The following is a 266,328-nucleotide window of genomic DNA, read 5'->3' on the forward strand; positions in this document are numbered from 1 at the left end:
CTCTCACCCCCACCATCACTCCCAATTTCAACCTTTAGAGGTTACACACACACATACCACACATGCAACACACACCAACCACACAGAACACACACACCATACCACACCACACATGCAACACACACCACACACACTACCACACCACATGCAACAGGCATGCGCCACACACCACAACACACACACATGCAACACAACATATACACATCATGCAACACACATATCACCTGCCCACCCGCAGCGACTGGCAGGGACAATGGATGAGAAGTCAGATGGTAGGAGCCCCCATCCTCAGGCCTCTTGGTCAGGCCCTGGGGTATTGGGGGTGGGACTGGGAGTAGGCCCCGCCTTGGCTCTGCCACCTTTCCAGGCCCTCCCTGGTGTGACCTGCCTCAGTTTATACCTCTGTGGGGTGGGTTGTGTGTGGATGAAGGGCTCTTGGAGGAATTGGAATGGCAGGTCTTCCAGCCAGGCTGGCCCCACCCCTGGGGAGATGGGGTCCATCACCAACACGGAAGCAGGCCAGCGGGTCCCAAGGTCCTAGGGCAGGGCACCAGGCAGTGGGCAGGTATGTCAGCCTAAGGTGACAACTAGTGGGACTGATCCAGCAGCACCAAGTTCTACCACGTGGTGGCAGCAGATACTCAGGTACCTTCTCAGCCACTGGTTGTGATAACAAGTTGCTGCCCTTACTCCCCGCACAGCAGGGTTGGGAAGAAGGATCCTGGAGTCTGCACAGGGTCTCCTGGACTGACCCCCATGCCAGACACTTAGGAGAGTGGGCAGTTCCACAAGCTGGTCCTCTCAGGGACAAGGTACTAGGATCTCTAGGGTCCCAGCCCTCCTCCCTCAGCTCAGGGGTTCCACTTCCATCCTGCCTGTTTCCACACCCTCACCTCTGCTCACAGGTCTCTCCAGCTTCCTGCAAGCCCTGGATGTGTACCACTTCCTCCAGGCAGCCCTCTGGCCTGCTCTGATATGGATGCCCAGTCCTCTGACTAGCACAAAGTCTCTTTTAGTCCCAGCTGGCTAGGCCACAGATGTACATAACACACACTTGCTGAGTATCCACCACATGCCAGGGGTTGCTTCTTGATGCCCAAATGCCAAGAGGCAAGAGTCATAGCTGCCACCAGGAAGCCCCTTGCCGCTGAAAAGCAGACCCCCAGGAAGAAACAGGTAGACTCCACATGTTGGTGCTAGGGAGGGGGTACAGGGGTGCTGCATTTGGCAGAGTGGCCTGGGCCTTCAGACACCTACCAGGTCTGCTCCCAGGGAGGGAAGCCCAGGTGCCAGGGCTCCTGTCCCCTCAGGCTCAGCCCACACCTGGCACATTACAGACATTGTCAGACTCCCTCCCAGTGGGTCTGGCTCCTCAGGCACAGTCCAGAGGGACTCTAGTTCCACCAGCCCCCTCAGCAGGAGACCAGCCAGCTGTCCTCATGTCTGAGCCTACACTTAAGCTCCCATGGGGTCTTCAGCACACCCAGTGGCCCCACCACCACCCCATTTGCTGTGCCAACCCAAACCTCTGACTTCCTCAAGGAGGTTTGGCCCCGGAAGCAGCAGGCTCTGCTGAGTTGGCTGGACCTGTGCCTGGGCTCAGACTGGAGTTAGGGGGCCTACTGCCTGCCACCTTGCTGGGCCTTCCTACCCTAATGGGCCTCATTTTGCCCCGCTGCCCAGGGTGAGGGGCCCAGGTCCTGGGAAGGCAGTGTGGAAGAGCAGGGGCCTCATGACCGTGACAAACCAAATGCTCAAGAGACACCACCACCATCACCCCGCCTCCCGAGAATAGAGCTGTGTGACCCCTGCCCTGGCAGGTGCCAACATTTGTCAGGAAGCGCACCCCCCTCCCCAATCCCCTTCCACACCACATATTCTCCAGCAGCTGCCGCCGGAGGGGGGGCAGCTTTCAGGAGGAACAAGGGGGGGGCACCGGCCAGGCTCCAGGGCCCATCCAGCAGCACCAGCCCACCTTACTGCAGCTGTCCCCTCGCCATCCACACAGGGGAGAGCAGAGGGGCCGGAGCAAGTCTAAAAGTCGAACTTGATTGAAAGTCTTATTGGTTTTCTTGGAGTCATCTGCTGCAGTGACGGGTTAGGGAATAATTTCTCATGGGGAGACACACGTGGGCTCCATGGAAATGGGGGGTTTGTTGTTTTTTATTTACCGAGTTTGTATCTGCCAGAGAATGGTTCCGTATTCGCAGGGGGTACCTACGTTCTCCTTTCCATGGGCATGGCACCTCGGCTTAGGCAGAGGGAGGAGTATGGCCAAGCCCCCTGCACCTCCTCACCCCTAACCTCTCCTGAACTTCATCCCTCCCTAAGATGAGGCAGACCAGAGCCCCCACCCCCACCCCAGAGTGTGAGGATGCCTGCTGGGCAGTGGGCCAGGGGCCATTCTCTGCCAGCACCCTACCTTGCTGCGGGCAGGGAAGCAGGAGCCCTGTGATCTCGAGTGTAACCTTGCCTCCGGCCAGCGTTGGCCAGGCTCCGGTGGGCCTCTCCTACCCGGTGGGAGCTTGGGAACCACCAGGCCCAGCATATTCAGTAGCCACCCCCAGCCCGAGCCAGCTTGTAGTATCCAAAAGCCCCTCACCCCACCAAACTCCTGCCTTGATTTCTCTGGAACGGTTCCTGACCTGCAGTCACTCCACGATTGAGGCTGGACCACACACAGCTGGCCGGTGGAGGGCCCCTGGCCCTTGATGGGCACCCGGCAGCCCTCAGGGCACATGGAAGTCTTCCAAGTCCCAAATCATCCTGCTCCTGAAGCACACTCGCTGACAGAACCACCCCTGCTGGCTCGGCTGGGTCGGGAAAGCGGCCCTGCATGGTGATGGCATTTATGGGTGCTCCGAGAGGGTGGAGCAGTTGCCCTGGCAACATCATAGGACCTGTCAGAGGCTGAGCAGGCGGGGGGCCCACACACCCAGTCGTGTCACGTGCCGCGGAGGGCCCCTTGGCCACAGCCTGGTTGGGGGTACACCCTGGCAGAGAGAAGCCCCGCACAGCCCCTGCCCTGTGAGCCACAGCCCAGCTGAGGGGTCCGGGGGGGGATTGGGGCCCCATTTCTGAGCCTGGAGCTGGCTCCCACGTCTTCCTGCCAGGGTTCCAGACACCTACTCTCTCCTTCAGATACCCTTCACACGGTAACTCTGCCCACAGCCAGCGGCTCCACCTCTTTGCCCAAATCACCCAGCCCCAGTGCCCCCCCATCAGGTCCCCGGTGGGTGTTCCCCCATCAGCCCCTCTGCCTACCGACTAAAGAGTGCTGGTGGGCCCCAGGCACCGGAGAGGGTTCTGGCACAGGATGCCCGGAGTGGGGATGTGCTTCCCCCGTGTTAGGCCCGCCTCCTTTGGGAACTGTAAGTCAAGCAGAAACTTGCTTTTGCCCCCCCACCCCGCCGCCCCCGGGAGCCTTTCACAGGCAGCCCTGAGCCCAGTCCTCACCCCCCAGGAAACACTGCGCAAGGTTTGGAGGGAATAGAGTACCCCCACCTCTCTCCCTGTCCTATCCAGTCAATCTCCCTGCAAGTTGGCTAAGCCGCGGTCGCATCCAAGAACCTCTAGCCTCTGAAGAAAGAGTGGTCCCCACCGAGCCGAGCATCAGGCCACATTCGCCGTTTCGAAGACGGCCCAGAACATGGTAGCAGCCCCCAGCTACCTCTGGTAGCCCCCACCCAGGGGCAGATGCCTTGGCACTGGGGTCCTCTCGGGACAGCTCGGCGGGGCACAGGCACCCTGGACACCCTTCCAGCTCAGGGCTGGTGGCTGCCTCCGGCTCCACCCCGGTGTGCAGAGGAGGACAAGTCTCTAGTCTTCTCAAAAGTTGCATCCGGATGGGGGGTGAGCTGGGAGGAGCCAGATGGGCTGGTGTGGACCCGGCCTCTCTCCCTGTGGGTCGCTGGCACCTGCTTCTTTCCCCTGCATCCGTCCGACCCTGTGGCAATTTTGGGTGGCTGGGCTCCTTTGCAGCTGGGTGGACAGAGGACCAGAGGCCCAGCACCGCTTGTCCACTTGCCTTGGGGCTCGTGATGCTCAGTGGCCAGGCAGGAGCACTGCCAGACCTTCTGGTTCCACTTGGAGCCCGCTGAGGCTTTGCCAACTCAACACCAACTAGTGGCTGCACTCAGGGCATGGACCAGGGCAGGAAGGGACGTGTGGGCGTGCCGAGTCCCAGGAAGAGCTCGCCAGGACTCAGGGACAGAGTCTGAGCGCCACCAGAAGGAGCCTTGTAGGCAAGGACTGTCCCACCCGCCTGCTGCGCCCGTGCCCAGAAGCCCCCTCCTCATTTCCTGCCGATGGCCTCAGCAGGCCAGCCCCACATGAACCAGCCACCCCGGATGGAGGGCCCGGCCAGCCGGCGGGTCAGGACTACAGCTGGCTCAAGAGCCAGTGTCCCTCAGCCTGGGTGCCTGGCGCCACGAGTCCTGCCAGCATCCTCCACCAGTGTCTGGCCCTGGCACAGCGCCGAGCCCTGGCATGCCCTGAATGGAATGGCAGGCTAAAGGCTGCCCTCGACTCGGGCTACCTCCTTTGAGGAATCTACCCGCCGCTGGGATGTGCCCTAGACAGCCAGTCCACCAAAGAGTGGCTCTTTTCTCCCCTCAAAGAGGGAGTCTGACGGTGGGGGTGGGAGGACATCACGGGGGTGCTGCCAAACCAGGTGGCCACCCACAGCTGGGCCCTGTATCCATGGACTGCCCTGGAGGAGGAGGTGGCCCCAGACACCTGTGGAGATGGCAGGTGAGAGAACCCCTCCTGTTACCATCCCAGGGTCTCCTGAGACCATCATGCCCAGGAGAGGGTGGGCACACTGAACCTGGCAGGCAGCCCCAGCTACCCCATTCCCCTCTCCCCGCTCAGAAGGCGCTGATGACAGACTAGGGCTAAGCTGGCCGGTGACACCAGAATCCAGGAGGGAGGCTCAGCAGCTTGCCCCTCCCTGGCCGTCAGCAGTGCAGTGTCCACTCGGCCCCAGCTTTGGTCATTGCCTTCTGTTTGCTGGCCCGTTTTCCCTTTTATATCCTCAGCCCAGCCTCCTCTGTTCTATCCTCCTCCTCTGGCTCCAGCCTCCTGGGACCCCCCCACCCCAAGGACCCCGGTCATCTATTGGCCTGTCTGCGCACCCTCCCACCTCTGCCGCCCAGCACAGGAGGAGGCGAGGACCTGTGAACTCCAGTCTGGGACAGGCCATCCAGCAGTGACCTCCTGGCCCTACCTAGGCAGCTGGTCATCTCAGCAGGTCCCGTGAGCCATGAGCAGGGCCCACGCTGGCCACCCACCTTGGGAATCGCACTCAGAGCCCAGCCGGCCCAGTCCGGCCTCCTCCAGTGGAAATAGAAATGCCCGGATGTTGTTTAAGTGTGTAGCTGCTCCGGGGAAAACAGCAAAAAGTGAAGGCAGTCCTGGAGGGGCAGGAAAGGAGGAAGGGATGGGAGCGGGAACAGGGAGGAAGCTGGAAGGGGGGCCCTTACAAGAAGGGGTAGAAATTGTTGAATGGAAAACCAAGTGGGTAGCAATTGCTGAATGGAAAACCAATGTCCTCTGTACCTTTGCTCCCAAATCACAACAAAATGTTAAAAAAAAAAAAAACACCCAAAAACCAGTAAAAAGATACAACCGCAGTGAGCGTCGATAAGATACTTTGCTTTCCCCCAACACACCTAAAATGCTAGGTTTCCACATGTGGACCGCCAGCTTCTGCACGTTTATACCCAGAAGTCTTTGAAGCCTGTGGGGCGGTAGAGGCACAGCAGCTGGGCAGTGGTGAGAGGCCCAGTGTGGCCTGGGCCAAAGCTGGAGACAGACAGGACAGGAGGTTGAGGGTCCGCTGCAAAGGGTTCCCGGGATCTGAGCAGCACACTGCCACGGTGTGAGTGGGGCCAGGAAGGGTGACAGGAGACACACACCCCCAACCCCTGGGGTTTGTCCTTTCTCTCCAGTCTGGCCCTAGAGCCCCTGCAGTACCCGGAGCTTCCTGAGGCAGGAGCAGGGCCCCTCCTTCTACTGAGCCTGTGTCTCAGGGGGAACAGGGGTCCCCATGTCTGTATCCAAGACTCGAGTGGGGCCCCTTCCTATCCAGTTTGTCCTCTGAGTGGAGCAGGCATCTCCCTCCCCCTCGGCTAAGGTGGGGGGCTTGGGCCACCCAGGTCTCAGGGTTCCCTATTCAGACCCCCTACGCTGACCCCTTCTGAATTTGAGTAGCACTTCATTTTTTTCTGGAGGAATAATTCACACAGAGAGGCTGAGGGAGCACCCAGCCTGGCAGAGACCCTAGGCACAGGCCTGGTCAGGATGCGGGGTGGGGGGTGTCCTAAGTCCCTGGGTGCCACAAAGCCGCTATCGGACAACCAGCTTTTAAGACAGAATACCCCACCTGGCCCAGGATCCTGGCCAAGCCCCCAAAGGCCTCACTGGGTGTCTTGAGAATTCAACAGCGGAGTGCCACGTTGGGTGGGGACGGTAGCTTCCGGAGGACATTCAGGACGAACTGTCCAACCTCAGCCAAGGTTGGCCAAGCACAGACCCAGCACTGGGAGGGGGTCCACACTGGGCCTCTCCACCGGGTGTGTGACTCAGTGGGGAGGATGTCCAGATGCCCCCTCGCCATGGGAGGTGCCCTACTCTGCCATCCCCAGGGTGGCTGTCCCCCCTGCCCGTTCAGTCCACTGAGCCCCACCCACGTTCCTCCTTCCCACCCAAAGGAACTTCAGGGAAACCCACAAAATGAGGCCCCTGGAAACCAAACCCGTTGCCGCTGGCTGATCCTATCAAGGTAGCCACCTCTGGGGTTTCAGAGACGGTCAGCCAGACCATTTTCTCTTCCCCCATGGGGCAGCTGGGGAATGTGAACGCCTGGCCTAGTGGCTAGCAGGTCAGGGCTCAGTCCCCTGAGCCAGTAGGACTCCTGAGGGTGAGGAGGGCAGGGCAAGCCTGTTCCCAAGAACACAACCTTAGGGAAAAGAAGGACAACAACAAGCAGCCAGACAGTATCCAAGTGAAAAACGCCAATCCACGCGGTATAGGTGTAGGGGGCTGCTGGCAGGACAGGGGGGAGCGGGGAAGGGGAGGCAAAATGTGGAATTAACTAGCATGTCCTGATGACTTTGGGACCCTCAGGACCCTTCTTAAGTCTGGCCCTCGATCACCTGACGTTGGCTGAGGGTGAGAGTTCTGAGCCCTGGTAGGGGGTGGGGTGCGGTGGGGGACCCCTCAGAGGTCCAGGTGTCAGGAGGGAAGCAGCCAATCCCTCTGCTCTCCTCCTCCTCCAGCCAGCTCAGCACAAGCACCGCTTCACTCAGCCCACCTGGCTGCAGGAGCACAGACAGCCTCATGTTGGGGGCCACCGAGGCAGCCAGGGTCACCCACTGGCGAGGACGATGGCCTCCTGAGAAGGGTGCCCTGCCCAGCAGGATGAGAAGCGGCCAAACCTGTGGGCACCAGCCTTCACCAGTGGGTGGGTGCCTGGGAGAGGGTGTGTGTTGCGATGGTCTGTGTTTGGGAAGAGACCCCCTCCTGGCTCCAGCTTGTACGGGAGCCGGGGCCCCATGTAAGGCGCCTGTTCTCTGGGTTTTTCTGCCTCCACCAGGGCAGGTCCTTAAGCTCCCTCCGGTCCCCGCCCCATACTGCCCACGACCCCTTGTGTCCCTTAGTGTCAAGTTCTTTGGCCCAGAACGAGGTCTCACGGCTCCTCTGGTCCCCACTGGGGAAATGGAGGCTCGGGGCTCAGTCCATGCCCAATGGGGACACGACAGTCCTGGCGTAGGCCTTGGTTCTTGGAGGGTCCAGGGTTGGGGTATACAACAGGCCCGAGGCGCTGAGGCCAGGCCCCAGCCTTGCCTCCATGAAGGCCACCTCCATATCCTTCCTCCCTTCCTCTCTCTCTCCCCCGCCCTTCCCTCTCTACCCTCCTGGCGAGCGGACTGCAATCCAAACTTGTTGTTCCTCTCCCTGCCCCTGCGTTGTCAGCGAGCCTTCCAAGTTAAATATTACTCATGGGGAGGGGAGCCACTGGGCAGCACAGCCGGCTGACCCAGCCCCTGGAAGGACGGCAGTGGACTTGGACGGCCCTCCCTGCTCGGGCCCAGGGCAGCTGGTGGACTTGGGACTGGTAGGGGGGAGCCTCCTGGGCACCCATGCCCCTAGCCTCCTGCCGCCCTTTAACATACCAGCGTGCCTGTTTATTTGACCCCACAAAGCGACAGGGCAGGCAGGGTCACAGGCAGCGGGTCCCGGGCAGGGACAGGGAGGAGTGCAAGGGGCCTGGGCCAGGACAGCAGAGGGCCCTCCCCTTGGCTGGCCACCTCATCTTGGTGCCAGGCTGGGGGCGGGACTGGGAACAAAATGTTCAGAAAAATAGCCTCGTCCGTTTCCAATCGATTCCTCTTCCCTAGCCCTATATTCCCCTCTGAGGGAGGCGTGCTCCACTCCGAGGGAGGCCGTGTCCGCAACGGGCTGTGACTTGGGAGACATCGGGTCTCAGAGCAGCAGCCACCCTAGCCCAGGCCTCTGGAGGGAGCAAAGGCCTGCCCCAGGGCCCCATCCCCACCCCAGCACATACCTCTGCACTGGGGACTGCTGAGACTCAAGCAGGCACTGCCCCAGGGCCTTTGCACCGACTGTTCCCCAACTCCACCACCCCAGAACACTCATTGTGTGTGAACTGCATCTCTCATTCAGTTCACTGGTAGCTTGAGCTACCAGTGGGATGCCCAAATCCTGAAGGGGGTCTCTGGCTGGCTGGGCCTGGAGGCCCAGGTCTGGGGGGGCACTTCCCTCCGTCCCCTGTCGTACCCAGTCCCACCCAGTCCTCCCTGCTGTCACAGCGTGAGGATAGGAAGGCTGCTGAGCTGCAGGGCCCGTGTGCAGACGCGTCTGTGTGGGGTGCGCTGATGGCCCCCCTCCTGTCTCCTCATGCCCAGGCCTGTAGGCGTGCCTGCTGGTGTTGGATGGGGTATGGGCGAGTTGGGACTGCATCCCTGAGGCCCAGCAGGAGGCAGGAATGTGGGCCTAGGTCCCCTCCTCCAGTCCCGGTTTCTGGTTGTGGAAGAGATGGCATTAGTTGGGGGGGGGGGGTCTATTGCATGTCCACTAAAGCATTTCCTGTCCCATCTGAATGCTGGCACTGCAGAGTTCCCTCCTGCCCACCGCCCACCCCGGCACCTAGCCCCTGACAAAGCCCCCACCCTATTCCCTGCTCCAGTCCTAGGTACTGCTCCCCTGACTGTCAGGCCTCCTCCCAGTGCCTGCCTTTGGGCCTGAGGCCAGGTGGGCTGAGCATGGGTTTGTTTACTCACTAGCTCTGCAAGGGGACCCCAGCACCTCCAGGGGGGTGGTAGGTCTCAAAATCAATTGCAGGCCTGTGGCTTGCCTCCTGTTGGGTTCTCTGGCAAGGGAGACCACCTTTGGGGTCCTTCGAGGGGTGCAGGGATCTCTAAGAAAGCCCTTTCCATCCGACAGGGCATCCCTAAGACTCCTTGTGTTTTCTGCATACTCCTCAAAGCCAGGGTCCTGGGTAGGGTGCTTCCCCAGGCTGGGGGAATGCAAGGGACAGGCAGGTGAGGGGGACGGCTGTACAGACCCTGAGTGCCCCATCTACAGTGTGGGCAGGCCAGGTGACTCAGGGCCAGCCCAGGCCACTGTGACTTCAGATAGGGACAAAGGTGGGTGACAAGAGTTATGGGTCTCCCAGACCTCAGCTCCGCTCCGGAACCAGGACCCAGTATGTGGGCGTGCGCCCTGCAGGGGCAGCCATGCCCCTCCCCCAGTTAGAAAATCCGGAGCCCACCAATGGATCTCTACCAACTGGACTGCAGTCAGTCGGTCCCCTAGCAGCCTCTGCTGCCCCGGGGCCTGCCATGGCCGCTGTCTTCTGGAGCGAGTGTCTGCAGTGGGGTTTTCTCATGCCAGACAGACTACGGCCTGGTTCCACCTGACCCTTCTGCCCAGCTGCTAGGGTAAATTGCTCTATGGCCCCTCTCAAGCCTGACAGAGTGGGGCACTGAGTGCTGACGCCCTGGACCAGTGCCCACACCCCTGCCCCTGGCTTTGAGGGCCAGGAAAGACAGACAACGTCAGCTGAAAGCCAGCCTGGTGGTCGGTCATTGGGGCTGCTGGGGGCTAGTGCGGGGGGGCGGGGGTGTTGGGGAGTCTGCAGCCTCTGGTCTGGGCAGCAGCAGCAGCAGGGCCTCCAGAGGCCTGGGCGGCAGGAAAGGGGAAGGTGACGTCATTGCCGCCTGGAATCTGCTGTTTGGAGGCGTCGCCATGGAGACCGGAAGGCTCAGGGTGGGTAAAAATAGCAAAGCGAAGAGGGTGTAAGTTCCAAGAACTGAGTCTGAAAAGAAAGGCGCACGTGTCCCTGCTTCTCAGAGGCAGGGCCCAGGCTGGGGCTGCGCAGGCCGAGAGGGCTGGGGGCTGGGGGTCCCCACAGGGCTCCAGGCCAGCCTCTAGCGCCCTGGATTACCTGCGCCCTGGGAGCTTTGTTCTAGAGAGTGTCGAGCTTGTGACTGTCGCCCAGCAGGAGACGCTGGAAGTTGCCCAAGCGAGCGCTTTCTCCCCCTCCCACCCTCTCTGTCTCTCCTCCCCTCTCCCTTTCTGTTTCTCCTCCCCTCTCCCGCGCTCTCTCTCTGTCTCTCCTCCTCTCTCCCTCTGTCTCTCCTCTCTTCCTGTCTCTCCTCTCCTCTCCCTCTGTCTCTCCCTTCTCCCTCTCTGTATCTCCCCTCTCTCCCTCTGTCTCTCCTCTCTTCCTGCCTCTCCTCCCCTCTCCCTCTGTCTCTCCCCTCTGGCTCTCTGTCTCTCCTCTCTCCCTCTCTGTATCTCCCCTCTCCCCCTCTGTCTCTCCTCCCGTCTCCCTCCCTGTCTCTCCCTGCCTCCCTCCCTCTCTGTTTCTCCCCTCTCCCCTTCTCCTTGGCTCTTGATTTTAGACCCTGTCCCCCCACCCCGCACACCCCCCCCCCCCCGCAGAGGGTGTTGAGCGCATTGAAGGTAGCCCAGACTCAAGTCCACCGGCAGAGAGAGGCGGTCCAGGCCTTGGCCTGAAAGGACGCTGGCTGCCCAGGCCAGGCCCCTTCCAGCCGGAAGCCCAAACACCCAGTTCTTTCCTCCCTGGCTTTTGAGCAGGGAGGCCTCATGAGAAAGAGTGACTTGAACGCCCCTAGCCCTGCGGCCCTCCTCCTCCTGGGGAGGGGAAGGGGGGAGCCTGTTAGCTGATGACAAAGAGTTTCCTTCCAGCTGGGAGGAGGTCCTGGTCCCTGGACCCACCCGCCAGAGCAGCCTGGACTGGGAAATGCCTGCCCTGGACTGGGAAATGCCTGCCCGAGGTCTGGTTTGTGGGGTTTTGCAGCTTCCATGGCCCCTGTCTGCAGCAACCCAGGGCCCATAGCTGCTCCGCCCTGCCTGTTCCCCAAGGGGTCTCTCTTCTGGCCAAAGCAGAACCTGGTGGCGGGTTCCTGCCAAGATCAAGGCATTTCCAGAGCAACCCCAGCTGACTCTCCAGAGCCTTTCCAACCCAGCATAGGGGCGAGATTGGAGCAGGGCCCTCCGTGGGTATGTCCACCCTGAGCGTCACCACTTCAAGCATGCCCCCTGGTGGAGCCCTGTCTTCTTCCCCAGGGCTCCCCAGGGTGCCCTGACCCTGGACATCTGGGGAGAGCCACTGTCACCTGTCTGTCACTGATGACATACTTGTTTTCATGGCGGCTGAGGTCCTGGGACCTGTTGGAGCCAGCAGCCTCTTCCCCAGCCAAGGGTGGGTGGTGGGGGCCCTGTGGGTGCAGGGGTCTGCCCAGCAGCACAGAGTGTGCTGGGGTGGGAGGCCCTGCCCAGGAGAGGGGAACTGCGGCCCATGTGCTGGAAGCTGAGTCCCCCAAGAGCTAGCTCACAGGCCTTGTGTAAGGAGTGAGCTCACACGCAGGCCTGCCAGCCATGCGGCGTGAGCACAAGGGGCCTGCAAGGAGCCAGCACGGACCGGTGGGGAGCAGGACCAGCCCCAGCAGCTGGAGGGCAAACAAGCACAGGCCTGGACCCCATCATCTTTCTGGGGCTGCCGGGAGGGGAACCAGGGAGTCAGGCCTGGGGTGCAGGTGGGCGGGCACACTGCTGGCCCCTCACTGAGTCTGCCTGCTTCTTCAGCACCCCCCCTTCCCAAGTGCCTGCAAGATAGTGAGGCCAGGGCTCTGCCTCCATTACCCCAAGAACCCCCCAGGAGTAGCTCTGGGGCCCGGAGCGGGTAGGTGAGTGGAGCCCCCCTGGTCCCTCCATGGCTGTGACTCACTCAGTGGGGTGAGGGCACTGTGGAGTGGGGCCATAACCCATTCAGTCCCTAGTCCCCTTTCAGCCTCTTGGTCCCCACACACCCTGTCTCCTCCAAGTTGTGAGCAGCTTGTCCAGTGGCCTCGCCGAAGGCTGGAAACAAGACAGTTCCCCTCAAGGGGAACTAGGTGCCAGAGGGCAGGGGCTGCAGGAGACCCCAGGGGCCACTGGCAGGTCCCGGGCCTGGAGGACAGGGGAGGGCCTCCGGGCTGTGCCCTCCAAGGATGGGAATCATCCCCTCACAGCCTGCGCAATGGCTGCCAGATGCCTGACCGGCAGGCCTGTCCTCAGAATGTGCAGGGAGGGCCTGGGCCTTGACGAGGCGGAAGAGGCAGCCCCCACCCCCCTCAGCTAGGACAGGCACAAGGCTGGGGTGAGGATTGGGGGTCGGGTGGGGCAGGGGTGGGGGTGGGGGTTAGACTCTCTTCCAAAGGCCCAGGAGGCCCAAGTCAAGAGGTAAGTGGAGAGAGGTGGAGGCCCCACATTGGCCGGGGATGGTGGTGGCGAGGATGGGCTGGGAGCCTCTGGCATATGGTGGAGAAGGCAGGGCAGGGAGGCAGCTAATACTGGTAGGAGGGCAGGTTAGGGGCAGAGAGGGACACACTCAGGGCTGGGAGGCCCATGGCCCAGAACCACATGCCCTCCATGCAGCTGACGGCTGGCGTTGCCTCACCTGGCCAGTCAGAGCCCATGAGTCTGGAGACCCCTTGCTGACCCTCCACAGCTGTTGGGGCCAGTATAGTGGCTCTTCAAGTCCTGAGCCCACACCCTGCATGGGGGCTCAGCCTTTCCCGGCTGCCACCCCTGTGCCAGCTGACAGTCTGAGCACGTCTAGGATGGCGGTGTCAGCATCCCAAGCCCTGGCGGCGGGGGGGGGGGTGGTGGTTAAGAATGAATGTCATGAGAGGAGGCCTGCACAGCCCGGGCCCCTCTCCATGTGGCCCTTCCTTCAATAAATACACTAGGCTACATTTCTGTGCCAACGGTGCCACCTCGAGGTCCCGGAGAAGGTGCCGAACAAAGCCAGTGGGTCACACCTCCATGGTGGCCATGGTCCAGCTGGGCACAGGGACAGCGCAGGACCCTGGAAGTCCCCAGTTACACGTTCACGGGCCTTCTGGCAAGGTTTCGGGGGCTGGAAGAGGGTGGGCCTGGGCAGTGGGTGTGGGGCCTGGCCTGGCCAAGTGCTTGAGGTCCTGCAGTGCCCTGTGATCAGCAGGGCGTGTCTGGAACCACAGGTGGGCCGTGGCCAGCACATCATACATTCCAGAGCAGCACAGGATGCTCCAGGGAGCAGGCTTGGGTGAGCAGTGGGCAGCAGGGCAGGGACACCCACACACGGGTCCTCTCCAGGCCGGCCTCCTCAGAGTGCCCAGTGGTGTGCACAGGCGAAGATGAGCCTTCCGAGCCAGACCATGAGGCTGGTCAGGATAACCCAGCAAGGGCCGGGACACAAGAAGCCCTCCTGCTGTGGTAGCCTTTGATGGCTCCAGATCTCTGGCAGGGTCCGTGGAAACCAGCCTTGCTCATCCCCCTCAGTCTGGGCCCAGAGGTGGGATGGGTTGACCAACTCTCCCGACTCTGCCCAACACCTGCCACACCCCATTATGCCCAGTCTGGCGCTGCCAGTGGGCAGATGAGCACTTCTTAGCCGTATGAGAGGCAGGCCCATCAGGGTGCTGCCAGCCATGGGAGAGGAGCCAAGAGGGGCATGGCGTCAGGGAGAGGTGACCAATCACCCTCTGAGGCCCCTTACAGCCTGTGCTAACCCCACTCCCAAGGCACCAAGAGCAACGAGTGGGCCGCGCAGGCTAATTCTTCTGCAGCACATAACACCAGCACCATCTCAGCCGAATGCACCAGGCAGGTCTTGGACCCATGGGCCACCTGGTGCAGGTTCTGACCCCTGGGCCCCACAGGAGCGTTCATAGGGGAGGTCTTTCCTGGCCCAGAAAGAAACGACAGGGAAGGTTGACAGACACGAAGCCCCTCATCAGCACCCAGAAGATGAAAATGACCTTCAGCTCCTCAGTCTGCTACGACCACTTTCTTCTTCTCCGATGAGGAACTCCATGAGGCTCAGCACCATTTAGCAGCATCCAGAAACCGTGATTGACAGGACTGGCCGCCATCAGCCCACTGCACATTTTGGTGGCTTCCACCTCGATTATTCCATTGATTGGTTTAAAGCACGTGTTTCTTCGCTTTCTTTTTTTGTGTTTTGGTGGCCACAGGAGCTCGTTGTCCTTTGTCACTTCTTCTTAGTTTAGCGTTCTCACCTAGCAATATGGATATATTGACCCCCTCGAATGAAAGAATTAAAAGCTCCCTCAAAGTTAGGACAATGGCATGCATCTATGGGCACACTGGCCTCCCCTGCCACCACCATGGCCCAGTGTTCTGGTTTGGGCCACTTTCAGTTCTTAGTTAGCTCCATCTTTCTAAGTAATGTGCTCTTCTTGCTTTCCTGAGGTTGGACATGGTGGGGGTGCTACACCTGGTGCCACCACGTGCCCCCAATCTTCCCTCACGATTTACTTCCTAAGTCTGTGCTTCAGTCATCAATCGCTGGCACTTTCCTGACCATGGAACTAGTGTTCGTGGCTGAGCCAAGCAATGAGGCCGCTTAGATTTCCTCTTTGTTTTTCCGGGAGTTGATGCTTGCCTAGCTTTATTTTCCATTTGAGCTCTTTCTCTGCATCTAGACTGGATTCTTCCTGCATCTTCTCAATGCACTTTCTTTGCAGCCAGTCAACTTCATCCTGTATTCCATGACTTCCATGCCTTCCAGAGTCTACTGACCTCTGGCCTGATCTAGGCTGGCAGCTCTCTGGCCTCCATCCCAGGTTGGTGGGCAGAATCTTCTACTTCCTATTCATGGGCCGGTTGGTCCTTCTCAGCGCCTGATGTCACGATGGAAGCTGAGTCCCAGCCTCCCATGTCAGAAGCAGACTGTGATTTCCACAGCATCCCGCGCTGGCCTCCTACCTCCGCAGATGCGATGTCAGCCCCTAAGCTGTCCGTCATCTGCTGCCCCTGCACTCCAGCCTCACCCCTGCGGTGTGCGTTCCAGCTACGTCTCAGCCCTGCAGAGCACACGCCTGTGTCTTTGGGAGAATAAGTGTGAGTGTGCAGGTGAGTGTGTGTGTGTGTGTGTGCATGTAACTGTGTGTGCGTGCAAGTCTATGCATGTGTGTGCGTGTGTTGGTGTGTTTAAGTGTATGTCCTCCAACTCAAAAAGTTCACTGCCCTCTCATGCTGACTGATGCCAACTCACAGTGGCTCCATAGGACGGGGTAGAACTGCCCCGGTGACTTTCCGAGACTGTAACTGTTCACGGGAGTAGAAAGCCCCATCTTTCTTCAGTGGAGCAGCTGGTGGTTTTGAACTGCTAACCTTTGGGATCCCAATCCCCAACATAACCACTATACCACTGGGAGCCCCCTATGTCCCAAACTTAAGAAAAAGTAAGTTGGCAGAGTAGCTAAAACATAACCTTCATCATCGGAATCATTTTTAATGTATGATCCAATGGCATTCATTAGCTTCCCAATGTTGTGTCACCATCTCTTTCTAAACTGTTTTCATCCACCCAAACAGAAACTGAGCCAGGACCCTCCCTCTCCCCAACTTTACCCCTCCCTCCCCCCTCCCCCTTCCCCTCCTTCTCCAAGCCCTCTAACCTACTCTGGCTTATACACACCTCCCCCAGTCCAGCGATTTCATATAAACAAGATCTCACGTAATATTTGCCCTGTTGTGCTTGGTTTCTTTCGCTCGGTGTAAAGTTTCCACCATGCCTTGAGCATTGTCACCGATCTGCACACTGAGCAAATAATCCGAGAAGTTGGACTAGATGAAGAAGAACTGGGCGTCAGGATTGGAGGAGGACTCGTTCACGAGCTGCAGTAGGCAGGTAAACTTTGTTTGCTGAAAGCCGGGACGACTTGCAGCCCTGACTGACGAAGAGCAAAGCCTACAGCCTTCAGTGTGCATCACATGCCAACCAAAGGAGGTCACTGTCTCGCAGCCGAACCACCGCGCAACCTCATGATAAACAGAGAAAAGGTGAACACTGTCCAGGATTTCATCATACTTCAATCCACAGTCAACACCCATGGAAGCTGCAGTCAAGAAATCAAGCGATGTATTTCACTGGGCAAGTCTGCGCCCAAGACCTCTGTACATTGCTCAACCGCAAAGACGCCTCTCTGAGGACTAAGATGTGCCTGACCCAAACGTCGCACACACATGCCAAGGCTCGACAATGGATAGGGGAGAATGAAGATGAATTGGATTCATTTGAATATTGTGTCTGCCATGGAGATTCTGAGCACACAGTCAGAGAAAGTGTTTTATAGGAAGAAGAATGCGGCATCAGGATGGGAGGGAGGTTTATCAACAACCTGAGATAGGCAGGAGGCACAGCCTCACGTGCTGAAAGCGAGGACTTGAAGCACCTGCTGATGAAGATCAAGGCGTGGAGCCTTCAGTACGGATTATAGCGCAATGTGAAGAAGACCCTAATCTCACATGTGGACCAGCAGGTAACAGCATGATAAATGGAGGAAAAAGTTGAAGTTGTTAAGGATTTTGTCTTCCTTGGATCCACAACCACTGCTCATGGAAGCAGCGGTCAAGAGAACAAACAATGCCCAGGACCTCTTCAGAGTGTTAAGAAGCAAGGATGTTCCTGTGAGGACCAAGGCGTGCCTGACCCAAGCCCTGGTACTCTCCCTCGGCTCTTATGCATGTGAGAGCTGGACGCGGAATAGGGAGGACCGAAGAAGAACTGAGGTGTCTGAATTGCAGTGCTGGAGAAGAATACTGCACGGACCCTGGACTGCTAAAAGGAAAAACGAGTCTGTCTGTCTTGGAAAAAGTACGACCAGAGGGCTCTTAAAAAAAAATTTATTGGGGGCCCATACAGCTCTTATCATAATCCATACATCCATTGTGCCAAGCACATTTGTACATTTGTTGCCATCATCACTTTCAAAGCATTTTCTTTCTACTTGAGCCCTTGGTATCGGTTCCTCATTTTCCCCTTCTCTCCCCCACCCACCTTTCCTCCCGAGCCTTTGATAATTTATAAATTTTTTTTTCATGTCTTACACTGACTGGTGATGTCTCCCTTATCCCACTTTTCTGTTGTCTGTTCCCCAGGGAGGGGGTTAGATGTAGATCCTTGTGATTGGTTCCTCCTTTCTCCCCCCACCTTCTCCTTCCCCTCCTGGCATCACTACTCTCATTATTGGTCCTGAGGGGTTTATCTGTCCTGGATTCCCCATGTTTCCAGCTCTTATCTGTACCCATGTACATGCTCTGGTCTAGTCAGATTTGTAAGGTTGAATTGGGGTCATGATAATGGGGGGAGGGCTTAGGGAGCATTAAAGAACTAGAGGAAAGTTGTGTGTTTCATCGGTGCTATACTGCACCCTGATGGGCTCTTCTCTTCCTAGTGACCCTTCAATAAGGGGGTGTCCAGTTGTCTACAGATGGACTTTTGGTCTCTACTCCGCATCCCCCTCCTCATTCACATTGATATGATTTTTTTGTTCTGGGTCTTTGATGCCTGATACTTGATCCCACCAACACCTCAGGATCACACAGGCTGGTGTGGGCTTGTTGTTTCTCAGCTAGATGGTCACTTGATTATCTTCAAGCCTTTAAGACCTCAGATGCTATAACTTTTAATAGCCGGGCACCATCAGCTTTCTTCACCACATTTGCTTATGCCCCCAGTTTGTCTTCAGTGATCGTGTCGGGAAGCTTAGCATCCCAGAATGCCAGATTATTAGAATAACATGTTCTTGTGTTGAGGGAGTACTTGAGTCAAGACCTTGATACTTAGCATAAATCCATGTACATAGATCTATTTTCCTTTCATTATCTATAAATGTGTTTACATATGTACATGCCTGTATTTAGACCTCTATAAATGTCCTTTGCCTCCCGGTTCTTTCCTCTATTTCCTCTTACTTTCCAGAGGGCCCCTTAAAGGTAAGGACGGTGAGACCTTACTTCATCTCACGTATTTTGGGCACATTGTCAGGAGAGGCTCCCTGGAGAAGGAAGTCCTGCTTGGTAACGCGGAGGGGCCACGCGCGAGAGGAAGACCCTCTGCGAGATGGGTGGACACTGGCTGTGTCACAAGGAGCTCAAGGAGAGGCACGCTTGTGAGGATGACGGCACCAAACAACAACCACACGAGCTGCCAGAAGGAACAAGCCTATCTTGGAAGGAGTGCAGCCAGACTGTGCCTTAGAAACGAGGATGGTGACTCCCCCCGCCTCTGGACACGGCGTCAGGAAGAGCCAGTCGTGCTTGGTCACGTAGAGGGTTAGTGGAAAAAAGAGGAAGACGCTCACCAACACGGACCCACACCACAATGGGCTCAAACTGGGAATGATGGCGTAGATCATGCAGGACCGCACAGTGTTTCATCCCGCCGTCCACGGGGTCACTGCGCCCACACGGGCTGGGCAGCACCTCGTGACCGCACTCTCTTGTCCGGCGGGGACTTTGCTTTTGGAAGCAGAGCTGCCTGCATCAGTCTTTGGCGTCTTGGGCGAATTGGTAACAGATCCTCTCCGTGTCCTGCCCGTGTGCCTTCTGGCCTTAGCTAGAGCCCACCTGCCAGCCAGCTCCACCTCGGCAGGGCAAAATGGAAACGCCACGCGTCCTCGCCATTGCCCTTCTCCACATCGCCTTCTGTCCTTTGGAAAAACAAAATGAGCTTTCACATTTTCAGAAACACATACGTCCATACGGGAACACGCCCCCGCGCTCCCCCCACCCCCGGTCCACCTCCAGAGCAGTTTGCTGGCATGAAGCTCTACCTGACCTCACCAACAGGGAGGGCCACTTCTGAACACCCTGCCACCGCTGCCAACATCAGGAAAGGACGGAACCAGCTGACGCCTGCCGAGTGCTCAGACCCCTCTCACATCTCCCCGCGTGGGAAGAGGGTCTCCCTCACCACAGGAGGGCCAGTCCAGCATCACACTGAGGGGTCAGGCCTGCTGGTGGTGGAGGTTGTCCAGTGCCATGGTGTCAGCTCTGACCCACAGTGGCCCTGTGCACACCAGAAGGAGTCATGGCCCGGTTATGGGCCATCCTGAACAGCTGTCCCCACGCATGAGCCCACTGATGCGGCCACGGAGTCCGTCCAGCTCCTAAGTTTGTGAGACCAAGTCTTGTCTATTTAGTTTTCCTTCATCTGGAACATTCTTCCCCTTCCCTTGGCTTCCATGACCTTAGCACTTTGCAAGATTCCTGGCCGATTATTTTCTAGGATGGACAATTCCATCTTGTCCGATGGTGCGGGATCTGTCTTTTTCCGACGATAGACGCTGTCCCCTCGCGTCACTTGATTGAGGTGACATCTGACAGGCTCCTTCCCGGGGGACTTGCTTTCTCCCATCGTGGTGAGTGAGGACCGTGTGGGGCGACAGCCTGCTTCACGGCAAACTTTCAGTTCACCTAGGAGGAGCGTGAAAATGCTTGTGTGTGTTCCTTATTTTTTCATTCCATTCTTACAAGGACTCTTTAAAGCCCCCCTAGTTAATATTGGATAGTGGAGTCCGCACTTCCGGTTTCGTACCACACCTAGCACAGACGCACCTCTGGTTTGGCCAGTGTGCGCCCTTCGAGCTGATTCCTGTATCATTCTGACACGTGGCCCTGCCATCTTTGCAGCTCCTCCTCCCTCCCCTCCCTCCGAGCCCCAGGTGCTCTGCCCCAGCAGTGGAATCAGCCACCCCTCGAAGGATCCTGGCGCCTTTAGTAGAGCATGGGATTTAGAAGCCATGATCTGAGATCTGGGAGTGTGCGTTGCTGTTGGGGTGGCATGCTCAGTGCACACAGCTAGCGGTTACACATGTGTTGAGACAGACACACATTTACATGCGTGAAAGTCATGAGTGCCCACAGATGTCATTCATTCCAACTCAGCTCTTCAGGCTTCTCTTTCCACATTTCCCATTTTCCTTGGAAGTTTTCCAACTGTAGAAACTTGGCTCTTGTCACCCTTGATGATTTCATGTATGTGTTTGGTCCATCCTTCCTATGTCATCCGTCTCCCATTGCTGCTGTTCCGTATGGATGCCTTCCTCCCTGCTAGGGGCCTTGACCGATGCTGAGGCATGGTATTCTGCACTGACTTCCAGAATTCCCTAGAAGGATTCAGCTCCTGGTGCCCTTGGAATAACTAGCTTGGTAACATATCCATTTTGTGTTGCCTTTCCTCCCCACCTCCCTGAATTCCTTGGGGCCCCCTACTGGTGTTTCCCGGGTTCACCTCCCAAGCAAACGTGGTTGTGGGCTGTCATCAGTGGTACGGACTCCTCACAGAACAAATTGTGAGCCATCCTCACAGTGGCTACTATGTTTGGGCCACTGTTGCGGAGCCGCTCCGAGTCAGTTTCTCTCGTGTGGGGTCTTCTTCCTTGTCGTTGACCTTCTACTTCACCAAGCATGATTGGTACCTCCTGATAACAGGTCCTCAGTAAGTCGGATGAAGTTTCAACATCCTGGCTTCTGAAGAGCATTCTGGCTGGAATTGTTTTAAAAACAGATGTATTCTTTCCACTGGCAGACCAGGGCGTAGTCAATATTATCCGTCAACACCATAGTTCAAACATGTCAAGACTTCCTTTTTACATAGCCCAGATTTTGCAGATTCAGATGAGGTCATTGAGAAGCCCATGGTTTGGGTCAGGTGCACCTGACCCATCAGAGTGGTAGCTTGATCTTGTAACACGTTAAAGAGGTCTTTTGCAGCAGAGCGGCCCCAGTGCAGCCCTTCATTTGATTAATTGAGGACTATTTCCATGACTTTGACTGTGGATACAAGGAAGTGAAGTAGGCTATTGAGGAGCGAAGGGAGGGAGGAAGGGAGGAGGGGCAGAAAGAGAACCATATACATGGAGGGTCTTACAAGATAGGGGTGTTGTCTCGTTTCTTGAGATGGGCCGTGTTAAGTTACACAGTGTGTTTCTTTAAAAACCAAAAGAAAGAAAAGAGATTCCCCCCTCACCCCTGATTCCTCATCCTTCAAGCCTCCTAAATAGTGGTCTGAGTGGCAAAAGAAAGAAGTCCTTGACCACGCCCCTCTTTTCTCCATTGGTCATGCTGTTGCACAGGGGTCGCATTGTGAAGATTTGTATTGACTTTGTCTTGAGCTCTAGTCTGCATTAAAGGCCGTAGTCTGTGATCGGTATCACTAAGGGTTTCAAATCCTCTTCACTTGCAGCAACAAAAAAAAAAAAAAAAAAAGAAGTTGCAGCAAGGCACTGGCAGGAATTCTAGCCGGCTTCCAAAGGATGTGGAATGAGCGTTGTCAGCATGGAAGCCCTGATAGCACCGTGGGGCACGGGTTGGACTGCTAACCGCAAGGTCAGTGGTTCAAACTCACCAAGCCGCCCTGCGGGGAGATGCTTATCTGTGCTTTCTGGACTTACCTAAAGGGGTGGATCAAAGCTAATCACAGCTAAGGTCCCAGACAATGGGGACTCCAGAACACTTCCCTGCGTGCCCATGGAAACTGTACATAGACCAACAGGCAGTCATTCCGACTGGGGATACCCACCTGGTTTCAAAACGGACAAGGTGCGTGTCAGGGTGGAAGCGAGTGGGAGAAGAACGTGGCATCAGGATGGGAGGGAGGTGCGTCCGCAGTCTGCTGTTTGCAGAGGCTGCAACCTTGTTTGCTGGAAATGAAGGGAACTTGGAGCACTTACTGATAACCATCAAAGCGTTCAGCCAAAGAAACTCCCATGTTTCGTCTCGGGCTGCTTTCGGTAGCACCCAGACTAAGACACAAATGTCCTCTCCATTTCTCTCAAGTTGGTTTGGAATATATACAATTTTTCGTTCATCTTTAAAAGTCTTAGACCGCCGCACAGCATTGTCTTGACCCAGGTGTTGTGTATCTGGCAGCTGTACGGTTTTTCCTTCCGTTTGCCAAGGACTGGGGAGTAGTGAGGTAGGAATAGGAGGAGCATCCACTGGGCGCAGGGTGGAGGAGGGGTCCTCTGTGTTGGAAGTTCTCAGTGGGATCTGCTCCTCCCAATCCATTTCTCCAGCCGGGGCTCTTGGGATCCCTCAAGGTAAGGGGAGACCCTCCCGTTGACTACGCCCAGGCAAGCCCCCATCATCTCCACAGACAGACTCTCCCTCTGCCTTTCTCCCTTCTGCACTCTGAAGCCAGAGGGGTTTCCTGCCCCCAACATCTGAAGCTTCCTGTGACCATGGGATCCAATCCTTAGCCCCTGGACCCTGTTATGGGTTGAATTGTGCCCCCCTGACCCCCCAGTGTCTGGAAGCTGATGGCACTGCTGAGTGAGTGCTGGACTGCTGGTCCCAAGCTCTGTGGGGGAGACGGGGCTCTCTGCTCCCGTAAAGAGTCACAACCCTGGGGACCCTATTTAGATCACCCTGAGTCAGAATTGACTCGATGGCACTTTAACTGTTGAAGTCCTTTCCCCAGGAGGACTAGAGGCATTCAGAGGTCTTTGGTCTTTGATGCAAATGAGGTCGTGGCCCAGGATCCAGCCCCTCATGGGGCCATTGGGTGTATTCCAACTCTTGGTGACCAAAGCTCCTAGGGTTTCCGAGGCGGTCAATCTTCTCAGGAGCCCATGACCTCATCTTTCTCCCGAAGAGCGGCTGGTGAGTTTGAACCACTGACCTTGCAGTTTGCGGTCCGACGCGTGCCCCACGGTGCTATCAGGGCTACCATTCGGTGGGATCTACATCGGATTCCTTCTGAGTTGTACAAGGAGCAGACTGGCCATAGAGAGACACACGGGGTGCAGACGGACACCCAGGACCGCCAAGGACTGCCAGCAGACACCAGGAGCTATAAGACAGTCACTTCAGTAGGAACTGAGCTTTTAGACTTTTGACCTCCGGGACTCTGAGAACATAAATGCCCATTCTTTAAAGCGGCCCGCGGGTGCTAGGCTATCTCTGTTGTGGCACCCCTAGGGACAGAGGCAAGGCGCTTTTCTCCTTGCCTGAGTAGGATTCTAGCCAGGCAGACCTTTCTGTTCTGTCTTGCGCCAAGCTCCTCCCTGACTTGGCGCCTCTGAGCCTGCTGTTCCCCCTGTCTGGGTGCTGTGTCCCCTGACCTCCACCCGGCTGGCTCCTTAGTGTCGCGCTCCGGAGGCAAGACTTGCTCTTCAGGGGGCATGACAGGCTCCAGCCTCCGCCTGTGCCAGGTGCCTGAGCAGGTGAATGAATGCTCACTAGGGCCCTGAGGCTGGCCAGCTCGAGGGTGTCTCTGGGAGCACCCAGCCCAGGGTCTGTGTTGGAAGCAGCGCCCCTGAGCGTGGTGTGATGGGGATCTACAGCAGGGGGTAGGGGGTGGAGAACATCGTGCCCTCCACAGGGTACAGCCTGGCCTGGCCGAGATGCTCCACAGGCAGAGCATGCCTGGGGCTGATGGCTCACAGCTGGGGCTGCGGGGCAACTTAGTGGGCTCTGGGCGGCCTGGGTGACCTGTTGCCATCTCCCACAGCCCCCAGGCTAGAGGCCTACCATCCCCGGAAGCCCAGGGACCTGGCCCGTGGCAGGGGGATGGTGGGCAGGAGTGAACAATTGGCTGGATTAGTGCCCGGGAGGTTGGAGACAGGCAGACTAGCTGGCCCAGAAAAAGACAGGGCCAGGCTGGAACCATCTAGTCAAGGCTGCCATTACCCGGGGTGGGGTTGAGGGCTCCAGAAACCCCAGGCTCTTGAGTGCAGCAGGCCTCTGAGGTCCAGGGAAGGAGAAGGCAGCTTCCTTCATCCTGACCTGTGCACCCACGACCCATCCATCACCAACGCCTCCACCTCTCACTTGTATGCCCACTGACCCCCACTGCCCCTTCCATAGCCAGACCTCACATGAACCCCACGACACCCCATCACCTGGATATCACTTTCACCCCTCACCTACACCCCACCACGCCCTGCTCCCCAGCCCTTACTAGGCCTTCATCCTTCCCTTCACCAATGCGTGCCCAGGTAGCTTAACGAGCAGGTCCATAGTTTGGGGCAAAGGAGTAACCCCTCCCCTACTAAAGGGAAGAGGGCAGAGCAGCCTTGGGCCTCAGGCTGTGGGTGTGCGCTGGGCCCATCCTAGGGTCCCCCTTCACGGGAGGAATATTAGCTATGGAAGTGCTTCCCACCTGGGCCCTCCAGCCACCTCCTTTGATCACCCTATCTAGACAGAAGGACATGCAAGACTCTGAAAAGTGAACAGATGTGGCCAACAAAGCAGCTCCAGGAATGTCCTTTGTCTTCATCTCCGAATCCCCCTGGTAAGGGAGTCCTCCTTCTCGCGGATTCTTCTTGTGTGTGGGCATGAGACGAAGCCCTGTGGCACAGGGCTGCTGTGGGCTGGGCAGGCAGTGGGAGCAGGGGGAAGAGTGGAGGGCCAGTGGAAAGGAAAGCTAATGCACAGGACACAGCTGAGGGCAAGGAAGCGGTCAGGTTTCCAAACCTGGAGCTCCACCCCTGAACCTCAAGTCACTGTCAGGGCAACTGCGTATGTCTGCAGTAACCCAGGTGTGGGCCACCTGCCTGCTCCCAAGTCCCGGTCACAGATGCAGATACCCGTTGGGGCCTCCATGGGAACTGAGAACAGCTGGCCACAAATGGAAGGTCAATGGGTGCTACCCTCTTACCTCTGTCTAGCGCTGTGGGTATCTCTTCAGGAGATACCCAGAAGCCCGGCTAGCTCAGACATCTTCAGCCTGTTCGAGGGACTGTCCTGGCCTGAGGGTACGCATGACCAGAAATGACACCCCCTGACTTCTGGGGCTCACCACTCAGGCCTCCGCTGCACAATGCCTCTTCTCTGGCGACTCCAGCAGCCTGGCTGGCTTTGGGCTCCTTGGGCTTGTCTCCCATGACACAGCCCATGTGGGGAGGAATGGACATGCTCTCACTCTGGCCTGGTGGCTCCATAAGCTGCCACCTGGTCCCAGAGGAACCACTGAGAGTCTGGCGCTGGTGGATCAGGGTGGGGTAGTAGCTGGTGGGTCCAATCATGTTAACCCTTGGCCCATTGAGCAGAGAAAGTCCTGGGCTGGCATAGCTGGCAAACACTGGGGGTGGGGGTGGGCCAGTGGCGGTGGCCAGCGCTGCTTGCCAATCATCATAGTGTAGGTGTACCACATCTGCACTGTGTGTGCGGCTCCCAGGGCGTTGTGATCCTAACGTGTGTGGGCATGTCGAGTTGCCTGTGTGGCATCTCCATCCTCTGTGGGGACCCTGGTCGTGCTGTATGGACTCTTCATCAGGGGTGGGAACCCAGAGGGAGGTGCCAGGCCTCCCTGTCTTGTGAGGGCGACACACCCTGGGGCACGTGGGGTGGCATCCTTGTTTTGCGAGAGGTCTCTGGGTGTAGAGCACCCAGGGAAACACAGGCTGTGATGCTGTGTTCTGTGTTGTGTGAGGTGAGTCCCAGCTCAGGCATGTCATGTGCCTGTCACCTCAGGGGCTCCCAGATGGTGTGGTGCCCGTGTTGTGTGCGCAGACTACTGGGTCGTATGACAGAGTCCCCATCATGCGTAGGGGACCAAGGGTACATGTGTGGCATCTCCTGTCATTGAAAGGAGTCTTTGTCATGTGTGTTGTGTGGAGTGACCAAGGTGAGTGACAACCTGTCATGTGAGAAGATGTAAGTTGTGTTGTGCAGGTTGCCTGTGGTGTACGGGTCGGGAACACCCAAACTTGCTGCCATCGGTCCATGGACTCTCACGTGACCCCCTCGTGGGTTTCTGAGACAGTAGCTGTAACCACTGCACCAGCGGGGCTCCCAGCTTGGGACACAGGACATGTTCCCAGGGGGCTCAGACCCTGTGGCCTGGCATCCTCTTCGTGACTTGCAACCCCCAGGTCTTTTAGTGTGGCATTCCTGTGACAAGGGGGACTCCAGGTCATGCTGTGTGGTGTCCCTCAGGGGCTCTGGGATGTGTGGGGATTGCGGGCTGCATCGTGTGGAGGCCCGAGGACATGGACTGTGGAGTCCCTGTGCTGTGTGGGTCCCTGTGCCGTGACCTGTGCTGAACTCTGAACTGTGTTGGGTGGCATCGCTGTCAGGTGAGGGGACCTCAAGCTATGTTGGGTGACATCCTTGTTTTGTGTGGGAAACCCAAGCACGGTACATGGAATCCCAGAGATGGGCAGGGACACACTGCTGTGTCTTCTCTGTCTTGTGTGAGGGCACTCCCTGATCATGTTGTGGGTGGCATCCCAGTCACACGAGGGAACCCCAGGTTGGACTGTAAGGTACTCCTGCCAGAACCTTGGGTCGGTGGCAAGCAAACTCCTGCATCCCATGCAGCGAGTCCCTGTGGTGTGTGGGCACCCCAGGGTGTGCGGAGACCACTGGGTCACACTGAGTGGCAGATCTTTCACGTGAGAGGACTCTCAATCATGTCCTGTGGCACCCCATTTTATGTGCAGACCTTGGGTGGGGTGCATGGAAACCCATGCTGTGTGAGGATAGCAGGGTGTGTTTATGTCTGGCAGCCTTGTGTGGCGTCCCATGCAAAGTGCGTGGGGTCCCCACCGTGTGTTAAGACGCTGGGTGAGGTGCATGTGTCGGGGCTGTGGATGAGGTGACTGGCACCCACTGCTTGTGAGGGCCTTAGGTGCCTGCAGCGGAGGACACGCGAGTTGGAAAGGCTTGGCGAATTTGCCGTTGTGCCAGGAGGCGCGTGTGGCAGCCCCGGGGGCGGAGGGGGTACAGGAGCCTGCCCACACGCGCAGGAAGCGAACCCGACCGGGAGAAGGTCCCGGCGCTGCGTCCCCGCCGGCCGCCAAGCACCCTGCGGACCGGAGGACCAAACCAGGCGGAACAGAGTCGGGTGGAGTCCGAGCGAAGCCGAGGCGGGCCGGGCGGGACCGAAGGAGCCGAGTGGGCCGAGCAGGGCCGGAAATAACCGAGCGGGACCGAGAAGAGCCGAAAGTGGCCGAGCAGGGCCGAGGAGAGACGAGCGGGGACGGGCGGGGCCTGGTCCCGGGCGGCAGGCGGGGCGTGGGGAGCGCATGTTCCTGGAAGAGCGAGCCTGGGGAATTGATCACATTCTTGGCGGCGAGTCGGAGGCCGCGGCCGACGCACAGCAACAAACAGCGCGGGGCGGGGCCGGGGCGGGGCCTGCGTGGGGTGGGCCTGCGCGGGGCGGGGCCTGCGCGGCGGCATTAGCTCAGCGCCGGGCGCGCAGTCCCTGCCTGAGCGCGGAGCTGGGAGGATGTTCGCTGTGCGCCCACAGACCCGCGCCGCCTCCGCCTCCGCCTCCGTCTCCGCCTCCGCCTCCGTCGCCTCCGCCGCCACCTCGGCCGCCGCCGCGCTCTGAGGGCCCGGCCGAGAGGCGCCTCCGCCGCCCGGAAGCAGCGCGCGGCGGGAGGGCGGGCGGGCCGCGGGCCTCGGGCGGGCGGGCGGCGGCGGGGTGGGGGCGGGCCGAGCCGGGCCGCGGCGGCCGGCGGCAGGCGCGACGCGGCCGGTCAGCGCCGCCGGGACGAGCCGGGCGGGCGCCGCGCGGGGGGAGGAGCGGGGCGGCGGCGCGCCGCGCGAGGACGGGCCGGCGGGCCCCGCGCCCCCGCTCCTCCCGGGCCCCTCGGCCTCTGCCGCCGCGGCGATTCGCGCCTCGCGGCGGCGGCACCTGCCCGCGCGCCCCCCGCGAGCCCCGGGCCCGCGAGCGTTGGCGTTGGCGTTGGCGGCGCGCGCCGGGGCATGCCCCGCGCCTAGAGCCCGGGGGGCGCGCGGGGGACGCGCTGGGGGCCCGGGCGGCGGCGGGCGCGGCGCGGGGCGCGTGGATGTGGCTCCGGGCCCGGGCGGCGGCGGGCTGCAGCGGCGGGACCCCTTCGCCCCGCCCGCCTTCCCCTTCGCGCCCCCGGGCGAGGCCGAGGCCACCGCAGCCGTGATCGGCCGGGAGCCGGCGGCGGGGGGCGGCCGGGGCCGGGGCCGCGGACGCCGCCGGGGGTCACGGGGCGGCGGCGGCCGAGGGGGCTCAGGCGCACGGGAGCGGGAGCGGTCCGGCGAGCCGGAGCGCACCATGGAGGCGGCGGCGGGCAGCCGTGGGGGCTTCCAGCCGCACCCCGGGCTGCAGAAGACGCTGGAGCAGTTCCACTTGAGCTCCATGAGCTCGCTGGGCGGCCCGGCCGCCTTCTCGGCACGCTGGGCGCAGGAGGTGTACAGGAAGGAAAGCGCCAAGGAGGCGGGCGCGGCCGCGGTGCAGGCGGCGGTGCAGGCGGCCGCCGAGCCGCCGCCCGTGCTGCACCTGCCAGCCATCCAGCCGCCGCCGCCCGTGCTGCCCGGGCCTTTCTTTATGCCGTCGGACCGATCCACCGAGCGCTGCGAGACCGTGCTGGAGGGCGAGACCATCTCGTGCTTCGTCGTGGGCGGCGAGAAGCGCCTGTGCCTGCCACAGATCCTCAACTCGGTGCTGCGGGACTTCTCGCTGCAGCAGATCAACTCGGTGTGCGACGAGCTGCACATCTACTGCTCGCGCTGCACGGCCGACCAGCTGGAGATCCTCAAAGTCATGGGCATCCTGCCCTTCTCGGCGCCCTCGTGCGGGCTCATCACCAAGACCGATGCCGAGCGCCTGTGCAACGCGCTGCTCTACGGCGGCGCCTTCCCGCCGCCCTGCAAGAAGGAGCTGCCCGGCAGCGGCTCCTTGGCGCTGGGCCTGGAGCTCAGCGAGCGCAGCTTCAGGGTGTACCACGAGTGTTTCGGCAAGTGCAAGGGGCTGCTGGTGCCCGAGCTCTACAGCAGCCCCAGTGCCGCCTGCATCCAGTGCCTCGACTGCCGCCTCATGTACCCGCCGCACAAGTTCGTGGTGCACTCGCACAAGGCGCTGGAGAACCGGACTTGCCACTGGGGCTTCGACTCGGCCAACTGGCGGGCCTACATCCTGCTGAGCCAGGACTACACGGGCAAGGAGGAGCAGGCGCGCCTGGGACGCTGCCTGGACGACGTCAAGGAGAAGTTCGACTACGGCAACAAGTACAAGAGGCGAGTGCCCCGGGTGAGTGCGGGGCCTTTGTCTGCTGTCGGCGGGGCGGCGCGCGCGCGCGCACGCGGGCTGGAGCTTGGGGCTTGCCCACCCCGCCCTGAGGCGCGAGCTTGGTTTGGTTTTAATTAGTCGAAGGGGAGTGTCAGCCTCCCCTCGACAGGAGCGGGCAGGCCCGGGAGTGAGGCCTCTGCCTGCCGTGGGGCCACGAGGCAGCAGGGGTGGGTGGGCAGGAGGCCCATGCGCTGGCCCCGGATGGAGAACAGCGAGACCCTGGAGGGAGGCTGCCTCTGGCCAAAGGAGACCTGGATAGCTCTGAGAAGTGGTGGGGTGGGGGTGGGGTGGGTGGAGAGTTAGGATGGGGCCACACTACGGGGTGGGGAGCGCTGTGGCCTCCACAGTCGGTGTCGTAATTGGGAGTACCTTTGGTCACCAGTGTCCCTTGTGTAGAACCTTGGGAACCGGACTCAAAGCCAGGTGGCCAGAGAGGTGGCAGGCAGCCGAGACTTGGTGACTCCAGGCCTGTGTCCTGGTCGCCTAGGCCTGCCAGCACACACCCTGAGCCCCTGTGGGCCCAGGGCCGAGGTCTCTGGCTTGGGGCCTAGTCGGTGGCCCCAGCAGCAGCCTGGGGCACTTGGCCAGTCTCACTGTCCAGTGTCACACAAACGCGTCCTTGTTTTGGACTCAGTGGCCCTGGGTCCGTGGGATCCGGTGGCCATTTGGAAGCCCAAGCCCGGTGGGCCGTGCCCCCTCCCCAGCCCCCCACCCCACCCCCGGGTCTGTGGGCCTTCTCACCCCTCGCCCTGGTGGCGCCTACAGCTTTGCTCCTCCACTCCGGGCTTGTTAAATTGCACGCACAGAATGCGGGTCTGGCTCAGCTATTCTTGGGAGGCCTCATTAATTCAGCCATTGCATCAAACTTTTTTTTCCCTGAATCTGTGAATAGATGCTCCAGCCCGCTTGGCTCTGGGCGCCCCTCCAGTGGCATGTCGGAGCTGAGGGAAGGGGGGAGCGGCCGTGGGGGCAAGGCTGTTGCCTCTGCGGGAGGGCTGTAGTGCCTCAGCGTGTATGCCTGGGTGTGTTTGTGTCTTCCTTTAGTGGAATTTCTGCTGTTGGCTGGGACAGTATAGCAGGGCCAGGTGCCCCTGGCCCTGTCTGAGGTCTAGGAGCTGGGTGGGGGTCTAGATGGCAGCTGGGGAAGGGACGGCTACCCGTGAAGCTCCCTCGGTTTGGGTCAGGGTGAGGGTTGCTCTGGTGATGGGGCCGGGAGGGGGGGTGCGGCTTTCCTGTGGCTAGCCAGTGTGGCCTTTGAGGTGTGTGCTGGTCTGCCGCAGTCGGGTGGGGGGGCGGGGTGCGGCGGCTGGAACTGCCGGGTAATTCTTAGCTCTCTCCCAGTGGGAGTGGAGCGGAGGATCCTGTCTGGCAGGGTGTGTCTGTGTTGGCGTATTTTTTTCTTTTTTGTTAGACTCCAGGCTCTGGGTGTTTGTGGTCTTTCTGTTTCCTGGGCTTTGCTGTGGGCCCAGCCGCATGGCGAGCAGGCCCTCTGTCACAGCTGCAGTCCAGGCGTTCTGGGTACCTGTGTCCTCAGGCTCAGGGCAGGCCTGGCCCTGCAGCCACAGTCCCAGTTCTGCTCTCAGAGGGCTGGGTGGCTCTCCCCCTCGGTCCCTTCTCAGCAACCACTTCAGGGTGGGCTGGGCCCCTGTGGTGCTTTGCTGCTCTCCCCTCAGGCCTGCCCTGGAACGGAGGTTCCTGAAGACAAACAGAAATACCCCAGTGGTAACGCAGATGTGAATGTTGTCAGGGCTTGGGGCCTCCAGTCAAGGGGCAGGGGTGGCTGGGCTCTGCCATGCTTCTATCTGGACCATGACTTTGTCCAGCCTCCACACACTTTCAGGCTCAGCCTCCTTTTCGGCTGGTCTCTGGGCCCCTCAGCCCTGCCACCTGGGGTTTGTGGGTGCTGTCTTGTCTCCTTGACTAACTTTTTTACCTGCTCCCAGACCTTGGACTTGGAGCTGAGGAGTGTATGGTCACCCTTAGCCTCCCAGCATGGTCTCCTTCCTGGCTTCTGGCACTCCTGGCCACTTAGGAAGGGCCTGGGCTGCTGGAGCCAGGAGAGGAGGGGCCCTAGCTGCCTCCGAGGAGCCCATGTGCTCTGGAGGGTACATGGGGACCCCTACCCTGGGTCTGCTCAGGAACCAGGCTCGGCCCCCTGCTACACCTCCCACTCGCCTCTTTGGAGTCTGCGGAGCCTGTTTGGATTTTCTCACTTCCTCTGTCACTTATTTTAATATTTTTGATCTCCCAAGGAGGAAGGCCAGAGGGAACAAAGAATGCATTGTAGCTGTTCCTTCCCGGGGTACCTCTCCGGCAGCGCCTCGGGGTTCTGGGAGATTCCTAGTGGGCTGGTGGTGCTTCCGGGTGCTGTGGGCTGGCCTGGCCGGGAGGTGGGCCCGGGCCCTGCCCTCCCTGGCTCTTCTCTGCTCAGGCCCTGAGCTGCCCGCCTGTCTCAGTCTCTAGCCTGCTCTGAGGGAGGTGGGGGGGATCTTCCTAGACTCCCCAAGCAGCCAACCGCATCTGCTCATCCGGCTTTGCCGCCGGTCCAGCCCGTGGCAGAGTTGTGGTTCCTGCGGTTAGCCCAGCATGGAGCTGTGCACGGGGCGGGGTGCCAGGCGGCGCTCCGGAAACCCTGGTGGTGGAAGGTGTCCAGGTCCCCGTCTGTCAACAGTGCTGCAGAGAGGTGGCTGAGTTAGTTAACTTCTTTGGTGGGGCCCCGTGATGTCACGGGGAGCCTGGGGAGCGGAGAAAGCACCCCCACCACCCCTCATCCCTCTGCCAGCCTGTGAGGAGGACAAATGTGCTGTTTGCTAGGGCCCTGGCAAGGCCTGGGGACACGACCATGCCCCTGGTCAGACTAGGGGACACTATCATGCCCCTAGTGTCTCATCATGACTGTACCCCAAAGATCAAGCTCATTGCTTTATCTCCTGCGCCTCTTTTTCCTGCCCTATGACTGCGGCAAGTGGCTCCCCTAGGTGGGGTGTGGGCATTGTCATTTTGCTGCTGGGAGCATGAGGCAGAGAGCTGCGGGTCCCCATGCCCTGCCCACCCTGTCCCTTCCCTGCTGTCCCTTCGGGTCTGTTGCAGAGCTAAATTGGACTACACTTTGAGTGGCATAGATTGCTGTCAGTCAGGAAGGCGACAGCTTTACCCAGCAGCGGAGTTCCTGCTGCCGCCTTGGCCTGCCTCTTGGGATTGGGCTCCTTGTCCCACTGGGCTGCTCAGTGGGATAGCCAGCTGCTTCTTCTTCGGCCAGGGACAAGGCAGCAGGGGCCTCTGAGCTGGTCTTTCATGGGGCCTGCTCGTTTGTTCTCTGAGACATTTTCTCGGCAGTCTGAATTCCCAGGAAGGAATTGTGACTGTTTCAGTTTATTGCACTTAGGCAGTTCAGCTACCTGGGGTCCTTGAGGCTGCCTCACAGTGGAGAGGTGAACTTTACGTCAATTTGTCGTGGCTTGAGTAGGTCAGAAGGCGTCTGGTGGCCCTTTGTCCCTTGGTCAGTGCAAGCAGTTTACGACAGGGTCAGTCAGAATCCCCAGGGTTGAGACGCTGTCCCCGGTGACTGCTTTGGGCCAGTGATGAGAGCGGAGGCTGAAGCCGTGCAGGCATGGAGGCCAAGCAGCCGCCCCGGACTCTCCAGCCCCTCTCTGAGGACTTAGGCTGGCGCACTTTGAAGCGGTAGTTCCCACTAAAGGACGGGTGAGGCTGGCCGGGGTTGGCTTTCACACACTGCTCACAGAACAGTCTTTGGCGCCCCGTGCAGGGCATTGCCAGCTGTTTGGTAACTAGAGGCTCGCATGTTGCATTGCTCTCTTGGCTGGTCCTGGCCACAAGAGCAGTGTATGCTTCCCACGCGTCCTCCTGTATGTGTCTGGAGGTGGTGGTGGGGCTTGGGTGGTGGACCCTGCTCCCCAGCTCTGGAGACGAGAGGATCAGGTGCTCTGAGTTGTGGCTTCTGCATCCCCGTCCGCAGTCGAAGGGGGTCTGGGCTGGCAGGGACTCTTCCACCTGGGAAGGTGGCACTTTAGGTGTGCCCAGAGATGACCAGCAGGTCCAGAGCCGTGCTAAGGTTGATTGCAGGCCTTCTCCCTGGCCTGGCCGCTCACAGTGGGCGACCCCCCTGGTTTTGGGGGACCCCTGGTTTGTCCCTGCCATGAATGGCCTCTCCCTGGCGCAGCTGATCTGCACGGCTACCCATAAGTGGGTTCTTTGAGCCTCTGGGACCCCTCTTGGAGAGAGCTAGGCCAGGCCCTCCACCCTCCTGGTGTAGCCCCTCTGCCCTCTGCTCTCCGGGGAGCCGCTCCCGGCCAGTCTGGAGTGCTGAAGAATCAAGCCATTGACTGGAGGTTGCTTGGTTTCCCCACCTCCCCCGCCAGTCTGTGTCATGTCTGTCTGCAGTGTTGAGCAAGGGCAGACAGGCTATTGGCGTGAGGAAGTGTGGGCCCATCAAGCCCGGTCTGGAGCGGGGGCAGCCAACAGAGAGCAAGAGAGAGAGAGAGACAGAGAGACAGAGACAGACATGTGTGCAGTGCCCGCTGTGAGCAGCAGGCCTGCAGGAGGGAGGGGGTGGAGGAAGTGGATCCAGGGGCCCTGCATCCCACTGTCTGGCAGGAGGTGGCCCAGGCGCAGCCTTGCCTCGGCCTCTCTGTGGCCCGGAGACTGTTACACAAGCAGTAATAATGTGTCTCTTTCTAAGGATTGCGAAAGTTCTGGGAGGATTTCTCCACTGGAAGAATTATGCAAGTTTCAACTGAAATGTCTTCTAAAAGTTTCTTTGTTTTGAGTGAAAACACAGAGACTGATTCCCCTCCCTCCCCCCCACCACCCCGAGGTTGTGAGAGCCCTAAGAGAAGGGAAGGAAGCCCTGAGGTTGCTCCCCCTCCCCACACAGGCGACCAGGAGGATCTGTTTGGATGAAATGGGTCAAATACGATCAGGGGGTGGAAGTCGGCTTGGCAGCAGCACTGTTCCGGGTGTGTCACAGAGAGACGCCCCGAGGAGACGAGGTCATTTCCGGGAGGTGTGACGGTGGAGCAGGGTCCATGACGGGGGGCGTGGGGGGGGGGTCCTGCCCTGCCCAGCTAGATGGGATGTGTCACCCCACCTGGGGGAAGGAGGGTCTCCCTGTGCGCCAGGCACAGCCCTTACCACGTTGCTGGTCATAAGGTTTGAATCAAGTGCTTAAGAAGCACCTAGCGTGTGGGTACGTGGCAGGGGTGGATTTCTGGGAGGGGAGATGGTTCTGGAACACCAGCCTGCTGCAGCAGTACGGCAGCCCAAGCGGTGGGTGGTCTCTCCAGTGTGGGGCTTCTTCAGCAGGCAGGGCTGACCTGGCAGAGGTGGGCAAGGGTGCTTGGTTCCAGATCCTGACTCCGGGCCCACTTCTAAGAAGGGCTGGGGCTCGGGTGGGATTTAAATGTGGCTTGGTGGGGAACTCTAGTGAACTGTGGAGGCACGCCTGGGTTTAACCCTCAGAGGACATGGGGACACCCTGACTCCTGTGCCAGGTGGGAACCGGAGGGTGCGAGGCGCGCGCAGCCTTGGAGCTGGGAGCAGCTCCAGCCTGGAAACGGCCCCAGGCCTGTCTTGTATTTGACTGTTTTGATTTCTCTGATCTGTGTCTTTGACTCATGCTGATTGAAGGAATTCTGTGGTTCCCTGACTCCAGTACAGGCCATCATTCACTGGCAGGGCCTGCTGGCCGCCACTGTCCTGGCCAGGTCCCTCTGAGAGCCCCCAGGAGCCTAGCAGTGGGGCCTGTGCCAGCCTCACAGGGATCCCCGGGGTCCTGGACCCTGAGTCCATAGTCTCGAGGGACCCAGTGGACACGGGCAGTCTGTCTTTGTCCAGGCTTCACTCCTGACACTCTCTTTGCTGTTGTTGGCCTTTCACGCTGATGGAGCTTTGTCGTGGTGAACACACACACCAGGAAACTTCTACCCATATAGCCTGCAGACATGGGTGACCTTTTTTCTCTCGGGCCGCCACGTTCCCACCCTTTCCAAATTCCTCCCACGACTGTGGACAATACCCCTGAAGTGAAAACTCGCCTCCCAACAAAACAAAAATGGGACAAACAGAAACCATTGCCAGTGAGTGGGTTTCGTTGACTCCAGGCCCATGCAGGACAGAGTGGCACTGCCTTGTACGGTTGTTGTGGCGGCGAGTCTCTGCAGCAGAGACCGCCTCAGTGTTCTCCACAGAGCAGCTGCTGGCTTCAAACCCCTGACCTTTCCGTTAGCAGCCGCGCTCCTAACCCACTGCTCCTCCTGGGCTCCTCCTCTGGTGGTGTTGGGTCCTGTGTGCTGCTTTGACGTGAGAGAAGTCACCTGACCCTTGTGCAGCCAGAGCATCACGCCCGGCACACTGTTCTGGGACTGTCTTTCTTTCTCTTCCCGGCCCTAGAGTGTTCCATTGTGTGTGGGTGCCGCCATTCTCGAGGGGACCAGGCTTTCACAAGTCCCGCTTTGCTGGGGCTGCTCAGGCCTTAATGCTGCTTACTTCAGAAGACCCGCGTGGCAAGTGTCCCCCGGGGCCTTGTGTCCCAGGGCTCAGGCCAGGGGCCTGGTGGTGATCACTGCCCCCATCAGAGGGTGCAAGACTGTCCTGAGGGTGGTGGAGCCTGGTGGAGATGACTGGATCTGGGCTGGGCTGTGGCCAGGGCACTAGCTGGCCCTTCCTACTGTGGTGCTGTGTGTGTGTGCTCCGTGTTGAAGCCCTGCAGTGCAGTGGCATGTGAGCCACGTGGTGACAGCTCACTGTCCTCCTCCCCGCCCCCTCGGCTGGGTTTAAACCCTCGTGGTAGTAAACTGACTGGCCAGGATTTGAAAGGTGGCAGGAACCTAGGGCACTGGAAATGTGATGGGACAAACCCCCCCCACACACACACACCACCGTCAAGGCTGGTGGTGGCACCCTCTCCCACTTTGCTGTGATGCCAACTCATGGCAGCTACCTGCTTGTTGTCATACTCTTCCAGTCCCCGGAGAGCTCGTGACGTCTGAAGACTATCGGTGGCCAAGCCCTGGTGGCGCTGTCAGGCCAGTGTTGGGCTGCTAACTACAAGGGTGGCTGTTTAGCCCCCAGCTGCTGTGCAGGAGGAGGCTGGCTGCTTCCGTGAAGACGTGCAGAGCCTCAGGCGGGATTGTGTAGGGCAGGGTTGCCGCGAGTCAGAATTGATTCAATGTCAGTGGGTGGATGCTTCCTAAGGCCGGGCCCAGAGAGCCCCCTCCCCATCCCCTTCTTCTCCCAGGATGAAGGCAGGGGGCCAACTGGGTGAGGACGCTCTGGAATGAGTGGGTGCAAGCAGCCTACCACCTGCCTACAGGACTCTTTGGTGCCTTCTTGGCATGGTGCCGAAGGGTCAGGTGGCTTTAGGGAGGAGGTGGTAGGAGCTGTGCAGAGATGAGAGCCCCCAGGGTCCATGTGTGGCAATATGGGGCTCCTCTGGGCCTGGTGCTGTGCCGGAGCTGCTGGCTGGACCCTGCTCCTGTGACTTTGGGAGGCTGACATTTGAGTACCCCAGTGCTGTGGGCGCAGGGCCAGCAGTGTGACTGCAGACAGGCTGCGGCTTGAGCACCCTGCTGCCCTGCAGCTGCTGCTGCCCAGCTCGTGTCCTTGGCTTTTCTGGCACCCCATGTGCCCCGTCTCCGGATGTGCTGGCCTGGGGCCCCTGCAGTCCCTGTGTTAGGGCCAGTGCTCTTCCAGCCTGGCCTCTGGCCCATCCCAACCCCAGTGATGATGCCCTAGGGCCTTTTGTCCCTCCTCAGAATCGGGAGGTCTGCAAGTGGCCCTCATGCTTGGTGGTTTGCCCTGAGGGGTGAGGTGCAGGTTCATAGCCAAGATGGGTGATGGTGCCATGTTGATCCAGCAGGTCCCCTCATGCTCTGGTGGGAGATACTCTCTGGTACTCAGTGCTCGTGGTTGGCCTCATGGCTCGGTGTCTTCCTCCTTGGCAGATGAGAGGGGAGAAGCTGTGGGTGCTTCTGGGTGGCAGGGTCCATACCAGTCATGTGCCAGGCACTGAACAAGTAGTTGTACAAAAGTGCTACCAGGACCTATCAGGCTCTGGCCTGGGAGTGTTGATGCAGGAGAACGAGGAGTAGAGGGTTGTTGTCAAGGGGTGGGGGGGTGCCCCTGCCTGGAGTAGGGTGAGGGAAGGCCGCCTTTCTAGAGAGAGGCCATGTATGGGAGCTGCCTGGGATCTCTTCATCAAGAGGAACCCCCCCACCCCAATCCCTATGAGTGGGCAAAAAAAAAAAAAAATCTCAAAGCCTCAGGGGGTTATGCTCATGGCCCGTGGGAGGGAGGGGGCTGCCCTGACAGACCTTCTCTCCGGCTTTCTGACCGGGCCTGGCACCCCTGAGGTACCTGCACCTACCACATTTCCTGGCTGCACAACGGTGTTCCCCAAACCATTAAAAAAAATGATACTCCCAAGTTGAATGATATGCAAATGTAGTCAATTAAGCGAGGGGATTTTAATTAGCAGTTTAAGTTCATGTGTGAAGTGCCTTGCCTTAATTACTTGACAGTTTTGTTGTAAATTTGCTAAGTTTTTTTTTGCAGAACTATCAAAACTGTGATTTTTTTTTTAACATCCTTGTCTGCAGTGAGTGTCGCCCGCTAGCCTGACCCTCGTGAGTCTTGTCTCCACTCCACAGGCTCTTTACACTGTGAAAATTTGGGGTCCCTCTCAAGCAGCCGAGCCTGCTGCCGCAGCTACACACAGCAGTCTCAGAGCAAGGCCGGGCCGGCACTCACAGGGCTCTGCCCACCACACGCCTCTCTCCCAGATGGTCCCAGTGACCACAGTGGGATGGAGGTCCAGCAAGTCCTGGTTGGGCTCATCCGCTAAGGACCATTGGTCACGGTGTCTGGCCCGAGGGTTTTGCATCCACTGGTGGAGACCAAGGGCCCAGGACACAGGGCAGCTCAAATATGTACTAAATCAGTGTCTACAGTTGAACAAGTATACCTAGAAGCACCTGGGGATCAGATTCTGATTCATTGTATCTGGGGTGTGTGTGCCCATTCTCAGCAGGGTGGGCATTGAACTAGGATGAAGACCTCATCTCTTGTGAGCAAGTGCACACTGACTTAATGTTTCTTCTGGGACGCGTTGGGGCACGGTCAGCTCACTTTGTGGCTTACACGTGACTCATTCCCCCCATTGACTTCTTTGTGAACAGGTGACCAATTCCTTTAGGGAGAGTCGGGGCTACTCCTCAGCCCAAGGAAGTAAATCTTGGTTAAATCGACCATGTACTGCATGTACTCGAGTGTAAGCCGACCCGAAGATCAGCCCAGGCACCTAATTTTACCACAAGAACCGCTTTAAAAGTGTGCCGAAGAGCTTGGCTTATCCACGAGTATATATGGTACATTCTATCCTTTTGCTAGCCATTGGTTCAGGAATGGGCACGTCCCACAACTCTGGCCCAGACAGACTGCTGTGGGCCTCTGAGGATCGTTCTCTCCCCTAAGTCGGCATCTGAGAACAGAGACGGTCTCCTCCCTGCTTTTCGTCCCTTGGTTGCCTTTTGAAGGGGTGCTTCCCGAACCCACCGTACCATGTGGCCACCGTGAGGAGACCTAGCGCAGGTGGGGAGACTGCCAGGCTGAGATTCAGAGCATGCCCTTCAGGGCACTACGTTCAAAAAACAAAATCAGTGCCAGGGAGCCGATTCCAGGACTGAGCTGACAGTGAAGGGAAGGCATTGATCAAGACACTGGGCACTGAGTTCGGCAGTGGATGGGGGATGTGGCATCAGGAGACTGATGTGGTGAGGGGCCTGTGTGCTAGCCAGTGGCTGGAGGACTGGGTGCCTGTGCCCCTGTGGGGACTTTTGCTGACCATGGACTCACTCACAGACAGTGCCCTATCCGATGGATCATGTCCTCATCCTGTATTCCTGACTGACCATGGGAAAGCCTCACCACCTACTTCCTCAGAACCAGTAGGCATGTGTGCTACAGGCCTGTGCCATGGGTTCCAGACACTGCCTGCTAGTGCCCTTTCTGACCACCAGGGCTGGTGGTGAGAGGGTTGCACTTCACATTGGGCCCCTGTGATTACTTAAGCTGTTTCATAGGAGAGAACTGGACCGACTTCTCAAGGTGCCAGGGGCCGTACTATTCCTGAATCCCTGACTACCTGGGTTTCCGGGATTTGGTGGGCTCAGTGAAATGATAGCACCCCCATTCCATTTCATCCCTTCAGGGATGAAAGTTTGAGTAACCCCACCCAAGAACCCCGACTGAGGTGAAGGAAGGGCTTGCTGAGGGAGAAGGGATTAGGAAACGGGGGGTGGAAGGAAGTGGTTCTAAATGTCCGTGATGGCCATGTGACCAGTCATAGTAAAGAGGACTGTGAAATCATGATTCTAGTGTTATGACACGTGTCTAGGCGGGATACCAAACCCCACAATCATTCTGGGCAGAGCAGAGCGGAGCTCTCGAACTCTCTGGGTGAGGGTGAGGTAATTTGCTCTGAGTTTATGCACCCAGTGGTGTTGCCTGGGAACGTCCTCTGGTCACAGTGGATTTTTTTTCCGTGAAAGCAGTTTTGCTGGGACTTTTTTTTTTGGTGATGGCCGGTTTAAGAGGACAGCGTGCTGCTGGGAAATTTTGTTTCCTGCTTAGGAAAAACGCCATAGAAACTGTTGTGATATTGAACACAGCTTGCAAGGGCAGCGCTATGGGAAAAACTCAAGTGTACGTGTGGTTTTCTCATTTAAAAAAAGGTGAAATGTCAATTGCTGACAAACCTCTTTCTAGATATCCGTCAACTTCCCTAAGGAACAAAAATGTCTACTTGTAGTGTATTTGGAGTTGCTTCAGCCAGGCCAGACTGTTAATCAAGCTTTCTCTTTAGAGGTTCTGAAAAGATAGTGTAATAGTGTGCTACAAAAAAGCAGATGTTGTGGGGGTGTCTGGTTTGCAACCAGGACCATGCACTCGATCATGTAGCCATCTCAGTGCGCCTTTTCGGGCAGAAGACAGCTTGCCTCTCTTGTCCGCTCACCTTACTCACCTGATCTCACTTTGTGCTACTTCTTTTTGTTTCCCCAAATGAAGAGGGGCATGAAAGGACAATTTGATGATGTGAAATCCGTGACGAAAAAAGTGAGGTGTTGCAGTCAGCCATCCAAACAGATGAGTTTGAAAAATGTTTCCAAGAATGGAATCGCAGATTTGACCAATGTATCAAGTGTCATTGAGAGTACTTTGAAGGTGATAAGGTTGTTTTGTAAAAAAGTTTAAAAAACATAATCAGCTGACCAGCCGAGGCACCTAATTTTACCACAGAAACTTCGTTAAAAATGTGCTGGGGAAAAAAACGTGCTGAAAAACGGCGTGTACATGAATATATATGGTACATAGCTTTTGAAGCCCCTTGTGAATATGAATTATTTTCTTTCTTCTCTCTTATAAAATACAAGTTGTAAATGGGACTAGCGTGTTTCCGGTCGTATACCTGTATCATGTTAGGTGCAAGTGTTACTTTGTAATTGTCTTTGTAGAGCTTACAGATGGTTTGGGGACAGGAGCAGGAAATGGTGGCAAGGGGGTGGACTGTGATGGCTAAGGTTGTGTGTCAGCTTGCCTGGGCATGATTCTCAGTGGTTTGGCAGTTGTGTAATGATGTCGTTTGGCAGTTATGTGAGGATGTAGTCATCCTCTGTGATTTGATCCTTGGAGGCATGGCCTGAATTCAAGGCATATTAGGCATTTTCTGGCAAAGCTTGCTAGCTTGCTCTGAATCCTTCACCTGGCTTGTCTCCATTGGACTTTTGGTTCTTGAGATGCATCAGCCTTTGAGCCAGCAGCCTGCTGTCTTAACCTGCTGATTCAACAGTCCCTAGAGCTCTGTGAGTCAGGAGAAGCCTCCAGCCTAACTCCTGACCCACAGGCTTGAGACTTTCTTAGCCTGTATAACCACGTAGACCATTTCCTCTCTGTCATTAATGTGTGTGTGTGTGTATGTGTGTCTGTGTGTGTGTGTGTGTGTATGTATTTCACTAGTTTTACTTGTCAAGAACCCAGCCTACAATGAGACCTCACCCCAGCCCTGCCTGCTCAGGCTGTTTCTTTATGCGCCCCCCTCCCCACTGTGGCCACATCCTGTTGCTGGAGACTACCCTGGGATGGGGTCCCAATTTTTGTGTGTCAGGTGAAAAGACGAGAAGATGCCACAGTTATTTCACTGAGAATGTTGGGAGTGTCAGGGTCGGGCCACATGCCATCCACACCTTTCACCCACCATTGGGGGTTCCCTGCCCCTTGATGGATGGCTCCCTCCTTCGGCTTTTGAGTCCCCTGTTTTCACTCAGGGTTTGTGGAGATCGTCAGGGGGCACAGCAGAAGGCCTCACTATTTCCAGAGCTTGAGATGCCCAGGTGCTAAGCCAAGGCTGGTGCAGGGTGCAAGAGAGCCATCTTGGCTGGTACCTGGATGTATGATCCTGGGGGAAGGGGTCTGCAAACCCTCACAGCCTCCAGGCCGGCTGGCCTGCCTGGGGGAGTGTGTGGGAGCTGGCAGTGAGGACAGGGAAGACAGATGGCCAGTTTTGCTGTCCAGTTATGCAGGTATTGCAGATTTTTATGGGAATCTTGAGTACCTGGCCTCCCTGCTGCCTTTCGACCACCTTTGTTGGCTTTTCCTTCCAGCACGATCAACCGTGTGCTTGACGAACAAGCCCTGTCCTTAGGGCACAGGGAGACGCCCCAGGAATGGGCAGCTGCACTGACCTCATCCCTGTGCTGTATGCCCACTGACCTGGTCTTATTACAACGTGCGCCTGTGCCTGCCACTCTGACCACGTCCTCACCACCCTGGTCTTGTTCCCGCCTTCCGGCCATGTCCCTGCCTCCCAGCCTTGTCCCTACTGTGGCCTAGGAAGCCTGTCCTTTCAGTGGTGTTAGATTTCTGGAAGATAAAGAGCCTTCTGCAAAGCATTAAGTCCGATAACATTGCCTCACGGGTTAATCAGTGGTTAGTTCCACCAAATGCCTCACTGGTGTGAACATCTCCAACTAACTCAAGTGTCTTAACATTTCAAAAAGGGCAAAACCATTTTAACACAGTATGTTTCGGGCTCTTAGTGGTCAGATTCAAGGAGTCATTTGTCAGGAGCTTCTGTTTTTCCGCAGCCCCCCTTTGCTCCTGCTGGAGTCCCCAGGTGGTGCTCTGTGGTGATCCTTGCAGTCTTGACGCTGCTGCCACCCCCTGACATTACGCCAGCCTGCTTCTCTGTCCCCATCAGAGTGATGTGGTGCTCCCCATCTGTCAAGGTTTCCTAAGGGTGCCCTCCCTCCGAGCACACACTACTGCCTGTCTTGTCTGTCTCTTTCTAGGTCTGTCACTCATTCACTCACAGCTTCACACTGAATTGGACCAGTTCAGTCTTGGCTGAGAAGGGAAATCGGAACAGATCTGAATCTTAGGACTTTGGGTTTGGTGGAACAACAATAATGGAACAGGAAAAATTGTGAAGCTAGAAGTGAGATTGGGAAGAGGCGTAGCAAGCCCTCTCAGGAGCCAGATGCGGGAGATGGGGTCATTGGCAGGACTGTGGGGAGGGACACTTTCCAAGCAGCTCAGGAGGCTGCCCACTTTGAGGCGGCCGTATTTGGTTCCCACTCTGCTGTTCACGAGATTTGGTTGCCGTGGCAGACTTCTTTGTTTTCTGAGGAGGGAGGTTTTAGCAGAGTCTTGCCTTATAAATGTTTCCCATCAGTCTGCTTCAACCACGTTTTATAAATGTGGGTTTGAATTGGGGAAGAACTGGTTTGAAGCTCTAGCCTCTCTGTCTGTCTCTTCCTGTCTCGATCTCATTGATTGCCCCACGAGTGGGTTCTGCCCAGACCCCTGAGTCATTAGAAGTGGCACTGGGATAGTAATGATGACTCCTAGCTTCTTTATTTGGGATTCTGGCATCAGATGCCCAGGCAGGTGCAAGTGCATATGGGGTAGGGTCCCATCACCCTCTCCTTGGGCACCAGGACTATGAGTTTCAGCTTAAAAAGTGCTTTTATATGGAAATTGCCGGGCTTAATGCTTGAAGAGACCCACGAGCCTACCCTCTAATTCCCCTTCCTCTTGAGGACCTGTGCTGTTTGAAAACGAAATCCCCCAGAACCCCAAACCCACTGCTGTGGTGCCTGGGCCCAGAGAAGTGCTCCACAGGGTTCCTGGGCTCCGCAGCAACCGGTCCGCCTGACTTCCGCGCCGCCTGCGCTCCTGGTCTGTGTGTGAGTGAGTGTAGCCTCACAGTGAGTTAGTTGTCGGGTGTGTGTATGGCGGTGCGTGGCCATGGACCCAGGCTGTGCTGGTGCGAGTGGTTGGCTTCCCTCCTCTGCCAGAGTTTGCCCAGGTGTGGCATTGCATCGCCTCGAGGTGGTTATGTGTGCCAGCCCAGCCTCACATGTGTCCGTTGCCTTTTTGTGGGTACTTGATTGTGTGTTTGGTATTATGTGGCTTTGGGGCGTCTTGGTACAGGCGCATCGCTGGAACCCTCTGTGGGCATGCTTGTCTTACTTGGGCTGTGTGTGTGTGTGTGTGTGTGCGTGTGTGTGTGTGTGTGTGTGTGTGTCCTGCTGCCTCAGGCAGGACTGTGCTGGGTGATACCTTTGCTAAGAGAGGCACTGGGGTGGTGGGAAGGGCAGAGATGCTGGCTCTTCCGGTGTGCCAGGGGTAGGGCCATTTTCCTGCTGGGACCCATCAGATCCTACGGCGTCACGAGGACCGCCTGGCACCCCACAAGATGAATGTGGCCGTGGAGTGCCACCCTTGTATGTGTGCATGAGATCAAAACACACAGCACAGGAGACAGTGTGGGCATTTCCCTTGGGTCCTGGGTCACATGGGGGGGTTGGGGTGGGGGGGCAGCACCCAGTCTTAACCTGCCTTTCCTGCTGAAGGTGGTAGGCCCATAGTGCTTTCTTCTGTCACTGAGTTTGCTATAGAAATGTCATTGAAAAAAAAGTTCACTAGTCCAGCAGGGTATAAAAGGAGACAGACGGCCCGTCTAATAGAACCTCCCTTGTTTTGGGCACACAGGGGGGAGTTATGCCCACAGCTTCTCACTGTCTCCTTGGGCACTCATGCCCCAGGGCTACTACGGGTGATTTGGGATGGCCACATGGCATTTCTGACTGCCCTGAGTTACTGCTGGCCCTGACTCTGCTGAACCCCTGGGGCCGAGGATGCCCAGGGTGCCTCACTCCCAGCACCGGCTGTGGCTGTCATGCTGGGAAGAAAGTGCTTTGCTCAATTTCCTGGCCTGTCTCTCCCCATGGCAGTTGATGCTTTTCTTCCGGCTTCTTTCTGACAAGCCTCTGACGCTCGATCAGGATCGGCAGTCCCCAGCAGCCGTCACCATAACCAAGTGACCCTCTGCCGGACTAGAACTGACCCCACAGGTCCCTTCAGAAGTTGCTCTGATCGGACCTTCTGGAAATCGCCCCCCACCCCCGCCTCACGAGGCTAAGATGACAAGGATGACTGAGAGAGTACGTTTGCAGCTACCCACTGATCACAGAGACGGGTGAGCACACTTTCTGTGGACTCGCATGTGCTAACGGAAACCCTCATAGCAGTACTTGTTGACTTGGTCGCATGGGAGCTCAGCTGGATATACCTGCCACCACGTGGAGAGACATCCGGGTGCGCGGACACCTGCAGGGACAGACAGACAGAGGACTTCAAAAAGTTCAAGAAAAAAATGCCACGGGACCAAAAGTTTCCCACAAATGTTTTGAAGTCCCCTGTGCACATGAAGAAATGCACACAGACATGCGTGTATGTGTCCCCAGGCACATGTGCTTATCTACACAGGGGCGCATATACTCAATAGCATAGGTGGTCATTTTTTGGGTAATCATTTAATTGGAGGCTCGTACAACTCTTATCACAATCCATACATATATCCATTGTGTCAAGCACATTTGTACATTTGTTGCCATCATCATTCTCCGAACATTTTCTTTCTACTTGAGCCCTTGGCATCAGCTCTTCATCTTTTCCCCTCCCTCCCCGCCCCCTCCCTCATGAACCCTTGATAATTTATAAATTATCATTTTGTCATGTCTTACACTGTCTGACGTCTCCCTTCACCCACTTTTCTGTTGTCCAATCCCCAGGGGAGGGGGTTATATGTAATCCTTGTGATCGGTACCCCCTTTCCACCCCACCTTCCTTCCACCCTCCCGGTATCGCCATTCTCAGCCCTGGTCCTGAGGGGTCCATCCGTCCTGGATTCCCTGTGTAAACGGGTTGGTGCCTAAATCCTTTCGCAGTAAGTTATTTCCTGCTTTGGGTTCTCTTCTCCATCGCTGTGCTGTCGGTAAGGAGCCGCCCTGGTGGCGTAGCGGTAACCACAGGGCAGCAGTTCGCCGTCGTCAGCCGCTCCGGGGCTTTCTACCCCCATGAAGAGTCTAAACTCACCGAGGCAGTTCTACCCTGCCCCACAGGGTGGGTCCCAGTGGGTCTGCATCGTCTCCATGGCAATGAATTGCTTTTTGGGGGTGGGTGGGGTGGGTGGGGAGGAGGTTTCAGCTACTGAAAGATCCTCTGGTGGTAGCACTGGTGCCAGGAGACCCGTACCTGCAGGCTCATGGAGCTGTGCAGGTCCCTGCCAGGCGAATACCCTCTCTGTAATTGGCATGGGGCCTTCTGAGATGGCCGAGGGGCTGAAAATGTCGGTGGGCAACATATGTCCCGTGGGTCTTGAAAGGGTTAAACCAGCAAAAATCCTTGGGATCATTTATTGGCCATACCAAGATTCCCAAAAGGTAGAGGCTCTCCTCTCTCTAACTTTATTGTGAATTAACTGGGTGAAGGTCGATAGAGCAGGTCAGTGCTCTTGTCCACAGTTCACAAGCATCTTGCTTCTCGGCTGCAGCCACTGCAATTCCAGGTGTGTCCTGTCTCCATTCTCCACCTTTCTAACTCACCTGAGCTTTGTCCTCCGGTCAGTGCTGCTGCCCCTTTGCTCGCTACTGGTTGATGAGTCTCAGGTGTGTGTACCTCACTGGTGGTGTCGGCCCCCCCACTCCCCCTCCAATAGACCTGCCTATTGTTTGGCTGAGAATTGAGCCTTGGAGGGTAAGTTCATTCCCAGACCTGAAGCGAGGTTAAGGACCTTGGGGGTCCCATCAGTCTTTATCTAAACAGGAAGCCCGGTCATCTCTAGGGCCTTGAGTTGTGTCCCACACCTTGCTTCACTTCCGACAGAACCTTGTACAGCCCCTCGCGGAGCGGAGCCTTGCTGGTGGTGGCCGGGCACCATCTCGTCCTTCTGGTCTCAGGAGAACTGGTCTCCCAGTCTGTGGAGGTTCATGTTCCCATGGTCCATGCACTCACTGACCTGACTGTTGCCAGGAGTCTTTGCCCTTCTCTCCTCTGTGCAGGTGTAGACTATTAAGTGCACTTCTTTGACTGCTCGTGAGCTTTAAGACCCCAGTCGCTACTCGACCAAGTTTGATGTGGAACATTGGCTCTGGAGACACAGTTGGCCTTGGTGTTCCTCAAGACCACGGTCCTGGGACCTTTACCTCTTAAGCTTTATACACTACCTACCACGTTCCTTCTGTGAATGGTGGACCAGTTCCCACCAGCCCAGACGGCCAGGAAGCTGTTGCTCCATCCTCATGACTTGACAGTGTGGCCACATCTTCCTTGCTTTGTCCTGTAGCGTTAAACAATTCCATCACCTCCTAGTGGTTTCTGGTCACTTTCTTCGCACCTCTCGTTTTTAATGACGCGTGGTTGGTGGCCCCGTCACTAGGATGAACATGGCTGCCCTCTGTTTTCATGGGCTCCCCCCTAAGCTCTCTTCCTGGCCTCCTGCTGGTCACAGCTGCTCCTGCCTGCTCCCCTTGGTGACTGCTGCCAGGTCTCCACGCCGCCAGCGTGGCCAAAACAGGCAGAAGGCATGAGGCCTCATGTAGCCACGAGAGGGTCTTGAAGTAGAAGGGAGCAAAAGGACGTGGGCAGCTTGCAGTCCCATTACTGAGGGCGGGGGGTGCAGTCCCCAGTGGGCAGAGGGTGGGAAGTGTGGGGCCATGGGTTCAACCTTCCCTCCTGTGCAGGCTTGTACATGTGGGCACTCAGGTGTATGTGAGTGCGTGTCTGGGGTCTAGGCATATCGCCTGAGATGGAGGCTCCAGAGGGTGGCCACACTCAACTTCTGGTACACAGAATGCTCACGCTTCTTGAATGCACCCACCTGTGGTCTGCCCGTTTCTGAAGAAAGTTCTTTTTCTTACCACACAGGCCTGAATTTCGTCCTTTCTCGTCTCCACTTGACATGGGTGGCATGAGCCCGGTTGGCAGAACCTCTGGCTCAGGGCGGAGGAAACCCCAATGGCTGTGCTGACCTCCCCCAGAAAGGGAGGGTGGTAGGGGCACTGAGGAGGGCCTGCACTTGCTGTCAGTCTGTCTGTCCCAGGCCGGCCTCCATGCTGTCTCTGCCAACGTGGTCTCAGACACAGCTCACACGCCAGTGTCTACTCCCAGGGGAGTTTGGGGTCCCTGGTCGGCCCTCTGGGTTCTGGAGAGAGGGTGTTGGTCTTATAGGATGGACGATGTCTCCAGTAACTGGCCTTGAGACTTGAGCGGGTACATTTTAGGGAGCCTTGATGGGGGTGGGGTGGGGAGGGGCACCTCGTCCTTCCTAGAAACCCCAACAGGCCTGACTGGACTGCCTAATGTCATCATCACTCAGGGCATTCCTGGGGCCTGGGCGTGCCTTGGGACTGCAGTGACCAAGCGGATCCCGCCTACTCGCCCCGCCCCACACACCCTGGGTGTTTCAAGCCCTTCATAGTTTTTGAGCCGCCCCGTCCACCCCTCCAGGAAGAGGCCTGGACCCCAGGGGTGATCGCCTTTGTCTGGCTTTGTCTTGAGCTGTTGAATATTAATGCAGGGTCTGGGGGCAGGGCGGCCCACTGGGTGGCTCTTGAAAAGAGGGTCCTCTCTTTGTCTTGCAAATACCCTATCGCTCTGCCTGCCTTGTGAGAGTGACGCCTGGGGGAGAAGGGGGAGCAGATTCGAAAGGCTAACATTGGGGGTGACTGGCAGGCTCTGGGGTTGGCCTTTGACCCGCTGGGCTGGCTTTTTGTTTGGTGTTTGTGTGTGTGTGTGTGTGTGTGTGTGTGTGTGTTTAAAGGGGGGTGAGGAAGGGTGTAGCTGGAAAATCTCACAGGAGCAACTCCTAGACCCTCTTGCTCCGCCCCCCCCCCCCATGGGCATCTCTTCTGAGCAGGTAGCAGTTTGTCAAGAAGTCTCCCGGAGCACAGTGAGAGACAGTGACTCGTGGTTAGACATGCCCCCATAAGAACCAGGCTCCCGCCCTGAGCCCTCACCTCTGGGTCCTGGAGCTCCAGGCGATGACAGTGACCTTCCCCAGTCCAGGAGCTGAGTCCTGCACGGCGGGGTGGCTTCATGATAGCCAATCTGCCCCTCATCTCTGTCAAAGCCAGGCCTGCCCTCCTAAGGGGCCAGGCCAGCCCTACGTGGGTGTCTGGGCAGCCGGCCAGGTCCTGGGAGCTGGGTCCACGTGGCCTCACCTGACCTGTGAGGAGCTGTCCTGGGAGCTCTGTGGGTGTGACAAGGTGCTCTGTGTCCACACAGGTGCCTGGTGCATGGGAGGTGTGTGGGAACGGGCTGTGGAGGGAGCAGTTCTGTGCCCACAGGTGAGCGACCAAGCACGCCAGAAGGGGGCCCCTTGAGGACTCTGGGATGCAGTGAAGCTTTGGGGAACACAGCCTTAGAGTCTCCAGGAGCCCTGAGGGCCTAGTGGCTGCGCAGTTGGCCTGCAAACACCAAGGCCAGCAGTTCAAGAGCACCAGTGCTCCGAGGGAGAAAGACTGCCCTGGTAAACAATTAGTCTGAGAGACTCATGGGCCAGCGCTGCCCTGCTGTAGTGCTGCTCTGAGTTGGCATCGAATTGATGGCAGTGAGTGAGTTCTTACAAAGCCCTGGTGCTTCCCCACCCTCAGCTGCCGTCTGAAAGGAAGGCACTGCCTGCCCACACTGTGCACTCCTTGGTCCATGTCATACAGAATCGCTGCTTGGGGTTCGGAGCAGTTGAAGATGGCATGTTCCCGTCTGTGGGGCATCGGGTGGTACAAGGTTGATGCTTCAGTTGGGGTGAGCTTGACTGTGTTTCAGAAAAGCCACCAAACACAGCTGTATTGCTAAGGCGTCATTACCCCGCGTGACCCACGGAGCTCAGATGTGGGATTGACCGGCAGGCTGCCCAGGCTGAGGACATGTGTCCCCCTGCTGCGCTAAGGCTCCTCTGGCCCCGGACAGCACTAGCCTCCCAGCAGCTGATGGAGGAGCCCGAGACGGACTTGCCTGCCGTTCTGACGCCTTCCGTTTTGCCTGGCACTGGTTGGTGGCAGCCACACACATCACAGAAGGACATGCTGCGTGACCTTGCCTGGTCCTCACTATTGCCAGCATGCCAGGGTCTCTGGTGGCAGCAGTCGGCGCCAGTCCGAGGGTCTCCCTCACCTGCTCTGGTCCTCTGCTCCCGCGCACACGAGTCTGCTCCACTGCGGGGGGACCTCGAGGAATAATGTGGTCTCTGAGAATGCCCCTTGCCCCTCTCCGGAAGTACATCACCAGGTCTTTATTCCTTGTCGCCCTCCGAGTGGAAGTCCTGCTGAAATCTGCCTGCCAGGGGTGACCACCCTGTTAGCATTTGAAGCACGGGTGACAGGGCCTCCAGCATCCCAGCAATATGCAAGCCACCACAGATGACGCCCTGACAGATGGGTGGGGGGTCCTTCTGTTTTAGAACTTTCTATTTCAAAAATGCTTCAGAGCCCTAGAGAAGCTGCATGAATAATGCATGAGCCCCTGTTCTCTGAGATTTTACCCTTTTTAGCATTCTGCCTCGTGGCTTTCTCTATAATGTTAATAATTTTGCGCCCCCTTCTCCCGCCCCCCCACCCTTGCTGGTTTGCTTAAGAGATACTTTAGTCAGCAGGCACCCGAAACATCCTTGAGGGTGGAGTCCCTAAAACAAGGGGTATCCTGGTATGGACATGGCCCAGAGAGCAGATCCAGGCTGTCCCAGCACGGTCACCTGTTGCTGAGCAAGCCTCCCTTGACCTGGGACACAGCTGGTTCCCCAGCTGGGCTGCTGAGGCACCTGATAGCACAGGTCTGGCCTAGGTTTGCCTTTGTGTCTGGCATTGGGTGTGAGGGGGTATGACGCTGCCTGGTGGGTCTCGGGGGGGTGGGGGGGCTGCTGGGCAGACAAGGCTGAGCCTGTTGTTGGGGCGCTGTGTTCCCCTCCTTGGTTTGCCCACTTTGAACCTCAGCCGCACACCTGCCCCACTTCTGAGGACATGTCCTTGGGTCACGGGTGGGGGTGGGGCTGCCCTCCCTCTGTCATTAGTGAGGAACTCGTGGGAGGACTTCAGACAGGTGCGTATCTTGCGGGAACTTCCCCTGTGGGCTCGGCATCTGAGGATGGTTCTTCCTGGCCCGGTTCCCGCCACTGTTGAGCCGCTGCCCTTCCCTGTGCTGGGATGGACAGTCTGTTGAGTCTTGTCTGGAATGTCCCCATGCTGGACGCCCTGCGCTGGGAGGCCCCTGTGGCCACAGTGAGAGCAGGGCCTTGGGAGGCCAGGCCGGCCGTGACGTCTTCTGGAGGGAGCCTGTGTCTCCGGTTTGGTTTGGGGGAGGATGGGCACCTTCTCTTTTCTCTCCAATTTGGAAACAAGCCCCATCACGCCTCACATTTCTGAAAGTCCCGTGCGGACAGCAAGAGCTGAGGCCTTTTTAGCGGCTCCCAGGCAGGTTGGGAGAGGCGTGTGGGTGGTGTGGGTACAGCTGAGACAGGGACTTGGCCCGGCCTGTCTGCGCGCTCTCTGGGTCACATGAGGATGACCAGGTGCCCTGAGCGCTTGGTGCCACCGAGCTCTGCCTCCTGGGGAACAGCTGGGGCCCTGGGGCCCATCCGGCATATGGAGGGATTCTGAACCCTGCGAGAGCTGTGGAATGGAATAGAAACTCACTCACTGTAAGTGACACAGGGGAGATCGGTGACATGGTGATCAGTGTCTGAGGGAGGACAGAGCCGTGTGACATGGCCTTGTGGTCCTGGCTCCAGGGCCTTTCTAGCGTCTTCCTCAGGCTTCCAGAAAGCCAGGCTGGTCCCCATAGGGGCTGGCTCTCACCCTTCCTGAAGTCTGAACTGATAGTTTCAATCTAGTGGAAGGCTAGGAATACCTGCGTTCCCAGGAAAGAGGGTGGGCTTGGTTCGGTAGGAAAAAGTGTTTCGTGACCTAGTGAGTTAAGATCACCTTGGCCACTGCCTTGGGAGATGATGACCCACCACCTTCATCTGCTCCACACTCAGGACACACCTGGGCTGGGGCTGCGCCCACTCCGACACCTCGGCTAACAGCAGCAGGCAGTGGGAACACAGGCCCCTCCCCTTGGGCCAGGGTCCCCTTTTTCCTGAAGGCAGGGTCTTCCTGTCATGTGGTTGGTTTGGTGGCTCTGTCTGCTGTCTCCTGGGCTAGGGCTGGGGAGGGGTGTGTGAGCCATCCTGGGGAGAAGGCCTGTGGGTGCAGGGCTGTTCTCAGGAGGGTGAGCATCCAGGAGACGGGCCCCCTGTACACATCCTGTTGTCATTCCCCCCCAACCCCCCCACCTCCAGGGACCAACCAGCCCCGTCGTGGCCACGTGCTGCACAGGATTCACGGCTGGAAATGGTGTGAAGCCTGCAAAAGGGAGCTTTTGAGAAAGGTGGGAGCTGCAGGCTGGCACTTCCCTGTGGGCACTGGGTGCCGTTCCTCTGCCCACCTCCACGCCTTGGTCTCTGCTTACCAGTCTTGTGCGGTAGATGGAACAGATGGCAGCGCCACGGTTCACACAGGGAAGTGATGGGCTGGGCCAAGAGCCAGGGGCCAGATTTGAATTTGAACCAGCCGATGCCCCCCTGTCCCCATTCGTAGTGTTTTCTGCCCCCGCCACAGGGTGCTGAGTGGGCGCCCTGGCCTCTCCCCAATGAATGCTGACGTTGGCACCTCCCTTGCTGTTCTCACCCCCAGTTGTTCATTCAGCTCTTTGCTGCTTCAGACATTGCTGGGCGTGAGACTTAAGACTCAACCCGAAACCCACAGACTGTCAGAAGGCGGTAGGGGAAGAAAGGGGGGGGGGGCAGGTAGGGCAGGCCTTGGTGTGAGGGCTTAGTGCTGGTGGTCACTGCCAGCCTTGGACGAAATCTGTTTCCATAGAATGTGCATCTGAGAAGGAGGCTGTGGTCTTCCAGACGTGTCTCCTGAGGGGATGCTCGGACATAGCAGGGCTGGCATCGCCACACGCCAGTGTCCTACAGTGCCAGGCTGTCAAGATGCTCAGAACTGCTCTGTGGGTGCCCTTGGCAGCCCTTGAAGGCTGCTCCCCTGCCTTTCTCACAGGGCCCCAGACCTGTGGGTGTGGGAGGCCTGGCAGGAGGGGGACAGTGCTACTCTGCTCCTCACGTGGAAGATGGGGTGGTGGGGGTTCTTGAGGGGCTGAGGGCAAGACACTTGGTGTGTTCTGTGCTGGTGGGGACCGCCGAGAGCCGCCACACGGGGCTGTTAGGATAGTGGTTATGAGCCGTGGCTGCCCAGGCTGGGTCATCATGGTACGGAGTGCATTCAGGGGCTTGGTAGTCCTGCTTCCCTGAGCCTGCTTAATAGGGCAGGGGTTGTGCGTGGGGTTATAAGCAGTCTGGAAGGTCTGGTGTACAGATGGGCCCCCACGGGGTTTTTCCCTTGGGCTCCAACATGTTCTGGCTGGGTCACTCTGGCCCTCTGCCATTTTTAAGGGTCTTTCAGATCACCAGAGCATCCAGCCTGATGATGACATGGCCACCTAGTAGTACTGGCTTCTGGCGGCTTCGTTTTTACCGCATGTTCCGTGGACATGGTCTGCAGTCAAAACGCACTGACAGGCTAATGACAAAACAAACCAGTGCTTTCATGCTCTCGTCGTGCCCTCTCCCACACCCTACGCTTGGCCATGGGGCAGTTAATTTCTGTCCTCTACTGGGTACTCGTCTGTTGACCTCCCAGGCCCGCTGCTGCCGCCGCTGCGCAGTCCTGCTGTCGTGTTGGGTTTTGACGCAGTCAGTCTATCTTGGGGCTGGTCTCTGTGGCCTTGAGCCCGTGTGCACCCCGAGCCCGTGTTGTGCGCTCTGCTTCAGCTTCCTCTCCAAAGCCTGCGTCTTTGGGAAGTCTGTCGTGACCTGGCCTTTTGTTAGCCCACTTGGTTTTCTTGAACTCTCCTCCGGTCCCTTCATTCATCCCTACTCCAGCGGCTCTCCCTGCCTCTAGACACCAGTTTCCATGCGGCCCAGCACCCAGACCTTTGCCGCTGGCTCCCTTGTCTCTGGACTTGCTCGGCCTCCTGTTCTGGAGGCAGAGGTGTGCCATCACTTGGGTCTCCCTTCATCCCTGTCTAGACACCTCTGTGCCTTGTTTGTGATGGCGGGGCTCCCGGGGCCCCCTCTCCCCCATCATCATCTCCCTTCCCTCATGGGGTCACAGTGACGGAGAAAGGGTGCTCTGGACACCAGGTGGATGGCTGCAAGCTGAACGCTCCTCCCCGGGTGCGTGTCCGTTAAAAATGACCTCCCTGTCAGCCTCTGGTGTTGTTGTGGGTTCGTTGCCACCTGACTCTGATGATGATGGTGCCTGAGACCTTCTGACTCAGGCCGAGCACACAACCTACTTCTCACCCAGGAAAGTGGGAGGGACCGTCTCTCATAACCCGCCATTCTAACGTCTCGGTGGGTGAGTGATAGGCTCTTAGGGGCCACGAGATCACCCCTGCCCTTCAGCTGTGAGAACGAGACCACTTTCTTAGACACGCAGCTCACTGCCCCCGCCCCGAGAGCTCTTTCTGGTTGGGTGTGGGTCCCCATCTGTTACCCCACCCCTCCCTCACCTTCTCTGTTTTAGTATTACATGTCCTCAGTTATACCATCAAACACTTCTTAATGAAGTGCCTGTCGCACCCTTGATTCAGTTTTTAATATCCAAGACTGACTCAACTCTCGCTCTCTGCTACGTTCGTGAAAAGCTTCCCCTGTTCTTGGTTCGTGGTTTAGGCACACACTCATCTTGTCTCAGGGAATGTCATCGAAGTGTCCTTTGAATTCCGTTCTGCGGCCCGTTTTGGACTTTAGTTTTGGTGGGGCAGGGTCCCCCATGTTGGTGAATCTGAGCTGGGTGGTCATGCCAAACTGTTGGCATGCAGTGGGGCGTGGTAATGGGGAGGGTATCCTTTGTCGGCCCTTTTTGAGGGGCTGTGACCCCAGGGTCCGCTCCGCCCTTGTACAGGGTGGCACGAGGTCACTGGGCGTCCGTCCCCTAACCCTTGCTGATGAGGGAAGTCTTCAGGGGAGCCCCTGTGTACACTGCCGAGGAGGTCCCCCCCCGGGGGGGGGTTGGGTGTGGTTTCCCCTGCGCCTTCCTCTGCAGCTGCCCAGCCTCTTTCCAGCTGCATCCCGCCCTCTGCCCACTCAAGGTTGAGCCCAGTCCTGCGCAGCAGGGCCGTGTGCTGCTTCTCCCCGGTGCTGGGACTGCTCTGAAGGAAGAATGGGGGTGAGCGCAGTTCTGCCCTGCCGTGAAGACGCTCGCTCGTGTTCCCTCCTCCTGACGTGCTTCCACTCGCGCTGTTTCCCCTGCTGTCAGTGTTGGCACCCGCAGACGCGAGGAAGGGGCTCGTGAAAGGACTGCCTCCGAGGGGAAGAACGGGACTGGACCAGAAAGGAATCCTTCCCCGGATCGATTGTGTTTATGCCATGCTAGCGCGTAGTGCACGCGCCCCGTGGTCCTTGAAGGCGTGCTCCCGCGTTCGGGGCTGGGCTGTGCGCAGTCCAGCTGCTGGTGCTAAGAGGAATGACTCTGAACACCCTGTCCCTCAAACGAGAATGGCACCCCGACGTCCGCGTAGGACACGTGAATAAGAACGCAAGCCGTGGCACTCAGAATCGTGTCCAGCAGGTTGAAACTCAGACTGTCAAGTTGAGAAGAGCAAGCCAGAGCCATCTAGCAAGAGATGTTTATCAGGAGAAGGCGCCATTTCCCGTCTCTCGGATTTAAGATGATTGAGGTGTGCGTCTATCTCCTTCCCCACGAATATCCTCGGTCCTTGACCTGACTTGGCAAAACCGTGCAGTGGTCCTGATGCCTTTCACAGGGTCTACGGTCTTGGCTTTGGTCTGTGGCGTGTTGACCTCAGGCTTGCTCATTCTTGGCCTTGGGTGAGCCCGTCACTCAGCGGGTCTCCCAGGGCAGCACTGCTGAAACCTGAATTTTGGAATTTGGGGGCAGTTTTCTTAAAAGACAGTTTCAGGTCTCAGCTCCAGAGCTTGGTAACTGCTGATTTTGAGGTGGGACTTGAGAACTTGCCTTTCTAACCAGTTGCTGGGATGTGTTGCTGCTGCTGCTGCATCTGTTACTGCGACTTTTACTTTTACCCGGAGAACCCCTGACCTAGCAAAACTGTCCCGCAGGGCTGACCCATTTCCCTGCCTGCTTTTGTAAGTACATCTGAGGCCTAGCGTGTACTATTGTCTTTGGTGGTCCTCAAGCTGCCTCGGACCCAAGTTGTTGGGCGTGAGGCCACCTGGGCTCAAAGCTGAGGATAGCTATCCTTCAACCCTTTATGGCAGCATGTGCAGGTCCTTCTTCCGGAGAAGGAAGCGAGTGTGATGCTATGATGCATCATTGCTTTGGGGGACAGAAAAGTAGAAGAAATGGTGGTCCGAGGCCACGAATTGATGTTCGTCACTGACTGTTGTGTTAGTCTGGGTGGACTTGAAAAGCAAAATTCATAGACCCTCATGTGTACAAGAAAGAGCTTGATATTACAAGAACAATTGGATATTGAGAAAACATCCCAGCCCAGTCCAGATCAAGTCCATAAGTCCGATATTAGCCCATGTGTCCGATACCAATTTATAAATTCCTCTTCAGACTCACGCAGCCATGCAAAGACACTGAATGCAGGAAGATCACAGGCCAGTGGGTGGAAAGTCTTCTGGATCCAGTGGCAGAGGAAATATCCCAGCACTGGCAGGGGTCTCCACGTGGATCCTTCAGCTCCAGGGCTCTAGTGGAGCAGCACCATGTGTCTTGTCAGCCTCAATGTCTCCCAGGGAGTGAGCGTGTGTCCCGTCTCCAGCAAGCTATTTATCTCCTTAGTGCCTCCCAATGAGGTCATCAAGCTGCAACCCCATTGACAAGCTAAACTCCACCCCTTCACTCGCAAGTCTCAAATTGACAACAAATGATGTAACTATCATACCTGTGGAGATGGTTCACTCAGCTCTAAAACCAGGGAGCCATCCACTTGGAAAGGGTGAGTTTGGATCATTTCTGTATCCCTGTGATGCAGCCAGCTTTCCTGAGGCACAATGAGTCGGAATAAAGTGCACACATTTAAAATGTGCAATCTGATGTGTTTGACACTTACATTCCCGTGCGCCCGTGTGAGGCCAGCATCCAGTCAAGAGAACAAACCACATCACCCACCCACGAAGAGTGCGCCGGGCTCCCCTGCCACCCCTCGCTCCCGCCTCCCACCCTCATCACTTTTGTGGGTCCTTTCAGGCGCTGCTGTGAACAGAATCATGCAGCAGGCGCTGCCAGGTCTGGCTCTTCCCTGTCCATCATCACATTGGGATTTCTCTCCACTGAGGTCGGCAGCCCCCAAAGTTCCTTCTTAGGCACTGCAGGGCAAGGTCCATTCAAAGGACCTCGCCACCGTCATCAGCAGGCATCGGATGGTTTCCAGTGATTGGCTGTTGGAAATCAAGTTGCTTCATTCCCGCACACGGGTTTGTAGGGCCATGCCAGTCTCGTGGCCTTGGGTGGATACCTAGCTATGGGATGATTGGGTCACGTGTTGTTATCGGACTCCTAATGACCGTGGGGGACAGAGTTTGAGCTCCCTGACAGGCACGGGCCACATGGCCAGGCCCGTGCTCCTTCGGAGCCACTGACGAGGGCATGAACAGCCCATCATTCAGTTAGCATCTAAGTACGTACCCATGGTGCCACCGACACCCTCTTAGTGTGCTTTCTCGCTGTTGATGCTGGACGGTTGATGACAGTGGAGTCACACGCTGTGCGCGGCGTTTTGCGTCTAGCCTCTTTCACTTAGTGGCCGGCTGTGTTCAAGGTTCACCTGTGTTGTAGCATGGCTTGTGCTTTGTCATCGTCATAGGTGGTAATCTATTGTATGGGTTGAACATGGGCCTTTACGGTTGTCTCCGTCACCTGGCGGTGGTGAATAGAGTTCTGTGGACACCTGTGTATGCCAGGTCAGTTTGCCTGCAGTCAGCCCTCTCTGTCCGAGAGTTCCGAGTCTGCATCCTGAACCGACCGTGGACAGAGACGTTAAGGAAACAACCACATAAAGCAACTAAGTGGTCAGCGCTGTCCTCCAGAGGGTTCATTGCCCGTGGGAAACGCGCTCTCTCCGTACCCTTCGTGTTGTTTTCGGTGTGACAGCTAATCGTGAGATGACTTTAAGGTTACGGGAGGGTGTGCACAAGTATTACAAATACCGTGCCATTTAAAAAGGGACGTGAGCGTCCACAGATGGTGATGCCCCAGGGGGCGTCCTGGAACCCATCCCTATGGATACTGAGGGGCAGCTGGACTTGTTCTCAGTGCTTTGGGGTATATGCCAAGGATGGAGGGGCTGGGACATGGAGTAGTCCTACGTTTAGTTTTTTGAGGATTGACTGTTTTTTCCACAACAACTTAAACTATTTTACAGCCCCATCCGCAGCATATTCAAGAATTCAGTTTCTCTGCATCCTTGCCAACACTTACTGTTGTGTGCTGGGCCCTGACCCCCCAACCCCCAGGTTAGGATTATCCCAGTGGGGGGTGTGAAGTCACACATTGTTGTGGTTTGGGGTTTCCATCTCCCTACTGATGGATGACATTTGAGCATCCTTCCACGTGCTTGTGGGTCATTTGCATATCATCTTTGGAGAATTCTCTGTTCTTGGTTTCAGGTTGGCTGGTTGTCTGTAAGTCGTTGCCGGGAACCGTAGAGTCAGCTCCATCTCATAGTGACCCTGGGCACCACAGACCAGAGCACCGCCCAGTCCTGCGCCATGCTCACAGCGGTCCTCCTGCTCGAGCCCATCGGTGCAGCTGCTGTGTCCATCCGCCGTGCCTTCCTTTTTTCACTGCCCCACGACTTCACTGCACGTCCACACTCTGTGAGATGGCGTCTCACCACGCTTGCTTCTAAGGAGTGTTCTGGCTGTACTCCTTTCCAGACAGACGTGTTTGTTCTCTGGGCCGTCCACGGTCCTGCCCGAGTGCTTCATCAGCACCATTCAGCCTGGTCTTCCTCAGTCAGTGCCCGGCTTTCATGCGTGAGAGGCGATTGGAAATACCATAGCCTTTAAGACCCCAGACACTAAAATCCTTTGATAGCTGGGCACCATCCGCTTTCTTCACCACTTTTGTTTATGCACCCATTTTGCCTTCAGTGATCGTGAATATCACAGAGTGCCACGTTAGTAGGACAAACTCTTCTTGCGTCAAGTCTGGGGTCTTAAAGGCTTAAAGATAAACAAGCGGCCATCTAGCTGAGAAGCAGCAATGCCCACATGGAAGAAGCACAGCAGCTTGTGTGATCAGGAGGTGTCAGTGGGATCAGGTATCAGGCATCCAAGACCCAAAACAAACAAAATCATATCAGTGGGAATAAAGGGGGAAGCGCAGAGTGGAGACCCAAAGCCCATCAGTAGGGACACCCCTTGTCAGAAGGGCCATAAGGAAGAGACGAGCCAGTCAAGGTGCAGTGGAGCACTGATGAAACACACAACCTTCCTCTAGTTTTTAATGCTTCCTACCCACCCACCGCACCCCACTGTCATGACCCCAATTCTACCTTACAAATCTGACTAGACCAGAGCATGTCCACTGGTACAGGTAAGAGCTCGAAACACAGGGAAGCCAGAACAGATAAACCCTTAGGACCAATAGGGGCAGCAGCGATACTGGGAGGGTAAGGTACGGAGGGCGGAGTAAAGGGGAACCAATCACAATAATCAGTGTATGCTTCCCCCCTCCCCAGGGGGACGGACAGAAGAAAAGTGGGTGAAAGGAGAACAGTGGTTAGTGTAAGACATGAAAAAAAAAAAAGAATGATTTATAAATTATTCAGGGGACATGGGAGAGGGAGGGAAAAAAATGAGCTGATACCAAGGACTCAAGTAGAAAGAAAACATTTTGGAAAAGATGACAACATATGTACCAGATGTGTTTGACACAATGGATCTATGTGTGGGTTGTCATGAGAGCTGCCAGAGCCCCCAGTACAATGAAAAAGGAAATAGGGCTTGGGTCAGGCGCACCTCCATTCCCCAAGTGACACCTCTGCCCTTCGGCACTTTACAGATGAGCGGCTGGAAACGGGACCGGGCTCGGTGGTCGCCCGTGTGTTCGGCTGGTTGAAGGGGCCGTCCGGCTCGTGGGTGCATGCTCATTCTTTGGGGTCTCGCTGTGTTTCCGCTCGAACAGTTTGCATTTCTGTTCATTCAAGCCCAGTCTTCTGGTCACTTTTCTCTTTAAGGGTTTGGTTTTGGACTTTGGCATCCGTGTCCAGTGAGCTTTTTGGACATGTAGAAATGCTGCATTCTTAATGCCCCTGCTCCCTCCCGTCTTTGGGTTTGAAACATTGTCTTATTCTGAATTTGTTTCTCTCACTCCATATAAATAAAAGGCAGGTAGACTTTTACGTATTTCCCAATTTCTTCTTCCATATTTCAAAACAACTTCCAGTATTTAGTACTGTTCCGTATCTGAGGAAAGTCAGAAAAATAGAATATTTTGGAGAGAAACAAAGAGACTTTTCTTGTCTAATTAAATAATCTGATCTTATTGATTCCTCAAAAAAAAAAACCAAAAACAAACCGCGTCAGTTCTGGCCAGCTGTGGTTAATTGATTATCTTGTTATTATGGTCCATCTTTGTGTACTGGACAGTCCTCCTGAATTTTACCTGTTTGGGGGTGTTCTGGTCGAACTAGGAATCCCGAGCCTCTTCTGGGATACACATTAGCTCCTTGAAGAGACACTTTGGTCCATGTGAACATAGATGTGATGGTTAGTTAGGCCGGGCGACACCTTGCCTATGCCGAGGTGCAATGTGACTTCCCAGGCTGACTGGCAGAAGGAGCGCCGTCCCATGCCCTGTGTGAATCCCAGACCTGCTCACTGTGACCTGTGAGGGAGCCTGTCCCCTCAGCCCTGTGTGGGGAGCCCCCACACACCTGGTGTCCTCTCTTCCCAGCTCTCCACACTCCCCTCTGCCCTTCAGCAGGGTCTCGCTGGGCTTGCAGCATCTCAGGGAGCCTACACAGGGCCCCACACAACACCTCAAACCCCAAGTCATAGAGACATGGCTAGGGTTTCCAAGATGGTCTTCTCTGTGTGAGCAGAGCACACTGCCGCATCTGCCTGCCTCGGGGCAGCTGGTGAGTTTTACAGCCCTCCCCAGCTCACGTGGACAGCTCCCCTTGTGCAGGATGCCCTTCGTATCTGGCAAATTGTGGCCAGGTTGTTACAGTGGTTGGGACAGTAGCCTGCTGCCCGTGGCTCCTGGGTGGAATGTTCACATCTACATGGGTGTTGACCTCGCCCAGAGTCCATTTAATTTCACCGTTTTGGCCTCGCTCCAGAGATCCGGCCCAAGGAGATGTCCCTGCCCTAAGGCAGAACCCGTTGGATTTTGCTTGCTTATGATGTGGGAACAAAAGCTCCTTCCCTGTCGGCTCCCCAGCGTGTACAGGTACCGTGGTTAACCGCTCAGCTGCTAAACGGAGAGGTCGGTGGCTTGGATCCGCCAGCCTGCTCCTCATAAGAAAGACAGTGTGTGTCGGCTGCCGTTCGCAGCCCAGAGAGGCCGATGGGCCCGCTGTCTGCCCTGCCCTCAGGTTGCCCCGAGTCAGGATCAGCGCCTGGCAGAGGGGGTGGTTTTGGTGGACTCCCTCACACCCTGTGGCCACCGCCAGACAGCAGTCACGAGGAACTTGTCGGTGGAAGGCCGGGAGAGGGGTCTCGAGTGGGAAGGGTTTGGGTGAGCAAACCCCGCTCTGTGGGAGGCCGTCAGAAACCTGCCAGTGTGCTGACTGGCATGTCCATTGTGCGGGGCCTGTGCTTTCCTTCTGCAGGGAGGTTGGCTGCATTAAATGCGTTTTGTCTGCGGCTTCATTACTGCCTTTTCAGTTTCAGTGGGGATTGAGGAAGAACAAAGTGGTGTGATTTTGACTATTCAGACTGCAGCCGCATGGAGCCCCGCACTGCTGGTGTTCCTGACGAGAGGCTGGTGTCCACGCTGCGCTTCCAACATCTGCACACAGGCGTGTGTGCGTGCGCGCCGCCCAGGAGCAGGCGGGGAGGGGGTTGCGAAGTGCCATTCAAAATTCACCGGAGCGCACTCAAAATTCGCCGGGGCAGAGATAGAATAGGAAATTTTGATTTGTTTGCAGAGATTTCTGGGTGGTCTGATGTCCCCAAGACGGGCACGTTCCAGCATCCGGGATCGTCTGGGATGCGAGAACAGACTTGTATGATTTCTCATGGTGGGGTGCTGGCGGACGGACCCCGTTAGTTACACTTCACCATCCATCACAGTCAGCTGGAGGCTGACGGCTTTGGGGTTTCAGCAGGTTGGCGGTCTGTGCTGTTCTGAGAACCCTGTGGGCGGCATTCTGGGGAGCACTCAAGCCAAGACTGTTTTTGTTCTCGCCTAAAGTGGCACAGGAGAGGTTTGTTCTGAGCAGGGGGCAGCGGCTTGTAGCCTTGTACAGCTTCTGACACACCCAGCGCCAATTCCGGAGTCCTGGGCCTACGGCTTCAGGCAGTGCAGCTGCCGTGGGGCACAGCACCCACTGGACCACCTGGGGCAGTTGTGGGGGTTGCAGCAGGGCTTGCCTGGCCATCCCGAAACAGCTATGGAGGGCCGTGCTCCCCCTGGGCAGCCAGAGGGGCTGAGGTTGCACATCTGTCTCGGCGCTCCGAGGGGTCAGGGCCTTTCTGCTTCCAGAGCAGTGTGACCCATCTGACTTACGCTCCACGCCGCCCTTGGATTCCGTGGCTGGCTGCTACGTAGATTCTCCAAGTACAGGAAGCACACCACACAGACCCTGCCACACTTAGTAGAAGGCTCACATTATTGGGTCAGGCCCAAAGCTGCAATCAGAGGCTATTTCTAACGGAAGGCTGGGGAGATATTGTTTGTTTGTTTGATTGTTTTTTAATTTTATTTTAGCCACCCTAAACTCACATCCATTGAGTCAATTCTGACTCATAATGACCTCAGGGTACAACTGCCCTGTGGGTTTCTGAGACTACCTCTTTACAGAAGTAGAAAGCCTTGTCTTTCTCCTGAAGAGCAGCCGGTGGTTTTGAACCGCTGGCCTTTGGGAGTGGTTCCCAATGAGTGACCACTCCACCACCAGGACTCTTTAGCTACCCGAGGGGTTCTAAACAGGAGCTCTGGTAAGCACCGAAGCTAGTGGACGGGTCTGAAGTGATCGTGAGTTGTGGTTTCCATCGGGTAGAGTGTCAGGTCGCTGAGGACAGGTCAGTAGTCTGAACCCACCAGCCACTCCTTCGAAGACAGAAAGAGGAAGCCGTCTGCTTGTGTAAATTCCCACAGCCTTGGACTCCTATGGAAGATTCCACTCTGCCCTGCCACAGGGCCACTGTGAGTTGGGATCCACCCAGGGGCCGGGGGTATTTAGTGACTAAGGATGTCTGGAGCATACGTTTACCTGCTTGTTGGTTACGTGTGTATTATCTTGGGAGAAATTCCTGTCCGAGTTCTTCGCCCGCTTTTTGAATTGGGTTGTTTATCTTTTTGTGGTCCGGTTGTAGGCCTTCATTCTTAAAACCTAGTCAGATGTATGGTTCCTAAATACTTTTTCTAAACCGTGGGATTTTGCATCGTTTTTCCTGATAGCCGGTCCCCTTTGATGCATAAACATCTTAATTTGAGCAGTTACCTGTTGGCTTCTCCCCCTTTTGTTCTTGCCATGTTCAGTGAAATCTTGACGCCGCTAGTTCTTCTAAGAGCGCTGTGATATTCATTCTCAGCGTCCATTTCACTTGTGGATTTTGACCTGACTTTGGTCTAAGGTGTGAGGTCGGGGTCTCCGTCATTCCTCCGCATGTGGTCACCAGGAGCCCTGGCGGTGTCACGAGTTAGAAGTTGGCTGCTCACCCCAAGGTCAGCAGTTTGGACCTACCTTCCTTGGGGGAAAGATGAGGCTTTCGCCTCTTGTACAGATGGGGCGTCTTGGAAACCCACAGGGTCGGACATGAGTTGGCATTGGCTTGCTGGCAGCGAGAGGGTAAGCGCGTGTTGATTTAGTCTCTCACCACAATTGGTTCAAGAGATCTTTCCAACCATGGCGTGAACTTGCCATCCTTATCAAACGTCAACTTTCTGTCCATGTGTTTATTCTGTAACCTCAAATTCACCCTGGGGACGACGCCTTAGAAGAAAGGCCTGGAGTGGGGGGTTAGATTGGTGAGTGGTGTGAAGAGTTGACGGTCTGAAATAGAGCAACCACCCGCTCGTTAACTTAGAATTTGTTATAAAATACTTATCAAGAGGAAAAGAAGATCCCCCGAAAGCCCAGCCACGGTGAATCCCGTGGAGCTCAGTGCTACAGGTGGGCTCGCCACGAGCTGGACCTGCCCGGCAGGAGTGGGTTTGGGTTTGGGTCTCGTGTCTAGCCTCACCCGGGCACCGCATTGCTGTCAGGACGGCACCTTTGCGGTGTGCTTGTTTTTAGGAAGTGAGACTGCTGCGACTTAGCGCTTGTTTCTTAAATCTGCTCTTGCTATTTGGGGCCCCTTACAGCTTTCTACGAATTTGAGGATTACCCTGTCATGTATGCAAAAAAGGTTGTTGCGAGTTCGATAACGCTTGTGTTGCCTCTATAGGTCAGTCACTGGGGAGTGGTGCCATCCTGACAGTTTGGGGGTGGGGTGATGCTCCAAAACGTTTGTTTGTAGAGCAACGGGATGAATTGGTATTTCCAGTCACCTCCTGTACATGTGAAGCTAGAATACCGATTAAGGAAGATCAAAGAAGCGCTGCATTTGAGTTCTGGTGAATATGGAAAGTACCACGTGCTGCCAGAAGGACAGGGAAAACCGGTCTTGGGAAAAGTATAGTCAGAGCTTTTCTTAGAACCAAGGACGGGGAGGCTTTGTGTGATGCACAGGTAGTGAGGAGACTTGCACATGGGGCATGTTGTCTGGGGAGATCAGTCCCTGGACAAAGACATGCGACAGAAGGTGGAGGGTCAGTGACGGAGGGATACCCTCCAGCAAGTGGATGACCACAGTGGCCGCAGCAGGACTAGGCAGTGAGTGTGCCATGCAGGTTTCTTGCCATTGGGTTGCCTTGAGTCCGAGGCGACACAATGGGGCCAGGAACAACTCATAAGATCATGAAATGGAGTCAAGTTACTGAGTGACGAGTCTTCACTTTTATATAATTTATTTTAAGTTTATGTAGTTTTTAGTTATGGTCATATTTGGGGGCAGTGGAGTTCAGTGGTAGAATACTCCACTTTCCATGTGAGCAAGCCACGAGCCTGTCAGTGCTGCGCACATGTCAGGAGGGAAAAGGCCTGGTGATCTCCTTTTTAAAATCAGCCGACGAAAACTCTGTGGGTAGCAGTAGGTGTGTGCTGTGCACGGTGTTAGTGTTTGAGTGGATCCTCTAAGATTATCGAGCCAGGTTTGCCATTCAAAAAGAGGAAAGAAACGCAACAAAAAAGTAATGGAATTGTTTCATCCACTATTTGAAGCCTTTTTTGTATTACATCTTCCAATCCGTGAATACAGAATGTGCTTCTGTTTATTTAGATTTCAATTTCTTTTGGCCAAGTTTGTCATTTGTAGAGTACAAGTCTTAATTTCCTGGTTAAATTTATTCCTAGGTTTTTTTCTTTTTCTAAATTCCCTTTTAGATGTTATTGTAAATGGAGTGCCCCCCCCCCCCCCGCTTCTCCAGATGGTTTATCGTTGGTACATAGAAAAACAACTGATTTCTTTGTGTGACTCTCCGACCCTGAGACTTTGCTGAATTCATTTGTTAGCCCTAGCCATTTCTTGGTGGATGCTTTGGGAATTTCTGATGATAGGATCATGTCTTGAGACTAGAGACAGCAGTACCTCTTTAAATTTGGACCACCATCCTCTTCTCCCCCCCACTCCCCCCACCTTTTCCCTGTCTATTGGCTTGGCCTGGGTCTCCCAGGACACCGTGGAAGACCAGTGAGGGACGTGGCTACCCTCGTCTTGTTCCTGATCTTGGGCAAAGGCTTTCAGTATTTTACACCATTGACTATGATCTTGGCTGGGGGTTCTTCATCAAGGCCCCCCGTGATCAAAGTGTTGAGGAATTTCACTTCGATCCCTAGCTTGCTGAGCGTGCTCATGAAAGGGTGGCGGGCTTTTTGAGACGATTGTGTAGTTCTTTCCCTTCACTCGGTGAATGTGATTCGTGACACCCGCTGTCTTAGGTTGAGCTGCCCTCATGCCCAGGCCACGACCCTCTTGGTTGTGGGGTGGACTCCTCACAGAGTACTGTTGGAGTCGCTGTCCAGTTCTTGGTGGGGGGATTTCGCTTTATGTTCATATAAGTTGCGTGTCCTTTTCTCTAGTTTTGCTTGTCCCTTGGGGTGTCATCACCAGACTCTGGTACCAGGGCAGCCCTGGCCATCGAGCGCGCGAGAGAGGCATGTCCCCATTGCTGTGTCTCAGGAGAGGTGGCACGGGACTGGTGTCAGTTCCTCTTTGGCCGTTTGCGAGAATTCTCCGGAGACGTCCTCTGGGCCTGGACTTTGCTGCCTTGGGGGGCTTTGGAGTGCATGTTCCAATTCTTCCCCAGTGGCAGCTCAATTGAGATTTTCTATTTCTTTTGCAGTCAGTTTTAAGCCATCGATGTGTTTCTAGCATTTTGTCCATTTCATCTAGGTCATCCAGTTTGTTGTTGGTCGGCCTGAAGTGCATTTTGATTGAGAAAAAAATTTTTTTGTACCAAGATTTGTTCTCTGGGGGAGTGGGGTGGACTCTGTCTCATTTGCCATCGTGGCAAGATAGGTGTGGTTTCCTGTCTTGCTCTGGCTTTAAAGGGTGGCAGAGCCGAGGTGACATTCTCTGTGCACAGATGTGGAGGAGGAGGCTTGAATAGAGGAGGTCATGGCTGCCATTTGGGCCGAGGATTTACGGCCGCCCCTCTGCCTGCGCTGGTGGGGAAGGCGGGAGGAGGAAGAGGATGATGATGTAGGGGGCTACACTGCAGCAGAGGCTCCTGTTACCCCTCGCATAGGGACTCCAGGGAGCCCCGCTTGGTCACAAGGACATGGGAGAGTGCTGGTGGGGCTAGCAGCATTTTACTGGGGGGCCCACCTCCCCAGTCTGTCAATGGTACTTGCTTGTGGCGTGGAGGTTAGACATTCCTGCTGTGGTGTGTCCACGAACGTCTGGTGTGGTGGTGATGGGGCCTATGTGCAGCCACAGGTGTCTCTTTGCTGTGCTGCTTCAGTGAGGCCCCTGGAATCGTGAGAGAAACCAGGGGCACTGCGCAGGGGGGCGGGGGGAGGGGGACAGTGGGCACCGAGAAGGGGCCTGAGTCAGATGAGCACTGAGGTGGCTCTGAGCTTGGTGACTTAACGTGCATCCTGTGTGGGGAGCGTCTCACTGCTGCCCCGCGATGTGGCAGTGTGGCCGTTGTGGGGGATGCAGGTCGGGGAGGACCCGTCACTGTGGTTCCCTGCTGGTCCTGGCTGATTATCCAGGAGGGCCCAGAGCCTGGCTCTGGCCTGGCCACGCAGCAGCTGGCAACTGCACGGTGACCACGGGCTTCAGGTGAGGTGGGCGCCGATTGGATGTACGCCAGCATACATAATCTGTGCCCCCAGGTGGCCTTGCTGGCCCACCTGCAGACCGAGGGACTATATACCTTTCCGTTTTTACAGAGTGGTGACTGGGCACTCGCTTACTGTCCCAGAGCATGTGGAGCCAGACGTGGGGGGGTGAGGGGGTGTTCCTGGGCTCTTCAGTGAAAGTGACCACTAGGACCCCCAGGCTGCTCTCCCCTGCCTCTGCCTCTGAGCTCCCACAGCCACTGCAGGCAGCCTGAGTCCTCTGGCCACCTTGCCCACACACCCTGCACAGAGGCCACCTTGTTGCTGGCTGTTGGCTTTCCTGGCATCCTTCTGCCGAGTGCTGGGGGCCATGTGGCCCCGCAGAGGTGCCGGCTCTGGGGGGACAGGGGTACACGCTGAGGGCTGTCCCTGCCCAATTGGGCAGGACCTCTTGCACACAGCCCTGCTCAGGGGCCTGGGTGTCGACCCTGTGACCCCTTGGGTCTGTGCTGGGCCTGGTGGTGGGGTGGGGGTGTGGCCACCGGCCTGGGCTTTGTCCCCATTTACGAGAGGTCGAGGCGGGCGGCCCCAGTGGGTGATGGTCGGCCCCGGTCACTGGTTGCCATCTGGCGATTGTAAAACGGGCAATACACATTTTTGAGGGGGAAGGGCAGAAGCAGGCGCAGAGGGTGTGGAGGCCACCCTTCCCCCACGTCTGTGCCGAAGGTGAAAAGTTCAGACGCCTCTTGTTTTTTGTTTTTTTTTTTTAATCAGAGGGCGGGCAGGAGGCGGTTGCAGGGCAAACCTTACCCATGGCGTTGGCTGGGGCCACACCAGTCCCTGCACCCGGCAGGGGAGAGAGGGGTGCCTGAGACACCCCTCCCCCTTGCTCCAGGTCGTGTGGATTCTGGGAGAACTTGTGATGGGGGGACTCCTGATGTGCCCCTACCCGGTCATGGAGTCACCCTCAGACCTTACTGGGCACAAGGAGAGGGGACTGAGCCCTCCCTGCTCTCAGTGTTGTTGGCAGCCCGGGCATCGAAGTCCTGAGGGCCACTGGGCGTCAGTGGATGGGGATGCGCCCCCCCCACGGGTCCCTCCAGTTCTGACTCCTGGGTGGGTAGGGGGCAGCCACTGAGGGGCTCGGGAGGAGGCTGCTCTCACTCTGCCAGGCCCCTCAGCCGCCTCTTCTGCCTGGGCCTGCAAAGACATGGGGTCAGGAGGTCAGGCCCAGCGCTTTATTGCTGTCTCCTGTGTTCCCACGCCCCCACACCCCTGCACTCGAGAGGGTCAGTCCGGCCTCTGGTAGACTAGCCTCTCCTGAAGCAGCACACGGAGGGGCCGAGCCACAGGAGGGCCACCAGGGGTCAAGGCTTTCACCCCTAAAGAAAGGTTCTAAGACCAAAGGGCAATCCAGCCTCAAGCCTGCCCCCACCCCACACAACAGTGACGGGGGTGGGGGTGGAGCGCCGTGCCCCACATCCCGAAGATCCAGGGCTGCCCCGGGAGTCAGGCTTGTGACTGACTAGGGACAGTCTGGTCCATGGGTGTCCTGGGCCGCACTGGAAGCTGACTTGCAGAGGTCTTGGGGTACATGGTGGGGTTGGGGTCTTCCTCCAGCCATGCCTTGTCGACGAGCCACACAGGCCTAAGACCTGGGGACCCCGTGACGGTCTTTTCCTTAACAGTAAGGTGGAGAAATGAAGTATGTCAGGTAGCCTGTTGGTAATGTGCTTCGTGCAAACAACCCTCCCGTCAGATACACTTTGCACCATCTGATGACCGCCCTGGACGCAGCGCTGTGCTGGGTCCAAGCCAGAGGCCTCCTGCTGCCCTTTTCCCATCATGCCCCAGGAGTGTCCCCTTCCAACTGCTCCCACCTCTTCCCACTTTCTGCACACGGCACAACCTGGCTGTGGGGCCTGAGCAGCAGGTGAGCTTATTTCTGCTCCTATGACCGCTGATTGGTGGCCAGCTCACCAGCCCGACTACTGGGGAGCCTGTGGACAGAGTCCAGCAGCTTCTGGGGATGTTCCTGGTATCAAGTGGGTGACTGCACTGCACTCACTCCCCCATGACCTCCACGACCCCTGCAACTGGGCTTCCTGGGCACCTGGATGTGGGCGGTGTGCCTCTTCCCAGGGAGGGTCATGGGGCCTCCGCCCCAGGCCTTAAATCAGGACCGTTGTCCGGCAGGAGTGAAAACAGTCAGGGGCCCACGAGCACCTGAAAACACAGGCCCCTCCCCTGCAGGGACATCTGCCAGGCCTCGCTTGGCTACATGGCGAGCTTCAGGGCCCACACGTCCCAGGCGGTCCTGAAGCCATTTGGTGGCTTTCTGTGGTCACCAGTTGAGGCCCAGTGGCCGAATGTGTCCAGGATTCTGGGCAGAAGCACCACTCATCACACTCATTCTCAAGGTCTCCTGCGGGCCTGCCCTGCCCCCCCACCTGCCCTCCTCCATGGTTGTTCCTGGGGGCACTGTGTACGAGCAGGGTGGGCTGTGTTCCTTTGACAGAAACACCAGCAGCCACACGCTCATCTGCAGAACCACCACCCCCTCCTCATCCCAGCCCCTGTAGCCCATAGCTCCCGTCGGGGGCAGTCCCTAGATGTATGGGTGTCTGTGTGTGCTGTGTCTGGGACATCAGGGTGGGTTGTTCTGTGTGGTGGTCTGTCACCCCATTAGGTCCTGACCTAGGGACCACTAAACAGACCAGCCAAGAGGCACAAAACCAGGCGCAGGTGTGGGCAGCGAGCGATCACATTAGACTGGCGCCATTGGTGGGTTATGGCTGATAGTGGCCCATGTCAGGACGCTTCACACCACGAAGAACAGCAAGCGGAGCCTGATTTCAGAAGATGGGCCAGCCTCCAAGTGCCCAGGGGGCTTGAGTGAGACTTTCTTCTGAAAACGTGACTGAAGCTGCAAGAGACCCACTGTCCTCTGGGACCTCGACACAGGGGCCCACCTGGTGTGGTCTGTGGGCAGGGGCTGAGGGAGCACCATTCCCAAGCTGGGGACACGGGTGGGTTGGGGAGAGGCTGTGGAACCTGCCAGGAGCTGGACCAGGAGGCCTGGCAGAGAGACACCTTTGGGGGTTAAGGGCGCCACCCCCTTCAACTCATTCCCAGCTCCGCTGAAAGGTGGCTCAGCACCCACACCCTTGGTTTCCCCCCCCCCCTTCTGCTTCATGAGGGCCACTGAAGGGAGAAGCCCCTCAAGTTTAGTCTTGCAAAGTGTGAGCGAGGAGGAGGGGTCAGAGTTCTGGAGTGGGGAGCCTGGAGGGAAACAGCACCGGCTCCCTGGGGGATGACAGCAGAGTCCCCTGCTGCTGCTGGGAGGGAGGCAGAGACACGCTCTCAGCCCTTCCTCCACCTCTGGCTGGCAGGGCGCCCAGACACAGGACCCTCTGCCCCCCCACAGCTCCCCTAGGGGAGGCACGGGTGACCTGCTGCTTTCCTCTGGCCTCCCCTCTTCCTGCAACCCCATCTCCCCAGTCGCTTGTCCTTCTGCTCCGTGTGTTTGTTTTGAATAGATAATCCTTCACATGGCCGGAACTTCGCGTGTGCTCGGGGTTCCTTCCGGCTCTTCCTGGGGAGTTTCTGCAGCTGCACCAGGCGACGCGGCACCCTTTGCGAGGCACAGGCCTCCCCGTTCACTTGCTCTGCGCGGTAGCCATGTGTGGACTCGGCCCCAGTGCAGCTCCTGCCTGGGGACAGTAGCCCCAGGCTGGCGTCCTGCCCTGGGCCGGCCTGGGGCTCCTGGTCAGAGGGCACACACACTGCTGGGCCCGCCCACTGGGCCTGGAGGCGGGGAACAGGCACTCATGGTGGGGCCCCTCGATAAAACGGGCTGGAGAAGTGCTGACACGCAGCCAAGAAGCTGCACGGTGGCGGCGCCCTCGCGGCTACGCGCTCAGCCCACATCCATTTTTAATCACTTCCTGTGGCTGGCACGTGACGCCGCCGGCCAGGCTCCTCTGAGCTGCAAGCCCCCGGGCAGCAGAGCCTGACTCCCGGCTGCTGGTGGAGCTGGCTCTGCAGACGGCCCAGTGGCTCGAGCTCCAGGAACAGTCCCCCAGGTGTCTGCTGGCCACGGCGGTGCAGACAGGGTGGACAGGACTGGCACCTCGGTCTCTCTCAGGGCCTGCTTGTGAGAAGGACTGGACTCGGGGCTTTGGTTGGAGCCCAGTTGTTGGGGTACCCTCGTGGGAATTTTAGGCACTCTCAGGGAAGTGGGGGCCCATGGTCTCAGTCTCGGCAGATGGACACCGTTCCCCGGCCTCTCCCTGCTCGAGAGGCCCTCTCACTTAGGGAATTGCTGGCCTGTCCCCTGTGTTTTCATTCGGTCACAGGCTCCCCTCTGGTCTCCCCTGAGCAAGGAAGCTTCCAGCACTTCAGCTTGCAGCCGGAGGACAAGGCCTGCCGCGGGGCGGGGGGTGGTGGTGGTGGTGGGGGTGGCCAGGGCCGGGTAGGCGTGGAGGACTCCCCGGCCCCAGGCCCTGCCCGCACAGCTACAGGTCTGGCAGGAGTTGCACCAGGCTCCACCCTGTTCAGAGGCCCCGAAGCCCAGCAGGAGGGAGGGGTTCTCCATGGCAACTTGTGTGCCTCTGAGCGCCCTCTGGAAGCCCACAGCAGAACCCTCAACTCTGCGGAGGGGCCCTTGGCTAAGTCTGCCATCCGCTCCTTAAGATACCCTTGGTCCCCAGCTAGGTCCTCCCTGCCCTGCCTGCCCCACCCGCTTATGAAGGAATTTTTACAGGCCCGCATGCCTGGGAGGAAATTGGGGCTGGGTCCTGTAGGGAGAGAGCTCTGGGGGTGTCTGGTTTTCTGCAGGCCTTTGAGATGAGCATAGCTGCCTGCTTGCTGTGCGGGCAGGCTGGGCTTTGGGTCCAGCTTATCCTCTGGGCCTGGGGTGTGGCCTGGTCTTCAAGTCAGACTCCCCACAGCCGTTTCCCTGCGGGCAGCCCAGCCCAGCCGGCTGCTGCTCCAGTTCTGCCCGGGCCGGTTGTGAGCTGCTCCCCCTCCTCGCCGAGGGAGCCAGACTCCTTCCGGTTCACTCCAAGTGTGACACACGGTGTCTCCAAGAAGGGCTAGAAATGGGAATGGGAGGAGAGTGGCTCTGGGTGGGCAGCGGAGACCCCAGAGGGTGGCCCCTGTGCTTTCTCTGCCTCCCCATCACCTGATGGCCGCCTACCTTGTGGGGGCCTCCTGCTCAACCTGCCTGAATGCATATAGACCTCAGGAAACCCTCCCTGGGCATGGGAAGCCTTGTATGTGGAAATGACCCGAGGTGTTTGCAGGGCCCAGGCACCTTGGGGCACCCTGTGTCCTGGAAGTCCCTGTTCACGGGGCTGTGTGGCTCATGGCATTGGTCAGAGGAAACTCCACCTGGACAGGAGTGTGGCCGGAATGCTGAAGTCTCCAAGGCCCGGCCACTGCTGCTTGGCAGTCAGGGCCCTGTGGCTCTGTTTTGACAACTCCCAAGCAGCACGACCACCTTTGCTGGGAGGAGATGAGACTCTGCTGTCTGCACAGAACTGGCCTGGTATAGGCCAAAGCCTGGGCCTCAGGAGCGTTTGTCCCCTTTGGCTTGGAACGCAAGACTTCTTGGGTGTTTTGAGCCCCTGATGTGCCCTGGTGGGGACGGGGCATTAAGGGAATGGGAACACGGGCTCCGGCCCAGGGACAGCCCAGGCCCGGTGGAGGGCCTTCTCCCAGAGAGGTGTGCTGGATCAGCCACCCTGCAAGACAGGAACTTAGGGGAGGCTGAGTGGTACAGAGACCATTTTAAACTTCCTGAACAGGAAACTTATAGGGGAGCCATGACTTCTCTGCAGTCTTCATCTGAGCTTCCCTGGCTTCTCAACGGCCGGTTGCTTCTAGTACAGGCATAATGCACGTGTACACACGCGAGCACTACAGTGTCTATCAGGTTAGGGTGTGTCTCTGTGGGAAGAGGTCAAGAGGCTGGCAGAGAGCGGCAGCAGACCGTCCCTGGGCACTCAGCCCTCTCCCAGCTCTGTCTGGCTCAGCTTTTTGCCTCGTGGCCGAAGGTGGCAGCATGACCCAAGTCCTTTGCTTCTGCATTCCAGCCAGCCAGGCGGGACACCCTGTTTTTGTCTCACCGGGCAGAGGGTAGTCACCAGGCTGCACCTCATACAGGTGGGGGTGGCTCAGGGGATGACTGTAAATAGACCTCTGGGCTGTGTGGCAGCATGCGTGGCCTGACCTTGGCTGACTTCACCTCGAGTTGTGTCTGCAAGCGGCTGTTGGGGACAGTGGCAATCCCCGCATCGGTTCTCAAACATGATCTGAAGCTAGCTCATGCTGTGCAGGTGCCAGTCCACGTTACACAAGCCTGCCAGGGCCTCTGTACACCAACACCAACAAGGGACCCACCTTCCTATTGGGTGCTTTGCACTTTAAGGGAGTTGAGTTGAACATGGAGCTCTTTTAGGCTGAAGCAGCCCCTTCACCCCCATGAGTGCCCAGTGCCGGGCAGAGGGCGTGTTAGCTTAGTGTGAGGTGTCAGTGTTGCCCACCGCCTCCAGAGCGAGGCCACCGTCAGTACCTGGACAGCCACTAAACCTGCCCATCGGCTTTGGGGGAGGTTCTGGCTTCCGTGATAGTTGCACGGCTGCGCCCAAGTTGGCCTGGCAAGGTGTGACAGGTGGTGCTAGGAAAGGGCTCCTCCTCCCTGCCTGACAGTGTCCAGGGAGCAGAGGCGGGAAAAGCGTTGTCACGGGCAGTAGAATGTGCTCCGTCAGCCTGACTCATTACAGGAAGATGCCACCCCTTCCCAGGAACCTGGTGCTGCTGGAGGTCCTGCACCCAGGGGGGAAGCCAGGCCTCCCTTGGGCTGTGCCCATGCCCGTGGTGATGGCCAGAACCAGGGGAACGCCTTCTTGTTACCTCACACAGCGCTTTCAGAGGGACATGCCGCTACCTCCCACCCGCTTGCGTGGCTGCTGGAGCATCAGGAGAGGCTGTATGACCCCAGGTGGCATGACTGTGCTCTCTCCAGGTAGCACTGTAAAGTGGCAGGGGTGAGGTGGGGGCCGGCTGCTCGTGGCTGGGTCTCTGGTTGGTTGTGGCGCCCAGGTGCCCATGCGCCCGCCCGCTCACTCGCTCTCGCTGTGTGGTGCTCCATACCGTTTCTAAACTGCAGTGCTTTGTGAGGTATAAATGTGCAGTGCAAAGGGAAGCTGGGGAGAAGGGCTTCTTACCAGTAAATAGATGAGTGAATTCAGGACAGCTTCTGGCACACTCTGCGTTCACACGCGTGCACGTTTATGTGATGTAATTTATATAGCCTAGAACGTGAAGTCGAGACTGACCAGGAGAACGTGGACTGGCAACCAAGGGGCATGCCGGCTGAGGGGGAGAGAGAGCAGGACTGGGTGGTGACTCTGTGTGGTGTGTGGTGTCAGTCAAGGAGAGAGCCAGGATAGGCTGCACAGGTGCACTGGCGCATCAAGAGCACAGTTGGGCGGACAGCCGGTAGTGGGAAGTGACACAGCGTGGGGGCAGGCAGGCCTTGGCTTGGAAGACCCAGACAGCAGTGAACGCAGAACCAGCCCCACTGCCACGTGGGCCTCTCCCTCCCCTTCACTGGTGCTGCCCTGGCCTCCTTCCAGTCCAGGTAGGGAAGCAAGGCAAGGGTGTGGCATGGTGGGGTTGGGGTATAGGTGACCCCAACCAGGCTAGGGGGCCTTGGCCTGGGGCCCTGTGGGCTGGAAAGGCTCTTGGGTTGAGCCCAACCTGGATGCCCAGCACCCAAGTGGTCTTGTGAAAACCCCAACCACCAGGGAAAAAGAGAAACAGCTAGCCACCTTCAGAGAGAGAAACCTGCCCAGGACACGCGGGGCTTCCCAGGAGCAGTACCGAGCTCCAGGGGAGCAGTAGTCCCGGGTGTGTGTAAGGTTCTGAGGGGAACCCAGAGCCCTGCTCCCCGTGGAGCCTGCCAGTGTCCAACTGAGAGAACCACATAGAGGAATCTCCAGGTGTTTTTTTTCCAGGCACGCAGTCACTGAAATGGAACAGTGTGCTGTTGCTGAAGCCAGGCGAGGACAGGTGATTGTAAGAAGGGACATTTCACCCAGATGCAAGGCACTGTTGACCGGCAAGGTACAGAGTTGGGGACTTGCTGGAGAGGGCCATATACCTTCATGGACGGAACAGAGCTTTTGAAACGTGGAACGCAAAAGTAGTTGTGAGAGACGCAGCAGAGATGGGCAAACCCACCTCCATAGTGGGGTCACTGGGTGTTGGCCTCGTTGCTTGGTTCACAGGTGGGGCAGGGTGGAGATGAAGTATTTGTAGGACGCACAGTTAATGAGGCTGATCTCCTAACTATTGTTAGTAGTCACGGAAGGCTTTGCCACAAGGGCAGTCACAGTGGATAAAGCGGAATGATTGTTGGCGCTGAGATTTAGAAACAAACCCCAGAAGAATAGCACCATAGGGGGTGGGGTGGGCCTGGGGAGGCTTACTCTCTTGAAAAGGTTTTAAGCAGACTTCTGACTAATATTGCTAAAGAGGAAGTCATATCTCAAATTTCAGACTACTTAGTGATGTTCAAACATTTGGGATGTGACCAAAGAGGTACTCAGAGGCCAATGTATAGCCTCTTTCTGCCCTGCTCAGTTACAGTGCTTGCTGACTTACCGTGGAGTGACAAGAGGAAGGTTCTTGGATCCACCAGAGATGCCTTAGAAGAAAGGCATAGCGGTCACTTGACTTCTGAACAATGAGCCACCAGGAATCTGGTAGCAGACAGTCCCACGCTAATGTACACATCGTCACTGGGAGTCAGGGTAGACCAAGGGAACCGGGCAGTGGACTTAATTGTTCTCTGTGGAACTCAGGAGCAGCTGACCGGCTATGTTCCTGTTTTTAACACACACACACACACACAGCTGGTCAGTTTGCTGGCACTCTGTTGGAAGTGAGGTGCCCTGGACCCCAGAGCTCCCTGTGCCCCACTCACTCTTTGGGCCTGAGGACTTTGCGCGTCCTCCTTGACTGATTGCCCTCTGCCATTCTTTGAAAGTGGGTGATCTCACCGGCCTCTCCCCACCCGAGGCCCAGTAGGGACTTTCAGTATCTGCTGGGGTGGATGGGGTGGGCCTTCCTCTGCAGCCCAGCTATGGCCTGTACAGGAGAAGCAGGGCCAGTTCTGGGGAACAGGCAGGGGCGTGGGGAGACCTGAACCAGAGGAGACTCTGCAGATGACCCTCTTCCGACACCCCAGAGACTGTGCTGCAGGGGTGGGGGTGGGCATTCTCCTGCCCCCACTCCCTGTCCTCCACCCCCACCCCGCAGCCAGCAGCCCGGGGAACCAGGCCTCTGCCTGCCCGCCTGCTCCCGCCCCGCCGCCCTCTCTGGCTCCTCTCAGCACTGCTTGCCAAGAATGTGGGGAAACGGGGGGAGGGGACGCAGGAAATGCCTCCTTCTCTCCAACGACAGCTCCAGCTGCGTGCGGGGGAGGGGCGGCAGTGGAAAGTTGTCCGGATGCCAAGGCAGGGCCCGTGGCAGACAGAGGGCCTTTCTGCCCCATCTAGGCTGCTGGGGATGGACGTCTTGGAAGGGGCTGGGGCCACCACCTCATTCTCTGACCTGTTGGCAGGTCCCCACCCTGCCAGGTGACTCTGCCCTCAGCCAGATGACAGGGGGATCTATGAAAGGAAGGTTAAGCAAAGAGCACCCCCTTCCCCAACCATTTTGGGGAAGCATTTAATGGGAGGTGTTTAACCATTGACATGAGTTTAACTTTCTGAAATAAACCTTTCCCTGGCTGTACTCTACAAAGGCCCAGTGGGGGCACTCCAAGACCCCAGGAACCTGGGGGGAGGGGCATCTTCCCCAAGGGAAGGGGAGAGCCACCCTTCCCAGCATCCTGCCCCCCTAGGAGAGTCCAGGATCCACAGGAAGCTGGGCCTCTTCAAGTACACCCTCAGGAGTGTTAACCCCATGCATGATGACACCAATGTTCCAGGCCCCCTGGCCTCCCGGATGCAGCCTGCTGTAGATCCAGGAGGGAATGATGCTCCTGAAGTTGGGCTGGAGCTGCAGGCTCTGGATCTTCTCCTTCCCAACACCCCCTTGAGCACGCGTGCCTGGTTTTCTCTCAGCCCCGCCCACCTTTATCCCAAGACATGTAGATGGGGTGCCACTCTCCCCTCACTCTCCAGGAGGAGGGGAGCAGCAAAGGAGTGTGGCGGCAGGTCTTCAACTTTCAGCCCTGACCCTAGGAGGGCCTACTCACCCTCCAAGTCCCTCAGCCAGCCAACCGTGGCCCCCAAGCTCCAGTGGCCGATGGTGTGGACGGATGTTGGGCTGACGTTAGGCACTGTCAAACGAGGTCTCCTGAGCCCCACATCCCAGGGCCGACCAGCGGCGGGATCACCTTAAGCAGCACCCTAGTGCCTGCCTCTGATTAGATGCCCTCCCCTCTAGAACTTAGTCAGTCTGTCCTCTGAGCCGCCTTCTGAATGCATTGGGTGGGAGGCGGACAGCCCCTTGTTTGGTGTCCTCTGTGGAATGCCCCCTCCACTGCAGTTGTGCATGCCACCCCCAGGCTGCCTTGTTGTCTGGTGAGGAGGGGTCCCAAGATGCGCAGCATCCTTGTGGCGCACGTCACCAAGCAGGGACAGGGCTGTACCTGACCTGGCCTTCTGGTCCCACTCAGCCTCCTGCAGGGCACCGCAGTACACACCCACCCTCCCCCAGCCTCATGCCATTGGGCTCTGGGCCAGCCCATGGCACTTGGTTCCATGCGGCTTCTGCCTCTTATCTGTGGGTCCCCCACCCAGGGCTGGTGTCACCCCCCGGCTGATGGCCGGTAGAGGCACCCACTGCGATTGCCGCCATAATCTAGCTAAAGTATGGTAGCTGAGCTGAGCCCCTGCTTCCCCTGCACTGGAAGGCCCCACTACAGTAACTGCCCCTGACCCTGGGATTCTGTGAGGGTCCACGTGTCCCTTCCAGAGCACCTCTCCGGCCCCCCTCCTCAGGCTAGAGATGAAAGGTGAACCTGAGCCTAAGTGTCAACCACAGAGAGGAGCTGCTATATACCCTACGGTCACTGCCCTGTCCTGGGGAAGCTAATCGAGCTCTGTTTGCAGCCAGGGAGCTGGTTGTGCTGCTCTCAGCCTGGGGACCCCTCCTTCAGTCTGTGGGTGACCAGGCCCACCCTGAGCGCCACCTGGTCTCCCCACGCGGAGCCGTGGACGTGGGCTTCAGGGCCCTTGACCCAGGAGAGGGGTGAGCACACCTGCAGGGCCAGAGCCCCGCGGGAGATGGAAAGCTCCAGTGGGGACTCCTTGGCTTCCCCTTCTTAAGAGAGAAAGCTGGGCCGCTTCTGCCGGAAGCGGGCTGCGTGGGCACTGAGCCGGCCACCACACCCCACCCCCGAGGCCTGTGGCCCGGCCTCTGCCCGGCACCGGCAGTGTTGTGTCGGTTTCTATGGCGAGGGAACAACAAGCTGCCCGCCAGGGTGGGGGTGGCGGGGGCAGCCAAGGAAGCAAAATAGAGAGCAGAGCTCCGTGTTCCCGGCTGCGCTGCCGCATGTCTGCCAGGAGCCCTTGCACATGGCCCCCTCCCTGCTGCAATCCTGTGGGAGTGGGGGCAAAACACCTCCAGCTGTGTGGTGGAGACCACTCAGAAGTGGGGCTACCAGCTCCCTCTTAACTCTCCACCAACCCTGGCCTAGGCCTGAGGCTCCCTTGTCTGGAGACTGGTGCCCACTGTGGTCTTGGCACCTTGCTCACGGGGACAGCCCTCGACCCAGGCCTGGCAGATAGTCTAATGCACCATCCCCAAGACAGCCCGGGTATGCCTAGGAGATTCTGAGCGCGGCTTCTCTGGGCTCTCCTGAACTTCCCGCCTGGTACCGCGTTATGACGGACTCTGGACATGTCACTGCTGAGACCCAGTGCAAACGATCGCTTTGACAGTTTCGCTCCTGTGGCAGGTGGAGAGACACTTGGGATATTTATTGTAACTTTCCACCAAACGCTTTAGCCACACGCCTAACCCCTTGGACCCCTTCTGTTTTTCCTCCCGCATCTTGGAGACAGGCCAGCAGTACAGCCAGGCCAGGGGAACACCTGGGATATACCATCCCCTTCAGGACCTTTCTCGTCCAGGGCCAACCCTCCTCCAGTGTCCCCTATCACAAGAGCAGTGCCCTGGGGCCCTGCTTCAGACTCCTGAAGGCCAAGGCCCATGGCTGTGGGGCCAGCAGCTGCCTTTGGCCTATGAGGTGGTGGTGTTGAGAACTGTGGGCATCACCCCAGCGGGCGGGTAGTTGGCAGAGAGACATCCCAGGACAGCTGGAGCTGTGGCGTTTGGGTGACCTTTTGGCCCAGCCTTGGGCCCTGGCCTTGCAGGGACGACGTGCCTTTGCAGGTGGATGGCAGGGTCTACTGTGTGGGCTGTGTCCAGAGTCCAGGGAAGCCCTGTCCCACCAGTCTTGTTCCCTGGGCAACACATACCCTCTTCTTTATAAGCAGATCGTGGGTGCTGTGAGAATGTGTCAAAGGGACCTCCAAACAGACCTTTAAAATGGGGGGGGGGATCTTATAGATGACTCAGGATTTCCCAACTGGGCATGTCTTTGTGTCCAGTTGATCACATGCTCGCGTAACCATGTTTGCTCTCCCAGTAGTGTGTACTCCGTCCTTCCTCAGCAGTGTCCCTCCCCCAGCCCCTGGTGACCAGCAAGAACATCAGCCTCTGCATTTGCCTCCTGTCCAGTTGACAGATAGGTGGGGTCGTGTACTATGGGTCCCTTTGCCCTTGACTGGCCTCTCGCAGCCAGCCGTCTTAGGGACTCATTGGTGCGTGGCCTGGATCAGGGTCAGCGCTCCATTTCTCATTATGGTTGAGTAAATTTTCCACCTCATGGTCGGGCCTGATTTTGTTCACCCCTTCATCTGCCAGTGGACGTTGCTGCAGTGAACATGCATGCACACGGATCTGTGACTAATGTGTATCCCCAGGCATAAACCCAGGAATGGGCTCCCTGGTGGGTTCTATAGAGCCCAACGACGTCACACCCGTTTCCTTTGATAATTTTGATCTTGCTCTTATTGATGCTGTAACAAGTGACTTGGCTCTGACCATCAGAACGGACTTTTTCCCAGGTGAGGCTGGAACTCCGCGTGAAGAGCACTGCTGGCCTCTCCACTGGCTCTGGGGACAGGCCCTTGTCCTGGGTCCTTGAAGATCTCCATGTGGGGCTGGGTACCCGGCTCCCCATTCCTGTTCTGTTTCTCCTCTCAAAAGGGATTGATTTAAGGCTCACTGTGCACTGATGGCTTAGTGGTTACACATTGGGCTGTGATCCGAAATGTCCGCAGTTTGAAAACACCAGCATTCTAAGGGGGAAGATGGACTTTCTCCTTCTGTACAGGGTGAGGGTCTTAGAAACTCAGAGGGGCGGTTCTGCCCTGTGCTGTAAGGTCGTTGGGGGCTCCCTGGCCCTGAGTTCGGTGAGTTTGGTTTGGTGCACAGACAACACACTGCCTTATTTACATACCAAGGCCCACTCCCAGGTGGGATTCTAACCACAGGCACAGGAGTTTCGCACAGGATCTGCAATAGCGTTCTAACTTCCGGGATTAGATTTGCAGACTCGTATCTTTGGGAGATGCCACCCCACCCTAGCAGGTGGGTTTGTGACTGTGTGTGTGGACTGGCCGGCCTTTCCAGGAGCGTCTTGGCAGGGTTTTCAGTGCCGTGGATGGAGGTGTGTTGGGCACAGGTGAGTCTCTGCCAGGTTCTGGGTGTCCACTGCAGCACGCACACCCCTGCTGACATCATCCGTCTGTCCAGGAAGCGTCCTCCTAGCTGGTATTCGACCCACGTTTGAAAGGCTGTAATGAATGGTCTGAAACCTCACCAGGGCCTTTGTCTTTGGAGTCCTTGCCGCGCATGCTTAGCTCTTTGACTTGCCGGACGATCGTCTCCCAGCCCTGGGACGTGTGAGCCGTTGTGTGCCTCACGCTTGGCCTGGGTGACCTAGACACCTTGCTGAACACACTGTGGGGAGTGGGGCGGGGGCAGAGAGCTGCTCCTCCAGAGCAGCACCTTGGTGTGCATATGCATGGCACAAGCCACCTGCGGAGAACACCTGCCTTTCTTTAAGTTGGGTCAGTTTTGCGTTAGGCACTCTCCCTGAGTCCTCATTCCAGGTTTGTGAACAGGAGCGGGGCTCTGGCTGCCCCCAAACTCACTGATGTGCTGGGAGAGGCCACGTCGAGACTCTGTCAGTGCTCACCCTGTGTCCCCAGCCCAAGGTCCACACTTGGGCCTCGGGGCGTGTCCTGGTCATGAACACGCCGCCCTTGTTCAGAAAGCCAGGAAGACATGCTGCCGAGGCGCCACTGAGACACAAACCCTTTCCCGTCTCCATGGGTCTTGGTGACAGTTCTGGGGAGCGAGGGCGTCTTGAGCCCGCACGTGGAGTCGCCCCGATTGTGCAACTGGTGTTCTGCAGCCCCGTGCACGCGCGCCACCAGACTCAGCTGTTTCTAGTTCCCTCCTTGATGCACAAGCTCTGCTGACCCCACCCCTGGCATGTGAGGCTGGGCCCACTGCCCAGGCTGGCCTTTCCCTTCTGCTGCTGTCCACGGCATCAGCAGGTCATGGGGTGGTGGCGGAGGGGGGTGTGGCAGGGGCTCAGAAGTTTCTTCTGGCCCTGACAGGTTGCGCTGCCCCAGCTGCAATGTGTGTGTGCCTCACCCCTGCTCCAGGGGGGCTGGGACATGGGCCTGCCACATGAGGGTCTCTGCCCCCCTGGCCACCCAACAACGTCAGGGGAGGCACCGGGGTCAGATTGAAGGGGTAGGGGCTACCCAAACGTGGCACCACCCTGGGTAGCAAAGTGTTATCTCTGGAGAGGGGAGAAATAGAAAAGCCTGTGTCTGAGTCTGGCTCCTTGGATGACCATGCAGGACTCTTCATTGCTATGCTTCCAACCCTGGGGCCGGGGAGCTGGCAGTGTCTGGCCTTTGCCACAGGTTGGGGGCAGCTCCCTAGGGTTGACTGCCCTTGTGGGGTGGCCGGTGCACCAGGCCTCATCCAGTCCTGCGGCTCCTCTGCTCCAGAGCTGCCGCAGACGAGTTCTGTGAAAGGGGTCCTGCGTCCTCAGGGTCAGGCTCATTTTGCAGCGAGAAGCCAGTCTGCTGCCGTTGGTTCTCTCCCGGGAGAAGGATGATTTTCAAAGCCTGGGGATGGCACACTCTGTGGCTGTGTCTGTCCATGGGACAGTGTGAGTGTTTTCCTCTGAGACCGGCTCTGCAGAGTCCGTGGGGGGCGGGGCACCTCAGGGCACTGCTTCTCTGGGCTCCCTGACCAGAGGCCAAGGACCCTGCGGGCATGACAGCCCTTTAGTACTCCAAGAAAGGCCGGCCTTTCTAGCGTCAGAGTGTTATCTTGACACCCACCCCCAACAAAAGCAGAGAAAAATCACAACATAAGCCCTGGCGTCCGTGGTGGGTCCACAGCATGTGGGGACACACACACACACACACACACACACACGTCCATCAAGAGTCCTCACTCCAGGAGCCACTGTGTCACCTTTCTAATTTCCGGAAGGTGCCAAGTGCCTCGCACCCCACCCCACCCCATCCCCACCCCCTTTCCTGGGCAAGCTCACCGCTGCCCCGGCCTGCTCCTCCTCTCCCGTAATTGAGCCGCTATGCATAATTCATCACCTGGCACAGGACCAGCTGCGGGGCTTTGTACGTGGGAAGTGGGGTGGGAACAAACAGACGGCCTGGCTTTGTGCGGGCACTGGGCAGGCACTGGCTAGCTGCCCTCTGGCCCAGCTGTGAGCTTGCAAGCCTGGGCCAGAAGATGGGTGGGCTGGGTGCTGCGTCTGCCACTCAGCCTTGCCGAGGTCGCCCCCTACACTGGTGCAGGGCCCCAGGGGAGAAACAGGCTTGGTGCGGTGCCTCCTTGAGCACCTGCTGGCGGGCCCTGCCCTTGGCTGCCTCTGCACAACCGCCCTCATCCTTGGACTTGGGGCGACCGTGGCCATTGCAGGGACCGTGTGGGCAGCCCCTCGGGTCCCGCACCTGCAGGTTCTCTCCTCTGGGGCTGTGCATGGGCGTCAGAGCCAGGAACTCCGCTCTCTGCCAAAGGCCCTGGGACCTGGTCTCCGAGGAGTGAGAGCACTGGGTTACGGGAAGGCAGTGCGACTCCGGAGGCCACAGGCGCCGGCCCTGGGACCATGTCTGCCAAGAAAGTCCCTGGTTTGGTTCATCTGAGACTCAGAACACTCTGGCCCAGCTTTCCGAAGCCCGGAGAAGCCTCCAGCATCGCAGCGACCCCACCCACACCCCCTGCAACCTTCTTTGGCGGGGTGGAGGTGGGCTGCCGGGAGCAGACTTCACCTCCCTGGGTCCTTGCCAAGTGTTCCGTTTAAAATGGTGTGATTCTCCCTTCTGCCCCCACACGTCCATGTACACAAGCAAGCAACTCCATGGACACACTGAGGACAGGGCCTCCGTATCCACACACTTGTCCCCTCTATAGCCAAGTGACAGCTCTGGTCCTGAGGGAGGGGCTAGGGGGCAGACCTATGATCCTCAGGAGGGGAGGTGTGGCTGGGTCATCGATGGAGGAGCGGTCCATTTAACCAGTGACATTCGCAGAACGGCTAATCCTAGGTCTCATGGGCCCGCCTAAGAAGGCCCTGCCTGGCTCCTTTGCTGAGGAGTGCCCTGGGTGTGTCTCCAGAGGGAAGGGAGCAGGGTACCAAAGGGCAGGAAGGGGTGAAGGACTGCCGTCCAAGGGTAGGCCTGAAGGAAGGGCTGATAGGAGGTCTCTAGGATCCTAGAGTGGTGGGGAGCCTTGAAATGGCACGTGCTGGGGGCGCCAGCTTCGGCACTCACAGGTGGAGGTGAGCTGGCCCAGGCGACCTCTGACTGCTCACTAGGGGCCAGGATGTTCTCAGGATGTGGGCGTGCCCAGTGCTTGGAGTTCTAGGTGTCAGCTACCTGTGATGGGCAAACAAAGGCTGTTTACTCTCGACACTGGAGGTGCTGCCTGTCTGTGCACCCGCCAGGACCCAATGCCTCTTCCTGCCCAAAGGTCCCCGTGAGCACAGGCCTGCCTGCCTCCCCCCTGCTGTGTGGCTGCCCTCTGGCCTGAGATTGGGCTGCCTACTGCCCAGCCCTGGCACTCGGGCGCCACGCTGGGAACCTGTCCTAGCCTGTAGTCTGCATTGTCTCCACTCGCATTGTGCAGAGGCAGGAAGGCTAGATGGCAGGTATCCTCCATCCCTTCTCTGTCCTCACCTCTCACCACCCATTCCTCCCCAAAGAGCTCCCCTCCCAACCCACTTGCTGAGGGTACACGATGGGGCAGGTACTCCCTGTACGCCCAGCCCCCACCTCCTACTGCTCCTTTTGGCGAAGCTGGTTCTGGGTGAGCCGGCCTTCCAGGAACGGCGGCCACGGCATCCTGTGCTGCCCCCTGGGCTACCCTCCTCCCCACTTCCTCCTCACTGCCACCACAGCCACACGGGCTGCTGTGCCTCCCGTCTTCTGTCAGTGTGACCTCAGGACTCTGGGGAGCACCCCCCCTCCTCCCAGTGCATAGCAGACCCCGGGCTCAGCACAGCCAGCTATCCAGGGTGTTCTCTGAGGCCTTGGGAGGGGGCTCGTGAGTGCCACGGAGGGTGGGGACAGCTCCATGGATTCTTCCCCCCCCCCCCCACGCATGTGTGGGATGTCCTTCTCTGTCTGATTCTGAAAGGGAGCTGTTGGTTGGGGAATGGGGGGCGCCATGTGGCCAGTGTGGGCCTTGGTGGTGGAGAGGAAGGGGGTGAGTGGTGGGTGTGCCTAGTCTGGCTTCTCTAAGGACGAAATGTGCCCCTCCAGTGTGATAACTCAGGGTGTCGCCCCCCCCCCCGTCTCCCCACACACCTCTTTCACCAGACCACACAGCATCCTAGCCCTGATTATTACCAGCGCTATCATGGAATACGTGGAGGTGCGTGTAGATGTGTGGACTACCTACATGTATTATTTCTTAGAATACTAAGAAGATCTTGCTGCCTGAATTAGAAGATTGTTAGTAGCTGTGGTGCGGCCTGGGGCTGCCACGTGTGGCAGTGGCTGTGGTGGCGATGATAGTGTCTGTGGCCCTGGTGTGTGGTAGCTGGAAAGGGCACCTGTCTGGGTTCCCAGGGAGGAAATGCACTCAAGCTGAGAGCTCGGGGTACAGAGCATGCACCAGCGCCTGCCAGGTGCCGTGTCGCCACGTGTGGGCCTAGTTCCCGTCAGGTGGAGGACACGAGGCCTGGTCTCCTCGGCTCCCTTTCCTTAGAAGGCTTCCCGTGACTCCCGTGAGCGGCGGGGAAGGAACAGGAACGGTGACCTAGTTAAAAAGGTGGGGAGAGGGAATCGCTACAACTCCTCCCGCTTCATCGTGGGTTTGGGGTTGTCTTGCCCGTTTAATCTGCTTCCCATGCACCACAATCATCAGAAAATAGGTTAATTTAAGCATGATATGGAACTTGAATTGTCATGTGTAAAATATTAATGGTGCATGTAAAAATAGCCTGGCAATTTCTAGAACGGTAAAATCTGCAGAAATGGCCCACAGCACAAACCTGAGCCGACTGTTCACGTGGCAGGCATCCAGAGGCTTACCTATGGGGGCAGCTGGTGCTGTACTGGGACTTTATTGCAATGCCTGGTACCCCTGGGACTTCTTGTCACAGCTGGAGGACAGCAGGGGCTAGGCTGCTCAGGAAAGCACATCTTGGGCCACATTGAAAGATGCCAGGGCTGAACCTGGCGCCTCGCTGTGAGATGCCACGGGACTCAGCCCCTGGGTGCACACGGAGAACTGGGCTGCCCGTGGCCGTGGTAAAGGCCTGGCCGAGGGCCACGAATGTTAGGCGAGAAGAGGCAACCTGCTCGGTGTCATGGCGGGGACAGCTGGTGGGTCACTCGAGCCTTTGAGAAGCTCACTGCCCACGAAGGGGCCCATTTTCAGAGACATCATGTACCACTTTGGCCCCTTGAGCAGCTGGCGTGGTCCGTACCTGCCAGCTCCGCCCAGGTCTATGGTGCAGAAAGGAAGCACCACCCCCAGTATTGTGTGGGCTCTGCCCATGTACACAGTGCTCTGGCGTGTGGTGAGGGGTATGGAGGGGGAGAGCTGCCCGCATGTCACGGTGGCCCTTGTCTAGGCCATAGACCCCGGCCACTGCCCAGGCCTGGGGATAGAGAAGGGGTGAGGAGCAGTCTGCAGGAGGCGGGCCCTTCCTGGGGCACACATAGGCTGGTGTGTCCTCCTGAGCTGTTGACCCAGCCGTTGGCACTCAGCTGGGGTGGTGGCAGCAGCCCAAAGCTTCCAGGCCCCCAGGGCACCTACATGTTTACTTGTGGTCACATCTGTGCAGATGACACTGGGGACATCGTACTTTTCCCATGCCCTGATGGGACAGGCTGTGGGGGCTGGTCTCTGCTGCTGTGACTCTTACGCGTCCCACGAGCCATCCCAGGTGGGGCCTGGGCGATCTCTGCTCCAGCCCCTGCCCTCCTCGCCCTGCAGGACAGACCATGAGGCAGTGTGTTAGCTGACCACCCTGTCGTTGCCCTCTTTGGGAGCTCCACTGTGCTGAGAGGATGCTGCGTTGTCCCCACCCAGGAAGCTGCCGACAGGAAAGCCCACCCAGCGGAAGCCCTCTCCTTGGACATGGAGAAGCCCCCCTCCTGCCCAATCCCAAACCTCCTCAAGCCAGGCTCAAACCGGGACGTCAGAATTGTGAGCGAGGACCTTCGGAGATGCCTGACATTCCCATGAAAATCTTGTATCTTTATAGTGTGGCAGTACCAGGGTCTGTGGGCTGGGGGCCGCCTCCCCAAATGGCTGGGGCGAATCACGTGGCTGGGCTCACCATAGCAATATGCCAGGGGGGCCCTTCCATGCCCACCCTATGGACACCCCCACCAGAGCAGCTGTGGGGAGGACTGCTGGAGGGGGCCCTGTGCCCTGGCAGGCACCACGTGCTGCAAAAGGAAGACCCTCTGCAGGGCAGCTCTCCCCTCCCTTCCCGTGAGCGTGGCCAAGGCCATGTGGTCACGGCCTAGTTAGTGTTCAGCCAGCACCAGGCCTGCGGGTCTACTGAGGAGTTAGTGTTCAGCCAGCATCCTCCTGGCCCACACCCCCTGGAGCAGCAGCCTCCTCCCCTCCCCCAGAGCAGAGCCTCTGAGTTCCTGGGAGGCTTGCTCCCAAGCATCGCCTCCCTGGGTTTCTGCAGTGCAACTTGCAGCAACTCAGGAATCACAGCTGCGGACCAGATCCACCCGCAGGTTCCTGTTAGGAGCTTTCTCGTCTGTTTCTTTGTTTTACTTTGGTGACAATGTACTCACCCAAACAGGCCCTCGCAACGGCTGCTGCAGGGACAATTCCATGACACTGGGGACATTTTCAGAGCTGTGCAACTGCTTGCTCTCTCCTTTCCAAGCTGTTCCACCGGGAACCCGAATTCCCCGCCCTCTAAAGCCAAACCTCCCTTCCGCGTCTCTCCCACCCTGGGGCCCACTAATTGTTCTCTATTCCATCTCCTTGCTAATTTCAAATCGGCGCAGTCACACGGCATTGGCGAGTTCGCAGTTGCCTCACCCCCCGCGCTCCGCCTTGCCCAGGTGGTAGCACGCATGCGTCCAGCCACTTCACGGGCGAACGAGGCGACACTCCACCTCTGTAGTGATGGTGGCCCTGGAGCCCTGTGGGCAGCTCTGGGCTGGGATTTTTGGTTCACGGCTAAGGGCGACGAGCCATCTCCTCACATGCTTGTTGGCTATTTGAGTTTCTCCTTTGGTGGACGGTCAGGTCACACCGTTTGCCCGTTTTGTCCCCCCACGGAGTTGTCTGTCATTTTTTGTTGTTAAGTTGCAGCAGGTTTTTAACTTTTAATTACGCATGTTCGGCCTTACACGGTTCCTCGTGTGCATTGGGCACGTTGTCAGGAGAGACCAGTCTCTGGAGAAAGGACAGCACTCATGGTAAAGTGGAGGGGAAGCAAAACAGAGGAAGGCCCTGGACCAGACGGATGGACACAGCGGCAGCCACGGTGGGCTCGAGCAGGACCACTGAGAGGCCTGTGGAGCTGGGCAGCGTTCCGCCCTCTGCTGCAGAGGCTCTTTGAGTTGGAGGGAGGCACATCAACCCGTTTCCTCGCATTTTTATGTGGCCAGTGGGTTATCTTTTTACTTTGGATGAAGCGCTGTGCTGGGCGAGAGCATGTGTGGATTAGGGGATCTCACCTGTCTCTTGATCTTTGCTGCTTGCTCTTTGGTTGTCACTGTCTGACAACCTGTTCTTAAAAACTACGACAGTGTCCCCCGGACATTTTCTAAGAATGTTCCGGGTTCGTTTTCTTGGTTTAGGTTCGCGGTCCCTTCTGCGTTGATCATTGTGTGTGGTGTGTGTGAGGCATGGGTCTGAAGGTTGCCTCCTTGATGTGGACCTTTGCGTTTCTAGCTCCGTGGGTTGGAAAGTCTCTGCCCTCTCCCCCCCCCAAATGGACTTGGGACCCTTGTTGAAAACGGTTGACCCCAAGTGGATGGGTTTTGTTCTTGGGCTCCCAGTTCTACTTCTAGTTGATCCAGGTACTGTTGCCACCGCAGTGTGTCATGTGTTTTGAGATCAGGAAGTATGCGTTGTCCTACTTTATTCTTCGGGATTGCCTTACCTCTTCCCCGGGTCTCTTGCTTTTCCATCTAAATGTGAGTATTGGCATTTCCATCGGGACTTTGTTGGAGATGACGTTGCTTTGGTGGTTTTGCCATCTTAACTCGTTAAGCTTTGCAGGCAGGCACAGAGTAAGCAGTGACCCTACTCCCTCTCCCCCAGGACTGGGTCACACTGATCTTTCTGGAAGCGTGTACCCAGTCTGGACACTGTGTGGCAGTTGAATCACACAATCCCATCCGTGGCCTTCCGTGTCTGGTGTGGTTCTGCTCAGCGTGGTGCCGAAGTTCCTCCATGTCGTGGCATGGATCAGAACCTTCTCTGTGTAGCCAGGTGTGGAGTGGAGGACCCACGTTGCTGTAGACATGCGGGTGGAGGTTGGTTGAACACCCATGTTCGGCTCTTCCCTAGGACTGGAATGGCTGGTCGCGTGGTGATGCCCTGTCTCACTTTTTGAGCAGCCCCCAGCTGTCTGACACTCCCACCAGCAGTGCTCTCAAGTCCCAGCTCCTCCACGTCCTCGCCAACACTTGTTCATGTCCGTCTTTTTGCATTTTATTATAGTCATTTGGGCACTGAGCGGTAGCTCCTTGTGGTTTGGTTTGTATTTCTTGGATGGCTAATGTGCTGCCAGGCCTTTGCAGTCTTCTTTGGAGAATCAGCTGTTCAAGTCCTTCCCCGTTGCCCCTCTGTCGATTGGGAGTGCTCCTGTTTTCTGCTCACCAGGGTGTGGTTACGCGCCCTTCTATGGTGCCCCTGTGAAATTGGGATGTGGCCCCTCACGCTGGACTCGTGGGACGAAAGCCCCCTTGGCCTGTGGCCATTTCCAAAGCCCTGTGGGGGTAAGGTGCTGACTGCATCCCCCGTCACCTCTCAGGACCCGGACAGCACCACCTTCCTGAGAAAGTGCGGGTCAGGTGCACTGTGGGCGGCCCACCGTTGCTGTCAGGCTGCATGTGTGCTGAGCAGCAGTGCTGAGGGGTGCTCTGCTCACTTAACCTCACTGATCATAGACAATAGAGTGGGGGTCTCCTGGGGCTCACCTCTACCTCCACCTTTCAAGGTCTGCAGCCAGACTGTGGGTGGTGGGTCAGTTTGGGGCCACACGGTCTCCCTTTGTGCTGTTCAGGTTCTGCGTGAGCACAACTGAACTGCTCACTGTGGCTGTGGTTCCGAATCACTTGGACCCAACAGGACAGGCGGGAACAGCTCCTTGGTGTTTTAGTGGCTGTATGTGTCTAGGGGAGCAGAAATCTGAAGTTCTCCCAAGTAGCTGGTAGGCTGGAATGGCTGCAGCCTGGCACTTAAGCCACTGGGCTACCAGAGCACCTCAAAGCACCCTGGAATCCCCATTCTTTGTAACGTGGTGATACAGAGGATGCCAGCTGTGCCGGGAGCCCCTGGAAACACTTTTTTTTTTAAGTTCACAGGGGATAAGTTAGTGTTCAGTGTTCTATCCCCAGGGGGCTCCCTGATCTAGATCTGCCCTGCCAGGTGCCTCTGGGCCCTGGTCTGCCCTATTCCCCAGACCTGAGTCTCGAGCACCCATGTGTGTGCGTGTGTGTACACACTCGCACTGTGCTTGCCTGTGCCTGCCTGTGCCCTAGTCTCCTGGCACTCCCCACCCTAGAAGTCTTGACTGAGGTTTGCCAGCTGTGCCAGACGGTGCCCGGCTGTGGCTTTTCCCTGGGCGAGAGCTGGGCCTCCTCTTCACACCCTAGTTACCCTAGTTCAGTGTTTGCTCAGACAGGAAGCCCCACCCTGTGCAGTGTCACTGGCCCTGAACTTGGCGGGACAGCAGGCACCCTGGCAGTGGAGGAGGGGCCCCCACCTGGGTGGCTGTCGGAGCCCAGGTGCCGGGTGCTGGGTGGTAGGTCACTTGAGCTTTCTGATGAGGTTCCTGTGGCTGGATCTTCCTTTCCCAGCGCAGAAGGAGGCTGCCAGGTGGACCTAGGTTCCGGGTCATTCTCTTGCTGGGAGTGGCCACAGGCTCTGCTGGACAGAGGCCTCTGGCACCCAACACCCCTCCCCCTTGGCCAGGGGCCAAGCCACTCCTGGAGTGGCACTCCGAGGACATGACTTCCTGCCTCTTGCGCCAGCCCCACCCTGTCTGGCTTCACAGGGTGCTGGGGGCCAGAGGGTGGGTAGGCCCACATGTGTGCCCCTAAAGGCACGCATGCTCAAGGAGATGCTGTGGGCTTGGTGCTGCCCTCCTGACCAAGGGTTTGGGCCGGTCCACTGTGTCTTTTGTGGTGATAGCTGTGTGCTTTGGTTAGCAGTTTGCCCCCTGCTACCTCAGCCCCAGGAGAAAGACAGGGCTGTGATGAGTTACAGTCTCAGAAACTCAACAGGGTCAGTTTTACCCTGCCCTACAGGGTTCCCCTGAGTTGGCATCTGTTCAGTGGCAGTGAGTTTGGTATCGGTTGACCTTACTTCCGGGAGCCCTGGTGCCACGTTGGATTGCTTACCCACAAGGTCAGCAGTTTGAAACCACTAGCTGATTTGCAGGAGAAAGATGAGGCTTTCTGCTCCCGTCAAGATCGACAGCCTCGGAAACACAGGGGCAATGATCCGTGTCTGTAAAAGCCACCCCAAGTGGCTTGTTTATGTTGCAATGTGGCTGGGGCCCTCCGTCAACCCACTTCCCTCTCTGGGAGCTTCTGAGCCCCTGAGGCAGCCAGTAGCCGGGTGGAATGAGAATGAGATTGGGTGGGGAGGGGGCTCCAGGGGAGGGAGAACATCCACTCAACAGACTGCTTAGTGTGAGTGCCTCTAGCTGATGAACTTCCCGCTGCCCCCATGGGGGAGGAGGGCGCAGGTTTTGAGCCCCCACTCAGCACCTGTTCAGGCTGCAGGCCGCCGCCCTTCAGCAGCAAGGGTCCTTTCCAGGGTGCGTTGGGTGCGGAAGCCGCTGGCAGAGCCCGTGTGGGGATGGCTCTCAGTGCCCACTGCAGCTGTGCGGGTGAGGTCATTGGCCCGGGTGGTGACAGCCGTGCTAGAGCTAGCTCTGTTGGTGATGGGTGGCTCCTCTGGGTGGGGACAGGGGCAGGTCCTGTTCACCTGCACTTGTCATGTGCACGGCCTCCTGTTCTTGGTCTTGTGGCCCCGACAGGCCCGTGGGGTCACTTTCAGAGCCTCAGTGGCTGGAGGTGGTGCCGTCCTGAGGGCAGAGTATGTTTGATGGGTTTGTAGCAGGTCAGCTCCAAGGTCAGAAGTGCCAACTTGAGTCCTCTTTGTTGTCCACAGGTGCCCTCTGAACCCCCGGCCTCCATTAGACCCAAGGCAGATGACACCTCCTCCCAGTCCCCTGCGGCCACAGAGAAGGACAAACAGTCCAGCTGGCTCCGGACCCTGGCTGGTTCCTCCAACAAGGTGCTGCCCCAGGAGCCACCCTCCCTCCCTGTGTGTGCCCTGGGTCGGGGTCCCCGGGGAGGATCCCTGCTGCTCACACGATACCCCTGCTACAGGGCCTGGGCTGCGTGCACCCTCGCCAGCGCCTCTCCGCCTTCCGACCCTGGTCCCCTGCAGTGTCCACCAGCGACAAGGAACTCCCTGCCCACCTCCCAGCACTGATCCGAGACAGGTGAGCGTCCGGCTCAGCAGCAGCCTCCGTGCTGCTGCCGGCAGTGATGTGTCAAGTGAGGCATTTGCTCACTGACCAGAGGCATGCGACCAAGTCGTGTTTTCTGAACTAGACAGGGGTGGGGCTTGGGGGGGGGCCTTTCAGGGGCAGTGGCTCTAAGGGGGCTTGTCTGCACCTGCCTGGCACCCCATACTGCAGGTTCTGGGGCTACACCTTAGAACAATGGGCTCCTGCGAGATGAGGCCACCCCCGCTTAGAAGCCATTTCCAGTGTGGAGCCCTTGTCCAGGCCCTGCCCTGCAGTGACGGGGCTGGGGGCCTGCCACCTGGGCTGTGGTCTGTCTGTGACTGGGTGCCTTCAGCTTGCCCTGTTGAGTAGTCATTGTGGCTTGCACTCTGCAGACTGCTCCCCCACCCCCACCTCCTGGGAAAGGCCGCTCATCCTGGCTGGCCCCGCCTAGGCAGCCCCACTGGGCCTCATAGACACAGCTTCTGCACACAGGCAGCAAGAGGAGTCTTCGGGCAAGGTGCCCAGGTGCCTCCTAAGTGGGGGTCACCTGACATCAGAAGAAGCATCCAGTGCTTTCCCTAGGCCCTCCTGGAGGGCTATAGTGTGTGTGTGTTGGGGGGGGCATCCCTCCACTTGGCACAGGCTGCCTGTGGACTAATGCCCAGCTGTCCAAGAGAGCCATATTTGCAGTGGGGTCCCCAGGACCATGGCTGGCCATGTGTGTGCTGGGAGGGCCTGGCTGCGGCAGACCCAGGACCCAATGCCTGTCACCCTCTGCAGCTTCTACTCCTATAAGAGCTTCGAGACAGCCGTGGCCCCCAACGTGGCCCTCGCACCGCCAGCCCAGCAAAAGGTTGTGACCAGCCCGCCATGTGCCACCGTCGTCTCCCGGGCCCCCGAGACCCTCTCTGTGTCCATCCAGCCACGGAAGCGGAAGCTGGCTGAGGAGAACCCCGTGGTCCCCGAGAGCCTGGTGCCTCTTGCTGTCCCAGAGGAGGACAAGGACTCGGAGGCCGAGGTCGAAGTGGAGAGCAGGGAAGAATGTAAGTGTGAGTTCCGTTTTCTTTCTTACTCCCTGTGTGGGGCGTGGGCCCCTCCGTGGTCACTGGGTTCAAGTGTGTGGCACACCCCCACCCCACCCCCCGAGAGCCCAGGCAGGAAATGTGTGGGCTCAGGAGCGTGCCGTGCTTTGGAAAGCCTTCAGCGTTGGAACTGCTATTTGTTTCTACAGTCACCTCCTCGCTCTCCTCGCTCTCGTCCCCTTCCTTCACCTCGTCCAGCTCCGCCAAGGACCTGAGCTCCCCCGGTGTGCACGCCCCAGCCCCTGCCAGCTCCGCTCTGGACACCGCGGCCCACGCAGACGCCCCGGGCGCGGGTCTGGAGGCGGAGCTGGAGCACCTCCGGCAGGCGCTGGAGAGCGGCCTGGACACCAAGGAGGCCAAAGAAAAGTTTCTCCACGAGGTGGTGAGGATGCGGGTGCGGCAGGAGGAGAAGCTGAGCGCCGCCCTGCAGGCCAAGCGGAGCCTCCACCAGGTGCGCCTTCCTGCTTGCCAGATGGGGGGGGGGCGGACAGGGTGGCAGTCATGGTTGCCACCAGTCGGCCCCTCCGACCGTAGCAGGTTGCCCTCCCAGGGAGGCCCCAGGTGCTGACCTCCTGATGAGTCACACACCCTGCCCAGGGCGGGCATAGCCAGTGGACTATTTTTAGTTGAGAGGGCTAGGAGCAGCTGTACCCACTACGCTTTCACACTGCAAGCTGGGAGGAGGTGCCTTCATGCCAGGTCCGGGCTCCCAGCCCTCATATTCTTGAGCGGGACTGCCACAGCACCGTGAGCGTGGAGCAGAGCTCACTGCAGCAGGCACCGAGCACAGGTCCTCACAATGCCCCCGTTTCCCGCTGAGTTCTAGATGACCCCCCTGTGCAGTGGCCGCTGTCTGCCGAAGCAGCAGGGTGTTTTGGCAGCCTCGCCGCCGCCTCTATCCCTTTGCATTCGTTTTTTCTGACACATGCGAGGTGGGTGCACTCACAGCTCATGGTGCCTTTGCAGATGCCCGCAGGGCAGATAATGCTAGGGAGGGCGGGTGTGGCCACTGGGGCAGGCACATCATCACTCACACCAGCTGAGGGAACCCCCCAGTAGACTCTGGCATCACAAGAGCTGGCAGCTGGTGGCCAGCTTCCCAAGAACAAGGCTTCCACCCCGTGGGGCCCTCAGGGCCTTGGGGTGTGAACACAATCGTCTGGGTGTGGGTCAGCCTCCCACTCCAAGTCACCTTGATGAGGGGGCTTGCACGTGCACATTCATGGGCACGTGGGTCAGGGCTCAGGGTGGCAGCGATGTCCCCATCTGGCTGCATGGGCAGCTGGCACTCAGTGCTCTGTGAATCCTGTGTTGATGGATGGCACTGAGCATGAGTCGCTGCCTACACTGGCCTGGAGGATCACCCTGGCCCTTCCCCTGCCTCTGTGCAGTAGGCTGTATGTAGCAGGGCTTTGTCTTTGCCTGGGTGGGGTGCTGAGGCCTTATACCTTGGCAATGTGTGTGAGGGGCACCCCAGGACCTGAGACTAGCCAGAGGGGCCCCCAGGGAGGGGATGTGGCCTCAGCTGGGCAGCAAGGTGGGAGGCAGAGGCAGCAAGAACCCCAGTGCCCTGACGGGCCCACATCCTGCCCAGGAGCTGGAGTTCCTGCGTGTGGCCAAGAAGGAGAAGTTGCGGGAGGCGACGGAGGCCAAGCGGAACCTCCGAAAGGAGATCGAACGGCTGCGGGCCGAGAACGAGAAGAAGATGAAAGAGGCGAACGAGTCCCGTGTGCGCCTCAAGCGCGAGCTGGAGCAGGCGCGGCAGGTCCGGGTGTGCGACAAGGGCTGCGAGGCCGGCCGCCTGCGCGCCAAGTACTCCGCCCAGGTACCCAGGGGAGGTGGTGGGCAGGCAGAGGGGCAAGGGTGGGGGACAGGCCCGGGGCAGCACTGACCACGCGGCGTCGCCCGTTCTCCCCTCTGCAGATCGAGGACCTGCAGGTGAAGCTGCAGCACGCCGAGGCGGACCGCGAGCAGCTGCGCGCCGACCTGCTGCGGGAGCGCGAGGCGCGGGAGCACCTGGAGAAGGTGGTGAAGGAGCTGCAGGAGCAGCTCTGGCCGCGGCCGTGCGGCGAGGCGGCAGGCGGCGAGAGCGTGGCCGGGCTGGAGCCGTAGGGACCCTCGGCGGCGCGTGCGCGTGGCGTGCGGGACAGCACGTGTCGGAATGGGTGGGTGTGGCGCCGTGGCCGAGGCGGCGCCACGCGCCTGCCTCCCCGCCTCCCGCGCCCCCTCGGTTCACACAGCACAACGTCTTACTGTGCCTATAACCAAGCGAGTGTTTGTAACCACATCCTTTTGGAATCCACTGCAGAATTTTCTACTGGCCAACCCGAGAGGGCCGCTCCGACCCCGCGCCAACGACACCCGGGCGGCCCTCCCCCTCCAGGACATTTTAACATGGACACTTTTGTTATAAGCTATTTAAAAACCAGTACCGAGACGCGATACTCAGAAAATTCAACACGTTTTTTAATGACTGACTTTTGAGAGCACCCCCACCCCGGCTCCCCAACGCCCGACACCGACCTGAAGACCCGCTAAGGAAGCCCGGGCTGGTGCCACGCGGCCCTCCGGCCAGGAAGCCATCACAGCTCATCCCGCCCCCGCGGCCGCCACCGCCACCGCCCAGGACACCGGAGCGATTTTCTTCAGAGTCTATTTTTTCAATGACAAGGACCCCGGTTTTCCTGCAGCGCCAGGAAGCGCGCGGAGTGTGTCGCCCGCGAGATGAGCTGCCCCCCCTCCACCCCCTGCCCATCATCACCACGGCCATCAGCATGGGGGGTGGAGCAGGGATGGGTACCTAGTAGTCCCCCTTCACTCCCGCACCTCGCCCATCCCCCACCCCCCCCCGTTCGGTACCGGCCCCGCCCGGCATGCCCACCCCCACCCCAACGCCCGGTCCCCCAGCTCGGCGAGACCGCGACTGCGCTTCGGAACAAACGCAGCGTCATTTCATTTCTCCGTCCGTCCGTCCGTCCGTTCATTGAAACGTATCCTAGAACTGCACTTTGTCGAGAATCTTCCTCGGGCGCGCTGCGAGCCGAGGGTCCCGCGCTTACGATGTCCCCTCTGGTGCTTGGTCAAACAAGGGAACCACACGCAAACGGAAATGCAAACACTGACCTGGGGGGTGGCCTGTGCCTTCCAGCATCTTGTACAGAGAACCCTGACGCCCGTCTTTTACCCCCGGCCCACCCGCCCCCAGTAGCCACCCAGTCTGCCACTCAAAAAATAAGTTACTTGCATTTATTCCAAATAATCTCGTTTACGCTCAACTGTTTATGCAAATTGTATAAGGTTTCTTAACGTCCGAGCTTGAAAAGTGGGTTCCCGGGAGATGAGCGACGGCGGCCCGACCTGAGATCGAGGTGTTTAGTGACACGAGAGCCATCCAGCAGGAACCCACCCCTCCGTGTCCGTTTGGCAGGTGCGCGTGCGACGGAAGGGGGGGGGCGGAAGATGGAGGTGCGCGCACCACACAGCCATGAAGAGCCGCCGCCACCCCCGGCAGCCAAGAGCAAAGACCAGGACTGCCAGCCCGTCAGGCGGCGTTGAGGTGACAGGATCGTCTGCAGGGTCTTGGCCTTGGTTTACTGCGGGGGGGCGCCGGCCTGCCCGGGCCCCCTCTAACGTGCAATGCAAAAGGAACATCACATATATGCAGCGTTTGTTTGGAGACTTCATTTTCGTTTTTTTTGTTGTTGTTTTCGTTTTTATTCTTGCTTCTGTTTCTCCTTTGCAGTTATTGAAACTGTATGCATGGAATTTTTAAACCTCTGCCACACGTGTATCCATCGATGGGCATTATTACCGCGCCGTGTAAAGGGTCGGTCTTGTTAACACAGCACGCAGACGCTGTACTCCGCCTCCTCCTGCCAGATTTGTGGGTTTTTTTCCGTCATTTCTCCAAGGGAAACTAAATGATTTAGCTGGAGCAAAAGCTTTACGCGTGTCTGCGTGCTTCTGTGTGGCTCTGCCGAGTTGTAGAGAGAAAATCACAGTGAGATCCAGGACCCGGTCCCTGGGCCCAGACCCGCCTGCTCAGTCTTTCAGCCCTAGAGAGTAAGCTTCCCGAGGGAGGGGGTTGTGGTGAGAAAGAGAGAGTGTGTGTGTATGTGTGTGTGTGAGAGAGAGACAGTGTGTGTGTGTGAGAGCCATCCTGGCCACCGAGAGTCCCTATCCCACTACCCCCATCAATGCCCTCAACTAAGAATATGAACCCTTAGCATGTCCCAAAGAGGCTGGTGGGTGTAGGCCCTAGTGAGGACCAACAGTCCACAGTGCCATTGTAGGAGGCTCCCCGGCCCCCTGGTCTCCCCGACTATCCCAGGGTAGTGCAGACAGGAACCTAGCCTGCCCAGTCCAGGGGTGGCGGACACACTTCTGACACCAGGCCAGCCATAGGACCACCCCAATTGCCACCTCGTGCCTCCCACTGGGTGGGGGCCCCTCTCCCAGGTAAGGCTGGGGGTGGGCATGCAGACCCAGGGCTGCCCCGGCCCCGAGCAGCCCCCACCCTCGTCAGCACAGCTCCTTTTAGTTTCCCGAAGAAGGGAGAAGAGGCATCGGTGTGTGGGCTGTTGACTCTCCCAGTCTGTAGAACCCGTGAACGAAGTAACTGTTCTGTTTCATTGCTCATTATTTCTATACTGAAAGATTTTTAACGAAGGGAAAAAACACACAACAGCAATAACATTCATATCTATGGAGCAGCTAACTCGCCCACGTACTACCCTGCTTTTCATACGGAACTAGCCAGTGTAAAGATAATTAACGTGTAAATACCTTTTTTTCTTTTACACCGTGTATCATACTTGTATATGGTGGTTCCTTTTTCAGAGACTCCTTACCTGGTAGTTGTCTTGTTTTCTGAGTTGTTTTTAACTTGGGGGAGGATGACATTGCCCCTCTGCTAGAGGGAAGACAGGCCCCTTGGCCAGCCCTTCCCTGGCTGGGGTGCTCTGCCCATCCCTGCTTCCCGCCGGGCTGTGGGGGTGTATGTGTGTGTGTGTGATCTGGCCTGTGCCCCCACCCCCACCCCAACAGCCCCCAGGGTTGAAGGAGGCGTTTTCATGCTCGCTTTAAGTCGAAGTTACAGGTGTTTTTGTTTTTCCTTTCGACTCCGGAAAAAAGACCACCTCAACCTTCCCAACGGCCAGGAGCGCCCTGTGTCCCGCCCCGTGTCCCCATGCTGCTGCTAATGACAATATTACGACTTACTCTATTACTCGAGAACTATTTTTATGTAATTAATGTATGCTTTCTTGTTTATAAATGCCTGATTTAAAAAGAAAAAAAAAAGAAACCGCTTGGCATATTTATCTACTCCTGTGTACTTGTAAGTCCTTCAGCCCTGCCTGCTCCCAGCCGCCCTCTGGCGCAGACCAGACTGTCCACTAAAGGACCTGAGCGTCAGGCGGCCTGCTAGGGACTCCTGTGGCCAGGCGGGCCGAGGACACTTGCCCGGTCTTTCAGGGGTGGGGTTGGGGTTGGTGGGGGGGGTCATCCCATGAGTGACTGTGAGTCCAGACCTCCTGCCGGGAGGGGGCAGCCTCCAGACAGACTTCTCTCCCTTCCGAGACCTGGGGTGGAGGCTCCAGGGCCACTCAGGGCCCATCCACTTCTTGTCTCCTTGCATGATCCCTCATTGGCTGCCCGTTAGGCGAACCAGGAACTCTGGCTGCACTGGGAGCAGCCATCTCCAAGCTCCCTGGGACTCTTAAGGCCTACCTGTGGCTGTGGACCCTGGGTGGGGGGCGGGGAGGTGGGCGCACAGGGCTGATGGTACCAGTGGGAGTCTTGGGCACAGACCAACCTCTACCGAGGAGGCAACTGAACCCCAGTGGCCTGGGCTTGCGGGGAGGCTGACCAGCTTGGCACTGGTGTCCGGAGGTCCAGCCCTTGTCTGCCTTCGGGGCTCCCTCATCCTCAGGTATCAGCACTGAAGGCTTCGGGACACCCCAACACTGGGCCCCCAAAGTTGGTGCAGGAACCTTCTCAGGTTTTCCCAGCAGCTGTTACTTCTCGGCCAGGGGAGGACGTAGATGGGGCTCTGCTCACCCTGGGGGTTCTTGGACCCAGCCTCCCTGGCGTAGGCTGAGGAGCTGCCCAACCTGCATGCAGAGCCTGCTTCCACCAGCCTCCAGACCTAGAGACAGGCGAACCCTGGGCAGAGGTGACTGACGGACCCCTGGCCCCTCCACCCCTTCCTCCACAGGACTTTCACTTCCTCCGAGGCACCAGTGGCGTGGGGACCCCACCCAGGCCCCCGGGTCTCAGCTGTGCTCGACTGTCTTCCTCTTGGGTCTTGCCCTCCTGCCCACGGTCAACTCAGCCTCCCCCATCAGTTCCCGCCTCCACCCACCCTGTGGTCAGGCGTGGCTGATCTGGGGGGGTGGACCCAGGCTCACCCTCATGGAAAGAGGAAGCTGCCACCCAGCTTAGCAGCTGGCCACCTGCCCTTGCTCTGTCCCCAGGGTCCAGCTGGGGGCCTGTGATGGGGAACCCCTCCCCTTAGCCTGACCTCCCTCTTTCAACAGCCCTACCCCCACCCCCAGGATTGAGAGGGCTCCCCACCCCATAGCCTCTTGTGTCAGCCAACCCAAGGCCCCTACCTGTTGCCCAGGCTTCCAGACCAGGACTCTGCCCCACCCTGCTGGGCCATACTGAAGCCTGGCTATCTACCACATCCGCAGACTCCCTACCCCCAAATCTCTGCAGGATTTGGGGAAGGAGGGTGGTGGGCCCGTTCCGGGATTCCATGGGGGGAAAAGTGTGGCCTTCAGCTTGGAGAGACTGGCCCTTCCCCCCAGGACACTGCCTCAAGGCAGCTGTCCTTATGAAGGACTGGGCAGAGACCCAGAAAGTGTCAGACCAGGTTACAGGATCCCGGCGACCACTGTAACTGCCAACTGCCAGGGGAGGGGCGAGGGCAGGACTCATGGGGCTAGGTCCCCACCCATTTCACCACCCTGGGCCTTGGTGACGTCTGCCTTCACGTAGAAAGCCATCTGTGTCCAGGCCTGTGCCAGTCCAGTATGGCCTCGGCCACAGGGCACCCAGCCTGGAGCAGGTGGCCAGCTTTGGGGGGCAGGCAGGTGGGACCTGATGACTCTTCTGGACCATTCTGTGCTGGGCAGGTGTCCGGCCAGTTGGAGGTGGGCCCTCCTGCTCCCTGGCCTGGCAGCTTCAGCAAGCAAGAAATAGCCTAAGCACTAACCTTGATGGTTCCTGCTGTAAACAAGTCTGTTCTGGAAGCCTCTGAGGACAGGCCACATGAAGGAGGGAGCCGGTGGACGGGTGCAGACCCCCCGGCACAGGGTCTCCATGGGGTGGGGGAAGAAGTGCTAAGATATACCCAGAGCCCACCCAGCCCTCTGAGGAGAGGCCAGATGCCCTCACCCTCAACACAGTGCCATGTGTGAGGCTGGGGGTCCATGTGACTAACTGAGTGGGCCCCAAGGCCAGCTCACACAGGTGGTATCCACCCAAGGAACCCATTTTCAGAGACAAGGCTCCTTACCTCCCCAGAGTCCAGTGGCAGGATGGGCAGACTGGCCCTGGAAGCACCTCCTAGCTGGACCCCCCAGCTCTTTGTCCTGCTGCCCTGCACCTGGCCCCCAACCCCAGCAGGGATTCGGCTTCAGCTGACCCATTGGCCACCATCCTTCTGCCCAAGGGTCCCCTCTGACCTGACCAATTCAATTCGGTCTCTATCCATATTACTTGTGTCCCCTCACCCCTCACACTTCCTTCAAAGTCAGAACCGTCCAGGTCGTTGGAAGTTCAGTCTCAGCTGGGCTCCCTACTAGAAATGCTCAAAGGAAGGAGCCCAGCACCAGGCTGAGGGGCCCCCAGCAGACCTGGATACGGGGGTGCTGGGTCCACCTCACCGGGCCTCAATCCACCGGCTGGTAAGGTTTCACGGGACCCTGGAAGGCAAACGGGTTTGCCAAGGGTGCCAGGAGACTTGGGGGCTGGGCTCAGGCATCCAGGGGACTTGCAAAAGAGTACTGTAGGCACCAACCTGCCACATGAGCAGGGAAGGGGCTGAGTGGGCTCTGCTGGGCCTGGACCCTCCCCATCAAGAACCTGTGCCGATTGTGGCTGAGGTCTCCGTCCTGGCCCCTGCTTCCCAGGTCCTTGTTCAAGGTCACTCTTGGGGCCTTCATCATTGAGAGGACGAAGTGTGACCCCATGCTTGGCAACCCCACCGCAACATGGGCCCACACCCCAACTTCCTGTTTCTAAGAAAGAGTTCCAGAAAATACAACCCTGGGGGAGCGGGGGTGGGTGTGGGGTGGGGTCTGCGACCACAGCTGGGGGTGGCAGTGAGTGGTGACATCAATAAGGTGGTTGTCACCAGTGAGGTAATTCATCCCACCGCTACTCACCAGGAGCCTCCTGCTCCCTTATCAGACCTGACAAGAGCCTTAGGAAGGCTTATCATCTTCCAGTCATACAGTGATAGGTGGAAAATGTGGTCGTAATGTGCACTATGTCTGAGATGATGGCAACACTAACAACAGAATCGCCTGGTGGGATTTTTCTACACTGAGCGACAACTCTATTACAGCCTGATGGGCAACTGAGTGGAAACTTCGGGGTTTTCTCCTTTCCCATTATCCAAACCTCCACTGCCCTCGAGCCGATTCTGACTCAGAGTGATCCGATCGGACAGACGGAGAGTGTACCCGCTTTGCAGCCGACATCCGCTGCTTTCTCCCAAACAGAGGCTGGTGGGTGGGAACCAGCCTTTGACCTTGAAGTGGGCAGCCCAGTGCTCAATCCACTGAGCGACCAGGGGTCTTTCATGCTCAGTGCAGTCGAGGTTCACACATATATACTACTTCCCACAACCTTGCAGCCGAAACACCAGAGAACTTGACCAACAAGTCCGTAACCGTCAAGCCAGTTGGTCGTGCTGGTGGCTGGCACGTTGCTGGGAGGCTGGCAGGTAGTCACCTGGACTGCAGCTGCCAGCAGGGTCACAGGTGAACAGTTTTCACTGAGCTTCCAGACTAAGAAGAGACCACGACGGACGCGGCTGTGCACTTCCGGGTCATTAGCCCCTGAAACCAGTATGGATAGCAGGGGACCCTTTTCGGTTGGAAGATGAGCCCCTTCCCCTCAGGTTGGAAGGCGCCCAAAATATGACTGGGAAAGAGCTGCCTCCTCCAAGTCGAGTCGACCTTCATGAAGTTGACGGAGCAGAACTTCCGGGACCTCCCTTGGCCCGTGGGGCACACCTCCAAAGAACAGGACCAGCCGCGAACACGTGCAAATAAGCAGCACGTGGAACGTGCTGAGTGTGACTCTAGGAAGATCGGAAGTCATCGGAAATGGAATGGGCCGCATGAAGATCAAACCCCTAGGAACTAGTGAGTTGGAACGGACTGGCATTGTCCACCTTGAGTCGGCCTGTCACAGGCTGGATGGTGTGGGAATGGTGAATCTAAGAGGGGTGGCCCACATTCATCATCAGAAAGTGCATTTCAGGATCTAGCTTGAAGTGCAGTGCTGTCCATGATAGGATAATGCCGCTAATTCCACCGTCACTCAGATTTACTCACCAACCGCTACAACCAGGGATGAACTGAAACGCTGTACCAGCGTCTTTTCATCAGATCTTCGGTCATTAGTATTCAAGGAGAACAATTTATTCTTGAAAATCCGATGGGATATTCTCAAAGGCCTATTTGGAGGACCGACAGACATCATGGTAACCAGAGAAAAGAATCAAGCTGACAAGGAGTTCATCTTGCTTGGAGCGCATCCTTAGAAGTGATGATGGTGGGATATGTACTCTGGACATCTTATCAGGAGAGACCTGTTCCCAGAAAAGGACATCTTCATCAGCAGAAGGGCAGTGAAGAAGCAGGAGACCTTGGATGAGGTGGATTGCCACCGTGACTTCAACGGTGCCCGTGGGGGGGGTCCAACAGCAATGGCGCAAACATAAAAAATGGTGCAGGGCTGGGCAGCATTGGGTTCGACTGTACATAAGTTCGCTGTGGGTCAAAACTGACTCGACGGCTCCTCACCACCACCAACTTCAGCAGGAAATTGATCAAACCTGCAGTCGAGATGCGCTGCCAGTGACTGGTAATTGCATTGAGGAAATTGGAAACAAGTAGGAAAGACCAGTCGTTTTCAATTATGGCCTTGGGGATGAGAGACAAAGGTGGGGCTTGCATGGTAGAAGGCTGCATGACCAATGGCTTCTTTGTTACAAAGACCTTTTGCAACAACAAACAATGGACTTCATCAGATGGGAGGCACAGGGATCAACTTGACTACGTCTTTGGAAATGAAGTTCAATAAATAGCTAGCCAAAACAAGGCCAGGGGCCACCTGTGGAGCAGACCATCCATCGCTCGTATGCAAGTTTAGGTCAAAGGTGAAGACATTTCAGACAAGTCCACAAGAGCCAAAATAGGACCTTGAGTATATCCCACTTGAATTCGGAGATTATCTAAGGACCAGATTGGATGCACTGAACGCTCATGACGGAAGAGGGGACGAGCTGTGGGGGGACATCACGAGCCTCAGGCATGAAGAAAGCAGCAGGTCATTAAGAAGAATGAGAAGATCCCGGTGGATGTCAGAAGAGACCCTGACCCCAGCTCTTGCATGGAGAGGAGCGACAGCTAATGGCAGGGATGAGAAAGGAGCTAAAGCCCATGGAAGACGCGACGGAAGAAAAGACCGTTTCAGAAGGCAGCTTGAAGGAGACAGGAAAGCATTCGAATGAAACGTGCAAAATCATGGAGTAAGAAGACCAAAAGGAAGACCACGCCCAGTGTATCTCGGCTGGAAGAACCGAAGAAGAAATTCCAGCCTCGAATTGTAATCCTGAAAGATTCCATAGGCAAACTGATGAACGATGCAGGAAGCGTCAAAAGAAGATGGAGGGAGAGGCCAGTCCCTGGGGAAGGACATCGTGTTTGGTAAAGAACCAAAAAGAACCGGTCAACATTCAACCCTTTCTAGAGGTAGCACACGACGAACGGATGGCACCGAAGGGAGATGTCCAAGTGCACTGAAGGCGTTGGCAAAAATACGCATCCACTTCGACCCACGGTCCTGGAGTCGTTTGAGCACAACACAGTGAAGCGGCGTGGTTGACAATCAGGCACGGTGCGTGTCAGTTCTTCCACCATATCGCCCCGTCTGTTGCCGAGCAAGTCATCTAAGCAGCTGGACCCTGTGACGAACATGGCATCGGGCCTGAAAGACGACTCGGTGACACCGTTTGATACGCAGGCAGGTGACCCAACCCTGCCTGGCTGGACGAGGACTTGATGCCCGCAATGACAAAAATGAAGGATTACAACCCTCAGGAGGGATCGCAGCTCAATGTAAAGAAAAACGAGAATCCTCACAACTGGACCAGTAGGCACTCTGAGGACAAATGGAGAAGAGGTGGCAATAGCAGAGGTTTTGGCTTTGCTTGGATCCCCAACCGATGCTCCTGGGAGAAACCAAAGGATAATTGTAGTGGGGAAACGGGCTGCGCAAAAGCAAAGGACAGAGATGCGTCTGTGAGGTCTGAGGTGCGTCAGACCCAAACCACAGTATTCCCAGTGCTTCCTAGACGATGAATGAACAAGGAAGACAAGAAGAACTGACCAGGGACTGTCAGAAGAACAACTGTGTCTTGAGGGGGCTACCACCAGCAGGTTCCTTAGAAGCAAGGATGGTGAGATTCAGGTTCCTCTTCTTTGGACCCATTTTATCAAAAGAGACCAGCCCCGGGAGAAGGGCAGCATGCTGGTAAAGGAGAGGATCAAGAAAAAGAAGAGCCTTGACCAGATGGATTGACCCAGAGGCTGCTCAACAGAACGATGACCGTGAGGAGGTGTTGTGCTGTCGAACATGGAGTGCCAACTCTAGGACACTTAGCAGCATAAGGACACCAGCAGTCACAAAGACAACAGCTCGTACTTGCTGCTGGGTGCCGCCGAGTTGGTTCCGACTCAGCGATCCTGGGCACGACAGAGCGAAACGCTCCCTGGTCCTGCGCGGTCCTCACAATTGTTCCAGTGCCCGAGCCCATGGATGCAGCCACTCAGTCGATCCAGCTCCGTGAGGGCCTTCCTCTTTCTCGCTGCCCTCTGCTTTACCAAACATGATGTCCTTCTCCAGGGACTGGCCTCTCCCGGCAACAAGTCCAAAGTATGGGAGGCAAAGTTTTGTCATCCTTGCCTCCAAGGGTACTCGGGTCGTATTTTTTCCAAAACAGATTTGTTTGGCCTTTTGGCGGTCCTTTCAATATTCTTCTCCAGCACAATTCAAACGCATCAAGTCTTCCATCTTCCTTATTCAGCGTCTGACTTTCACATGCATCGCAGGCAATTGAGAATACCCTGGCTTATGTCCGGTGCACTTTAGTCCTCACAGGAACAACCGTGCTTTTCAATACTCTGAAGAGGTTTTGGGCAGCAGATTCACCCAATACAACACGTCTTTTGATTTCCTGACTTCTGTTTCCATGAGCATTGACTCTGGATCCAAGTAAGACAAAATCCTTGATAACTTCAACCCTTTCTCCATTTATCCTCTACTTATTAGCAACCTGTGATGTGCGGATGACACAATCTTATTTGCTGCAAGTAAGGAGATCAAAGATCGCAGTCTTCAGTCTGGATTGCGACTTAAGGTAAAGAAAACCCAAATCCTCACGGCTGGACCAATAGGTAACATCGTAATAAATGGAGAAAAGATTCAAGTTGTCGAGGATTTTGCCTTTCTTGGATCCAGAGTCAGTGCAGTGTGCATTCTTGTAACATGTGCTAGAGAAACACCTGGATTCCAAATAGCACTGTAACTGAGTACTGATGACAACTGGCTGCGGCGCTTCAGATGGTTCAGAAAGTAAATGATCATAGAGATTTCGCCTGATAAACACATTGAGGAGCCCTGGTGGCGTAGTGATTGCACGTTGGACTGCTAACTGCAAAGTCAGTAGTTCAAAACCATCAACCACTCCGAGGGAGAAAGATTGGGTTTTCTACCGGTCCGCTCTTAGAGGGTCACCACGTGTCAGTATGGACTCGGTGGCAGTGAGTTTGGTGTTTAGTTTGAGTACCTGTAAATTGGGTTTATGCAAATGGTTTGTTTTTATAACTAACAGCAGGGATTGTTGTTTTATAATAAAAAATAATAAATTCTGCTGAAACGTTGCACTTTCGACAGGCTTTTTAGTGTCAGGTAGGCCCTGCACCTATGGCAGGAAGGACTGGTCTAAGGCAGGCCTGTCCCTGCAGAGGCTTGGTGGGCCCAGCCATTCAGGGCCCCTCTGGGGTCTCATAGTGACCCCTGTTGCAGGATATAAGCCGGCCTTCAATCTGTTTGCCTGCCCCACCTCTGGAGCCAGCAGGGGCGCTGCCTTGCAGGGTCAGACAGAAGACCCTGTTCACAGCCCAGGCTAGGATTGGCTAAAGATGTCGTTGGCCCCAGGCCCGGGACAGTCCTCCCACCCCACCCCACCCCACCCCCAATGCTGGAGTCCTCTTAACTTCCAGTGGTGTTGGTGGAGGTGGGGCGGTCAGACTCCTCCCTGCAGCGCCGCCCCTCTACCTCCCACCCCCACCCCCCAGCACCCCTGGGGGAAAGTTTGGCAGCGCAGAGCTGGAATTACAATGGAGCCGCCCAAACATCCCACATTCCAGCTCCTTCCGGCCCGGCCGGATGCAGGGCGGGAGGAGTGGGCTGGGAGCGAGGCCGTCCACTCCAACCCAGACTCTGCTGGCCCCAGGTTGCCAGATCCCGACCGCCCCCCCATTCGAAGTTGTGCATGCCCCCCCGCGGTGAGCTCCCTCAAAGCCCTCTTGCAGCAGTCTTCTTGAGGAAGGAAGGGCAGAGGCCAGGCAAACTCCAAGACCCCTTAACACCCCAAGAGAGACTTCTAAAATCGCATCGATACAACTAGGCTTGTGTGCACGGAGGAGGGGCTTCGACGCCCCCAAAGGACTGCTGACAGTCCGAACCTGACCCCCACCCCCAGCACCGGGGGAGTGTCTGTATGTGGGGCTACAGCACCCCAGCCATGAGTCAGTGCTGGGAGGGCCAGCGCCTCAGTGAGGGTGAGTCACTGGGAGGGGTGCGCCCCCTGGGGCAGAGCCAAGGACTTAAGGGTCAAGCTATGGAGGGAGCGAGCGAGCACCCAAGGGTCCCAGGGACTAGGTGAGGGGGCCGAGGATCCAGAGCTGTTGGTAGAGAGAGAGGGGGCCCCCCTGCCTCAGGCAGCGCCTTGGGGGTGGTGGTAGGGCTTTGCATGGAGAATTGCGCGGCAGGAAAGCCAAGCTTGGCCGGCTGGGGCCCCGAAGACCCCGGGGTGCCGCTGGGGCCCAGCTAGTCGGTTCCAGCGGCGGCCGCGCGAGCGGGACGTCCCCGCGGCCTCAGTTTCCTGCAACGCCGCGCTTTACAGAAAACCCGACTCAGCTTCTCCGCCTCCCTGGGCCGGGACTCCCCGGGGCGCCGGCTGCTGCTTTCGCTTCCCCTCCCGTTCGCCTGCTCCGAGTGGGCACTCGACGGCGGGGGGCCGCTGGCGGGCCGGGCGGCACCCGAGCTGGGGGCTCCGGGCGGCTGGGGGCTGCGGGCAGCAGTACGGCCTCGCTGCCCGCCTGAGCCGGCCGACTCCCCGAGATGTTGGGGGAGCCAGCGACTCCCCCCACGGCTGGGCTCACTCTCGACCGCCGCGGGGCCGGGGAAGGGGGCGCTGGGGCCGCGGCGTTCCCGAGCAGCCGGTGTGCGGGGCCACCTTTCCATCCTCGCCCTCCCCTCCGGCCCTCCCCGCGACCCGAGTTCGGGGGCCGGGGGCGCCCCCAAGTACAGCGTACGCGCGGGAAGGGGGCGGGACCCGGCGGCGGGCAGGAAGTGCCAGGCCCCGCCCCCGCCCCGCCCCAGGGACCTGGCGTGGCGCTCCCTCCCCCGGTTCGGGTCCCCCGGAGCGGGCCGGCTGGGGGCGGGGTGGGGCCTGCAGCGGGGAGTCCCCGGGCGAGGCGGTCTCCGCAGCGCCGGGCTGGCGGTGCCGGGCACGGCGGGGGAGCCCTGCAGGGCGAGGGGTTGGGGGTCCACCGGCTGAGCCGCTGCCGCTCGGCGCTGGGAGCGGGCGGAAGGGTCCGTTTCCGAGCGTCACCCAGTGGGGGCGCGGGCCCGTCGAGCTTTCGTGGGCCCACCGGGGGGCCCGGGCCGAGCGCACGCTGACGTGTCGGGACCCCGGCGCAGCGGCCCCGACTCCGCGTCCGGCGCGCCCCCCGCGGCGAAGACGGGCACTGCAGCCCCGCCCGGCCCCGCCCTCCGGGAAGTTTGACTCTGGAGCTGCGAGGCGTTTTCCCAGGGATGCAGAACCGGGTGGGGGCTGGGGCGGGAGGGAGACCGACTCCCCGCAGGAAGTCTCCGTAGCCCCTGCCGCCCACTCCTTAGGGAAAAGGATCCCGCGCGCCAGGCCCTAAACTCGTCGGGGTTGAGCCCTAACACCCAGGAGGGGGCTGGCGTGTGGATGTGTGTGTGAGCGAGTGTACCCGTGTGGTATGTGTATATGGGTGTGGTGTGTTTGAATGTATGTGTGCATGTATGTGTGTGGGGGGGACGTGCCTGAATGTATATGTGTATGCATGTGTGCATGTATGTGTGTGTGGGACGTGCCTGAATGTATATGTGTATGCATGTGTGTATGTGTGTGATATGTCTGAATGTATTTGTGGATGGTGTGTCTGTGTATGTGTGTGAGTGTATATGTGTGCATGTGTGTATATGGGATGTGTATGTGTATGGTGTGCCTGAATGTATATGTGTATGCATGTGTGTGTGTTTATGTGTGTGAGTGTATATGTGGTGTGAGTGTATATGTGGTATGTATGTGTTGGTATGTCTGTCTGAATGTATATGCGTGTGTGGTATGTGTATGGTGTGTCTGAATGTATATGTGTGAGTGGTATGTATATATGTGTGTATGGTATGTGTGGTGTGAGTGCATGTGTGAGTGCTTGTGGGATGTGTATATGTGTGTGCACGTGTGTGGTGTGTATAAGTGTGTGTGCACACCTTCATCTTCTAGTGAAGGGGAGAGGATACCCGAGATGTGCCTCTCCTTGCTCACCTCTGACCCCATCTCTCTGAGGCCGCCCCTGGCCTGACCTTTCCTCTGGGGACAGCTGCCAAGAACTTGGCACCCCTCCCACTGGCTTTCTAGCCACAGGAGAACACCCAGAGGCCACGGGACAACCACACACTGATCTGGCCCTGCCTGACCCACTCCACTCCAGATGCCGTCAGGGTGACTCCACTCTCCCCCAGGCCCTCTCCCCCTTAGGTTCTGCAGAGTGTAGTGGGCCAGGCTGCCCCTTGATGGGGCCCTGCCTCCCCCGCCTTCTCCCTGTAGCTCTCTGGCAGGTACAGTGTTCAGTTAGGACTCTGCAGGCCCTGACCCCTCACTCTTCTCCAGCCCCACACAGAGCCCTGCCCCCACTCCCACCCCCACCATGGGAACAGGTCATGTCCTCCGTGGGGTGTTGTTCACCCCTGACAGGGTCCCCCATGAAAACTGGCACCCTCGTCAGCAGATCCCAGGCAAGCCTCCTAGAGACACCACAAGAATTTGGGGGTGGGATGAGACTCCCCGGGCCCCTGTGGCTGCGTCAGCTCAGCTGTGGAACAGGTTGAGGGTCCAGTAGGATTACCAGGTCTCCACTCTGTGCCTGCACCCTGTACCTCACTTCCTCACAGGCCCAGAGGGGGAAAACCAGCCTCTGAGGGTCATGGGCCATGACCACGTCCCCGGGGACTCTCTGAAGCAGCTGGTGCAGAGCTGTCTACAGTGCCTCCCTTGGGCTGTTCACCTGGGGCAGGGGAGCCAGCGACTTCCAGAGTTTGCCTCTCTTGGCACGGCACCAGGATCTTTGTTGGGGCGCCTATCATGTGACTGTCATCGACCCCAGGAGTTCATTAGGTCTCAATTTGGAGGAAGACCTCTGTGTGAGAGCCCCTTTCTTGACCTGGTGGCCTTAGAATGGAGGCCTGGCCCATAGGCACTCTGGGACTGTGATCAGGGGGCACCCCTGTCCTGGTGGCCCTGCCTTGGGGTGCCTGTTCTTAGAACGCCCTGAATGGTTACCAACATGAAGGGTGACTCAGGGCCTTGGGGGGGCTATTGGCTGACCTGTATGGCTGGCTGCACCCTGCTGCACTGCCACATGCTTGGTCCTGCACTCAGAAAACGTGCCTGACCCTCAGGCCTGGGGCTCCACCAGGAGGTGGCCAAGGGCAGCTACTGGTCATGTGGCTGTCACCAGCCCCACTCTGCAGGGTTGGACTCAGACTGGAGGAGGGCTGCTGGTTTCAGGGCCACCCAGGGTCAACGGGCAGGGTCTTGCCAGCCCCTCTCCCTACCTACTTGCTCTCAGAACAGCTCCTATGCCTGCCAGGGGTGTCTGCAGTGGTGGGCCTGGCCTTGAGTGGCTGTCCCCTACTGAGGGACAGGAGTAGGACAGACAACAAAGTGGAGAGGACCAGAGTGGGTAGTCAGCGACTCCGGAGAGGGAGCTGCTGCCTGGGGTGGGAGGTCTCAGTGACTTCGGCAACATTCTAGGGCTCCGGGTGCCACAGGGGCCACCTTTGACAGGCCAGGGGTGGGCAGCTGCACAGAAACTAGTTTAGTTGCCTGGGCCCTCCAGGAAGCCCTGCCGGGAAGGGGTAGGCTCACCACACAGCTGGCTGAGCCATCTCCTGGCACTGAGGCCCGGCGGCCTGCCCAGGTTGTGGCTGAGCCCCTGAAGGTTTCTCCAGGCTGGTGACTGGCCGAGTGGACAGCTGGGAGGGGGCTGGGAGGTCACCTGTGCCAGGCAGGGATGCACATACACAAGGCCACACTGTTGGGCTCCTGGGCCTCAGCCTGGTGGCACCGTCCTCTGCCAATCCCAGCCGGCTGCTGGGTGGTCTGGGGAGGGTGTCCTGGCACCAGGGCCCAAGCCGATGCTTTGAAGGGAATAAGGGCTGGACAGAGACAGCCTGGACCTCAGGGCCCCCGGGAAAGTTTGGGTCTTAGCAGGAGGGCAAAGATGGGGCTGCCCACTGCCCAGCCTAGATGGGCAGAACGTCCTGGGTGACGGGCTGTGGCACCATTCTCTGTGTGTGTCTCTCTGTCCTTCTGTCTCAGTCTCCTCCATCTCAGTCCTCTCTCTTGTTCCTTCTCTATCTCACGCACATGCACAGTTGAGGTTGCTGGCATCTGGCATGTAGGGATCACACAGCGACTCTTCAGGGATGAATGAGGAGCCACTGGCAGATGCTCCATCACGGAGTCAGGCTTGTTGGGGGAACGGAGACCCAGAGAACGAGGGCTGGCAGGCCTAGCCTGGCCCTGGGTCTCCCTGGGTTGGCTAGGGGAGAGTAGGGGTTAGCTGGGGTACCTATTCCAGGTGTGTGGTAGTTACATAATCTCCTGTCAACTTGCAAAGGGGTGGAGTCTAGCCCGTCAATCAGGTCGCAGCTTGATGACCTCATTTGGAGGCACAAAGGAAATGAATAGCTCACTGGAGGCCAGGCACACTCTACCTGGTATTCCTGATGGCAAGACACATGGAGCTATGCTAGAGCCCTGGGGCTGGCGAAGCCACGTGGAGACCCATGCCAGCGCCAAGATGCTTCCACCACCACTGGATGCACATGACTTTCCACCCACTGGCTTGTAATCATCCTGCATTCGGTGTCATTGCATGTGTTCAGTGAGTCTGAAGAGGAATTTATAGATTGACATCCAGCATATAGGCTAATATTGGACTTAAGGACTTGATCTGGACCGGGCTGGGTTGTTTTCTTAATGACTCTTTGATACAGAGTTTTCTCTTATACATGAGTTGTCTATGAATTTGTGTCTCTCGTCCACCCAGACTAACACAAGGTATGTAAAGCTTATGGGGCCCCTGCCCCTCCTCCACAGACAAGCTGCCACCCCACCCCAGTGCAGTAAGTTCCATGCAGCCTGAGCTTGCCTGACAGAGGGGTCCCCTGTACAGCTCCCTGTGTGCCTGCGGAGGGATGGGCATCGCTAGGGCCAGACACATCACCTCGCGCATCTCCACAAGGCCTTCACAGAGCCTGGAAAGAGGCTGAGGTGCTGGGGACCCAGCTGGAGCTAGCTGTGTCACCGTGGCGGTTCCCACAGGCACCCTCCCCCTGCCCGCCCCACCCGACAGGCTGCGGGACCACAGGAGCAGTTGGCTGTGGCTGTGGCGAGTGTCGCCTGGAAGTGTGGAGCAGGACTCTGGAACTGGGATATCTTCTCTGAACGCATTCTATCATCACTCCTTGGCGCTCCTAAGAACACGGGCGCTATTGAAACCTGCAGGACTAACTTCTGAGGGGCAGGCCCAGGCCCAACACTCACTCAATCTCAAATTTATCCATTCGTTCACTCATTCACCCATTCACTGTTCTCTCATCCATTCATCCATCATCCGCTCATTCATCCATCAATCCATTCACTCACTGTTCTCTCATCTGTCATTGATGGGCTCATTCACTCACTCGTCCATCTTTCTACTCACTCTCTTCTGTCCATTCACTCATCCATCCATCCATCCATCCATCCATTCACTCCCCACCCACTCACTGTGTTCTCATCTGTCTCTTCACTCACCCATCTACCCATTCCCTCACCGTTCACTGGGTCTTCTGGGTCTGCTGACCCACCGAACTGGAGCTGAGTGCCTTCAGGCTGAGAATTATGGCAGAGTGGCATGCCCATGGGCATTTATCGGCAACCCTAAAATAACTTTGTAACATTGCCTCAGCAGGGAAGAGGCCAGGACAATTGGCTGAGGGCCAAGAGAAACCTGCCTGGAGCCCAGCCCTGGCTGAACAACTGCATCTCGAGCGTTTCTGCCCTGAATTGTAACCTGTTATCGTCCCTAGTAAGCCCCATCACCATGAGCATCATCTGTGAATCCTGTGTGCCCCTGCTTGAATTCCTGCACCCAGCCATGGAAGGGTGTGTCAGGCTCAGGTCAGAAGAGGTGGAGAGTGGAAGTATGTCTGACACCTCTCTACCCTGTGTCAATTGGCCTTGGGAGACAGAGGAGGTCAGATGTGGTCCCTATCCTCATCCATTGATTGATTCACTTCACTCAACCATCCATCCATCCAACTGCCCTTCCAGCTCTCAATCATCCATCCACCAATGCACCCACTCACCCCCTGTTCTCTCACCCATCTGTTCATTCCCTCACTCATCCACCCACCCGTCCACACACTCTTCTCTCATCCATGCATTTCCTCATCTAGAGATCCTAGATGAAGCCTGCTGGCAGAGTGGGTTACATGTTGAACTGCTAACTTGCAGGGTCAGTGGTTCAAACGCTTCAGCTGCTGCTCAGGAGAAAGAGGAGGCTTTCTGCTCCTGTAACGGTTTACAGCCTTGGAAACCCACGGGGGCGGTTCTGCCCTGTCCACAGGGTCGCCAGGAGTGGGCACGGCTGCGATGGCTGTGAATGGTTTAAAAACAGGTCTGGGTTTTGGTAGGGATTGAAGGCAGCTTCACCTGGTGACAAGATGGGTTTGAGTGTCTGCACAGGATCCCCCCCTGCAGCGGGAGCCTCCTCCTCTGGTTTGGCTGCAGGAGCGTGTGTCCTCCATAGGGGATGGGGCACCCACCCCCTGGACTCCGTAAACCCCCCACCCACTACCCACCACACACATGCCTCACCCCCTCCACCCACTGCCAACGTCCTGGCTGCTGATTTGGAATGAAGCTGATGGGCCACCCCTGACCCGACACATCGGAGAATAGCAGCTGCTTCCCTGCGCCCCGGGATTTCTTCTTCCTAAATGGAAACATCGTTTTCTTTGTTCTTTTGACAGACATGTGGTTTCATCTTAGAGAACGACTGGCAAGAGATTTACTGACGGAGGGCGAACCTGGGAGGGTGGATGCCACTGTTGTGGGGTGTGAGGGGCCTGGGCCCCTTTCCCTGGTTCTCATAGGAGCCTCCCTCACCTTGTACCGCACTCTGAGCCAGAATGGCTGGTGGGCCAGGAGAGAGTGGCCCCGGCAGCCTGGGCCTGGCTTGGGTGGGCAAGAGGGTGGGTGGGTGTACAGTGCGCACGATCCACCTAGGGGGAGCCCCTCTTGTCCCTATCCAAGGACCTGTGACGGTGTCAGAATCCAGGGGCACCATGACTGCAGGTGAGTCCCCTCTGGGGATGCCAGGGAGCCAGCAGTGACCAGTGTGGCAGGCCCGTCCCAGAGGCAGGAGTCACTCTGGCCTGGGAGCAAGTGCGAGGGGGTAGCACGGCTCAGCTCTTTTGAGCTGCGTGTTTGTGTCCTGGGGCCTTATCACAGCTTTGGGTAGCCGGGGCCGAGTGTCTCAAATAGTGTGCACCGAGCTGGGCAGGCTAGGCGCCCTGGTGGCGTAGCGGTTTCCATGTTGGGCTGCGAACCACAAGGTCTGCAGTGTGAAGCCACCAGCTGCCCAGGGGAGAAAGGCGAGGTTTTCTACGCCCATAAAGAGTTACCATCTCTGGGGAGGGGCAACCTCGCATCGGGAAGAGACAGCCATTGTAGGGAACCTACGGGGTAATAAACCCCGTCTCACGTTCCCAGGTAGGCACCACGAGTGTGCTTCGACCCAGCCCTCAGTGAGCCGCATGGACCGGGCACCATGACGACCTCAGACACTGGCCATGCAGGCAGCATCGAGTCCCCCAAGGGCCACCCCTGAAGGACTCCAGTGGAAACCTGACTGGCTGAACTGGCCCCTGCCTCAAAACTACCTGTACCCTTGGACTTAGGACGGAAACACTCTGATGGGAGAGGAAGCAATGGATGGCCACCCCAAGACTGTGGAAATGGGAGTCGCCGGACCTTGGGTGGGACCCCTGGCTTAGTGAGTGCTCAATGAAAGGAGACCCAGAACTGCCCTATATTTTGTATCTCCATGCTCCCCTTGCTTCATAGGACAGGTTTGAATCTGATAGGCAAGAAGAAAGAGAGGAAATATTTCCCTTGCACCAACCCCCATGGTCAGTGTACATAGCGCTCCATCGATTAAGAAATCAAGCTGTTCAAAGCAACCGCCCGAGATTGCAGCTCACAGTTGGACTACACTCGCACAAACCCCTCCTCTCAGCAGCATCTTCGATCCTATGCCATCAGACAAATGATTGATGTTACCATCAGTCAGTCAGCGCTACTGTCTCATTCCCCAGGGAGGTGATTGACCATGTTTTTCTTTTTGTGTCTTCTTATTTCTTGGCCTTTTGTTTGCTTGCTTTTTATTGTTGTTGTTGTTGTTGGTTCTTGGTTTTTGTCACAGTACGGCCGCCAAAGGAAACCAGTTGTGGACATGCAGATGGAGTCTGGGCTCCCACTTAACTCTAGCCCCAGTCCAAGAGCACTTAGCTCTGATCTCCTGCCCTTGCTCGATGCTGGCCTGCATGAAGACACCACTGGAGATGAGGGTGCTACAGCAAAGTGTGGGGGAGAAAGCAGATGGTGTCCGACTATCAATGGAATCGTGTCTGGGGTCTTAAAGGCTTGTATTCCAACAAGCAGCCATCTACGTGAGGAGTCAACCAAGTCCACGTGGAGGGAGCACACCAGCTTGAGTGATTCAAATATGATGAAAATAACACATATGGTCAAGGTCAATGTAGTCGAGAGGAATCACTGAAACCCGAATGAAGGCCGAACATGATAGTGGGACAAGAGGAAAATAAAAGGAAATAGAGGAAAGAACACGGAGGCAAAGGGCATTTATAGAGGTCTAAATACAGGCAGGTACATATGTAATCTATTTATATATGACAATGGGGAAATCTATGTACCTATATTTGTAAGTATTAAGGTATCAGACAGACATTGGGCCTCTACTCAAGTACTCCCTCAACGCAAGAATTTTTGTTCTAAGAACCTGGCATTCTGTGATGCTCACCTTCTGTGACACGATCACTGAAGACAAAGAGGGTGCATAAGCAAATGTGGTGAAGGAAGATGATGGTGCCTGGTTATCAAAAGATACAGTGTCTGGGGTCTTAAAGGCTTGAAGATAAACAAAAGTCCATCTAGCTGAGAAGCAACAAAGTCCTCATGGAAGAAGCACATCAGCCTGTGTGATCCTGAGGTGTTGGTGGGATCAGGTATCAAAGACCCAGAACAAAGAAATCATACCAATGTGAATGGAGGGGGTGGGGCCCGGAATGGAGACTCAAAGCCCCTCTGTAGACAATTGGACATCCCTTTACAAAAAGGTCTCAGAGAGGAGACAAGTCAGTCAGGGTACAGTAGCACTGATGAAACATACAATTTCCCTCTAGTTCTTCAATGCTCCCCCACCCCACTATCATGACTCCAATTCTACCTTACAAATCCGGCTAGACCAGAGCATGTACATGGGTACAGATAAGAGCTGGAAACACAGGGAATCCAGGACAGATAAACCCCTCAGGACCAATAATGAGAGTAGTGATACCAGGAAAAGGAGAACCAATCACAAGGATCAACATCTAACCCTCTCCCTGGGGGACAGACAACAGAAAAGTGGGTGAAGGAGACATCGGTCAGTGTAAGACATGAAATAATATTAATTTATAAATTATCAAGGGCTCAGGACGGAGGGAGGGTGAGGGAAGGAGGGGGAAAAATGAGGATCCGATACCAAAGACTCAAGCAGAAAGAAAATGTTTTGAGAATGATGGTGGCAACATATGTACAAATGTGCTTGACACAATGGATGGATGTGTGGATTGTGATGAGAGCTGTGTGAGCCCCCAATAAAATGATTTTTTAAAAACTCAAATGTGAGGAAGGGGAAAACATCAGAGCTTAAATTGTGAACACCAACTTTGTAGAAGGCTGCGGAGGACAGTGGGAGCCCGACATCCATCTTCAGAGCGTCTACAGATCAAGCCTCTGGCCACAGGAGCGGGACTAGAACCGCTTTATTATCAGTACTATCAGATTATTGTAAACGATGATGGTGGGTCGAACCGTGGTACAGTATGATGCTCGGTCCGCTGACCTCCCTCTTGACCCAACCTTAATTTGCTCTGGGCTCAAATATGTCTCACTTATTCCATGACAAATTTCTGCTCTGGCTTTTAAAACTATTGACGGTGGTCTTCTTCTTCCTCTTTACGTTTATCCTTATTATTTTTTCTTGCTGGTTTGTTTCGGTGTTTGATCGCTTCCATTGGGCTTCCCAGTGCGCGAAGCACAGGAGTGGAGGCCCAGAGACAATCGCTGATGCGAGGGTTTCCCAGGGATGTGCGGAGGGGGGTTGGGGAGCAAGTAATGAATGCGGGGGTGGAGAGGGAGCATTGGAACTGTGGAAGTGTATGACATGTGGATAGTATATCGAGCAAATGAAAGAGGAAGAAAAAGAAAGGAGAGGAGGAGGAGAATAAGTTACAGTCTTAAAATGAAAAGAAAGAACTGCTGGCTTGGAAACCCTCAGGGGGCAGTTCTCCCCTGCCCTATGGGGTCACTGAGTCAGAAGGGGCTCAAGGGCAGTGAGTTTGGTTTTGGGGTTCTGTGCTGGGAAGGATGGCTTCCGACAGTAATACTCAGAGCAGGGGTCCCGGGGGTGCGAACATTTAGTTCTTCTAGAGCAGTGCACCCCCCCTCCCCACTGCTGCTGGCACCTGTGTTGGGATACACTCAGGGGCAGGGAGCTGCCCACTCCTGCCCACCACTCTCCTGGGCCACACAGGCATGCTCTGCAGTGTGGGCTTCTGGAGCCTCCAGTCTCACCCCCAGACTCCAGGCCTGCCTAGGTGTGCCCTGCCCTGGTGCCCAGCCAGCCTCTGCAGCCTGCAGCGATGCAGCCCAGGGTGTCGTAATCAGTGGCCTCTGGAGAGAGCTGTGTGCTTCTGCACGTGCCTGCGCCACCCCTGGCCTCCTGGACAGCTGTCGTGCAAGAGGGTCTCTCTCGTATGTGTGTGTGTGCGTGTGTGTGCAGCTGTGTGTGCAGAGCCCACACCTTCTCAAGTGGCTGTACCCTCCACAGGCAGCTCCAGGACGGGGACTGGCAGGACCAGTCCGTGCTGAGCCAGAGCCAGCCTTCCTGGCAAGGGCACTGACGCTGTGCACAGCAGAATGCTCGTGGCCCATTCCTGCGCCGCCACCCCTCCCCCACTGTCACGTTTGAGGCCAGGGTTGCAGCCCAGGGCCAGTCCTTTGGGTTGAAGGTCTTTCTTTTTCTCAGCCCCTCTAGTTTACCAAGCCTGATGTCCTCCTGCAGGGACTGGCCTCTCCTGGCAGCATGTCCCCAATACATCAGGCTGGGTCTCTCTGTCCTGGCTTCCAAGAAGCATTCTGACTACTTCTGAGACAGGTTAAGGAACAGGATGGAAGCAGGGGGCTCCCTGCACCCGCCACTCTCTGTATGCAGGTTCTGGTCCCCCTGCCCTCATCATCTGAGCTCTCCCAGGGGTTGGCAACTGCAGCTCCTAGACTCCTGCCCAGCCCAATCCAGAGGTGCCCCTCCAAGCTCCACCTACTCCCCAGACCTGGAGTGCTCCTCCCACCCCCAGAGTGTGCTCCAGGCCAGAGTGTGCTCCAGGCCTGGCCTGGCCTTGTAAAATCCTCTTGTGATGGACCATCACCACAGACTCTTAGCCTGCTCCCGGGGAACATGCCCTTGACTGTGGTGCACTGCTGAGCTGCCGTCTCTCCAGGGCTCAGAACTGGGCAGAGGGCTGTCATGGACAGTGGCCAAGGACACAGGCTGAAGTGGGGAGGGGTGGCTGCCGCATCCTTGTCCACTGGTGTGGGAGGCCCCAGGAGCCGTGGGAGAAACATTTTTATTCGGATGTGGAACACAGCGTGGGGTGGGGGTGCAACCTGGTACCCCGCCAGGTTCGCTCAGGGCTGCCCGAGGGGATGGCAGCTCTCCCCGGCTGCCCATCTCATGTCCGTGGCCAGCAGAGGGATGCAAGGTCTCAGTGGGCTAGCCGCTCGCAGGGTTCCGGCTGCTTCTCGTAAGGGGTCCCCGGGCCTCCTTGCGGAGTATGTGGCCTCTGGCTGGACTCCTTTGCTGAGACTCGCAGGTGCTTGAAGGCGGTGGGCAGCGGGCAGCCCAGGAACGGGGGCGAGGTCGCATCATGGATCATGAGCACGTACTCCCCTGTGAAAGAAAGGTCAGGGGGGGCGAGATGCTTGGGCTCAAGGCTACCAGCAGGCACCAGTGGGCAGCCGGCCATGAGTCTGGGGCTCCCCACGGGGGCAGCAGCCCTGCTGGAGACTGCCAGGAGACTGCTAGAGGTACCCCCGGCTCAGAGCCCTTGCCCCTGCATGGACCCCCACCTAGAAGCTGGGTTTGAAAGTTGTCCCCTCCCCGCCCGCTCCCATGAGTCCCCTCAGGCCCCATCCCACCTGCCGCACACCCTCTGCCCTTGACCCCAGCCTTGGCCCTTGTCTTGCCCAAGGTCTGTTCACAGCTTCTCAAGTCTCCTCAGCACTGGGTGACCGCTGTGACCCCACCCCGGGGCCCTGGCTTCCTGAGGGCCTGCTGGGGGTCCGGGGCCCCGATGGGGTGGAGGGAGCCTTGGTTACACAGTGTGGTTACACATGGAGCCACAACCTGCCAGGTCAGCTGTTCGAAACCACCAGCCACTCCGTGGGAGAAAGCCCGGGCTTTCTACTCCTATCCAACGTCAGTCTCAGAAACCCACGGGGGCAGCTCTGCCCCGTCTCATGGGGTCGGTGAGTGGACATTGAATCGATGGCAGTGAGATTTTTGTGGTTTTGTTTAGTTTAATGGACTGGAGTTTGGGGGGAGCAGAGTGGAGCCAGGAATGGGGAAGGGGGTGCTTATGCAGGACGGGGGCCCACCTCCCCCAAGTGGGCAGAAACCGCCCTCCCCATCTGCCGGAGTGGATTTTCTCTTTAGAAGGAAGAGGACTCTCTAGAACGTTTACAGAGAGGACGGGCCTCACTGAAGTAGAGTCTGGCTCCGGCTGGTCTGCAGCCTGCACTGTGGCCCCTGGGCTCTCGCCACCGCGGCAGGACAGCTGCGCGGGGCAGGCTGGGGTCTCCGGGCTGGCTGTGCCCTGGGAAGGTGCCACCCCTGCCCCCCTGGAGGCTGCTCAGGATCGAAGGAAAAGCACTTTTCCTTTTGGCCGGCAGTAAGCTGTCTGGAGAGCTTCAGAGTTGGAGAAGCCATAAAAAAGAAAATAAGAAATAACAAAAGTCAGGTTGCCGTGGAAACTGCCCTCTCCCCTCCCTCCCCTGGGCCTGAGGGCTGGCACCAAGAGTGTGGAATAAGCTCACCGGCCAGGCTCACACCAGGGACGTGGCTGCCTCAGAACCATGGCTGGGGGGGGGGGGGGTTGCCATGGTGGGAGTGGGGGCAGTCCAGACCCCAGGCCTGGGACCCGGCTGTGTTATGCAGCCGTTCGGCAGCTAGGCCGGCCGAGGGCGCGTGCGTGAGGTGGGCGCCTGCCATTCCTGGGTCTGGGGGGCCAGAGGGACAGTGTCCTTGTCGAAGGAGCCCAGGCGGCCGGCTCCTTCAGGCCCAGCCTCCCCAGGACGAGGGCTGGGGTGCACGGCCCAGGAGAGCAGCGCGTGACAACAGTGCCGTGTTTCCAAGCATCGCTGGTTTCTAGGCGTTTCTGGGAGCGCAGCACTGGCTGCCTGCTGCCAAGGGTGCCGGCTGGGGAGGCTGTGAGCTCATGGTGGACACATCAGCCATGGGGCCTGGATGCGGCCCTGAGCTGACCTGGTCAGGTGGGGACCCAGACTGTGGACTGCAGTGTGGGCCTTGGAAGCTGCCCACACCCAGCTCCCTACCCACTGGCCCCTAGACTGCTGTCCTTCTTCCTGAGCCCAGCACCCTGGGCCTGGGCCTTGTCCCATGGGGTCCCTTGCCCCTGTGTCATAGTCCGAGCAGTCACCAGGTAAAGGACACTCATCCTGCTGTCCCCCTCAGGTGTACGTATGGGTCAGGATAATGAGGGGCTGACCGACAGGATCTGGAGGCAGGCAATGACCGTGGACAGGTGGTGCGTAGCTGCTAGGGGCCACACGAAGGTGGACAGGCAGCGTGGCACTCAGCCAGAAGGGCCGGCGGGAAGGGCCAGCTGGAGGTGCGGTGCTGCCCTGACTGGCTGGGCCTTGGGGCCCCAGCCTCCTGACTGTGATGTGAGAGGGCCACAGTCACTCCTGTGAGAATGCGGTCGTCCCTCCGTGTGTGTGGCCTGCTGTCCTTCACGGTCTCCTTCTGTGGCCCTGTGCCTGGAGGGTGGGGGACACCATCCAGAGTCTGTGTCCACCCACCCTGTCTCCCAAATGTCCCAACTCTGGCCAAGGTACAGTCTCCGATCCACACTCTACAACTGTTGCAGGAGCTCACTCCCTGCCGGGGCTGGTGGCTCGCCCTCCTGCCCCATAGGCAGCCCGGCCTCCTCTGCCTGGACACACAGACCTGCTCACCACTTAGTCCTCGACCCCCCCCCCGACACACACACACATACACACACACACTCAGCAGGAGCCAAACAGAGCCAGCAGGGATTTGGCAGGAGCCGCCGTGAGGCTTCCGTCTGAAAGCTGGCTATACCAGGCCCCTCACCGTCTAACTGACATCCAGCTGCAGCTGCCGCCCATACAGCCGTGCCCCTCACCAAGCAAACACAAGGTGAGGGAGGGCCAACGGACTCCTCCATGGAGCCCCAGCCCTGCCAGCGTCCTCTGAGGTCGGAGCACCTGACTCCTACTCCCGTCGTCCGTGATGAGACAGAGGGTCAGAGGGGCCCCTCCTGTCACCTGTGTTTGCTGCTCAGGGGGTGGCTGCATTTCTGTGTCCACTGAGTGGGGGGGGGCGCCCAGCTGGGAGCCCTGCCTAGGGTGGATGGTCCAGGGGGGCAGAGGGAGGACAGGGGTTCTCAGGGAGGGGTGCGGCAGGCGGTGGCCTTCACGTGCTCTGTGGAGAGATGGGCAGAGTGGGCCCGAGCCCCCATCAGACAGAGTCCTTGAAGGTCACGTTTACTTTCCAGCGGATCAGGAAGAGACCCAGAGTCTGAGAGGGGCAGAGGGCCCACCTGGTTGTGGTGAGTCCTTGCTTGGACCCTGCTGCCAGGGTTGGGAGGAACCTTGGGCCCCATGACCCCACAGTAACCAGAAAAGATTCTTTGGGCTGAAAGTCTGCAGCCTTGGGGTGGGGTTAGGGTTTCTCAGGGCAGGACACCCTTAGAAGACTTCAGTAGAGCTGGCTGCCTGGCTTGATGCCCATGGCAGGGCCTGCCAGAGCGGCCTCCCTGTGCCACTGCCTCCTCTCCTCTCCCTTCCCTGCAGGACCCCTCTCTACCCAGAACGCTGGGCATCTTTCGGGTGCCTGGAGAGCTAGTGTGTGTGTGAGGGGGGTGGGGGGAAGGCAGGCAGGCTGGAGCCAGGCAGGGTGTTCTCCCCCAGCCAATACCCCCTGAACTTTCTGATTCCCAGGGTGCCTGGGGGCAGCCAGTGGACGGGTCCTGGAGTCCAACAGGGTGCCGTGAGAGGGATGCATCTGTCTCCAGATGTGAGTGCTGGGGTGTCCTAGCACTCTGGGATGCCAATTGGAGGTAGACTCCGCTCAGGGGTGTGCCCTGGCCTCCCTTCCCAAGGGCTGGCTCTACCACCTACCTGGGTAAGCTGCTGTTGCTGAAAGCTCCTCTGTGGGCAGGACCTTCCCTCGGACTGTCCCGTCAGACCTGCAGCGAAAAGAAGGGGGTGTCCTTGCGGTGCCTCCAGGGACCCAAAGGCACCCCATAAGCCCATCCCCTGGGCTCCAGGTGCCCTGAGGACAGTGAGATCTGCCCCTCCCCCACCCAGCACAGCTGTCCCTTTCTCTCCGGAGTGGGCCATCTCGGCTCCACCCTGTGGGCAGCTGTGGGCTCACGCCCCATGAGCAGTGCAGCCCACTCCCTGGGGCTGGGATGTCCACCCCTGGGAGGACAGAGACACCAGCTGTCACGTCCCGGGTGCCTGTCCCGGCTCCACGCTCAGTGGCTGAAGCCTCCCCATGCCGGCCACTAGGCAGCTTGGACAGCGCAGTCCTGTCCCTGGTCAGGGCTGCCTGGTGTAGAAAGAAGGGCAGCCCTGGGGCAGCAGGGTGAACCTGGCCGCCCCTCACAGACAGAGCAGACGCCGGTGGGGGCAGGGGTGAGAGAAGGGCTGTGGGCCACAGGGCACCAGGGAGGGGGCCCACCGTGCAGACCCTCCGAGGAGAGGCCCTGCAATCAACAGTGAGCGGCACCTGCGTGTTTAGGGGCATGCTGTGGAGGCGTGGGAGGGGAGGCCTGACAACACGATGTGTCCCTTCTGGGGGACCTGAGGCGTCCCACGGAGGACAGGCAGGGTCCGCAGGGTTGGAGACAGCACAGGGTTGCCCTGTCTGGCTCCCTTGCCCTCTGGCCATAGCTGCCCAGGAGATACCCGACCAGGGATCCAGACCTCAGCCCCAGTGTCCGCTGACAATGTAGGCCATGGCCACACAGTGGTCCTGTCTTTCCCCGAGGGCCGTGGGGGCTCCACGGTGGATCCGATCTATGCTGAGTTCTGGGAGAAGAGCCCTAGCACGGGGGGTGGGGGAAGGGGTGTGCCAGCTAGCCTGGGAGGGGGCACTGTCCAGGAAGGGTGGAGTCTGGGTTGGGGAGCCGGTGAGCTGTGTCTCTGTGGGAAGCCCTTTGATTCTGTCATACAGGGAGCTGTGGCCAGCCTGCACATGTGCCCTGGGGCATAGGTCACTGGCTTGGCCCCCGGGCCGTGGAGCTGCTAGGAGACCAGGAGCTGGCATTGTATGGATGCCTTCCCGGAGCCCGGTCCCACAACTGCTCTCCAAATGGCACAAGGGCTTGGGGGTGGGGGCAGCCTGCCTGTGCCCTGAACTCTCCCATCCGCTCAGACCCAGAGCTGAGAAGCTAGGGTGGAGGGTCCCTGAGGGTGGCCTGCAGTGGACACAAGGACCGCAGCCCATCAGCATGGGTAGGGCGGACTTGGTGACGCAGTCAGCTTCCGATCCCTCACTAAATCTAAATCCCGCCTCTCCGGTGTGGGTGATAAAAAAATTAAACACACCGGATTTTGGAATTACTTCATTTGGAGAGGGGAGGGGTAGGCCTGGGCTCAGTCCCAGGAGCCATGTTAAGGGTTCTGGGGGAAGAGGGGGGGCAGGAAGATAAATAATTGAGCAGCAGGAATAACTGGAGTCTGTCGGGCTGCCAGCTTGGAGAGAAATACACGGGTTACAAGAATCCTCGGAGTTTTTACGGAACCCCCAGGGCTTTGAGCAAACAGACGCAGAGCCGGGACAGCGCCTGGACCCTGGCATGCAGAGACGGTGGGGGTGGGTTAGCTGGGACCATGGTGGGGTACAGGCGGTGCTGGGCGGGCTGCTCCCGGTGGCCGTGGAGCCTGAGGGACAGGGCCTGGTGGGGAGAAGGCTGGGAAGGAGCTCTTTCCCAACCAGTCTCCTCCTCAGGGACCCAGACTCCTGTCCAGAGCCCACCCCCAGAGGTGCGTGCTGGGGTTCGGCAGGCGAGGCCATGAGAGGCACCAAGCAAAGGCTCGCCCTGATGGACAGGCCTGTGCTCGACTGGCCAGGACCCAGGGCTGTGAAAGAGCTGTGGGAAGGCCAACAAGGGACGGTGATGCTGACACAGGCCTGGGTGAGCACGGCACGGTGGTGTGAGGTAGGGATTGAGTGAGACTGTGCGCAGAGCACTGGGCACATTGCCCTTGAGCTGGGCCAGAGCAGAGCTGGCTCTGCCTCTGCCGCAGAAGAGGATGCTGGGGAGGCAGGGACCTGCATAGTGGACGGAGCAGGCCTGTGGCTCTGGGGGAGGAGGAGAGAGCCACAGTATGGGCCAGTGTCCCAGGGCAATTCCGTGGCTCCCAGGGACTGCCCAGAGCTGTGCTAAGAGATCCCTGCCGACAGGGTCACCCCTCTTAATCTGCTTCCACACACGGCATCTTCATCACTGGCTAACCCGACCTCCCCTTCCTGGTTCCTGGGCTTCTGGCTCCTCATCCCCTCCCGTCTTTTTTGAAGACCCCAATTGCACGTCTACTTGTCCAGTGGGCGGTGGTCCATCATTCAGGAGGCTCCAGTCTTAGGTGGCCCTCCCTGCCTCCTACTGGATTCTGTTCTTCTGCAAACTCGTATTTGCCATAAGTAGTGCTCAGAATCCCTTCATCTCAGCGGGTGCTGGTCTTCAGTGTCTGGCGTCTGATTCAGGCCCTTTGTCTGTCTTCCAAGTGGCTGCCCAGCATGCCCACGCCTTCCCCGGGTTCCTGAGCACAGGGCCGACAGCGGACATCTTTGTCTGCCGATGTGCTCAGTTTTCTCTTCGTGAAGGGGCAGATGTTTCCTTCGCTTCTTTGCCTGCCTGGTAATTTCGGAGCCGATCTTTCAGTTCTTTTTTGATGTCGCTGAAGTCCACCTTGGCAACACCTGGGGAGGTTCTGTACCCGGTGAATTCCGAGCGTGGTGTGGGGCATGAGCTGCAGTGACTTGGGGACCGCTGGCTCCTTTGGGGTCTTTCTTCCCAGCTTTGTGAGGTGGGCCCTGAGCAGTGCTCATCCTGGGGCTGGTCCTCCCCTAAGCCCTGGCAGCACATAGTGGTTGTGAGTGGGGCTGTGATCCACACGGTCGGTGGTTCAAAACCACCAGCAGCTCTGCGGGAGGAAGACTGGACTTTCTCCTCCCGCAGAGAGGTGTCGTCTGAGAAACCCACAGGTGGTCACTGTGAATCAGCACCGACTCGATGGCAGTGAGTTTGGCTTTGTGGTTTGAGCCCTGGTGGCGTAATCATTAGGCATTGGGCTGCTGGCTGCAAGGTCTGAAGTTCGAAACCACCAGCCACTCCTCAGGAGAGAGACGGGACTTTCTACTCCTTTGAAGAATTACAGTTGCTCTCTCTGCTTTGTCTTCCTGCTGACAAGACACATGGAGCAACGCTGATCCCAGCCAGAGCCCTGGAGCTGAAGGAGCCACGTAGAGACCCACGCCAGTGCTCAGATGTTCCCACTGCCACTGGATCCACAAGACTGTCCATTCACTGGCCTGTGGCCTTCCTGCATTCAGGATCATTGCATGTGTGTGTGAGTCTGAAGAGGACTTCATAGACTGATATCAGACATATGGGCTAATATTGGACTTATGGACTTGATTTGGACTGAGATGAAATGTTTGCTCAATATACAATTTCTCTGACATAAAGCTCTCTCTTACACACACACACACACACACACACACACACACACACACACAGTCTCAGAAACCCGCAGTGGGGCATTCTACTCTGTCCTAGAGGGTCGCGATGAGTCGACATCAACTGGATGGCTTTTGACGTGTGGCTTTTGGTTTTGGAAATCCTCTGCTGACTCCTCCACGCATTCTGAGTTTCTTTCCCGCCTGGCTGGTGGGGTCAGGCCTGTCCCCAGTCCTGGGTGCACCCAGGCCCTGCTCCCTCTAATCTCTGGTGGCTCTGGCCCCAGCCTCGTGTGGCTTTCTTGCTTGCCTGTGTGGACTGACCGGTGCTCCAAGGGCTCCCTCCCCTCTCTGGTGCTCCCACCTGCAAACGCCATCACTGTGCCTCCCCCAGACTCGCAGCTGCGCCTCGCCTCGCCTTGGTGGTCTGTGGTCTGCGGATGGTCCCGCCAGTGAGGTGGGCGAGTGGAGGGCTTGCCCCACCGGCCTCCTGCTCCCTGGGCCTTGCTGTCCTCTGCTGCCTGACTCCGCTGTTGAGAAGCTGGGCAGCAGGTCTCATATAGTTTCCTGAGTTGTTCCCAGCAGGAGAGGCCCGTCTTTCTAAGCCCATCCGGGCCACACTCACCCACCCCGGTGGACATCTTCCAATGATCCACCCTCGGGTGGGGATCTCCTTCGTGGGGACCCTCATGTCCATGGCCACTGGAGGAGGGGTGCACGAGAGGCAGTCGCCTCCCTCCCTCGCTCCAGGGTCAGTCTCGTTGAAGGCTCTTCGGACTGCCGAGTGTGCCCATCCCATCAGCAGTCTCTGGTGAGCAGAGCCTCGTGGGGAGGGAGGACACATACTTGGTCTGCAGGAAGAGTAGGGAGCCAGAATGCCACTGCCATCTATCTCCCAGCCCCTGCCACCGCCACAAGGAGTCCCGGGCTGATGCCAATGGCTGGGAAGGGGCACAGCCGAGCCCTGGCAGAAAGGCCTGGTGATCCAGGGCAAGGTCTGGGGCAAATCCATGGAGCACAGGCCTGTCCCGACGCACGCGGGGCTGCCAGGAGGTAGCCCTGATCAGATGGCATCTGGACAGTTCTTTAAGCCCTCTGTTTGGCATGTCATACAGAGACTTAAAATTCGCTCTCAGTGGGAATCGCAGGGAGGCCTCCAACCACACTTGTTAGGCGGTTTTGAATTCTTCACATTTGTGGCTTGGGGAATCTCAGAGCAGACCTCGGAGCAGAGAGAAGAAAGCACCACCCCCCCCCTCGGCGGTCTACAGGACAGAGACCTGCCTTGGCGGGGTGTGTCTGACGGCCTAGGAGCCACGTTCCTGCCCATCCTCCCTGGCTCGCTGAGTTTCTGTTTGAGCCCCTGGGTTCCGTGTGCTCTTGCTCACCGCTGGGGGGGGGGGGCGACCTTCGTTTCCCCTGATGTGGCCCAGAGGGGGGACCATGAGGCCTTCTCCTACCGTAAAGAGCGACGGTCGCAGGAACCCAGAGGGGCAGGTCCAGTCCCTGCACGCAGCCCTGGGAGGGTGTGTTTTCCCCTCGGGGGTCACGACCCACTGCGGCTGCCTGGACCTCCAGGCTCCCCGGGGTCAGGAGGCGCTGACTGTTCACTGCCCTCCTTCTCCTTGCAGTGTGAGTTGAAGAAGATCAGGCATGAGTCACTTGTGAAACTGGGAAATTCCAGGCGTTTCTGCACCCATGAGTCACCACCAGCTTGGGCTTGGCTGGGTCTCTGGCTTGGGCTTGGCGGGGCTGTGCTGGCCAGCAGGGGGGCTTCAGGGCAGGCAGCTGGGGGCGTCTCATGGCCCTTGAAGAAGGGACACCTAGGCCCTTGGAGCCCTTTCCAAACTTCACAGGCCGTTTCCAGAGGGGTGCTACTCCCGGCCGAGGGTACACGGAGGAGGGCCGGCGGGCCGTGCTCAGGCCCGCCCGACGTCGGGGGTGTTAAATTACAGACCCCTGCCCTCCCCCGCCCCCCAGGAGGCTTTGTGCCATCAACCACCCCGCACATACCGCGGTTGCACAGTGCTTAAGTCACCTAGCGGCTAACCGGAAGGTCGGCAGTACAAACCACCGACCAGCCACCCTGAGGATGTGGCAGTCGGCTTCCCCGGGAGGATTCACAGCCTCGGAAACCCTGTGGGGCAGCTCTTCTGGGTCCTCCGAGTTGCTAGGAGTCGGAATTGAGGAGATGAATTCAGGTTTTTACGCAGAATGTAGCTTTGCCACTCACCGACACCCCCCTCTCCCAGGTAGTCTGGAGGTTCTCTGAGGGTGTGACTGTGTTGGACCTGGGAATCCGTGGGGATGTCCTGTTTAGCTGATATGCCCCGCCCCCTCCTGAGCAGCCCCCCAAGTCTCTCAAGACGGGAGAGGGCTCTGCTCTGGAAGCCAGAGCCATGACTGGGGGGTAGGGATGGGTGGGAGGAACACTGGGGAGCTCTGGGTGCTCTGTGGGGAGGCACAGTTCAGTTGCTGGGTGTCAGGAAACCCCCTCCCCTGTGCTCCCCTCTCCCCGGACAGGGTGGGCCAGGACAGGGCAGGCTTGGCTGGGTCTGGCTGGCCCTGCCGCCATGTTGTCACCTGGAGCAGAGTGAAGCTGACTGAAGCTGGGCCGAGGGGCTCTGCTTAGGTCAGGAGTCCAGGCAGCTCTTGGGAGAGGGGGCTGTGTGTTACAAGCTGCCCCAGAACTACCTGGCACAGGTGTGGCCTATGCAGAGAAGTGAGTGTTCTCCTGGCCGGGCTGAGCCGCCAGCCTCCTGTGGGCTATGGGTCCTGGGTCCTTGTCCCTGGGGTGTCGGGACGGCCTTAGCCCTGTGGCAGTGTGTGAAGGGTTAAGGGCTGCCAGCTGCCCCATCTGCTGTGGTCATGATCCCCTGCTATGTCAGGCAGGAAGCGGCCCTGCTGTGTGGGGACGGGGTGGCGGGTGGACACCCTGGGCCCAGCTGTCTGCTCAGCCCTCACACCTGCTTCCGTTTATTTTCCTGCTCCTCTCTGGCAGGCTCCATGCCCAATGCCGAACGCTTTCTAAAGAGGTGGAACCCCTCTCCATCCTTTGCTCCTGCCCACTCCCACCCCAACACCCACCCAGAGGAGACCCCAGACTCTGGGTGACAGTCTCCGTAGAGGGTAGCTCCCCTAGGAGGGACAAGGGGTGCTATTCTGGTTCTTGGGACCCTCGCAAGGCCAACATCCACCCAGTGGCATTTCACCTGGCTCTCTCACCTGGCTCTCCCACCACCCAGAGGAGGTTGGGGGCTTGCACTGGCAGCGGGGAGGAAGGAGCAGCACCCAGAGCCTCTGTGGGCACCCATTCCCAATCAGGCCTTTGAGTGTCCAATCTGGTATGGTCACAGCTGGACTGTGGCCCCCCACTGGGGTCACAGCAGTCTACCAGGTCCCTGCCCGTTGCGACTGCGTGCCAAGGGAGAGCCCCTCACAAACGCGCAGATGATAAGGGTTGGTGGGCTCGAGAGGGCCTCTCCTGAAGAGAGTGTGTGTGGAAGTGGGGTGGGAGGTGGGGGCCTTGCTATAGGCGGCCTGGGTCTGAAAGAGGGCTCAGGAGCTTGTGGAGGCGTGCATGCTTTCCGACGGCTGGGCAGCCCTGCTGGCCACACATCTGAGTCCACCCACAGCCAGACACCATTGGGCCACACTCAGCGGCCCCCTTCCTTCTTCCCCTGTGCTTGGCCCTGCTGGGTGGGCAGGACCTCTGACATGGGACCTCCTGACCTTGGGTTGGGCACCTGCAGGCCTGTGGGCTGCTGCCAGCTTGGGCTCTTGTGGCACAGGTGGGACCCCGTGGGCATAGCCGCAGGCCTCGGGGAGCAGGAGTCCGGTGCACCTTGCACGCTAGGAGCTTGTGCACCCTGCCCCTTCTCTTGCCTGATGGCCGGGCTCCATGCAAGGTGACCTGACCAATGGACGTGGCCTGATGGAACCAGGTTGCCGGCCATCCTGACGTCCAGCACGGGTGGGGCAGGGTGTGAGGAGCCAGGCTGGAGGCTGGTCTCGGAGCTGCTCCTGCAGGCAGCCTTGCAGGCCGAGCCCGGATGCTGCCGCGGCCATGACCAGGCTGGGCGTGGAGCAGCCACCCCACTGAAGGATACCACGTTAATGGGAGCCATCTGTGTGGCTCTAATGACTGATTAAATGACTAATCACAGAAGTCTTAATTAAAGCCATTTTTCTCCAGACCGAAGAGGGTACCTATAGGGGGAGCCTCAGGTGGCTGCTGTGGGTCAGGCTCTGGGGGGGGGGGGTCGCTCAGCTGGCCGGGAGTCCACCTATGCAAGGTCCATTGTGGTGACCTGCCTGCACCCCCACAGAGCCAGGTCTGCCTTTCTGAGCACACGCACATGCACACACACATGCACACACACACACACCCGCTTCCAGGGCAAGCCCTGCATGCCTCCCATTTCTAGGGTATCCCTGTGTGCCCTGAGAGAGGTACCCCCCCATCCCAGCCCCCGCTTCCAGGGAAGGAGCCCTGAGTGCGCTGGGCATGTCCCCGCCCGTCTCTAATCAAGTCCAGCCTTTGCAGCCAGCCGGGTTCACATGTTCAGGAACTGACAGGCTCTTTGTCACGGGGTGGAATTCCGTAATCCGACAGGAATGTCCCCCCGCAGGAATGTGGTGGCGAGAGGCCTGGGAGGGGAGGGTCCCCTGTGAGGGGGCCCAGCCCCTGCAGCCTTCTGAGCAACCCCCCCCCCCTGCAGAGAAGGAGACGCTCAGCCTGTACCTTGCCCCCACCCCACACCCCTGCAAGCCACAGGCTGATGCGGAGCCCATTCTTAGAGGGAGTGGACGGGGAGGACAGGGCTGAGACCCTCTGGCACGGAGGAGCTGCGGGAGAACTACCAGACTGAACCCCTCTCTCCCCTGGCTGCACAGCCCACCCCATGGGGGTCGGTAGCAGCGGCAGGCTCCTGTGGGGGAGAACACCCCCCTCCCCCAGTTCCTACTGGGCCGCCCCTGAGGGAGGGAGCAGTGGGGATGGCTCTCTGGCTTCCCGCTGTGTGCTGACTCCCTTCCCAGCCACCTGCATGCCAGCTGTGACTGGCCCCAAGGAGACCTCTGCCCCTGAGGTGCCAGTGGAGGGCCAGGGAGGCCAAGGCATGGGAATGGCCCCGCAACACCCTCCTGGTGGGCTGGGGAGGTGGTGCTTCCTCCCAGAGGCAAACGAAAGCCGAATTTTGCCTCGAAGTTTAGAACAAAAGGCAGCGCCTCTCCCAGCAGCCACCCTTCTATGTAAATTAGAAAGCTGCTCAGCTCTGAAATTACAGGGTGTTGTCACCCTGAATCTGTGTGTGTGTGTGTGTGTGTGTGTGTGTGTGTGTGGGGCGCCCTACCCGCTACTGCTATTGTTTGAGCATCCCAGATTGCGGGGTGGGGAGGTGCTGCCCATGTGGGCCACGAGGTATTTCAATAGGTGGTATGGTGAGTAAGTGAGGTGCAGGGGTTGGTCAACGCGGAGGGGGACAGTAATGGCTTGCCTGGTGGCACAGAAGACCGTCTCCAGCCCCTGGGCACTGAGGACCCTGGCGGTGGGTTGGGCTAGCTCCTGTTTAGGAAGCCAGAACTTGGCTGAACTTGGCTACACGCCCAGCCCACCTCCCTTCCTGCCACAATAGCCCCTGACCACACCCCAAGGTTCCACACACGTCAGAGGCCAAAGCTGCATGACCCCAGTGGACACTGGGAGGGAGGCCTGCCATCCCTCACCCATCTTCAGTCATGCTCAGGGCCTGGACAGGCTCCCCAGCCAGGACAGCAGTCCCCTGGCCTGAAAGAACCATGTGGGGTGTCCTGGGAGTTGCCCTGGGGAAGGGGGCAGCAGGGAGCTCCTAGAGAGAGCCGCCCTCTGGCCGGACAAGGGAGCACGTATACCACGGGGTCCCCATTTGAGGGATGTTTTTGGGGTGGTGGGGGTGGGGGGTGCAAGAGGCAGAATGCCCACCCAGGCCCCTCAGGTGTGGAAGGAAATGTCTGCAGGGCTGAGACCCACTCCACATGTCAGTCCCGTGACACTAGTCTCCAGCTGCATACATGCCCAGAGCCACCCCCTGCAGGGGCCAGGGATGCCTCAACCCCAAGGCTCTGTCCTTTACAAGATTACTGCCTGAACCTGGGGTGGGGGGAGGCTTTGCCAGGTGCCACCCCTCCGACCCCCCTTGACTGTTCAGGGGTGAGGCCATGCATATCTCGCCATCCCTTCTTAGCAAGCCTTTCGTAAATGCAAAACAGACGCGTGGGGCCCACATCCCATGTGCCTTTAGTTTGCCCGAGCAGCTCTGTGGCCGAAGGAAGGGAGGGCTGTGTTCTCAGCATTCCAGAAGGTGCGTGCTTGCATGCCTGCTGGGGAGCCCAGCTCAGAGCCCCCCCCCCCCGCCCCCCCCCCCCGCACTGGCCAGACCGGGGTGTCGTGGTGTCAGAGCTCAAGCCAAGAGGAGCCGGGAAGGGAAGGCCTTCAGGGCTCACACCAGTCCCCTAGACCAGTGACACTCACTGAGCGTGCATTGTTGGGGAAATCCACTCCAAGTCCAAAGCCCAGTGTCCCCTCAACCCCACGGGGCGGTGGGGGGTGGGTGTTTGGTGGCAATGCCTGGGGACTGAGAAGTGGTGGGATTGGGTGGGGTGAGGGGGGGTTGAGGAGTGGAGGGGGTGGGAGGGGAAGCCTGAGGAGGGGTAAGTGGGAGTTGGGAGCGGGAGGTCATGGCGGTTGAGTGGGGGCTGGGTAGGGGCTCAGGAAGCCAGGGCAGAGAGCAAGCTGGGTGGCTACCGAGGGTGGCCATGGCCGCTGGAGGGCCTGCTTCCTCAGCCAGCAGGCTCCTGGGGCCAGCGGCCTCCCCTCCACAGCTGGCTCCCCACCCGGGGAGGCAGGATGAGCCTCGGGAGATGAGACTATAAATACCTCCCGGGGGGCTATATTGGGAAGACACTCGTTCAGCTGGCTCCAGGCTCTAGGGAGGGCGGCAGGCTAGCCCACCCTGAGCAGCAGGGAGTGGGGCTCACGCTCCAACACAGGGCAGTGGGGGCAGGCCAGGCTGTCCCAGGACAGAGGATTCCAAGCGGAGTCTGGGAGGGGCCTCCCCGAGGAAGCAGCCAAGTGCAGGAGGCTGGAGGCATTTACAGAAGACGCCCCCTCCCGCCCCTTCCCCTCTCCCTTCAAGCACATACAGATGAGCAGACAGGAGACCTCCAAGGATCCACAGGGTCAGCAGGAGGGATGGCCGCTGCTCAGACAGACTGTCCAGGGGCCACCTGGCCCCACCCCGGTCCTGCCTATGTGTCTGGGACACGGCCTCGGGGACGCATGCTAGCAGGGGCTCTGTGTGTCCTTAACGCGGCTACTTCCTAGGGGTGCTGGGAAATGGGCCTCGGGGGAGGGCATCCCTCGGCCTCCCCATTTTGAAGGGGCACAGCCTGAGCTGGGGGAGGAGAGTGGGGTACAGGCTTGTTTCTGTCTCCTTTCCCGGGAGCCTCCGTGCGGACATGCTCAGGAGGAGGTTCACCAAGGAAGTCCAGAATGGGGGTAAATCCACTGTAGGGCCCAGTCCCCCGCCCTGGGGCCTCGATTTCCTGTCTGTAAAATGGAGCTGGGGACGGACGGCGGCCTGACATGGTGAGAGGCACGTGGCCGCCACGTGCTGTCTGCTCCCGAGCCGGGTCACCCAGCGACAAGAAATAGGCGTCCTTTCAGATGCCATGCGGCGATGGGGATGGTTAGCCCACCCCCCACCCAGGCTGTGCTGGGGCTGTGCTGGTCACCCAGGCATATGGGTGGTTCACATGGGTGGAGACAAGAAGGCCCCCATGAGTCTCCTTCCTCTGGTCCTGGCAGTACCAAGGCTCAGTGCCAGGGCTGCACACCCTGCAGTGCACCCCAAGTTGACCTCAGTGGTGGGCGGGTGGGGGGCTGAGGGGCAAACCAGATGAGAACATCCCCACAGCAGGTGGGCCCCAGCAGGCCTCTGCGATTCCTGCTCCCTCGGACCTGGGGACTCTTGTGAGGGGGACTCATGGAGACAGAGTCATAGTCAGGTGGAGGTGGGTGCAGGAGCCACAGCCCACAATGGCCTATGGTTAGCACCCGAGGCCCCACCATGTCACCATGCTTGGCCGCAGGGTCTGTTGGTAGCATGCTCCGGTGCTCAGCTGGCCCGTTCCTGTGCCCATGCCCAGGCTTGCAAACCAAGCGTACCGCTGGCTTGACCTGGCCCACCCAGCACTGGGTCTTTGCTGACCAGCGACTGCTAGGCTTCACAGTGGCCAATCTGGGCCAAGGTCCCAGCTCTTGCCTGAGGCTCTCCTGGTGGTACCGGGGCCTCTGTGGCAACAGGAATGCCCTGGCCTGGTGCAAGGTGGGCAGAGTAGCCAACTAGGGTTTCCTGGCACCCCTCCCCCCAAAAAGCCCCCAGGGTCTATCTGGGGAAATCTGCCTCTGTGGTGCTGTGAGGTATAATTTGTGACACGAGGTCCCTGTGAATCAAGCTCTCTCCCACTTCTGCATGACCCAAGGAGGTCCAGCCTTGAGGGCCCTGCTCCCCCATCACCCGATATCCCCCCTCTGCCGAGGGCCTGGGCAGGCAGAGGGCCTCAGCCAGAAGGCAACCTCTGTCCTCAAACTCCCGTGGCTTAGAGACAAGGCAGGGCTGGCAGGAGGTTGGCCCTTCCCACCGTGTACCTGCTTCCTGCTGGCTCCTGCGCTGTGCCTGGTGGGCACCCGGTTTCCAGGTTGGCTCTGGATCTGCAGCCCACCTTCTGTAAGGAGGATGGGTCAGGAAAGGTGCCTCCTAAGGGGTCCCCTCCTTTTCCAGCATCCCCCAGAGGTGTGGCTGCAGTACTGGGAGTGGGGAGGGGAACACAACACTCTGGAGGCAGAGCAGTGAGGGTCTCCTGCCCTATGAGCCCCCAGGGAGGTGGAGATGACCTTGCCAGCCAGCCAGGACTAAGGGGTGCCCCCCGCAGGGCTGATTCACTGAGAGGTCTCCTTTGTGAAACATCTAGGGCTCAGTGGATAAGGCTTCCCCACCCTGCGAGCCTGCTCCCTAGTCCCGGGCCAAATGGATGAGAGACCCTGCTTAGGGAACAAGTGCCCAGGGTCAAAAGGATGAGGAACCCCCCCCCCCTCTCAGAGGGTCACTCTACCTGGTTGCTGTGCAGGAACAGGACTGGGTGATAGTGGGGCGGAGCGGGCCTGAGCAGGACATCCGAAAAGACAGCACAGCCTTGCTTCACCCGCTGGTGGGCGTGGGAACGTGGAGGCACGTGCTCCCCGCCTGAGGAAGGAGGGGTGTCAGGGAAAGTCAGGGAGGTAGGCTTTAAGAATCATCACCCCGAGACTTAAGAGTCATCCAAGAGAGCACCAGGCACAGCCACGATCACTGAGGTCAAGGTGGGTGCCTGGCAGGTGCTCAGGACCCTGAGTTGGTAACAGGATCTCGAGACTGCTGCAGGAGCCGTGGTGCCATTATGGGGTATGAATCCGGCTACCGACCACCAGGTCAGCAGTTTGAAACCACCAACTTCTCGGTGGGAGAAAGAGGAGGCTGTCTACTCCTTTGAAGAGTCACTGTCCCTGAAACCTACCAGGGCAGTGCTGCCCTGTCCTATAGGGCCACCAGGAGTCAGCATCGACTGGAGGGGGGGGGGGTGGTGTTTGAGTGTGAGTGTGAGGAAGGTGCAGGACCATTCCAGCACATCCTACACACACAGGACCCTGGACTCTCCTGTCCAGGCCTCGGGTCCTTCCGATACCCCTCTGCCCTGAGGTGCCCTCCCGGACACCACTACATCCGCCTACTGGGCTGTAGCCCTGCCCAGTGCCCCACCGATGCCCGGCCCCCTGGCTGTCATGAGCCCTGCTGCTGGGAGGCGGGGGTCAGTGAGGTTGGGGAGGTGGGTGTTGGCCTTGAGGTTGGTGCAGATGAATGGGGCCAGGACTGAATGGGGACTGTGGAGAGGGCAGGGGGAGGTCCGACCGTGGTTGGAGCAGCTGGACAAGGGAATGCAGGAAGGGTGGGGTCTCAGGGTCACAACATGAAAGCAGAAGCCATCTAGCTCAGGGTGGTGCCCAGCGGGGAGAGAGGAGAGCAGGATTGATTTCAGGGGCAGAGGTGGAAGGAAGGCAGGTGGGCAGCGGGAAGGGCCGGGGGCAGCCCAGGGAGATGTCTGCTTGTGTTAATGCAGCCTGTTGGAGGGACCTTCTCACTAGGTCCTCCCTTCAGTGGGGGACTTGGAGAATATAGGGGTGACATCTGTTATCTGTGCTTGGAAGAGACCCTTGAACCTGAGGCATGAACCCCTCCTGGGGCAGGTGGTGGGGGTGGGGGTGGGGTGTGTGTGTGTGTGTGCGCGCGCGCGTGTCGGGGCACAGGGGAGAATGGGCCACATTCTATAAATTATAGGCAGGTGAAAGAGCTCTCTCGGAGGGATCTTAATATGCCCATTACGGCGGTTATACAAGGTGGAGCCTGTCCCCCCGCAAGGACATTCTTGAGCGAGCGTCCCCTGTCCATCAGCACTTCATGTCGGGGGCAATGACTGGGAACCGTGCTGCTGACGCCGCCATTCCCATCTCCCAAGCACCGCTGGCGTCCACGCGGGCTCAGCAGGAGCTGACGTCCACTGCCTCTTTCATGAGTGCCTCCTGGCCAATGAGGACGCCGGCTCCCTGTCCGATCACCTGGAGACAGCACCTTTTACCAAGGTGACCGGCCGGAGGGGGCCCAAAGCCAGAGAGCCCTGAGGACGCTGGGCTCATTCATGGGCAGCCCCTTCAGTCCTGGACCTACGACACACCATTTGGTAGGGGTGGGGATGAGGGGGGGTGGAACAGGAGGGGGGTTGGTTAAGGGTAAGACTGAGAAATGCATGTAAAAGCAAGCATTTCCGGAGTGTGCGTGAGTGTGTGGCCCCGCCCCGCCTGGATGTGGCCTCCCCCCTCAGTCTGGGTGACCAGGGCCGGTGGGTGTGGAGTGTGGTCCTGTCTCCTGAGACCCTAGAGGCTCCTTTTCAGGGTCCCCACAACACCGCCGGCTCCAAGCCTTTGAAGGCAGGGCCTCCGAGCAGCCTTGTAGGAACCATCGTCCCCGCTCCACTGGCGAGCCCCTCGAGGTTCAGAAGCCACAGGAGAACCACCTGTGGCATGGCCACGTGCTCTATGGGGAGAGACCACCTCACAGAAGTCAACCAGGTCAGACAGAAGGAGGAGGCCATCGGTGGAAACCAGGAGTCACCATCCCCTGGGGTGGCTACAGCATCAACATCACAGGGGGCGACTCCGAGGGGTAGAAAATGAAGGGTCACTACACCCTTCTGGTAGATAATGGTCCCAAGTCAGGTCTCAGTCACATCGATTCCTTCGCAAGCCTTTCTTGATGACAGATGATCCTCCCCTGATATCTGCGTGTGTGTGTGTGTGTGCGTGTGTGTGTGACGTGTGCGTGCATGAACGTGCACTCTTCTGCTCATTGGAGGACTCAGAGGGATTAGGTTTAGGCTCCGCCCTTTATGAGTGGGGCTGTATTCACATAACGGAAGAAAACTCTCTTTCCAAACAGGGCCGTGCCCACAGACACCACAGGGAGGGGGGCAGGAATGCCACATGTGTGTTTGGAGGGTGCTCATCAATCTGTCAGACCAGAGGTGGCCACCCAGGAAAGCCTTGGCCCCCTGTGTTAGTCTGGGTAGACTAGAGAAACAAATTTATAGACACACATATGTATATAAGAAAGAGGTATGTAGACAATTTTCTCAATTGAATAGTGAGAAAATGTCCCAGCCTAGTCCAGAGCAAGTCCTTAAGTCCAATATTAGTCCATATGTCCGATACCAATCTATAAAGTCCTCTTCAGACTCACAAAATATATGTGATGACACCAAATGCAGGATCATCCCAGGCCAGTGGGTGGGAAGTCTTGTGGATCCAGTGGTGTTGTGAGCATCTCAGCGCTGGCAGGGGTCTCCACGTGGCTTCTCCGGCTCCAGAGGTCTGGTTGCATCAGGGTAGGTCCATGTGGCTTCTCCAGCTCCCAGGGCTTAGTGCCATGTGTCTTGTCAGTAGAGCGTCTCTGACGGAGGGAGCAGAGAGAGAGGGTATCTCCCACCTCCAAGGAGGAAATACAGGCGTTCCCAGAATCCTCAGGAGAAGGCCACGTCCACACAGAGGCCTCATTGGTTATATCCTGATTGACAGGCCAGACTCCTCCCCTTCACTTGTGATCCTTTCAAACGGACACCAGATGATGTAAGTACCACATCCTCTGACCCACATGAGCTTGACATCTGTCATCATCTGGTCCCTGGAGACTATTGGACATCCACTGGTTCCGTGAGTAGGCGTGCGACCTCCTCCACACCATTTGTCTTGCATTCATTCGCTTGGTGGGGGTTAAAGAGAAGGAAGCTCTCTGGGGGGGGGTTCTAGACCAGTGTGCCTCAAAGAACCCCCCACCCCCAGAGGGGCCACTGGAGTCACCCCAAGGGTGCAAAAGCAGATGCCTACACTTTATTCTGGATTATGGGTGAGAGTGCAAAAGTGTTTAATTGCCTTGGGGGTGCTGATTTGTTAGTGGGTATTTCCCCCCTGAAAGGGGGGTGGGTGGTAGGCCAAATAAGTTTGGGCACTCTATGTTCCAGACCAGCAGTTCTCAACCTTTGGGGGGTCAACCCCTTTGGGGGGGGGTCACCTGATTCATCACAGTGATGAAGCAGCAACGAAAATCATTTTATGGTTGGGGGGGTCAGCACCACATGAGGACCTGTGTGAAAGGGTCGCGGCCTGAGGAAGGTGGAGAACCCCTGTTCTAGAGCCGTCCCGTTGCAGAGAGAAGAAGCCAACCAGCACCGGTTCACCTACAGAAGGACGTGACCCCTCAGCCCTTGCCAGGAACTGGCCTTGCTGCCGGCCCGACTGTGCCTCTTTCTCGTCAGTTCCCCCTCCCCACCCACAGCTCAGTGCTGCTTTCGGTGTGTGGTAGCCATGCCGCCTGGGGCAGAGGGAGCCCAGGAGGCGTGCTCCCCACGGGCCACGTGGAGTGGACTCTCCAAGGACGGGCAGGCTCTGCTGCGGGAGGGGCTGGTGCAACCCGGCTCCCCAAACACACCTGGCGACTCACACATCATGCATACATTTCAAATGTCACCCCACATATGCCTGCTCCCCCTTCCCAGGGGGAGGCACCCTGCCCCGGCGCCCATGCCGGAGGCCAGGGTCAACCTCCAGCCCCTGTCTGCCTCGAGTCCTTGAGCCTGTGGTTTAGGTGGCGGCGGCGGCAGCGTGGTTCACGTCTGTGCCACTCTCGTCAGCCACCCGCCACTGCCCCTCTGCCCCACACCTCAGCAGGGGCCCCTCTTCCCTCTTCCATCCGGGCTCCACACACAACCATGACTTAAATGGAAGCCAGGCTGCTTAAAGCCCTTCTCCTGATCCCCAGAGTCGAGCCCAACCCCCTCCATTGGTCCCTCAGCCCCACCTCAGGCCACCACTCTGCCCAGCTGGGTGCCGCCCACTACTGGCCCACTGCCCTCTCTAGAGGAGCCCCAGGCAGACCTCCGTGAAAGGTGAGGTGGGGTGGTGGGCAGAGTGGGTGCCCACTTCCCCTCCAGAAAACCAGGCACCCCCTGCTTCCTCTGCTTGTCCCCCAAGAGTTGTTTCCTGTCCCTTCGTGTTTAGGATTCCCCAAACCCCACTGCAGAAACCTGCCAACGAGGGGGGAGAGCATCCTTTGGGAAGAGCGGCTGTCTCTCAAGGCCCATCCCGCCGTCCTCACCTCACAGGGAGAGAGAACCTTTCCTGCAGTCACCACAGACCGTCAGGCCTCCTGCTCCCGGTGCCATTGTCCCCCAGTCACCCTTGGGTGCTGTTGGTCTGCAGTGCAGGCCGTCCTGTCTTCCATCCACCTCACCTCCCACAGACAGAATACTGCACCACCCAGATGACCCCCAACCTGCCTCCACCCGCTAACCCTCCCCCATCCTGAAGGAAGTCTCCCCACACCATCTTCCTGACTCGCGGCCACTGCCTGCCACCAGCAGCTCTCCTCCCCCCTCCCCCGCGATGGAAACACCGGAGTCCTTCACTGGTGTCGGCACCTCCAGCCCCTCATCTTCCTCTCTGTTCCTGCCTCAGGGGGATGCCCTGGGACCCCTGGCCTCCAGCACCTGCTGCAGGCCCCCAGCAAACATGGCAGGCCCTATTTCCGAGGTCCCCAGAGGGTAGAGGGTCTCCACATCAGGAGCATAGCAGACTGCCCCTGGTGCTGGTCCCCAGGTTCAGCCCACACTTTCACGGCGCCTCCCTGGCTCAGGGCCCAGGTTTCTCCTCCTTTGGGCCACGTCCTGCTTCACCGCTTCCAAAGAACCAGGAAACCCGTGGCTTCCGGGGTGCCCTGAGCATGCCCTGCTATGGTGGTGGTTTTACCCGGTGTCCCAACACTGTGGGGACCCTGGTGGTGCCGTGGTTACATGCTGTGCTGCTAACCATAGGCCAGCAGTTCAAAACCACCAGCAGCTTCTCCAAGGAAGGAAATGGAGCTTTCTGCCCCCGTGAAGGGCCAAGTCTGGGAAACCCCCAGAGGCAAGTCTACCTGTCTTGTAGGGTCGCTGTGAGTTTGGTTGGGTGTGGCCCCATGACCGCAGGTGGGGGCGCAACTGAGGGGTGAAGGTCCAGGGGGCTCTGGGCCTGCTGCCAGGGTGTGGTCGAGTGGACTCCGACCCACCCACCCCTGCCGAGCTGCCCATGTTTGCCTGTGCTTGCCACCAGGGCCAGGTCACACCAAGCCACGGACGAGGAAAGGCCCAGGCCTGAACCATCCATGCCGGATGGAAATGCTGACCGCCCTCAGCTGCTGACTGAAAGGTCGGAAGTTCGGGCCCACCTGGAGGCGCCTCACCAGAAAAGCCTGGTTGACTCCTGCCCCAAATTCAGCCGCTGGCACCCCGCTCAGCACAGTTGTCCTTGGACACGAGGGGCCGCCGTGAGATGGCGTCCATTTGGCGGCAACAGTGTGTGTGTGCGTAGGTTTGACACCTGGTCACAGAGAATGCAGTTTTCAGAAGAAACCATTGCCCTACCCATCACAGGGCTGTCCTGGCGTCCAGATGGGCATTCCCACACTGCTCTGAGCTAGTTTAACATGGTCAGCGAGACAAGTTACCGGACGAAGAGGTAGGTGTTCGAAACTGGGGTTCTGTGGCTCCCGAAGTCCACCCAAGGGAAAGGAGTCCTTCTCTCTCGGGTCCTGAGGAAGGACAGGCTGATATTTCTGAGTAAGGGCCCCCAGCTGGCCTCCAGGCATCCTGTGCTGGACCTGGTGGGTTTCTGGGGACCACCTCTGCCCTAGCCTGCAGTCCGCCCCACCCCAGCTCCGGTTGCCAGAGTCACTGCTAAAGCCTGAGGGTGCTGGTCATGACACTTCTGGCTTTATCAGCAAGATACAGGCCTCCGTGCTACCGGAGGGAGGGGGCTTAGAGGACAGGAGGCAGCCTGGGAGGGGGCAGCTTGACCTCTGTGGGAGGGAAATGCCAATTAATTATCTTTATACAGCCAACCCAATTAGACGCACTAATCACCTGTGTAGGGCGTCCCTGCGGAAGGTAGAGAAATGGTCTGAACAGACAAGGTTGCTGCAGGGCTGTCCTGTGAAGTGCCTGCTGCTGCGTCCAGGGCCAGCAGGATGGCGCCTCGCTAGGAAGAGCAGCCCCCTCCCCCCCAGGCATTTGTGGCATTTAAGCAAATTCATGAAACTGCTCTGTTATTGGTCCTGAGAGGCTGGGCCACCTCATGCAGAGGTGACCAGACACGCTGCATTAGGCTTTAAGGCCAATTAGCCAAGGCACGCGGTTAGCAGCAGGAGCCAAGGCTGGGGGCGGGGTCTTGAGCTCCGGAGGGACACGTGGGCCCCAGAATGGCAGGTAGGAGCAGGTGCTAGGCTCTGAGCCCCCCACAGGTCCCTCACCCCACCAAGTGTCCGGTGTCCGGCACCTCAAAGGAAAAGGACTCCGCCATCCACGAGTCCTCCCGTCCCTCTTCTGTATGCTAACCAGACACATGTGTGGGGGGACGCTCTCTGGCCCCTCCACAGCTTGGCCTCCACTCTGCTGCTCCTGCACTGCTGCTCTGGACACCTGCCTGCCTGCCTGTGGGTATTAGTAGGAGATGGGGGGGAAGAGTGGAGGGGTCACTTGCATGCTGACTTCCTCTCCTCCAGACCAGGGAACACCCCACTCCTAATGACTGCTCTCCCAGCACAGAGCTCGCTGAGCATCACCACCCTCACCTGGACCTCCTCCCTACCCCATCAGCATCATCACCAACCTCCCACCAACACCATCACCACTGTCAACAGCACCACCAACTCCCACCCTTACCATCACCATCATCACCACCACCACCAACCTCCCACCATCACCATTACTGCTGTCAACACCATCACCAACCTCCCACCATCACCATCACCAACCTCCCCACCAACACCATCACCATTATCACCACCACCAACCTCCCACCATCACCATCACTACCACCACCACCACCAACCTCCCACCATCACCATCACCATCACCAACCTCCCCATCCCCATCATCACCATTACTATCACCACTGCCAACAGCACCACCAACCTCCCACCCTTACCATCACCAACCACCCCACCGTCACCATCACCATCACTGCTGCCAACACCATCACCAAATCTCCCCGCCAACGCCATCACCGCCATCACCCTGAAAAGAGATGAGTGAACAGAGCGAGAAAACCTTGCCTCCGAGCTGGTGCTCTGGATTCCGACTCGGAGTCTCAGAAACCACGCCCACTCGTTAAAGCCGCCTACGGCGGTACATCTGCTACCGCAGCATCCTCCAACTAGGACCCCACCACCACGTCTACTTTCACAGTCCAGGGACCAGGCCTTGCACTCGCGTGTCCCAGGCACTCAACTCTCTCCTTGGCCCAAAATACAGATGAGGAAATGGAGGCTCTAGCCCCTGGGAACACCCCACTCTTGATTCGGCTGTACCCGAGAATCACTCAGGGAGAAACGACGCGTGGCCCGGCATAGCTTGACCTGTAGCTCCTCCGGGGTCCCGCCAAGGGCTCCCTCGGCCTCTGGGCCCCTGTACCCCGCGTTACAGCGGGACGTTTTAGAATCCAGGCCTTTCCCAACGTGCTTCTTTGTGAGCACTCGGCCTGGCTCCAACAGCAAGAGACGAGCAGGCGTTCTTGGGATCCCCGGTCCCTGAGGTGGGCGGTAGCCCAGGGTCCCTGGGCAGAGTGTGGTTCTACAGCTTCCGCCCCTGGGCCGGCACCCGCCTTTCTCTCTCCTTTCTGAAGCATGCGGGGGGTGGGGGTGGGTGGGGGGGGACAGACGCTTGATAGATGCCTTGTCCCACGGGCCAAGGCCCCCCCAATGCTGAGAATCGGAGGCCCCGGGGTGGCTGCCACTTGAGCATTCTGTTGCTGTCGCCGTGCCTGCTCCCAACATTCTTTTCTCTAAAAAGAGCTGAACGCTCTGTACCCCACCTGGGCTGGGTGCCACCCCCCCTTCAGACACACTGCGCGGATGTGTCTCCATAGCTCGGAGGCACGCTGCCGACCGCACACTCGCCTTCTGGCGCCTGGATTCGCGGGATCGCAGACGGAGCGGGGAAGCGGGCTGCTTCTGCTGGCGCGCCGCCAAGACCAGGGGGCTAATTTGGGGTTCTTTCGAGAGTCTGTTTCTGACACCCCGCCCACTGCTCGCCTTCAGCCCCCAACCCCCTCCCTCCCATCCAAGCTGTTTGTACACAGTTCGGTAGCTTGGGACTGAGGCAGCGCCAGGGTGTCCCATAGGCCAGAGCCCACAGGCCAGAGTGTGAGTCAGGATCGCTGGCCCTGGGCACCTGGGCAGGCAGGCCGTCAATGAGGGCTCCCTAGGCCACTGAGCCCTGGCCCCAAGTCCGCTGCAGCCAGGCCCCTGGGGACTTGGGTTCTCCCTATACCACACTCTTCCTCATCCTGGGGACACCCCCAGCAGCTGGGACACCCTTCACCAGATGTCTAGGCCTCAGGTGGACAGGATCTATCTGAAGGGACACTGAGGCCCCTTGCCCGTGGCTTACAGCCCCAAGGGCTCTCCTCAAATGCCACGACCTTTATTGACTTGAAACCCAGCCCTGGTCCAGCCACTTTGATGACGGTGCCTGGGGGCGGGGTGGCAGACCCTCCTGGTACAGAGACCCCAGGCCTGCAAGTGAAATGGAGAGTGGGCAGCCGCTCCAGGTCAGCAGAGTGCAGGCCCAGGGGTGACGCTGCCTGGTGGGCAGTCTGGCTGCTGGAGTCCCTGCCTCCCATGCCTGGGGTTTGGCTGCTCCAGCGAAAAGAACCATGCCTCCCCTGCTTCTGGAAAAGACCAGAACTTCTCTGCTGCGGGCTGCGGGCTGAGGAGCGGGCCGTCCACAGACAGGCCTTGCTTGCGGGTGGGTGGTGGGTGCAGGTGAGGAGGTGCCTGGTCTGTGGGGACAGTGCTTGGCTTCTCGCTCAGAGGTCGTGGGTCTCACTGCCCTCCCTTCCTGTGGCTCCAGGTGGAGGTGCAGGCCGCCACCGCGTCCAGGAGAGGAGGACAGAAACAGCCCGTCCATCGGGCAGCAAGCTCCCTGTTGGCAAGCTCCCTGCTGCCCCCAGAAAGGATTTCTGTAGGCCCTGGAAATGCGTCCACGTGGCGTTCTCCCTGCCAGTGGAGGGCCACTTGGCGGGCAGTGAGGGAGTGCTATGCCCAGTCCATCTCTGCCCGGCTGGGGAGTCCTTCGATGCTAAGTGTCCCTTGTACACAGGGGGCAGGGGAGGTCAAGAGGCCAGCGACGTATGTTGGGAACAGAGACGGCCAGGTGTGGGGTGAGCTGGTCAACAGACCAGACACAGACCTCCTGTGGGACAGGTGCTGCGCCATGCCCACCTAGTGGGTCACACAGAGACCATGGGTGCAGTCACTCAGTACGAGGGTCGGAGCTCCCCGAGGAAAGCATGACCACATGCTCAGTAGCCCCCTAAGTTGGACCAGCAGCCTGACTCCTCCTTCCACTTCCTTAGTGTGTGCTCTGCTGGGGCCGGCCTCCCCTAGGTGCCCAGCCACGCCCACTCACACCCACTCAGAACGCACACGGTGCATGCATGCACACACTCCCATGCACTCCCAGCCAGGTGCACACACGACATAGTGTGCAAACACGTACACTCAGCACGTGCTTACACACATACACTCATATACATGCTTACACATGTGTACACATACATATGCTTACACGTGTCCACATCCTCACGTACATTCTCTCACCTGCACAACACACCCACAGTCCCATGAGCAGGCACACCTCAAAACCCACTGCCCTGGAGTTCATCTGAATCAAGGTCCATCTACAGCAGTGGTTCCCCACCATCCTCAGGCCGTGACCCTTTCATACAGTTCCTCATGTGGTGCTGACCCAAACCATAAAATTATTTTCATTGCTACTTCGTCACTGTCATTTTGTTTCTGTTATGAATCATCAAGTAAATATCTGATATGCAGGATGTATTTTCATTGTTACAAGTTGAACATAAACTAAATAAAAGCATCGTGATTAATCACAAAACAATATGTAATTACATATTGTGAAATATTTATGAGTTTTTTCAATGGTCCTAGGCGACCTCTGTGAAAGGGTCGTTTGACCCCAAAGGGGTTGAGGCCCACAGGTTGAGAACGCTGTCCTATAGGCTATCTGGGGCACCAGTCTTCTGGGGGCAGCCAGCCTCATCTTTCCCGTCTGGTGTGATTGGTGGGTGTGAACCCCTGACCTTGTGGTTAGCAGTCAAATACTTCCCACCCACAACTCCTGGTAACCTCACACTTTTCATATTCACACGCAGTCACACGTGTGTACAAACATTCTCATACAGGTGTACACACTCTCGCACTCATGGACACACACGTGCTCATTTATGCACGTGACTGCACACAGCCTCACACACGTTCATGCAGATGAACACGCTCCCATACAATACACACTCTGGCACACATATACACAAACACACTCACATCTATGCATGCACACACATATTAGGGGCTTCACAAAATTGTGGGAAAACGGAATTTTGTCCTGAACTTAGGAAGCTCCCTGGCACGTGTGCCTGTGCACGCATATTCACTCACATGTGTACCCAGCCTGCTGGGGCGCACGCACCCTCCCTCCAACTCCGTGCCGTGCTGCTGCACACCCGTGCGGCCCAGGTTCCCGGAGAGAAAGCAGGCCACCCTCCAGCTTGCCCCACAGTGCCAGCCAGAGCCCTGTCCCTGTCCCCCATGGTCCATGCGGCACCCCTGCCTACTCCCTGGTTCCTCAGCGGAGACCTCCTCCCTTCCTGCTTCCCCCTCCTGCAGGATCAGATGCCCCATCCCTGGGCTCAGCCACTTCTCCATGGGGCCAGGCTCCTTTAGTGGGGAGTGGTGTTTGCAACCCCTCCCTAGGCATTGGGCATGCTCATGGCTGCTGGCATGCTGCGGTCCCCAAGTCCTCTGAGCCAGGGAGTAGTGGAACACACACTCATGCACAGACACATATACCCATATGCACACACACATACCTCCGGGCTTACTTTTACCTGTCTTGGCAATGCCACCCATGGCTTCCATTTCTAAGGCAACACCCCAGGTTCACTCTCCCTCTCTGCTTTTCCCTGCGAACCTCCTGGTCCAACAGTAAGCAAAGAGTCTGCCTTCTACTGCCCTGAACAGAGGGACTATTGTGACCAGTCCCCTGGTGTCGCCCATGTCTCCCTTTTGGGCTCCTCCTCCCTGTGGTGGCTCGATCCCTGCCTGGTGCCCTGTTCACTCTGCCCAGGCTGTGAGGCCCTCCATAGCCTCGTGCCCCTGCCCCTTATCATGGCTTCCTGACTGAACTGTGCAGAACGGGGAGAGCAGGAGGATCTTGGAGAAGAAGAACCAGTCCTGAGAGGAGAAGAGATGCTGGGGGATTAAACGCCGATGCGAAGAACAGGTACCCCTAACAGAACGGAGGTGAAGCCTCCCCCAGCCCGCTGCAGGGCTGACTGTCCGGTGGAGAGGCAGCTCCAACGCACGGCATCGGCCTCCACAGCAGAGCAGAGCATCGTTGCCTGGTCCTGCACCATCTTCCCAATCACTGCTCTGATGGGGCCCATTGCTGCAGCTACCCTGTCCGTCCATCACCGTGAGGGTCTCCCTTGCTTTTGCTGGCCCTTGGCTTTACCCGGCATCGTGTCCTTCTCCAGCGACGGGTCCCTCCTGGTGACCTGTCCCAAGTCTCACTCGCTTCTGAGGCGCTCAGTCTCTCCTGAGGCAGATGGGTGAGTTCTTCCGGCAGTCTGCAGGACGTCACTGTTCTTCACTGGCGCTGTCACTCAAAGCCCTCCCCGCTTCTGCCCACCCTTGCCAGTGTCCAGCTTGCAAACACGTACAAAGCGATAACAAGACCGGGGCTTGGGTTGGGCCCCCGTCAGGTGCTTAGTCACAGCTTTGGTTTTTGAACTCTTTGAAGGGGGTCGGCCACTTGGTTGTACTGTGGTGGCTGTGAGGCCACTGGCCTTTCAAATCCCAGCAGGATTCACCATGGGGGCAGGTTTCGGCGGAGATGCGAGACTAAGAGAGACTAGGAGGACGGGTCTGGCGACTGCCCAAAAATCAGCCAGTACAAACCCTGTTTCTCAAGGCCGTGTCAGCATGTGTGCCATTGCTACACGGGCCTCTGGACCTTCACCTGCCGGATTTGACCATAGCATGGTGGTTCCCGAGCTGGGCTGCTACTGGCAAGGTCAGCAGTTCAAAGCCACCAGCTGCTCTGCGGGAGAAAGCTGGGGCTTTCTACTCTTGTGATGATCCACAGGGGCAGTTTTACTACAGGGTCGCTCGCTATGAGTTGGGATTGACAGCGTGGCAGTGAGCTGGTGCCTGTTTTTAGGCAGATGGACACGTTCATGGCTCAGTTCATCGTCTGTCTGTGTCCTTTACCTTGGCATTGGAAATAACAATATATATTTTAAATGGCTTTTTTTTTCTTCCCTGGGACATTCCTGGGTTCCTAAGGGACAGTTTTTATAGTTCAGCGTTTCCCTTCAAAATGTGGGTCCTTCATGCTACTTCTGCCATAATTAACCACCGACAATTAACACGGAGGCTCCTCGCATCCCAGGAGGTGGCACGCCGCGTGAAGCCCGCAGGTAAGGGCACCTTGCGTTTTAAAACCGTCCGGGTCGCCATTTGGGCAACCAGCGGAAGAGGGGAGTCACTCCCACAACAGCTCCCGGGAGGTTGGGGGGCAGTCAGAAAAAGGAGATGAACACGTCTCGCCAAGGTTCCCCCCACGAAGCCCCCAAGTCCAATTTCCAGGAGAGTGTGTGAGTGCTGGGCTCCGTGTGTGCATGCGTGCGTGCCGCCCTTGGGCCCGTCGCTGTCCTCCGCCCTGCAATTACCAGCACCTGCATTAGGCCTCCACGGGCTTAAATTACTGGGGAAAGGGAGGGGTGCCGAGGAGGCTGGCACCCCACTGCCAACAATTAACATAAAAGGGTTCTATGGTTTAAAGCTGTGGGCGGGCATCACAAAAGGTTAAGAGACTAAATATAAAAATCTCTCTGAATATCAAATCAATGCGCTTTGTCGCTGAAGTCTGGGTGCTGTAATTTCACCAGAATCGGGGCTTCAGAGTATCTTGGCGATTGTTCCCGTCTGTGAAACCGCCCACCTTCTAAACCAAACGCAAATGGCCTTTTTCCGAAAGTTGAAAACAATCTAACAACGGAAGGATTTCCTTACCCACAGAATAATGCATTCTCGCCCTTGGCACTTACACCCCCTGACTGGCGCTGGGCCCCTGGAGAAGGGGGTGGGGTCTCTGAAAATCAAGTCTGTCTCGGGGAGTGGTGTGTTTTCCTTCACTGACCAACAGATCCGAGGGGGAGAAGTGTCCAATGGGATGTCTTAGGCTTGGGGGTTCATGGGGTCAGGTGGGCACAGAGGCAGGGTGGTGGCGGGGGACGGTGGGAGACTGCTATGAGGTCCCAGGAAAACACGTCTGTCCTTGGGGTGTAGGTATGGGGAGTGATGGGCTGGTACAGGTAGGACCAAGTCTGGGGGTGGGGCAGAGCTTTGCTCCTGAGGGGACCTGGGGGCTTTACCCACAGGCGGGTCAGGGTTCTTCCTGGTCCTGGTCTGCTGGGCACAAAGAGGGGTCTCGGTCAGACTGAACACAGGGCTTGCTTGGCAGCAGATGCACTGGCCCTGTTTCTCCATCCAGTGCAGTGGGAGGCAGGCAGGGCACCGAGCTCTGCCCCGCCATCAGGAGAAGCCGCCTCTGGACCAGCTAGGGACAAGCTAGAGTGGCCACGATCACCACAAGTGAGAATGACACTCAACCTGGGTCTCGGGCTGCTCCATCTCCACATCTTCCACGCTGGCCTCCTGCCCGTCCACCTCTGAAGCTGGAAGTGGTCAAGAGCAATCTGAAACAACGTCTCATCTTCAAGCTGGGCTGAAGGGCAGAGTTGTGGGGGCCAACAGAGATCTGATTCCCTCCACCCAGTGCTACCTGTTGCGGCTCCTGGGGATACCTCACTCGCTCGCTAGCCGAGTTAGCAGATGGGTGCTCCAGTTGCCAGGGTGCCTCTCAGCTAATACCGGTCCCTCCAGTGCCCCCCACCCCCACCCCCCAGCCATGCTCCCTGGATCTAACACATTCAGCAGGCTGCTTGGCCAATGGTCCTGGAGTCTGGATCTGCATGGCATGGTCCGCAAACACATTAGGGGACCAGCTGGCCCTGGGAGTGGGGCCCTGGTGTGTCTAGCTGATTGGGTTCAATAACAGGAGGGCCAGAGGCCCCCGGAGACACTGGCTTGAGTCCTTGGCTCTCAGACAACCCTGTCTGGGCCTACCCCAGATGCTCAGCTCAGCACCCACAGGTGCCCAGCAGGTATCAGTCTGGGGTGGCACCTCTCGTCCCAGCAGCCAAGACCACTGGTTGACTCAACACCCCTGCCCAGCTCCTCTGGCCACCGAACCTGGTTCTAGCGGGCACATTTTGGCCACACAGCCAAGTTCTAAGGAGCCCTAGAGGTGCCAAGGAGAAAGGCTGGACACCCCGTGGGGCAGCCCTGGTCTGTCTAGCAGGCCGCTGAGAGTCAGAATCAATGTTAGGGCACTCAACAGCCACGCTCTAGCCAATGAGATATTGGGGACAGGGAGCGTGGCTTCCTCCTTTCTGCCAGCTGGAACCAGGGTGAGATGGCCAGAGCTCATGAAGCCCTCTTGGCCCACGAGGTAGGCTGGGCCAGAAGGCAGAGGAAGAGGAATCAGGGACCAGCGCTCCTGGCAATGGTGGAGAGAGCTGACCTTTGCTGTGGACCGAGGGCCTCTGGGCTCTGAGATGTCATGTGTGACGGTTAGGTTGTATGTCAATGTGGATGGGCCAGGATTCCCCCATGAGCTGATCTCACTCAGTGTGGTCACCTCCAGGATGGGGTCTTCTGTGAAGCAGCTTGTGGGGGGAATCGACCTCCTCAATCGGGTCACAGCCTGGATATGATCGAGGGAGGCTGCACTCGGTGTGGCCTGCTCTCAGTATCAATGGGCAGTAGGTGGCACCTGGCTGACTTCTACTGCAGGATCTGGATCCTGTTAGAGAACCTGCCCTTCCCAGCAGCCAGCAGCAGACTGCCGACCTGGGACTCGTTCGGCCCATCTCTCATTCCTTCAGCTCAGCAGCCATGAGCTGCTTCATCTTCCTGCTACATCTTCCTGCTTCCTGTTCATCAGCCCCTGCAGCTATGGCAGCCAGAGAAGCCTCCAGCGGACATCTGACCCACAGACTTGACCTGAGTGGACTTATAATCCAGGGTACAACGGGTTGAGCAGTTTCTTGATATGCCCCCCACCCCTCTCTAGACACACACATACAAGCGTCCCTGGTTTTGCTTCTCTAGAGAACCCAGCCCAACACGTTCTTATGCTGGTTGAAGACAACCGGGCCTTACCCTCAGCCCACAGCCTGCGCGGGAGGGGGTCACATTCAGCAGGCGCTTGAGCCGGAGAGTTTCGATGACCATATGTTTGGTATTGGGTTTGGGTACATAAGATAGGACCGAGCCTTGGTCAGTGGACCAGACTTTCTGTCATGGGAGCTGAACTGAGGGTGGGGGCTGCTCCTTCAGGGCTTCTGCTCAATGCCAGTCTCTTGAGCATGGCCTGTGTCTTTGGTCCTGCCGTGGCCATGGCCACTGGCAGTCACTCCTGAGATCTTGAGGGAGGGGACATGGGCACCAGACTGGACTTTCTGCTCTAGAAGCCCATGCTTTGAATGGCTACCTGCCCAGGGCTCCATCACAGTAGGGGCATCACCCAGGAGATTCTCTGGTCCACACCTATTTCAGGAGGGCAATTGAGTTGTCCCAGAAAAGCCTGCCCATTGGCTGGGCACCGTGAGTGGACGTTTCTGGAGATTTCTAGACGCACACGGGGAGGGCGGGGTGGGGGGGTTGGTGGACTGATGTGTCTGACCGGGGGCAGCCACAACGAAGTACTACAAGTTGGGGGGGCTTAGGACAACAGACGTTCATTTGCTCAGCTTCCTGGGGGCCAGCTGCTCTGACCAGAAGAGCTGGGTTAGACAAACAAGAGCGCAGCACCAGGATGGGGGGGTTGTGGGGGAGGCTTATGAACAACCTGCGCTATGCAGATGACACAGCCTAGCTCGCTGAACATGAGGAAGGAAGATCCAAATTCTCACAACCGGACCAACAGGTCACATCGTGATCGATGGAGACGAGGTTGACATTGTCAAGGAGGTTGTCTTGCGTGGATCCTCAATCAAGGCTCATGGAAGCAGCAGTCAAGGGATCAAAAGACATGCTGCATTAAGTAAATCTTCTGCCCAAGAGCTCTTTAAGGGTACTGACGAGCAAGGATGTTACTTTGAGGACGAAGGTGCGCCTGACCCGAGCCATGGTCTTCTCTGTGGCCCCCGTACATGTGAGAGCTGGACACTGAATAAGGATGATCGAAGAACAACCGATGCATCGGATTGTGGTGCTGGAGTAGGATATGGAAGGTACCATGGACTGCTGAAAGGACAAGCGGATCCGTGTTGGAAGAAGTAAGCCCAGAGTGCTCCTTAGAGCCAAGGATGGCGAGACTTCGACTTACAGACGCGGGACATGTGATCAGGAGAGACCAGTCCCTGGAGAAGGACCCCGTGTTTGGTAAGGTGGAAGGGTAGCAGAAAAGAGGGAGGCTCTTGATGGGATGGATGGACACAGTGGCTGCGTCCATGGGCTCGGACACAGGGACCATGGTGAGGCTGGCACAGGACCGGGCAGGGTTTCCTTCTCGATGGCATCTGACAACTGAAACCTGGAGGCCAGAGCCAGACCCCTTGGGAAGGCTCCAGGGAGGGTCCTGCCTTGTCCCCTAACCTCTGGGAACCCCCGGCTGTCCCCTGGCTCATCGACACATCACTCCAGCCTCTGCCTCTTCTGTGACATGGCCTGAGCCTCTTCTCTTCTATGGGATGCCACTTGGGTGGGACGAGGCCCCAGTCTACACCAGTGTGACCTCAGCTGGTTTCGGCAGCCTTTGGTTCCTCCTGGCCTGCCCCTGGTCACGCAGAGGCAGGCGCTGGATGCTGGAACCAGCACAGGCGCACCTACCCTGCCACTCTGCCTGCACAGTTGCTGTAGGCTGCTCAGGGCCACTGCAGGGAGACGGGATCATGACCCAGCAGGGAGGGAGGATCTTGGAGGAGGAGGAGGAGGCAGAGGAGAAGGAGGAGGAGGAGGAGGAGGAAGAGGAGGAAGAGAAGGAGGAGGAGGGATTTCTTTCTTTGAGAATATCAAAGCTGGCTGACTCTTAGAAGAAGCTTCCTGATTCATTTCCCCTGTGGGACAGCTGTCTGATCACGGCGCCTCTGATCCTCTCATTCGGAAAACGGACAAAGACAACTTGTGTAGAGGTGCCCATGCCCAGGTGCCCGCATGCGAGGTCATTTTCTTGGAGGAGGAGCAGCCAGGAGAGCACTGCCCACTTTGACCCCTGAGGCTCTCTGACTCTAGGGTCCCTTCTGGCTCAGTCCCCAGACCTCCAGGGACAACCCGGTCTAGCCTGCCCAGACTCAGCCCTGACACCCAGTCTCCCTCACAGCCGGGGAAGCTGTGGGCATGGATGAGGTCTTTCTCTTGGCTCTAGACCCAGCTTCGGACTGGACTGCGGGTGGGGTGACAGCTAATGGACTGGCCGTGAAGGAGCCAGCCCCTCCCGGCTCTGAGCTGGCACTTGGGCTTCCTGAACATGCCCGTCATGGTTACTGTGAGGAGCTCTCTTACCTGCAGCTACATGCAATTGTGACCACAACAGAATGGCTTTCTTTGGGGGCCTCCCCATTGTTTGTAGAGGCCAGTTACCACCTTCCAAGGGAGGCCAGACGGTCGCTAGTGGGCTGATGGCCCCGAGCAGGGCAGGATGAGTGTGTGTGTGTGTGTGTGTGTGTGTGTGTGTAGGGGGTTGTCCAGGTGGTGGCCCCTCATGTCTTTGGAGAAAGGACACCTTGAAGAAGAGGATGATGCTGTTAGGTGCCGCCGAGTGGCTTCTGGCCCACAGGAACTTCATGCACGACCACACCAAACACTGCCTGGCCCTGCCCGTCCTCACAAATCCCTCCTGTGCCCGAGCCCATCGCTGCGGCCACGGCGTCAACCATCTTGTTGAGCGCCTTCCTCTCCTTCCTGCCCCTCCGCTTTACCACACCAGCTCCTTCTCCAGGGACGCGTCTCTCCTGACGACGTGTCCAGAGTGTGCAGCATGACGCCCCACCATCCTGGCTTCTTAGGGCCACTCTGGCCCTACTTCTTCACGGGAGCAGAAAGCCTCCTCTGTCTCCTGGTAGTTTTGAACCGTCGACCTTGAGGTTAGCAGCACCAATGCCTGACCGCTGCGCCACCACAGCGCTGAAGATGACGTGGGAGGGAGCATTTCCGGTGAGAATGGCGGGGGGGGGGGGGGAGAGTTCACTCGGAACTTACTAAGAACAGAAGGTACTAATGACTGGACAGGCAGAAAACCAGGTCATCGGTTGTCAGAGGGATCCTGCTGTGTTCTGAACGGTGTCCCTGGAAACCAGTGGCTGGAGGCCTCACCCGCTATGGGGTGGAAGGGACCCCTGTGGGGATGAGGGGCTCTTTGTTATGTTGGAGGGCGCTATCAGGGCAGGGTGGGCCAGAAGCCCAAACCCTCGGAGTTTAAAGAGGACCATCAGACCTGGACGTGAGAAGCTTCCGGGGAAGGTCGAGGTCTGTGAGGGATGCCCAGGACCCGAGGGGCACCGGCCTCCCACACGGCCGACACTCTGCCTGGACTGCCAGCCTCCAGACCCGTGAGGAGATGAACCCTGTTCTTTAAACGCATGGTGTCTGTGTGACAGCAACCCTCAGACCCAGGGTCCGGACAGAAAATAAGATAGGAAGGAGAAGCAAGAGAGGGTCCCGCCCACCCCACTCCCTCCGAGTCTGGCCATGGCCTGTGTGTTTGTTCCCACACGCGTGTCCTAGAACAGCTACCTCATGCGCACAGCTCTAGTGAGTCCGGGGGTGCTCCGCCTGGGGCCTGGGGTCACCAATGAGCCAGTTGCTATGGCAATTCTTCCCAAGGGGGTGGGGGACTGGTCCTGCCTAGTAGAGGGGCCTCGGGCCCCCACAAGCCCCAGAGCCTGCCACCTAGCAGTGCCCTCCTGAACTGGACCTACCTGGCCGGCTGCTGACCCTACGCACGGGAGGAGGAGGGCGGGCATTCCCAAGCAGTCCTCCCTGCCCAGGCTTTCCAGAGGACACTGACCAGCAACCCCACCTCTCAGGGCTGCGCCCTCGGTGTGGTGGGCCCCCTGGGCCGGGCCGGGGAGGCGGAGCTCCAGCGGGGCCACTGAGGGGCACCCAGAGCGGGGTGCCAAACGCATGGTCCTTCTTCAAACCTAGCTGGTGGTACAGCAGCATGTCCCTCCAAGCCTCCTGGAAGGCGGGCTTCCACGGGCTGTCGTAGAAGAGCCACGAGCAGCTCAGAGAAGGGACACCCTGCTGTGTGGGCCTGTGGGAGGTCCCAGCCCAGCCACGGGCGCCCCACACCAACCTGTGGGGAGGTTCCGGGTCCTGGGCCCGCACAGGAAGAGGGCAGGGTGAGTTCATCTGTGGGGTCTCCGGGTGCTGCCTGGAGTGACAGCAGGTGCCTGGGTGTCCAGGGGACAGGGGCAGTATATCTACGTACACTTGGGGTGACAAAGGCCATTTTGGCCAGCCTCTCACCTGCAAGACCCCCTGGGGGATGCGTGTCACTCCCCACCCCCTCTGTCTGCTCAGTTGGGCCTGGACATCCAGTGGGCAGTGCGGTCCTTCCTGCTCTGTGTCCCAGGCGCCCTGCAAGCCCAGCACCCCCTGCTCCCTGCCGTGGGGTGGTGCACGCAGGCCCAGTGACGTCCTCTCCAGACAGCCGTGTGCAATGGCACCACACCCCCGCACCCCGGTCTCCCCCCTCACATAAACACCCTCAATCCCTGTCACCTCTGAAAGAATCAGATGGGCTTCCCAGGGTGCCTGGCCCTGACTTTGGGGATCTGCCTGTGACCCCCGCCCTCTCCCAGAGCCCCTCCCTGAGCGAGCGCCAGCCCCGCTGCCTATTGCACATCCAGGTTGTTCCCGGCGTTAAGATGGCAACCACGTCTTTGCCATGGGAGCACTCTCCATCCCTGAGCACAATAATGGCAGTGATTAGACTCGGATTCAACTCCGAGCCTTGGCACCCGGCTCACGTGATCATCCTGGAGCAGTCTGGGCGAGGCGAGGCTGGCGCCGGCTATAGGAGCTTGGTCCCCCCCAGGAATCGCTGACCAGACACCGCCACCTGGGGGCCAGCCCTCGGCGTGCTTGGGGCTGCTGGGCAGAGGCTGTGCCCAGATGGAGTCATCTGGAAAGGGGGGCACCCCAGGACCAAAAGGAGTGGGTTTGGGTGGGCGGGCCGTGGCTCTGGTGGGCCGCCCAGGCTCAGCTTCAGCCTGACGGAGCCACAACTGATGCTCTGGACAGGGGCTGCCCACTGCCAGGCTCAGGATGGACCAAGAATCAACCGAGGTTAACTGGGGGCTCATGGCCATGCTAGGGGTTTCCAGGGCACCACATGCCTGCAGCACAGACCTGTCCCCTGGGACCAGCCAGCACGGAGCGGCATGTCACTGCTACCAAGCCTCCCCCTGCCCCCGCCCCCACTGAAACCAAAACCAACCCACTTCTCTCAAGACCATTCTGGGGATAGGACGGGGAGGCCCTGGCCTAGCCCAGCCCACACGGCGATCCTCTTTCTTAGTGTGTTGAACCGCTTGATGGGTGTAGAGCCCGCGTCCCACACAGGTCAGCAGCTTGAATGAATTACATCCTTGTTCCCCTTACTAGTAGGTCCCCTGGACCCCCAACCTCCCTGCCATCGGCCCAGGGGATTTTGTACCCAGTTGCTGCCTTTGCTGCACTGGGTTTCATAACGAGGCTGCCACCCTTACGGATGCTGACGGCCGCCTCTTTTCCCCATGGACAGATGGTGGCTTCAAACCGCTGACTTTCCAGAAGCAACCTAGCGCTCCTTGGAACGCCGCCCCGCCTGCCCCTGCCCCCAGAACGTCCTCTTGAGGGCCATGTGTGCTGCTGGTCCCTGCACATTCCACCCAAGTGCGCAGCCAGCTTTTCCTGCGTTACCCCCAACCCCGAGCCTGGGCTGCCCAGCCTTCCTGGGCCATCATGTCCACTCACCAGGGGGGCCGCATGGGCTGTCTTCCTGGTCCCGCAGGGTGTCCCCAGCTGGCACTGGCTCCACATTGGCTGAGGGTAGGGGCGGGTCAGCTCCGGCACTTTCCTCCACCGCCCTGAGCTCCGGCCCCGTGGACTCGGACTTGGACTCGGGGCTCCACAGCGGGTAGGTGATGCAGTCAAACCCACTGTGGAGGGAAACGAAGGGCTGGATTTCCCATCCCCTGACCCCGAATAGGGTGGCGGGTAGGGAGGGACACCGTGGCCTGGGGCTGGACAGAGAGGAAGTCACCCCAGGGCGAGCCGAGGGGTGGTGTGTCTGGGGATGCTCCCTGCCCAGCCAGGCTTGGGTCAGGTAGTCACTTGAAACCAGGAGGAGGGTGGGTCTCTGTCCGGGCTGGAAAAGGCAGGTGCTCTCATCTTCCCCTGGGGCTTGGGTTCGTGGCTGGTGAGAAGGTTCGGGCCCCTGGCAGCGAGCACAGAGTGTCCCCTGGCTGCCTGGCTGCTCCCTGGGTTCTGAGTTCTGGCTGTGAGTGGGACCGAGGCTGGCCTCTCCAGGCGTGGCTCAGGCCCTGCCTCCACCTCATAGCTCCGAAGGCCCGCAGAGGTGCCAGCGTCTGAAACCTGAGACCCATTTCCTCCCTTCTATTTCATCAAATATCCCTGCTCGACTTGGACTTCACCGAGCCAGCTCTGTTCCTTGGGAGGAGGAGGAGAAATCAGGCCTAACCCTATAAGGCCTGAATTTTTAATTTCAGGAAAAAAATTTTTTTGGTTCTTATTTTTTACTTTCATAGTTATTAATATATATAACAACCAAAATATATTTTAAAATATAAATTTTGAAATGTTTTTTAAATGTAACCAAATTGTCACATTCATCCATGGATTTATAATAAATGTTATAATGAAATATTATAATTAAATGTTACAAAAATGTCATGCTCAGCACTATAGGACTAAATAGGCTTGGGGGCCTGGGCTGTGGAAACAGTCAACGTGCTCAGCTGTGAACCAAAAGGCTGTTGGTTCAAATCCACCCCAGGGCACCTTGGAAGACAGGCCTGGCAGTCTACTTCTGAGAGGTTACTGCCTGGGATACCCCACGGAGCAGCTCGGCTGGGACACAAGAGGAAGAGGGGTCTGGTCTTGGTCAGGTAAGCTCAAAACAAACTCACCTGAGTTTGGAATTTTACCCTGAAAAGCATTTTCTGGTTGTCTTAACCCCTTTCATATTTCATCCTCAGGAAAGAGAGCTCTCTCTCTCTCTCTCTCTCTCTCTCTCTCTCACACACACACACACACACACACACACACACAATGATGTGTGTTCCAAAGGGGCCAGAATGGCTGAGTGTGCGACAGGATAGGCATCGTTACTGGGGAGACCAAATCCGGGTCTGGACCTGCGAGCAGCCTGCTGGCCTCAGGTGGTGCCCACCAGCTCTGTGAAGGTGACATTGACCATGACAAGCCTGGTAGTGACAATGGGGCTGGTGAGTCCACCTCCCTCCCAAGCTCCAGGGTGGGGTTTGCAGACTGGTAAAAAAGGGCCTCTCTGAGCAGGAAGGAAAAAGGCAAAGGGAGGAGGGAGGGGCAGAGACAGGCTGGAAGCAAGGGGAGAAGGGGACGTGGGGTGGTGGAAGGAGGTGAGGAGAGGGCAGCTGGCCAGGAGGAGGTTACGCAGGGTTCTGGTGGGCCAGGCTCTGTGTGAACATGTGCTGTCCCAGAGGCTGGGGCTGGCTGGAGGACATTGGTCAACCGCATGTGGCACCTGCTCGCCCCCCACTGCCATGGGGAGTCACTTGCTGCACGAGCGAGGGGAGGCCCTGGGCACAGCCACCTTCCAGAGCATCCCTCTCCAGGGAGCACCCCACGCTGCCCCAGCATGGCCACTGCCCGGGCCCGGCAGCATCACTCACAATGGTGTTGGGATGGGCGTCTCCTGGTGCTCTGCGTCCACCTGGAAGAAGCTGACGTCGGAGTAGGTCGGGAGCTGCACATACCGAACGCCTGCCGAGATGCCCAGGACCCGGCCGTTCTCACCTTCCAGAAAGAAGACCCGTCCTCAGTCCACTGGGGAGCTGGCTGCTTCACAGACCCCCTGGCCCCTGGCCTAAACAGCACAGGGCAGTGGCCTCAGCCACTCCAAATTTCTGGTTCTGGGACTCAGGTCCCCAGTGCTGCCTCTTGCCCTGGCTCTTCTCTCTGGAAGGTCTCTCCCCTGACCAGGTTCCTTGGCCCCAGCCTGGCTGACCACACTGTGAGGGCCCAGTAGACAGTGCTGAGTAAACACCGGGTGTTTCCAGCATCAGCTTACCAGGTGCAGGCGTCCAGCCCTGCCACTCCTGCCTCTGAGGCTCGATAGCATCCCAAGACCTGGACACCACTGCCCACCGTCCCTGGCGGTCTCCAAACACAGGCCCTGCTACACCCTGCTGGGGCAGGTAGGCGTGATGGAGGCGCTGGGCTGCACCGAGAGAGAGGCGGGACAGCGTGCCCAGGGGAAGGGGAGGGAGGGGACTCCTGGTCTGAGCCAGGCAGATCCACCGAACTGAACCTGGGCTCGTGGTGTATCCGGTTCTGCAAATGTAGGACACTCAGACAAAGGAACAAAGCCCAGAGGAGCTCACAGTGGAGGGGGCCAGTTCTGGCCTGGGTCACCGGCCCCGGGGGCTGCTTCTGATGGTGGGTGTCCGGAGCCTGTGTCCTCTACCCCCAGTGTCAGGCCAGGCCACAGGAACTCCATGAGGGTCAAGTTCCAACAGGCATCGCCGACTACTCTCGGGGAAGGTCATTCATTGTCCAGCCTTCTCTGTCTCTTGGGTCTGGAGAAGGGAGACACACTGGGAAGCCACTGGGAAGGAAAAGGTCCCATCCATGGCCTGAAATGGGAGTCCTGATGGCACAGCGCTTAAGCAATGGGCGTGGCTGCACGAATAACTGGCTGTGGTTTGGTGACCCTCCTATTCTGGCCATGACGGGGGTCACTGGGACCGGCCTCCCCTCCCACGTGACAGCTAAAGCAGGCACGGGGGACAGAAGAGCGGCTTTCAAGACCCTGAACAGAAGGCGGCTGAGGAGAGCCATCCAGGAAAGGATGGGAAAGGAGCAGGGTCACGCGGTGCTTGACCACCCAGCCACTGTCCTGTGAGGCTGCTGAGGTCTCGGTGCAGAAAGGGAAACAGGCAGAGCCAGCAGACCGTACTGAGAACATGGCTGAGGGCCTAGGGAGACGGAGGCACACAGCAGGAGCTCCGGAGCTCAAGCACAGCGGGGCAGAGACATGCGGGGGTGGGGTGGGGGGGTGGTCCCCCTCCTGAGTCCAGCAGATCACAGGCCAGCACAGGAGAGTGAGGGAAACCACAGGAGATCCAGGACAAAACTGCCTCCGAGGATCCAAGGGAGGACGGCGAGGAGAGCAGACAGGGCCCAGCACGGCTGGGGAAACTCAAAATTCATGGGCACCAACCAACCAGAACACTCACGAGGGTCTTGCCTTTGTCAGGGGGCGTAATTAGTCTTCCCCCAGGCACGCCTCCAGACCTGCCTAACAAGCCAGAAATGCAAGCCCTGGACGGATCCAACGGTCTCCAAGTAACTGAACTGTGGTCCAGAACAAAGCTCAAGGAGATTTATACAGGAATACAAAGGTACCCAGCACCTAACAAGGTAGACTTTACAGTGTCTTGGCACCCAATTAAAGATGGCCAGGCATGTAAAGAATGCAGCAAGGGAGGCCCGTGAGGCGGCGAGGAATGGGCCAGTTAAACCCAAACCAGAACAGACGCAGATGTTAGGCAGAGCCGCAAAGCACGGCTGAAAAGTTGGTGGAGCGCAGTCCAGGCTGTTAGAAGAGGAGGCGCTGCAGAGCTGCTGGAATGAAAGCTACAATGTGTGGGCTGTAAAGGACGCTGGCTGCGATCAACAGCAGATTAGACACCACCGAAGGGAACGTTTGTGAACTTGAAAACGTCACTAGAGAAACTGTCTGACATGCAACATAAGGGGACGGGGGGAGGAGGAGGAGGAGGAGGAGAAAGAGGACTTCGAGTCACCTGGTATCTGGGTAGTTGGGGTCCCCAGGGAAGGGTGGGAGAGGCTGCCGAATGGTTGGAAAGATGCCAAGTTGGAGACAAACTTGAGACGTACTGATCCAAGAATTCTTACAGGAATGTCTCAAAGCTCACAATTAAACAATGAGAAAATAACGTCATGAAAATGGACAGACGTTAGGAGCATTTTCTTCACCAGGAAAGACAGATGGCTGGCAAATTACATGAGAAGGTTCTCATGACCGCTCGTCATGAAAGCCACAGTGAAATACTACCCACACCTCCCCTATCAGAAGGACTAAGATGGGACCGGCCGACCCTGTTGAGTGCTGCCGAGGGTGTGGACCGACTGGACCCCCCCGCCCCGCCCCCACTGCTGGGGAACGCACGGCTGCTCACCCTTTACAATGGTACGAAACAGGCTGGCAGTTTCTTTAAAAAGTTAAAATCTACCTGTCTTTTAGGATGGAGGCCTTCTCTTATAGGTGTCTACGCACGAGAAGCGTGTCCATGCTGTGCATAGCGACTTTATCTATGATGGCTCCCAAGCAGAAATAATTCCAATACCCGTCGGGAGGAGCTGGGACAAACACAGCGTGGTATGTCCACACAGCGGCATGCTACTCAGCAATAAAAACGAAGGTAGCGCTGGTGCCTGGATGAATCTTAAAGGATATTAGTCACGGTGAAAGGAGCCAGGCGGGACGAGCAGAGCCCACGGATGGCTCCATTGACATACAACACAAGAACATACAAACCAACTCACAGTGACAGAAAGCAAAGCAGACCCGTGGCTCTCTGGGTGGGGGTGGGAGGGGAGGGGTGACGGGGTTGTTCACTGCCTTGAACTGATCCCTGTGTTTCTGGTCTTTCCCAATCACATAAAGTCACACATAGGAAAATTACTTATCAATATATTACAGCATTATTTGAAAGGAAATCGTGGTTAGCTGAAGTTTTATCAGTAGGGATCTGGTTTAATAAAATATACAGCTATAAAACCATACTACTCAGTGGGAAAGGTCTCCCGAATATCCTGTCATACGCAAAGAGAAGGTACAGACCAGCGTGTGCACTTACACGGACACACAGAGACACGCGGATTTTGTGCCCAGAAGAAAAACAAAACACATACTTATCGCGCATAAGGAAATTCTAAAATTCTAAGAATAAAAACGAACCCCCAAACCACTGCCATTCATTCCATCCCGACTCCGAGCAGCCCACACAGGGCTCCAGAGCCTGTAAAGCATCTGGGCACTGACTGCCTCAACTTCCTTTCATGGAGCACCCGGTGGGCTTGACCCACCAACCTTTCCGTTAGCAGTCTAATTCAGGCTCACCTGACAGGGCTTCTGGAAATAAACACAAGAAACTACTCCCCGTAGCTACTCGGCCTGTGGGAGGCGCTTGAGCGTGGAGCTGGGCGCCGCGTGGAGGGGACACCAGCGTTGTGGGAAGGTGCTTCCCGTTCATAACTTCTCATGGTTTTAAATAGAAAATAAATGCAACTGATTTCTTATTCAAAAATTAAATGGCACGTTTAAGGATTTCCTGAAATACAAACAGATAAGCGAACAACTGTGGTCTAGCATGACAGAATAAGGAGTGTGACAAGTCGTCTCCCCCAGAAGTAAAGGTAAACCTGGACAAGATGGTCAAAAAACCCCAAACAAACCCTTAATGAGCCTGGAGATCAAACACAGCACCCCCGGACCTACTGCCATCAAGTCTACCCTGACTCAGAGCCCCACAGGGTTTGCAAGGCTGTAATCTCCGTGAACGCACACTGCCTCGCCTTTCTCCCACCAAGTAGCCGGTGGATTCAAACCACTGACCTCTTGGTTAGCAGCCAAATGTTTATCCACTGTGCAACCAGGCCTCTTTAAATATAGCTTAGAAAGGAAAACAGAGAAGAGTTTTATTTAAAGAAAAACAACAAACGACTGGATCTTGGGTTACAAACAGACATATTCTGTGACACTGTCACCTGGCTCTTCTCCCATCTTCCTCTCCCCGGTTCTCTCAGCGTGGTAGCTCTGTCAGGGGGGTGAAAGCAATGGATTCTAACTAGCAGCTTCGCTGTGGGAAGGGACTGCCTTGATTTGGAGTGAAGTACGGGAAAAAAGCAAAACAGAACAACTCTTGATATTCCCAGGAGTAGTAATAGCTTAGTGACAAAAGATGAGGCTGGGCCTAAATTGTAGCTAGCCCGAGGCTTCTGTTCTGATTTGCACTGGCTAGAAATTAATGGAAGACCTGCTGGATGGGACAGTCACTGTGGGCCTTGGTAAGTTCCCACAGAGCTCTGGTGTTTGGCAAGACCGCACCTGGGCAAGGTTATGTGAATGACCCGTAAGAGGGGTCGGGTGTCGACTCATCCCTAACTGCAGGGGAGGCCTGGTCCACCAACAAAGGAGCCAGGAGCGTACCTGGCACCAAGTCAAACCAGGGTAGATTTGTGAGCTGTCTAAACCCTGAACCTGTTTCCCAACCCTGATGTAGCCTCATTGACAAAGCATGAACTCTTTACTGGTTCACGATGTTTGAGCACAAACGCTGACCGATCCTTGGCTGACCGACATAGAGGCGACTGCTAGAAGGCCACGCCTACATATAAGAAACCAAACTGCACACCGACATCAGCGACTGCACACATGTGGCAAACAAACGCCACAGCACGGTTCTGGGAAAGTCACTAAACAAACAAACAACAAATAAGCAAAAAATAAAATAAACCAAACAATAGCCCCCCCCCCGAGGGGGGGGGCGGCTCAGGATCGATCATAGCTGTATTATCTAACACATCTCGTTTTCAACAACAACAAACTACAAGCCATGCATGGAAGTAACAAGATGAGACTCGTACCTGAGGCTGAGGCAGGGGTGGGGGGCAGCCACTAGACACTGTCTCTGAGCAAACCCAGCTGTTACACTGAGCAACGATTTGAAAACATCTATTGTAAATACAGTGAAAGAACTAGCAGAAACCATGATTAATAATTAAAGGGAAGTATAATGACAGTGACTCGTCGCATCAAACAGGGCCTTGGAAGAAATAATAAATTTAAAAAAAGAAAGAAAGAAAGACTGAATTAAAGGAAACCTTAAGAGCCAAATGGACATTTGGGAGGTGAAAACAATTGAAAATTTCAAAATTGACTAGAGTCTAAACTTCAGATGTGAGGTGACAGAAAAAGGCATCCGAGAACGTGAAGATTGAGCAATAGCAATTGTTCAATCTAAGGAACAGAAATCAGAACGAATAAAAATCAACAGAAGATCTGAAATCTGTGGAAACGATCAGCCACACCGACGTATGTGAAATGCAAGTCCTCCAGGGGAAAGAGACGGGGAAAGAAGCAGGTGTGGTAGTTACAGAATCTCCTGTCCACTTGACAACTAGAGTGAAGGGGTGGAGTCTAGCCTGACGAGGCTTCCGTGTGGGTGTGGCCTTCTTATGAGGATTCTGGGAACTGCCTCTCTTCCTCCCTTGAGACAGGACGCACCCACTCTCACTGCTTCGCCTTGCTGTTGAGGAGCCAGGCTCAGGGAGCTGGAGTTGCCACGTGGAGACCCAGGCCAGCGCTAAGATGCTTCCACCCCAGTGGATCCACAGGACCTTTCGCCCACCAGCCTGTGCTCCTCCTGCATTTGGCATCATTGTGAGTGGCTATGTGAGTCTGAAGAGGAATTTATGGACTGGTATTGGACTTACAGGCTAATATCAGAATTGTGGACTTGGACTGGACTGGGCTGGGATATTTTCTTAATATACAATGACTCTTGGATAAAAAGCTCTCTCATACACATATGGGTGTCACTGGATTTGTTTCTCTAGTCAAACCAGTCTAACAACAGGCATGTAAAAACATTTGAAGACAACAAATGGCTGAAAACACCCCAAATTTGGTGAAAAATACTGAACTACACATTCAAGAACAGTGAAAAAAAAATCCCCAAACCTCCAAGTAGTATAAACATATCATAGTCAAACTATAGAAAACTGCCAGTGAAGGAAAAAATTTGAAAATAGCAAGAGAAAAACGACCCATCACACAAAATAAGATTAACAACTAACTTCTTAGCCAAAACAAGGAAGGCCAAATGGCAATGGAATGACATATCCAAAATACTGAAAGGCAAAATTTTTTCAACTCACAATGCTAGACCCAACATACGCTTCTTCAAACCTGAACGCAAAATTAAGTCCATTCCCGGACTAGCAATTACTGAGAGAATTAATTGCTTACAGATCTGCCTTATAAGAGACAGGAAGCGCCTGATCTGACCCCACCACACTGAGGCAAAACACTAAAGGCGTGCAACAGAACAGCAAGGAGAGCAAAGCAAGGAAGTACCAAAAATAGACTTTGGGGCCAGTGCATGGCACCCCATCAGACTCGACCGGAAAATACTCCTAACAGTCAACAAACAGACCTTGAACTATTTACAGGCTTTTCATTTTTTGACATTGGTTTTGTTGTTTTGTTTTCTTTTGTCACTTTGTTTTGCTCTGTCTTCTTTTCTTGTGCATATTATTATCTCTGCAGGTCTATCTAGATAAGACAGGTGGGATAAATAATCTAGAGGAGGAAACACAGGACCGATGGTTCTAGAGAGACATGGGAGAGGGGGAGGTGGGGGAAAGGAAGTGGTGTTAGCAAATCCAGGGACAAGGGAACAACAAGTGGTCCAAAATCAATGGCAAGGAGGGTGTAAGAAGCTTGGTAGGGATTGATCAAGGGCAATGTAACCGAGAGGAATTACTGAAACTCAAATGGAGGTGAAGCATGATACTTGGACAAGAGGAAGGTAAAAGGAAATAGAGGAAAGAAGTAGGAGGCAAAGGGCATTTATAACTGTCTAAATACAGGCATGTACATATGTAAATATGTTTATATATGATAGGGATTCAGATCTATGTGCATATATTTATAGGTTTAGTATGAAGGTAGCAGATGGACATTGGGCCTCTCCTCAAGTACTCCCTCAATGCAAGAACACTTTGTTCTATTAAACTGGAATTCCATGATGTTCACCTTCCCAACACGATCACTGAAGACAAATGTGTGCATAAGCAAATGTAGTGAAGAAAGTTGAAAGTGCCCGGCTATCAAAAGATACAGCATCTGGGGTCTTAAAGCTTGAAGGTAAACAAGCAGCCATCTAGCTCATAAGCAACAAAGCCCACATGGAAGAAGCACACAAGCCTGTGTGATCACGAGATATCAAAGGGATCAGGTATCAGGCATCAAAGAATAAAAACTCATGTAATTGTGAATGAGGGGGAGTGTGGGGTGGAGACCCAAAGCCCATCTGTAAGCAATTGGACATCCCCTTACAGAAGGGTCGCAGAGAGAAGATGAGCCAGTCAGGGTGCAGTGTAGCAACGATGAAACATACAACTTTCCTCTAGTTCTTAAATACTTCCTCCTCACTATCATGTTCCCAATTCTACCTTATAAATCCGGCTCAACCAGAGGATGCACACTGGTGCAGATAGGAACTGGAAACACAGGGAATCTAGGACAGATGATCCCTTCAGGACCAGTGGTGAGAGTGGCGATACTGGGAGGGTGGAGGGAGGGTGGGTTGGAAAGGTGGAACAGATTACAAGGATCTACATATGACCTCCTCCCTGCGGGATGGACAACAGAAAAGTGGGTGAAAGGAGACGTTGGACAGTGCAAGATATGACAAAATAACAATTTATGTATTGTCTAGGGTTCATGAGGGAGGGGGAGGCGGGGAGGGAGAGGAAAAATGAGGAGCTGATGCCAGGGGCTTAAGTGGAGAGCAAATGTTTTGAGAATGATGAGGGCAATGAATGTACAAATGTGCTTCACACAATTTATGTATGGATGGATTATGCTAAGAGTTGTATGAGCCCCTAATAAAAGAAAGAAACAATAACTTCACATCTTGGTGAGTTGTACCTAATCAAGATGTCTATGATTTTGGAAAACAAACAAACAAAAAAGAACTGTATCCTGAATATTTCTGGACCTGAATTGTAACCTGTGACTTCTCTAATAAGTTCCTTAATTGCGAGCATTGTCTGTGAGTTCCATGTGGTCCTCTGAATGGCTGATCTCAGAACTGGGGAAAGATCAATGAGCACGTTTGACCTCGGCCTCATGGGAATCAGCCCTGGGCGGTTGGTGCCGATAATGATTCTCCTTCCCCTTGGGAAGGTGGAGAAGGTCAGACACTTCTGCCAGGCCATTTTCCCAAGAATATTAAAGAAAATTGTGAGACAAAACTGGTTAATGGAGCAAAGAGAACTTCCATGATGATGACATTTACTAGGGAAATAGAACGTTGCCAACAATTTTCAGTCTGTTGATCTTATTGTGTGTGTGGCTGTGCATCTGGAAGCTGTGTCACCGGTATTTCAAATACGGGCCGGGTCGCCCAAAGTGAACAGATTTGAGCAGAATTCCCGGACTCCGGGTGGACTATGAAGACAGACTGGGCTGTCCATTTCAGAGGGAGCAGTTACTGACAACTGTAAGGACAGCCGTGAAACATTGCCACAAACATTGCAGTGAAGCGCACCCCGAAACCTTGTCAGAGAGAGTGTCCGAGGACGAGCCCTTCAGGTCAGAAGGAACTCCGAATGTGACCAAGGACGAGCTGCCTTCTCACAGTAGCGTGGACTCTAAATGATAGAGATGCAGTCATCGATGGAGCCTGCGGGAGCAAAGCCTTTGGGATCTCCATCTGATGATGGGGCGTGACTCAGAATGAGAAGCAGCTGCAAACATCTATAAATTACTGGAACTTTTGGACTGATGACGTATGAATCTGGGAAAATGAGAAGCCATCAAAAATGAAGCAGAACGCCTCAAGATCAGTACTCTGGGCGTTAGTGAGCTGAAATGGACTGGACTTGGCCTTTTTGAACCAGACAGTCATGTGGTTTACATGATAGAAAAAGAACACTTCAGGATCTGTGAAGTACAAGGCTACCTGCGAGAGGAGGCTATCTAGCCACATACAAGGAATCTAGTCAATTCAATTCCTATTCAGATCTAAGCACCAACCACTAAAGCCAGCGGTGAAGAAATGGAAGAATTCTACCAAGGTCTTCTGTCAGAAATCAATCAAACATACTGACGTAGTTAGTTTATTGTGCTAACCTGGCTGATAAACACATGTGGGGTTAACTGAAGGGCGGAGGGATAAATGGCTCAGTGAACCTTGCCTTTGTAGTTCTCAGGTCTCTTGCTTTCTGATGGTCGGACCAGGGTGAAGCTACCTTAGCCAGTTCCCTGCTTCAGCTGGCAAGGCTCACTTCCTGCAAGACATCCCCGATGAGAAGCCACATGGACCTACCCCAATGCAGCCCTGGGTGCTGGAGCAGCCCTGGGTGCTGGAGCAGCCGTGTGGAGACCCCTGCCAGTGCTGAGATGCTCACACATTCACTGACTCAGCTTTCCTCCTGCAGTCGGCATCATTGCATCTGTTTTGTGAGATGGAGGAGGACTTTGTGGATTGATGTTGGACATATGGGTTAATGTTGGACTTGTGGGCTTGGGGAGCACTGGGTTGGGATGTTTTCCTGATGTACACGTAACGTTTATATAAAACTCTCTTATACATGAGTTTCTGTGGATTTGTTTCTCTAATGTACCCAGACTCACACACATACAATCAAGACGCCCCGATAAGTACTGGGAACACGAATGGCCGTAGTGAAGCTGGAGATTGCATGGTGGAATTTTGCAAGAACCATGACTTACTTATTGCAAATGCCCTTTTTTCAACAACACACACGACAGCGATGCCTGTGTACCTCTCCATATTGAATACACAGGAATCAAATGGACTGCGCCTGTAGGAAAAGACAATGGGGAAAGCTCAATGTCCGCAGCTAAAACGAGGCTAGGGGCTGACTGCGGAACAGACCACCAATCGCTCACTTGTAAGTTCAGGTTTCAGCTGGAGAAAAGAAAATAAGTTCATGAGAGCCAAAATATGACCTTGAGTCTATCCTTCCCGAAGTTTAAGAGCATCTGAAGAACAGACTTGATGCTTTGAACACGACTGACAGGAGACTTACTGGGCGGGGGAGGACATCGAGAACATCATACATGAAGAAAGCAAGAGGTCGTTAAACAGTCTAGAAAGAAAAGATCCAAGCAGATGCCAGAAGAGACTCTGAATCTTGCCTTAGTTGCAGAGTAGCTAAGGCAAATGGAAGCAGCGGTGAGGTCAGAGAGCTGAACAGAAAACCTCAAAGGGCAGTTTGAGAAAACGTACAATGAAATGCACAAAGACCCAGAACGAGAATCCAAAACGGGAGAACACACATAGCACCTCTTAAAATGGAAAAAAAAAAACTAAAGAAAAAAATTCAAGCCTAGAGTTGCAACATTGAAAGATTCTATAAGCAAAACATGGAGCGATTCAGGAAACATCAAAAGGAGGTGGAAAGACTAGCCACGGTTGTAAAAAGAACTAGTCAAGGTCAACCATTTCAAGAGGTAGCGTCTGAGCAAGAACCAATGGGATTGAAGGAAGAAGTTCAAACGGCACTGAAAGCATCAGCCAAAAGCTCTAGGAATTGTTGGAATATTAATTGGAATGTTTCAACAAGCTGATGAAACACTGGAAGCACTCACTCATCTTTGCCAAGAGATTTGGAAGAGTTACTTAGCCGATTAACTGGAAGAGGGACGTTGAACCCATTGCAAAGGCAGTTGATCTAACAGAAGGCTCCAATTCTAAACAATAGCCTCGATAGCACCTGCAAGTGAAATGTTGCTGAAGATCATCCAACACTGGTTGCAGCAGTACATTGGCAGGGAGCTGCCAAAGGGGCAGGTCGGGTTCAGAAGAGGATGTGGAACAAGGGATAGCCTTGTTGATGTGGGTGGATCTTGGCTGAAAGTAGAGAATACCAGAGAGCTGTTGATTGTGTTTCATTGTCTATGCCAAGGTCTTCGACTGTGTGGATCATAAAAAACTATGGAGCGCCTTGAGAAAATGGGAATTCCAGAACCCTTCTATGTGCTCTTACATATACATACATCGAGGGGCGGTTGTGGCAACAGAACAAGGGAATACCGCATGGCTTAAAAATCAGGAAAGGTGTGCATCAGGGTTGTATCCTCACCATATTACTCGATCCGTGTGCTGAACAAATCATCAGAAAGCTGGGTTATATGAAGAAGAATGTGGCACCAGGATTGGAGGGCAGTTTATTAACAAGTTACGATATGCAGACGACCCAACCTTGCTTGCTGAAAGTGAGGGGGACTTGAAGCGCTTTCTAATGAAGATGAAGGATGGTAGCTTTCAATATGGATGACAATTCAATGTAAAGAAACCCAAATCCTCACACCGGACCAATAGGTAACATCATGGTAAATGGAAAAAAGGCTGAAGTTGTGATTTTATCTTGCTTGAATCCACACTCAATGCTTGTCAAAAGATCAAACAATACATTGCATAAATCTTCACTTTCTGTCACTGATAGAACAACGAAGCATCAGCTCTTCAAGGACAGAAGACTATAAACAACTTGATCTAACTGAAATCTACAGAACGCTATACTCCACAGTAGAATGCATATTCTCTTTAGGCATAGATGGTACATTCTCCATTCATCAAGCAAAGATCTTATTTGAGGCTATAAAACAAGTCTTAATATGTTTAATAAGACTGAAATCACACAAAGTATGTTCTCAGACCATAATGAAAAACAATTAAAAGTAAATAACAGAAATAAACGTAGGGACCCCAGAAATATATAAATTTTAAATGACATACTTCTAAGTCATAAGTTTGTAAAGAAAAAAATCACAAATGAAATTTGAGCATATTTAAACTGTATGAACATATAAATTCATATATGAAAAATTATCATTTGCAGTTAAAAGTGGTCTTATGGGAAAAGTTATGTTTAAATACCTACATTAAAAAAAGAATAATAATTTCAAATCAGGAAACAGAGACTTGTACCGTAAGAATCTCGGAAAAGAAGAGCAAATTAAATCTGGGGGGGGGGGGGCTGGTAGAAGGAAGAAAATGCTCAAAATTCAAGTGAAGAGAAATGGAAAAATTGTTCTGATTGGTACCATCAAGGCATACAGACCCTGTGTCCAACAGAAAGAGACCCTGCCCAGTCGTCATGTTGACAATTGTTATTCGGCTTGAACCCAGTGTTGCAGTCTTACATACCTTTGATCTGACCTCTGTGCCTTGAATTTACTTGGCTCAGCAGACAGCCTTGGAAGGCACTGGTTTGATTGATTCTTATTCTCTGAATTCTACTGGCCAAGCCAAGGCTGCTTCCTCCACGATTACAATAGGCTCCAGAGAACGGTCTTCATTAGCTGTGCCCTTGCTGAACAGACTGAGGGACACGGCCACTCCTGGAGCCAGGTCATCTCTGAGCAATGCCTTTGGCTCCCATTGGGCCAAAATCTTGCTGAGGCCAACATGCTCACTTGACATTGAGATGCTGAACCACGTGCAGTCCGTGTTCACCTCAATAGGGACTCCACCGTCTCCTTCCGCCAGTTTCTGACTTCGACCGCAGTTTCTTCATCCATTGACCAAGATGGCCTTCTCACCCTTGGCTCCTCTTTGAGTCTTCTTGACTTTCTTTCAAATGCTGGTCTTTGTGGGGCAGCGTTCCCCTAAACTGATTGCAAAGCTTGGATCATTTTGGAAGATGCCCGCTTGAGTTTTGTAAAAATCTTGCTATTAGTCTTGACCTCAAAATATATTTTTTCCCATGGCACCAAAATGTATCTTAAAAAAAAAAATTCAAGTCAATTTTATTTTTTTCTCAGAATCCTTTTTTTTTTAAAGACACCCTAATCCGACTAAGGAGTCCTGGTGAGGCTGTGGGGCAAGTGTTAGCTGCCAACGCCAAGGGCAGTGGTTCAAACCCACAAGCCACTCCAGTGGCGAAAGGTGAAGCTGTCTGCTCCAGCATGAGTCCACTTGAGAGCAATCGGTTTGACTTGGAGTTTTAAAAACAAGACCAAGGAAAGGGCATTGCTGAGAGAACTTGTCTGGTAGTCCCAGAAAAGAGTGTCTCCGAACTGGCAAGTGTATGTCCATGAACAAAAACCACAGCTAACAACATGCTAGGTCCCTACCTGCAAGGTCAGCAGTTTGAACCCACCAGCCGCTCCTCGGGAGAAAGATGAGGCTTTCGGCTCTGAGGAAGATTATGGTTTCGGACACACAAAGGCGTATTCTGAGTCTCTTCCCTATGGGGTCACTCTGAGTTGAGGTCAACTTGATGGCAGTGGGGTGTTTTTAGGAATGGAGATTTCTAACCGTAAGCTGGTGGCTTGAATCCAGAGCAGGGCCTGCAAACCTACTTCCATCAGATGACGGCGACTGCACGGCTCATGGGGCGCAGTTCTACCCCAAGCACAGGGGTCGCCACGAAGCGGCATGAACACGCATGGCCATTGATATACACACACATGCATGCACGCACACACACACGCAAACGCCCACACAACTTATGGGTGAAACACTATATGCTTTCTCTACAACTCAGAACAAGCCAAGAATCTGTCCTTCCGACATTATACTGGGAGATTTAGCCCATGTGATCATGGGGCTGGGGTGGGGGGCAGTGGGGGAGAAGGAAAAAAGAGACGGTATCTAGGTTGAACAGGAAGAAGTAGCATTGTATTATGAGCAGAGGACAGGATCCTGCCTGGAGGGGAAAATGCTCAGGCATGCTCAGAACAACTCGTAGAAGTAACAGCTGAGTTCAGTCAGGTCAAAGAGTATGGCAAAACCCAACTCACTACCAAGTCCACTTAAGCTCCCAGTGACCTGCGTGCTTTTGATGGGAGCCGAAAGCTTCGTCTTTCTCCCACAGAACGGTGGGTGGGTCCCAACGGCTGCCCTTGACCTTCTCAGTTCAGCGTGTAGCCCACCACACAGTTACCAGGCCTCCTTCAGAACGGAAGAGTAATACACAAATAGCCACCGTCCCCTAGCAGTGTCTGAGGACGAGGTTAAAATTCCATTCACCACAGCATAGGAAAATAAGCAATAACCAGCGCATTCATGAAGCATGACTTAGAGATAACAGTGACTATTCACTACTCTCTGCCATCAAGTTGACTCACTCAGAGCCGTCATGAAGGGCGGAGTAGGACACTCCTTTGGGTTTCTTCCTGGCAGCAGAAATCCTCATCTTTTTTCCCCCTTATTTTTATTAAATTCTTTTATTGGGGGATCTTACATCTCTTATTCAATCCATCCATCCATCCATTGTGTCAAGCACATTTGTACATATGTTGCCATCATCATTCTCAAAACATTTTCTTTCTACTTGAGCCCTTGGTATCATCTCCTCATTTCCACCCCCCTCCCTCATGAATCCTTGATAAGTTATACATTGTTATTTTTATATCTTACATCGTGTTCTGTCACCCTTCACCCACTTTTCTGTTGTTCGTCCCCCTGGGAGGGGGTTATATGTTGATCCTTATGATCGGTTCCTCCTTTCTCCCTGCACATTGGCCTCATCTTTCTCCCGCAGGTTCAAACTAGTGGGTCCACGCTGCCGACCATGAAGTCAGCCAGCCAACTTGTCACCCACGATGCTGCCGGGGCTCCTGATGGGTCAATGTAACCTTTACTCGTTCATTAAGAATGAAACTGCTAATTCGTAGCCATTATTGATGGATCACTCTGACAAAAAGAAGCATAAGGCTTGTGTATTGAACACCACAAAGCACTGATGGTGAGAGAAGGTAATGTACTGAATAAAGAGAGGCATTTCTGGCAGAAACCTCAGTCACGGCGAGCCAGCCCCCTTCTCCCCGGACAGGTTCAACATGATCCCTACCAAATTCCCAGCCAGATTTTTTTTCCTTTTTCCTTTATTATTTTTTCCTGGCAGAAATAAACAAACTGGTTTTAATATTTATATGAAAATACAAAAGTCTCAGAATAGTCAAAACAATTTTGAAACAGAAGAACAAAATTGGAAGACTGCCCAATTTCAAAAAAGTATTCTAATCAGGACGGCATGGTGGTGGACATGGCCATGGGTGGATGGAATGAAGAGCCCAGATGGAAGCTTTTGCCTTTAGGGTCAACGGGGTTTTGACCAAAGTGCCGAACAAAAGCAATCCACCGGAGAAAGGTTGGTCTTCAGCAAAGGGTGCTGGGGTCACAGGGTAACCACATACCCAAAGGTGATTCTGGACTTTTACACCCTTAAAGAATCATAACTCGATCTGAGAGCACATACCTAAATGTCAGAACAAAGGCTTTGCGAGTTCTTGGAAAACAACAAACAAATCAACGACAACTCACCTACTGCCATGGAGAGACCCTTCTGATGGAAAGCCACCCGGGGGCAGCCTGGCCTTTCTTCCTCCGCACCTGGGGGTTCCCCGGGGACCTTTATGTGAGCAGTCAAACACGACTGACAGCCACCGGGGCTTCCAGAAAACCACAGGGACAATCTTTGGGTTCTGGGATTCTCAGTGTGAATACAAGCAGAGGGGCAGAGAAAGAGAGGGAGGCGCTCGAGGAGGTGGATGGACACGGTGGCTGCATCGAGGAGCCCAGACCTCGGAACCACGCGAGGCGGGCACAGGACTGGGCAGAGGTCCGTTGTCCAGCTCGGGGTCGATGTGGGTTGGAAACCGTTTGCCAGCTCCTAACAACAAGAGCAGCAGCAATGAAGGATTCTTGGACACAGTCCCAACCCTAATAAAAAGGAGGATAGTTGAATTTTGTAAAAAAAGTGTTAAAACTTTTGCAATTCAAAAGGGGAAAAATGAGTGTTTGCAAAGGAATATATAATAAAGGACTTGTAAGACAGAATGCATAGGGAACTCTTGTAACTCAAAGACCAACAGCTTAATTAAAATATTTGCACAGGCACGTCCACAAGGGACAAAAAAGAACGGTTAATAAGCACTTGGAAAGATACTTAATAGCAAAACCACAATGAGATATCATGTCATACTTCAGAACACCAACAGAAACCTACCGACCTCCTGTCTCACAGCCACCCCCAGTACAGAGTGGACGTGCCCCTGCCTCTCGGAGACTCTAAATCTTTATGAAAGCAGAAAGCCTCGTTTCTCCTGAGGAGCAGCGGGTGGGTTTGAACTGCCAACCTCACAGCTAGCAGACCCTTGAGTCACCTCCTAGGCCACCTCACACCCACGGGATGGCTCTCGGTGAGACGAGATCACTGGAGATGCGGGTGAGGCTGTGCAGGGACTGGGACCCTCAGACATAGGCAATGAGAATGGAACCACAAGCACTGTGTTAGAGGGGGGCTTGGCGGTCTCTTGAAAAGTCTTGGCAGGAGGCTACTGTGAACCAAATTCAAGCCTGCTGCTGTCTGGTCGATTCAGAGGACTACCAAGACCGCAAGCCTTTACAGAGGCAGCTGTCTCCTCTCTCTCCCAAGGAGTGGCTGGTGGGCTTGAACTGCTGCTCTTTGGATTAGCCGCCCCACACCAAACCGGCTGCACCCACCAAACCCACATCCACCAAGTGGATTCCAGGAGTCCTTAAATCTACCACGAGACTCGGCAGTTCCACTCTAAAGTATCTTACCCACGGGACGTAAAAAATAAAAAGTCTACGTCCACACACAAAACTTCCTACAACTGCCCATTGTAGCCACGATTATCCCTAAGGACCCACGTCTGGAAAGGACCTGCCACCCACCCGAGGCAGTGGTGTCCCTAGGGCTGTGTCACTCGGCGTGGTGACCCCTGGCTTTTGGGGAGGAGTGACCAGGCTGCGGGCTCTATCCCCATTTCCCCTTCTCCTCCCAGCCCAGCCCTGACCCCAACGCCCCAGCTCTGCTCTCCCAAGGTGGAGACCCTCCTCTCTGCCTATTGGTGGACACCCTGGGGCGTGAAGGGGCGCAAGGGGTGGTGAGGAGTGACCAGCCTGGCTAACTGGTGCCAGCATGCTGTGCCACGAGCCGGCCTGTGCCTGCGGACCCTGGGGTCATTTGGGGATCATTCCCTCTGAGAGCCCCCAGTAACACCACCGAATGGATTCACGGGCAGGCAAGCGACGACCTTCCCCGGGTGGTTAAGTGCGCGAGTCGGTTCCGACGCCCAGTGAGGCGCCTGTGTGCAGTAGAAGGAAACACACCGGTCCCGCGCCCCTCTGCGCAGTTGTTCTGCAGTCTGGGCCCATCGCGGCGGCCACTGGGTCCGTCTTGTCCAGGGCCGCCTTCCTTTCCGCTGCCCCTCTGCTCTACCGAGCGTGGTGCCCTTCTCTAGGGACGGCCCCTCCTGCCAGCGTGCCCAAGCAGGCTCATCAATTAACTCCAAGTGAGATTCTGATACGTGCCTCAACACGAGTAGTCCCCGAAAACAGTCCGCTACATGAAAGAAGCCGGATACGAAAGGCCACAGGTGGTAGGCCTTCCTCTAGAGGGGGGTGGGGAGGAGCCAGAGAGAGAGATAGAGGGAGAGAGGGAGAGGGAGAGAGCGAGCGAGAGCTGGTATCTGCCCGGGGCTGGGGCGGGATGGGAAGGCAGGCGCCTGTCCGCTCTCACGAGCTGCGGCAACGGCTGCCCTGCCAAACATTTACTAAAAATCACTGAATCACTTAATGTGGGTGAATTTTATGGTATGCAAATGACACTGCAATAAAGTTGTTAAAATAAACCAGTTGTGACTAAGTAGATTTGATGTATGCTGCACATCACAGCTCCCTAATTGGAGTCTGATCTGGGGTGAATTCATGCACAGGAAGGGTCCCTGGCATGGCTTATTAGTGGGGCGATCCGCCCCAGCAGTGGCACAAGTGGGAGGGCGTCAGGCCAGCTGAACGTCAAGGGCTTAGTACCCCTCCACTGTGCCCCTATCTCCCCAGGCCCTCTGGCTCCCTGCTGAGATAGGCTGTGTGTCCTGCTGCACGGAACCCCAAGGAGCCCCGGGGGCCCAGGGAGCTTCTTTCTCCTGATTCCCTCCCCAGGGACACGGAGAAGCCCTCTCCTGGTCAGCCAAGCCCCCTGGGCAACCACCCCCATGCAGCTTCCGACATGGTTCTGCCACAGGCCACAGTGTCTGGCCTGTCACCTGCATCCGGCAAGATGCCCAAAGAATGCAGGTGTGTGTGTGTGTGTGTGTGTGTGTGTGTGTGTGTGTGTGTGTGTGAGAGAGAGAGAGAGAGAGAGAACATGTGCGTACAAGCACGCACACAGCTGGCCCTGCCCATAGGAGTGGCCCTAGTGCACTCCTGAGAAGCCACCCGCAAGCCACTGGAATGTATGGGCTAGGACACTACAAGGTCACCACGGTGAGTCTGGGAGGTCATGGCCAACGGCACATGCTCAGAGGGCAGCCTGGGGATACTTACTTGTGGCCACCTTGCCATCTTCCTGCTGCAGCTGGACGTCCAACGTGATGGCAGCTCCTTGGACCACGTCCATCACTTCTGGACCCAAAATAACAATCCTGGTGGCCTGGGCTGGCAGAGAGCAGGGCCGGCTTCAGTGGCTGGGGCAGCAGCCGTGAGGACCCAGCCGAGGTGTGGACAGGCATGCCTCTGCTGTCCCTGCCCCCAAGACACAAGAACCAGGACAGGACCCTTCCCGCGGCGGGGTTGGGTGTGTGTTGGGGGGGGGGTGCTCACTGCGGGCCTTGCAGAATAGTAGGTGGAGGCTTTGGTGCCCTCCCAAAGCCCTCTGCAGCAACTTAGGCCGTCATGAAGGTGCAGGTGGTGACAAGCTCGCACCGAAGCGGCTCGGGGCTGGTCAGCTGAAACGGGTGATGAGGATTCGTTTGGGAGCTGAGTGGGTTAGCCCACAACGAGGCCTCCAAGGCCCACTGAGAGAGAGGCAGCAGGCAGCTCGGGGAGGCGTGTGGGCTCGCTGAGCCCGTGGAATGTTCCAGCACGTCTCCCTGCAGGCGGGGTTGGGCCCAGCATTCCCTGCAGCTGAGTCAGGGGCCTGGGAGGCGAGGCGGTGCTGACTGGGAATGGCGGGAGGGGCCCCATTGACTGGTGCAGCCTAGTGGTCAGGGCGACATCTGAGCTGGTGTTTTCAGCGTTCCCACCCCCACCCCTGCCCCGCAGCCCATGACCCTCCTCTGGAAAAGCACATGCAAGGTCCTTAGAAGCCCAGGTGGGGAGGGCATGCTCAGGGGCCGATGCTCCCTCCACCGAGGCCTGGAGAGAGGCCTGCCTGGGCGGGGAGTGACCGCTCTGTTCCGAGGCCCCCATTGGAGAAGGTGGGGTGGCAGGCCTGGCTGGCACCCACTGAGGGTAGAGTGAGGCCATGTCCCATAGACTGTGTCCTGTGTCCCATGCCTGATGCTAGTCTTCCTCATCCAGGATCTCGAGGAGGGCTGAATACATCTTTGGATGAAGTGGTGGTGGGACTGGATTAGGACCTCAACTCCATCCTCAAGGAGAAATGTTTCCTGCCAGCACCACCCCATTGGGAATGATCCAGGCCCCCTCTGAGGGACATCCTGGGGGAGGGGCACTGGGTCAGAACCCAGGCCCAGCCCCTACCCCTGCGCTCTGGCCCCTGGCCAAGACTAAGGGAGCAGGAGCTGGCCTGGCTCACCTGAGGTGTGCTTGTGGGTGCCCATAAGATCTCTAAATGCTGGGACCTACCTCCCCCCACCCTTCATGCTTCTAGCCACTCCAGGTAGCCTGCCTTGACCAAGACCTCAGCCCTCCCTAGCCCCACCCCCGGGCTGGCCCAGCAGGAGTGGGCGTCTGAGCTGAGGTTGGTGGTGATGTGTGGGCCCTTGCATGGGGGTCCCAAGACCCGAGTATAGAGAGAGGCCTAGCCTGGCTGCCTGGACCCCAGAATCATAGGCACACAGGCGCAAGGACCCACCCAGGCCTAGAACCTGCGCAATTGCCACGCCCTGTCACAGGTTGCCCGCGGTTTGATAAGAAACCCTCTCCCTGGCCAGGTGGGCCACTGGGGTGGTCACCCTTGCCTTGGAGTCCAGCAAGAGGCCACCAGGAGCAGAGAGAGAGAGAGAGAGTGACAGCAGACTGGCCCAAGGGTAGACCCCGAGGTAGCCTCTGCCCCTCAAAGGTCCGTCATGCCCGCATGATGGCTGCTCTGACAGGGGACCAGAGTTGTTCAACTTGCAGTTCAGAGTCACAGTGGGGGCCCAGGCCCTGGGGGCTTTGAGGCCCCCCACCCACAGCAGAGGGCTCGGGCCACTGGGTTCAAGATCTGACCAGGAGCCTTCCCACCTTCAGGAGCTGCTTTGGAATCAGATTCTTTCTAAAAGGGGATGATGGCTTTTGGATCTCACTCCAGCCCAGCACCTCCCACTGGGCTCTTAGTCCCACACCTCGAGGGACTACTGTGAGTAGCTGGATCGAGCAGGACCCCACAGTGAATCTGACTGATTGAGTGGGGCTGGGAGCCACCTACCCGCTGGGTGGCCGTTGATCCACATTCCGTTGTACACGAGACCTGAGCAGTGGGTCAGGCAGCCCTCTCCACTGAACACGCCACGGTGCCACTGTCCCTGCAGAGAGAGGGCAGGTCCTCAGATGGACTGGACGGAGGCTGAGTGTGAGGTCTCCAGAGTGGCTTCGATGACCCAGGGTCCCCTCCCAGCTCCAAGGCTCCATAGGGTGGGGTGGGAGCACTGTGGAGCCCCAGATGCCATGAGAAAGCCCCATTGTCTCTGACCTGCCGGAACCTTCTCTCCACGGGGAAGAAATCACTCTTGATTAGGATGCGATCAACTGAGCTTTGCAAAGCACGACCCCTTCTGAATGTGCATGAAACCGGAAATGTTCCAACAATGGCTCCGAGAACCAAATGCAGGCCCGACCCTTGCTCGGCCCGCGGGGGACTTCTCAGCGAGCCCCTCTCAGGACAAAGAGATGGCATGTGTGTTCAGGGCCCACAAAAGTGGCCCGGAATTAGCGAGAGTTGGCGGCTGGAGGTAGCGGGCTCGGGGCTGTCACATGTCAAGCCTCCAGTGAAAGGCACCGTTGGACCAGTGCCCCAGCCTTGCTGAACAAACGCCGCTCCCCACACCCCGCGAGGCTTCCTGCGCAACACGCCCGCTCTCTGAGGCCGAGCACGTGCCAAGCGGGGCAGGAGCATTGGAAATAGCAGGAGCACGGTTTTCAGGGGAAGTTCTGAGACTGGAAGGGCATTTTACTTGACAATGAATCACTGCAGCTAAAAGAATGAGCCAGAGGCACACTGATTCTATTCATTCCTGCCCATAAGGCTTGGGTTGCAGCCCCCACCTCTCCACCTCCACGCCTGCCTTTCTGGGGTACCTGCCTGCGTGGGCCCAGAGACCTTTGTTCAGCAGTCAGTGCCCTCCGGGGTCCCCACTGAATGCAGTCCTCTGGTGTTTGCACAAAAATGCAGCTTCTAGCGGCCCACCAGGAAGCCCATAGGGCAGGGTGCTGGTGGCTGGGCAGTGGGGAGCCCCAGAATAGCCATGTGGACCCAGGAGGAATGCTTCCACTGACAACTTGGGGGTGGGGTGGGGAGGGAAAGTGGATCTTGCTATAGACCAGTGGTTCTCAACCTTCCTAATGCCGTGGCCCTTTCATACAGTTTCTCATGTGGTGGTGACCCTCCAACCATAACAGTATTTTCGTTGCTACTTCATCGTTGTTATTTTGCTACTGTTAGGAGTTGGGCAACCCCTGTGAAAGGGTCGTTCGACCTCCAGGTTGAGAACTGGTGCTCTAGACAGTGCCCTGGAGCTCTTCCTGGGCAAGGGGACAGACCAGAGGGGAGCCAGGGAGACTGTGACCCAGAGGGACGGTGTGAACGGTCCAGGGAGGCTGGAACCCAAAGAGCTGACCAGTTCCGGTGCCGCTGAGCCCACCCAGAATCATAGGCACACAGGCGCAAGGACCCACCCAGGCCTGGAACCTGCGCAATCGCCACGCCCTGTCACAGGTTGCCCGCGGTTTGATAAGAAACCACCCAGGCATGACGGACAAGAATTGCACTCCGCAGGAATTTCAGTGGCTGATTCCATGGGAGCAGACTGCTGGGCCTTTCTTCAGCAACGCCTCTGGGCTGGCTCAGCTGCAACACTAGCTGCTTATTCTGGGGACTCCCGAGAGAGTCATGGTGGGGGGCTGGGAGTGCTCTCCCAGGTCACAGTGCCTCACAGTTTAGGAAACAGGGCCATGGTGAGGGGTGACCATGTGAAGGGACCCCAAAGCCTGGGCTAAGTTGAAGCTCCTACCCCACTGTGCTTGCTACCTTCCCCTCTTCCTGGGCCCACATGGACCACATCTCACCTGCACAGGGGCCCATGCCTCGCCTGGGTGGGGGGTAGGGCTTGCGTTGGGAAGTTGGTAGTAGCCCCCCTTGGCCCTGCTCTCTGGGTTCTCCAGCCAGTGTGATGTGGAGGTCCCTGTCAGGATGGCCACCCTGCCCCCAACATGCACCGCCTTCCTGGAGTTTGCCCCAAGACTCAAGGGTGAGTGAGAGGGTGAGGGCGGCATGGCGGGAGCTGCTGCTGCTGCTGCAGGAGGTTCTGGCCCAGTTGGAAGGACCATTGGGAGCCCCGTAATGGGCAGGGGGTGCTGTGCAGGCAGCCTCTGTCATGGTTGCGCCCTGCAGGGGGACCTAGCCCAGTGGCTCACACAGGCCCGCGCAGATTCAGAGCACAGGGCAGCAGACAATTCAGTGGGGGTAGGTGTCACAGGTCGCCACACCTGCCTCTGCACCTGGAGGGCTGATGTCAACTGTGTCCTTGACCCCAGGGGCCACCCACTCAAGTCCCCCTGACAAGGTGACACTCCCCACTTCCATGCTGAGCTGCCCTCCCCCCGGCATAGACACGTCTGAGCTGCCCCACTGCCCCTTTCTAGCTATTGTGAGGCCAGGTGAAGACTCAGCGGCCAGCCCAGGAAGGCCAGCAGGGGCTGGCTGACACGGGACATGAGGAGAGAGGCCCCCCGGAAGGAGCTGGCCCTGCCAAGCTCCTGATCTGATTGTCCAGCCACCAGACCTGGGAGACGGCCCACTCCTGTCCTCAAAGCCGCCCACAGTTGTTTCTGTGCCGGCCACACACAGGGGTGACCCTGGACTGTGGTGATGGGTGACAGGACTGCCCAGGGAGTCCGTGCCATGTTCCTTCACATGAGCCCCAATCTCTTGCTCTGGGGCCGCAGAGGGCCCCCTGGCTGTCCCTGGAGGCCTCCACTGCTGCTGCTGAGCCATGGGGTCTCCGGCTGTTGAGCCCTGGGCCTCAGTCACAGCTGCAGGCTGTGGGGCGACATGTGGGTTTCGCCCCTGCCCCTCTCTTCGGGGCTCCTTGAGGCCCCTGGCTCCAGAGGCATAGGGGTGCTGGCAGCGGCATCAGGGCCGCTCCTCAATCCTGGTGCATTTCAGAGCGCCCGAGGGTGACCCCGATACGATGGGCTCGGATAAACGGAAAGAAGTGCGTGCAGGCTTGCTTTTCCCTTTCCGGAAGCAATTGCCAGTTAATTGAAGCTATTTCTCTTTTCCCGGGAAAGTTATTCTGCTTTCTACAGCGGTGCTGACTTCAAGCTGTACCACCTCGCCCCCCCCCAGCCGTGTTCCCGGGTGCTTGTGGGGGACCCCCTCACCTCGGCACCCTCCACCCGTCCCCTGCCCCCCCCCACCTCCTGATGCACCAGCATGGGCACAACAAGGGGGTTCAGAGCACTGTGGCTCTGTCTCAGCCTCTTCCACCTGTGCCAGCACAAGACCCCAAGCAGGTAAGTCCTTTGGCTGAGCAGTTTCCTGGACCAGGGTTTGTGAGGGGAGGGCAGAGGAAGGGGCGCTCAGGGCCATTGACCCAGCCCCATAGGGCCATGTGGAACTGGGAAGCCCAGCCTGGGCCTGCACCTGTCTCCGGCCTGCAGTGTCCAGCTGTGGCAGCAGCACAGCCCCTGGCTGTCCTAGGGTCCAGATCCTCCGCATGGGACCCTCTCGAAGCTCAACGCGAGGCCGCCTCAGTCAGAAGCCGGAGTGAGACCAGGCTTTTGGCTCCCACAAAGAGTTACAGTCCTGGAACCCACAGGGGCGGTGCCACCCGGTCCTGCAGGGCTGACGGGAGAGCAGGACGGACTCCAAGGCAGGGAGCGAGTTTGGTTTTGTTTGGAGCCGGTCGTCAGGGCTCGGCTTTTTCCATGGGAACTGTGGACAGAGGCTGGGGCACGCTAGCCCTGCGCTGGCTTCAGTCGGACCGTCGGCGACGCCAGAGCCCCTAACAGATGATCTCACGTGGCGCTAGGTCGTGGGGCGGCAGTGTGGGGGAGGCAGAGCGGCTGGATCCCTCCCTGCCACCCAGAGTCCGGCCCTGCTGGCTGGCACAGGAGAGCTGCGTGCCCCAGACAAACCACAGCAGTTGCCAGGGCGCCTTCCCCAGCCTCCCCCTGGGTGTGCTGCTGGCTCCAGGCTCTATCAGGGGCCCCCGGGGGGGAGCGATTCCAAGCTGTGATGGGGTCTGCACCATCCAACGTGGGGACCGGAGGGGGCGGGGCTCCACAAAATGGAAGCCCTATGAAGTTGGGTAAAAAAGAAGAAAATAAAGCTAAAACAGAACAGAATCCATCTGAGGGAGCAGACATGCTCAGGGCTCTGCAGTGAACCGACCCCAGTGAGTGAGCGCCCCACTAGACTGGATGGGGCCCCCTGCTTCCAATCACTTACAGGAGGTGGGGGGCTGGCGGCATGGAGCCAACAGTGGGGTGCTGGGCTGCTGACCAGAAAATCCTGGCGGGTTAGCTTTACCCAGAGGTGGCTCAGAAGAAAGGCCAGGCTGTCTACTTCCCCAGAGGCTCCGTGGCAGCTGGGTTTTTTAAGAGAAGAGGGAGATGTTGTTGGTTTGGGGAGACATTGTTCTGATTTTCCAAGAGAACAAGCTGCAGCAGGTTTATTTTTAGGAATAACTTTTTTTCCCCCTTTTCTTTTCTGGAGCAGGTTTAAAACGTCCCAGACTTAAATAAGAAGGCTAAGGCGGGGAGACATCTATGGAAACCAGGAGACCCGTGGCTAGTGCCTGCTGCAGTAGGGCTCAGCGCCTTAGGGTTTGGTGGACACAGGTCACTAGGCTTTTCTTCTGTGGCACCTCCGGGTGGTTCCGGCCGTTGGATGAGTGGGCTCAGCAGGCCCACCATCCGCACCACCCTGGGGTCTCCAGCTCTGGGAAGAATTACTATCTTCTAATCTTTTCCAGACAATTCTCTAGAAAAGAGAGAAATGACTCCAACAGTGGAGTTTGAGGGGCTGGGGGCCCTGGGCAGCTTTTTAAAGGCCCCTGGATTTTGTTGCAGGGCCCTGGAGGGGGGCCTGTGGGGCGGATATTCCAGTGGGAGAAAGGAAAAGGCAGATGAACCCCCAACACTCTGACAGGGGGCCGGGAGGGGGGGACGTGCGACCCCATAGCCAAGCAGAACAGAGCTACCAACGGCTAAAGGGCATCCGGGGAGCTACTGGAGCAGAGAGCGCCTTCTGGGTCAAGGATTTCGGCACAAAGGCAGCTGGAGAGAGGCGGTTGCGTGGAGGGGTTCAGGGCTCGCATGTCAGGAAAAAACTCGCTGCTTCTGGAGCAGAGAGAGGAGGGCTGCCAGCCTGAGCGCGCAGAGAGCTCGGGAGGAAGCATCAGAAGCATCACGCCGCCACCGCGCTGCGAGACCCTCTGCTTCTCCTAATTAATTAGGGGCCAAGTGACAGACGGGGTAATTATTTTTTCTCACACAAGCAGTTGTGCTAAGAGCCTCGCGCTGTCTCTGAAGTGGGTCTGGCAGCCATGAGTGTGGGCTGAGCACCAGGGCCAGGGGGCTGCCCACCCCAGGGCTGCGGCTCCTCCCTGCCTAGTGGGGTGGTGGGGGGACGGCCCAGGGGAGACACACACTTCAATTCAGCCACACCAAATCCCCCTGTCGTGGTGGCAGGAGGGAGTGCAGTGTGGCCAGCTCGCTCTGCAGTCAGGACTCCCCCTGTGCCGCTCTCCACTCTTGCTGTGACTGCAGTTCCCCAGGTCTGAGGCCAAGTCGCCTGGGACAGGCTCTGTGGGGACCTGGTAGGGACATGCAGGGGTGGGGTGGACATGCTTCATAGGGGCATGTCTCCTCAGGGCAGGCGTCATGGAGACAGGTCCCAAAGAGACGGCTCCACTGTGGGCATTTCATAGGCATGCCCACCATGCAAGGTACCACAGGCCACACATGGTCCACCCTGAGCCACAAGAGCAGATGCAGGTGAGCAGAGCTGGGGAAGAAGTGAGGCACTGTCAAGAGCCCTACCCTGAGCCCCACACTGAGGTTCAGCTACTCCTGAGCTCCCCAAACCTCCCCCGAAGGGTCAGGCGCCGCGTCCACCTGTGACTGAGGCACAAACACCCTGCTCAGACGCTCCCACCCAGGATGAGTGGCCGGGCGCACACCAGGGCCACCACCTCTGCCCACCACCAGGCCTCAGGAGCTACAGGCTGGCCAAGGGCAGGGGTCCATCTCACACCTGCCCTCAGGGACCCCTGCCCTCAGAGCGGAGGAGCCTAGCCTGGCTCCAGGGCCTTTGCTGCTGAGCGGGGAAGGGCTGCCCCCTGGTGGCATGTGGCTGGGGCGGCAGCTCAAAGGACTCCAGGGATCCCTGCTCCGGGGACACCCCACACTTTCAGAAGTCCTGGGGCGGATAGCAGGGACACCCAGCTGGTCTCCCTAAGGCTGTGCAGTGATTTGCAGGAACCAGAGGGGACATGGGAACAGGTCTCAACAGGGACCCCTGAAGCAGCCGAGTTCTGTGGGAGGAGACAGTCATGGGGGGCAAAGCCTTTGTCCCTCTGCAGGTGACTCGGCCATCTGCCCCCAGCCCCCAGGCTGTGCGCACCGCCTCTGACCGGGGTCCTGCCTCTGCTTGGCCCACCGCTCCTCCACATCCTCCACCAGTGACTGATTCAGGTCCCAGGGCTGGCTTGTGAGCCTACGCAGAGCCTTCGTTTCTACATCTGCACACTGGGGCAGGCTGGGGTGGGGCTGGTGGGGGCAGCCCTCTCTTCACTGGTTGTGGGACGGAGTCCACACACGAGGAGCTTTGGCAGTGCCTGGCACGGGGCCCCTGGCACCATGGCCACCAGGAAGGGGCCCACTTCAGCCTGGACCTCTGTGGGAGGCATAGCCCCAGGAAGGAGGGAGGTCTGCCCAGGGCACCCCCGGGCCTCCTCCCCCACAGAACCGCTCTTCCCAAGAGGCGGGAGAATTAGAGTGAGGCTCTGGCTGCCCAGGTCTACCTCCAGGCTCAGCTTATGAGGAGGGACAGGTGTTTGTCCAGGGGGAGGAGAGGCCATGATGGCATTTACAGCCAGTGCCAATGACCAGGGAGCACAAGCCCAGGCACAAGCAACTCAGCTTCGCTGTCCCTGGGGAGGGTCCTGGTGGTGGTTTACCCAGCATGCTTCTGTTCCACACCCGGAGGAGGCTGTGCAGGGCCTTGGAGCTGAGGGCCTATATTCTCTCTGTGGGGAAGCCTCGGGAGGCCAGGCAGGAGCCCAGCTGCCATCTGCAGCCAACCCCAGCCTGCCCTGTGCCAGCCAAGGTGGGGCCAGTTATCAGCTCCCTGTAGCCCCAGCTCCCCCTTGCCTGTAACCCATCAGCAGTGCCAGGCTTTGTCGAAAGAGGGCGCTGGAGGGACCCTGCAACAGAAATGGGCTTCTCTCACCCATTAGAGCCCATCTGTCTTTAACTCCTGGGTGTGGCTCTCTGTTGGGGAACCGCTCTCCAAGGTCTCTCTCTCTGGTACCTCAGGTTGGTTTCTCTCGCCTACTCCCCGGCGTAGCCAAGGGGGCAGCTACCAGTACCCAAGGGCATAATTAATTGGTCAGAAGTACCTCCAGGGTAGGTGCGGGTTCTCCCAAAAGAGCAACCCTCTATCTGGTGTGGGGGTCACAGGACGGCTTCTGGGATCTGGCGGCAAAGGTCAGCCGAGCCTATGCCTGTTGCTGGCTTCCATCGAGCCCGCTCTGACCCCACAACAGCCCTGCACTCACTCGCTGCCAGGGAGCCAGTGCCGGCTCGGCTGATAACAACCCTGTGAGAACTGCTCCTGTCAGTGTCTCGGACTGGAAACTCTTTACCGGAGTAGAAAACCCCATCTTTCTCCCTTAGAGCGGCTGGTAGGTCTTGAACTGATGACCTTGTGGACCTGTAGTAGGTACAGGGGATTGCTTTAAGCTCATGGTGCCTGAGTTTACTCATCAGCAACATGGGGGTAATGACAGTCACTCCCTCCGGGGCTGCTAAGAGGACCGGGTGAGATGATAGATGTAGGCTGTCTCAGAAGACCCTCTCTGCCCCCTAAAGCTAGGGGTCCCTTCCTTGGGGCCGGTGAGGGTATAATACCTCATATGTGGACCCATCAGCACAGCTGAGCACGCCGTGTCCCTGACGCTGGTCCAGGACCCAGTCGCCTTCATACTTGTCACCGTTCCTGGGGACAGAGATGCTGTGTTCAGGCTGGGGGACATGCCCCCGGGTCAGGGGAGTGGACGGGCTTCATGGGGCAGTGCTTAAGAGGTGGGATGCTCAACACGGCCGAAGGGACAGGCCTGCCCAGGGCAGCCAGGTGGCTGCATGATTGAGCCCCGGTCCCTCCGACTGGCACTCAGCATGTGCCCCCAGGGGCTGAGGCAAAAATAGTCCGGAGCAGATGGCCGGAGGGGCCTGACCGAGGCCGATCAGCTCTGGCTGGGAGAGCAAGAACATGACCTTGAGGCTCTGGCCGAGCTGACCGACCGGCCATGGTCCCTGCAGGGGGACGGGCCGCACTGTCTGTTTGGACAGCTTTCTCCCTCCCTCCTGCTGTACCACGGTGCTGACAAAGGCAAGCCAAGCGGAAACAACGGATCTGCCCGTCCCTGCGGCAGGCTCACAGGGGAGACGCTCGCTGCCTGGGGCCTGCTCTGCAGGACCCGGTGGCTCTTCACTGCTCTTATTTCCCCAAGAGAGGGGAGGACGTGGTGGGTCTTCTGTAAACACACAGCAAAACCCACTGCCAGCACATTGATTCAGACGTGCAAGTCATCCTCCAACGAGCGGCTGCTGGGGCCATGCAGTGTGTAACCTACCACACCGCTCAGCCTCCTTCAATTCCAGGAAAGGAGGGAGAAGTTCTAGAGCAGCGGTTCTCAACCTGTGGGTCGCTGCTCCTTTGGGGGTCGAACGACCCTTTCACAGGGGTCGCCCAATTCATCACAGTAGCAAAATAATAGTTAGGAGGCTGCATCGACAATAATTTTATGGTTGGGGGGTCACCACCACATGGGGAACTGTATTCAAGGGTCGCGGCCTGAGGAAGGTTGAGGACCACTGAGCAAAAATAAGAACCAAACATGGAAGTAGGTTAATGGCCAGTGTTCCTGGGGCCAGTGGAGGGCTGGAATGAGCCATGGTGCATGTGTGTGTGTGTGTGTGTGTGTGTGTGTGTGTGTGTGTGTGTGTGTGTGTGTGTGTGTGTTTCCCCACCTGTACTTACTCAGGGGCCTCGAGTCAGTGAGTCCGGCCCAGGGACCATCACTGTCCCTCACCCGAGGGTCCCTGTGCGGCGCTGACGATGCCACCTCTTACCTGAAGAGCATGTGTCCGTGCCCATGCTTCTTGTGGTTGTGGAAGGAACCCTCGTACACCTGTTTGTCCTGGTCCACCAGGAGCCCGTGGCCTAGGGAAGCAACAAGAGACCAGCTTCTTGCCGTGGCCTAGTTTAGGGGCGGGTCTGCCCAGCACCCATCCCAGGCACAAGCTGGGCAGGGGGAGCCCCACAGAGCCCAGTGGCAGCCTGGTCCCCAGAGCTGACCCATGACCACAACCCACTAACCTAACTGCCATGAATCAAGTCCGTTCCGGTTCACGGCCACCTTATAGGGCAGGGTAGAACTGCCCCATATCCGTTTCCGAGACGGTCAATCTTTATGGGAGTGGAGAGCCTCATCTTTCTCCCACAGAGGTACTGGTGAGTTCCAATCGCTGACCTTGCAGTCAGCAGCCCAACTTGTAGCCCACAATGTTGCCAAGCGGGGCTCCCTACAACAACCCACAGAGTCTGTGAAAGTAAGTCCTGGGTCCTGCTCTTGGGGCCCTGAGTGAGGGCAGGGTACTTGTGTGACAGCGGGCACACTGCTAACGCAAGAGGTGATTGTTCAAGCCCCAGAGCTGACCCCTGCTCCCCTAGGAATCACTTCCCAGGACACTCTGGGGCAGTCCTTCTCTGCCCTGTCTCAGGGCTGGCAGTAAAAGCTGCAAGCGACTGGGCTGTGCCCAAGAGCAAGCGTGACCCCAACAGTGGAGATGCAACATGTCCTGGGCATGGCAGTCCTCCTGCTGTCAGGAAGCTCTCGGCGTTCCAGGAAGCATCCGAGTCACAGCAAGAGAGTGAGCCTGTCTGAGAGCTCTGGTCTCAAAGGTCAGGGCAGAAGAACGACGGCAGGGCCTCCTGAGAGCGCTCTGTGTTTGCAGCTGGACACTTGAAAATTACGAGGGCGCTCTTATTTCTGAACAGATGGGCACAGGTGGGGGTGCTCATTCACAGGGGGCTGCAGATGGTCCTTCAGGGGCATTGCCCACTTTCGCCCCCCAGCCCCATGGCTGCCACCAGACTGAGGCCTGAGTGGGGGACTGGGCAGAGGACCTGTGGAGGGGCTCCTCCTAGCCAGGTGGGGAGACTCCTCTCCTTTGGAGAATCCCGAGATTTGTTTTAGTCTGCGAGGAACCAGGATCTGGTGGAACTGCAGCCTGAGTCAGGGGGTCAGGCTCCTGCCCCTGCCAGGCTGTCACCTGCAGCGTAGGAGGGCCCCCAGGTCAGGGCAGAAACCTGCTGACCTATGAAGGGGTACCAAAAAAGCCCTGAATTTTTGTTTTTTGCAAAGCTATGTATTTAAATATTTTTTTTACAAAACAACCTTATCACCTTCAAAGTGCTCTCCATTACACTTAATACATTTGGCAAATCTGTGATCCCGTTCTTGGAAACATTTTTCAAACTCATCTGTTTGGATGGCTGACAACACCTCCCTTGTCTTCTTCACCTCTTCTGTACCCTCAAATTGCGGTCCTTTCATGTCCTTCTGCGCTCTCAGAAACAAAAAGAAGTTGCATGGAGCAAGGTCAGGTGAGTCAGGTGCGTGGGCCAAGGGAGGCAAGTTGGTTTTCACCAAAAACTGGTGCACCGAGATGGCCACGTGACCAGGTGCGTTGTCGTGCAGACAAAACCAGTCCCCTGTCAGCCACAATTCAGGCCTTTTTTTGCCACACACTATTATGCAATCTTTTCAGAACCTCCAAATAGAAAGCTTGATTAACACTTTGACGTGGTGGAATGAACTGCAAATGCACTGCCTTCCTCATATCAAAAAACATGAGCATCGTCTTGATCTTTGATTTCACTTGATGAGTTTTTAGGGGGCAAGGTTACAATGGCATCTTCCATTGGCTTGACTGATGTTTGCTTTCAGGGTCATGAGAACAGCATCATGTCTCCTCACCAGTAATGACCTTGAGAAAAGTCTGGGTTGCTTCTGAGCTGTTCTTTCAAAGTACGGCATGTTTAAATCGGCCATCACAAAAAAAAACCCAACAAAAAAACGAGGTTAGAGCAAAGCTGCTTTACCGAAAAAATGAACTGTGACCAGAGAGCACCTTCCCAGTGACGCCACTGGGTGCACTGACTCAGAGCCGGTCGCTCAATGCTCGCCTAGCAGGAAAACTGCGTACTACGAAAGCTCTGCCCTGAGAGCTTTGTTCTGTTTGGGTAGTGGGGGGGGGTACCCCTGTTATATATGACATCACGAGGACTAATAAAAACAGAGGCTGTGTTCAGTTACTAAATGGATGGGTGGTCACCCTGCAGCGGCTGGTAGATATGCAGAAACTGGGCAGAGTGTACAGCGGATTGGCCCGTTGGGGGCACTAATCTCACAAAGGCCAGGGCCCTGGGCTGAGGTGGCAGGGCACCTTGGCTCCCTGTGCCAACCTTGACACTGGACCAGCCAGGACATCACCTTCCTTGAGCCCATGCCAGCTGGGTGGAAGCCCCGGTTTCAGGCAGAGTGCTGGTTGACAGAGCCCCCATTATTGATTGGATTATGTACCCCCTGGCCCCGCCCCCCCCCCAACCACTAAATTCCTGGCCCCTGTAGCAGTGGACAGGCTCCTACTGGCAAATAGGGTTTTCCCCTTGCTATGTTAAAGGAAGTAGGGTGGGTCCTCAACCTAATGACGTTGGGATCTGGAAAGAGCAGACTACACACAAGGGAAGGCAGACACCATGGGAGCGTCCTCCACACTCCCAGGACCCAGGAGGGAGTCAGCGTGGCCAGAACCCCCATTTGGAACATCTGGCCTCCCAAAGAAGCCACCCGCCGGCAGTGGTGTTTGTGTGACTGCATCTACAGGACAGGACCCTGCCATAGAGGGTGACTCCGGGCAGGCGGGCGTGTCGGAGAGGGCTTCCAGCCCTTCCCTGACAGGGGCCTCTGGCTGCACTGAAATCTCAGCCCTTGGGTTGGCAGCCCAGCCTGTCCAGTGTCTGTGCCACCCAGGGAGGGCCCCATGGCCCCAATAAATGCAGCCCCCCACCCCGGCACCCCTCGAGCTGAGGCCAGGGCCCAGGCAGACCTTCCCTGGCGCCATGCGAGAAGGCCCCTTCATAGCGCCCGCCAGCTCCGTACTGCATGACGCCGTGTCCGTGTGGCTCGCCCAGCACAAACTGTCCCTGGTAGGTGTTCCCTGGAGGCAGACAAGGAGAAGGGACAGCGTTACAGGGACCCATGCCGCCTTAGTCCCTGGGGTGACCAGTCCCTGTCTCTGCTGGGCATGGTCTCTGAATATAAAGATGGCATCTTCTTTTCTTAGGATGTGCTCTGGTGGGTGGTGAGAAACTGATAAGGTGGCACATCCTTCCTGCCCCCACCCCACTCCCCAGCAGGCAGACAGGCAGGCGATGCCACCAGCCTCCGACAATGAGGGGGTAGGTCATTTGGTCTCCATGCTGGGCTGTAGGACTTGCTCCCAGCTTGGCCTCGCAACAAAGTTATGCCAAATCCATAGGAAGGGTATTCTGCCTTGGCCCACAAGGGCCTGGGGTCCCTCACACAGGGCCTCCCTGCCATGTGGACCCAGAGCCGCCAGAAATCTGTGCAGTTTAACTAAAGTATCTTTAAAGGGAGGAAAAAGAAACAATGTAACTTTGTTTTGTGTTATCCTTATTCTAACAAAGAACCAGCTTCCGATGAGAGCTTGCCTCCACCTGGCCCCACATGGCACCTTGGCCACCCCTGCTGAGGTCTGCCGTGCCCAAGCCCACCGTAGGGGGCTTATGCCTACCCTGGAGGAGGCTCACTGTGCCCACGCCCACCCTGGTGCTGGCATACGGCCCACCAAGGAAACCGTAGGCTCTGCCCACATTTATACAGTGCCACCTCTGGACCGTGCAGAAGGGAGCCACCACCTCGTGCCCTCTGCACTGCCCACGCAGGCCCTACGCTACCTGAGGCGGCCCAGTGGCGGCATCCTTCCCCTGTGATCTCCCCGTCCACAAAGTCGCCTTCGTAGTAACTCCCGTCTTTAAAGAGCAGCTTCCCGCGGCCTGTGGAGACACCCCAGGTAGACTCCCACAGAGACGCAGGTGGCTGCGAGCACACCCACTCTGTCAGCCCCCCCACCCGCATCACCAGGGTTACAGAGTCCCACATAAAACCTGGCGCCGTACCTGGGGGGCCACTGCTTTCCCTTGGATGGGAGGCGGCCCTGCCGCCATCTCTGTCTACCTCAGGCCCCCTCTGTGTGTGAGTAGAGATCTCTACCTCGGGCCTCCTCTGTATGCAGAGATCTCTACCTCAGGCCCCCTGTGTGCAGAGTACGCTCCACTCCACAGGGGGTTCCCAGGGTGCCTCGGAGTGGGGACCTGGGCTGCTGGTCTTCCAGTTGGTCGAGTGCCAGCCACTGGGACCCAAGTGAGGGCCAAGGAGCCAAAGGCCTGGAGGTGCAGGGAGAGCTTCCCAGCAGTGGCTGCCGGGGGGCTCCCGGGACCTCACTGCCAGGCAGGCCTGTGCGGCAATGGGACAGTACTGGATGGGGAAGACCTGGTTGTCATCAGTTTCCACTAGACCTAGTGTCTGCAGGCATGGCCACTTTGTTCCAACTGAGCAGCACCCTAGCCACCCGGGGCCCTGAAGGGCTGGGAAGGCCGAGCACGGGGGTGGGGGTTGGGGGGTGGGTGTTCCTTACCATGCTGTCTCCCTCCTTTCCAGTCCCCTTCGTATCGAAAGAAAGAGTTGGTGTGGACGTAGACACCGTGACCTGAGTGGGGAGGAGGGGTGCCCTGTGAGCGTGTGGAAGGCTGATGGGGTGATACCATGAGGCAATATCATGGGGCACATGGGAGTGGGTGGGTCTCTCTGGGGGCCCCTAGAGGCAGCACCAAAGGGAAAGCAGGCAGCTCCCAGGGGACCCTTAATGGTGCCTGTGGCCTTGGCTGCCCATAACTCTCCCTGTCTGCACCAGCTGCCCCAAGGCTGGGTCTGGGGCTCCAGGGGGTGTCCCGTGTCCTGCACCTTCTTGCATCCCTGGTCTCAGTCATGCCGCACACACGGATGGAGCCCATCAGGGATTGAGGGTGACTTCCTGTAAGGAGCCCTGGTGGCACAGGGGTTAAGTGCTTGGCTGTCAAAGGTAAGGTCAGCATTTCCAACACCCCCCTGCCCCCCCCCCCCCAACTGCTGTGTGGGTGGATGACGTGGCAGCTTGCTTCCCTGAAGATCCTGGAAAACCAAACGCATTGCTATGGGGTTGATGCCAACCCACCGAGACCTGACAGGACAGGGTAGCACTGCCTTTGTGGGTGTCCGAGACGGTTCACCCCATCTTTCTCCCGGGGAGTCACTGGCAGTTTCCAACCGGTGACCTTGAGGATTCACAGCTGGACGCACGACCACTGTGCGGCCAGGGATCCTCCCCAGGAAGACTGTCGCCTTGGAAACCCCATGCGCAAGTTCTGCCTGGTCCGGTAGGGTCGCTATGGGATGGGACCGGCTCAATGGCAGCGTAATTTTAAAATGCAGGTTGGATGCTAACCCCCTTCCTGTGGATATGAGGTGGCCTGGCTTTTGATGTGTAAATGGAGCATCGGGTGTGGGGCGTGGAGGGGTCTGAAGTCAAGGACTTTTGAGAGACAAAATGAGCAGGCCCAGCAGGACAGCAAGTGGAGAGGGGTGAGTCTGGGGCCTCGGGAGCTCGCCAGGAGACCTTCCCCAGAGTGGACAGAGCGCGCCTGTTCCTAGAGCCACCGAGCTACCCAGAAGGTTTTCGCAGCTCCGTCTCTTCCGAAGCAGTCAGACCGGGGGTTCTTCCACCCACCGGGGATCTGTGTTCAATGAGCGACTCGCCCCGGGCCCTGCACCGTCCTTACAATTGTTCATGTTGAGCCCCTGCTGCAGCTACGTGCCAACCCATCTCGTCCGGGGTCTTCCTCTTTTTGCAAAAAGCTGCTCCTCAATTTTACCAAGCATGATGTCCTTCCTCCAGAGTGGTCTCTCCAAACATGTCTACGGTACGTCAGAGGAAGTGCCGCCACCCATGCCTCCAAGGAGAATTCTGGCTGTACGGCTTCTGAGACAGATAGGGTTATCTTTTGGCGGTCCGTGGTACTTGTAATATTCCTGGCCAACCCCGTAGTTCAAATAGGATGATTTTTCTCTGGGCTCCCTTGTTCAGTGTCCAACTAGCCAGTGCACATGAGGCACTTTGGATTAACATGGCTTGGGTCAGGCGCACCTTCGTCCTCAAAGCAGCATCCTTGCTTTCAACGCTTTAAAAAGAGGTCCAATTACCCGATGCAATGCACCATTTGATCTGGACTGCAGCTCCCATGGACATTGATTGTGGCTCCATCCAAGCAAGATGAATCCTTGACAACTTCAATCCTTCCTGTTCGTCCCGATGCTGCCTGTTGGTCTGGCTGTGAGGACTGTGGTTTTCTACACTGAGCTGTCGTCCACACTGGAGGCTGCAGTCCTTGTTCTGCATCAGCCAGGGCTTCACGTCCGCCTCACTTCCAGCAAGGTGGTGTCAGCTGCATATTGCAGGTTGTTAATAAGCTTTTCTCCAGTCCTGATGCTGCATTTTTCCACACCCAGCTTCTCTGATTACTAGTCTGTAGACTCTGCTAAAACTTGTCCGTCAGAGATGACTCTACTGGTATTAGAAATGCCAGTGGAAACGCTTCCCGGAGCACAGCAACACACACCTCAAGATCTAATCTGAAGTACGATGCTGTTGAATTTCATACACCTACAAGGAAGACCAGTTAATATGACTATTAATCAGACGTATGCGCAAACCACTCATGCTAAAGATGAATTGAACATCTTTATTAACGTCTGCAGTAGGAATGTGATCACACATGCAAGCAAGAAGCACTGGCAATTACTGGTGACTAGACGGTGAATATTGGAAACCACATTCACTAGTTGGAAAATATGGCCTTGAAAGACTATAGGGATCGAATGACAGAATTTTACAAGACCAATGACTTCTTTCAAGTCATTGAAAGTCATTTCAAGGCCAAGTACCTCCTTTCAATCACAAATGGTGACTGTCTATGTGGACCTCATCAAGTGGAAAATATACAGGAATCAAGTCAACCCCATCTGTGGGGAAAGATCTGTCTGAACCAGTGCCAGTCTGCTGCAGAGCTGCGTATTCATTGCTCACACGCAAGTTCAAGTTGAAGAGAATTAAAACAAGCCCATGAGCACCAAAGGACAGTCCTCACTATAGTCCATCTGAGTTCGGAGACCATTTCAAGAACAGATCTGAACCACTTAAGACCAGATGCGTCATGGGTTAACATTAAAGACATCATGCATTAAAAAAAGCAAAAGGTTATTAAAAGGACAGGAAAGAGAGAAAAGTCCAAAATAAACGTCAGCCAAGTCTTTGAACCTTGCTCTTAAAACATAAAGAAGCCAAAGGAACCAGAAGAAATAATGAAGTGAAAGAGCAGAATGGGAGATTTCAAAGGGCAACTGTGTTTTATTGACGGTGCAGATGTTTGACAGGTGGTACCACAGCCAATGATGAGCAGTGCTGTGAGGAGTGGGAATCCTAGAGCACTTACTGTGCTGACACAGAACCTGTATGGAGACCACGAGGCGGCTGTCTCAGCAGAACAGGGGCTACTGCATGGCTTAAGACCAGACAGAGTATGAATCAAGGTTATGCCCTGTCATATAACTTTATCACACTCATTCAACTGTATGTTCAGCCAATACTCCGAGAATCTGTCCTACAAGAATGCCATCTCAGGATTGGAAGAGTCACTAACACCTGATACAACCATGAGCCAGGGAGGAGGAAGGTTAGCCAGGTGAAGGTGGAGGAGGGAGTCCTGGGAGTAGGAGCAGCATGAGAGAGAGAGAGAGAGAGAGAGAGAGAGAGAGAGAGAGAGAGAGAGAGAGAGAGAGAGAGAGAGAGAGAGAGAGAGAGAGAGAGAGAGAGAGACCCAGGAGCCAGTGGTAAGAAACTGGGGCAGGCCCTTGTTGGGTACGAGTGAAGATTTTGAGTGACAGGCGGCCACTGAAGGTTTCCAGAGGGGGAATGGCCAGGGTTGGGTTTCAGACCACACTGGCAGGGGTTGGTATCGGGGGTGGCTTGTCAAGCTGCTTCCCTGGTCTCCCCATCCTGAATTGCCAGTCTGCAAGCCTCTTAAACACTTCCCCGTGGCCTGGAAGGCGCAGGTGTGCAGACAGCATCTGCTGAGCGAGCGGCCTCGAGCTTCCCAGGTGGAAGCTAAGCGTTTCTCCTGACCATGTGAGTTACTGGAGGAGTATTCTGCTTCCAACAAAGGGTGTTCTCTTAAATGTGTAACTGAGTATCACTTGTACACACACACACACACACACACACACACACACACACACACACACACACGATTACAGGTCTTGCCCTTTGAGGCCTTGTTGGACCGTGACCGTTTTTTGCTCTAGCCCAGTGATTCTCAACCTTCCCAATGCTGCAACCCTTTAATAGTTCCTCCTGTTGTGGTGACCCCCCAACCATAAAATTATTTTTGTTGCTACTTTACAACTGTAATTTTGCTACTGTTATGAATCAGGCGACCTCTGTGAAAGGGTCATTTGCCCCCCCCCCCCCCCCGGTCGCGACCCACAGGTTGAGAACCAGTGTGCCAGGTGTATCCCCAGAGTACCCATGAGAACTGGGACTGGACGACCTGGAGGTCCAGGTATGCTCCTTGGTTCCAAACCTCCTCCAGCCTGTGGTCGTTCTATTCACCCCAACCCTCTCTTCCTTTGCTGCCCGTTTGAATGACTTGCGGCACAAGTCCATTGCTAGGACCGTCAGCTCTCCCCTGCCAGCAGCCCTGTTTTCAAGGCACAACCTGGGGTCTGGGTGAGGGCAAGGGGTCACCACAGGCTCCTGAGACAGCCACAGGTACAGGTCAGGGTCTAGCTGAATGGACATAAGCATGCCAGCTCTGCTTTTTTCATTTGATGCAGTTCCTATTGACGCGCTTTCAAAAGCATTTCTACCCAGCGTCAGGTTGGTGCCTGTCCTAGCTCATCCTACTTCTGGACTGGTTCCTGGCAACCATCGGGCGTGGAAACCCTTATCTCCGAGGATCCAGCTGGCTCTCATACATTGTGTGCCTGGAGCGCTTGCCCACCCCAGCCTGGGGATAAGAGTACACCCAGGCAGTCCGTAAGGCCGCGTGAGTTGAGTCCCTTCCAGGCAAAGGTCCGGTGGAGACAGAAGGACTGGGGTAGGGCGTGCGGGGTGTGTGTGGGGTGGGGTGGGGGGGGAGCTGGGGTGGCAAGGGCTCCTTCAGGGAGGGGGAGGCCGAGGTGGGTGCGAGTAGAGGTTCGGATAAGACAGACGGCCATAAGGATGAATCCGAGCCGGGAGTCCTAGGAGCAGTCGCCTCTAGGACTTGGGACTTTCTAAAATGAAATTTTGGGGGTGGTGGGGTGCATCGATCGCTTGAGATCCTCTTCTTTCGAGTTTCAGGGTGGAGGCCTGGTAGGGACGCAGGGCAGTTCGACCTCCCATCGCCCACAGGCCCTGCGGTCGTTACCGTCCCGCGGCGGACGCCCCAGCTTGTTCCGGCGCGGCGTGACCGGGATTGGGGCCTCAGGGCCGGCGTCTGCCATCTTGCCACTAGACGTTTGCCTTAACAACCAGCAAGGCCCTCTCCCATTGGCTCACTGGTCGCGAAGGGGCGTAGTCGCAAGGGCCAGTCTTTGGGCAAATAGCAATCTCTGGAGTGGAGTTTGCCCGACCGGGAACCGGCGAGAGCAACTGCGCCTGTGCGACGCGGAGCATTTCCGGCGCCTGGTGGCTTCCTCTAAGTGGCCGCCCCCCAACGGCCTTGCAGTCCGCACCGGAAGCGGAAATGGTTGGAGCTCTAGGCCCCGCCCCGCGGCCATCTTGCAGGCCCGGAGGCGGCGCCGCGGCGGACGGAGCGGAAGTGCTGGCTTGCAGCGTCCAAAGCCGAGCGAAGCGCGGCGCGCCGCCTGCCCCGTCCTCCTTCCCGTGGCCCTGACGGAAACCGTGGCTCGGCCGCGGCTGCGCTGCGAGGTGCCTGGCGGGGCCGGGGCGGGACGGGCCGGCCTGCCCCGGCGGGCTGCGTGGCGGCGTGTGACCGGCCGGGCCGGCGCCGCCTCCTTCCGGGCTGTCAAGGCCGCGACCGGCTGCCTGCGGGGAGGCCCGGGGCCCGGGAGGTTTGAGAACCCCGCCACCCCGCGCTGTCGGAGACCTGGGGGCGCCGCGGTGGCCACGCCCCCTCCGGCCCGCGCTGCTGGTGGCCGCGGGCGGTCCGGGATGGGGGTCACCCGCCCGCCCACTCTGGCAACTTCTCCTTCCTCTTCCTCGCTGGCAGGGGCATCCCCGGGGGAAGTTGTCGGTTGCCCACCCTCATGTTGGGAGAATGGCGATCGATTTGTTAGGGATATCTCTTCTCCCCGCCTCGGTAACCTTGTTGATGGTCAGAGTTGGAATGTAGGATTCCAGCATTAAAGCGTCATGGTGGAAATGCCGAACGGGCCGATGGCGAATTATTAGTTCAGTGGTTCCGTACTGAGGTAGCATTCCAGGTTAAGGTAATAAAAGAATACATTCTCCCGACTTTTTACCCATCTGTGGCCACGCAGATACAGTGATACACCTGCTGTGGGCGGGCTGCCTTCAACTTTGTTGCCACCCTTCAGTGAGCCCCTTTCCGGGAACCTCACTTCGGAGAGGGGATACGAGTCTCGGAAGTTTTCCTGAAGTGATTTATCTTTAAGTTTGCTCCCTAGCGTTGTGTAAGACCGGCTACCTCGCATGAATGAATAATGGAAACAATCGCTTGGAGCCTGTTGAGGCGCTAGGCACAGCGCTGTAACAGCCCCCATCCCGTGGGAAGTGGCTGCAGCTCAGGTCACCTCCTGGAGGAGGGAGGGGCTGGAATGCGGGGGAAGGCTTAGATAAGATCTGGAGGGTGTTCCAGGTCAGGGGGCAGCACCCCGACTTAGGAAGGTACATGACTTGGGAGGGGCCCCTCCAGTGCCGCGGTGGAAGGCTTTGGGCTTCATGCTCTGAGGTGATGCACCCAGCCCTGTTACCGCTGGTCGAGAAAGGGTGAAGGAAGCAGTGGATCCTGGGAAGACGGACAAGCACCAGATTGCCAGAATCTCAGGCGTGTGTACTTTTATTCCCAACCATGAGGCAATTAAACTGCCAACTTCCTGCCTGTTTGCTATCTGGCAGGCACTTCTGGGCAGAAGGACCCACCTGTGAACCACACAGATCTCTACTTTAGGAACCTGCATTCTAATTCCCAAGAAAGCTAGTAATTAGACTCTGCCATCGGGTCGATTTTGATTCGTGGCACCCTATAGGATGGGGTAGAACTGCCACTGTGGGTTTCTGAGATTGTAACTCTTAACGGGATTAGAAAGCCTCATTTCCTCTCTGCAGAGTGGCTGGTGGTTTTGAACTGCTGCCTTGTGGAACGCGGCCATCGAGTTACCACAAAGGCATGTGTGAGGGCTCCTTTAATTCTAGTAGGAGGGACTAGAGAACTGTACTAGCAAAATTGTCAGCGTTGTTGAACTAAATTAAGCCAAGGGGGTGTGACGTCAGAGACGGTGGTGGGTCTGTAGGCCCTCCTTGAAGGGGTGCCTTTGCACTGGGCAGAGAGGAGAGGCTCACAGGCAGAACAGCTGTGAGGGTCAGCCCCGATCCCTGATCTGGAACAAGTTGGACATGTTTGAGAGCAGCTGGAGGCTGGCCCGCCTGCTGTTGCAGCTTCCTGTGCCGGCCTGGGTGTTGAATGCTTAGCCTGGCCTAGCCCAGCCAGTCCTCTTGGGACCCCTCAGCGAAGGCGCTGGTGCCCTACATACAGGGTAGAATATGAGGTGATGGTCAAGTGGCTTGTCTAGGTCATGCGCTAGAAAGTGGCAGACCACTTCTAGCTTCTCAGTCCCAAAACTTCTCAAATTCCAAAGCTCCTGTGTTCGTAGTCTGTGCCCCAAGAGGCGAGTTCCTCCAGCCGGAGCGCCACAGCTCCAGGCTGGTGTGGGAGTGTGCGAGGGTGGTGGGCTTTCCATGTGGCCCTCCGGCACAGAAATGGGAGGCTGTGGTGCTTCAAGGGCACGCTCTGAAGGGCTGGCCCTGTATTTTTGTCTTGAGTTTTGCATCAGTTCACAAAAAGTGTTTAATGTCAACACTTTGGTTAGCAAGCATGCTTGGAGTTAGAAGGAAGTAAAACTCCAGAAAGCTTGAAAGGAGGTGGAGGCTGACAGATTGCTGGAGTGCTTCTGCTGGCTGCCTTTGGCCAGAATCGCTTGCCGGTTGTAAGTAGCCTCTTCTGTACAGGACCCCTCCCCAGTGGGGTGAAAACTGCCCTGCACAGCAGGGCACCGTAGGTAGCTCAGATGTTGAGTGAAGTCACAGCCCTCAGGAGAGCAAAGGGCGATTAAAAAAAAAAACTTCCTCTGCTGGGATTCCTGGCACTTTGCTCTGCCAGCTCTGATGTGTCCAGGAAGTGGAGTGTCAGGCTGTCATGGGATGGTGTGCGGAGGTGTTTGCTCAGAGGCTCTGTGCTAACCTAGCAGAAGAAAGCCTATTCAGGTGACCCGACTGGTGTCCCAGAGCTGACTGGGGGCAGGAAGATGTGCCAGCCCTACCGCACAGGTGGAGGGGCCAGGAAGCTCGACCCTTGTGAACCTCTGTGTCCTCAGCTGTGAACGGGGATCCTAAGAACAGCCTCAAGGCTGCTCTGGACATGTGAGCTTGAGGGGCCAGTGTGTAGTAACTCGCATCACTCTGCAGATAGGGAACTGAGGCCCGAGGGTCAAACGGAGGTCTCGGCCGTCAGAGCACCGAACCAAAGCCAGTGCCCTTGGTTGGACTCAGGGCGCATCTTGGGTTTTCCAAGGCTGTCAGCCTTTGTGGAAGCAGGCAGCCTCATCTTTCTCCTGCAGAGTGGTGGGTGAATTTGAACCGATGACCTTGCAGTTAGCCGCCCAATGCCTACCCCACTGTGCCACCAGGGCTCCTCCACCAGGCAGCACGAGGGAACTTCATACCGTATTGGAAGCTAGAGTTTTCCCATTCACTGGCCTGCAGTCGCAGCCAGCACCCTGGGGAGCCACTGTTTTTCTGGGGGAGACTGCTGACACATTGGGGGCTTCTCCGCATGTCAGTACTTCAGCCTTAAAGTAGGAGTGGCAAGATGCCTTTCCCCAGCACCCCAGCCTGCTCGGGCGGTACCCACACGTGCCCAACAGAGGTTGCCCAGGGCTGGGCAGGGCAGGTGCTCAGGCCATGAAAACCCGCTCCTCCTCTGAAGCAGGCTTTGCTGTGCCCACCTCTCTGGGTTCTTTGGAAATGAAGTGCGACTGGGAGCTGACCCTGGCACCTGGGTTTGCTCGTCTTCACTCCTTACAGACTCAAAGGCACTTGTTGGAAGAGAAACAGAAACTGATTGGAACTGGGCCACAGATCACTAGACCACTGAGTTTCCTTGTGAAGTTGTTCTGTTAATGGGCAGGGCTAAGTGAACCCGTGGAACAGACCACTTGGCTTGCTTGGAGTGCCTGGGTGGAGCACATAGTTCATGTGTGCAGTAATGGTTCAGGTTAAAGTCCACCAGAAACACCTTGGAAGAAAGGTCTGGCGATTACTTTAGAAAACTTGCCGCTGAAAGCCCTGTGGGCTGCAGTTCTGTCCAACACCTGCAGGGGGGTGTTGCCGCAAGTCAGGGTCAGCTCAGCAGCTACTGGTTATTTTTCTTTTTAATTTATAATAAATTTATTTTTAATACTGAAGAGATAGCTCATGTTGACATGAAATTGTTGCGGCAATTTAAAATTCATATTAACTTTTGAAGACAAATCTTCTGAAAGTGGCAGACATCTTAACACTGATCTTCAGTTATCACATCTCCATCATAGCACTTTGTAAGTTGATATTCTTTGCTAAACTGACCCGAGTCAATATATATTCCAATTACAGCTGGTTGCACCTGACAGCTTGTATCTTCTTTTTTTAAAAAAAAACATTTTATTAGGGGCTCATACAACGCTTATCACAATCCATGTATACATCAACTGTGAAAGAACATCTGTACATTCTTTGCCCTAATCATTTTCTTCTTTTTTTTTACATTTTATTAGAGGCTCATACAACTCTTATCACAATCCACACATATACATACATCAATTGTATAAAGCACATCCGTACATTCTTTGCCCTAATCACTCTCAAAGCATTTGCTCTCCACTTAGGCCCTCTGCATCAGGTGCATCAGGTCATCTTTTTTCCCCTCCCTCCCCGCTCCCCCCTCCCTCATGAGCCCTTGGTAATTTATACATCGTTATTTTGTCATATCTTGCCCTATCCGGAGTCTCCCTTCCCCCCTTTTCTGCTGTCCATTTCCCAGGGAGGAGGTCACATGTAGATCCTTGTAATCAGTTCCCCCTTTCCAACCCACTCACCCTCCACTCTCCCAGCCTCGCCCCTCACACCCCTGGTCCTGAAGGTATCGTCCACCCTGGATTCCCTGTGCCTCCAGCTCCCATATGCACCGCTACTGGTTATTTTTCATTAACCCACACCTTCTTAAAGAAGTAACCAGTTTAGAAAATGGTTTAGAGTTTGGCAGATGTTGGGCCTGAGCCTAGCTGTGATAGGGACTCTCCAGCTCCCGGGGGCTGCCAGATGGCAGGGAGAAGGGCTAGCATGCAAACCAGGACATGCATTGGGGGACAGGCCCCCCAGAAACTACTATCTGACCCCTGAGGGTGTGAGCCCTTATACTGCACTAGGGGAGAAGCGATGCCCACAGTGCTCTGTGGGACAGACAAGGCTGGGAGCTGGGTCAGGGTGGCAGCCTGTCGCCACATCTGGGAGTTTGGACTTGGTGTGAGGGCAGCTGGGTGTGGATGCGTGTCGTGCCAAATAGAGGCAGAGTTGGAAGCCCACACAGCACCTGTGTGGTGGCTTCTCTGGTGCCACAGGTGTTCCTGTGGGGAGCTGCATTTGACACGTATGCTGATTTGTAGTTCTCAGCTTGGATTATTAGGGTGGGGAGGGGAGTGGCGCTGAGGTGGGGTGGGCATGTTGTCCCCATGGGCTGAGTCGGATGTGCTTGGGAGCCACAGCAGGGGCCCCAGGGCAGGGAAGGCAGGGGGCTGTGTGTGTGAAGTCTGAATGGGCCACGAGTCCATGAGGGCTTGTGAGAACTGACCAGCTAAGGTGTGGACAGCCAGGTGTCCATGGGACTCCACCTTCAGGAGACCATCATCCCAACCTTGGCAGGCCCAGCTCCAGGCCATAGGGTGGGAGCCCAGGTGTCATTGAGGGACTGGAATGCTGGCCCGGCCCTGCGCCTCTTGTGCACCAAGCCCCAGCGAGCACCTTCATTGAGCAAGCAGTGTGTTGTGTTTCCACAGTTACAGAATGTCCGAAGGGGACAGTGCTGGCGATTCCGTCCATGGGAAGCCTTCTGTGGTGTACAGGTTTTTCACAAGACTTGGACAGGTGGGTGTGCCAACAGGGCCTGAGGTGACCGCATCTCTTTAGAGAAGGAGCTGCACTGGTGACAGCCTCACCTCTCTGCTGGCTGATGGGCATGTACCCTCAGGAGAGAACTCTCCTGCCAGCAGGGGAGGGTCTGCGGGTGCATGCTTGGACTGGCCGGCCGTAGGGCCCAGGTGGGACAGCACTGCAGGCTTTGGGGGCTGCTGTGACCTATGCCACGCACACAGTCTTCTGGGTTTTGTTTTTCACGGCCTCAGAGAACAGAAAGGTGGGACTAGTCGCAGGCGTGGCAGACCCAGGTGCTACCGCCCCGCCTCTTCCCATCCACCCCATCCTGTGTCGATCACACGGGTGTCCCTGGGGTGGGGATTGGGGTGTTCCAGGAGGCCTGGCCCCATGCGCTGCTCTTGCCAGCTGGTTCTCCACCCCATTTTCCACAAACACCCCTCTGGAAGGCTCAGAGGCGGCATCTGGTGTCTGTTGTCTGTCAAATGCGGACATGGAGCCTGCCTCCAAAAGGGCCCTAAGGGGGCCCTGCCCCACGGCTGCTCTGGCTTTCAGCCCCAGGGAGAGTCTGGTGCTGCTGGGGTGCAGAACTGAAAACACTGATTCTTCATTCAAGTGGCATGTGGGAAACTGGTGACAGCCGTTGAAGTGGGGTGGCGAGCGCGGATGGCTGACATGTTCATGATCGCACCCACACCTCCCTGGGCTGAGCTCCCTCAGCACACACACAGCTGCTCCGGTGGCCCCAGGCACCGAGGTCTGGGCTGCAAGGACTGTCAGCAGAGCCTGAGGTCACCCCAGTGCTGTGGACCAGGCCAAGGGGTGAGGGGCTTGAAAGGTCCCTGTAAGGCGCCCTGTGCTTTTCCCCAAGTCTGCCCTTGCGGCTACTGCTGCGGCCCCTCCGTGATGGACTGCTTTCTCACCTTCGTCGGTGGGCAAGAGATTGGCCGGTCCCAGGAGTTACTGTACATCCATGCTGATTAATTGTGTTAGCTGCCTGGTGTTAGAGAATGGGTGGATGGATGAACGAATGAACAGACTGTGTGTGTGTGTGTGTGTGTGTGTGTGTGTACGTGGACACTTACAGACAATGTGATGTCTGGCTGTTTTGGTTAGTTCTTCTTGAAGTAGAAAGCAAAGGGGTGAGAAGAGAGGGTTTCCACTGGCCGCATGGCTTGTACAGGACACAGTGTGACAAAGTGCAGAGCTACAGTGTGTAACTATGTGAACTTGTGTCACCAGATCTACCAGTCCTGGCTGGACAAGTCTACCCCTTACACAGCGGTGCGATGGGTCGTGACGCTGGGGCTGAGCTTCGTCTACATGATCAGAGTTTACCTGTTGCAGGTATGTGTGGCAAAGGGTGGGGACGTGTCCTTGGTGAGCTGGGGAGGTGCTGCATCTCCAGGGCAGACACAGGGCACTTTCTCAGTTGCGCCCCTTGGGACAGGATACCACCTCAGGCTCTCCTGTGTGTCTGTGAGACGGTTTCCTGGCTGGGAATACTGACAGGGCCACCTGGTTTCTAAGAGCACACCTTGAAGGCTGTCATTCCCTCAGGTCTTAGAGGTCTTGATGTCTTCTTTTTTATGATGTCCTGGGAGGTGGTTGGGTTCTTTGAGTTGGGATGCGCTCTCCTTTCAAAGAGACCCCCTTCTTCCTCCCCAGGGCTGGGGGACTACCTGCAGCCCAACAGGTGGTGCTGTTGAGTGCTGGGCTGTGGGAAGTTCTTTTTTCCAGAGTCATGGTCCAGTGGCCTCTTGGGATATAGTTTGACTATGGGGTGCTCTCCGATTTGCTGATGGAATGCCAGTCAGCAGATGCCAGGAGCACTGAGTTTAAATGGGCACTCCTCCATTCTCTAACAGAATGGCCCAGAAACCCTGATTTGGTGGGGTTCGGCACAGGATCACCTTACTCTGCTCTGAACCGAACTGCACCATGAAGATAGACCAACGGGCAATGACTTCCTTTTCCGCACCTCGTCTTCGACTGTCAGACTTAGACTGGTGAAGGCGGAAAGTGGCAGCGGCCAGAGCTGAGGTTTCAGAGCGCATCACGCAGCCCTGGTTTCTGCTGGGTCAACTCGGCGCCTTTAAACCAGCGGTTCTCAACCTGTGGGTCGCCACCCCTTTGGGGGTCGAATTGCCCGATTCATGACAGTAGCAAAATGACACTTATGAAGTAGCAATGGAAATAATTTTATGGTCAGGGGGGTCACCATCACATGAGGAACTGTATTGAAGGGTCGCGGCATTAGGAAGGTTGAGAACCACTGCTTTAAACGAAGCCAGTGGCCGAGCGTGGGCTGTGTTTGGATGCCCGCTGTCAGGGTGGCCGCCCGGGATGTCTGGGGAAGCTGTGCCTTCAGCCCGTTAGAGTCCTCACTGGGGACGGCTTCCTGATTCACCTGGTCTGCATTTCTACTGCGCTGAGCGTGTGGCCCTGGCTGGGCGTCTTTGGTCATGCGGTCGTGTGGGAGAGAGTGCCAGCCTCAGCACCGGGTATGTGGTAATGCTTCAGACACGTAACATTATTGTGCTGTGGGGTGTGTGCCAGGGTGGGCTCCAAGCCCCCGTGCACATCAGAACCCCTTGGGCGTGCTGAGCTTTCCCATACTGGAACCCAGTGCTGTTTTGAAGAAACTCCTTTTCTGGGGCCCCCTCTGCTCAGTCTGGTGCCTTCCCATCTTCCTGTCCTGACCCGAAACCCTGGGACTAGCCTGCCATTATGGAAGCCCATTGTCCTCAGTCACCTGCATTGTCGCCCACTCTCCACAAGTCCGTGGGTCTGCTTCCAAGTCCAATGAGAGCAAAGCATCGGGTCCTAGCTTGCATGCGAGCGCGTTGGGGCGAGGGGGGTGTCCCTGCTGATCTGCGCACCCTTCTCTTTCAGGGCTGGTACATCGTAACCTATGCCTTGGGAATCTACCACCTAAACCTTTTCATAGCTTTTCTGTCTCCAAAAGTGGACCCCTCCCTAATGGAAGATTCAGGTAAAGGGGAGGCTGTGGGTGGTGGTGGTGGTGGTGGTGTGTGCATCACAGGCTCCATTCCCCACACCCCCCCCCCCACGCAGCATTTAAGTTGCACTTAAACAGTGAGTGGTGGTGAGGAGAAATGGGGTTGTAGGGTAGCCTGATTTTTAGCAGTATGCCAGGCCAGGCTCTGAGCACCATACACGCATGAGGCTCACGGCAGTTAGTAACTTGCCCTGGTTCACATGTCAGAGCAAGAGTTGGGCCCCAGAGCCTGTGCCCCACCCTCCCTCCTGGGTGGCAGCATGTCAGTGGGGGGCTTGACCCCACCCATAAGGCCGCTGTCTCACCTGCCCAGGGTTCTTAGCAACTCGATGGCTCTGAGGTGCTGAGCTGACTACCCTGCACCTGCCCCTGTCCCTGAGGCTCCTTTGCTCTTGGTACCTGGCCAGTGGGGGTGGTGCCCCAGCAAGGTCGAGGAGTCCTTGGTGCAGTTTGTCTGCTGCCTCACCAGGAAATCCTCTTGTCAGGGAGTCACACAGGCTGGTCTCTGACTGACCTCCTCTAACTCCCAAGGGAAAGGAGACTCCCTGTCAGCAGCCCACGGCTGATCGTAGAGGTCAGGCCTGCCTTCGCGCTCGGCCTTTCCACAGGTTCTGACCCTGGCACTCTCCTGGGTTCAGCGATTCAGCACCAGCCACTGGCTCACTGTTGGAGGTGCACGAGGGAAATAATGGCTCATGACCTGGCGACAGCTTTGCCATTGGGGCAGCATTGTCATAACTGTGCCTACAGGCAGGCCTCTCCCTTGGCCCCTTGGCCCCTGCCCACCTCCAGCAAGTGTTAGCACAGCCCTTCAGCTCTCTAGCAAGTGCCCAGAGACCCCACTTGACCTGCTACCTGAGCCTGGCAAGCCTAGCCCTGCCAGTGTCTGGAGGGGCACCACTTGGCCAGCAAGCCCCTCAGCTTTCTGGCGCCGTGGGCTGGCTACCCACCAAGACGTCTGGTCTCTGCTGCTGCTGTCTCGTGACCTCCTGTGTCAGCTCAGCTTCTCTGTCTGAGTCCGGGAGGTTCCCCCGTGCTTCTGTCCTAGGGGTCCCGGGCTCCCTTCTGCCCCGGGCGTGCCTCCCTGTCGGCCTGTCCCACTGTTCATGCTCCCATGCTCCTTACTTGCAGCAAGTCCCCTGCATGTGGACCCACGTGACTTAAGGTCCACCAGTCAGTCACCTGGTGGACGTCCCCACATGGAGGGAAAAAGGATGTGCACTACGGGCGTTTCTTTGAGATGACAGACTGTGAGGTCTGTCCCAGATTGTCTAATGAGAGTCGTCCAGGACACGCAGTGAAGCACTCTCACTGACTACGGCCACTGGGAGAAGAAGAAATGGCCGAGACCCCTTTTGTCTGCTGGTGGGGAAAGTGCACCTGCCCCAGGTGAAAGGAGAGCCTGCGGCCCCCTGCTGTGCACCTTCCAGAAAGGTCCATTCCTTCCTCTCTTTTGTGCTCCTTCACAGGACAGCTGGCGTGGGCCATGAGTTTTCTTAGGCAGTCATTTAGTGTCTAGTTCCCTTACACAAGATTTTAATGCGGCACTTCTAAAGCAGGGAACCGACTGGTCAGTTGCCTAGCAAGCCCAGCCTACCTTCTGGATAGTAGGCTGCCTCTCCACACACCCGGCCCCCGTCTGGAAAGATTGTAGGCCAAGGGGACGAGAGCGTGGGGAGGGCTTCAGCTCAGACCTGGGCTGCCTTTCAGATGATGGCCCTTCCTTGCCAACCAAGCAGAATGAGGAGTTCCGACCCTTCATCCGGAGGCTGCCAGAGTTCAAATTTTGGTGAGTTCAAATTAAGGGGGTGGAGCTCTGGCGGTGGAATGTTTCCGAGAGGGGCAGCTAAGCCCCCAGCTGCTGCATGGGAAATCCATGGGATTTCTACTCCTGTCGGGAGTTACAGTCTCGGAAACTCACAGAGGCAGTGCTACCCTGCCCTAGAGGGCCGCTGTGAGTTTGTTTGAATCCTTACGGGGATTGGAGCAGGGCTTGTGCTCGACTGGTGGGTCAGATGGGACTGAGTTGGGCTGGCCAGTGAGTCCGCCTCGGTGGAGTAGGAGCTGTGTGGCCCTGCCTGTCCAAAGTTTCAGGCTGGGCGGGGCCAGGTGTGCCCCGGGAGAGACCCCGGCATTGTTGGGCATTGACTCCTGTTCTAAGCGCACCTCAAACGAGCATGGTTCCTGAGGGTAACCAGGGACCTCAAATCCAGGCCCTGGGAAGGAGGACCCACTGCCATGCTCCCTCCTTGCTGGACCTCTCTGCACTCTCTGCAGCCCGGCCTGCTCAGTCGGCTGAATGGACAGCCCCATGCCTGTGGTCAGTGGGCTGGTGCAGGTTTCTCCTGGCTCAGCTGCACTGCCCAAGCCCCAAGCAGGGAGCCGCTTGCTTTCTGCAAGCCTCGGGAGGGGCTGCTTTGTGTCGCGGGCACTGGTGTAGGAGCTAAGACGTGTGCGTGTGGCAGGTGGCAAAGGACGCGCGGTGTGTCCAGGCCAAGGACACCACAGACCACCTGTCCGCCCTTGGTCCGCCCCGTGCTGCCCACAACCCCCATCCTTGGTTAGGGGATGGAATAATGCTGGTTCAGCCTGACGTTCGCACTGCCAGCTCTGTGTTTGGGTGGGCGCTACATGGTCTTTGTGGGAGGAGTGTGATGTGCCAGAGCAGGTTGGTGGCTAGAAGGGGGTGGGAGGAGTGAAAGCGGGTCCTGAAGACGCTCAGCGTGAGGCTCGGGGCAGGGCAGCCTGAAATGGAGCCTACCTTGCTCTGGAGGAAGAAGAGCCTGGGCTTTGTCACTGGCCGTGGGTGAGGGGATGCTGCTTTAGGGCCACGGCAGCAGGATGGTGGTGCAGTAGGGGGAGCCGTGGTGGCAGCTGGTGGATGGACGGACAGGGCTGCAGTGTGAGTCTGGGCCACAGCCAGTCCCCCCCACCCACCCCCGTCCACTTTCTCCAAATTCTGCACTGCGCTCCTGCAGGTGGTGGACGTAGATATGAGACAGAGGAGCTGGGGAGCCTCAGAGAACAGCAGTTGGTCTGTGGACTGTCGTGACTGACACAGGTTCTGGGTCACATTCGAGCCACTGGGAGGGCTCCGTGGCTGGCTCACACCAGCCCATCCTATGCAGCCCCTCTAGGAGTGGGTCTTTCCGAGAGCCACCTGCTGGCTTGCTGTGGCTGAAGCTGGTGAATGGCCACGCTAACCTGCCCCTCTCCTCAGGCACGCAGCCACCAAGGGCATCCTGGTCGCCATGGTGTGCACATTCTTCGAGGCGTTCAACGTGCCGGTGTTCTGGCCCATCCTGGTGATGTATTTTATCATGCTCTTCTGCATCACCATGAAGAGGCAGATCAAGGTAACCAGGGCACTGGGTCTGTGTGCGGTGTGCAGAGAGGGGTTGCCGGCCTGGAAGGTGCATTAGGATGGCGAGTTCCAGTCTGGGGGGTGCTTCAGGGGGTGTGTGTGTGGGGGGTAGGGGGGGTGATGGTCTTTACTGTGAGGTGCCTTAGGATTGGAGGTGATGGTCTGTGAAGTACTTCAGGACGGGGATGGGTGACACAGTCAGCCTGTGAAGTGTTTTAGGGTGGGGGGTATCTTAGTTAATCCAGCAGTGCTGTAATGAGAGAATGCACGTGGATGGCTGGAACAGAAATGTCTTCCCACAGCTGGTGGGGGGGGGGCTGTGCTTGTCAGTCTGAATTCAGGGCACCAGCTTTAGGGGAAGCCTTACCTTAGTGGCTCTGGGGGGAAATTCCTTATCTTCTTGCAACATCTGTGGACTGATTGCCCTAGGAAATCTCCATGTGCCTTGGCATCAATCCCTCCCCTCCCCGCAGGTTCTTAACACAGGGACCTTGGTTTCAGGAGCCAGGTTCCACTCCCATTCTCTCCTTGCCTCTCTCCTTTTGTCTTGTCAGATAAAAGGTGGTGTTGGGTCCCACCCCAGGGGCATTCTCCTTCCATCCCTTAGGGCTAAGCCCCCAGTAGGGTGGTGTACTTACTCCACCCTAGTCCCTGTAAGGCAGTCGTGGGACAGGGCGACATCATCTCTCTGAGAACCGTGGCCCAGCCAAGTCGACAGATTTCTAGGGAACACAATTGAATCCATGACCCCTGGGGTGTTTTGAGGCAGGGGTGCAGTTGTTGTCTATGAGGGCCTTAGGGTGGGGGTGAGAGGACCCCAGGGCTTGCTCCCAGTACTCAGCCCGCACTGGTGTTCAGGTGAAGAGCTCTGTGCACTTACCTTGCAGTTGAAGAGTCAAGCTTTAGTCATGCGGGTCAGTCTTCAGATGTTCAGTGCCCACAGGACGGTTATAGACCCGAGGCCCTGCTGCTGGGCTGCCAGTTCTGAGGCTGTCACATCAGAGTTGTGCACCACCAGGGCCTGTGCAGCCGTGCTTCCTCAGGTGCCTGCCTCCCCTCCCTCCGTCAGGGCCCCGAGCCATCTCACCTGTCCCCTACCCACTTGGGCTATATGCACACGAGCTAGGCCTGGCGCCTGTGCGCAGTGGAGATGCCAGTGTGGGCCCTCTGCCATCTGCCTGTTAGGGAGAAGTGAGTCCCTCCGCTAGGTCAGGTTTTGGGAAACGGATGTGTGGGAGCCACCTGTAAACGACTTGGCGTGTGTGTTTCTCTTCCCAGCACATGATCAAGTACCGGTACATCCCGTTCACCCACGGCAAGAGGAAATACAAGGGGAAGGAGGACGTGGGCAAGACATTTGCTAGTTAGAAGCCGGACTGACTCCATAACCCATCTCTCAAGAACGGTTTGAGCCATTGTAACAATGCCTTTTTTCTTCACATAAAGTAGTTGATTATGAGGAAGTCGAATTTTCTTTCTAAAAAGGAGCTTCAATTATTTGTATCAGCTCAATCAGGTTCTGGAAGAAAGTGGCATTTAAACCAGACTGCATCGATGTATCTCTCAGTGCCATTCAAGTGCTCTGAAGCTGCGTGAGCCCTAGAAGCCCGGGGCGGGACCGTGGAAGGGGCGGGGAGGGGGGGCAGGCGGCTGGGGGGAGCGGCAGCCTCATGAAGTTCTGGTCACCCTGCAAGGCTGGGAGCTCCAGGACGGCGCAGCCAGTGTGAAGAAGCCGCGCTCTCCAGGACACCCGGGCCACGCCAGACTCCGCAGGAGGGTGGCCTCATCTGATGTCGCCTGTCTGGAGGAGCCTCGCCAGTAACGGAGGACTCCCAGTACCTGGGTTTCCTGCCGGCTTCCCAGCCCCGCCTCACCACGTGTCCCATGGGCCTCCGACATGATGACTCAGCCTGTTCTGACCTGGAGGGCTTCTGAGCGCCTGAGTGACAAATATAGATACTATATTTTAATCGTTTGAGATTATTTTGACATATTTCTTTAATATGTAAAGAGTTGTTTTTGTGTTTTGGATTAATTTAAATTTGTTTTCCCACAACAGCAGCCCCTTTAAGGAACCGACAAAACCGGGAAAGTCACGTGGGTTCTGTGGGTTTTCTACAGGGGTGGGAGCCAGAACTCGGACCTGCATGTCAACTTTTTCATGTGATAAAAAAAGCAAACAAGCGCTTAAAACCTTTTACTAAGTGACTTTTTAATCCAACTTTATTAAAGCCAGTGTCCCCTTTCCTGTGTTAGTCTGTCTCTGAAACAGCCCGGTGTGGGGGGAGGGGGGAAGCTCCCTCTCCGCACTGCCAGACAGCCGTGGGAATCCGAGTCTCCCTGGCTGCAGACTGGGTTGCCAGCCACCCCCTTCCTTCCGCCTGTCACTTGAGATGCTGGCTGCTAGCGCTGGCTCTTCCTGGACCAGCCTGCAGCTCCTCTGCGTCTCCAGGGCACTCGACCCCTGACCCCTGTGAGACTTCCTGCTGAGCTCACTGGAAACCAGCCTGTAGGTGCCATGATCCTTACGCAAGGGCGTCTTTTCCTCCAGAAGAGTAGAAGCACTTCACTCACGACCATGCTAGGAACTGCTTGGGCCTCCAATGTGGGAGAGCACACGGGCTGTCAGAGTGGCCTCAGCGACTGGCCTGGTCCTGCCCCAGGGCCCTGGGCTGCTGCCTCGTGCCCCATTGAATGCTGCTCGTGCAGAGGCAGTTAGCAGTGGCCTGTCTCGGGCACGCTGGCCTTACAAACTGAGGAGCATGGGTATTGTTCTAGGCCTGACAGCTGGGTCCTGCCCCATTAGAAACCAGGGCTGGCTGATGGAGGCCTTCGTCTGAGGCTGGCTCCCGGCTGGAGGCAGGCCCATTGTATGGAGCAGCACTGCTGGGGCGGGACTGCACTAGCTGGGTCCAAAACCTCCAGCTCACCTGACCATAACACCGTGCCACGTTTCCTAGTGCAGCCCCACCACAGGCACAAACGGAACACTTAGAAGACCAGTAGGTACAACAGAGTAAACAAGTGTGTAGTGGGGTGGACAGGTGCTGGCCCGCCCACCCGCCTGCCACGGAGCCTGCTAGGAAAGTGCTGCCGGCTCCCCAGGGCCTCTCCTGAGCACTGGTTCGCATGGCAACCTCTCCTCAGTCTTCTGCGCATCCCGAGGCAGCTGAGTGTGGTGCGTTGGCGTGAAAACTCCCCTCCCCTTCAAGCTGCCGGCCCCAGATAGGACCCCCCTGCCCCACTTCCCTCTAGTTGACAATGCCAGCCCAAATAGGAGCCCCGAGGTTAGTTCCTGTCAGGCGCAGGCACAGGCCTGGCTGCCGATGGAGCCCCACTTAGAGCTTTGCCCACCTACCCACACAGTCTGGAGGAGGCACTGGCTCCTGTGTGTACAGCCACAGCCGAAGCCCACTCATCCAACAAAGGGACTACGCTCCAGCTCTGGCTAAGTTCCTGCTAATGAACTTTTGAGGAAAAAAAGCAAACCTAAAACTATCCAAGCCTGTGCGAAGCCTGAAGAAACTTTGTAGGTGCCAGTCTGCAGCGTGGCTGTCTCTATTGGAGTCCAGGCTCTGCGGCGGGCTCTGAGGACGGCTGGTGCAGAGTGCTCCCAGCTGGCCGTGCAGAGCCTGGGACTACCGGTAGTGCCGCAGGTAGACCAGCTTCTGGGGCAGGAACTTCTCCCTGCAGAGGGGGCACTCCGTCTGTAGGAGAAAGGCCACAGCTAGTCTTAACGGCATCCCGTCCTCACCATACCCAGTTGGGTTCATGCCAACCTGAGGAACCCGTCTCTCAGCTCTGGTCCACTGCTTGTGTGGGTGCTTGCTTCCTTCCATTTCAGCCTAGGGCAGGGTGATGGGCTATGGGTGTGAGGACCAACCTCTCTTCTATCACCGCCTCCTCCAGGTGAGGACACATGCTGGCCCCAGGCAGCTGTCGTGGAGGACAGGCCCTGCCTGCTGGGGATGGTCAACTTGGACAGTAGGGAGTTCTGAGAGCCAACATGGCCCAAAGACCCCAGATGGGCTTGCTGCATCACAGCTGAGAGCTCCAGGTTCTCACTGGGCCTGACAGTGATTGTACCAAGTCCAACTGGGAGGACGACATTGTCCTGCTTGTGCCGGTCTGCCGCAGCCATACGGCAGATGCCCAGGACTGCTCAGACAGCGAGACTCTCAGAAGCACCAGGGGTCCTTCCAGAGCGCACATGTGGTGACCTCTGCCTGCATCATCATAGCAAGGTGTCGCCCCTTGAAGCAGGTGAGGTGCCTGAGCCCCCTGGGTGTGGGGGGGCAGGGCCCTAAGGGGACACAGGTGGTAAGGGATGGTGTGTGACTCTCCAGACTCTCACACTTGTCTGCGGGGGAGGGACCACTGTCCCAGCTTTTCAGCAGTTTGATTTCAGCCAACCCCAAGGGGTGCCCAGTCCTGTCCCCCACTCAGTGGGCATCCAGAGGTGGCGTCTAGGGGCCTGCTGCACCACACCCACCATGCCCACCTTGGTGTTACTCCACTCGGTGATGCACTCCCAGCAGAAGAGGTGCCCGCAGGGCGTGGCTGTGCTGTGCCGGCGCTCCTGCAAGCACAGTGTGCACAGAGCGTGTCTGGGGCCAGCTCGCTCCTCCGCATGGCTCCTGGGGGTGCAGATCGGAGATGAGCGCCCTTCCTTGGCCAGCTCGGCCCCGCCCACTGCGTACCTGCGGTAGGACAGGTGCCGGTGCAGCCTCCACTCCTTCCTTGCCCGCTGCCTCTGCTTGAAGCTGTACAGCTGGACCCCAATAGAGAGCGCCAGGTGCATCAGTGAGACGGCCCCCAGTAGCTGGTAGGGGGCGCGGGCCTTGAGCTCCTCTCCGGGTGGCAGGTGGTGGGTGCGAAGCTGGGCAAGGTAGATGGTTTGTCAGGACCCCGGAGGGCGGGGCTGCCTGTCTGCAGCCTCTATCTCCCTGTCCCCAACGACGACCTAACCCACGCTGGTGCCAGCGCCTCCCAGACAGCTCTTCTCCAGGGCCTGGGAGCAGCTCGACAGGGCGGACCCTGCTCTCCAAGAGGACGGCCCAGGACTGCCCCAAGGCACAGTGTCCCTCACAGGATAGTGGCCACTCCACCGGGCAGGGCTCGGACACTGGGCTTCCTGTCTTTTACAAATGGTAACCACAGGCCGCTGTTTCCCAAGCAGAGGTCTGGGCCCCAGCCAGCCCCACTGAGACAAGCCAAACCATGTGTCTCAGCCGCAGGTAGCCTGGCTGCACTTACGTAAGTGACGTGGGTGAGCCTCTTGGCGAGGTGGTAGAAGGCCCCGCTGATGTAGAAGCAGGCGATGTGCAGCCGCCGTAGGTAGGTGAGGCCACGTGAACAGATGTGCAGCCCCTGCAGGAGTGTCCTCCGCTGCTGCTCGCTCAGGTGGCTGGCACGCCGGTGCAGCCAGAGCCTCATGCTGGAGCGACCGCGCGCCACCGAGCCTCCGCTACCATTGGCTTGCAGCTCATGCTCCAGGTGGAGCAGCGCCTTGTCCAGTACGTAGGGCAGGACCGTGTGCAGCGTGACCAGCAGGCTGCGGCGGAGCCATGAGGGCACCTGGCGCCGGGATGGGTCCACCTGGACTAGGCCCACGTACTCCTCGCCCAGGGTCTGGTAGCCTGCAGGGGAGGGGTGAAGGCCTCAGCCTCATTCTGCCCCCGACCCCCCAGACCACGTGGTTGTGGCCTCTCCCCTTTGGCCTCATCGTGATCAGTGGTCACTGCGCCTCGGGTTTGTTAGGCCCTAACACCCATTTCTCCAGGAGCAGCAGCCAGGTTCCCACAAAGCTGCCCTCTGAGCCCGGCCACCTCTGCCGTCTCTGTACCCTCCAAGCCCCTCTTTCAGCCACTAGCCCCGCCTTGCTGGTCCTCTCAAGCCTCTCCATTGGTGGCTGCCCCGACGTCAGGGCTCACTGGGGGCCCATAGTGAGTGCTGAGTGGGGGCATGTGGCCCCTACAGGACAACTGTGTGTCTCAGCCCCAGGCCTCGGCTACTCCAGCACACCCTTCTGCTCACCCACTCTGAGTCCCTCAGCGCAAGGGCCTGCGGGCACCATACCTGCCAGTGTGGTGAGGCTGAAGTAGGCTAGGTCGGAGAGCAGCTCGATTTCTTTCCTCCACTCCAACCACTTCTTGGCACCTGTGAGGGATCCAGACAAAGGTCCCGTCAGGGAGAGGGGCAAGACAACACCTCCCCACTCCCCGTACCAACCACAGCTGCCAGGCCGAGCCCTCCCCAGGCTCTGAGATATACCCAGAGCCACACTCCCCTCTGGCTGGCCTACACCTGCCTTAGTTTCCTCATCAGACCTGGGTCTTCTGAGCATCTCCCCACCCGCAGCCGTAATGGAAAGGCAGCCCAGCCCTCCACCCATCCCCACCAGTCTCGGGTTCAACCCCAGCCCTCCTATGTCCAGGCTCTACGACTTCAAACGAGTTACATGAGCTCTCCAGAATGTTTCCCCCATGGGTGCTACAAAGGGCTAAGCAGATGATGGCCAACTGAAGGGGGGTGGGGGTGGGGGTAGATCTGAGGCTCCCCAGAGGCACCTCTGAAGCAAGCAACGCCTGGTGACCTGACTGGGAAAGTTACAGCCACGGAAGACCCTGTGGCGCACAGACCTTCTGGGACACACCCCGGTCACCCTGAGTTGGGGTTGCCTCGGTGACAACTGGTGAGAAGGGAAGGGATGGCGCCCACCGTGTGGGGTTGCTTTCAGGACTGAGCGTGCATTTATCAGGCACCGGGAACAACGCCTGGCACTCAAGTGTTTGTCAAACATGCATTTTTTCCAATTGTTCTGGTGACGTCAGTCTCCCACTGAAAATCTGCTGGCGGCTACCCGCTTAATGGGCCCAGCCTGGCTTGAGTCGCTCCCGACAGGAGCTTGGCTGTCCCTGAAACCTGCCTAACCCCTTCCGTGACTTCCTGCTGCCAGCACCCTTTGACCAGCGGCCCCTTCATGCTCCAAGGCTGAGGCTCCGGGAACGGGAACGCTGTGCTGGGCCAGTCTGGTGGCCTTCATCTGTCACTAGCCTGGGCACTTCCCGCGCGCACTTCATGGCAAGCAGACCCTGGGGAGTTGAGCCTGGGCTCGCGGGTGGGCAAAGTGACCGGCCGGCCACACCGAAGTGCCGTTCCCCACGCTACTGGCACCAACACGGGGTGACAACGACGAGCGTGACAGCCATGCCACCACCCGGCAACGGCGCCTCCAGGACAACAGTGGGGCTCTCAGATAAACGATCCCACTCCCGAGGCCAGGGCGGGAACCTGCGCGCGAGGGACAGTCTGGAAGACCTGACCGGCCACGAGGCGGGTGGGGGTGTGAGGGGGGGCGGGAAGTGTCGGAGCGCAGTCGCCCGCCCGCCCTCACCTGCCAGGCTGTGCAAGGCGCTGCCGGCTGCGCTCCGCAGCCCGCCTCGGTAATAGTCGTCTTTTTGCGCGGCGCGAATAATCTCCGGGGGGCTGGCGGCGGCGGCTGCAGCCATGTCTCCGGTTCGCAGTCCAGCCGCTGCAGCCACGGCGGACACGCCCCCTACGGGGCAGGGCTTGACGGCGTCGCGCGCCGCGAATTCGGCGTGCGACGCGGATGTTGTGCGTCATGGCGTGGGCGGCGGGGTGAGGCGGCCATGACGGACGTGTTGACGTAAGCGGAGAAGGAGCGTGTGGGAGGGTTGGGCGGGGCTACAGATAAGACCTGGGAGGGATTGTGGGCAGGATGAGGGCGGGCCCGCTTACGGGGCGAGCGCTTGTTCGGGGAAGGTGAAGGGCGGAGCTGTGGGCGGGGCAGAACGGGCCCAGGGCGGAGTTCAGGTTCTCAAGTGGGCTGGCCTATGGGCGGGACGGGGCGGGGCTGTGGGCGGGTACCAGGCCCGCGAGTGGGCGGGGCGGGGCGGGGCTGGCTCGGTCCTGGGCGGGAACCAGGTCTCTGCTGGTCCCTCTGCAGCCACCAGCTCGGTCTAGCTGACTGCTGCGCTCAGCCCTTCACTTCCATCAACGCGTTTCACCGCTTACAACGCTGTGAAGTAACACTGCCCGGTTTCACGGCCCCGGAAACTGAGATTCCGAGAGGTTCCATTGCTTTCCCCACAGCGATCTGGGGACCAAGATTCCAGCACCGGTACCCTGGCCCTGTTGTCATCTCACGACAGAGCAGAGTGAGGCCCCTAGCGAACCCCTGGGCTTCCTATGGGTAATGGGGCCAGAAAGGGGAAGGAGGCAGGACTCAGGCCAGGGGACACTGCCAAGGTACGGATGGACAAGCAAGAAAGCGTTCAGACTGGGGAGGGCCTTGGGGACATCAGGAATAGGTCCAGTGACCGGGCTGATTCTAAGTGGGCATTGGCAGGAGTGGTGTGGGGGTGGGGAGGTGAGATGGCTGCATTTTGAAAATTGATCTGACCGCTTGGTGTTGCGTGGAACATTAGGGCAAACACTGGCTTGGCTAGTGAATGTTTATTTGGTCCATTTTTGAGGACTTGTTGACATGTGATTCATACTGAATAACAGTATGAATTACGGCTGTAATGCTTGAAAATCTTTGGCAGTAAGTTCAATGGCCTTGTATGCGTGGGAGTGCTGGACAGTGAATAAGGAAGACCGAAGATGAATCGATACTTTGAGTTACGGCATTGGCAAAAATACACCACGGGCTTCCAAACAACGAACAGATCTGTCTTGGACAAAGTGCAACCGGAATGCCCCTTGGGGGTTAGGATGGTGGGCAAGACATTGTCTCCCATACCAGGGACATATTGTCATAAGGGACAGGCCCTGGAGAAGGACATCGTGTCGGTAAAGCAGAAGGCCGGCTTAAAGAGAGTAGATTCTCACTGAGACGGGCTGGCCCGGTGGCTCCCACGTTGGACACACACATAAAGATGATTGTGAGGATGGCACTGGACTGGGCAGCGGTTCATTCTGATACACATGGAGAGCACTGTGGCCGTTACATCATCTGGTGTCAATTTGAGACTATTAAGAGTGAGGGGGTGGAGTTTAGCCTGTCAATCAAGTTGCAGTTTGATGAAGGAGATAAATAGCTCGCTAGAGGCCAGAAACACTCGCTCCCTGCGAGACATGGAGATGGAGCCAGAGCCCTGGAGCTGGAGGAGCCACGTGGAGACCATGCCAGCGCTGAGATGCTTCCATTGCCACTGGATCCACAAGACTTCCCAGCCACTGGCCTGTGATCTTCCTGCATTCAATGTCCTTGCATGTGTTGCATGAGTCTGAAGAGGAACTTATAGAGTGGTATTGGACATGTGGGCTAGTATCAAACTTAGGGGCTTGATCCTGGACTGGGCTGGGATGTTTTCTCAATATACAATTGCTCTTTTATATAAGCTTTTTCTTATACACATGAGTCGTCCTGGACTTATTTCTCTAGTCCACCCAGACTAACACAAGCACCTAACAACCCCTGCACCGAAGGTTGCCATCAGCCCTTAGCCCCTTTGTCCTGGGCTTGCTAGGGATGCGGGAAGGCACCCTGGCAGAGCAGTGGTTAAGTGTGTGGGGCTGATGTTGGAATCCACTGGCACTCTGTGGGACAGACACCCTTAAGGACCCACAGCCTTGGAAACCTACTGTGGGTTTCCCAGGACACTTCTCTGCTTGGCCCCCCCAGGGACCCTCAGAGGAGGGAATCTCAGTAAGTCAGAATGGACTTGGCAGCAGTGGGTTACGGGGTACAGGAATTGCAGGTGGGAGCAGCAGTTCCAAACCAGCAGCAGCTCCTCAGGAGAAAGAGGAGGCTTTCCACCCCGTAAAACGATACACTCTCGGAACTGCACCAGAGCAGGGTCACCACGAGTCAGAATGGAGCATGGACTGGACAGCCCTGAGTTTGCTTTTTAGCTTGGAACCCCAGGGGCCTGTGTGAACATGGGGATTAGATCCCAGGCCAGCCAGCAGGGGGCAGTGTTGGCTCATTTACTCCTTTCCTGTGAGTTTAACTCAACCTAAGGGTGTGGGGTGTGTGTGTGTGTGTGTGTGTGTAGTGTGTAGTGTATGGTGTGTGTGTAGTGTGTGGTGTGTGTGTGTAGTGTATGTGTGTGATATATGTGTGTGGTGTGTTGTGTGTGGTGTGTGTGGTATGTTGTGTGTAGTGTGTAGTGTGTGTGGTGCATGTGTGGTGTATGTGTGTATGTGGTGTGTGGCGTGTCGTATGTGTGCATGTGTGTGTGGTGTGTGTATGTGGTATGTGTGTATGTGTGTGTGGCGTGTGTATGTGTGTATGTGGTATGTGTGTATGTGTATGTGTGGTGTGTGGTATGTGTGGTGTGTGTATGTGTGTGTGGTATGTGTGTATGTGTGTATGTGGTGTGTGTGGCGTGTAGTATGTGTGCATGTGTGTGTGGTGTGTGTATGTGTGTGTGGTATGTGTGTGTGGTGTGTGTATGTGTGTGTGGTGTGTGTATGTGTGTGTGGTATGTGTGTATGTGCATGTGTGGTGTGTGTGGTGTGTATGTAATGTGTGGTGTGTAGCATGTGGTGCATGTGTGTGTGCGTGGTATGTGTGTGTATGTATGTTGTGTGTAGTGTGTGTGGTGTGTGATGTGTGTGGTGTGTGATGTGTGTGGTGTGTAGTATGTGTGCATGTGTATGTGTGGTGTGTGTGGTGTGTATGTATATGTGTGGTGTGTGTGTGTATGCTGTGTGTAGTGTGTGCTGTGTATTGTGTGTATGGTGTGTGTGGTGTGTGGTGTGTGGTGCCCCTTCTTACACACCTGGCTTCTCTGTCCTTTCTGCTTTGAGGGCCCCCATGCTGTTCAGGGAATGTGGCCACGGGCCTTCAGCAATTCACTGAAGGGGACAGGGTCCCTTGGGCCTTGGGGCCTGACATCACTAGCAGGAACTCCAGCAAGGGATTGCTCTAGTTTTAAATCCAGACCCGCGGTTCCCTCTTCTTAGCCAGAGTGGTGCTGTCCAGGGCATTTCTAGGTGCTGGGGCCTCCACTTTCCTTAACAGGCTGCCTGCTTCCAGCTTAACTCTCTCAGCAGCCTCAGGCTGCTGTCCACAGTTTGGCTCCCCTGGGTCTGGCAGGGGCACTCCGGGCACAGTGGCTACATGCTGGGCTGCTGACCACAGGTCAGTAATTTGAACCTGCCAGGCGCTCCTCTGGTTCAGCAAGGATCGATGGGCTCAGGCGCCCTCAGGAGTTGTTCTACTCTGTCCGAATGGGTTGCTGCAGGCTGGAACCAGCTTGGAGGCACACTGTGGTCTGCACCGGTCGGTTCTGCATTGCTGCCTCCTAGGGACACCAGCGTGGCCCGCAGACCCTCCAGGAGAAGCAAGGAGTCAGCGTGATCTCAGCACTCGTCTTGCCTCAGCAATGTCCACTGGACACCTCTTTTCCTCCTTAACACCCCGGAACCTCCTGCTGGGGCCACTGGTATTGGCAGTGGGCAGCCCTGCCCCACATGCCAGTCCCTGTTCTGCTCCAGCCCCACCACGTAACCCCATCGGTATCCTCCATGCCTACCACAGAGGAAGTATTCCGGAAATGGGGGGCGGGGGGAGAAATCATTTGCCCTGATTCCTATCTAAGCAGGCTCACGTGTGACGGCAGCTTGGCTGCCTGGGCAGTCAGGGTTCACCTGGGTGCTGGGATACTCTCACCCCGCTGTGTTCTAGGACCTCTGAGCATCAGCAGGGAGACCGGGTGCTTCCCAGGTGGAGCTCTCACCGACCCCTGGAGTCTATCCCTTGCCACCACTGTACAAAGAGCATGTGGTTCTAGATCCTCCAGTGACGGCGCCCAGCCCAGGCTGCAGAGAGGCCCCTCTGGCGGAGGTATGTCAGAGAGGCAGGAGGCCCTCAGGAGTGAAGAAGACCTGTCCCAAGACCCCAGAGGCAAAGGCAGTCAGGGCCTGAACGCAGGGGGCCTGCTGGCCCCTAGGCATGGCTCCCAAAGTGGAGGGCAGGCACGGTGGCAGTGCACCATTTTGGTCCCAGGCTGGGGACCTGGTGGCCGATTCTCCCCGCCCCGCTGTCTTCAGCTGTGGAATGGGCAGAGGGGCTGAGGAAGAGCCCCCAGTGGGCCCCACAGGCTGAGACCAGACCGTTAAGGTGAGGCTCCGGCCATAAACCAGGCAAACAGGTTTGTCTGCCTGAGAGGCTGAGGAACCTCCCCAGCCAAGCCCAGCCCAGCCCAGGCCTGCCTGCCTGCGACCCCTGAGCACTGGAGGTATGTGGGAGGGGGGCTCAGGGGTGAGTGTGGGACAATGCAGTGCCGGGGTGGGGGAGGGGGTCCCTGGGGTGCCTGGGGTGCAGGGCAGTGAAGATTGATTTGACTTTGACAGAGCAGGGGGAGCATGAGCGGGTGACTTGGTCCCAGCCTCCGTGGGAAGGCCTCAGGCCTGGGCCAGCTACCACGGTAGCACTGGGTCAGGGGCTTGGCGGGTGTGGCCAGGACAAAGACCAGCAAACAGGGCCTGGCCTGGGTTGGGCTGGGCAGCAGTTAAGGCGATTCTGGGCACAGGCTGGGGTTGGGGCCAGTGAGTTCTATGGCGAGTGGTCTGGGGACCCAGGCCAGAGAAGAGCCTGGAGCCGGCCTGGGCATCCAGGTGACTGGTGGGAGCAAGGGTGGGGTGCCTGGGGGTGAGGAATTGGAGCAGCAACAGGACCAGGGCACAGGTTGGGTGCAGAGGAGGCTCCTCAGTCCTCATGTGGGGCACCCAGCCCAACCTCTTTAGGCATCCCCGCAGTCTGAGAGGGAGGTCGCAGCTCATCTGTCCCAAACCTGACCCCCTATGGCTTCCTACCTGGTGGGTGGGACCGGGGCTGCTGAAGAGCCACCTTCTCAAGGACACACCATCGTCCAGACGAGCTGGCTGGTTCGGTCACTGAGGACGTCATGAGGTTTTTAAAGAAAGAAGAGACACACGAGAGCTTCCTGAGGGAGGAGGCTTTGTCCAGGGGAAGGAGGGGACAGGACGGGACCGTGCAAAGGAAGGGGATGTCCAGGCATGACAGGAGGTTAAGGGCAGACTCCAGCTTTCCCCAGAGGCCCAGGTGGAGGGCCTGGGACTTCAGGCAGGGTCAGAGAAGGCCCGGGAGGGACTGTAGAGCTATGCCCATGTGAACAGGGCCTCATGAGCAGCCACTGCACAGCCCCTCCAGGTGCCACAGAGCAGGATCCACTCTGGATGCTAAGTTAAGGTGGGTTCTGGGAGGCTGGGCTTTCCTGGGGACTCTGTAGAAACATGGGGAGGACATGGCCAGCTCTTGAGAGACCCACTCCCTGCTGTCCTGGTCACCACGTGCCCCTGGAAAGTCGGGGGGCCCTGTCCTAGGCTTCTCTCCATCAGTAGGAGATGAGGGGCTCCCCGTCCCTGTTTAAGAAATGGCTCGGCCGACTCTGGAGTGCTGGCTGCTGGGGCCCAGGCCTTGAGCAGACTCAGGGGGACTGTGCCGGCTGGGCCGGGGCAGGTGGTGGAGGCCGCAAGCCAGGAGTTTGCAAGCCTGTCCGCTCTGAGTCCCAGGTGCCTCTGTTGACAGTGCCTAGCACTGCTGGCCCAGTCAGTACCCGGAATGCAGGTGGTGGAAGGTGAGGTGCCTATAGAGCTGGGGTAGGGGAAACTGAGGCTCAGAAAGAGAGTTTGGCAGTTAGTAGTCCAAGCCAGGCTTCAAAACAAAAACAACAACAACAAACAAACCCAACCCAACCCACTGCCATTGAGGCCATACGAACTCACGGCCAGAGTAGAACTGCCCGTCCCCATGGGCTTCCAAAGCTGTAGATCTTTCCTGGAGTAGAAAGCCTTATCTTTCTGTCTTAGAGTGACTGGTGGTTAGCAGCCCAACGCATAACCCACCATGACACCAGGGCTCTTCTGAGGCTGCCTTCAGCCCAGTTAAGACCCCAACCCCAACCCCTAGTCAGTGAGCCTCAGGTGCAGAGCGCACAACCACTTCTTCCTTCAGGCTGGGGCTCTTCAGATTGGTTAGTGTCTTGATTGGCTGCCAGCTTCCCGCCCTGCCCACTCCCTGTGCTTCTGGGGACCCATTCTGGGACATCTCCTGTTGGTGTGTCTCTTTTCAGGGTTGACCTTGAGAATGGCCTGATGGTAACTGGTTCAGTCCTGTGGTTTTCGTGTTGCTTTGTGGCAAGTGACGTTAATCCGTCAGTGGTCCACGAAGTCCTAGGGCTCAGGACCCCTGTCTGCACACACGGGACAGCTGTGGGCTCCCCGAAGAGCTGTTGCTCGGTCCAGTGGGGCTATGGGAGCCAGCGTGAAGGCTCTAGTGATTTTACGAGCTGGTTGTTAACGTGAGGAGGCCTGGTGCCTAGTGGTTATGTGTTGGGCTGTGAACCGCAAGGTCAGCAGTTTGAAACCACCAGCTGCCCCGAGGGAGAAAGGCCAGTCTTTCTATTCCTATCCAGCTTTGCACTCTTGGAAATCCACAGGGGTCAGTTCTACCCTGTTCTATGGGTTGGATTCCACTTGCTGGCAGTGTGTGTGTGTGTGTTTTAATGTTCTTATAGAGGTTAACACAGTCCTTATTAAAATCCAGTTAAGCAAATTAAAGTAGATAAAATATATAGACTATCTTAAGAAACAGAAGTAATGAACACCCAAGACTTCGCACTTCCTGGTCACTTTGTTAGGTTTTAGGGTTTTGTATGCTCTTGAGTTATTTGCTTTGAATGTATACGTGTGCTGGCAGTCTGTTCCAGCTCCAGGGTCAGTGATCTCATGGTGAGAGCCTGAGGTGGGAGTATTTACACCATGGAAATTGGCGAGCATCACAGGTGCTGACTGCAATCTCCACAATGGGCCCTTCCCTCTCACCACATCCTCCCTGCCGTTCCTGTTCCCGGGGGCGCTCCTTGCCTGTCCCTTCTTGCCTAATGAGCTTCCCCCACCCCACTTAGCAAAGGCTGTCCTTGTGGTTTTCAGTGGGCACTTGTCTTAAGGGGCAGGTGTCTACCTGGTGTTATGGCTCACCTTAGACCAGCGGTTCTCAACCTGTGGGTCGCAACCTCTTTGGGGATCGAACGACCCTTTCACAGGGGTTGTCCAATTCATAACAGTAGCAAAATGACAGTGAGGAAGTAGCAATGAAAATAATGTTATGGTGGGGGGGGCACCACACATGAGGAATGGTATTAAAAGACCACAGCATTAAGAAGGTTGAGAACCACTGCCTTAGACTCTTGTCTTTTGTTGGACTGAACACTGAGCTACAGGAGTGAATTAAGTACTGAAGGGTGACTAGGAGCTATAACTTTGGGGGTTATACCCCTCTTGATCAGACTAGTCATTCTGGTTATTTTTATGGTTTTGATTTTGTTCCACGTCTTCTCTCCCACTCAATCCACTAAGGCAGTGTTCTCAACCTTCCTAAGGTTTAATACAGTTCCTCATGTTGGGGTGACCCCCCCAACCACAATATTTTCTTTTTTGTTAATTATTTAATATTTGTTCATTAATATATTTTTAATCATTTTATTGGGGGCTCATACAATTCTTATCACAATCCATACATCCATCCATTGTGTCAAGCACATTTGTACATTTGTTGCCATCATCATTCTCAAAACATTTGCCTTCTACTTGAGACCTTAATATCAGCTCCTCATTTCCCCCCCTGCCTCCCTTCTTCCCCCTCCCTCATGAGCCCTTCATAATTCATAAATTATTTTTGTCATATCTTACATAAAATTATTTTTGTTGCTACTTCATCACTGTCATTTTGCTACTGTTATGAATCAGGCGACCCCTGTGAAAGGGTCATTGATCCCCCAAAAGGGTCGTGACCCACAGGTTGAGAACCGCTGCACTAAGGCGACACCTTGCACAGCAGGTGGGTTTGTAGTAGCAGGTGGGTTTATAATAACAGGTGGGTTTGTAATAGTGGTGGGTTTGTAATAACAGGCGGGTTTGTAATAGCAGACAGGTTTGTAATAATGGGCAGGTTTGCAATAGCAGGTGGGTTTATAATAACGGGTGGGCTGGTAATAACAGGCGGGTTTGTAATAGCTTATGGGTTTGTAATAACAGGCGGGTTTGTAATATCAGGTGGGTTTGTAATAGCAGGCATACCCTAGTTCTCCTGGTCCCAAGGCTGAAGTTTGAGTGCTCTGTCCATCTGTCAGAATCATTATTTCCATACATTTTGAATCTTCTTTGCTTTCCTTTGCTCCGCTGGAGGCAAGATCTGTGGGGCATAGGCCAGAGTGGGACAGGGTGCAGGGCCATGCTCAAGGTTTTCAGACCCCAATCACTGCTCCCCCAATGTTGCTGTTGCTAGGTGCCATCCAGTTGGCTCCGAACCCTGCCTGGTCCTGCACTGTCCTCACAAGAGCCCGTATGCATCCACGGCGTAAATCCCTCGCCTACAGAGACGGTTAGGGATAGTTTTGTGTACTGCGTTATGCCAATTGCAAAAGAAAGAACGAAACAGGAAGGCAGGAGGGAGGGTGGGAGGGAAGGAATAAAACAAACAGGTGTGGGGAACAGTGCTCGACCTCCTCTAACTTCCCAAGATGCAAAGAGAGACAAAGTGACAGCCCCAGGTTGATTCCTACGAGGAGGGGGTCAGGCATGCCTCTGCTTCCCATCCTTTCTGTGGATTGTGATACTCTCCCTCCCCTGGCACTCCCTCCTTTCCCGCTAGGCCCACAGAGAGCTTACAGGCACTGCTCACAGTGATGGGGCTTATTAGGGAGACAACAGGTCACAATGCAGGCTCAGGAACGGTCAGAATGCAGTTCTTTGCTCAAGACGGCCTCTTCTCAGTTGGGCCTGCAGGTATGTCTCTCTCTGGCCTCCGCCTCTCTGTGGCCAGTGTGACAAAGCTCTTTTAGCTCTGCCAGTAAGTGTTCAAAGACTCCACACTCCCCAGCAAGCCTCCTGCCACACGTTGGGCCAGGAAGGCTGCTGTTCTGCCTTCTGCTGGTGTGGCTGTCACTGTTTCTCTGCCATGGCTTCTCCACATTTTGGGTGTCACGCTCCTCTGTCTCCTGGATCGGGCAGGTGAAATGCAGGGATGTCAGGTCAAAGGGTATGCTGCACCCTTGGATCTTCTCTCGATGGTTTTGAGTTTTGGGAATCGAATCCCCCGTCTGCCTCTGGGATGGCTCAGTCAAGTCTAGAAGGAGGACAGAACACCAGGCCCTTTTCTTTGGGATCCATGCACCGTATTGTCACAGCCCTGCTTTCCAAGAGTGCGGCGCACCTTATTTACATTATTAGTAAGCTATCCAATCTCAGAGGTAGGTCATAAACACCTGCTGCTTACACAGTTCACCCAGGCCTGGCGAAGGACCTCAAGCTCAGTAAGGTTTCAGGGCAGCAAAAAAGAGGAAGACCTTTGACAAGATGGGTGGACACAGTGGCTGCTTCTGTCAGCTCCACAGTAAGAACAATTGTGAGGATGGAACAGAGCCAGGCAGTGTTTCATTCCATCGTATGCAGGGTCAGAACCAACTCAACAGCACCTAACAACAACGACACCCAGACGTTTGGTGGAAGTTACAGAGACTCTAGCTAGGAGAGCCATAGTCAGTAATTCACAGCATGGCACCAATCGACGTGGATGTCCCCTGAGACTAAAGTCCCGAGCTCCCGGGACTCATTTCATCAAGGTGTTTGGGTATGGCTAGGGCGTGTTCATAACTTTGTCCCCAGTTATAGGCTCTCCTCTAGTCATGTATGTATTTACAGCACATGTGAAAACATATATGGACCCCTCCTCTGCAAACCTCTGTCTGTGTATGGGTGTAATCCCATTCACCTTCCCCCACCTAGTCACCTGGCATGTGTACCTGGGTGTCCACTCATTGGTCACTGCGACTATCTTATTGCAAGGTTGGTTGTGCATGTGATCGTATTTACCTCGGCGTCTTGAACTCTGCTTCTCCCAGTGTCGGCCGGGATCTTTGTGCCGCGTTTGCTCCTGCCTTGCTGGGGTAATGTTACCAAGCACTCTTTCAGCACTGCCAATAAATTCCCGATGGGCATGCCACTCTGCATAGGCCTTTGCCTGAAGGAACACAGCTCCAGCTCCCCCAGTCAGGTGTCTGGAGGCACTTCATTCCACCAAGACGCTCACCTTTCACTGCCCTGTGGGCTGAGAAGCCTGTCACTCTGTCCTGTGATCTGGCTCTCGATTCTGCTGCTACCACGCCTCCGCGGCCCTTCTGATGTCACAGCTCGCTGTCTCCTGCATTGAGGGGCTCAACATGCAGGGATCTGAAGGCCCAAAGGATATGCTCCACTCCTGGCTCATTGTTTTCCCTTGATCATCGTGAGATCCTTCTCCTGTTGCCACGATGTCTTGTTTTATGCTGAGCAGGGTGACAAAAATAGCCAATTCTCACATTTGGGCTCCAGATGCTCACAATCACAAGTAACCCTATCAACAGCCACTCACAATGGAGTCATAAAAGCCTATCAGCATCTTATCATCTTCTTTCACCCGGACCCATCAGGAAAACAGGACAGAGACCCAGTCAGCACACTCCTATCCAGACACTGGTGGGTGTCACAAAGACAGTGGATCCTGGCACCACACATCCTTAGGAACGGAACTCATTTGTAACCCAGAGACTCCTTGCCTGCAAGATTAAAAAATATATATCTGTTTATGAATCCATTAAAAAGAACAATAGTAAGCTAATTACATGTTCACACAAATAACATATTTGATGAAAAGTAGCTGTGTTTTTCCAAAACAAAACATTTAGTGAAAAGAGTGACATTGTTTTCCACTGCTGCAAATGTCTTGAGTGCTTGGCTCGTGGGAAACAGCAGAATTCTTCTCTCTGCTTCTGCATTCCATCTGTCACAGGACCTTGTTTTGGTTAGGGAAAATCGCGCCTCTCAGAGAGATGCTGCCTTTTCCGATGCAGGGGATCTTTTCCTGTGACACACACCAGAACCGGACCAGTTGGTCCATCCTGATAGTCATTTGCAACATGGAATTTGAAACCACATCCAGGGACTTTTGTCGCTGCTACATGAACGACCAGTGGACTGTGGTTCCCTTTAGATAGAGATGTCCCCGGCAAGATTTGGTCATCTGGAAAATATTGGCTCACTGAGTTATGGGCATTTTCCCAGTATTGGCCCACTTTGTTCTTCATGATTAGAATATGATCGATTCGCGTTCGCACTGCTCTAATAAGAAAAGTCTTTGTTCCCAGGAAGTTGTCAAAGCATAGTGGTTGGTACAGCTTCCCCGAAATTCTGATTCTGACTTCAATGGAGAGACAGGTAGCTGCTGCTAAGTCAACAGCAACTCCCGAGGGCCCACGTACAACAGAGCAAAGTGCTGCCTGGTCCTGCGTTGTCCTCACGATCACTGACCTCTTAGAGCCCAGTCCCGTGGCTATCATGACACCCCATACCACTGAGAGCCTCCTTCACCCTTGCTGGCCCTCAACTGCACCAAATGTAATTTTCTCCCCCACTAATGACCCAGCCTGCCTATGCGACCAAAGCCAGTGGATCACACCATGGTCTCTGGAACTCCACCATTGGCTTTTGGGGAGCAGAGCTCCAGGCCTACATCTGCTAGACTTAGTCTGGAGGTTCTGTTACAAACCTACCCTGGACGAGTCACCCTCCTGGAATTTTAAATTCCAGTAGCATTGAGCCTGATATCACACCAACAAGTGAGCCATGACGGTATGACAAGTTGACAGGCTGCGGTGGAATTCTCGCTTCTGCTTACATTTCATTGTTGGCAACAAACATTGTCACTTTGCTTGTTAGCCTTTTTCAAGAGAGGAACTCACTTTGTGTGCTTTGGAGACAATGTCTGCCAGATATTAAAGTCGGAATTCCCAATTGTTTGTTTTTGTTCATCTAAAAACGATTTTCCAGAGTCGGTGCAGCTAGTTCAGCTAGTAACTCAAGCACTCCAGTGCCTCCTCAGAGATCCTCTGCTTCCTGCTTCCTCATATAAAATACTGGCTAAAGGTTAGGAGTTAACGAAATTAGTTGTTGTCCCCCACCCCACCCTCCACTGCTTCATCAAGGGAATGTCTTGTGGTTTTTTTAATTCAGAGGTCATGGCAGTGAAGAATGTAATGGCTGCTGGTGCCAAGCCTTGAAGTGTTTGAAGGCCCAGCAGTTTTATCCACTATTACGTGAGCACCTCCCTTTCTATGCAGGAGACCCAGGTTTGAGTCCTGCCCAATGCACTCCAGGTGCAGCTGCTCCCTGGCTCATGGCTCAGCAGAGGCTTTCCTGTTGTGGTAATGCTGAAAACAGGCTACAGTTGAGCTTTAGACAGACCATAGCTTCCCAAACGGATTTGACCTAGTGCCCCTTTTCCAGACAAAAACAAAAAAAAATACTCAGTTCCCCACCTCCCGCTCCCAGCAATTCAAAACCTTTGTGACCCATAATCCAGGGCCGGTCCCTTGGATTGTTCTAAGAGCTCTGGCCACGGAGTGGTTGTTACCCATTGGGCTATGACCTGCAAGGTCAGCAGTTTGAAACCACCAGCCAGTCTGAGGGAGAAAGATGGGGTTTTCTACTCCCACAAAGAGTTCCAGTCTCGGAAATGCACAGGGGCAGGTCTACCCTGTCCTATAGGGTCACTGCAAGTCGGCATGGGCTCGATGGCAGTGAGAGTTGTAGATTGTCCAGTGCTCCCCTAGGGGGTGGTATCGCCCACTCTGGGAAACCCTACTTTAGAGGAAGACGGGAGAGGAACGGTCTGGCTGTCTACTTTAGAAGATCAGCCCCATGAATCTCTATCACGAGAGCTGATCCACAAACGGGAATCAGACAGTGTTCAGTGCCGTCATGCCTGGGGTTGTCATGAGACAGAGCCAACTTGATGGCAGCTCACGGCGTGCTTATGAACATTGCTTTGGCTCTAGGACTCTCAGAAGACACTGCTCTGTGTCCTGGTATTGGCAGGGTCACGTACTCAGTTCTGTTTCTTACTTCCACATTAAGCACTAGGTTTTCTTCAGATTCCAGGTCTGTGTAACCTTTTCTTGTCTCTAACCAATATATGACATAGCCATGTGAGGACCACCCTGTGGCCCCTCTGCCGTGGGGCTGCCGTGACCACCCTCCTGCATGTTTCCTTGGGAGCTACTGGAGAGGGTGTCTCCGGCTCAGAGCAGCTGGACCATGGGGCAGCGTGGAGACGCCACATGGCCTGGCTAAGTGGCTCCTCTCCCATCTAGCACCTCCCTCCCCCCTCGCCTTCAGTGGGTCATGACCTTTCCCTCTCCCCCCCAGGACTGTGTGGTGCTGGTGGGGTCTGCTCTGTGAAGACATCCCTGGCCAGACATGTTATGGGTCACCCTGCCGGTCACTCCGGTATGTGTGGTCTTCATTTCACTAAGCCCTTGGGTGGAGGCTAGAAGCAGCTTTGACTCGAGGCTCGGGGTCCACCCCTGGCCTCCCATGACCATCTGGGGCTGGGCTGCTGGGCTGCATGGCTTTGAACAGTCTCAGGCTCTGCTGCTGACCCAGCATGCATGCCGGCTTCCACAGGCTCCCCCAGTGCTGTGTCTGGCTGAGGTCTCTGCCTCTGCTACCACTGGGAGACAGTGGGCAGTGGGGCCTGTAGAGGAACCGGGGAGGCTGACAGCTGGTGCCCTGGCTCATCCATCACCAGGACATCTGTGATGTGGGTCTCCACACTGTGGACCCCACACCCAGCCTAGAGACAGCCCTGCTTTATTGGACATGGTGGGGGGGTTTGGGGGGGAGGTCAGATACTCACAGGCATCCTCCCTGAGGGTGATCAGTTGCCAGACTGCAGTGGGCCCCACTCCCTGTTGTTATTGATTTGGTTCCAGTAGGAGGGGTTTACACCCTACTGATAATGGTTCCTATGGAGACCCAGAGAACAGGTCAAAGTTAAGCTGCCATCCTAAATATAGGATCCGCCCATCTTGTCACATGTATGCCCCCAATCCTTCCTCTTCCTATTGCGTGTATGTCCCTAGACCACCCCCTCTCATTGCTGTATAACCTATAGTGCAACCCCTCCCTGTGATGGGAGTCTTTACCTCTAATTAGGGGGCTTGCACGCCCCCCAAAGATATATAAGCCTGGGTTAGCAATAGAGGCCGCTCTCACTGGTCTCTCCCCTCCTCTCTCCTTGGTTCCCTCTCCTCCCATTTCCCTTTCCCCTTGTCCTCCTTCCCCTCCCCCTCTCTCCAGGAGGACCACCAAGCGGGGCTGAGGGGAGCATGCTACCATGAAATGTGTCTGACTGCATTATTGCAATGTCTCATATATATATATATATATATATATATATATATATATATATATATATATATATAATCAATCAACTGTACAATTGTGCTTACTGATCCCGTGATTAGTGGTGGGGGGCTGACACCCCTAACTCAAACCACAGGTGGGATGGCTTCTAAAGGGCCTCTGTGTGTGTGTGTTGGGGGGGGTGTCTGTGCACACTGGGGACTGTGGGAACTCAGGATAGGAGTAGTCAAGGGGTGCTTCTCAGAGGTGGGGTGCAGTTGTCATGGCAGGGGCCTCAAGAAGGAGTGTCTTATGTGTGAGTGGACATTGGAGGACAGGACCACCTGGAGTGGAGACCTGGGGGAACCTGGGAGAGCGGGCTGGGCAAAGCTAGAGTGGGCCCCAGGATGGGTAGGGAGCAGCTGGGGGCAGGCTCTGTCCCTCTGCTTCCTGGTACTGGGGCTGTCAGCCTCTGGGGGCTTTGGGGTCAGACATCCAATCCAGGGTGGACCCTGTGGACAAGACTAGGCAGTGGGAGTCAGGAGGAGTGGAGAAGGGCGTTACACTCTATGTTTGACGTGCCCCAGCTCAGCTGAGGCTTGGGTGGGAGAGGGAGGGTTGCCCTCTCTGGGTCTCAGTTTCTTCCTCCAAGAGTAGGATTTACCTGTGAGCTGGGTGGCCAGCTGAGGCCAGGAGGGTGGACACCCACCCTTGCCTCTCCTGCTAGAGAGTCAGGCCCCCCTTCCCCTCCCCCGGGGGCTTCCCAAACAGGGCTGCCAGCCCAGGGCGTGGCGGCTTTGTTTCCTTGCCCTGACGCAGGTGGTGGGAGGCAGGAGGGTGTCGAGGGGCAGGCCAGGGCTTGTGGGGGGCCCTGACATTGCTGGTGCGAGCTAGCACTCTGTAGCAGACGGCATTGGGAGGTCCCCCCGAGCTGGGAGAGGGCCCACAGCAAGCCCACTGGGAAGGAAAGCCAGGGGCCTGGGGCCAGGTATGCCACTCCCCTCACGAGGACCAGGGTGGGCTGAGAGTGCAGAGACTGGCCGGTCCTGGGACAGTATGGAAGTGCAGGGTGACTGTTAGGCAGGGCAGTCTGGCAGAGGGCTCCGGGTGGGGGGGGGGGGTGGTTCCTGGGGCTGGACTGCCCTCTAATTCAAGGCTGTTGCTTCTTGAGGAGCACAGGCTGGAACTAAATGATGCTCCTGGGTGGTTAGTGTGTAGACAGCAGCCAGTGTTCGGGATGGGGGGCAGGGGGTGGGAGGCTTCTGAGTCAGGCTCCAGCAGAGGCCGGGGATGCAGTTTCCTTTAGGTGGCATCTAGGGGCCTGAAGTCACCCAGAGTGCCCCACTGCTGCAGGGCAGCACAAACCTCAGTATGGTTGTACCCCCAACGGATGGAGCCACTCCTGCTCCCACCTGAAGCCCCCTGCTCAACCTGTGAATGCCAGGAGCAGCTGGGGCGGCAGTGCTGTGGGGCCTACAGGCTCTCAAGGCAGGGACACGGGCACAAGACCGTGGGTGCCTGGCATGGCGTAGCAGGACTCAGGCCAGGGCTGACTTCATGGTCCTTGTGGCCTCGCCTTGGCTTGTGTGGGCCTGGTGGGGCGCCACTTGCCTAATCAAGCTCCCTGTGCCAACCCCAGCTGAGCTCCACACCCGGCCTCGCGCCTCAGACATGTCAGGACATGGTGTTCAGGCTCCAACAGCAGCAGGAAGTGGGGTGCCTACTCGGGAACTGGCGGTCTGTCCGGGCTAGCTCCTCCGAGGCAGCCGTGCGGCTGAAGGCCTCCGTCCTGGGGTCGCACAGGCAAGGCTGGCCTGGGAGACCCCACTGCTGTGGGTGAGTCTGGGCCCAGGGGAGCTGGAGGGAGCTGAGAAAAGAGGGTGCCTGGGAGGGTGATGGGGAGTATGGGGTTCCTCTGGGTTGGGGGCCAGGATTCTGTGTCTGCTTGCTGCCAATCCCCCACCCCCACTCCTATCCTAGCTGTTCTGGAGCAGGACCCCACAGAGTTCAGGGCAGCCCATTTTATGTGTACTGCTGCTGCTTGGTGGGGCAGGGCTGGGAGCAGGCTGGTATCAGGAGGAGGGAAGATGGCTGGGGAGAGTCCCTTTATCCTGGGGGCCTGGAGGTCATCCTGGAGGCCCGGATCTGAGAAGGGAGTGAGGTAGAGGTGGGGGTCCACCTGCCAGAGGTGTTCTGAGGTTCTGGGAGGAAGCCAAGCATTTAATAAGGAGCCTGCCCACACCACCTCCTGGCCATCCTACCTCCCAGAGGCCCCTGCCCAATGCCCACTTAAGGGCCTCTAGAGCTCTATCTGGGATAGGCCAGCAGCTCTGGCACCCAGTGCTCAGGCCTTCACCAATCCTTGGCTGCATCTCTGTGGTCTCCGAAGTCTGGGGGCCAGGGGAGGGGGCTATGAAGGGGGAGTGGGCACCAGTGAAGAAGAGGAGACTGGGAAGGCGCTGTCCTCGGGTGTAAGGAGGAGTTGGGTGGATGGGGGTCGTGGTGGCAAGGAGATTCCCAGTAGGGAGATGAACCTGGACAAAGGGAGGAGGTGGGGCCTTGCTCTGGGGGTGACGAGGAGGCACTGCTGGTGCAGTCGTGAGAATCAGGGCCAGGCCAGGCAGATGCTTTAGGCAGGAATGACCTGAGAGATCACTGTGACCTTGGCTGCTTGCCAGGGCCACTCGGTGACTGACATGACCAGACGACCCTGGCTCTGAGAGTGGTGGGCATGAGTCTGAGGGCTGGGCAAGGGCAGCCAGTGTCTGGGGTTTCTCTGCAGTCCCCGGCCTGTGGGTACCTTCAGCATACAGCTCCGTTTGCGGGCAGTCTGGTTCCGGGACTACCCCTCCCCACCGTCCCCCACCAAGTCTCTCGCCCTTACAGACTTTGGTCCTGGGAGGGTGGCTAGTTTCTAAGACGATCCCAGCTCTGCCTCTGAACTGCATCCCGATATGCACAATGTGCAGCCCGGAGACATGCTCTTAAGAGCTGTGGGGGTTAAGCGCTAGGGTGCTAACTGAAAGCCCGGTAGTTCAAGACTACCAGCTGCTTTGAGGGAGGAAACGGAGGCTTCCCTGCGCCCATAAAGATTGAGACCCTTGGAATTCCTGTGCAGAGGGTCACTATGAGTTGGAATCGACTTGATGGTCGTTGGTCTGGTTCTGGAGTTTAGGGAAACCGGGCTGGTGGCATTATGGTGGAGAGGTGGGCTGCTAACCTCAAGGTCAGCAGTTCGAAACCACTAGCCGCTCTGCAGGAGAAAGGCAAGGCTTTCTACTCCCATAAAGGGTTACCATCTTGGACACCTACAGGCCTAGTTCTATCCTACAGGGTCCTCATGAGTCAGAACTGATTGGAAGGGAGTGTGAGTTGTCTTTGGTTTGGGCTGGAACACATCGCCCAGCAGGGGGAGCCAGGGCACTCTTAAAAGCCCACCTGAGAGGTCATCAAGGGCACCGCTGACCTCACCTACCAACATCCTCTGACCTTCCTCCCTCTCTCTAGGTGTGGACCCCGTCTCAGCAAGAGATGCCGGGGACCCTGAGGATAGGGTGGGCTCAGAGCCGCCCCCTTCCGTGGACAGCTGGTGCCAGCTGCTGGTAAAGCCAGTGCCACCTCTCACTCACTGCTGCCCCATGACCAAGAGCCCTTGGGCACTCCCCATGGCCCCCCCACCAGCCAGCGCCCCGCCTGGCCCTGCTGCCCTGCCGGAGGAGCCGGGGCCGGAGCTGGAGGGCAGAAGAACGTTCCTTCATGCCAACGTCCTGCCTGTGGGTGAGTGTGGAGTTTGGCGCTGGCCGGAAGGCTTGCTTCTCTCCCTTGTTGTTGAGAGAGGGGTAGTGAGGTCTGGACTCAGCTCATGGGCCACCGCGGGTTCCTGACCACCTTATCAGAAGGGGGCTCTACAGTCATGCTGGACAGGCGGAGCGCCGTACTTGGGGAGAGTCCGTGTGCAGGGTGGGGGTTCCATCCTTCGTGGCTTACTTCCAGAGACTTGCACTCTGAGGCCTCTTTCCCTGCCTGGGAGACCCCTGCTGTGTGCCCCAGTGCCTCCAGACCAGCAGGCAAATGTAAGGGTTGGGTGTGGGGGTGGTGGGGCTGCCCCGGGCTCATACTCCCCTCAAGGAACAGGGCAGGGCTGAGCAGGGGGTGAATGCACAGCATGGATTCTCGGAGTCCCCTCTGGGCTCCCTGCTCCCCCTCCCGCCAGGCCAACTTGGCCCTCACCACCTGCTGTTGAGTGCACCTGGGCTCCTGGTGACCCACTGTGTGACAGCACAGCTGGGCTCCACGCGGTGTTTGGGAAATAGCTCTCCAGGTCTTTCTTCACAGGCTCCCCAGGTTGAACTCAAACCTCCCACCTTTAGCAGTCATGCCTGGTCACCGTTTGGGTTCCCAGCGGGGAGCGGGGAGGCACATTCCTGGGCCAGCAGCACCTCTGTTCATCCCAGAGAGGGCGCTGTGGCAGCCGGTGAGCAGGCTCTTTCCCAGTGACCTGAGGTCCTCCGCAGTGACTCGGGCCGTTCCACTGGGAGGTGTGTGGGGTCGCGTGAAGCAGACTGGAGCTATGATCTGCCCGCTGCCAGTTGCTCACGTCGTTCCCACCCTACTGGGTGTCGGGACATGAAGGGAGCGCACTAGGTGCTGAGTTACCACTGTGCACAGCAAGAGATGGAACATCCCAGCGTGCACGTGCATGTGCGTGCTTGCACTTGTGCGTGGGGGTGGGGGGCATGGAGGGGCATGTCTCCCTCCTGCTCCTGCGACTGCCACACCTGGGGTGGGATCACCTCGAGTCTGACCTTTACCTCTAGAGATTTGCTGGGGCTGCGCAGCTACGTTCAGTATTCAGGCTGCACAGGTGGTGGCCAGGTGTGAGCGTCCCCTGTCCCCGGAGACAACAAGTGCCTAGTGGTGCCTGTGGCCTGCACCTTCCTGGGCAGTTCCAGCCCATGGGCTGGGTCTCCCTCGCCTCGGGTGCTGGCTGAGGCCTGAGCGCTGCCCTCGAATGCACTTGGGGTCCAGCCAGCTGGAACCTGTCGGCATGAAAGAACTACAGACGGTTCTGGCAGCCAGTGGCCATGGTGAGCTGAGCCAGGGGCCAGGTGTCTGGGAAGCGGGTCACTTAAACCCTTCAGCCAGGACCAGCTGGCCGCTACCCTTTCCAGATGGCCACATGGTCAGTGAGCGGATCTGTCCAGGGTCCTCAGGGGCCCTTCATCTCACTCCAGGACACCCATCTGGAAGTAGGATGGATTTGAGGGTCCCTGGAGGACAGGCCTCTGCCCACCTAGTTTGGGGTGGGGCCGGGCTGCGGGAAGGCCGAGCTTCCTGGAGTCTGGGAATGTCTTCCCCAGGGCAGGGTTTTCCCCATGAGGGTGAAGACTTCTGGGTCTGGTCTGGGAAGCTCCCCGTGCCCACCCTGTGTGGGAGGCCTCAGGTAGTCTGCTCTGGTTCTTGTCACACTCGAGCTTCTGGTTTATCTGGTTGCTCGTCTCAGCTGCCAGGCCGGGGGTCTCCCTGTGGTGCATGTGTATGTGTGCACGCGCGCGAGTGTCTGAGAAGGATGCAGGTGCCTGCGGGGCGCCAGCTCAGGGCTGCCCTGCCGAGGTGAGCGGTGGGGGGAGATTGGTGCTTGTGTGCGCGCGCACCTGTGCGTGCGCCTATGCGCCTGGTCTGTGTATCAGGTGGCGCCTGCGTGTACCCGGCAGGCCCACGTGCTGTATCCTGCCAAGCTGGCTCCCGCTTGCCCACCCCGCATTCTTGCGACGAGCCCAGACAGGTCTCTGCCAACGACGAGGTGAACTGCTCTGCACAGAGAGGCACGCGACACGGCAAAGCTTGGGCACCCAGGGGCCTGGCATCTCAGACTTGCCTAGAATGGATCCACTGGGAGGGCGTGGCTGAACAGGTGGGTGGGGCGGATAAGCCGTGCCCCCTCCTCCAAGGCCTCAGAATGGTTGGGAGTCCCTGGGCCCAGGTGGAGCCCCTCCGTGGACCACTGCAGTCCAGGGTATGGGAGGGGACTGGATACTGGGAGAGGGGATAAAGCAACACGGGGCTACAGCATGGAGTGGGGGGGGGGTCTGCAATGGCCCCACCCACGTCTCCTGAGGACAGGGCTGCACCCGCTGCTTACCGGGCCCCACTCCCTCCTGGTAGGGCCCCACCCTTTGCTGACAGGAACCCGCCCCATGCTGATGGCACTGCCTTCTGCTCAGAGGGCCACGCCCGCTGCTTAATGGATCCACCTCTACTGATGGGACCCCGCCTCCTGCTGACCTTGCCCTGATCCCCGGGGAGAGCAGTCCCACTCCCCAGGGCCCTAGCACCTGCTCACAGAGGCACACCCCTGCCCGCAGGCTCCACCCATACAGGTTTTACCAAGTGGGCCATGGGTTCCGCATTGGGCGGTTGGCTGCAAGGTCAGCAGTTTGAAACCGCCAAGGTGCTGCAGGAGCAAGGTGAGCGCTTCTACTCTCCCTGTGAAACCAACGGGCCGGTTCCACCCGCCCTATAGGGTCGCTAGCAGTTTAAATCGACTCCTTGGCAGTGAGTTTGTTTGTTTGTTTGTTTGGGTCCTACCAGGCCCTGGGCTGAATGTTGAGCGGAGGGGGCCCCAGTGAGCAAAGGGTAGGGGGAGCACCCAGGGATGAGCTTTGTTTGAAGTATTGGGACACCAGGTCCTGGGGTGTGCGGGCTGGACATCTGCTATGAGGTCCCCAACATAACCCAGTGCCCACTTGGTGTCAGCCTCAGTGCCTGTGCCCCGCTCTGCAGTGGAGCACAGTGCCCTACTCTCCAGCAGAGGCTGCTGGGTGGACCTGGGGCAGTCTCCGGGAGGAGAGCAGGGTAGGGAAGGCTGGGCCCTGGGGTGGGAGGTTGAGGAGCGCTGAGCTCCCAGGCACCCCTCTATCCCTCCCCCAGGGCGGAGCCTTCTTCTCTAGCCCTGGTGTCTGGGTCTCCAGGAAGTCTTGAGCAGGGTAGAGGCATCTGTCCCCTGAGCCCACAGGCTCTTGGGTGGGTTCTCCTTCACCATTTTTGCCCCCCTCCCCGCAATAGGGCCTCTTCTTGAGGAGAGAAGCCAGGTCTTCCTGCTGTGCTCAGGACACTGTCCTGCCCTGATGCAAGAGGGGACCATGATGCATGAGTGTCACGCTGCAGGGCCCAGGGTGGACGAGCAGTCAGGGGGAGCTGAGACCAGCTGTTTGCTGTGGATCCCACCCTGGGTGCAGTGTCCCTGGGTGTCAGCACGACTGTGCTCCATCAGGTTCCAATCACTGGTTTTCCAGAAGCCAGTGGCCAGCCTTTATTCAAAGGTGTCCCCGGGGAACTCCAACCTTCAACCTTTCACTTAGCAGCCGAGCAAGAGCACCGTGGATGAATGAAACAGGGGCTACCCTAGGACCTCCTCCCTCTGCCGCCCCTCTTCCTCCTTCCATAGCCCACCCAGCACCATCACTATGGACTCAAGAGTTGGTAGGCTGCCATACAGACAGGCAGACTGGGCTCACTGAGGGGAAGGGCGGTGATGAAGGGTGGGCCCAGGCCTGATCCCACAGCCGCCTGGCCCCTGCCCCCTGCAGCCCCTGAGTGTGGGTTGGGAATGGTGTAGGCACAGACTTTGACGTCCCTGGGGACAGATTCGGGGTGGGGATGGGTGACTGACCAGGCTTAGGGCATGGGCTGCAAGCATCTTGGAGAGTTTGGGACTGGGCCAGACCAGGCCAGTCCTGGGGCTGAGGGGCAGTCTTGGGGACCTCCCCCACTGGCCCCTCAGAGCTGACAACCCCCACCCCCACAGTGCGGTTTGTTTTACCCCAATTCTCGTGTATCCAAGGTAACGCGGTTTCATTTAGAGCAACTTAATCCAATCCCACAGGCTGAGGTTGGGGGAGAATGTAAATGAGCCCAGATTGTACCGGAGGAGGGATCAGGGCTGCACAGGCCCCAGCAGTCAGACTGCAGACCCCGTCCCTGCGGCTGGGGTGGGAGGGGAGGGTGAAAACCAAGGCTGCTGAGGCAGGGGAGAGGGTACACCCTGAAGCTGCTGGTCCCCTGAAGCCACCCAGGCCTCCAGCCTCAGAGCTGCCAGCTAGTGCCCACCCCTGGCACCCACCAGGTGGCCAGCTGTGCCCTGACTAGGAACCAGCACATAGCTTGGCCAAGAGACTGCAGACTAGTGGAGATCACCCATATCCCGCCAGGGCCCAGGCTGACTGGGAGCTGGGCCTGTGATGGCTGTGGCCTCTGGATCACGGGGTGTGGGGGGGGGGCACCAGGAGACTAGAGTGTATCTCCAGGCGGGACATCCCCAGCGCCATGCCCCCCGGACTCTGACTTCAAAGCGTGTGCAGACCAGCAGTGCTGCCCCTGGGAATTCCCACGGGACCGGTGGCAGCCTTGCTCGTGTTGTTTTTCCCTCTGTTGATGAGAGCAAGATGAGCTCAGATGTAAAATTCCCAGCAGCCCCTCACTCAGAGAGATAAGAGCCCGGCAGTGGATATCCCTGCCTCTGACCTCAGGCCTATTTTTGCTGCCGTAACAAGGAAGACCATAGGTGCAGGGCATCCATGCAGATTTCTGTGTCCCGGTGCTGGAGGCTCGAAGCCGGAACTCGGGGCGCCGGCTCAGAGGGAAGGCCCTTGAGACCTTCAGCTTTGGCTCCTTGGTGCTTGCTTGGCGATTTTCACATGACTGACATGGCCTCCTCTCCCTCCATCTCTTGCTCGCTTCTCTGCAGTGCTCTGCTGGCTTTAAACCTCAGCAGTTGAAGATCCCTCTATACAGATCCGGCCACATTCACCCAGCAAAGAAAACTCACTTCCAAGTGGGATCGTCACCCATGTAAACCTGTAGCCATCCGGTCAACCCTGCCTCCGGAGACACCAGGGGACAGAGTAGAACTGCCCCCAGTTACCAAAGCTGTCACCTTTCCAGAAGCAGACTGCCACGTCTTTGTCCCTTGGAGAGGCTGGCTGGTTGGACCCGCCGGGCTAGGGTCTCAGCAGGCATTTCAGGGGACACAGTCTAGCTCAGAGCCGTGTCCGAGGCACTGGCTGTCCAGTCGTGGCTTCCCTGGATGGTTTTGCCCATTCAGTGCTGCCCTAGTTTGCCCTGGAGTGGGTCTCTGGTCCGTTTGCCTCTGCGTTCTCTTTCAGAGCCTGCTTTCCACCTTAGCCCCTGTGCCAGCATACGGGCCCACGCCAGCATGGAGCTTCTGGAAACATCCAAGAGCTCCACCTTATCTAGCACCTCTAAAGGCAGGCTCCCACCCAGGCGTCTCGCTCTGCACCTCTGGTGTTTCCGGGGGAGCTGAGTGTGTCTTCCAGGCAGCGAGCAACACATCTGAGAGGGCCCGGCTCTTTGAAGCTCACACCACCAGCTTCTCACTAAGAAGCTCCAGGCAACAGCTGGCTGCATTCACGTGTCCCCAGCAGGTGGCCACCGGTCAGCCCCAGGCCCAGAGGCTTTTCTGAAAGGCAGCGCCTATCCAGGTCTCCCTGGATGGGGTGGTCTCTGACTCCCTTACACACTGCTCCTGGGCAGGGAGGTGCCCACCCAATCTAGGATCTCCCCATCCTCACTCATCCTGCCCACAGTCTGGGCCTGGGAAGCAATCCTAATCCCTGTCTCCCTCCAGCACCCCTGCTCAGCCTTGCTATGGCTGGTCTGGCTGGGCAGAGGAGGTGGGTCAGGTTCCAACCCCTGTTCAAATCCTCAGCCTCTTCCAGAAGACTGTGGTAGGATGGGGTGTGTGTGTCTGTCTTCCTTCTGAGAGACACAGGGTGGATACCAAGAGACCCATTAGTAAGCACACACGAGTCCATGCTTACCTTGTTTACTAGGTCCCTCTCTGTTACACATTTGAAAAGAGACTTGGCTTCTAAGAGAAGGGGCTGTGGGGTGGGGAAAGGCATGTGCCAAGCCACACCTCAAAGCAGAATCTGGGGTGTAGAGAAAATGTGTGTGAAGTTGTTCACTATGGATTAGGAAGGAAGCGTGAGGAAGCCCGTGCTGACCATGCTTACTGGGGACTCCGACATGGGCCTGAGGTTGGGTGGGTCCTCCCTTACGCACCTGGCGCAGCTCTGATCCTGAGGTGGGATCCTCAGGTCCAGTGGGGGCTGCGAGGAGATGAAGGGTTGTCATGGGCCTGGGTGGCTGCAGGATCCATTTCCCTCCCTGCCGGAGAGGCGCTCATTCCCTCCCTGGCCCTCCATGCCCACTCGCAGTCCCTCCAGGGCAGCTTCTAGCACAGCATCACCCGAGGGCCTGTCTCTTGAGCGAGGGGGAAAAGGCGGCCAGTGTGGGTGGCTGTGGGGACCGCTGGCAGGTGTGGCCCAAGGGCCTAGCTATTCCTGTTCTTGCTGCTCTGCTCCCTGGGGGCTGGGGCCAGCGGCAGAGTTAGCTGCCTCCAGGCTCAACTCCTGAAGGCTGGGGATGCAGGAGGTGGAGGGGTGTGTGTGTGTCTGTGAAGTAGGGTAGGGACAGGCAGTGTGGCCTGACCCTCCTAGAGTCCCTCCCTAAGAGCTCAGATGGGCTAATGGATTACTCACAAGGCAACTACCTGTCAAGTCAGTTGGAAACCACCAGCCGTTGTGCAGGAGAAAGCTGAGGCTTTCCACTCCTCTAGTTAGTCTCAGACACACACACACACACACACACACACCCCACACACAGGGGCAGTTCGACCCTGTCCACTCGGGTTGCTGAGTTAGAATCGACTCGATGGCAGTGAGCTTGAATTTGGAGTGAAGGGTTCCTTCAGAGGAGGACTTCCCTAGACCCAGGTCAGCACTGTGGCAGGTTTGAGGGGTCAGGGGCCAGAGGGACAGGGCCTACCTAGTGAGGAGGGGAAGTTGGGACATGAGGTCCTGCTGAGCCCCAGCACTGCCCCCACTCACCTGCTGGCTGCTGAGTTTCAAGAAGTTGCTTTCTCCCAAAACGGGGGTGGAGAACAGTTTACCACCCCCTCCCCTAACTCACACCTTCTCCTCAGCCAGAAGGGCCTGTAGGCTGGTCTCCTGGGCACCACTACCCTCCCCTACCAGGGGTGGTGCATCCGCAAAGGGTGGGCCTGGGGCAGTTCTGGCTGCTGGGCACTCCCTGTTCAGGGCCATGTCGCCCGGGGAGGCAGTAGGGATTCAGGCTGGCCCAGTGGATGCTGTAGGTACCAGATTGAGATGGCCCCTCTGAAGCTGACCAGCTCACATCCAACCTACAAAACCAAAAGGAACTTAGGGCAGGATACCCCGTCACTGGGGACCTTGGGCAGGAGTCTTCCTGAGCCTCTGAGCCTCAGTTTCCCCTAAAGAAACTAAAAGATCATCAAGAATCAGAGACTCCCGAGGGTCAGCAGCACTTCAGACACCTCTGTACATGACCTACTGCCCTTCTGGGTCCTCACTGGACACTTGTTCGGCCACCAAGGACAGGTTGAGTTGGCCCTCCCCTCATGTTCATGGGAAACGCCTGGACCGTCAACCCTTGATGCACTGGATGCCGGGGCAACCCGAGTCTCCGGGCAGCAGAGGCCAGACCAGGGGGCGCAGGCCCGATCACCATGCTGCTTTCTTACAATCAGAACAGGACGTTCTGAGACCAGATGCTGGTGAAAAATGCAGCGCACACTTTCTAAATTTAGCAAGTTGAGAATTGCACATTTACCCAATTAGACTTATTGATTGGGTGAGCCGGCACTGGCTCTGTGCGCGACTGGGACCTACCTGCCCACCTCCCAAGCCTCTATGGGCCTGCCTGCTTCCCCCCAGAGTGACCCCACTGCCCTCCCTAAGTGCAGGCCTTGCCCGAGTTGGTGCTGCTGCTTCCAATGGGCACAGCGCCAGCCGGGAGAGTTTCTAGTCAACAGGGCAGCAGGTCAGATGGGCACACTCCCTGCTCTGAGCAGGCCAGGCTGCTGCTCTGGGAGACCTGAGTTCTGCCCCGCAGCATCCAGTGGGTGTCTGGGACTCTGACTGGGCCAGGAGACATCCAGAGAAGGCTTCCTGGGGGAGGGGTCTTGACCCACCCTTGGGGACGTGGCAGAGCAGGGCAGGAATGTGGAGCAGGAGGGGCCAGGCTGGTGGAACACCTGGGCAGCTGGAGGGGAGGGGCCAGGCCTTGGCCGAGTCTGAGGGCAGCCGTGTACTCGACCAGTGGGGGTCAGGTGTGGTGTGATGGAGGTATGGGTGTCAGCAGCTTGGATGGGGCAGTACAGAGTGGTGGGGTAGCAAGGTAAGGCAGGCTGCCCTCCTGTGAAGGTGTACCCCATCTCCACAGGTGATTCCCTGCAGCCCTAAGCCAGCTGGCTCAGAGGTCCATACCCAAGGTCTGGGATCTCAGGGAGACCCTGGCTCAGAAAGGAGATTTTTTTTTTGTGGTTTCCAATCTGTGCTTCTGTCTCCTCCAGTTCTGTCTCTCTGTCTCCAGGTCTCAGTCACTCAGTGCAAATCTCTCTCCCTGTCTCTTTGTGTCTAGGTCTTGCGCTCTGGTCAGAGAGCTATAGACTCCTCACCCCATCTCTACCCCACCCCTGAGCATCTGAGGACCAGTGAACAAACATGGCTGTATTCTGGCCATGCCTGGCCAACCTCCCCACCACGTCTGGGGAAAACAGGCTGGCAGGCATGGCTGAGAGGGGTTATTCACCAGAGATGCCAGGAGGTGGATGGAGTGCGTCCTCCCCTGGGTGCTAGCAGTGGGTCCCCCCATGGTGGCCACCTGGAGAAGATGGACCACAGGCAGAAGGCAGAAGCCTCCAGCCGGCTGCCAGCCCTGTCTATTCAGCCCCCTTTGCTGTCTTGGGAGCCGAGTGTGGGCATCACAGGTGTGATGACAGGTGCTGAGCTCCTCTCCCAGCTGCTGGGCTAGCCCAGGCTCCTGCACACCTGTGAGGGGGTGGGGGATGGCTGAGTGGGTGGGTCTTCGGCTTCCCCCCTCAGCACCTGCATGAAGTGGCCTTAATCCATTCTCCCCACTGGCTCTCTCCTCTTCCTCCAGCGTCTGGGGCGTGGCCACGACCCATCCCATCTGATGTGCCCTCTCACTCACTTTGGGGTTCTGGGTCCCCAGGGGAGGGAGGGGTGTCACACTGTCATGATTGGGGCTGGGTAGGAGAGAGAGGAAAGTGACCTTGCCCTTGTGGCGGGCATCAGACCCTGGCATGAGGGGTGGGCAGAGAAATTTCTGGAACAGGGTCAGAGGCCAGGGTGGAAGTGGATGGCGGGTGCCCGTGCATTGAAGGAACCAAGGCCTGGCTGCGTGGGAAGACGCCATTTCTGCACGAGGAGTCAGAGCCTGGAGCTGGCCGGGCAAGGCGCTGCTGCTGCTGCTGATACTCTGTCCGAGTCCCATTAAGACAGCTGCCGTGCCAGGACTCGCTTGCTCTGCCGCACCTCGAAGCAACCCAGCTGTACTGGGTACGCCTCCTACTGCCCTGTGTGAGAGAGGGCAGGCTGACAGAACCCACCTAGTCTGTCAGGACCAATAGGCCACCCAGTCTGTCCAGACCAAGAGGCCACCTAGTGTGTCCAGACCACCCTCTCCACAGGCTCTGAGCACACCGGCAGCAGACACAGCGAGAGCAGGTCTCAGCGAAGTCAAGCCTCCTAGAAAGGTGTTGGCCTCAGAGGTTGGTCAGCCTTGGTCCTGGAAGGACACTGCTATGGGACTCAGGGCTAGTCAGGGACCTGGGTTGTAGCAAGCTCTGGAGAACCTCAGAACCAGCATGCCTTACACCTGGAGAACACGAGGCCCAGCGGAGAAGGCCTTGATTGAGGCTACTTGTGGAGGGGGGGGGGTTGAGATGTGGACCTGCATCTCCTGTCCCTTGTTTGTCCAGGGCGAGCTGGTGGTCAGTTGGCCTCAGGCACAATGGTGACACTGTTGACATGTGTGAGAAATGTCCTCCTGGTCTGTCCACTCTGCCATCCTGCCCGCCCCCCTGTACCTCTTGCAACCTGCAACCTGCTTCCAGCCTGGCCCCCTTCCCAGGTCTGTTCCAGAGGGTTCTGAGATCCCTTAGGGACCTGAGAAAATATGGGGACGTGTTCTCAACCCCATCACCCCAGCCCAAGTCCACTCTCAACTGAGGCCGCCAATGTCAGACTGGAAGACTGGGGTCTGGGGCCTTCTAGGTACATAACCAGGGTGCTGGGGCAGAGGGGACCACCCTGGGTGCAAGCTGCTGGCCTCCTTAGCAGACTGGGGCCTGGGTGGCCCATGGGGAAGCTGGGGGTGGGCTCAGAGCCCTGGAAGCAACCCCCACCCCGGGACCCATCGGGGCTTCTGTGAGCACACGTTCCTAAATAGTGAGCTTGCGCTGGGGTTAGTGGTCAAGTGGTGTGCAAACTGCAGGGGGAGGGGAGGGCAAAGGAGGGGAAGGGATGAGGGCCAGTACCTGTGTTTACAGAACCCCAGGTAGCTAGTTCCTGGTCCAGGAACCAGTTACCTGACCAAGACACCAGCCAAACACCCTCCCCCAGGACCAGGAGGGCTGCCCCCATCTGAAGCCTGGCCTAGGCCCCCTGGTGTGGGCTAAGGGGTGCTTGCACTGCCAAAGGAGGGATGGGGCTAGGCTGGGTATCACCTGTCCCCTGCCAGTGCGGGGCATTTCCCCAGGTCCCTACAAGTGCTATCTGCGGCTTAGTTGGGGGGAGGGTGGTCAGACCCCACTCTTCTAAGCACCAGAGTGAGTGGGTGGGACAGATAGGGCCTGGGGCAGCATGTTGGCCGCCTCGAGCCCACAGCTCCAGAGTGCTCGGCCCCGCCTCCTCCGGTCCAGCCAGCGGCCACGCGGACGCGGTGGGGGGTGGACGGGCTGCGGGAGGCCGCGCGCGCTGCGTTGCTGGGGGGGAAAGTACTTTGGCTGCGGCGGATGAGGCCAGGCCGCCTGGCCGCTTCGGTGCTCCCCTCTCTGCGCCCTTCGCCCAGAACCCACCCCGATCCTGCGCCCCCCACCGGGCGACACTGCGCCCCGCTGCGCTGCGCCCCCGGCTCCCGCCCCACGCGGGGCGGGTAGGGGGTGTGGTGCGGGCGGCACGAGTGACAGCGCGCTCCTAGCGCGGCGTCTCCACGGGGCGCAGTGTCACCGCGCCGAGCCCGCCCGCCGCGCGCACAGTCCCGCCGCGGGCCGCCCGAGCCGCGGGACCATGCGGTCGGAGCCAGGTCCCCAGCCGGGCCGCTGACGCCCCGAACCCGCGCCTACCGCCACCGCCGCCGCCGCGGCCGCGGAGACAATGGATGCGGGAGCCGCCCCGCAGAAGCACAGTAGGTGCCGCCGCGCGCGCGTCTTCGCTCCTGTTGCTGCGCCGCCTCGGGCTGGTCGACGCGCGGGGGCGCCGCGGGACGCCAGCCTGGGGAGGGGGCGTGGGCCGCGCGCTGCAGAGCGCCAACCGCGACCGCGGAGGGCGACTGGTTTTTGGCTGCGCCCGTAGGGGTCCCGGGGAGAGCTGGGGGCCACTCCTCAACTTTCCCGAGTCCCTCCCTGGGGCAGCGGTGGCAGTGCGCTCGGGCTGTGCCCTGGGTGCCTCGGGCTGACCCAGCGAAGCCAGGCGGCACGGATGCATCCCCTCTTGGACGGGCAGGGGGAGGTCGTTTGGGGCTGCAGCGAGGTGACCATGCGTGCCGCAGCAGCGACCGCTGGAACATCTGCCTGCGCTGCAGGTGCCACGCCTGGCCCCAGGCTAGCCTCTCCCGCACTCGCTAGTGGGGGTGGCGCTGACCACTGCCCAGGATGCGGGCCTGCGAGCAGTCCCGGCAGCTGGTGGGGGGCGGGGGGGTGCAGTGAGGGGTAACCGAGCAGCACTTTCTGGGGTGACGTTGTGGGGCATCTTTAGGAGGAGGTGGGGATACTTGTGGGTTGCCCCCTCCTCTCCCCTCTCCCATCCCCTCCCCTTCTCTGTTCACCTTACTTCCTGCCTCCCTCTCCTGTCCTCTGCATTCTGCTCCCTTCCCCCAAGACAGCCCTCCTCTCCATCTCCTCTCAGGCCCTCCTCCTTTCCCTGTGCATCCCGCCAGAGTGGACCATCCCTCCCCTGCATACTGCAGGTTGTCTTCACCCACTTTTCACCCTGACCCCCCAAAAGATGACACTCAGCCCCCCTCCCCAGATGCTTGGCACCTGCCCGGTCTCACTGAGCTGTAGCTCCACAGAGGGGAGCCTACCTGAGGCTCAGGGGTGGGTCAGAGGTCACCTTCATTCCTTCCTCCCTGACCCTGGGCACTGGAGTCAGCCTGTATGTCCCCCCAGAACCCTGTGCTTTGAAGATCCTGGCAGGCACACAGCCACGTCTTCTGCGTGGCCCACAGGAGTCTGGGCTTCAGAGGGTGAGGGGGCAGGTGGTGCCAGCTTGGCTGCCACTGATCCTAGTCTGGAGGGCTCTCGTGCTCCCTGTCCCAAAGGCCCCTCCCTCTGGTCACCAGCAGAGTGACCTCCTGGTCTGGGTCAGGAGCTAGGGAAGGTGAGAGGAGAGAGCCAGGTGCCTGCTTGGGACCCCTGTCTAGGGCATTGAGGGCAGCAGAAGGGAGACTGTGTGTGAACTGGCTCGAGGGCACCAGGTGACCTGAGGGAGAAGGTGGGTGGTGGTCTGCAGACATTGTGAGCTTCGAGGCCTGCCCCCCATGCCAGAGGGTTTGGCTCAGGGGCCTTGATATCTTGGACCCCATGCTCAGGCTCACAGTGAGACTGGTGGCAGCTGCAGGGCTCCTGTCTGCCACCACGAGCTGTCACCTGCTACTGGGAGGGGACAGCATCAGAGGGATAGCCTTTCAAGGGTCTCAGGCAGGTGGGCCTGGCCCCTCTCAGGCACGAGCTGCCAGCCTCCTGCCACCCTCCCCTCCATTGACACTCCCAGGTGCATCTTGATCGCTGCCCCCCTGCACTTTGTCGGAGCTCTTAGGTGTCAGAGGAGCTGAGGATGGGAGAGCTCCTAGCTGGCTCTCCGGGGGGCCGGGGGGGGGGACTCACCTTTGGCGCCAGCAGCCCTGTCCCTGCCCGCCGTTGAGGTTATGTAACCCCCAGCCCGCAGCCAGGTTGCCGTGAGCAGCACAGCAGCCAGGTTTGGCAATACAAGTTGTAATTGCATTTTAATTTTTAATGTGTGCAATAGATGAAGAACTATGGGCCAATGTGTATCTATTCTGTTACTCCAAGCCTAATAGGACTACTTCATTAGCTAGTAACTACCGAGCCCACCCCACCGCCTGCGCCCAGCCCGGGGCCCGTGCCAGGGACTGACGGGCTGCCTACCACCTGCTCTGGAGCCTGCTGGGGGGCATGGTGAGGCCTCAGTGGGACTGAGGACTTCTCTACTCCCAGCAGGCCACCTCCCCCCTCCCATCTTGCCCTGGGCTAGCTGTAGACCCCCTGTGTGTGCCTGCAGCTTCTGAAGGGGCCACTACCATTACAGGTGTCTGTGAGCATCCCCTTCCAGGTACCGGCCTGCTCTTGGCACATGAGGTCCTGTCCTTTGACCCTGAGAGCTACTAGACACAGAATCTGGAGTACCACTCTCTGGTATCCAGCCAGTCCCAGGAACTGGGGTGGAGGTGGGTGGTCAGGAGTCAGGACTCCAGAGCCTGTCCTCCCCGGGGCTGGTGGAACCTGCCCCTGGTGCCCTTAGTCTCCAGAGGGGCACAGGCCCCAGGACAGAAGCCAAATCTGAAGACCTGCTGGTCTCTGGCTGGAGGGGTTCCGGGGGGCAAGCGGCTGGTCTCTCTGTACTGTCTCCCTGCAGAGTCTTCTTAGGCCTGTTGTGTAACAGGCAAGCATCTGAGCGGAGGACCGCTCCTGGGAGACGTCTCCAGCGGCAGCAGCTAGCCAGCCGGGAGTGCGGCTTTTGTCCCTTCTGTCCGCCCAGCACAAAGGGACAAAGGAGGCTGCCTCTGTCACCCGCCCAGCAAAGGGCTGCCAACCAGGGCTAGGAAGAGGGGCCAGGGTCAGGGAAGGTCTGGCCACTTACCCCAAGGCTGACTGTCCCAGCAGCTCTGTGTGTGTGTGCCTGTGAGAGTGCACATGTGCACACACACTATGCACGTGTTTCTGCATGTGCACGTGTACATGTAGGTCTGGGTACATACGTGTGATACATGTGTGCACATGTGCATGTTTATATGTGTCTGTGATCTCCTCCTGGGGCCAGGAGCAGCACCGTGGCCTGGATACCCTCCTGGATTCCCCAACGTCCTCCCCCTTCTGTGCTCCCAACAGACGAATCTCAGGGCCTTCACTGGGGGTCTCTGCTCCTGAAAGGCCCCAGTCGCAGTGCAGTGGGAGCCAGCTCTTCACACCTGTTCCCCGACCTCCTGCTGTGCCCGCACCAGCTCTGCTGTGGGGAGGGAGGCGAGGGAGCTTGGTGTGCTCTCAAGGAGCATGGTCTCTGGGCAGCCGCTGTGGAGCTGTCCACACACACTGAGGGGGGGGGGGCACCTGGGGAAGGCCTGCTCACCTGCACCCTACTAGGTTGTCACCTGCTGCACGTCCTCTTGCTCCCTGCTGGGCCCTCATACACGGACGTTCTGACTCCCTGATGAGGGGTGGCGTGACGCCCCCTGTGGCCGGCTGCATGAGGAGGACTCGGGACCCTGTGAGAAGCAGGGAAGGACAAAGGGGCTAGGGTGGGGTGGGTTTGAGATGGACTGCACTGCTGTCTCTCGGGGAAGAGGGCTGTGGGGCAGGCAAGGCTCTGGAATGTTTCTCTGCCGGTCCTTAGGGGGCCTCAGCGCCAGCTACACATCTGCGTCCGCTCCCCCCCTTTCCTGATGTGGCCCTGTCTGTTTTCTGGGGGGTGTCAGTAGTGACTGAACCCTGTCCCACCCGGGCTTCTGTGAGCCCACCTGGAGCTTTGAGCTCCAGGTCCCTTCGGAGGGATTTCCTGGGGTTGCTGTAATTAATGACCACAGTGGAGGTTTCCAGAAATTGATTGCCAGCAGGAATGCCTTCCACACACAAGTCTGAAACCTAGGTGTCCCCTGAGCCAGGCTCCCTCTTGAGGCTCTGGGGAAGGCTCCTAGTCTCTGCCGGCTGCTGGTGGCCCCGGCGTGCCTGGCCTGTGGCCGCAGGACTCCATCTCTGCCTCCCTGTTCACACTCCCGTCCCTGGGTGGCTGTCATCTCTCACACTTGCAGTCACCCCCACTCCCTTCGGGGCCCCAGATAATCCAGCAGGATCTTATCTTAATCACCTCGCAAAGACCTCCTTCCAAATGAGGTCACAGCATCAGGTCCTGGCAGTAGGAGGGTAGACACACCTTTTGGGGGCCAGTAGTCAACTCAGTGCGAGGCCCTGGTCCTGTCTTCGGTCATGCATTGAGCTGCTCCTCACAAGAGCGGCGGTTCGAAGCCACCAGCAGCTCTGTTGGGGGAACGATGAAGCTTTGTGCTCCAGTACAGATCCGACAGTCTCAGACACCCCCAGAGGCAGTTCTACTTTGTCCTACGGCATCGCCAGGAGTTGGAACTGACTCCCATAGCAGGGACTTTGCTTTGACACTCCGCTCACCACAGGCCAGGGCTGCTTCCATCGAAAGATTTACCTGTAACAGGCCCAGGAGGGGCAGGGGCAAACAGGGAATGGGTACAGGTGGCATGGGCAGCCTATGTTTTTGGCAGGGGTGACCCCTAAGCCAGCCTTGCCTGGTGCGAGACCCGCATGTCAACAGGCAATTCCACCACCACCCAGTTGGGACGGCCCTGGCTAGGGAACTCGGCATCCCTGCCTCCATCTGTAAAATGGGCCGTAGGCAGCATGCTGTCGGCAGCATGGGCAGTGGGTGCAAGGGTGAATTGAAACTGATCTGAGTAGCCTTCAAGATGTGGCTGTGTCCTGTCCCCACCCTCTGCCCCTGCTCAGTGTCCCCTGCTGCCACTGCTCCAACACACAGGGACTCCTTGGGGTCCTGTGCCCTGACAAGTGGGGTCAAGGGACCGAGACAGAGCCTGGCCCCTGCCTCCCTGTTCCCTGGCGTGCTCAGAACCTGCTCTGGAGAGCCCAGTGTCCAGTGCTGAGTGGACAGCAGGTACTGCATTTGGAAACAGGAGGCGGGCACTGGAGCTTCCTCGTGGCCAGGCCCCAGAGCCCTCACACTCAGGAAGTGGGGCGGGGAGACCTAGACAGAGTCCAGCCTTTCGTAGCCTGCCAGCCTTCCCCCCACCCCGTACCCTGAACACTGTCCACCTGCGTCTGAGCTGCCCCATCCCAGGGGCCTTGGGGCGTCCGCTCCCAGGCAAGGTCCTGACCCTTTTCAGCAAAGCTGTGGCTCCGAGGGGGGCCCTCCTTCTGGCTGCCTCTGCCCCTCCATTCCGCACCTTCCAGGCATTCGCCATTCGTTCGCAGCTCCTGCCTGCCTTCGTTGGTGGCCTCTCCCTGCGGGCCTTGTTAACTAATCACGACATGGCCCACTTTTCTGAGTGCTCAGTGCGTTTTTGCTCTGCGCCTGGCAGCCGCAGAGTGAAGATGCACTGGCTGCTGGAGGCTCCCTCGGCCTCCCATTACAGAGCCTGTCCCCCCCCCGCGCCCAGACCTACTGTGTGCTCCACTCCCCCCACCCCGTGCTTCTCCATGGGCCCCCACCCTGGCTCCCATCCCTGAGTCTGTCTCTTCCTCCGTGGAGGGGGCTCCATGGCCTTGCCATGCAGAATGAGGTAGCAGTGGGGAAGGCGAGGAACATTCCAGAAGGTGGTAATCACCCCACATGTGCTGGGGATTCCTCCCTTCCAAGCCGCCCCTTACCCCCCAACCCCCATGAACCCAGGGTGTGGGCAGCTCCTGGAGGGGCTGGGGGCTGTGGCTCGGTCCCTCACTCACAAGCCTGGCCAGAGTGCCTCACAGACCCCACCCCCCATCCTGTGGAGGAGACAGCGCATCTCCTGAAGCCATGGCTCCAGGGTCCCTGTAGTTGGGAGTGCAGAACCAGGGTACAGAAGCTGTGGACTGACCAGGTGGATGGGGCCCCATCCCCGGGCAGGGGCCAGGCTCCTGAGTCCACCCCCCTCCCTGGCTCCCGGCCCTGCCCCTAGCCTCGTCAGCTGCTGGGAGCTGATGATTCAGGCTGAACTTTCGGGGTGGTGCCGTCATCAGCGGACGTGGGGGGAAGTCTGTTGGCAACAAAAGCTTGTTCTAAGCTCCCATCTCTATCTTCCTCCAGAAATACCAAAGCTGGGTCTGTGCCTGGCGGCCCCTCTTTTCCTGGGGCTCGGCCCCTTGCTCCAGTGCAGGTGGGGCAGTGGGGGTGTGTGTGGTGAGCTCCTTCCTGGTGCTGGCTGGGGCATGGTGAGGGGACCAGACCTCACCCCTCCTGCTGAACTGTTGTCTGTCTCTCTGTCCTCTCCCCAGAGGAGGTGTCTGGGTGTGGGGCACCCAGGTTTAAGGCAGGAGAGGGATGAGCTGGAGGGCAGCTGGCTGTGGTGCCCAGGCAGTGGGCCTTCCTGGAGCCAAAGGGAAGGTTTCCAAGGAGATGCCATGCTGGGTCCTTGCTTGGTGGGAGTCAGTTCTGCGGAAGTGTTTCATCTGGCCTCAAAGGTAGCAGCTTGTCCCGGAATGAGCCCCGCAGAGAGGGGCTGCCTTGGGGGCTCAGGAGCGCTTGATCTGGGCTCTCAAGCCTCCCCTGCTCACCATGTCCTTGGTCCTTAGCCTGACCATCCTGAGCGATGGCCTTTCCACCAGATCCATAGGGGGCTGGCCTCAGACTGGAAGGAGGGAGGGGTGTACTGCCCCCCAGCCCCTTGCTGTCTCTCAGATGGACCCCGGAGATTTCCTGTATCACTCACCAGGCCCTTAGCCATCAAGAGAGCAGCAGATGGCCAAGGACATACCTAAATAATTCACGGCCATGGCCACAGGAGTCTTGGCAGGGCTTTCTTCCTGCGGCCTGCCTAGCCTAGCCCAGCCCCCCATCTCCACCCAGCAATCCCCTTATCCAGACTGCCCATATCTCTGCCGGCCTCTTCCTGGCCTAGGGCCCCCACTGTAGCAGCCATGCACCAGTGTGAACCCTCTGCCCCTGGAGCTCACCCAGGCCCATGGAAGGATGTGGCTCAGCAGGTGGGTCACCTGGAAGAGGAGGCTCCCTCTGCTCAGGCAGAAACCACCTCCACCTCCGTGGGGCCTGCACCTGTCCATGCCCTGCCCCTGGCAGCCAGGGCCATGCTGCCAAAGCACAAGTGCACCCCCTCCCCATAGGGTCAGTGGTCCCTGTCCCCAGGACTTGTGTTTTTCCTCCCCTGGCCCCCACAACAGGGAGCTTAACCCTCTTAAAGAGGACATTGAGGTTCAGAGAGTGGACTTGCTGGGGTCACTGTGGCTGGGTGTGTCTGATCTGTAGGGCGCACCTGGCTCACAGAGAGCCCAGGGCTATGACAACATGTGTCTCCCAGGACCCCCTCTGTGGTGACCTCTATCCCTGGCTTCCTGGGGGCCCAGCCTGGACGCCTAGAGAAGTCATCCAGGCCTGGCGGATGAGGGTGGGAGGGTTCATCACAGGTGCAGGGGTGAGGCAGCAGTCCTGGCAGGTTTAGGACAGCCAGGAGGCTGTTCACCCTGCACCCTGCCGAGCCAGCCAGTTCAGCGACCCCCATCCATCTCCCTCGAAGCCTGCCCCCAGGCCTGTGGCCCCACCTTCACCCCTGTACCTGCGGAGAGAAGCCCCGTGGGCGGGGCGCACACCCTGCAGGCTGGCTTTGTGTTTGTGTGTGTGTGTTTAGATGTATTTTTAAAGCAAGTTTGCAGCTGTGGCTGAGTCAGTTGTATTATTCGGCAGGAGTTAGGCACGCAGCACGTCCCGGGGTTATTTTGGGCTTGGCATTATTGAGAATTATTATATTCTGTATTTGCAAGGAAACTGCATTACTAGGGGGGATAATCAGGCTGGGGGGGGGGCAAAGTGCTTGATAAAATTTGCTTGAGCGAGACCCAGAGAAGAAGAGCAAGCAATGGGCTGCCCCCGCCTCTAGCCAGGCCAGACCCTCTGAGGTTGCGCCTCCTAGACACGGCTGACTCACCCAGCAAGCCCACTCCCAGGATGCCCGCTGTGATCACAGACCCTGACCTTAGGATTGAGTGGACAGTGTCATGAATTTATTTGCTGAGGGGCTGAGTCACAGGGATACATAATCTTTGTGCACTCTAGATAGCCAGCCAGACAGACAGACAGACATCAAAACCATGGCCAGCCAGCCCTGAGAGATCCAGGCACACCTGGGCAGGGGCATCAAGGCAGAGGGGCCACCGACCCCCCCCCCCATCCTCCAGGTTCACAGATGTTAGATTCTGAGTGTCGGGCAATTCCTTCTTCTGTTGCTAGGATACAGGAGCAGCATCCAAACACCAGCAGCCTTCCCCATGGTGGACAGGTTTCAGGGGAGCTTCCAGACTCAGACAGACTCCGAAGAAGGAAGAGGTTGGTCAGCCGCTGGAAACCTTAAGAATAGCCACAGGGCACCGTCTGACACAGGCCTTCGGACAGGAGAAGGATTTTGAGGATGGCACAGGGCCAATGGTTATGCCCAGAGTGGCTGTGAGCAGGAGCCAACGCGATTGCACCTACTTGCATCAGCCCGGGCAGTGATGCCCACTTTGGGCCTTGTCTCAGGTGCCCGATGCTGCCCAAACACAACACCATGGGGGATGGTGGTGGTGCTTTTGAAACAGACCTTCATTTTCTGGCCATTCCAAGGACTGACCAACCACGTCGGGGCCTGTGGTGCCTTCCTTGGTAGGCACCCGCTGATCCTTGCTTCCTGGCTCATCCTCACGTGGCTGAATGGGGCACCTGCTTTCCCCCTGGGTGCACGGGCCGCATTTCCTGGTTCACTGCCGATGAGTAAACCTAGCTAGCCCATGCTTACCTCTGCTTGCTGGGTCTCTGGTCCCTGTCAGGAACTGGGGAGAGGCTTGGATTTGATCAGAAGGTGCCTGGGACTGGGAGAGAGCCAGAAGCCAGCCATGGCTAGCAGCAGAATCTTTGTAGTGGTGCGATCATGTGAAACTGGTCACTAGAGACTATAAGTAAGCACAAGGAAACCCATGCTTACCTTGCTTCCCGGGTGATGCGACAGTGTGTGTGCATCTCTGTGTGGGTGTGTTCTGTTTATAGCTCAGAGGCGGGCAGGTTAGGTTCTTCCTGCACCGATGTGTAGAAAGAGTCTGAACAATACGGGCTTCATGAACGTAGCGCCTGTATCCACAGTTGTAGGGTTAGGTTCCACACAGGTTTTGTGCGTGGGTCGGTGGGTGGGGGGGAAACATTATTCCATTCCTACACAGCAGGCCTCTTCTGGCTGTAGCCCTGGGACAGGAGACCAGACTTGGGAGACTGATGGGTCCTCCCTCCTAGGCCACTCCCTCCCTAATACTGGAGTGAGGCAGGGAGACACCCCACCCCCCACCACCACACTCAGGCTCTCCAAGTCAAGGGTATAGGCCTGCTGCACAAGCTACCTGCAGGACAGTCCCTCTGCTGTCTGACCCAAGTCTCTCCTGCTGCAGCTGAGTGCCTGGCTCCTCTCTCGGGTTTCTCAGGGGTGGGGATCAGTGTCACATTTGTGGGCACACGGCTCTACTTTTGGCTCAGATCTGCTATTCTCTGCCATGCACTCTGTCGTCAGGAAGACCTAAATTGCCCCCTCGCTCTCAGCTGTGCCGTAAAAAGCCCCACTGATGACTCAGACGTCAGCCACCTTGAAGACACCCGAGGACACTGGGGCGCCCGCCCTGGGCAGCAGTGGCTTCCCCCAGAGCTGGACTTGGCCCTTGTCAACCCGACCCTTGACCCTGGCAGCACAAGGGCAGAGGGCAAAGGCGGAGACCTTGGGATGAGACATCTTCAGTCAGTCTCTATGCCCCTCACCCCAAGCCTCAGCTTCCCCTGCAAAGCTGGGGAGCTGGTGTCCTCTGACTTTATGCATCTAGGGGCTCCGGGGGAAGGAGGATGGGCCCGTAGACCCAGTGGAACCGCTAGGGCTGGTTTCACTCCCACAGCGACTCATGTCACTGCCCCCGGATGTCCTCCTGCCCCAGACCATCCAGCACCCTTAAGCAATGTTTAGGACCCATTTAATCACTAACTAGTAGGTGCCCCGTTTCTCATACATTTTGTAAGTGCAGTATTTCTTAGGTTCGATGAATAACTCATGCCAAACTGGCTTGTTAAAATCCTTCCAACATCGACTTTCGATGGTATCCGGCCTAACATTATTGGTACCTGGGCAGAAGCACTTTAAGTGTTTTTCTCCTTCTCCTCTTTTAAAAAAAAATTTTTTTTTAATTTTAACAATTTATTAGGGGCTCATACAATTCTTATCACAGTTCATGCATATACATACATCAATTGTATAAAGCACATCTGTACAGTCTTTGCCCTAATCATTTTTTTCTCCTCTTTTCTTTTTTTACATTTTATTAGGGACTCATACAACTCTTATCACCATCCATACATATACATACATCAATTTATAAAGCACATCTTCTCCTCTTCTTTTAACTACTGGCTTCGTTCTCAAAACTTAGTGACATGGGCCCGCGAGTACTACTTCCCACCATATGGTAGCTACGTCACCGGAAGAGATGACAGCACTCAGCAGCTATAAAAACACCGGCAGTGGAAACCGCAGCCCATGTGCTTGCAGTGGGTGAGAGGAAGCCACCGGGCTCCGAGTGCCATGGTCACCGCGTGAGGACAGTTCAGACCTGATCCACTCTCATTAGATGCCGTCAGTTGGCTCTGGCTCCTGGCCACCACCTGTATGCGCCAGAGAATAAAATGCCGGCTGCTTCGGCATCATCCTCACGGTTGTGATGTCGGAGCTCATGGTTGCAGCCGTGGTGTCTGTCCGTCTCATTGAGGGCCTCCCTCGTCTTCCTTGTCCCTCTACTTTACCTTCTCAAGGGACCGATCTCTCTTGATATCACATCCAAAGTAATTGAGACAATGTCCTGCCATTCTGGATTCAAAGGAGCATCCTGGCTGTACTTCCGAGACAGATTTGCTTGTTCCTCTGCCAGTCTGCGGCACGTTCGATGTTCGATGTTCTTCCAACGCCTCTGTTCTTCACAAGTCTTCCTTACTCATGGTCCAGCGTCCACACGCAGGTGAGGCTATTGGAAATGCCATGGCTTAGGTCAGGCTGGCACGCCTTCGACTTCAAAGGGACAGCCTTGCTCTTTCACCCTTTAAAGAGGTCTTCTGGACAGGTGTGCCCACGACAGTGGTCTCATCTCTTGACTGCTCTTTCACCGGGCACTGATCGACGGCCTCAGTATTCTGTCGGTTGACTGTGACGTTGTGTAATGGTTCGAGTTGTACGGGTTATTTGTTTCCTGATGTGGAGATGCAATCCATCCTGAAGGCGGTAGGCTTCGATCTTCATCGTCATCGGCGAATGCTTCAAGTCTTCTTCACTTTCCGCAAGCATGGTCATGTCATCTGCGCATGAAAGGCCGTTAGCGAGCCTTCCTCCAGTCCCGATGCCGTGTTCTTCTTCATGCAGCCCGGCTTCTCTGATTCGTTGCTCAGCATGCAGATTGAACAAGTATGGTGCAAGGCTACGGCCCCTGACACACGCACACACACCTTTCTTGATTTTAAACCACACAGCAGCCCTGTGTTCTGGTCACACGACTGCCTCTTGCTCCGAGGACAGGTTCCGCATGAACACAATGTGGTGTGCTGGAACTCCTGTTCTTTGCCAGGTACCTGCAGTTTGCGAGGATCTGCACGGTTGAACGCTTTGCACAGCCAGTAAAAGCGCAGGCCAACTTCGTCCCAGTATTCCTCAGCTTCCAGCCAACATCCAGCTGACAGCACCACTGGCCCCCCTCCCACAGCCTCCTCTGACTCCGGCTTGTGTTTCTGGCAGGGTTCTGCACCGAGGCAACGCTTTCTGAACTACCTTCAGCAAAACACTCTTGTGGGTGATAGGTATGCTATCGCTGCGGTCAAAGGCTTGTGTTCTGTTGGATCGCCTTTTTACCAGCACAGATACGGATCCCTCTGGGTAGCTGTCTCGGGCAGTTCTCTGGCGAGAGAAACTTCCAGGGGTGCGTCCCTGGATTGAAACATGTCCCTTCGTCACCCATCCATTTCCCGGAACCCTGTGTGGGGTCAATGCCTTCAGTGCAGCCTGGACTTCTTCCTTCCATCCCAGCGGCTCGTAACGCGACGCTACCTCTTGAAACGCTGGCCGAGCCTCGGTGGCACTGTGACTCTGGATTCCCGCCACCTTCTTTTGCTGCGTCCTGCAGCCTGACATACTTGAGGCTTGGTTTTGTTTTTCTCTTCCTTCCATTCTTTCTGGCTGGGAGATTCTCACTCGAGATCTGAGCACATTTCGTTATCATCTATTGCTTTAGCGTCTCGAGCTGACCTTTGAGACTTTCTGTTTACTTCTTTGGTTTTGCCATCTCTTCCGGCGGCCACTCTACATTCAAGAGCGAGGTTCAGAGTCCCTTCTGACACCCTCTGGTCTGTCTCCTCTCCCCGGTCTGTCTGGTGACCTTCTGCTTTCTTCGTGTCGTCCCTCGGCGCCTCTGCTCTTGGGCCGTGATGTGTCACGTGTCTCAGGCTGGCCGGAGATGGTCTCCTGATCCAGATGAGAGGTATTCAGAGCCACAGAGAGGAAGGCTCTGGAGGAGATGGATTGACGCCATGGCTGCGACAGTGGGCACAGGGACATTTGTGAGGATGGCGCAGGACCAGGCAGGGTTTGGCTCTGTTGTGCATCGTGTGGCTGTGGCTCAGGACCCGCTCGAAGGCGCTGGGCAGCAACAGCACACTCGGGGTCTGAGTAGAAGCCCACTGGGAGGTTCCGAGCCAGTGGTCATAGAGTTTCCGTCTGGGAGTTACGTGGATCCATGACACCTGGATTTGTGAAAAATAGTTTCGTTAAAACTACCCAGAGGATGATTTTAACAAAAAATAATAAAACTCAACTGAAGCATCGCATAAAAATTTTTAGATAATCATTTTGGTGGCATCCCCTCTGGTAGTGTCACCTGTGTGGGCTGGGCGCTCCCTGCCACCCCACTGTGCATGTGCATGCACACACACCCTTGTCAGGGCTGCTACTCAGACCCGTCTCATCCCTCCAGACAGGGCCCAGGGTGGGGGCTGGACCCAGGTGGAAAGAGTCTGTCTTAGAATCAAGCAGGGGGGCTCCCTAGACAGGGACCCAAGTCACGTGACCTCCTCTAGCAGGCCTCTCCCAGGACACTTGGCTCAGGTCCCATAAGGCAACCTGTGTCCCTGCTCCTTGTCCTCTTTGCTTTAGAGCCAGGAGCCAGTCTGAGTCTGGAGCTTCAAGGTCTAGCTTCTCTAGCCTGTCATCAGCCAGGTATGTCTGCGGTGGCCTTGGGCAGGCCCTGGAGGTTGCCCTTCACTGGCCAGCCCTTACCTGGGGGACCTGGGGGCTCAGATGCAGCCAGCGTTGGTGGACAGGGAGACCTGTAGTCATCCTGCATATGGCCTGGTGCTGACAGCTCCATCTTCATGGGCAGGACAAGGTCCCAGTGGTGTGGTCCCAGGTGGCCTGCCTCACTCCAAGGGCCACAGCTAATCCTTCTGTTGGGGGCTCCTCTGCCCTTGAGAGTGGGTAGGGGCTTCTTGTGTCCAGGGTGGTCCTGTGCCCATCAACAGAGGGATTATCATCTCCACTCCTGTCCAAGGACCTCCCACCACGATGGCTTCTTGGGGGTCCTGAGCAGCCAGGGGCACAATGTACTGCATGCTTGTCCAGTGTACCTACCAGTGCCTCTTAACCTTGCTCCCAGGGCGTCCCAGAGGACCGTGTTCTGCCAAGAAGGGAGCCACCCCCCCCCCCTTCCAGCAGAGGTGGTCAGGATCAGGGAGAGTTCCCTGGAGGAGTGGCCAGGGCCATGGTAAGGCCCTTGAAGTCTGAATAGACACTCACCAAGTCAAGGCTTCCCCTGGCACCTGCAGCCCCAGGAGTGGCAGGGAGTCAATGTGGGTGGGGCAGTCGATCTTGCCCAGGGAGTGCTGGGCGGACCTGCTCTCTGTTAAAGTCCTCCAGGGACTCACCGCCAAGTGGGCCACCTGCGTCCTTCTCTTTAGTATTTGCTTATGTGCCCTTGATGGCCAGGTGGGAGGCGAGGTTGGCAGAGGGCAGGCCAGGGCTGGGAAGGAGGGCAGGTGCCCAGGACAGGGTCTTGTCTGTGCCCCAAGTCTGGCTCATCAGGCTGGAGATGAACACTGTGTGTGTAAGGGGCATTGCTAGAGTTACCTCGCCCTTGTCTGCCACCCGGAGCTCCAAGGGCAAAGGAAAGATGATTGACATCCAGAGCTGCCAGAGGTCTAGAGGAGCCCTGGCTGGCTCCCGGTCAGCCATCAGTCACTCAGCAGTGCCTGGTTCCGTGGGTCCTAGGAGCACAGACCTGGGCTGAAGTCCAACCATGTGGCACAAGGTCCTGTGGACGTGTGTGGTCGCCTCTGGGTCATTGCAGAAGCAGCTGACACGCTGCCGGCCAGGCCTGCAGGGCGTGGGACCAGTGGTCATCAAAGGGCATGTCATCAGGTGTAGGCATGGCCAGTGACGGTGAGCAGAACCTGCAGGGGAAGGGGTCTGGTCACTGGGGAGGTGTGGTCAGTAGGGGAGAAGTGGTGCATGAGGGGGGTGCAGCCCATGGGGTGGTAGAGGTCCTAGGACGGGTAGCCTGGAGCGGGGGTGGGACTCCCAACAGAAATCGGGGTGGGAGCTGGGGAGCCAGGCTGGAAGGTCCTTGACCGTGGAGCTCTCTGGACTCACGACTGGGCAGCTGGAGCAGCCCTGAGGGAGGCTGAAGAGGAGCTGAGGGGGGCAGGGGACATCTGGGACAGGGAGACCCTGGGGACAGGGCAGAGTGGGGTCTGCTGGAAGGACATTTGCCCCAAGCGAGGTGCCTTCTCTGGGCAGTGCTCACTGCTGGCTCTTGACTGGCCAGCTGCTGATACTGAGTCTCTGGCAAAGTGTGTGTGTGTGTGTGTGTGTGTGTGTGTTTCCCACAGCTAGAGCCCCCCTTTCCCCTCAGGCTGAGAATCCCTAACCACTGCTCAGGTAGGGCCTGGGTGTCCCTGCTCTGGGAGGTGGTGTCCTCCAGGCGCCCAGTTACCCATCTACTCTCAGCTCCTGACCCATTTCTTGTTCCAGGTCTTTCTGGGAAGGGGCAGAGGACAGCCGGGATCAACTCTGCAAAGCCTGCCTGTCCCCCTTCCTGCGTGGGACAGAATTTATTTGGTGGGGGAGGCCGGGGTGTCTCCTGCTAGAAACACTAAGAGCAAATTGTAGCACAGGTCAGGTCCAGGGCCAGGCACCCTACACTGGACAGGGCCCCACCCCCACCCCAGCCCTACTCTGGACACAGACACCCCCCACTCCCCACCCCAGCCCCACTCCGCCTCCACCCGGGGACCTTAAGCCACATTAAATTCTCCTCAGCTGCCTTGTGTAGTCTTGTTGGCTTTTAATCTCGGAGCTTATGCAACATCGCTTCCTCTGTGCACAGGAGGTTATTAGAGCTCCCTTTGGTGGGGGACTAGAGATGCACGCTCTGCCAGCCCCTCGCAAGCAGCCTCCCCTCCCGGCTCAGGCAGCTCTTGGCTGGATGCCAAGATCAGGCCCCTGCCAGGGTGTTCAGGTAGCTCATGGAACTGGCTGCCTCACTCACACCCTTTCCCCAGCTGCCCGGCTCTGGTCTCTGTCTGTGGGCAAAGTCTCAGATGGGACCCAGGGAGCCAGTGGAGGAGGTGCGGTCAGTGAAGTGGCACCTGTCACTCATGAGACCCCTGTTGCCAAGGCCTTGGCTTGGGACCCTCCGGACCCCTCTTCCCGCTGTGGGGAATCTCCTGAGAAAGGGCAGGTCACCATACAGTCGTCTCTGATTTGCTCGTCTATCCTATTGGCTCAAATGGTGGAGCGGTTATGTATGTATTGGGCTGCTATCCAGAAGGTCAGCAGTTCGAAACCACCAGCCTCTCTGTGAGAGGAAGATGAAGCTTTCTACCCTTGTGAAGAGTTACAGACTTGGAAACCCACCGGGGCAGATCTACCCTGTCCTCCTCAGAATTCTAGAAGTCAGGGGAGAGTGTCTTGTTTATGATTGGCTCAAGTAGTTGGTTGCTCACGTTTCAGACTGTGTTTGCTTCCATAAATGGGCACGCAGTCCGGCTCCGTCGTGTCTCACCAACCTCAGGCTCAGAACCACCCCACGCTGTGCAGTGCCTGCCTTTTCTGAAGGAGATTTCCAGACGGCCTCGTCTTGCTTCTGCAGCATGGCTGGTGGGTTTGAACTACTGACCTCACCATTAACAGCCCAGCGAGGAACCCACCACGCCCCGGGGGCTCCTTCCTGTGCCAGCCCAGCTGGCACCGAATCAACATTAGCTGACACCCGGGAGGTCAGGAGACAGGGCCAGGAGGGGACGCAGGGTGGCAGGTAGCCCTGGAAGGGGCTTTGTGCTTGCAGGTCCCACCAGGGGGGATGGCTCCAAAGGCCTCACAGTGAAAGGACAGGACTGATTTGCATGCATTTGCATGCAGTGTGCACAAGCTTCTAATTTCAAGGATTTTTGTATTTTTAATCAAGGCAAGGGCCGTGTAGCTTCCCGAATCCCTGCCCTGGTGGCACGGAGATGCTAAGATGCTGATGGACTGTCACAGGAGCACAGGCTGACTGGTTGTGTGTACGCGCATGTGTGTGTGTGGCATGTGAGTGTGGTGTGTGAGGGAGGCAGGGCCGAGGCTGGGGGTCTCTGGTCATGCCTATGGGAGGGGGGAGGTTCTGACAGCCACCCTCCCGCCCCTCTGTGCAGCAGTGGAATGACGCGCTCCCACCAGCAAAGCTGTTTTGAGATTTGACCAAAGTGACAGGGAATGTGAGCGGTGGTGGAGTCTGCCTCCTCCCTCCCTCGGCTCCCTGGACCCCTGTCCTCCGGAGGACTCTGGAGTCGGGAGGGTGGGGGGTGGGGGGAACTGGGGCCAGCCGGAGCACTGGGGTAAGGGGCACCCTGTGTGTCCAGCCCATCCTCCTAAAATCTGTTTGTTGGGATGCCAGGCGAGCTGGCTCTGCCTGCCGTCGGCAAGAGACTGGGAATCTAGGTCAGGCTGGTGCAGGGCAGTCGGCCGGCCGGGAGGGCAGGCGCCTGATGCCTTGTGCTCCAGCAGGGCCGAGGCCGCCAGGGCAGGGCCCGACCTGCCCCTCTTGGGGGCGGCATCCCAGGGAAGGAGGCAGAGGTGTGAACCTCTGTGTTGGAGCCAGGTGGGTTGGCCATGAGGATTCAGGTTGAAACCTTCCAGAAGCTGCCTGGTAGCCTTGTCCCTCAAGCTCCGCCCCTGCCTGTACTCCTTCAGGACCCCCCAACAGCCTCTGTCTCACACATGGGTGCCATCTGAAGACCTGGGGACAGCCCTGGCCTTCCCTACCACACCCCTACTTCCTCCAGCACATCGGAGCCCCAAGCTGTGCCCTTCCCTGCTGTGAAGGTGTCTGCTTGGCTCCCGCAGGTCCTGGGACTGAGCCCTGGTCAGCCTCAAGCTCCCTGCCAACTCTGCCAGGGTCGGGGTAGGGTGGGGCAAGAGCAGGACCAGCACCCTTGTTTGGCCCGTCTCTGGGTGACAGGGCAAGGTGAGCTAGGCCATGCTGGAGGCAGATGGGGATACCTGTCACAGATCCTGTCTATTAGGGTCTCCCCACCCAGCACTGTGTTCCTGTCCACTACTGGGTTTGCTGAACCCCACCCCCTTCCCATCTGGAGCCTTCTCCAGATGGCCCCTCCCTTCCTAGAGCTCAGCCTGCCCTGGCCAGACCCTTCATGCTGATGTCTTAGTGCTGCCCTCTGCCCTGCCATCCCTACTCTGCCTCATTCCCGGAGACTGAGGTCAGCTCAGGATGTCTGTGGTCACTCTGGGTGGCCCTTG

General features: G+C 57.4%; 4 protein-coding genes across 7 annotated transcripts; 2 read left to right on the top strand and 2 right to left on the bottom strand.

Annotated features, from left to right (window-relative positions):
• The first annotated feature begins 28,152 nt into the window (after positions 1 to 28,152).
• Positions 28,153 to 99,044, top strand: SKI (SKI proto-oncogene). 2 transcript variants are annotated; one of them, XM_075550198.1, is made up of 7 exons: positions 28,153 to 29,344; positions 92,312 to 92,437; positions 92,533 to 92,648; positions 93,438 to 93,706; positions 93,889 to 94,190; positions 95,334 to 95,564; positions 95,663 to 99,044. In XM_075550198.1, exons 1-7 carry the CDS (start codon positions 28,370 to 28,372, stop codon positions 95,849 to 95,851), a joined length of 2,208 nt encoding a protein of 735 aa, XP_075406313.1. In that variant the 5' UTR covers positions 28,153 to 28,369; the 3' UTR covers positions 95,852 to 99,044. The 2 variants fall into 2 exon arrangements, with proteins under 2 accessions (XP_075406313.1, XP_075406323.1); XM_075550208.1 differs by having other exon boundaries at positions 28,156 to 29,344; positions 93,438 to 93,700.
• A 20,463-nt stretch (positions 99,045 to 119,507) lies between these two features.
• MORN1 (MORN repeat containing 1) lies at positions 119,508 to 195,189 on the bottom strand. Its single transcript, XM_075558131.1, has 14 exons — positions 195,180 to 195,189; positions 194,000 to 194,071; positions 193,260 to 193,358; positions 192,389 to 192,499; positions 189,347 to 189,437; positions 188,123 to 188,210; positions 180,195 to 180,291; positions 178,148 to 178,258; positions 159,671 to 159,794; positions 157,752 to 157,936; positions 136,081 to 136,211; positions 135,617 to 135,693; positions 123,360 to 123,427; positions 119,508 to 119,865 (listed from the first exon to the last, which is right to left on the bottom strand). The coding sequence occupies exons 1-14, from the start codon at positions 195,187 to 195,189 to the stop codon at positions 119,681 to 119,683; spliced, it is 1,449 nt and encodes a 482-aa protein (XP_075414246.1). The 3' UTR covers positions 119,508 to 119,680.
• Positions 195,190 to 198,532: 3,343 nt separating this feature from the next.
• On the top strand, positions 198,533 to 213,451 carry RER1 (retention in endoplasmic reticulum sorting receptor 1). 2 transcript variants are annotated; one of them, XM_075550252.1, is made up of 7 exons: positions 198,533 to 198,551; positions 204,727 to 204,814; positions 206,063 to 206,167; positions 207,716 to 207,815; positions 209,553 to 209,631; positions 211,063 to 211,198; positions 212,485 to 213,451. In XM_075550252.1, exons 2-7 carry the CDS (start codon positions 204,734 to 204,736, stop codon positions 212,572 to 212,574), a joined length of 591 nt encoding a protein of 196 aa, XP_075406367.1. In that variant the 5' UTR covers positions 198,533 to 198,551; positions 204,727 to 204,733; the 3' UTR covers positions 212,575 to 213,451. The 2 variants fall into 2 exon arrangements, with proteins under 2 accessions (XP_075406367.1, XP_075406358.1); XM_075550243.1 differs by lacking the exon at positions 198,533 to 198,551 and adding an exon at positions 199,207 to 199,366.
• PEX10 (peroxisomal biogenesis factor 10) lies at positions 213,398 to 218,773 on the bottom strand. Of its 2 annotated transcripts, XM_075550231.1 has the most exons (6): positions 218,603 to 218,773; positions 217,285 to 217,365; positions 216,463 to 216,845; positions 215,907 to 216,085; positions 215,708 to 215,843; positions 213,398 to 214,913 (listed from the first exon to the last, which is right to left on the bottom strand). In XM_075550231.1, the coding sequence occupies exons 1-6, from the start codon at positions 218,715 to 218,717 to the stop codon at positions 214,845 to 214,847; spliced, it is 963 nt and encodes a 320-aa protein (XP_075406346.1). In that variant the 5' UTR covers positions 218,718 to 218,773; the 3' UTR covers positions 213,398 to 214,844. The 2 variants fall into 2 exon arrangements, with proteins under 2 accessions (XP_075406346.1, XP_075406336.1); XM_075550221.1 differs by having other exon boundaries at positions 215,708 to 216,085.
• Between the last annotated feature and the right edge of the window lie 47,555 nt (positions 218,774 to 266,328).

Source organism: Tenrec ecaudatus, chromosome 1, assembly GCF_050624435.1.
Source record: "Tenrec ecaudatus isolate mTenEca1 chromosome 1, mTenEca1.hap1, whole genome shotgun sequence".
Classification (NCBI taxonomy): domain Eukaryota; kingdom Metazoa; phylum Chordata; class Mammalia; order Afrosoricida; family Tenrecidae; genus Tenrec; species Tenrec ecaudatus.

Excerpts from the sequence above, each read along its gene's own strand:
- MORN1 (XM_075558131.1), bottom strand. Across the intron at positions 157,937-159,670 it reads ACGCCCATCCCAACACCATT|TGGGTTTGACTGCATCACCT; the intron begins GTGAGTGATGCT and ends TTCCCTCCACAG. Across the intron at positions 135,694-136,080 it reads TGTTCCTGCACAGCAACCAG|AAGGTGGGCTGCAGATCCAG; the intron begins GTAGAGTGACCC and ends TCCTCCTTACAG.
- PEX10 (XM_075550221.1), bottom strand. The coding sequence starts at position 218,717 with ATGGCTGCAGCCGCCGCCGCCAGCCCCCCGGAGATTATTCGCGCCGCG. Across the intron at positions 216,846-217,284 it reads CAGCCTCACCACACTGGCAG|GCTACCAGACCCTGGGCGAG; the intron begins GTATGGTGCCCG and ends CCTCCCCTGCAG. Across the intron at positions 214,914-215,707 it reads CCGAGTGGAGTAACACCAAG|ACGGAGTGCCCCCTCTGCAG; the intron begins GTGGGCATGGTG and ends TTTCTCCTACAG.
- RER1 (XM_075550252.1), top strand. The coding sequence starts at position 204,734 with ATGTCCGAAGGGGACAGTGCTGGCGATTCCGTCCATGGGAAGCCTTCT. Across the intron at positions 206,168-207,715 it reads TCAGAGTTTACCTGTTGCAG|GGCTGGTACATCGTAACCTA; the intron begins GTATGTGTGGCA and ends CTTCTCTTTCAG. Across the intron at positions 211,199-212,484 it reads CCATGAAGAGGCAGATCAAG|CACATGATCAAGTACCGGTA; the intron begins GTAACCAGGGCA and ends TTCTCTTCCCAG.
- SKI (XM_075550198.1), top strand. The coding sequence starts at position 28,370 with ATGGAGGCGGCGGCGGGCAGCCGTGGGGGCTTCCAGCCGCACCCCGGG. Across the intron at positions 29,345-92,311 it reads ACAAGAGGCGAGTGCCCCGG|GTGCCCTCTGAACCCCCGGC; the intron begins GTGAGTGCGGGG and ends TGTTGTCCACAG. Across the intron at positions 95,565-95,662 it reads GCGCCAAGTACTCCGCCCAG|ATCGAGGACCTGCAGGTGAA; the intron begins GTACCCAGGGGA and ends TCCCCTCTGCAG.